The sequence below is a fragment of the Manacus vitellinus genome, unplaced genomic scaffold, assembly GCF_001715985.3.
Source record: "Manacus vitellinus isolate BGI_N305 unplaced genomic scaffold, ASM171598v3 scaffold_15_pilon, whole genome shotgun sequence".
Taxonomy (NCBI): domain Eukaryota; kingdom Metazoa; phylum Chordata; class Aves; order Passeriformes; family Pipridae; genus Manacus; species Manacus vitellinus.
The window spans coordinates 6,411,608-6,699,965 of record NW_021939122.1 but is presented as its reverse complement, the minus strand read 5'-3'; the positions used below and the strand labels follow the sequence as shown (position 1 = coordinate 6,699,965).

General features: G+C 40.6%; 3 protein-coding genes across 3 annotated transcripts in view; 2 read left to right on the top strand and 1 right to left on the bottom strand.

Annotated features, from left to right (window-relative positions):
- The window catches only part of WDFY4 (WDFY family member 4), a 122,661-nt gene extending 4 nt beyond the window's left edge, over positions 1 to 122,657 (bottom strand). The window contains exons 1-62 of the mRNA XM_018069132.2: positions 122,632 to 122,657; positions 121,743 to 122,004; positions 117,227 to 117,341; positions 116,554 to 116,657; positions 115,064 to 115,210; positions 114,494 to 114,683; positions 113,167 to 113,356; positions 111,064 to 111,224; positions 110,245 to 110,697; positions 108,962 to 109,066; positions 107,911 to 108,101; positions 104,783 to 105,405; positions 101,343 to 101,436; positions 95,323 to 95,537; positions 94,699 to 94,799; positions 93,551 to 93,758; positions 93,212 to 93,288; positions 92,296 to 92,514; positions 91,096 to 91,280; positions 89,002 to 89,233; positions 87,543 to 87,688; positions 86,899 to 87,010; positions 86,595 to 86,785; positions 84,874 to 85,026; positions 84,416 to 84,489; positions 83,425 to 83,586; positions 81,677 to 81,768; positions 80,701 to 80,800; positions 79,704 to 79,909; positions 78,908 to 79,077; positions 78,439 to 78,564; positions 77,871 to 78,032; positions 77,558 to 77,755; positions 76,690 to 76,807; positions 75,998 to 76,155; positions 75,301 to 75,539; positions 73,855 to 73,964; positions 72,633 to 72,824; positions 71,945 to 72,084; positions 59,440 to 59,517; positions 58,293 to 58,496; positions 57,373 to 57,424; positions 55,914 to 56,080; positions 46,479 to 46,627; positions 45,250 to 45,370; positions 42,613 to 42,698; positions 41,130 to 41,192; positions 28,508 to 28,550; positions 27,568 to 27,687; positions 26,950 to 27,067; positions 26,176 to 26,285; positions 20,828 to 20,981; positions 19,169 to 19,260; positions 15,033 to 15,245; positions 14,362 to 14,509; positions 13,384 to 13,541; positions 11,549 to 11,707; positions 7,515 to 7,694; positions 4,449 to 4,631; positions 3,728 to 3,815; positions 1,419 to 1,530; positions 1 to 476 (exon numbers count right to left, since the gene is read on the bottom strand). The exon at positions 1 to 476 is cut by the window's left edge and continues 4 nt beyond it. Of these exons, the coding sequence (XP_017924621.2) occupies positions 410 to 476; positions 1,419 to 1,530; positions 3,728 to 3,815; positions 4,449 to 4,631; positions 7,515 to 7,694; positions 11,549 to 11,707; positions 13,384 to 13,541; positions 14,362 to 14,509; positions 15,033 to 15,245; positions 19,169 to 19,260; positions 20,828 to 20,981; positions 26,176 to 26,285; positions 26,950 to 27,067; positions 27,568 to 27,687; positions 28,508 to 28,550; positions 41,130 to 41,192; positions 42,613 to 42,698; positions 45,250 to 45,370; positions 46,479 to 46,627; positions 55,914 to 56,080; positions 57,373 to 57,424; positions 58,293 to 58,496; positions 59,440 to 59,517; positions 71,945 to 72,084; positions 72,633 to 72,824; positions 73,855 to 73,964; positions 75,301 to 75,539; positions 75,998 to 76,155; positions 76,690 to 76,807; positions 77,558 to 77,755; positions 77,871 to 78,032; positions 78,439 to 78,564; positions 78,908 to 79,077; positions 79,704 to 79,909; positions 80,701 to 80,800; positions 81,677 to 81,768; positions 83,425 to 83,586; positions 84,416 to 84,489; positions 84,874 to 85,026; positions 86,595 to 86,785; positions 86,899 to 87,010; positions 87,543 to 87,688; positions 89,002 to 89,233; positions 91,096 to 91,280; positions 92,296 to 92,514; positions 93,212 to 93,288; positions 93,551 to 93,758; positions 94,699 to 94,799; positions 95,323 to 95,537; positions 101,343 to 101,436; positions 104,783 to 105,405; positions 107,911 to 108,101; positions 108,962 to 109,066; positions 110,245 to 110,697; positions 111,064 to 111,224; positions 113,167 to 113,356; positions 114,494 to 114,683; positions 115,064 to 115,210; positions 116,554 to 116,657; positions 117,227 to 117,341; positions 121,743 to 122,003 (9,585 nt within the window). The 5' untranslated portion in view covers position 122,004; positions 122,632 to 122,657 and the 3' untranslated portion in view covers positions 1 to 409. The remainder of the gene's footprint in view (positions 477 to 1,418; positions 1,531 to 3,727; positions 3,816 to 4,448; positions 4,632 to 7,514; positions 7,695 to 11,548; positions 11,708 to 13,383; positions 13,542 to 14,361; positions 14,510 to 15,032; positions 15,246 to 19,168; positions 19,261 to 20,827; positions 20,982 to 26,175; positions 26,286 to 26,949; positions 27,068 to 27,567; positions 27,688 to 28,507; positions 28,551 to 41,129; positions 41,193 to 42,612; positions 42,699 to 45,249; positions 45,371 to 46,478; positions 46,628 to 55,913; positions 56,081 to 57,372; positions 57,425 to 58,292; positions 58,497 to 59,439; positions 59,518 to 71,944; positions 72,085 to 72,632; positions 72,825 to 73,854; positions 73,965 to 75,300; positions 75,540 to 75,997; positions 76,156 to 76,689; positions 76,808 to 77,557; positions 77,756 to 77,870; positions 78,033 to 78,438; positions 78,565 to 78,907; positions 79,078 to 79,703; positions 79,910 to 80,700; positions 80,801 to 81,676; positions 81,769 to 83,424; positions 83,587 to 84,415; positions 84,490 to 84,873; positions 85,027 to 86,594; positions 86,786 to 86,898; positions 87,011 to 87,542; positions 87,689 to 89,001; positions 89,234 to 91,095; positions 91,281 to 92,295; positions 92,515 to 93,211; positions 93,289 to 93,550; positions 93,759 to 94,698; positions 94,800 to 95,322; positions 95,538 to 101,342; positions 101,437 to 104,782; positions 105,406 to 107,910; positions 108,102 to 108,961; positions 109,067 to 110,244; positions 110,698 to 111,063; positions 111,225 to 113,166; positions 113,357 to 114,493; positions 114,684 to 115,063; positions 115,211 to 116,553; positions 116,658 to 117,226; positions 117,342 to 121,742; positions 122,005 to 122,631) is intronic.
- Positions 37,481 to 38,343, top strand: LRRC18 (leucine rich repeat containing 18). Its single transcript, XM_008929844.3, has one exon. It carries the CDS (start codon positions 37,510 to 37,512, stop codon positions 38,299 to 38,301), a length of 792 nt encoding a protein of 263 aa, XP_008928092.1. The 5' UTR covers positions 37,481 to 37,509; the 3' UTR covers positions 38,302 to 38,343.
- Positions 122,658 to 143,068: 20,411 nt separating the features above from the next.
- Positions 143,069 to 285,130, top strand: ARHGAP22 (Rho GTPase activating protein 22). The gene is made up of 10 exons (XM_008929819.3): positions 143,069 to 143,185; positions 162,309 to 162,508; positions 171,019 to 171,106; positions 247,935 to 248,063; positions 266,913 to 267,120; positions 270,891 to 271,023; positions 275,705 to 275,778; positions 276,753 to 276,874; positions 279,601 to 280,501; positions 283,969 to 285,130. The coding sequence occupies exons 1-10, from the start codon at positions 143,152 to 143,154 to the stop codon at positions 284,195 to 284,197; spliced, it is 2,118 nt and encodes a 705-aa protein (XP_008928067.2). The 5' UTR covers positions 143,069 to 143,151; the 3' UTR covers positions 284,198 to 285,130.
- The last annotated feature ends 3,228 nt before the right edge of the window (positions 285,131 to 288,358 follow it).

The window sequence follows — 288,358 nt, the reverse complement described above, 5'->3', positions numbered from 1 at the left end:
CCTCAATATTTTTTATCTCATGATATTAAAAATAGAACATGTTCATTTTATTAAGCTACACTGCTCTTTGGCATAATCAAGGCAGTTTTATTTGCTAGCTAATATTTGCGAAATCCAATGTATTATGTCAAATTTAATAACTAAAATAACATTTAAAATACAAAAGTTTTCCCCAGAAAAATACTGTAAAATCTAATTGTCTATGTGCACGTCTGTCAGTGTCTCTCACAACTTTGGAGTCCATTGTCTAATTTAAATCAAACTTGACTGCAAGGTCAGTCCCAGAACTCCTTTGAGATTCAGTCCCCAACCACAGGCTTCCAGTTTCTCTGATTCTTTCATGCTCTGAAGGGTAATTTTTCTCTCCATCCAAAAGGTTGAAAAAACAAGAGTTCTTGGCTATTTCTTCCTACCCATCCACAGACCAGCAGCAGACTCTTCCCCAGTCATCACCAACTAGGAGCTTGGAGGAATTTCTTGAGAAGGAAAGAAAGAAAGAAAGAAAGAAAGAAAGAAAGAAGAAAACCATGTTTAAGAACAAGACATAAACAGGATCAAGGCTGTTTCCTGCATGTGCAGCAATTAGGAGGGTGTAATATTCAGGGGAATATTAAATTTGAAGAACAATGACATAGAATAGACAAAGATTGGTACTTCAAAGACTGAGCTTAAAACTGGGTCCAAACTTTTCTGGAGTTCTGTGAGTTAGTTGTGGACACTCTAGCCAGATCAGAAACTCTTACACTATGGATGTTAAATAATCTGCTGCCCAGATTCAGAATTCTGAATCTTGTTAGCACATAATGTCATGGCTTCAGCCACTGAAATCTCTGTTGCAGGCAGTGCCACCAACACTAATGAAACCAACCCTCTCCCCAAACTTTCCCACTTTCAAAGCATATAAACATCACATTATGAGCTCTAAAGGTGAGTATGCAGAACATCGGGACATTTTAGTCAATATCAAAATGCCAACACTTTTGGAGAAAAAGGCAGGAACTGTTTGACAGTACATTGTAACATCCTGGAGTAGGAGACAACAACAAATATTGCAGCCAGATGAAAGTGCAGGAGGGAGATCGAGTAAACTAAAATACTAAAATACTGCTGGCTGTGCAAACCGAGGGAAGTTGAACAACAAAGCTGTCCTTTGGCCAAAAGCTTCCTGCTTACATTTTAAGGAGACAGTATCTCCAGTAACTCCCAGGACAGGAGTTATTTCTGTGTTTCAGAGACGGTGTAGCAGCTGCTGAGCTCTACAGTTATTCTGGCCCAAACCTGCTATTTCTCCTGAGTTGTCCCAAAGCGAACCAAGAGAGGGACCCCAGTCCCCATGCCCAGCCCCGCCCAGCCCCAGCCCCGCCCAGCTGAGCCCGGCCCAGCCCATCCCGGCCCCGCCTGCAGCGCCCGGGCCGTACCTGGACACGGCGAGCGCCGTCACCGCCGCGCTCGTCCGACCCGCTTTGCCGGTCAGGGCAAGGCTGGGATTCAGTTCCCGACAGAGAACAAGATGTTTTCCACACTTGTTACCTGTCGGTTTAAAAATAAATATTTAGAAAGTGTCTGGGGGGCAGCAGGGATGGGATTGTTATTATTTACGGTCAGCAAGTTGTTAAGTTGAGAACAAATATATTTAATCTTGGCCTGTGCTGTTGCAAAATAGGCCCATCCCAATTTAATTTGTGGCTATGATAGTTACATGTGCTGACGTGCGGCTGTATCAATTGTGTGCTAAATTGGATTTGTGTATTATTGCTTTCTAAATTGCATGCCTAGTTCAGCAAAATTGTTCATCAGTTTTCACTGGCTCTATGCTTAATAAGATGCCCCACAATACCTTGCTGCCAGGATATAATACAGCCCATAATTGCCTAGTAAAAAGAAATTACATAAAGCCCTGGTATTATCAACTTATCTAAATCTGCTCATAACAGAACCAATAATTAAATGCTGTGAACATTTCACATACACATATATACATACACACACAGCTAACAACATAACTCAATCACAGTTACTTTGGTCTTTTTAATGACTATGTTTTGTATTAATTTCATTTTCTTTAGTGTACAGAAGGAGATGTGGGAATATTTGGTCATTTAAAATAACTCTGAAATCATCTGAATAGGTTGAGTACGACACTGCTTTGATTACACTTCTCAACTCTTTATTAAAGAATGCTGTTCCTCTGTGCATCTGAAAACATGCACTCCTATGTTCATGTGCAAACAGGTGTGTGTGTCTACACTTCAACAGGTGACTGGGGTCAGCACATGTCTTCTATGATCCTCCTTGAAAAAGGCACAAACAAGAGTGTTCTGTTGTGCTCCCATGTCCTTTTATGTCCTTATTTAGAAAATTATTTAAGATATACATCTTATGAATAGCTAAAATCTCAAGCTGTTCAAAGACATGTATGCAATTGTACCTGAATAAATAGAACCTGGAAAGACCTACCATGGGAAATTATGGACAAGATCTCAGGAAATTCTTAAAAGAAATTAGACTTTTCTACATGTAAAAGAATCCACACAATGACTACAGAATACTACAGCAATTTTGGAAAGAATGTTAAGTCTTTTGCTTTGACTTACAGCAATCTTTGATTAGAGATGACAACAAAATCAAATATGAAGATACCATAGCCAGACTATCTCACATCTGGCATCTTGGGTGTTCTTGCACCTTCCCTAGAAGCATCAGGCTCTGGCTACTCTGAGACATGACAAAAGGTTGGATAGGCATCTGGTTTGGCAGTTATATATATAGAAGCACATTGGAAATATTTTCACATAGCAATCTAAGTAATGTTCTTGCCAAGTTCCATGAACAGCACTTCTGAAGATCTCAGTGGTAATGTCCAATTACTGTATAATATCTTTTTTTTTCTTTTTTGCAGATGTTACATCTATAGCTCTATATTTATGCAAATTGCATGCCTAAAATTGAAGTAATAGAGAATGTTCATAATGAGGAGCACAGCAAATAAGTGGTGTAAATTATACATACTAACACCACAATTCCTTTCTCTTATAAAAAGCACTGGGAAAAGAAGAAAGCTGTGCTATTTAGGATGTGCCTTTAAAGCTTCCTGGCAGGTTTCAGCTCTTGTATTTGTCAGAACAGAGAAGTGAGCTTGAGCTGTTTTTAGTACCAGTTGGCACTGTAGACCTATGGTCTTTTTAACCTCAGCTCTGTGAGAACTCCAGGGTTTCAACTTCAGCTTCACATAGCCTTGAATAAGCAGCTCTAAGCACTAGTGCCTGCTTCTGGCCTCCCACCAATTTGATGGACCTCTGACCACTTCTAAGGTGGCAAAGACAACAAACTTCCCTGTTCCAGCCCAGAGCAGGATCTGGCGCTGCCCACTCTGACATTATGCCAGGATACTTCATCACAGGCCATCAGCAGAGGTGCCAAGGGAATGGGCTTCACAGGTTTATGCAGAGAGGTGGTCTACCAAGGTTGATAGAACCCATGACAGAGCCTATGAAGAAGCTTTCAGCTTCATCCAGGCAGGATGTCTCCATGAGATGGTTGACTCAGGAATGCTCTCTAATGTAGGGCAATTGCTACCCACCCCTGCTGCTGCTGGTTATTTTAACGCTGCACCCACATCACCTTCCCTTCACACCACTGGGCTCACAGACCCTCTTCTTCCTCACAACCAAACAAGGTTTGCAGCACACAGTCACACTGCAGTTCACAGCCCACCCTGTGCTCATACCTGTGCTGCCTGGCTCTTCCATCACACCTTTCCATGGTCTGACTCCAGCAGCTTGGTCTGGGTTATTGGTGTATTCGGCCTTCCACAGCTGTGCCAGTGAGGAGGTAAAAATGGAAAAAGCATGGATTATAACAATGAGAGAGAGATGCAGCTCCTGCTTTGATTACATTTCCCAGCAAGGGGTGGAAATTGGGCTTCTAACACCAGAACACAATTTTGCAGTTGTGTTTCTCTGCCACTGTGCTGCAGAGCATCACACTGGAGAAATGTACGCAGGGAGCTGATGAGGTTGCAAGGCTGACATGCTGCTGAAGATCCTAGTAACCCAGGAAGCTCTCCTACCAGACTGGAGGGAGAACCAGCAGTGAATTCCTACTCATGAGAAAGTATGACTTATTAAACAGAGCTGTGAATCAACTCTCAGAAACCAGACTTCAACGTATTTCCAATGGGTGGTAGAATTTTTCCTTTCAGAACGACTCCAGAATTGAAAGCACATTTTCAAAAATATCCCTGAATGGTAAAGACTCCTCCATTCAGGAGAATAAAAGTTGATAGGAAGCAAATATTTTACCCTGATTTTCATTTTCTGCCCTGTCCCGCCCTGTTAAGAAAGGGACATGGGTTTTTTAGCAGCTCCGTCCCTCCACTTACAGTTCAGAACTCTGCCTCTGGTCTACGATGAATCAGAATTCCCTCTTCCTTGCTCCCATCCACCTACCCTCACCACTCCATCTGTGCTTCCTGTGATGATGATGCTGCTTATGTCCCAGTCCATCACTTCAGCAAAGCAGCAGCAAACAATACGGCAGGTAGGGCTGCAGGCAGTGTTGATGCTTGCAAGAAGATGGCCATTGACTGTCCACAGATACAGGGAAGATCCAGCACAAGAGATAATATCACCCTGTAACACAGCAAAGAGGAAATGTCTCAAAATCATACACTCATCCTCCTCACAACTCTTAAGTGCTGATTAGAAATTGTAGAGTTGCTCTGACTTAAATTCTCACCACTGTTTTTCTTCTGGGCAGATGGTACAAACCAGAAAAAGTAAAAATTGCTTTTTTTCCTCATGAAAAATTCTGAAATTTTTCCATAACAGAAACCTGAAACAACTGTCTCAGATTTAGCAAGATAATGCAGAAACAAAGTTTTTTACATTTTTAGATGAAAACATTTAATTAAATGTTCCCTTTCTATTTTCTGGAAAATCCAGGCTTTTAGTAAAAAAGCAGATTGACAGACTGACCTTGTCAGAGACAGGGACTGGGCACAGGCAATGTCTAGCACAGGTTCTGGGCTAGAACTACTGCTCTTATAAATTTTGCAAATAAGCTTTCTCTTAAACAAGGACATGGTGTTCACCTGCTTAGCTGGGAAGCCTTTGGTGATTTCACAATCCTCCTCTGCCCCTTGCAGGGAGCTCACTGTCATCGCATTTTTACACTGCATTTTGCATTTGACCAATGACCAGCTCTGCATTCAGTGACCCGCACTTTTGATGCAGAAACATCCTCTGTAACTGAATCTCTCCTCTCCGTTCCATGCAGGTGCAGTCTTATCAAGAGACTGCATGTAAGGAGCAAATACAGAGGTAATTTTTTAGGGGCAAGAAACACACAGAACCAAGAGCCAAAGTTGCAATTGTAAATGATCTTATCAAAAGTGCATTTTGATTGAGTTATTAATTGAAATTCTACCTAACCTTTCCACTCTTGATCCATACTAAGAATCAGCTAAAGAGAACCCCATCGGCAAAGTCATCTGATTCTGGTAAAGGATAGTGTGCCCTTAAATTAGCAGCATGCATCTGGTTTGAGTCAACTAACACCTTACTTCACCCCTGCCTCATTTGCAGCCAGGGCTCTTCACACTGCAGGGCAGAATTCTGCAGATAAAAAATGATAGCGTGTTCGAAACAGAGTTGCCAATAATTCAAGAGATTAAATTTCAGCTACTTTATCTGCATGAGAGTACATAATGTCCAAGCATTTGGTAATGATCTACCGTGCTTTTCAGGTCTAGGCAAGGGATTTAAGACTAACTGAAATCATTAGTTAGTTCAAGCTTTTACAATCCTCCTTAGTTTATAAAGGATAGCCTTATTTTGTCTCTATGTGATACAAACACCATGAGGTTTGCATCTATAGATGGAGCTTCTAGATGCTCAAGCAAATACAAAATGCAACAATCACATAAGGATTGTTATGGGTTCTTATAACAGGGTTCTTATTTCACAGAAAAGTATGTGGTTCAGAAATTTATTCCCTTCAAAACTTTGCTTTGAATAATTCCAAATTTTTCAGGAAAAAACTGTTGTTACCAAACATGTAATTTCATGTCAGTCAAAATAATGTAGCAAAATGGAAACATTTTGTTTCTATCTTCACATTACAGTACATAAATATATAGAGAAGAATTAAACAAAAATGCATTTCAGAAGTATTCTGTTCTGCCAACATCAAAAAGAATTTTTGCATCCACAAGAGATAGATCTCTTCATCTTTTTTTTTTCCTTGAAGCTTCAGTCATACTTTCCTAAGGTTTTTCCTCTTTTAAATGAACCTTTCTGTAGACTATTATCCAAACAGTTTAACCATTTGCACTCTAATAAAATGGAGAACTGCACTTGGATTGGTCACCAGACTGTTCATGGCACAGACCATCTCATTTTTGGACAGCTCCAGAAGAGTAGATACCAACTGACAAGGCCAAGGTACTGGCTGGTACATAGAAAGAAGAGGACTCCATCCACTTGGGATCTCAAGTCCATGCTCTGTGCCAGCCCACCCACTCATTTTCTGAAGGCTTGGCACTGCTTCAGCTGACTTCATAAGGGACCCCCAGGATATTCTAAACTGGCCTGCTGAAGCCACTGGCCATTTTACACAAACCAGGACCCCTGGAGCTGGGAGCTGAGCTGGCACTGAACAGACCAGTTAATTCCCATCCTCAAATTGCTAGCCATCAGACTGCATGGTTAATAAAGCTCTGATACGAGATGACTGTTCTGGCACAGACTAAGTAGAGAATATCTGCCCAGTTTCTTCCTGCTATGAACTAAATTTTGTCTTTGTACAATCTCCAGTACTGGATCCAACCTTGAATTGTATAAGCAGCTGGAACCCTGCTCTAGTGTATTAACAGAGAGAGAAAATACAAATATTAAAGCAACATTTTTGGGAGGTAGAAGATTGGGAAAAAAATCTCATCCAGAGTGTTCACAGTAAAATCCAATACAGAATAGTTTCCTATCAATGCACATGCAATTCTGGCCAGGCACAGACCTCAACAGATTTATACCCACTGTTATTAAGAGCTTCCTCTGCACCTGGGTGTAGAAGAGAAAGCAAAATGCCAACACTGTCCCCACAAAGGTGTAAGGTGTTGTCAGCTGAGGTGGCAGACTGCAGCCTAACATGTCTCAGCTGATGTGGCTCTACTGCATGGATGTCAGGAGAAATTAATGAAATAAAAGGGGCAATAAGGTTATGGGTGAGCCAAGTCCAGGAGGTACCAGGGTAATACTTCATTCTCCATAAACTAAAAGTTGTTTAATCCTGCTATCTATCCATCCAAAGATGCTTCTACTTAGCTACTCAGTCTAAGATGTTGCTTTTAGTGCTCGCCTCTCATCATTAAGAACACTATTAGCAATCTCTGTAGAAAGAAAAAAAATCAATGTATCAGACTCTCAGGATGTTTTTATGTTGGGAAAAGCACCCATTAAATTATCATGAAATGTTCATGGATGCATCAGAAGAAAGATGATAAATGAAGATCTTACTGTTGAGTTGTTGATGGCAACAGAACAGAGGCTTGCCTCGTGGGCAGGAAGTTGGTTTATGTACGTCAGCTGGTTCAGGTCCCAGATGATGCAGGTTCTGTCATCAGATCCACTCACAAAGATGCTGTAGGTTACAGATGCAGCAAGGCAGGTCACTGCCTGAGTGTGTCCATACAAAGCCTGGTGGGGAAAAACCAACTAATAAACCACAGCAGAGGAAGGCTGATTTACTAGGGAACTACAGTCTTACTGTCATGTGCTTAGCAAGAACAAGCAACCCAGTCATTCTTTGGAGAACTGAAAAGGGTAGGTATGAGGGAAAAATACCAAAAGATCTTAGAGAGAAGCACCCTTGTCCTCAACTCATTGTTGAACAAAGTTGAGGGTTCAAGAGATCTTATGACTTGCACAAGTTGCACAGTGATTCAGGGTCCTTGGCCTACATTTCAGACTCTAAGACAGTGCTTTATGCTCAGCAACAAAAAATAATTTTTCATTCAGTCCATGTAGTTTTAACTAAAATATATGCTTGGAAATTTCTCAATATTTAAAAAGCTATTTCTCAATATTTAAAAAACTTTGTGAAATGAAACTTATCAGGATGTATTACAGTGACCTTCTCAGTCTTATTTTTCTGTTTATCTGAAGAAATACTAAAATATTTCTGATATTGGTTAAGAAGAGAAACAGTATTTGTGGAGATTTTTGGCTTTAAAGCCATATAGGAATTCCTTTCTCTTTCATCATTACACAACATTCTTTTTGTTGTTGTTGTTTTATAGTTCCAGAGACTTAAGGAGTGCCCAGTTTAACTTTGCCTTATTTAAACAGTTTCTTAAAAAAATATTATACACTTTAGGCAATTAAATAGCATGGATAGAAGGCATGGATTGAAGTATGCTGCTGACAATCGTTTAATGCAGCATTCTCAAGTGACAGCAGTGCATAACCACCTGCTGCATAACCATCAATGACAGTAAAGCTGGCATGGCAACAGAGAAAAAGTCCTTCACAGCTTTCCTGCAAAGCCTTTAAGGGTTGACTTTTTAGCTGCCTTACTTGGAAAAAATCAGACCCACCAGTTTTAATATTAGTTTTAACAGTAAATGCATATTCCCTGCTGGCTTGCTTTCTGTGACATTAGGGTCTATCTCAGTTAGCATGATGCAGGGGAGCTACATTTCCCTACATGATGTTTGTAGACACATCTTATCGTCTCTTCCAGCGTGAGACTGAACTTTTGCTGGCTAATGTGCTGCCATTTGCCAAGGTCATCAGGACAACAGTATTCAAACATTAATCCAATGTGAAGGAGCTGAGATGCAGCAGGCTATGTACTATGACCTGCAACTGCGAGGAATGAATTTCAGCTTGTGATTTATTCCATTCCCAAGAACTGCCAACTAAAAATACTGGCACAAAATTAGGTCTCTAACAGTGGTTTTCAGAGGTCAGAAACACTCCCACCTAAGCATGGAAAAGGAGGCTCAGCAGTAACTTTGGACTGGTTGTAGAACAGGCTCTTTACAAAGGACTAGGCATAACCAAGTGCCTGTACTTGGGAACTGTACAAGACTGCTGCAAAAAAGGCTATGACAAGACAGGTTCAAGGGCTCAAAACTTTCTTTCCTTCTTCTAAAGCATGAAAGAAAACATACCCACTGTGAAAGCATCCAAACTGCCAAGTCAAGCCAAGCTAATCTCCTGCACAAGTTTTAATAAAACCCTTTTCTCTTTTTTTAACCCATAAAGATCCTACCCGGCAGTGAAGCACTTGAAATACAAGCTGAGTGTGGAAGAGAGGAATAGACCTGAACCCAATTATAATATCAACTTAAATCCACCAGTGTCTCAATGTATATTCATGAAAAAAAGTCACATGCTTTTGGCTCTCTACCATCTTCTCATCTCTCTGCAAAGACTGACAGGTTTTCCCTTATGGGAAATATCCTGCAACATATTTGCAGAAGGAACTGTGAGGCCTACCTCCAAAGTATTTTAGCAAATATCAAAACACAAAAAAGAAGACTAGCTTCACTGCAGGAATGTTTAGTTAATGAAAACATAAACCAAGTTTGACCATTCAAATTAAGTGGCCGACAGGAACGCAAACTTCACAGCTGTGCTCGACACCTTCCTGAGAGGTCTGTGAGGCAGACAGCACATCTTGCCCAGACGCTTATCCCAGTCTAGTGTTTCGCTTGGTCCAGAAATTCTGGGGACTGGATCCACTCTGCTCGTGAATACTGAGGGAACTAGTAAATTGCATGGATCAATACTGAGGCTATTATGCTCAATCTTTAGTGTTCCACAAAACTGTGGAAGCAGATCCCACTAGAGAAGGATAAAGCTACTTTTTCTGCTGAAATATAGTTTCTGTACTTTACTACATTCCAAACCAGAATGTGTAGGTCCCATGAGACAGCTGATAAGTGAACAGCATCCACTTTATAGCACATCAGTTTTTCTTAAGCAAAGCTCACTCTCTCAGGAAATTTTTTTGTTCAGCAGAAAAAGCAGCCACCATGAAACATTGAACTACATGAAAGCAGCAAGTAATTCACTGGAAGACATTTAGAACTATAGTTCAAGTTTACATCCACGCCAGACAGTCATAAAAAAAAAAAAAAAAGCCTCTGCTAGCAAAGTGAAGGAAAAAATACAGAATTTGTCATTGCATGATCTCATACCACTTTGTGGATTTTGGGTAATACCAAATTAATCATAGTAGAACACATCAGCAAAGCTGATTTTACATTACTAAAGAGAAAGGCATTATATTGCAGATAAAAAACAGTCTCTTCAGTTGCCTGAAACTCAAACTGACTCCCTGACTAGTATTGTTTGGATATTGATGAAAATTACCACTTATGCTTTTCTCTACTGCTATTTCTTCCATTTCTATGTCCATGTCCTGATTTGGAGTGATAACTAGCTGCATTAAATGGTCATCACTGAAGATCTTATCTCATATTTCTGTCTTCTACAGCAGGAAACTGCTCTAAACACAGCTTCCCTGCTCCCCACACAGTTTCTTGTGTGTCTCAACACACAAGAATTTGAGATAAATGAAAATCTAAATACTTCTCTGGCATCCCATCAAACAGTGAAGTTTTCACATCATTTAATTACAAACAAAATATGTTTTGGCTTAGGGTATGGAAAGCACTGAAATATCATCTGAATATCCCTCCAGAACAAATTAATAGAGAAGCTTTTAACACTTGGAGACCTTGCTGATCAATGAACCCTTTGATAGTTTGCCTAAATACCAGAGTTATTTAGGTCTCTTGATTTCTTCAGGGAAAGAAATCTGCTGCCTTTCAGATATGACAGTGGTGTACTCTAGCTTTACTTGTAAGGCTGAGAACTCACCATAGCTGAATTTTGCATAAGAATCCACTTTTTAAAAATGAAATAGCATATATACAGCTGGTTGATGACTATAGATGATCTCCAATCAACAACTAAAGGGCTTTGGATAATGAGAACACAAAAACCATATCAGTCTTATAGGTTGCACCCCTACTTTATGGAGTGACAGATAAATCTTTTGTATTCTGAATTCGGGTTGAGAAAAAAAGAATCAAGAACTTTGCCTGGCTGAGCCTTCATCTCCATCAGCTAAGTCTGCAGGATGTTTTGGAGATTCTGTCCATTGCTGTAGAAGCCCAAAACAAATTCTAAGCACCTCCAGGTGATACTTGTTTTTGAAAATAACTCAAGGGCTGGCTGCACTTCAAGAGGAGAACACGTGCCTTATTTTCACTGTTTCTTTTATCATTATAAACTTTGGCAATGCTGCCAAAGTGAAAAAAACCATCAAGTGCCATTCATAACTATAAGCTGTTGGTATAAGGTGTGTTATCAGCTCTTGACCTGATAACAGGCTGTCACATGATACTGCTGATTACTGAGTTTTTTCTGCTTTCTTGATTCACCCAAAGGCATTTCTTCTGCCAGTCATCTGAGACATAAAACATAATCATCTGGATTTCATTAAGTTTCCATAGCAGAAGAGCCACAGCACGTACCTGTCTCAGGTTTAGACACTTCACTTTGTCTTTGACCAAGGAAAGTTCCCAGACACACACAACCGAGCTTGTTCCAGATGTGATTATGGTAGTCGCTGAAGGACACACAGCACAGAGGCACTTTCCCCAGTCTGCCATGCACTCAAATGTAGTCACATTCTGCACAAGAAAGCATCTTTAAGTCAAATACTTATCTAGTGATACCATACATTTATTAATAGCAAATTGCAGATTCAGTTTCCAAAACTGAGTCTCCATTTCTTCAAATCTAGGAAAAAAAACCATCATCTTAACCAGTCTCTGTGTAAGCACAGCTGTGAACATATGGACATGCACAGGCTATGGCTGCATGTGGCTGTGCAATCTTCCAGGGGCCAAACAGGAAGGCTGAACAAAGGTCACTATCTTATGTCTTAGAAGACCCGAGTCTCAATTCTTCTTGGGCCACACTTCCTACATAACTTCAGAAAAGCTCATTCTGCCACCACATAGTAACAGAATGCAAAAATTCAGTGTAAATTTAAAAGTAAGCTCAGGCTGTGACAGCCACTGCTAACAGTTAGTGCCAGGCTCTGCAACCCTCCTCTTACTTGGATTGAAAAGCTAAAAGACAAAGCACTAAATTTCATTCTGTGCCAACAGCTCCATCAGCAGCACCCAAACCAGACTAAAGCAACATCAGGTCTATTACATATTGCTACAATTACATCACAAACATTCTCCTACTCACATTCTGCAGTAGCTCTCTTCCACACAACTGGGACAATACTATGGTGCTAATGATTCTGGTGGAGCTGGATGGTGCAGCTAAACCCTACCACAGACAGAACAGACCTTTACCTACTTACAACGAGGACAAATATCTCTTATAGACTCGTGTCCAGAGGCACTGTTGACTCAGAGAAAACTCAAGCTGGACTCCCAACCACTACTCACAATGTCTGTGTAATCACACTCACTACGCTCAGTGTCACTGACTTTTGAAGAGACAAACCAAATCATTTGTGCCTGCAGCAACACTATGAATTGCTAAGCACTGATTTTAATTGAAATCCATGGTGAGAACTCTCAATAATTGTATACAGGGAGTAGAAAGTAAAATACATTTCATGGCTTTTTCATTTCCTTTGACTATGAGTAGGTCTGTAAAAACATAACCTTGCCACTTGCACAAATAATACTCAAGTCAGTATCTTGCTGAATTACATGTTATGCTATTCTAGTACCCAAGCTAACTCAGAAGTCTTTGCATATCATAACACTGTCCCAAACACATCCAGAAATCAGTGTGTTTGTGGTAGAGGAAGAAACTGGATCTGTCAAGTGTGCTAACAAGCAGTGCGATGATACAGACCATTTATTTTTACCAGCAAAGAAGTAAGAGTATTAACTTTCTACAACAAAAGACATTACTATTTTGAATGAATGCACTGGACTATGCTTGGGAGCCAGACAGGAATTGACAGATGGTTGTCTTAATTCCAGAAGAAATTTCTGCACAACGAAATTTCTAATCAGAGACCAGGAGACCTTCTGTTGTCCTTACAACCTATGAAATGGGGTTTCTCCTTCATTTTGATGGACAACACAATCACTGGATGGAAAACTTGAGATAATTTAGAGGAAAATGCCACATTTTTGAGCAGTGTAGAATGACTTTGTATTATCTTGGGATATCCAACTTGGGATTCCTCAAGAAACTCAACTATGAGAAAGTCCTGTAAACATCCTCTGAAATCAGCTTCCCAGTCACCTCTGGGAAATGGGTGCCCAAATCAGTCAAAGACCACAACATATCATTCATTTTTGGAATTCTTAGACTTTTTCTTATTTACCTTCTCAGATCCATAGTTGCCAAAGCAGCAGGTGAAGTCCTCAAATCCCCAGCAGAATGTTTTGCTCCAAAGAGGAGGAATCAAAATTTTATTTTTTTCAACAGCCAGAATGCCTTTCTCTGTATGAACAATATGCCCAATAGCTCCCTTGGGATAGTCTGACAAGACAGAGAAAACATTTCATTCTGTTGGTTTTAAGGTACTTATGCTAACTTTCCTCCTTGCACAGCTTGTGTGGTGAGGCTGGCAAGTCCCACATCTGGGTCAGGCCCACAGACAAAAATCCACTCTAAAACAGAGATTCCAGACAGAATAGTGGAAACACTCCTCTCCAATGGACCACATAAATCCATGCAGAGGGAGTGACCGGTTTCACCGCTTTAACAGCAGTGTCATAAAGTTCTTTTTCACTGGCAGACTGCCTTATGCCATGCTCTACAGAGGATGACAGGCATTGTCACCAACAGCCTCTGTAATACAGCCACGGGAGCCTAATGTCCCCACAAAGATGTGTGATACAAAAAACACTGCTGTGAGATGAAAAAATAGACACACTGAAATGTTCCAGGCTTCTTCATAGTAAGAAAAGTAGCAGACTAAGAAAAAGATTTGAAGGTTGAGAGGTAGGGAAAGACAGACAGTACTTACTCTGCTGTTGAATATAAAAAGAGGGAATGCAAATGGAAGACAATGAACTTTAGGTTTCAATTTAAAATATTCAGACTGTAGAAGGCAGAAATTATTCTGGTGTCTTATAAAAAAAAAATCTATGCTGAACTCTACAACAGATGTCTGAGTGTTTTCGGTGTCTATTGCTAATACACACAAACACAAAAAACAATTGGCAGAAGGCATCTTGATTGAACCAACTCAGACAAAGCTGTGTGACTACTTTTGTGCTCTTGAAAATCCAGATTCATCCTATCCAAGAATTATGTACTTATTAGGTCAGAAAATGGAACACAGCCCCTGCAGCACCTTTTAGAGTAACTGGAGAGAGCTTCAGATTTTGCAGGCTGCTCATAAAAGGAGGAAGAATTCCACCTGAGTGATGGAACAGCATAGTCTCTCTTCCTGATGAGCTTTTCCCTTGGGCATTCCTGGATGGATGTGGTTTTGTGAAGAGCTAGAACAAAGGAATGGCATTGAAAAAAAATCTCTATTTGCAAGATCATGCAGGAGAAACAGTAATTTAAATCCTTAATCATGGACTCCAGAACTACCATACATAAATCTCTTAATTAAAATAAAATCTTATCCTTATTACATTTTAATCAAACTACATCCCTTCCTCACAGAGGCAGAAAGCTAATCCCAGCAATTCCGGACAAGAAAGAAAACTATAGGTGAAACTTTGAGCTGGGTTTTATTTGACTATACCCATTCCCAGACTAGTGGTCTCTCGTGTGACTGTATGAAGGAGCAGAACCCAGGGCTGATGCTGCATCTCTATGGCATACAACAGGAACAGCATGGTTAGAAAGTGTGGGTGCATACTCATGTAGTACACAACCTGGAAAAGTCTACAGCCCATCTTTCAGCAGATTTAAATCAGAATGTGTTTCTGATTTGTTACTATCATTGCTTTCTTGTCAAATACTGTAAGATCAAAATAAATTATGCTCTTTAGTCTCATGGTAAAGTGGTACCTGCTTTGGTATCTGTCCAAAGTTGCTGATAAATCCCAGGATAGTGCTTTTAATCAGAGGATCTTTAATGTTGTTGAGGTCCATCTTGTCTCCATAGAAGTAAGGATGATAGGTGTTAACTGCCTCGACAGCAGCTGAGCCATGCTGCTTGTGGCCAAAAATAAGATCTATCCAGTGATGAAGGTGTGCACTGACATAGTCACTTTCCAGTGCCTGAAACCAAAAGAAAATTACTTAATTCACTAGACTGTATCCATTACAAATGCATTACTGTTTTCCAGTCCTTGCTGGAAACTTCTCTGCAACAGAATCTTCACACTTTCAATTCCTCTGGTACCACCATTCTCAGCACATCCTCACAAAAGACCAAAAGAGACCAAAGTGGATCCCCACGGGAAATGAAGGGACAGTTTGATTTAACAGACACCAGGAGCAATATCCTCAGAGACAACACAGGTAGGCTCACACAGCAAAGTGAAAGCATTCCACAGATCTTGGCACATCCTCCAGCTTTCAGCACACACTGAAGTCTGTGCTATCATGTCTTCACCAATAGTGTTACTGACATGAGATGGTTTAAACAAGCAAAGCATTTGTTAGCTTTTTGTACCACCACCTTACAGACAAACCACAGGTGAATTTCTATTTGTAGACATACACCTCAGCTGTGAATCACACTGCGTAGCAGAGATTTTTATTTGAGAAAATACATATAAAAATAGATTAGAAAGGAAGATGACTAGAAGAGGGGTTTTGAGTCCGAAGGATACAACAGGAAAGGCTGCATGCCATGAACCAGCAAAGAGAATGTAGAGCTTGTAGTGAAATGGCAAAGGGTGCTGCAAGCCAAGACAGAGAAGGGGTTATGCGATAGCTGCAGTGGCAGAGTTGGGGCCCATCAAGGCAGCTGTATGACAGAAGTTTCAAGACTGCCTGGGTTTGACCAGTAAACATTTTGCTACCCTTCCAGGGCTTAAGCAGAGAATCACAGCACCATACTTCCTCATCCTCGAAAAATTCAGGGTCTAAACGTTTTTCCCCCCCCCAGAAATGTTTGACTTTGATTACGTTTGCCACCATACTGACTGGCATGTGGATTAATGGGACCACCCAAATGTGGGCTCCCTAGAAAGCTCAATATAATCATGGAGGAAAACCTGTGCTTGGAAGACCCAGACAGCAAGTTCACAAGCAGTGGACACAAGTTCAACTTGAACTTTTGCCCACCACCAGGTTAGAGAGTCTTACCCATGAGGCTTCACTAAAAGCTACTGCTCCTGCCATCACCTGCCTCACCAAATTTTTGTGCATTCCCAAATAGTCTTGGCCAATGACTCAAGCAGCAGTGTTAAGCATTATTAAAAGTACTTTCCTATCTCCAAATCATTTGACTGTGTAATACTCCCTGATGCTCAGTGAAAAGTCTCCCAAGCAGACCATCCCACCCAAAGCACAGCAGAAATAAACAAGCTAATGGGATCCAGAACAATGGCTCATTTCACAGAGCAGACAGTTAGCCCAGTGCAGCTGGTGTAAATGACCCTGCCCACAGCTATAATGATCACAGGGCAGCTCAGAGAACAAGCACAGTGTACAATCTGTCCCCTGCAAACAACGGGAAAACACTTATGAACAGACTCGGAACTCATCCTTATTAATAAAAGCAGTTAGTCCATGAATTACAAACTGTAAATTTTTTCTGGCATCACTGCCAAAGCAAAACAAAGCAACCAACAGAGCTGCAACTGTGCAGCCTCTCAGTATTTCACTGAGCACTATGACAAGCCCCGCCAGGGAGGGAGAACTTGTAGTCTAGGGAGGAAGTAAATATATTTATTTAGTAGACTAGATTCCTAACTTATTAAACATGAAACAGGAAGCTACTCAGAGTTTTATGTCAAGAACAATTCTTTGCTCTCATATTCTTTAAAGCAATAGCCAAACCTTAGAACAGTGTGAACCTAGATCCCTTTAATGCACCAAACTCATTGTGAAGCCTCCTAAAAATGGCATGGTATCAGTAAGTACTACTTTCAGTCTTGTGGCTGATTTCAGAGGAGACAGAAACCCTCATGTTTCAGAATTCAAGATCTCTGACTCTTCACTTAAGGATTAGACAAACTTTCCCAGGCAGACTAATCAATTTTCCACAGCAAGAGTTTTTGCATTCTCCTGTGTAATACCTGATACCAGCTATGGTCAAAGAGAGGATATTGCACTGAGTATGTGTGAAGTTTGATCAGGTCTGGCAAATTATTAAGAACACAAATGTGATCATTCATTTGCTAAGCTGCTCCTATCTGAGATTTGAATTAATCTGTTTATCAGCTGTGCCAATGTTATTAAATAGCGCAGCTCAGTGGAAGCAGTTCTGTAGACAAATGGTAGAGAGGGCCCAGTATCCACATTACATGCACTGTGGGGGCTTTACTTCCAACTAAACCTAGTCTGCTCCCGCAGGCTGAATGCCATCAGCATCTGGAGTGCACAACTGGAGTGCAGCTTTTGTTTCGTTTCGTCCAAAACAAATCTAGTTCACACAATCTGAGATCACTCTGCAGTGACATGCTATGGAGGGATGACTATAGATTCATTTCCAAACTGCACTGTTACTCCAAAGTACAAGGCAAAAGCAGATTTCTCCATCATATCCAAGTGCCTTTGCAGTGCTCACCATTACACAAGCAGTAAGGAGCACAGCTCGGTACTTTACTCTTCAAACAAGTCACAATAGAAGAAACAGCATTTCTGCCTATGTTTTAAAAAATACTAGTGTAAAATTGCAGCATCTTTCAGGCTTTCATGGATTTTTGTCTGCAGCATGTCTGGTAGGTCTGGAGAACAGAGATTGAGTACCTTGGAAGGTCACAGAGACAGAATGAGAGAGAGCAGTGAAAGGAACCAGACAGAGAGTGAAAGGTGTCCCTGCCTACGGCAGAGGGGTTGAAACTACATGGTTTTTAATGTTCCTTCCAACCCAAACCAATTTATGATTATATGAAAGCATTGTGGTTGCTGTTAATGGTTAAGGGAATAGTGGAGAAAAGAATATTTACAAAATAAGAGTATGACCCAGATTGTGTCCAAAAGAGGAAAAAAAAGTTAAGGCAGTAAGGATGTCAGAGACAGGATTTAAACCAGCACTCAAGAGGTCAACTGAGTAAAGGCTTGAGACACCAAAACAGAGAAGACATTTGTATCTACCGGTTTCGATACAGTCACCTACAAAGTGATTATTGAGAAATTCAAAATCCCAAGGGCAGGACCTGCATAGCACTGGTGAGAGGAACCCACTGAGGCAAAAATTGAAGCTACATATGACAAACCAGGATGATGCAATGCCTTGAAAATCGTGGGCTGTTTCTTTAGTTCCACCAATGCTAACACATATAATCATCATATTTGTGGTACACAGCAACAATCTGTATGCACTCACACATGTAGATTGCCAGAGCAAATCTGATGGGATAATGCAGGGGCACTATAGAGACCAGCACCAAGATATTATGTTGCAGTCTGAGTTCAATACAAAAATCTTCATGCAGATTTGCATTTGCATTCACTTCTTTGTAGCAGATGACATCACACAGAAGTTATGACTTTCTAGCTATTAACAGATAGAACTAATTGTAGTAAACCTCAGGACCTTAAAGCTATTTGCTTTCAAATAGCCAAGGCTGACTCCATTAAAGGCAGAAAATTACATTAAGTTTCTACCGCTCTTTCTACCGCTCTTCCCTTCCCCCCCCCCCTTCCCCCCGAAAAATTGTAATTTTAGTTCTGGCATGACTCAGAGATAGAGATAAATAGTTTAAATAAACACACAGTTTGTTAGCAACAACATGGAACTATATGCACATAAATGCCTGCACATTATATTATGTTCTCTTACACTTATGGGCTGAGATATGTTCATACCACAAACCTAGATATAACCCTCATCTGGTCTGGAAAGTTGGCCTTGATTCAAGGTGAAGTGTTAGGGAGACAAGTAGACAAGCAAAGTGCAGAACTGACACAAACTCCACAAAACCAGGATGCATTTGGATCCATCATTTTTGTTTGTGACTCTGGGCTTCAGAGTTTCATTTTCAGTGGAACCCAATGTTTTGTCAAAAATCTTTATATTCACTCACCTGTCTGTGCAGTAGAATAAATTTATGGGGGTCCCCACCTGCCCAAGGAGGAAGCTGCACATCTCCAAGCACTGTTCCATCCTGCATGCAGCCTGCAGGAGAATCAAAAACAAGAATAAGACACATTGCAAATAGGAACAGCTTTTCTAATACACTGAAGTCAAAGGAAATTGAGGTGATTTTCCCACATGCAGTTTCAGGTTCATCAAATTTAGTGCCATAGAATACTGATGAACCAGTGTTCTGGGAATTCTCATCCAGTAATAAAGCACTGAGAAGATGTTCTAATAATTGTCACTAATACAGTAAAAATATGCATGTCATCAGCACAAACCATTTTAGCACAGAATGCAAACGCAGACAAGACAAACCTGTTTGCACAACTTTCTTTTTATACATAATCCTATGAGTCTAACTATCAAATATTCCTACTAAATCAGCCACTAAGAGGGATTTTGTTCTCAAGTCCTTTGCAACCTGATTCCTTTCAGAAAGTAAGCATATGTTCTTAAATCAGAGCATGGTGTTGCACAAGTAGATGAATTCAAATCTAAATTAAGGTTCAGGTCTGGGACTGAAAGTTTCCTTCAGTGTAGCAGTGAACAGATTCTGGCTCTTAGCTTTGCCTATTGTAAAATCTTCTGTATATTTTCCCTCTCCTGGCAAGATTCTGGTGTCCTTCATGACCCTCCATTAAATTCCACTCAGGTCAGTCTCTGGATCTTGATGGTTTTGTTTCTTGGCCTCCTCTCAGGATGAAACTACCTCAATTCTTTTGTATCTTTTAACAGTTTTCTAACATTTTTTTTCCCTATTCTGCTCTTTTTTTAAAGTGTATCTCATTTCACTGATATCTTAAATACAATTACAGCTAGATCTCAATACCATGGGTTACGTTGCCTTTGCTGTTACCAATTTAGGATGATTCTTATTTTTCCTCTGCCTAAATTGTTAACCAACCTGTGCCTACTAAAAAAAGCAGCTTTGCATTGCAAATGGTGTGAATGTCCTGTAAAGTGAAGTGAATCAGAACTGCCATGCCTATTTCTGAATACTGTTTTTTCTGGATTCTCTCTGGCCCTTCATCACTGATGCAGAAAGGTCTAGAGAAAACGTACATTCAGAGGGGATTGTGATGCTGCATGAGGACAAGGAAAATATATCAAGTTCATGTGATTTGTGCAGAACCTTTCAAGATGACAGTGAAGACATTTGGAAACTTTAATCACCTTGTGGTCTCACATCAGATAAAAAAAACCCCACCTTTCACCAACATCCTTAACTGACCCACCTCTAAAAGTCAAATTAATATATTTTTCACAGCCACAGAGATGTGATGGTGAGGCCAAATTTTCAAAAGCAGACAACTAGATTGGTTATATTAAAATCCACTTTTGTCTGACAAAATATGTAATTCCCTTGCACAGTAACTAATAGGAAGTACTAGCTCCTTTCTGAGCTGGAAACTTGACTCTTCTAACATCATTCAGATACCAGCAGCTTGTGTTCTTGTAGCCTTATTTTAAGAAAAATTGATCTCTTATCACTAGAAAGTCTCAAAAGTCTGCATAGTCCAGAGACCAACTCTCAACACATGATTTGGATCTTTTCTTTTGGCAAGATGCTGGGAGGAACACTTAAGTCTTTTTTAGAACTTACCAAGTTCAAAGTGATTTGCATTGGTTAGGAACTCTGGCAAGTAAAAGAATTCAGGGATGAGTTCCCTGACATCACTCATGTTGTCCCTTGATGCTGATTCCCACGTGCTCTTGACACTGTGAAACATCCTGTCTGCGACATCAAAACTCCCACCCTGTGAAATATAGACAGACAAAAAGACTTCCATGTGAATATTCTGTTAAATAAAAAGCATCTTAGCTAATTTTGCAATGATCACTTTATCATATGTTTGATAACGGAATGTCTCAAGATCTGTCCCAGACACGTATACTATGATCTTATATTAGGGATTATATATAGTCCTATTATCAGGACTTACATTAGTCCTGATTTGACTGTTGAGAAGACCATAAGCTTGGAGTCTTAGCATAGCCTGTAATAACACAGAGGCAAGGAGAAACAATCATAGAAAGCATGAGAATATCAGCATACCCATTATTAATGCTTCTGAAAGCAGTTACTTCCTTCCATCCCAAAGTGATTTGCAAGCAGTGGACACAACTTCAGTGTTTTCACTTCAGTTGTGACCCAAACAGTTACGAAAAATCTTATGTGCAATTCTCCTATGAAAAAAACCTTGGAGAAGGGGGAAGGTTACCACTGAAGTAACGTTCATTAGATCCAGCCAAACAGGAAAGGCCCAGTGGGCAGGAGACTGCAGGGATGGGTCATACATTATGAGAAGGACAGACAGCATAAAGAGGGGAAGAAAAGAAAAATGCCTGGGAACCACACTGAATTGGTATGTAAGGACAGAGAAACAAACCACCTCACCTCTTAAGAGCATTTGAACATGTTTAGATTATCGAGAGTCAAACATCAGATAAAAGCAGCCTTGGTAGCCCAGGACATCATTCTGAACTAAGGCCTCAAGAGGAAAGGATTAAAAAATAATCCTTCACTTACTGAAGGAAGGGAACATGCCTTACAATGGAACCATATTTCCTACAGGATTTCCTAATAGGATTTCAGATACTGTATACATTTGTGAAAATCCAGGTTCACTTTCACATATGGGTCTCTACATTCAGCATGAAAAGATTTATTTGAACATAAAATTTCTACAGTAATGGAAAAAAAATAGAAATCAGTTTTTGGAATCATCTGAGTTTGTCAGAAACACCAAACTGTTTTACAAGAAAAGCTGACTTTTAACTGTATTAAAGTAACAGAACAAAATTGCTTCTCAATATCTAGCTCAGGTGCTGGCAGCAGTGCTCCCAGGACAATACAGATACTTCTCACTGGGGTCAACTAATTTGGATTATATGTCATAGGACATAACACTACATCCCACTGCCAGGGCTCAAGAGAGATTGTCAGAGATAGAACAAGTATCTTTAAACAGTTTTGCAGTACAGTGAAAATTTTTGAATAATTGCTTATCCTCAGCCATTCAATTCTCAAAGCTGCTTCACTAGGCAAAAAGAATAAGCCAGTAGGATTGCATAATGAAGACACTAAAACATAGACATGGTGCAAGAGTCAATCTGTTAATGAATATGAGATGCAGACAGGTTCTGTCTATGGCTGACCTCTTGGGAAAACTTTTGTTTAGTTTTCTCTTTGCCTGTAGACTGTTGCATGTGCCAGTTGAGAAGGATGTTGTACTTCTGGACAATAACAATCAGCTGAAGTTTTGACTTACAGTCCATTAAATAGGAAAACAACAATTAAGCACCCTCATGCTGTGAGGATGGCATCCCACTCCCATGGACCAGATGAACCTTGAGCAGCAGTTCTGACGGTAAGAACCACTGCCCTTCTGGTTCCCCTGAGTACTCGCACACTTAGGTTGCAACTCCTTTGGATCTACAAACTCTGCTTAGTCTGGGAACTGCAAATCAAGAAATAACTTTTGCCATACCTTTTGTTAGGGAGACAATACCCTCATAGTAAGCTATCAAAAGACAGAAGTCAATAAATCCCAAGAAGTGAAGCCACATTCCTTGCTTGTCTTTTGAGACAGACTCACACCAAAACCCAGCACGTAGTCCAGATGGAAAGACCCTATCCCTATTTCCCTGAGGTGAATTCTGACCAGCCTTCTGGTCCAGCCTCATCTCTAAATGACAGCATAGCTCTGTTTTAGCTTCTTGTCCTTCTTCCTTATACCCCTGACAATTGTGAAGCCTTCCCACATCCACGCAAGGGACGAAGTGAAGAAGTGACTAATCACATGAGCAAGCCTATCTGGAGTCAATCTGATGCACAAGGTCATCTTGTTCTTGATCATTATTAGGCAGGGACCCTTGGAGTCAAATTCAAATTGAAATTAAAACAGAGTAGAAAGAGGACTATAAATAAATCAACAGCTAACAAGTATCTCATTGAAGCATATTAAAGGGCTTTGTATATTTAATCTGCACACAGTGTGCTGTGTCTGGTGGTGATTGATGCTTTTTCATCTTTTTTTGCAGCTTTTATGAGAGCTGGTCGTAATCTCCTGAGAAACAATATGATTTGTAATAAAAAGATTACCTGTATTAAATAAAAATAATATATACATAGGAAATGCTGTTAGCGCGACAAATCTGGTTAAAGATATTACCACCACGAAAAAATGTGATTTTTTCCCTGGCTGTCTAATTCATTTTAGGGAAAAGTAATATCTTTAAAACTTAAGCCTGTATTATTTATAAAGGAAGCAATAACTGATTTTCCCATTTCCTATATTAATAAATTTATTTGCATATATTTATATCAGAATTAATGAGTTTTCTCTCTCTATGAATGCAAAAACTGCACTGAAAGGGAAAAAGAGAATCAAGAATTGCTTTATGCTTTTAGATTGCGAGACAACAAACTCTTATGACTTTTCTACAGTTAGACACAGTATGTCTCTGTTTTATTTCCTTTCAGTAGGGGCCTTACTGACATCAGAAATACTGGAAAAATATGCTTTTTAAAACTAGAGTCCAGCATGGTATATACAAAGCAACTAGGCACAGTTATCCCTAGAGAGATGGTAGAACTTCACACATTCATAAAACTAAGCATCACCTTGATGGTGCTTTAAACCCTAAGACCTCAAACTGTTTCTAAGAAGTGCTTATGAAGATGCAAAGACTTTTCCACATGCCCAGAGATGCTGAGAAGGTATTACCTGCAGATAGTGCTTAAATGACTGTTCAAGAGTCAGTGACACAATGAAGAGTAAGAACCCTGTTTTCTGTAAGTACTTTGGGAGGTAAACCTCAGGAAAGGTCAATCTGATACCTGAAATGCAACAATGGGATAAGAATAAAAGGGGGTAAAAAGCTGAGCTGATCAAAAGCAAGTCTCACAATTGAGGGTATGGGGTCCTGGAATGCTTTTCTAACAAAGAGACTAAACACAGAAACCCTTAATTGTTCTTCTGTGGTGCTAAGACCAATTCCTGAAAGGAATTCCAGGAGGTACTTGACCAAGGTGAAGTGGAAGGTACCATCCAATACCTGTTTGATAAGCCAGTTTTTCATCCATTCCAATACAATATGCAAAACACCTACAAATTTTTCTCCAGAGTCAGATCTCAATACACTTAAAAAGTGAAGTAATAAAGTTTCTCCTGTACAATCCCCTTACTAAAGGCAATGCTTCCTCACTGCCTTCTTCTGTGGTCAGGTGCAAATCAACTGTTTGACTTGAGAAACAAGATGTTATGCCAACACTGATTTTTCACAAGGGATGCACCCAAATTATTGCATTTCCTTGTCATGTATTCAGACTGTCCATTTGCAGTTATAAACATAGATTTCTAAGATGCTGAGAAGTTTTCACAGCTCCCAGATACAGCACCCTTCCAAGGTCTTAAGTTTGGATGTGCTCTTCTTGCAACTGACTTGCTCATACAGTTCTTGGGTCTGCTGTTTGCTTTACTGCATCTCACAGTTAGAAATTCCTAAGCCACTATAGGACCAGTCACCTGGGGGAAACAACAGCAATGAGTTCAGCTGAACACGTGGCAACATAAAAGCAAAGGAATAAGAATTGAAAAAGTTTAACAGTTTTAGTGGATCCACATCCAGACAAAATTTTGAATACTTCAGATCTCAGCAGCCTTTGAAGATAACTATCCTCACAAAATTGTTGGTTACCTGCTAATCACACATAAACAGCCACAAAGCATTTCCTCAGACTGCGAACTCGTTATGCATGAAAAGTGTGCCAGTGAGATACAGCAGCCTTTGTTGTTTACAACAAGAAATAACTGCTCCACAGTCATTCATGACTGCAGCTAACATATGGCTCACAGAGTGTGATGGTAACCATTGCCTCAGGTGGTTCACTAACCCATCAGCTACTGCTGGTAACAGCCGATATCATAGGGCTTATTACTTAATTAGCACAGCACTTTATTTGTATTAGTTCATAAAAAAAAAAAGACAAGATAAAAAAAGACAAGGAAAAAAAAAAAAAGACCAGCATAATAGCAAAGCACTTGGAAAGCTGCAGGAGACACAGCCATCCCTCACTATTGATACAGCAGTCTTTGAGTGTGAATTGTTATGGCTTAGCTATCTCCCTCATATTGCTCCACAAGGATAGGTAGATTTCAGTAAGGCACTCCTTAAAAAATAGACTTTTGAGGATCTGTCCTCCTGGTAGACCCTGCTACAACACAACACATACTACAGAAATGAGGGTAACAACTCTGCTACGGCCCAGGTGAATTTGCTTGTGTATCACCAACTGCCTGCTGAAAGGGGCAATCAGGAAATTTGGTACCCCTGTATGCTGAGCAGACGGGAAAGGTTCAATTTCCATGCAATTCAATTCCACGGTGAGAACCAGCTTGGCACTGCAAAACAGCGCCAAGTTCAGAACAAGATTAAACAAAATATTCCTTCTGGTGCACTGGATGTAGTCTAACCCCAGTTCTTCCTCAGTAAGTTGATCCCTTGATCTCTATAATTTCTCACTTACCAGAACCTGTGTCCCCTCATCAGGCCCAGAAATGCATTTTATGCCACCACAGTGTTTCAAGTACTTGCCTGTAGCCACATTACTTTATGGGCACTTGGGCTTAGACTACTTACCATCAGAGTCTGATCTGCCCTAAAGTCAGAAGCTTATGTTCAGACAGGTAATAAAACATTGTCTAGGTGTTTACATGCCTCAGCTCTCACAAGACTAAATAATCCTTCTCTCTCACAAAAGTCATGCTCTCATTAAGGTGTTTTCACACACATGTTTGAATTCAACACACATGGCATAGAGCCTTCAGTAAGCTCAGAGTCCACATAGAGAGTGCAGAAAATGGCAAAGGAATTAATCCCACTTCACTGTAATGTGTTACATGGTTCATAACAAGCTGTGGGAGGGAAGTTATCTTGCCCCCTTACCTGCAGAGAACAGAAGGTCTGGGTAAATGGCTCCATTCGGACCAGGTAAGATGCCACTATAATTGCTGATGAATAGTGAGTACAGTAATGGCACTGGACTGATAGGTCTCCTGGAAATTGCACAAAAATCAGATTCCAGTGCAAAATACCACCATTTCAAGCCCATAGCATCCAATTATCACAGCATGACTAAATAGGGAAGAGGTCTTTTAAGCAGGTGCGTTCAAAGGTCTATCAGCAAAAGCACACCTTGCATTTGCAATGAATGTGCACACTAACTACTGAGGTATGTTCATTTTTTGCCTCCCACATTTCATTTTCTGGAAAAGGAGGCCTTTAACATTCAACATCATTCCTTTCCCCAATAGTACCACAGAAGTTCTTATCTCCAGAGGTCAATAGCCTCACCATTCTGTTTCCTTTTCTTAAAGTAGCTCTCAGTTAAGCTGCATGCAGCAGTCTTCTAACGTGCAGCTTAGACAACAAGACTAATGCATGCAGCTTAGCTAACAACGCAGTCTTTCCAGGGAACATGGATTTTTGCTGTAGCATCTCCTCCTGCCCAAAGGAAGAGAACAGAATGCAGCAGTACAAGGCACATAAGGCAGTACTTGCAGGAGTCATTTCTCTTTGTATTCTCAACCAGTTTGTACATAAAAGTGTGAGAGGCTCTCCTTGGCATGATGTTTCTCTGAGCCACAGTTCTTCAAAGTCTTTGGGTGTCCTGAGGGGAACTCAAGCCTCTGCTGTCTGTTAGTCTCTTAAAACACTCACCCTCACTCTTTTCCACCTCATTGAAGCGCTGGATGAACTTGCGTTTCCTCTCCACAGTCTGAGCTCCCATGGGCTTTGATAGGTCTCGAAATGTATGAGGATTAGTAAGGTTTAGAGTCTGAAAAGCAAAACCAGAAGATATGTAGATTTTTAGATCCCTGAGTCTTAGAAATCATGACTGTCTCAATGACGCTGGATAGCCGCCACACTGTGTTGGAAGTTTCACCCATACAAGAAGGTCACAGGTTTATCCACCTCCAGAACTTCACGAAAAAAGGACCTGGCAGGTTCCAAACTACTCTCAAGGCTTTTCTGTCTGAACCTCCTTCTTGGGGGTCACACAAACATGTCCACGCCTATCTGCTGAGCTGATGCAGCCTGCTCTTAACTAGGTATGTATTTAACAAATGTTCATCCACCTTTGTGAGACAGAATGTCAGACTCAGCATGCTGACTTGAAGATAAGGCTAATCTGTATAGTTCAATCAGTACAGTTCAAATTAACTGTCTCAAATTTTAATCCCTTGGTCTAGACCCCTCTTCTTCAATGGAATCTTTAAACAAACCTTTGTGCAGTTGCTATCATAGAAAGTACAGAATGCTGTGGCAAGCACTGACCTCAGAGTGATAGTCAGCGAGGACCCATGGAAACACAGGATACTGCATGTAATCATTGTAGCTGCGGCCAGCCAATGTGTTCAGGTACATGAGGTAATCAAAGTTGCTAATCTCCCTTTTCTGCCGGGGAAAGAAAAGGCATTAAAATCTTCAGACTCTACCTGTGAAAACCATGCATCAAAATCACCCTCAGAGCCCTGTGGTTCCCAGGTCCACCAGGACAAGAGTCATAAATAGTGTAATCAATCATGCTTTGCCATTCAGATCAGCACAATATCTCTTACACAGCAATCCATTCAAGAGAACCTATCTCATTGTGTCTCTTCTTCAGACAGGCCATTTGCATTTGTCTATAATCACACAGTGCTTTTATGCTCTATTTGCATAACAGAGCACTTTCCCCCCAATTTAAAAGTGAGCCAAATGCATGCAGTCTGGATATTGGAAAACCCTGGACAACTGCCTGTACAGAAAAGGCTGCACAAAGTCTTACATATAAACAAGAAGGTATGGATTTCTTCATGTGTCTTGGGTCACCAAGATCAGGGCTACAGGAAAGTAAACACATCTCCCAGCTCAGCAAACGTATGGGAAAATGAGAGGTGCACTGATTTAGATGTACAGATGGTCTGTGAACAGACATTCAACTAGGTGGCTCTCTTTGGTCTCAGTTTCAAAATGTGCATAAAATCACACTTAATCTGCCAGAGAGTAGCACCGTATGTTTCACAGCAGGAGGATCAAAATCTCTGCAATAACCAGATGTAAATACTGTGCTCCTCTTGCCAACAACCTCACCTCCAGCAGTGAGTGAACAGCTTAGGCCTTGAGGTACATACATACACACACACACGCACACACACACACATATTTGTGTGCAGACACACACAGAGGTGCTGAAATTCTTTGCTTAGTCATGTGCAGCCAGGATTTAGCTTACCTGCCACTTCTGGAGCATTGTCTTTTCTCCTCCTGAGTGTTTCCTGTATGGAACAAACATTTGACTGAAACAGCCTGCTTCAGAACAGTAAGAGAAAGTCAACACATTAACATCTGTGCTCCCTGTGCCCCCTGCTCTCATCCTACAAAAACGGGAGAACACCAACACTAGAAGAATGTTGAGGTTTCATCATTGACCAAATGATTCCAAAATCAGTGTCATTGATTAGGTTAGCACAATACAAATTTCCATTACTGCTTTCATTTGGAAGGAAGGCTCTGCCTGACAAGCAGGGATCAGCTTTAGGCGGCTGATGAACTTATCACTGTACCTTTGACACATGTCACTCTACCTTTGACATGCTGACTGTACCTAAGCTACTTGCCAGTTGGCTTCTGAATGAAGTGCCACTTACAGTATGATATTTAACTAAAAAAAAAAAAAGAAGAAATTAGGATTGTGGGGCTAAGGATGAATTCTGTTTGCCTTACGATATTGCTGCAAAGCGCAGTAGTGATGCCACATGGTAAGTTACAAGAATTCAGAAGATGAGTCACAGGCAGAGAAGATGCTCCTGCAGCAGAGGTAGATGGACAGCTCTGAACAGCAACCTCCTCAGCTGTTCTGAGTTAAGCCACAGGGCTAATCAGTCTGTCCTGCCAGTCTCATGCAATTGTAGAGCTAGAGTGCTAATGACAGGTACCATTAAGGCTGTCTGTTTCTATTCTGAAGCATTAGTTTCAAAAGTTCATGCTTTTCTGAAGTGTTCAGAAAATACAGGCTTGAAAATAGAAGTCCCTCAATCTCCATATCAAAGACATTCTTGTTTCACAAAGCACTTTGAAACTAATGTAGTTCTTAAAAATTGGATTGTCATTTTAATATTTTTTACAGTAATAAGACTAAATATGTATTTTCCACCTTTTTGTTCTCAAAATGCAACTTTTTATGAAAACTCTAAATAAAAACCCCCAGATCAACTGAAGGCAGATTCTAAACAGGGAATGCACTTGAAAGGAAGGAAGAGTCAAAGGTTCTGAGGAAACAAAAGTCACATTCCAACTGCACTGAATCAGAAGGTGTGTCAGTATCTGAAGGTCATGGATTTGCTCTTGTCAGTTCCCAGAGACCAAACCAAGACAAGTGACAGCTTTTTGATTATCGTGGTTTAACCCCAGCTGGCAAATAAGTCCCACACAGCCACTTACTCTCCCCACATAGGAACAGGGGAAATCATAAAAGTGAGAAAACTTATGAGTTAAGGCAGTTTAACAGATAAAGCAAAAGCTGTGCATGCAAGCAAAGTAAAATGAGGAATTAATTCAGTACTTCCCGTGAGCAGGCATTGAGCCATCTCCAGGGAAGCAGGGCCCCATCACATATAACAATGCTTTACAAAGACAAACGCCATCACTCCAAATCACTTGGAATGTCTCTGCCTCCTTCTTCTTCCCTCAGCTTTATATGCTGAGTATGACGTAGCATGGTATGGAATATCCCTTTGGCCATTTGGGATCAGCTGTCCTGGCTGTGTTCCCTCCCAACTTCTTGTGTGTCCCAAACCTCCTCACTGGTGGGACAGTACGAGGAATAGAACAGGCCTTGACTCTGTGTAAGTGCTGCTCAGCAATAACGAAAACATCCCTGAATTAGCAACACTGTTTCCAGCACAAATTCAAATGCAATTTTCTTCTATTATGAAGAAAATTACCTCTACTCCAGCCCAAACCAGTACATGGATTAAAGACACTTTTAAGCTTCCAAAGTAAACAGGATTACTGACATGACATGATACTGGTGGTAAGAGAGGCTTTTTCCTTTGAGTGTAATAGTTTAAACAAATTCTAAGGTGCCAGCTCAGAGTCAGGACTATTAAATTCATGAATTGTAAGGAAATAAGTTCAGCCATAGATTTTAAAACTGCTACAGGAATAACTAGCTGCTATTTCACACTCTTGTGCTCTGTATTGGACACATTAGAAATCCACAAAGGAAGGCTTAAAGTACCTTCAAAGATCTAAATAAAACATTGGAAAAGTCTATGATTACACTTTTATTGGATCTGCAGTAGTAAATTCTTGTAAACCACCTCTCATGCTTATGAATCATTATTTTACTACCCATTCAATCCTGGACCAGTTAATAGTGTATGTAAAAAAAAAAACCACTACGGTTTCCTCAACACATTATTTTATTCCTTGCTTAGGCACTCTTTTCAGAGAAAAGTGTGTATCTGAGAGAAGGATTTTGCATGAACAAACATGAAACCCAGGACAAATTCTAGCACATGGTTTATAATTCCTAAGCTTTGTTTAGTTCTCCTAAGCAGATGAAACTAACAATGACAGGCTATAGTTTTATGGAAAACAGCAACACAGAAAGGTGTAGAGGTCCAATACAGAAAAATAAGATCTTCACTTTTTGTCCAAATACAATTAATAGATTATATAATGGTCTAATTTACACAATGTAAATCAGAAGAAATTCCATTGACTAGGGTAGAGTTATGGTGGTTTTGCACCCCTAGTTTGAGCAACACGTGGCTCAAGAATGGGGGAATTCCAAAACACAAAACAGTTATTGAGCACTTATCCTTTAAAATTCAGCCCTCTCACACTGTATGTAGATTTCACAGAGCTTTGTCCCAGTGGCCTTTGTAAGGCCTCCAAGAGACGTTTGGAACTCATAGAGAGTATCTCAAAGGGATGGAACAGGATCAGGATTCCTGTGATTATTTGGAATGTGGTTGGATTAGGGTGTATGTTGCAGAAAGATCAAGTTAAGTTCTTCCCTTTCCACGGGGGTAGATTTTTGGCTGAGTTAGAAATCAGGGGAGAACATTACAAAATGTTATACACAGGACTAAACTGTGCCAGTCTGTGTGTATGTTACGGAAATATGCATATGTTGACTTATGGGTGCCATGACCCTCTAGTGAAACACTTGCTCTGCTTGTCACAAACCCTAAAGAGCTAATAAGGACTCTACAAGGGTCAAAATAATCCTCTGTGCTGACTTTGGAAGCCACTACATAACTCAAAGAGGTTGACAAGTTCATCACATCATGAAAATAAGCAAGGCTAAATGTAGTCACTCCCCTGTAAAAGCCATCCTTCTGAGTCTCAGAGGACCCGGCAGGATGCTCCCTCCAAGTCCCCAGAGACCTGGAATTCTGCATTCTGCTTTGTTGACTCAGGAGCTCAGAACATGAACTGCATTACAGGCAGCTCAAGCCTATTTCTGCCTTCTCCTTGATAATCAATTAGCATTTACTCAGCCAACACCTCTCTAGACAGCACAGCAAAAGCTCAGTGTAGATCAACGTCAGCTATCCAACCTCAGTAAGTGCATTTAAAAGTAAATAAATAAATAAATATTCAAAGGTTGGTTTGTAAAAGAAACAAGAGAATTGCTTTGTAAGTTTAAATAACTAAACTTCCAGAGGAGGGTGTAATTATCTGAAGTCAAGAGAAGTACCTAGATATCTATCTATATCTTAATTTATAAGGCATTTGTAGGGCACCAGACATGGCAGAATCTAAGCACAATGTGTACTAATGATGATCCACCTTTGGCTATACTATTCATGAGTGATTTATTAATCCCTCTTCCATTAACATCAGACTATGATCTCACTCTTGTGATAGCCAGTGCTCTCCATTTGCTAGAGACAGGTGGACCTCAACCCATTTGGAGATTCATTGCAGATGAGATAATCTCAAAGGATAAGATTTTGCCCCCACTGAAATTAATACTAAAATTCCAATAAACTTAATAGGTTCTTAGACTTCACAAAGCTGCTTCCATTTTCTTTTTTTCTTCCATCCCCCAGACTTCTTAAAGTCTGGAAAACAGTGCAAAGGCTCTCCTAAAACCACTTTTCTTAAGGAGACTTTGCAATTACCAAAAACATTGTAAGGAAAATTCCCTTCCTGTTAAGCTACAACTTAGGGTCAAGTCCTACTATTAAAAAAAGAATAGAAGACTTCAAAAGGAATATCAGTCTTCCCTGTGAAACAATCAAGTCTCTCTCAAACTCCAACCTAAGTGTTAGGTTAGATCACTTTAGAATAAAGGTACAGTGTCCTTCTTCTTTGACTGTAGCAGTCCACCTTCTGGGTATTCTTAACCTGTGCTCAAAGAATTGAGATATAACACAAAACTTATAAATAAATGTCATATTCAAGTAGGGTTCCTTGAAGGGGCTATGAAAGGAGAAAGGAATCTCCCTCATTTACAGAACTCTGCACCACGTGCGTTCACAGTGCCTAAACCAAGGGGATAACACTTCCAGTGTGGAAATGCTGTGGTCAAGCACACTTCGGGTCGTGAAGAAACACATCCAGTAAATTCTGTTTATTTGCTGAGGTAAGCAGAATGCAATCTCCAACCCTGGAATCAGACAAGCATGTCAACATTATAAGCTTCTTTATACCAATAATATCCTGGACCAATTATCAGCAAGAGAGAGGCCTCAATATTGCATGTCCTGCAAATAATATATAAATAAACCACTCAGCTACTTCTTTTTTTCCAGATACTATTTTGAAATTACTGCAACTAGTTGATAAAAACTTCAGCTCGGTAACCTCAGTCATACAGACAAATTTTAATAAATTCACATGCTTCAGAGGGAAATTGTACCAACTGCACCGTTGAAGGGCCGCAGATAAATGGATATAAATTGCAGCTGATATCCTCTCTGCCGTACCACTGAATGAGCCTTCTGTCCTTTGTCCACATCTATCCAATTTGGCATGTGCTAAGGATGGTATCACAAGCATTGTGAGTTTTAACACACACATACAAGCATCTATCACCGTGTTACAGCCAAGTAAGATGAAACAGCCAAAAGACTAAAACTGACAGTTAAGGAACGTTAGAAGCTGACTAACAGCTTCTAATGAGCTCCAGATGCTTTTTCTTTCTGCATAATTTGAAATCTAACATTTCCAGGCACTGCATGCTATTCAGTTCTTCCCCCTCCAGCTCGAACTTCCATTCTGGAACCAACCATTATGCTGATGATCTCCAAGGGCGTAACACTCCTGTTGCTTAGTAACAAAAGTTTCACGGGCTGCGGAAGGGAGCACTGAATAGCAAGACCCCGCAGTGAGGGAAGTCCTTTTGCCACTCCTATTCCCTCCACACACACAAGTTTCTTGAAGAGCTGCCATTTTCTGTCAAGAAAGTGCAATTCAGAATTCGCAGGACAGTGGAAAGGAAACCGTCCTGTGTTTCCTGCTCACGGATTTATTTACAGACTTAAAGACTAATTCATAACTCAAAGAAGAGCAGACAGAGGACAACTACACAGTAACAGACTATGAAGGCTCAGCCCATACAACTGAGAAAAAACAAGCAGCTTGTGACATCTGTACCTTGCCTTCAAGGCCTTTCTAGCGACTAGCTGGTAAGATCTTATAAAGGGGGGCAGTCTCGCAGAATTGTTAAGATGAAACAATGTTTTTGTTTATCCTTGGTGGGCTTTGGTTTTGCAAGTGAGCTTGCAGTGTGTGATAGTATGGTGGCTCTGAAGTGGTCTCTAAAAGTAGGAAAACTAAGGAAGGAAACCTCTCTTGAACTATTTGCTCATGGCAGGATTTAGTCCAAACCTGCCTGTTAGCGAAAGACTGTGTTGAAGACAGTCAGTGAGTTAATCTCTCTTTCCCAACAGATCGTATCCAACAACAAGAAATGATAACAGATTTGTAAGCAGGGAAATAACAACCCACCCAAAGTGTAACTGCTTGGCTTCATGCAAAATCATTTGCTGTACAAATGCTGGTTTTAAGCTTTATATAAAAGTATTTCCATAGAAGTATTCCATGGGTGAATCAGCATGTTACCACACTGCCTGCCTACCCCCAGAGAGGTGCAGGGCATGTCTAGCTCCGCTGGGCTTGGCAGGCCTGCTCTGCACTGTACAGACTTCCAAGGGGAAAGTCAGAGGAAATATGCATTCTTCTAGGATTAGATCTCATTCTTCGGACAGACCTAAGATACAGTCGGTCATGACTGACCCCTGTGCAAGTGCTTAAATGCAGATAATGAGTAATCCTCTATCCTTCCTTGCCTCAGAGAGACACTGACAGTCTTGGTCCTGATGCTCAAGGTCTGTTCCATCCCTGCAGTTCCCAATGACACTACCACAGACAGCATGATGCCCTTGACATATATTTTCTATTAATTTCTGTATTAGGTCAGCCCCATAGCTCTGGGTCTATGAAATGCTCCTAAAGCTCTGGGGTTAACTCTCAGCTATCAAACCCCCCAATCCAGACCAAAGATTTTGCCAAGTGTGGATAGAAGGGGAAAGGGTTTTCTTGTCAAGATCCTCTTTAGTGAGACCTTATAACAGTTCCTAAGGACTTCGGTCATCCTAATCAGTGCATCTTAGAGGTGTACAGTAGGATTTTAAAAAAATCCAACTATAGGAGGCAGGGTGAAGAGAAACCTCTTAAAAATCTGAAAGGTCCAGGTTCAAACTTGGTAACAGGTTGGAAGGGGTTACTGACAGAGAAATACCCAAACCCAAGTGGTTAAACTGCAGGGTTACTACTGCCAAGCCTCCCGCACTCAATCTTGTACGCCAGGCTCCCTCTAGTGCTGCCAGGCACGCACAACGCAGAGGGACACCAGCGTTGGGAACCAGCATTACCAGAACAGCGACAGAACTGGCTGATTTCTTACCTCGCTGGTTTTTAAAAAAAAAATAAGAAAGGAAATTGGTTTGGCTCAATGTTCCCCTCTTGGATTTTAAATGAAAAATAGTATAAAAAATTACTAGGAACTAAAGGAAATGTTTTATTTCCAAGAGTTTTAAAGATGTTTTAAAAAACATTTAAAAGAAATTATAATTTTGAAATTAGGAAAAATACATATCTTTCCTTGAAATTCCCATTCAATGTATTAAAAGCATACAAATGCACTGAATGTTCTGATCAACTCATCCAACACAAAATTCTAAAAAAGAAAAAGTTGGACCTAAAAGTCACCTGGTTCACACCAATTAACAGGAAGCAGAAAGTCTCCTTCCATCGAACCAACACATAAGGAAGCTGCCCTACAGATCTTTTTCTGAAGCATAGTAGTCACCCTCTGTGCACCAGAAAGGATTCAGGGTGTCCTGTACCAGCACCAGGCTCCGGCATCTCCTACACAGCTGAATTTTATCTTCACAGAATTGACAACAAGAATATTGCATAAAATCCTTAAAATGAGTGAGCTGTGATTAGAAAACCCTGCTATTTTAATCTCCAGAACTTCCTACTCAGTCCTGGGCAAATTATTTAAGCTAACATCAACAAAGGTGGAAAGAGAACTTTACTTACACTGTAGAGTACTTTGCTTCAGTTACCAGTCCACACTGCAGAAAGAATAGCACTGATATTGCCCTTTGGGCACTGCAGGATTAAATACAGCGAAGAGTAAGAGGCCTTCAGATATAATGGTAATATCGCCCTGTAAGTACTGGTGAGAGACAGAAACATGGGAGTGACACACAGAAAGATTTAACTGTGTTTAAATATTTTTATATAAAATAACAAAGATTCTATTTTGGAGCATACCCTCAGGGCAAGACTGAATCCAGTGTGCTGCTTCCAGTACTTTCTGAAGCATCTGCCTCATTACTGAGCTCTTGGGAGTGTGGGTAGTAGCTGGGAGAGATTCCCCCTGCTTTTGCATTATTTTGGGCTGTGGTATGTAATTGAAAAGGAGCTGAAACGCCTTAGCTGTAGCCTGAGCTTCCCCTTCACGTATTCGCACATGATTAATGAGTAGCCAAAAAGCCTGAAGGGTTTGTAATGAAGCCTTTCTAATAGGGAAATGTATTGTAGACAAATCCATATTTTGTCCCAAACAATCATTCATCAAAGCTTCAATTTGACTCTCCACAATTAAATGCCAGAGCACCCAAACCATCCTGAGGTTAGCCAGCTGTAACCCATGCTCCTCTCTGAACTCTGGCTGAGAGGGACATTGTCATCCATTTCCAGGGGATCAGCATATTTCCTTTGTCACTAACTATAATTAGTAGCTGTATTTGATGATTTCAATTAGAGAGAGTTCATCAAACCTGAGACTTAATGGACTGTTCTTACAGGCCTCAGTTCAACAAAGCACGTAACACATGCTGAGCATCAGTATGAGTCAAAAGTCTGAGCAGAACACCTACATGCATTTTTCTGAGGGCAAGGCACCTTCGCAGTGGGAGACCATCTATCCCACAGCACAGATGAAAAGACAAGGTTGGAGTACCCAGAGGAGACACTTAGCAAGGCCTGGTTTAACATGTCATTAAGCAGCACTTGACATCAATCCCTGTTGCAGTCTGCCCTGCAGGTGATGTATCAATTGCCAAGTGCTGGCAAATCTGGGAGCACACTAGGTTAAAAAAAGACTCATAATAATTTCCTTTAAACACTTAATCTTTCAATAGCATCCAGAGCCCAGATCTTAGGTCCATTAAACAGGACATTTAACCAACCTGTTAGCAGATACCAGGCCTGTAAAGAAGGCAACTGTTTATCTGGTAGAACGAGACAATTTTGTACAGCTTCTTTTAATGCAGTCCCTAATGACTGGATTGAGACCTATGTTACATTTTGCTTCAGTCCTCAAATGGCCGATGGATAATAACACATTTCATTTGTTTCACAACATCCTTGGCTTAAATCAGTATTTAGGGATGAAAGACAGCAAATGTCTCCCACTTGTAATTTCACCCTGTAATTCAATATAGGTGTTACATTGCAATAAAATCATATTGTATATTATCAGAGTTTCACCTACTCAAAATACTTTCAGGAAGAACTTTCAGAGTTGCAGCTTCAGGGTTGAAAAGTCTTGATCTCAAAAAAAAAAAAAAAAGACTTCTGAAGAATCTAATGGTAATATTAATTTATAACTGCATGATTAACAGGCTTTCAAAGGTTTTATTGGAGTTTCCACATTTTATCCACAGAGTCTGGTGTGTCTGTCTATCTCTTGGTGGAGACATGGCCAAGGGGAAAGCAAAAGGTCCACAAGGGAAAAGGATCACCTTGAAGATGGCCAAAAATTCAATCCGGGTAAGTTTTAGTGGAAGGCGCCGTCTGGACTTAAGCAAAATGGGCATCGCCACCTTCCCCAAATGCATTCTGGAACTGGCTGGTGATGTGGACGAACTTGATTTGAGCAGAAACATGTTGAGAAAGATTCCAAACACCATTGAGAAGTTCCAGAACCTGCTCTGGTTGGACCTGCATAGTAATCAGCTTGATGAGCTGCCCAAGGAAATAGGGTCACTTCAGAACCTTACTTTCCTGAATATATGCAACAACAAGTTGACCACAGAAAGTCTGCCAGAGGAGTTGAACCTTCTCAAGAACCTCAAGACTCTTAACCTTGGCTTGAACTGTCTTGAGACTGTTCCCACCACTCTCGGGGCCCTGAGGGAACTCGTTGATCTAGGTCTCTTTGACAATGTCTTGACCACCATACCAAAGAGTGTGAAAAATCTCCCCAAGATTGAGAGAATGAATGTAAAAAGAAACCCTTTACGAGAGTTAGAAAAGCCAGAGGAGGAGATTGACACCATTAAACGCATAGAAACACTTCACTTAGTAGAAGAGAAAGACCTATGCTCTTCCTGCCTGAAGAAGTGTAAGGGTGAGAAGGATGAGCTGCACAGGCTGGAGGACATGACACCTAGCTCCTCCAAGGAGCTAAGTTTCCCTTTACTCCTTACACCCAATTCCTCTGCAAAGGATAATCAAGAAGAATGGAGAGTAAGAAGCACAGATCCTTGAAATATACCAAGGCACTCTGCGTATCATGTGCTATGAAGTCCAGTCCAAAAAAGAAAGAAAAAAAAATAAAGCTGACCTCCCTCTTCCTCTGTTTTCCTGCTCTTCTTCTTTAAAGCTCTGCTCTGTTTTAGAAACTGATCTCTGTGATCTCTAAACTGAAAACCAAAATAACTAAAACAGATGTATATTTTGGAAGGGCAATTTCAATCTGGGCCTGTTCCGACAACATGTTCTCCACGTTTGGGTGGTTTTGGGGTCTTTTGTTTGTGCATGTGTCCAGTGAAGGGATCTTTTAAAAGACAGGTTTTTCTAGTAAATCTATTTCCACCACTAAGTCCCAGACATCAGTTGTGTTCATTTTCGTAGGGTGAGAAACAGTTACTCTAGTCTCAGTAAATACAGTTTGGAGGAAAACGCACAGACCTGGGAACCTTCTGCTGCTGGTGGCTGCCACCAAGCTCTCAGAGAGTCCCAGATAGGCACTGTCAGTGTCAGAACTCTGAGGCTGTTCCAATTCAGAGGCAGCAGCTACAAATGTTATGCTCAGGAATAACTAAGCAGTGCAAACACAATGCTTAAAGATAGACAACCCATGATCCTATTTTGCCACCAAGGGGCCAAACTTTGCATAAGCAAGTTCTTTGGGATTTTGGGTGCTATACCTCGGTGCAGCAATCTCCAAGTTGCACAATACAGTCAGCACCACTGCCCATACTCATTATGTTTTGTCTGCCTCTGAGTATCCCTCCAAGGAAGCTGCAGAAGGGAGAAGGGGTAGGGAAAAGGTTTCTTTCTGGGGTCCCAGCTTTATCACTTAGGCAGTGACTAAAGTGATTAAGAAGAGTCATCATCTTCCATGATCCAAGAGTCAGTTTGTGAATTGATGAAGTCAGGTCTGGTGTTCCCACACTACTTTTAGCTTTCCATTCACACGTTCATATGCTTGTGTGCACCTGAGCACACACATTCACTTGCTCACATCACATCCCTAGGGCAGAGATTGCTGAGAGCCTGCAAACAGCAATATACAGGTACAAGCAATGAGCAGATTATAAAGGCAGTCAAGCATGACACGAGAAGTGCTGGCAGTGACCGTAACAACCTGTGGTGATGGCAAACATTTAAGTATATTGAAATGAACGATAAAGTGCCAGGAGCACTTTATTTTTTAAATTACTACAGTAGAGCCTGAGAGTTGGAACTCTTGTGTATTTCCTATGGACTAGGTGGAAAAAACTATATGGTGTTTCCCAGAAATGCTATTACCTCAATGTCATGTGATGCATCAAACTAGTAATTTCTTCTTTCCATGCTTCAACTGTGCAATTATTAATAGTGTGTCTGGACAAAGAGCCAAATCAGGCCTTCCTCCCTGTCTCAGGTAGGGCAGATAAAACTTGGATGCTGTGGAAGATGGCCATTGCACTCCTAGATGGGGACAGAGCCCTATATGCTGCTTTTGAAATTTTCCAACTCAGAAGCAGCTCCAAAATTCAAACAAGGGAAAAGTAAACTCATCAGGTCCTCAGTCCTTCAGTTCTGCCTGGAGCTTGGTAAAGTGAAGCGCACCTCCTAAAGTTATTTTCACTAGCTTTCCACTTAAGCACAACTTTTCTGGGATCATTACTTACGCAGAGGTACTATCTTATGTTTGTTTCAGTTCATTCTCTAACATGGTCCAGCCAAAGCTCTGCCAAAGCTCTCCTACATTCTTGGAGCGAGTAACAGGGTCTTCTCTCAGCTAATGGAGTAAAACTGAAGACAGAGCCTTATGGGATTCAGGATAGGCTACTTTAGACCTAGATATGCAGCTTGCCTCAGTCTCTGAGATTAAACATGAATCAAGTGCTTCCCACACCAACCACAAGCCCAGTTAATGCCCAAAGTTCCTAATGCTGTAGTGCATCTTATCTCAAGATATTCACACCAGTTGAGCACCCAGGAAGCACAGGGAAAGGAAGCCCTGGGGTGAGTTACTATGTACTCCACACAGAACAGACACCATGCTCCACACTGTCAACCATTCCCTCTGGCACAGGTTAGGCTCTAGCCAGAGCTGGCTGCAGACCACATTGATACTTTTTGCCCATTGATGACTGGATGAAAATGCTCACTTATAAGATAGGTAATAATCTACAACAGGTAGACTGAATTAAAGAACACAGCTGGCACAGGCCACAACAGCTCACAGGAGCAATCTGCCCCTCAGGTCGCAACAGTATTTCAGCCTCAGGTGATCATTTCAGAGGACACCAATTAGGTACTTAGGGTTGTGTTCCTCAGATACCCAAATTGAGAAAAATTACAGGTATGCAAGTAACTCATGGTCAGCATGAAACGTGCTCTCAATCACCTGCCACTAGGAGAAAACCTATTTTTTCCTGCAGTGGTAAATCTGAGGGACAAGTCTCAATCTCCACTGTACAGCTAATATAACACACCAAAAGATCCATGTGCACATCTATCACTGTCTGCCCTAAGCACGCAATGAAGAGGTCATTATGCAGAAGCATTATGGATTAGCTCTAACCTCATCTCACTGACTGTCTCTTCCCACAGTAACCATCTCTGTAGGGTTTACCAATAAAGTAATATTAAGGAGATAATAAGTATCAATCAACTGTGCATGATCACCTACTCAACACTATCTTCATGTCTCCATAGTGTGGATGATATATGCTAGAATGCTTTTTGGAGCTCTAGCAACATCTTTGGATCTTTAAAATAGGGGACACAAATACATAAGTTTCTGTATGCTTTGCTTTAAAATGCAACTTATTCAAACAATTGTACTTATCTACAGATATCCAGTGTTTCCTATGATTTACCTTATATTCAGGGACTCTTCTGTTATCCCCTTTGACTTCAAAGCAGGTTGGAAAGAGCAAAATCTATAGGAGATATATGAAAGGTCACATTATATTTATGTAAATGTTTATTAGGATACATTACATGTGTATATAACTAATATCATGTCCTCAACAACAACTTTCTTCCTGAAGGATGCCACAGCATTTCACTGAGATTCTAACCTAGAATAAAGCAACAGGTTACAACACAGCAAAAGTATACATCTAGTATTAAGGAGTTACCTGTGGGTTGGATAAAAGCAGTTTCTTTCCCAAACGGGACTTTGAATTTATATATAGGGTATGGACTTATGATCAGGTGATTTAAGGGGCTATTAAAGCCAGAGAATAAGAACCCACTCAGACATTTATTAAGGAAAAATGGCAGAAAGGAATACCAACCCACATCTCAGCCATTCCTCTTTATATTTGCTGTGGGTTTTATGATGTCAGACAAACTGTACCCTTGGAATACATAGGTTTTGTGGCCTTCAGCTGAAGATCAAAACCTCATGTTGAACTGCCTTTGAAAGATTCCCCCAAGAGATACTTGTCAGAGCTCAAAGACAGCAAAGATAAAGACTAAACAAAGCAGCTGGTCCTGTGATTCTAAGTAGTCACACTATGCAGCCAATTTGGAAAGGAAGATTAAATAAATTTGCATTGACTTTTTTATGCAATACTCCTATAGGAACTGTTCAGAGATTTCAGGAGCGAAAGGAATTGCTGTGATTGTTTAGAAATTAATGGTACCAATCCTCAGTTCAGGCTGAAGCATTTACCACAGGAGAAATACTGGTATTGAAGTGTTTCTCCTGTGTAAAGGCCAGTGAATGTAATCCTGATATGATGGTTAGAACTACAGTAGAAAAAAAAACATGCAAGAAAATAAAGTGCAAATTAATCACTTCATAGTCTTACATTCAAGTTCCATTTAACAAGACAAGCATATGGGGAGAAATCTTTTTTAAATAAAAATGCCATTGATAAAAGTTAACGCCACACCAAAGATAAAGTCAGTGTTGGAGAGGCAAAAATATTTTATTCCTGAAGAATCTAATGACACTTTGTGTGTTGGAAAAAGCAGGAAGAAATCTTCTATCACCCAGTACTGCGAGGTGAGGTGGAGTTGGCTCTCATCTCAGATGGAGGAAAGAGCACAGCTACAATTGCAGTTTCCTGGGATGCAGGGTCACACAACACACCACTGGGTGCTAGAAAAGTCCTACACATGCATTAGATCCCTTGATAAATCAGTGGCTGTTTAATGCTCCAACGAATTCACAGGTCAGCAAAAGGAAAATTCATAGCTTAAGTGTAACCCATTAAAGCCCAAGGAACTGAAATTGAAAATAAAGCTGCTGCTGCAACACAACACAGACACTTTAGGCCAGGATAAATAGGGGTGGTAGACCAGGAGCATCACTTGGGTATTCCCATGTTATTATGAGATAGTCATTACCTTTTAAATATCTTATTTCGGTCGCTGTCGTGGAAGACAAGAAATCTGGAGTAACCATTTTTGAAGAATATTTCCAAGGCAATCTCCTGGAAAAGAGATTTACAGTGTGAAGAGCTGCAGAGCAAAGCCTAGTGCTGTAAAAAGGTCCATTATGGCCTGTCCAATTCTTCAGGGCTTTAAAAAACGGGACCTTGACTTTGTACCAAGTGTGAAGAAGTAAAGCAAAATATGTCTACTCTTCTAAATTTCTCTAACTGTAGGAACGGTCCTACTGGGTGACTAGGAGTTCAAATGCTTCTTTGAAACAAAACCAAACTCCAGATATTGGTGCCATCACTCACCTTTTCCTGCTGCTTCTGAAATATTTTTATTTTGAAATCTTGGTGTGATTAATAAGACAACAGTTGCATTAATTTCCAATTAGGTGCTAAAGATAACACAAAGAGGGGATTCTAAGTAAGATTCTATAGAAAGCAACCACACTACTTTCTAAATTAATAGAGAGCTAAAGAGAACTGCCCAAATTTCTCCTGAAAAGAAGCAGCGAAGAAGAAAGGGGAATTTATGGCATTTCTCACTGAAGCTTTGAAGAATTAAAGTTGAAAGAAAACTTCACTCTCTTTTCCCCCTGCAATGTTTCCACACATTGCTATGTTGGACATTTGAATATAATCCTATTATTTACTCAGTGAGTAGTCCTTTCCCCCCCCATATCATTCAAGTAAAACTATAAATAACATGCAGTGTCTGCAAACCCAGACATGAGTTTCAATCCAAATGTGGCAGGTGCAACACAAACCTAGAGAAACACCACAGTGGCAACTGCCTCATACATGATTCACAAATAAAGTAGAAAGGTAATACGAGAGTAGCTATGACAATAAACAGCTTGCAGCATTTGCTCTGAAGCTCAGCTTTCCAAACCAAATCTGCTCAAGTGTTGCCATTACAGAATTAGGCCATGTGGTTTCACAGTGCTTTGCTCTGGGCTGGGCTGTGTGCATGAAAAGCAGGAGATCAGCTCTGAGGGACAGTAGCTGCCTAAACAGCTGATCACCTGTCCTGCAGGGAAAGCATAAGGAGTCAGGTTTCCTCTTTTTCCACAATATTTTTTCAAAGAAGTTTGTGACATAGAGTCCTAGTACAAGCCTGATACAGATACTTGAGTTTTCAGTTTACTGAAACAAATAAAAAACAAAGGCCCTGGTACAAAAAAAACCAAACCAAAACAAAACCAAAAAACAACCAAACAAAACAACAACAACAAAAAAAAAAAACTAAAAACAAACAAAAACCCACCACCAAACACACAAAATCTAAAAGCCAAAACCAAACCAAACAAAGGAAACAAAAAACAAAACAAACAAACAAACAAAGAACCTACCACAAACCCCCTTGAACCAACAAGCCCAGCCTTTGCCACAGGCCCATTCAAAGACTGCTTCTACTCATCTCCACTTTTCATTTTGGGTCAAACCAAACATTTCTATTTTGCATGTTTTAATAAATTCATGCATACACAGATGTAAATATGTGAGCAGTCAGCAAGTTCCCCCTGGCAACTTTATGCTATTCACGAAACAGAAGAGGTGACGGTTCTGTTGCTCAGGCTGATCACCAGTGATGTAAGAAAATAAGCTTCTCACAGTTACTCAGAGCATGACTTAACATTCCTATATATCCTTGGTGAATGACCTAACCACTGAAATATGCTATATCCTAAAGCAAGTCTCACCTACTAAAATTGTCCATTTTACATACATAATTAAATGAAATAAAACAGGGCTGACTCATGGATGAGTGCCATACTACATGAATAAGACAATTATCAGCTCCATTTTCTCTAGCTTCTGAATTTTCCAGATGATTTCTTAATTCTCTGCTGAATCTCAACCTTCCAAAAATGAATTAAAAATAACAAGCAACTAGTTATGGTTGCTTCAAAACTCCATATTTTTGACAAATCTGTGAATTACTCTTTAAACTATACCAAAACCCTCTAAACAAGTACAGGCTCTGGTGCTGCAAGAAGCTCTAGCTACAATTCTTCTGTGATTCTCATCACAGGTTCACCTAAACCAGACAAAACTAAAAGGATACCAGGCCACTGGTGATGAGTAGTCCCTGGGTATTGCACTAACAGCACAAAGGATTTGAATCCTCTGTTCTGGCTTATGTTTTTTTTTATTGAACCCCATGCACAACTTGGAAGTTATTCCAAGAGGCCCAGGGTGAGTGTGTTACACATACCCATAATCCACTGATGTCATAACTACTGAAGTGTGTGGGAGATGAGTATTACTGAAAGTCATCCACTTACTGGGAGCTCCCATCAAAACACAGGAAATTGACTTCAAGTCTAATTTTCAAAAATATCGAGATAAAGTGTGAACAACACTGTTAGTCTAACAACTAATAAGCCAACCACTCCAGTGAGGGTGCTTAAACACTCTGGTGAATATAAAAAGGAGTTTGTATTACCAAAGGCTAATGGAAACAATGATGGGAGCAAAAGGATTTTGGGACTCAAGCAAAGAAATCTCCACAGTCAGTGAAAATTGAGCTAGTAGTTTCCAGTCATGTGTCATTAGTGCTGTTGCAGCCTTCCCTCAAATGACTAAGCATGTCAGTTCCTACCTGCAGAAGAAACCGCATCAGATGAATCTCTTTTATATCATGATACGAATAACGGGAACACATCTGGTCTCCCACAGCATGATCTTTATGACATAAGTTGAAAATAAATGGATCACTGATGCTGGAATACAAAAAATATATATATATAAAATCAAAAAAATTTATTTGAAACAAAACACACCTGAGGAGCCCTCATGAACATCCAGGGCCTCCCTAAAGGAAAATACAAATATAAAGAGAGAGTAAGATCAACTGGGGCATACATGAACTGAAAACAAAGCTAAATACTAAAGGTTCTCCAATTAAAGAGCCTGTGGAGGCTAAGGGCAGGTTTGGAGTTATTTTAGTGCATGCAAATAGGCAATGTTTTGCACACACTGAAGTATAAGAATCAGGGAGGGAAGGAGCTCGGTGGGAGAACTTGAAAGCCTGGGTTGAGGACAAGTGTTATATGGACACACAGCTACTGTAAACAGCCATTACTTGGAACTAATAATCAAGCAATTAATTCATTATTATTTTAGTTGTGTATATGTATTCGAATTGCTATCTACAGCCTAGCTCACAGAAAATCCCATAGAAAAGCAACCTAAGCTTTTATCAGACCCAGTCTAATCAATCCTTAAGTCACTTGATCAGATTGACTGATATTGGACTTGCTAGGATTTGGATGCAGAGTAGACAGTCAAGGAGTAAAATCACTGTATTACCCTCTGTCCCACTGGGTTTTGCACATGAGCACAAAGTATGCACAAAGAGCTTAGTCTAACAGACTCGTTTTCAGTATTGATCGCTTTCAATAAATCATGAGCCAAAGAGTGTGCCAAATATTAATTACGATTCTCTCTTGGAGAAACAAACAAAGAACTTATGAGACAGTGAAGTTAAAGCCCGTTGTACTGACTGTTCCATATGAATAAAAGATATGAGCCACTCAGAAAGAAACATTAACAACACTTAAAATAACTGAAAACCAGCAATGTACATGTGAGACTGTCCACCATCTCATCTGCTGAAGATGGGAGTTCTCATTGCACCTTCAAAGCCTGCGCACAAGCATCCACATTAGTTACGTTAAACAATTCTTTGAACAAATAGAAAGGATGGCAAATTTCTTGCTGTGCTACTATGCTCGTTGAAGTCCCCTCAAAGTCTGTGCAAATTCAAGGTATCCATGTGCCAATACTGAAGTTAACCAAGCAGATCTCTGGAAGGAAAGGATGACTCACCTGGACAAGCAGTGACGAGTACAGTAGACTTCTTCTAGAGGGGACAACACAAAGCACTTGCAGATGTAGAAGTGCTCTTTGCCAAAGAGCAACACTCCTTCCAATGCTGTATGGCCCTGCACAACTGCCACAGAGCACTTGAATGTGACCTAGTATGGATGCAAGCAGAATGAAGCCAGGAGTTGGTAACACAGGAGACAGAGACAGCAGGGAGCTAGACCCAGTGATGCAGAAGAACATATGTTTGTACCAAAACAGCTGCCATATTGATTGGCAGGTCCATAGGGACGAGGCCACAAAATCACCATACGACTGGCAGTGCCTGCTTCTGTGGTACCAGTAGTGGGAGGGTCTGATGCACTTTTCCACAGTTTCCCTGTTCCTTACCCATCTCTCTGTAGTTATAGTTAGCAACATCACTACAGAACATGAAGAACTTGCAAATGTTGCAGGAGTTAGCACTGCAAAACTTTGTTAGCATTACTACACAGGTAGGGGGTTGAAGTACTGAGGAAAGAAGTGACTAACACAGCATCATACAGAATAACAGTGACATATGATAAGTATATATGTATTTCGAATAGAGAGAAATGGCAAACATTTTCATTTAGATCCCAGTGAAAAAATCCTGCAAACGTGCAGGGAGAATGAGCAAGGAAACAATCTAGTTCTCTGGGTATCTATCTCACCAAGGCCAGCTGAATAAGCATGGACTGAAATCCTCAGTAACACAAAACTCCTTGAATTGGCACTTTTCCTTCTTGTATTATACAGAAGGCCAATCAAAATATATGAATCTATCATTTTAGTTGTCTTAAAGATTTAGATAAACATTCTGGAATACTTTAAAAAATCTCCCTTTGCATCTCACTTTCTTGCATTTACTCCTGAGTAAATTAACTTGGCCCTTAAAATAGAGGAATTTCTAAAACACAATTTAGAAGCATTGGGAATTTTTCAACCAAGTAGTTCTTCTGTCATGTATGCCAGTTCATGGAATTGACTGATTCTGATAAAGAAAAGAAAGCCTTTTTTCTGGAACAGTTTCTATGGCTGAGAGATGCTGCAAAAAATAAACAGAACAATACAGGGACCAGAAAAATCCAACCATCTGGAAAATTGTGTGGGTTGTAGGAAATTTAAAAGTTGTGACTTTAAATCAAGCAGTAATTCATTCCAAAGAATTTCCCTTACATTTAGAGGCATGAAGTTCCTTATTTTTCTTGTCTGTTGATACAATATTCTACATATACTCAGCTCCAAAAGCACAGTCCACTGGTTATCACAGTCAACTGTGAGGATCAAGGTCAACTCACTGTTGTGGCCAGTTTCAACCAGAACTTTCAATCAGTGTCTCCTACATTCCCAGGGCAGGAGGCAGGAGTTAATCATCAGTCTGTTAGCCCAGTCTGAAGCACCTTCTATTTGCAAAAACCCCTTCAAACATTCATTCTACAACAAAACAATAATGCTTCCAAAATCTTAAAACACTAATACTACCTTCCATACTAAGAAAACTATTCACTGCTGAGCTCTCCCTGTAAATTAACACAATCCTGAACTGCATACAATCCAGAAATGAGTATAAAATTTTGCACGCTGAGTCCATCTGAAAATGCAAGGACCAGAGGGCTGCATATGGAGGAGTTAGAGAGGAAGAAGTTTCTTGGTTCAGAAATCTAGTGCAACGTTCTTAAGAGAACAGATTAACAAGTATGAGAAATATGACGAAGTCAGTTTTTCTCTTAAGATCTCAATGATCTTATCTCTACCAAACTTTGTAAGAAAAAGGGTGCTGCATTATTTTTTGTGCATGCCCAGAAATGGCATTGGTTTTACTAGATCATGTGAAGTCTACATGATGATATGTAGAGTAAGTAGGGTTCTCCTTTGCTCGCTGCCTTTGTTCCTAACCTCACTATTTCTGCAAACAAATCTACAGCCTTCCTTGCCTCCATCCCAAAATACACATAAGCTAGCTCAGGTCAGCTGAAATGGGCCGGCACTGATACATAAACTTTCAGTCTTTGATGCCAGCATAACATAAATAGTAAATATATAAATAAATGAAATAAAATCTTGTTTCTACGTTTAAATATTTTTACTGCAAAGCAATTATTTTACCAACAAAATGGAGTGGTTCATTGTGAAATCACTTAGTGGGCACAGAAAATTGTTTTCTTCATTCTGGGTTTAAAAAAAACAGCCCTGGAAGATTTCTGTGGATAATTTTTGATGAAAATCCCTTCAATTTTTTTCTCCTATGAATAATTTCTAAGAGGAAGGTAGAATTTTTCCATCACCTCTCATGCAGATCCCACAGGAATGCCTGTCTCTGTGGGGATATGCCAACCACAGAACTCTCGGAGCTGGAGTGCCTGCCATTATGTGTTTAGAGACATATGCTTGCACTGAGAATACTGGGGAATTCTGCTCACATTAGCAAACCGCAGGGTTTTCTGAAGTAATTAAATAGCAGAAAGATCACTTCTTCCCAAAAGGAAGGTAACTGAATATTGAAACATCAGGAAGTTGTATAAAATAGCTACATGGACACAAAGTTGAAATCTTTGAAAGGCTTCTAAGAAATCCCCTTAATCAGACCCAGAGATCCTGTGTGTGGTTTTAGGAGGGACATGGATTGTGAAGGAGGTCTGCTCATGATCACTGATATGGTCTGGCAAAAATAATCACTTTGTTATTCCACCAAAGGCAGGACCAGGGTACATTAGCAGACCTTGAGAGAGGACAGAGCATGAACCTCTCTTTCTCAAACCTTAAAGTCTAAGCCCCAGTACATTCTGTCTCCTGTACTATCCAACCAGTAACAGTCATTTGTATCAATTCCATTTCTTCAATCTGACATTATTTCTTCAAATTTATATTATTATTAAATAGATCTATACTATTACAAATACTTGGGCTGAGTAAATTTTTTTCATTTTGGGGAACATGACTCATTTTATTGCAGGTGAGTAAGAAAGATCTGACAAAGAGTTCTACTAGAGAATCTCCATCAGAACAGTCCTGTACCTACAAGTCTTCTACCTTCAGTCTTGCATTGAAACACCAAGCAGCTTGAAATTATCATAAATTAGATAAAAACTTCCATTTTCTGTCAAAATGGATCACAATCCAGTTCACAAGCTACTAGAATCATTAATCAATGAAGCAAACATGACATAAAATAATTGAATAATTACCTTCTAAGGTATTGCCCAAAGCCCTGCATCTCTTGATTGCTCTGTTCATTCAGATGTACAGGAGAATTAAAGCTAAAGGCATAGGTTTTTCTCTTATTTTTCAGAAGACCTGTTTCTAAGTGTTCTAGTTGCATTTAAGCCAACAGCCATAAAAGTATATTCTGCTCTGGAGTTCAAGAGCCAGATTTCTAAAAGAATTACATGCCTGAAGATGCAAAGTCTTGATACAGTTTCCAAAAACACAGTAGGGGTTAACCATCTATTCCTACAGGCTCTACCAGTGTTAGCATGGTCCCTCCCAGGAAAAATACAGGAATGCAAGGAAATTTAAGTCACAAAACCATGTCTCTGGAACACACCCATGCAATCTCTTGAGTATAGCATTTTTATTGAATAAGTACAAAAGAATGGCTACTCCAAGTCAGTTCAGAGGTCCACTTAAACAATTCTCCTGTATCTTCTAACAGAGCCTTATGGAAAGAGTATAAGAAATGTGCTTGGCATGGGCTGATTCTTGATCTTCATATGCCTTCTAAGCAATCAGTGGTTTAGGGACTCTCTGAATCTCCTTCCTCCTGCTCATTGCCATCTCTCATGTTTACCTATAAACACTCACAGCTTGCTCTAATCACTTGCTCAGCAAAAGCTACAAAAACTTTGCATGATACACATAAAAACAATGCATTCAGGTAACACTGTATCAGGAATCACAGAGATGAAACCTGTGCTTATGTACTCTTTCTGCCCTTTCTATTTTTTATAAAGAGGACTCACAGGGTGCATCAGCTACAAAGGTCCTATCAGTAAAGTAGGGTAAATGTTATTTAGGGCCACAGAGTTTAAAATTACTAAGAGTACATGAAATCAAATACATTGCTTTCACAATTTTTGCTAGGGAAACAGATATGTGTTGCCATGGTAAGAGAGAGCAATACAGGTCCACCTCTCTGTGCCACTGACAAGACCTTTCCTGCAATGATTGTTAGGTTGCTTGTTGCTGAAGTCTCATCTTACTTTGAAACCGTCACACACGCGCCTCATTAATCACAGCTTAAGAATACATGACAGGTTGCTTCATTCCCTCCAGCTGCTCAGTGGAGCAGTTTCCAAAAGAAACTAAATCAGCTTGGCCTAGTCTTTAGTGGTAGTAGCTGCAGGCTCGCGTTTGGTCACATCAGAACTGTTACAAACAGTGGATCCAACTTCTTCTGCTCAGACTTCAGTGAAACCACTGCTATCTCTAGCAAGCAAGCCTTGTGGTCACACCTTTGCTTTAGGAGACCCAGGGCATGTTCCTTTTCTGGTGTAATCACCACTCACCCTCCCTCCCTCCCTCCACTGCAGCAAAAACCACTTCTTTTGTATGCACTTCTCAGGTTTTAACAACTTCCCAAATGCTGCAAGGAAAGAATATCACACATGTGGGGAAAAGGGAGGGTGGCAGAAGAAAGTTCTGTTCTTGTACATGGTTGTGGGCACTGGGACTGCTCTTTGTCCTTGCTTTCTGTGATGAAAGCTGCCATCTGTCCCAACCCATCACCAGTCTAAAAAGCTGGCATCTCTTGGCTGATGATAGCATCTGGAAGACAGTTCTGATAGGATTGTGCTCATACCTCTTGTACACCCAGACATCTCTGTCTCACTCCAGGCTCCTCTCAAACAGAAAATGCTGCCAAAAACTAACATGAGCCCTTAAATTTCACCATAGGGTAGGTTCATTCAAGTTCATGCCCTTCCCACTGCTTCAAGAATAATCACAGCAAAGTCTGCCTGCTCCTTGACTTGATGCATCATTCTATGGAAAAAACCTGTTAGGGAGTCAGCTGTGTCTGCTGGAGGGCCCTGGTGCTTGTCACGTGCTCTGCAGAGATCCAGAGAGCAGCTACAGCCTTAAAATTGAAAGATGTTTTTCATCAAGGTGAACATTAAAAAAACAAACAAACCCAGAAACAGATATAAAGGTAGAATGCTAGGAGGTATCCATGGAACACCAAGTAGTATTGTGAAGGGGCACATCCAGAAGATCAGAGATCTGGTTAAAGATATTCTGATGGGGGGGTTGTGACATTCACAGCATGAGTCACACCCTGTCTTTTGCATATAGCTGTAAAGTTGCTCACTGAGCTGAGGTAGGGCTGGAGGAGCATGGGCTGGGGAAGGAGCTCCCAGCAGCCTCTCCACTGCTGCAGAAACCCAGGTAGAGCAAGTCAGACAAGTAATGATCAGCAACACTTAGTCCTTTTTCAGACACTCCCATCTGAACACAGAGCTTCACACTGAAAATGCTTATTACTGCTTAGCACCCCTTCCTGCAGTGAGGTAGCCATTACTATCTCTGGGCCTGCAGCAGCAAAGGAAGAGAAGAAGCTGAGGCACAGAAAAGGGAAATGCCAAGAACTTGGCCATCCAGTCCTCTCCTTTGACCACAGTAGCTGCTCCCTGTTCACACTGCACATCAGCACACATAAGGTTCTTTACTGCCGCATCCGCACAGTGGGATGAAGTGTAACCATGTTCCCATGAAAACGGGCCTTTCTTAATGTTTTGTTTCACTTTCTACAGTTTCCTGAGGAGGCGAACTGGAGAGGGAGGTGCTGCTCTCTTCTCTTTTGTACCCAGTGATGGGATGCATGGGAATGGTTCAAAGCTGCACCAGGGTAGGTTTAGGCTGCACATGAGGAAGCATTTCTTTATGAAGAGGGTGGTCAAACACTGGAGCAGGATTCCTTGAGAGGTGGTTTCTGCCCCAACCCCACCAATGTTTTGGTGTTTCGACAACACCCCTATAACAAACATGCTTTAGCTTTTGGTCATCCCTGCAGTGGTCAAGCAGATGGACTTGATGATCACTGTAGGTCCCTTTCAACTGAAATATTCTATTCACAGCTGTGAGGTATGTACAATCCCCCTAAAAACACTGGTTCCACCAAGTGGATGCAGAGCTGCTGCACCATTCTGCCAGTCCTAGATGCTGCACTTTACAGCTGTTCCCTCTTTCCATTGAACCTGTTCTTTAATCAACACCTCTCTCCACACCATGGATCCCAATCCCTCTGATTTAGGCTAGTCCCTTCTATCACTGTTCTTGTTATCCCCTGTGCTCTCTCCAGCCCCTCCTCAAAGCAAAGGCATTCTGCCCAGATTTCTGCCAGGCTGTGCTCGCTTGTTAACTTCAGATTCATTTCCTCAGCTGCTTGGATTTCTTACGGTCTCAAATGACTTCCATGCACACAAACATTTACCTTTCTCCAAAATTCAGAATTTCTACACCAAAACCATTCCCTGAGCTTTCCAACACTTTCTTCCCTTACTACGCAGTAAACACACATTACCAGTTTGGCAGGACTACCTTAGGATTGTAAAGATAAGGGAGGCAATCTTACAGTTGGTGCTCAGATTGCAGATACAGGAATCCAATCTCCTTGTCTCTGCTGGTAAGGTAGGGTCATTTTAAAGGTTAGTGCTCTGCCTTTTGGTAAGCAAGTTGATAGATTAGGTCAGAACAGGTTCCTATTTGCATTTCTCTTGCAAAATTCTGCTGCAGTACATGTTGTGTAACATCATCCACATCTCCTCCCATGACTATGCCGCACATAGTCTCAGTATACCTGTACACACTAAAACCTCAGTGGAGCCTCAGCAAAATGTATAATCAAGCAACCAGAGTGTGACAGTTCAGTAACTTCTGAGAGAACAACCCTGACAGCAACACCCTTAAATCTGCACCCACAGTCTGATATATTCACCTAGTGAATTACACACATTAACTTGAGTGCAGGAATAAACCTCCACCTTGTGCTTTGGGCATATATACATAGATACTGTAACTACAGCACCAGTTCCAAACATTCATCAGTGAAGTGACTCAATTCCCAGATTTGAGTTCAAAGTCACACTTGTCCCAAGCACACCAAGAGCAGTTCTTTTGCCCAGCTTTCATAGGTGGTCCCTGCTGAGGCCATCTGTAAGGGTGATGAAGCAATAAAGTATCTCAACTACCAGCCCACCATCCTCCTTTAATCTGCAAAACTGTCCTGACCCTCCATCCTGTCTGCATTTCTCTGTGGGTAGTTTATTGCATAAAAAAAAAGCCAACAAAAAAGAGACATATCTAAAGGCTTAACTTTGCATAGTCTGGGTGCTGTTCAAACATACAGAATTTGACTGCTCCTTCATATCTCCACTCTCAGGGACTAACCACTCAACAGCTTCCTTTAGCCTGTACTTAAACTATATCCATTTGCTTTTTTCTTTATACTCACGCTCTCTTGCATTCCAAGTGGCAAACTTATCTTGTTTAAATACTTAAGATTATTTTCGCAGGAATGCCTATAAATGTTTTCTATTCCATTTTTCAAGTAAGATAAAAGACTAGTGATATTAGCATAGCAATACCCCACCTGCGCTCATATTCTCCTGATTTAACTTGCTGAAGAACAGAATCTGAACTAAAAGACAACATCAATATAATTTGATCTGCTGCTTCTGCAAAAAGAAATCTCACATATCTGAATATATACAAAAGTATCTGTTTAATGGTAATGCAAAAAAATATCACTGGGTGACATTATAAAACAATGACCACTTTCCAGGCATGAGCTATCCCTGTGTTCCAGAAATCCATCCCATATCTGCCAAAGCATCACAGTGACTTTTCTGTGCAGTGCAGGAGGTAAGATGGCTCCAGTTGCCTGCTTTAAGTGCAAACAGCTCAGGAGGCAGCCATTGACAAGGCAGGACAGCGGTGCACTAAGTGAGCACAGGACAGCTAATGTCACCCCCTGCTGCTTTTGTTAATACTTCTGTCAGCTCAGCAACGCCGCGACTGCTGCTGGAAAAAAACATGCCTGGCATTTCTGATGGCTTCCTGCGGAGTTACATGGAGAAGAGACAGACAGCCTGAAGGCTCAAAATGAGATCAGTGCATGGAAAACATGCCTCGCATTTTCATGCCTGTCTCCTTCTGCTGGGGAGAGGCATGGGGGGGAAGGGACAAAAGGAGGAGGGGAAGGTAAATGAATTATGTTACATAAACAGACTGCACCAACAGCTCTGATAGCATGAGGAAGTCATCATGTCAGAGAGCATGAATGCGACCCCTGGCCACTGGCAAAGCATCGAGAAAATTTGGTGATGGTATTGAGAAATAAAATAGCTATTTCTATATCTATGTACAACTATCACAGCACTGTGATGACTGGGTTGAAATACTGAAAGTCTGACCCTTGGCTTCCACCATGGGATGCTAACTCTTGGGCCAGTGGGGGAATGATGTCACTGAAAAAAACAGGTACACTGCAAAAGATGAGGGAATGAGGTCATGTCTACTCCTCATGACAAAATCTCCCCAGTCTTGTGGAAAATGGCTCTGTGCAGTGCATATCCAACATCAAAGATTTGATCTGGAATCACCATGGTGGGAACTATGCTGAAAGCAAAGGGCAGGATGCCGGCTTTTGAGCAAAGAGGTTAAACTGACAACATCAAAGTTACCACCTTCCTAAGAGTCACCCCTATTTACTCCACAACTCATGTCTTTCCCCAGTGTTCCTGAACCCGCCTCTTCCTTATGTTGGGAAGAAACCTAAGAGAAGGGCATCCAGTCCAGTGCAGGAACAAAGAGGGAACAGCAATGTTTTGACAAGATGACACATGATGGAAGTACCAAAGAGGAAGCAGGGAAAATCTTTATGGCCTTAGAAAGAAGAATCTGTCCAGTACTCATGGGGAGACAGGAAAAAAAAGTACAATATGTACAGGGAGGAAGAAAACGTTTTCTGGTGTTCATCAGGAAGAGATGTGAACGAACTATCAACCTATACAAAATTGGCACACTCTTCCAGAGATAGTAAATACATTTGATCAAGGCACTGCTCTGAGCATGAGTAAAGGTGAGGGAGCAGGACAAGAATTCTCAGGGTCTCATAATTTGCCATGTCTTAGGCAAATTCAGACAATACCATCCCACAAGAGAGTATCTTGGCTGCTATGCCCAAATTTTTTTCTGTTACCTCAGAGTTAATGTTTAATGCTCTTCAAGAAAAGTCTACATAGGAGTTCATACAGAGGCTGGAAAACTGTAATTGCTGTAAGGAAAGAGATAGTGATGATTTCTACTGTAGCCTGAATCCACCTGAACCCCAAACTGAAAGGAAGAGATAGGCCTTCACATGCAATTCAGCCTCTAAAATGCCATCTCCCCAGAGAAAATTTTCTAGTTCATCTTTCATACCTTTTCACTCTCTGCAAACTCCTGCAATATAATTTGTCTCTCCACACACAGTTCCAAGAAGTCTTCTGAATGGAAACTTTCATGTAGAGCAGGGAAGAATGTTAGCTGGTTAGAGTCTAATCCCTTCTTATCCATCTCTCTTTCTTCTCCATTTAACGTCAGGTCTCCTACATCAGCATAAAAGAGATTGCAGTTTTAGTGGCAGCTGGATGACACCAGAAGCATTTGCAATTTAGACTTTCGCCCAATCTATTCTACTTTGGGAAATACCATTATTTATCTGCAAAAAACAGGGAGGAGAGAAGTAAAATCTGTGACTGCTGAAGAAGGATGCTTAGTTCAGGGAACTAAAGACAGATACATGTAGTCAGTCATAATTCAGACTAAATTCCTATAATCACAGAAGATTAGAGAATTAGGAAAAATTTAAAATGGTAGTCTTCTGGGAACACACACTGAGCAAGTTCTTAAGAAAACCCAAGGAGAGACAATCCACTTACATCTTGCCCAAGCTGTGTCCCAAGTTTTGCATATTCATGGAGTCCATACAGTTAGGAAAGGCATGATGAGCCTTCTTACTGAGGCAGACTGTAACCCTTTTCATGTAGAAACTCCTTGGTTGGAGTCTGTAACTATGACCTCCACTCTCACTTGTTTTCTAGGCCTTATCACATTGAAAAGTGTACAGCAATACTGCGTGTTTCCAACAGTGTACATTAGAATCTTGACTTGGAGCAGTTGTACAGGTGGCTGAAATCCACAGCCACAGACTGACATTTCCAAACTACAGTTCTTTCTCAATTACCTTTTTTTGCCCTTTCTGAAAAACTTTTGACTTCTGTACCATATTTCAGTCCCCTCACCGTCCCTCTGCTTTTTATGTCTATGTAACAGAAAATCTGGCCTTGGAAAATTAAAAATGTTGAGAAAATGATAAGATTTTGAAAAATCTGGTTCTATTTTGAACAGTTTGGCATGTTAACATTCTTGTTGATTTCCTTCCACTCTTCATTATTTTGTACACATTTTTGGAAAGTTACAATTCCTAATAACACTTCTCTGTGCCATCTATAACCTGGTTTAAAATACTGTTTCAAAGGTAGAACCGTAATGTCTACTAAAAGCAGGGGGAAAGGCTGCACTTTTCCTTCTGATTTTAAAGCAACTGGGAGCTTTCCATGTGCCCAAGAGTGCCCAAAGTTTTCATTTCAAGATAGCTTTTTTGCTTTAGATCTTTCAGATGGCAAAATGAGAGCAGCAAATTCTGAAGACAGTTTGTATATATAACAACTGCATCAGCTTTTTCCCAGAAGTTACAGAGACTTTTTAGCTCAGAGCACCGACACTAAGTTTTTTTCACTGTATTAAATTCTGACTAGAACTCCATACACTAATTCCAATTATCTTTGACTGTTTGGGTTCACCCTCTTCATGATGTAATTTAGCCCTAAAAGATTACCTGGATTCACTTCAGCAGGGGAGGTTGTTTCATTTCTGTTTCCTAGGAGAACCTGGAAAGAGACTAGGTATGACCAGAGTAGAATATGCAGACAGGTGAACATAACTCAAAACTGTTTTGCAGAGAAAAACACAGATTAGAACTATGTTGCAAATAAATGCCTTAAAAATTCAAATAAACTCGGAAAGGAACCCAAAGGAATAAACGTCAACAATTAAGTGAAAGGACTACTGTCTCTTCAATGAAGACCCTGGTGAGGCCAGTTATAGGATAAAAATCATACCACCCACTCCACAGGAAACTGCGAGAATCCAAACTTTACATAAAAGCTGCAAATGTCTTAGATATGGGAACCTCATTCTGAAATGCTTCAGCTTCTGGTTGATAGTATTGGCACTTGGAGATTAGAAAGGTAGACAATAGTACATACCCCACATATACAGTTCAATGTTTAGTTTAAACTACTCTAATTCCCCTTTTGATCATTCACCAGTTCTAGCAGCCCTGATAAGCACAAGACTAACAGGACAGTGCAGCCTTCTAACTGGACTTTGTTGCATACACTGGGAAGCGCTACATCCTTGAGATACTACAAGCAGAAAAGTATGGACAGGTTATACTATCCTCAGTCGGGGAGATTGTATACAAGAAAAGAGGGAAAATCATTCTGTTGCTGTTAAACACATTGCAGCCTCTCTTGCCTCTCTTATCTTCTTAAAACCAGATCCCTTCAGTGGGTTCTCTATGCATGGCACAGCATATTGATGAGTCAGGTGATAAGAACCAGAGGAAAGAGATGCACATATTTGTCAAAGGTTGGACTCCACGATCTTGGAGGTCTTTTCCAACCTTAATGATTTTGTGATTCTATAAAAAGTCACCAACCCAGAAATTGTGCACCTCTTGCAAAAGCTTTCTACCTCACTCTTCATTCTCATCATTGCTGCTCGAGTGTTCACATCTTGAATCCTCCTCCTCATTCGTGAAGGCCCCTCATAACGATCCAGAATCCATCGTGGCTCCAAGGATCGTGATGCATCTCTCCATGGGCCCCTTCTGTAGAAAAGTTGCTCCTCAAGTATCATCCAGTCCTTGGCTGCTTTGCTGTAACCACACTGCTGCATCTGCGGGACAGAACCACTTTGTGCCATGTTTTGAACACTTGCCTCCCCTCAACCAGCAGTGGCACCACCCCAGTGATTCAGAGGGATGTGCCCAACCTACCAGATGGGGATAAATGCAGAGGGAACTCTGCAGGTCTGGCAAACACAAGCCCAACTGACCACTGGAAGTGTGCTGCAGGAGATTTTGCTAGTCAAACCAGTGATAGTTGGACTAGAAGATACGGTGACAAATACAAGCCTGTCACAAACTTGCAAATGGCTGCTTTCATTAGATTTCCAACTCAAAAACAGTGAGTCAGAAGAACTGCATCACAGAGGTTTTATTCACTTCATTTTTTTCTGGCAAATGTGTCTGTCAAATGGCAACAATCATGCTCACTGAAAACACAGTCTGAATGTCTCAGTCAGAAGTAACTGTGCTCCCTCCCAGCTAGGCACAAAATTAATTATTTCTACTTAGTAGGTGTGTTCAGGGAGTTGGGGGGCACTAAAATATCAATTTAAAGGAGAGAAGAGGTGAGATTTTCAAAGAAGGAAAAGCTTGTTGGTCTCTGATGGCCAATCCTGAAACAGAAACACACCTGTGACATTTTACTGTCTGTAAGCTTGAGATCTCTCTGAAAAGTTCTACTGGCTGCTAAGATAAAAAAAAAAAAAAGTCATAGTCCTCACTTTCATTGCTGCCACTGTGAGAGTGGAATAATTCATTAAAAAAAAAAGAAAAAAAGGCTCCTGAAAATAAAGTGGGTAATCCAATTGCTGAGTGATGCTGTCTGTATCACTCTCCAGTGGTAATGTCAGGGATGGAGTATCGTCTCATCGACTCTCAGCAATTCTTTATACATACTACTCCTCTCACTTCTAAAATGCCTGATTTCACAGGGTAGTCCAAGAGCAACCTTTCAACAACAGAAAGCTGTTGCACAATATTCCTGTTCTTTACCTGTATGTGGTTCTTGTACAAAGAGGCATATAGCTCCTGTCCAATTCTTCGGTACCGTTCCATACATGACACAAATCCCTAAAAGAAACATCAGAACATATGGCACCAAGTTGCTGCAGGTATAAATTCTGTGAGGGACAGAAGCAGGCATTAGTTGCTCTTTTACAAGAACAAGTAGGGGATATGGCCTGTGTCTGCAGCTTTGGTGGCTCTCCAGACAGTACAATGATGAGACAATCATCTAAGAGTAAGTTACACACTTACACTGTAGTCATGATCTTAACAAGGGTCATTAGTAGAACTACTCAAAAGGAAAAAGAAAACAGCAAATAAAATGTAAGGCTTCTTCTTTTGAAGCTGACTTAGTACTACAAGTAGCATAAAAGACATTTATCTGTTGTAGAGACCTTGACTGAAGTAAGGATCTATAGTGATCCACCTGATCCTTTCTGCATAAACAGAAAATGCTAACAAAGGTATGGTCTAGATCTCCTTTTCTAAAACAGAAGATTAACTGCTTCAAAACACATTTTTGAGACTTAGGAGCCTAAGTCCTCTGGCAACACATGCCTTGGTGTATAAATACACTATTTAATGGGATTGTGATGCAAAGATATCTGAGCTAGCTCTAGAACTGGAAACTTTGAGAGTTGTGCTAGTGCAAGACAACACCCGTAATAACTGCCTCTGCTGCTCTATGCTACTACAGACATTTTTGTTTCCTGATCAGAAAGGCAAAGCATATGGAATGGCTGTGTGTATAGCTAAAACATTAAACAACTGCCAAGTAAGCTACTGGCTTGTTTCATCTTATTGCATGAAGATAACTGAAGAACCAATATAGAACTCTGTTTTAAAAGGTTGTCCAACACTTATGGGACTGTTTGAGTCTTGTAACTCTAACTTTTCTAAGCAAACACAAGAATAGCTGCTCCAGCTGTTCCTCTCCTTGCTCATTATCTCTTGGTGTAACTGCTGACAAGTGGCCACCTGGGAAGAGTTCAGCATCACAACCTTCTTAATAACAATCACAGGTAAAATTTCTCCTGTTTGACAGTGTATTTCCCAGAAAAAGATTCTAGCTATCCTATTACAACTACATGCTGCTGTGTCTGACCTGGGCAAACTTGCTTTAAAATTTTTCAAATAAAAGCTCTCTGAAAGAGCAACTTCTTTTTCCCCTTAAGTCAATGGTACAACACATCAGGACCTCACTCAGGATAATGCTCCTAATCACTACTGAAAGAAGCAGAATCCCCAGAATTCCCACAGTATCCAAATAAACTAGAAATATCTGTTCCATGTGCCAGCCAAATATGTTGGAAAGATGCAGGCTTACTTGAACATGATTCTGAAGTCAGTATAAGATTCTTCAGCCTTCCCAGAAACTTCCACAAGGTACACCAAAGCCATTGAAATTAAAAAACAGGATTCGGAGTGGTTGACCATTAACTGCATTACAGAAAGTAGCAAAAGTGTCCTTTGATAAATTGATAAATTGATCTGTCCTTTGATAAATTCCTAAGGATTAGAGGTGGCAGAGAAGGCAGAAGCTGTTCAGAGATTGTACAGGAGAGATGAGAGTGCCCCTAGCACCATTTGAAGATTCTCATGACCACCTGAGCTTCCCTGACAAAGGTGAGATTTCTGTGAGTCACAGCACGAGGCTAAACTGGCTGTCAAAGTCCTGGCCTCTCACTACCTAAAGCCACGGATCAGGTGGGTAATTTTTAAATGCATGGACTCTGTGCCCCACTGGTGGTGATTCCTCACAGCAAACTGTCTAGCTGCTGCTTGCACTGTGCTATAATTAAGTTAACATACAAGGTCTGTGTGGTGTGCTGATCACTGCTGGCTGCCAGCCAGGTCTGTACCCCTGCCGCGAAGTCACATTTATTGGTGTTTCCCTGCAGGAAGCTCCTGTTTTACACTGATGAAAGTCATTATATTTTTGTTTGTTTAAAGCATCATTAAACCTGTAATCACAGTTGTGGCCTCACAAAACTATTCCATAATTCATATAAAACTCCCATAAAGCCTGACCTAGAAAGCAACAGCATCTCTGCTGTTAAGACAGGCTCAGTACAGGAGAAGAGCTGAGATCAGTTGTATGTGGACATAGGGCAAAAGCCATTCAGAGTAGACAGCCAATGCCTCCAAGTATTAATAACCATTTTAGATACTCACAGGCCACTCAAGCCAAGTCAGTGCTCTACTGGAAGCTGTTTCAAAGGTGCTCATAATCTATATTTCACTCATGGTCACCGTTCAGACCCCTAAGGTCAAAGCCCACATTGCAAAGATTCTCACTGACCCAACTCCTAGCCTTTGAAACATATGACGGGTCCTAAGAAAGAAAAATTCTGCTAGCCACATCTGGTCAACTGAAGACTATCCAGTTTGGTTTCCAAATGACCTACAGCTAGCCATCTTCAACCAGATGAACATGTCCCTATTGATCATCCCCACAGGAAAACCATTTGGCTGTAAAATGAAATGAACAGTTAAAAAAATTGGAGATGATTGGGAAAAAAACCTACATAAGCCAAACCAACCAACAAAACCAAAACCTGAAAAAGATAATAAACACGGAGAATATAGACCAGACTATTATTTATTAAGTGTTCAGTTAAAACAATTACGCTATAATTCTTAATGAACAACTAGTGCAAACAAGTTTCTAACAATTAAACAGATTCCATTAAAAAATTTAGGTGTTTATACTTTGAAATGTCAACTCTTTATGCAGTAGATTAAATACAACAGTGTCACAGTGTAGTATTTTAAACAAGAACAATATGCCAGCTTTGATAATTGTTAATGTAGTGTTACATAACATAAAGTTTGAGTTCCATATGCAGAAAAACAGGTGTAAATATAAGAAATATAATGTGTATTTTAGGGAAGGGCATACTAAAAGGCCATATTGATCAATCCTTTCCTAAAAATCTGAGTATGAAACCATGCTTTAAGTCTTTTTTATACATATTTCTCTACTTTGCAGCCTTAGACAATCACATTCTAAGTAGAACCAGATAATTTTGCTGCCAGTATTTAGAGTTTGAAAAGGTGATGGAATTTACAAGTTGTTTTCCTATTAAAAAACAAAAAAGCCCCATAGATCCAAAAATCATTTCTCCTCTTGCTGTGTGGAGTCCTCATGCAAATAGGAGAGAAAATGATTAGCACTGAGGAAATCCAGAGAGTGAGTTTTCTATAATTTCTTTCAACTAAAGGAATTGAAAGACTGCTTGTAATGAGAAACAGTAAAAAAAAACCAAACCAAACCAAACCAACCCCCTCCACCAAAAAAAAAAAAAACAGGCAAAAAGAGAAAAAAAAAAAGATTGAGATGTGACTTCTAAGTTAACAAATCTCTACTGAGATCTGGAATGCTTTATGTCTGTTTAGATCACTTAACATTCCCACACCTCATAAATATTCAGGCTTGCCATAATAAACTCATGTTGCATGATACAGACACCACATGTGCCACAGCTCTTTCCTTAAGAAACATTCTGTCCCTGGGGCTCTGCACTTTGAAGCTTTCTTTGGAGAATTAAAGGCTATATTTTACAGAATATATTACAGAACACACATGCACACAAAACTATGTGCCAAAACTCTTAATAAATGAAAATAAACTTCAAGACAAAATAATTGTGGACTTCTAAAAGACAAAAGGAAAGCCCGAATATTCAATCCCTCACTGTGCCAAGCGAATAATCCCATGGGTGATAGTGACAATACCCACATACCTGTTTTGAAGCATGTGTTTTAAATCACCTGTTGGTAAGGGCTAGAACTAATGATAATGGTACACTATTTTAGCTCTTCTGAGCAAAATAAATATTATAAACATATAAGCATAGAGAGTAAGGGCACTTATGTAGCATCACAGCTATAACAAAAAAAGTAATATACTCTTGTATAGTACTTTTCACCAGTACATCTCAGAGGTCTTTATGAAAGAGGTCCAAGTCTTTAGCTTATAGTTGGGGAAACTAAGACAAGTAAATTTCTGGAACATCACAGAACCATAGAATGGTCTGAGTTGGACAGGACCTTAAAGATCACCTACTTCCAACCCCGTTGCCATGGGCAGGCACACCTTCCACTAGACCAGATTACTCAGAGCTGCATCCAGCCTGGTCCTGAACACCTCCAAGGATGGAGAGTCCACAGCCTCTTGTCACTATGACCTGGTTGCGGGGGAAGAGGGGATGGTGATGTGGCAAACCCAACCTGAATTAATTTGAAACAGCCTGGTAAGCCTACAAAGAGGATGCACACGGTGACAGCAGGCAATAGTGGGAGGGGGGAACAATTTGATGAACCAATTTGGAAATCCCTTCTACTCTTATGTTCCCAGTGGCAGATAGTAAGTACTCTAATATAGCTGATCTACCAGATATTAGATCTCATATTCCAAGAAGAGTGCACGTACCTTATTCCTCTAACCTGGGCTTTCACAATTCTATGAGGAAGGCTTTTTGATCTAATTACAGTTATTCAAGCAATCACTAGGCTTTTAGAAAGTATTCCGTGGGTGTAGGAAAACAGAACAGGAGATAATGTTAGGGCCATGCCACAAATTGCATTTAAATAGCATATGTGACAGTGGTAAAGAGTTTGTGCATGGCAGAAACAGATCTGATGACCCTGATTCAAGAAATCACTGTGTTTAGGGCTGTGTTTAGGTATGTATTTCACAACTTTTACGTACAGGTTTTCTGCTAGTGAAGGGGGGCAGATTTGCCTTTAATCCAAGTATTTAACATATATACATAGAAAATATGTGTACAGCACTTGAACCTCAAAAGGGACAATTAATAATACTTAAAACCTCTGTGGATGATAATTCCAAAAAAAGGAAACAGGAAATTCTCATCAGAATGAGAAAAATTACATTATACTAATGTGATATATTTCACATCTTGAATCAAATAGAAAAGCTGATTAAATAGAACACAAAGGAAATGCCATTTTATAAAGAGCAAATTGTCAAGCTTTTCTTATATATTACCCAGCAGCTCAATATTAAATTGCATCTACCTGTGGTGCAGCATTGCTCCTCTCAGCAGCCCCATATCCCATCTCTGACCTCTGGACTGCTCTAACCAGTGTGGATCTCCTGTCTCTGAGGATGTGACTTAGTAAGGAAGGAGACACTTTCTCAAAAAAGCAAACGATTTTTGCAGTCCCCATCTAGACCCAATAATCTTTTCACAGAAATTCCTGAACCACTATGACTTACACAGCCACAGGGTGAGATTGTCAGTAAAGTTTTGAGTCTAAACTCTTTTGACATGTAAAACCTATCTTGTATTCATGGCAGTTCTCATGCTCCTCCTTTTTCCACACATCTAATCAGAATTTCCCCTTCTGACGTTTGCAATTAAAGCTCAATACTTCTGGTCCTTTCTTGCTAAATCACAGAGAATAAATCAATCAACCCCTTCCTCATCTGGCTCACAAGTGGAGGATAGGATTACAGCTACCATGGCAGTTTTACAAAGAAGCATCTGAGTGTTATAGTAAATTACTAAAGCTGGGTGGAGTCTCCAATTCACCAGCCCTGTTCTACTTAGACAGGGACAAAGTGCTTAACATCTCCAAGTCTACTACTGCTACTAATCTAACATAGTGAATCAGAGACTGGGTGCACTACTTCCCTGTGCAAACAATGTCACCCATCTTGTGAACAGACTACTTTTCAGGTAATCAAGTACGCACTAGGAAACAAGTAGGTTCATTTCATAAAAGGAAAAAATTGTTCCACTACTTACAAAGTAACAATCATTAAGCTAAGGCAGATAATGTTTTCCGTAGCAGATTAAAGGGAGGTTTATCCTAGTCCTTCACATAGACTCTCCACACTGATGGTGTTCGCAGGCTCTTTTGAATCACAAAATTGTTATTGCTATGTGGATTTTATTGTTGCTTTGCCAAAATTCATTTAGCTTTTCAACAGACTGAGTTCCAGCAGTTAAGTATTGCATGGAAGCATTGTGCCTCAACCCGCTAGGAGGCTAATGCAGAGTGCCAACTGCTCCTAAGGATCATGGATGGATTCCTGGCATTGCCAGTTGGTTGGGGAATAGCAGACTTAATGAGAAAATCCTCCATATTTCAGTGCATCATAAATGTACCCACACACAGGGGCGGGTTTCAAAGGGTAACCCTGAAGTATGGTGTATATGTGATGAGACTTCCACACTGTGTTTATCAGCTAAACTCAGGAAGTACAGAAGCAGGTCTACTTCTATAGCAACTATATATATGTATGCATGTGTGCATACACACACAGTCCTTCAACAGATGATACTATTGAAGAGATTAATTCCTGAGAGAACAGATAACTTGTCTCCTAATAGCAAAAACACACAATGAGAGTTAAGGCATGTTTGTTCTTTAATCCTATCTCTGAGAATGACTTCTGTGACTTTGGGATAATACACTCAACCTCTTGAAGACTCAGTTTCCATCCTGTTACAGCAGAGGCATTAGCTTTTATATCTAGTGAAAGGTGAAGGTCAGACTTTGGAATTATGGGGAATAGCAGTGGAGTCTCTTCTTGCCTTCACTTGTTCTTACCATTTTCCTATTACTATTTAAAATGCTGACATTCTACAGGTGCATGTATCTTAGGGCTTTATTACATACTATATCAATGCATTTGTCCAAAAGCCTCATGCACATTTGAATCATGGATTTTATTTAAGAAAAATGTGCTCTTCTAATCCTTTAGCTGATGAAAGAATTCTGTAGACGTTAGCTTATGCTTAGAGCTCAGAGTACAGAATACAAACATCTCTCTCCTGACCCTCAAAACAATCATTGTTCTAAAATTACTTACATTTGAAGGTGACAAGATTACTTCTGGATTTTGTTAGTGCCTGTAGTAAAAGCTTCTCTGCAGCAGAAAGCATGAATAGAACACAGATAGGTACAACCAAACTTTAATTTTGCTAGCAAAGGTGAGAACAATGAGAAATAATGGTCACAGACTTCAGCACAGTTAGCAACCTATACCCTCACTTAGAAGAAATATTTATGTCAATCTTGCAGAGATATCTAGGACCTCCCCTAATTTTCTGTTCTTTAATTTTCAGTTTAAATTGCCACTTTAGGCTTTTGAATCAAACAATCCATATAAAGCAACTTAATTCAAACAATTTTGTTTCAAATTACTATAAATAAAATGTTGCATCAAAATTTTGGAAGAAAACAGACATACTTGAAACAAGAAATCTGAAAAATTATTTGTCTTTTTGTGTATTCAGCAAAGAAAAAAATAGTTTCAGTGGCTAGCACTTGTTTCTAGGGTTTCTCTGAAACTGAATAAAACTCCTCTTTCATCCATGTTAACACTGTTTACTCATTTGGCATCATCTTTGTTATGTGAAAATAAAACTCTGCAACCAGCAGCTCTTGAAAGATGAGACTTTGATGCCAAGAGCTTTAAACATTAAATTCCACTTACTGAAATCTTATATCCAAGCTTAAACCTGACCCAGACACAATCTCTAGCTTGAAAGGCAGAAGTATATTTAAAAAAAATATGCAGGAGAAATAGCAGACATCTTGTTATACAATGTGTAATTCAATGAAGGGACTTCATTGCCACAGAACAGCACTGAGTTTAAAAACACAGAAAAACTCCCTCTGAAGAATTACCCACAAAAAAATCTGTAAGTGATAATATCTCTCGTATTGCAGGTTTTATGATGAAAAGTAAATCAAGAAAGACATAACTGATTTTTCTCCTGTGCATTGTGCTTTCATACACAATGACAGCAACCTGTAATGAATTTTTAGGGGACAGACTGTGGGGTGAGGGGCCTGTGAATCTGAGTCAGCCTAAAAGTTTGAATTCATCTTCATACAACATTTCTATTCCAATTCTCTGTTAAACAGTTATCTTCAATAAATGTGGAAATTATTCCCATACATTTCAGAAAGGTCAGTTATTTGTATCACATAACATGAAATAGCTCTGTATTTTATGTTTTCATGCAAATCTCATCTTACATAGACCTGTTGAATTATTTCTTTATGATATTGTAAACAATCTGAAAATTATAAATGAGCAGTATGTAAGATATCCATGTAAGAGGACATAAAAATTTCTTTGTTCAAAGTTAAAGAAACTTTTTTCCAGCTTGCTGCAGCATGCTGTAATTTAGCTTTGAGCCAGTTATTAAACAAGACAATAATATTATAATGGAAATTGTTTAATATACATCATTAATAGTAAAGTGCCTGCTTTCATTGAAGTAAAAAAAATGTGTGCTATGAGCAGTTTTGAAATGAATATTTGATTCCAAAGTTCCCTTGTGCATTTAATGACATGCTAATTTACATTTTAATTACTTCCTAAGAAATCAAAGCATTTGTTGACAGAAGAACATAATGTCAACTTCACGGTGCACTGTTGGTGGATAGTTAATGAACTTAATTAGATAATTAGTGATGTTAATTATCCTTCTATTATGAAGATAAACATGTTACACAAATGATGCACTTTTCAAAGAAATATCATTAAATGTTTGCTTGTTTTAATGCAGTTAACTTGAAAAACTGATAAAAGACCAACTGAGTGACTGGTAAGAAAAAGATTTAAATAATAATGGTGATCATGTTTCAAATATTTCTATCTTCTTCATTTCACCTACTATGAACTGCTAAGTTGGTCTTGACTCTCCTTCCTCCAAAATTAGCAAGCTAATATTTTATTTAGCAACCTAAGGTTTTTGTTCAACCCTGTTCTTCTCTTCACTACATTGCATACTTCTCCCCCCTTAAACAACCATTCTCTGATGCAGTTGTTTGAAAACCAAGGCTTATAAGCATCAGACAATTTACAGTCAGTTATTGAAAGATGCTATAAAAATGGAGGAAAGAAGTAGCTACTATTTGAAGGCACTGGTCCACTACTTAGCTCTGAGTTCAGCTGCTGGTATAGTGTTGCCATTGACATCTTGAGTTATAATGGCAAAGGCTCTGTAAAATCATGAGATAAAGCTTCTTTCTTACAGAAGTCAAAATGAGCTAACAGTGATTTTATGTCCTGGAGACAACAGCCTTGGAATAAATCATCACCTTTCCGCTTCAACATCAGACACTTTTGCTTGAAAAGCCTTCTTTAAAACTATGCTCTAAAATACAGGTTTTTGAACAGACATCTGTGCACAGACATCTACTTCTTCCCCAAAAACTGTAACCATGACTGCAAAAGCATGGACAGCCAGGAGCAAATAGAGCCCCAGTGTTCTTCCCTGATGGAATCATGTGGAGTGAGAGCCCTGCCTCAGATAGGGCTAATTCCACAACTATGATGCAGCTATTATTTGTCTTAGGTAAGTAAGCCTAGCATTGTACAACACACATTAAAAAACTCCTGTAAGTGTTGATGTAGAGATTTACATTTCCAGCGCAGAAGGAATTTAAGCCTATAGTTCAAACTCCCACTTGGGAGTTGGGTAAGTGGAAATGTTATGTTTAAATACTTCTCAAAATACAATGCAGTACTGCCACAGGTGAATCACTAGTTATACTAGGTATACTAGCCATGTTTATCATAAGAGTGAGTGTTACATATGAAAGGATTTTTAAAAATTTTTTGCTGGCTGTGAAATTTGAAAAGATGGTTGTTCCTGGTATAACAAACCAATACTTTTCTGTAACAACAACACTTTTGGTTGCTGGCCTAAGAGAAGCCTGGTGAATAAACACATAAGAAAACTAAAAAGAAAAAACAACAACAAAAAAAACCCAAGTCAAAACCAAGCTGTTCATCAAACCAGTAAAAAAATCCTTAAGAGTTCAAACTGGGAGGAAGCCTCTTGAAGACTGACAAAATCAGCACAAAGGAGGTCAGATGTATCTATAGCTGTCATCACAAGCATATACTTGCTGACCAAAATCCTAATATAAAGTTTCTGGCTTTGCAATTACAAGTTAAGAGGTCTCTTAACCTCTTTATTCTGAAGACTGAGATTAACAAGACTTTTCTATTTCATTCTTTCAAGTTATATGGGCCTCTGGCATAGAGGAATGTAATTAATGAACCAAAAGAAAAGAGGACAGACATGATCAGGCCTCCTGTAAAACTGAGGAGGCTCTGCATTTCTTGTAAAGAATAGTAGCCATATCTACAGCTTTGAGGCAGTGTGTCTTACAGGAGTTAGAAATAGGCTGCTTGCAGCCTTGCTCAGGCACTCCTAAAGAACCTCAGCACACTGCATGGTAGAAGCTGTTAACTGATTTACAGTTGACTGAAAGACAATTGTTACAGTGGTCCTTTGTTGCTCTTGCAGCTTATTGAAAATATCAAAAGCAGTCATTGCTAACCTTAAAATTAAATCCTAGATTTTGACAGCAAAACCCAGTAGCCAACCCATTTTTTCCTTCTGTTGGGCAAAGGTCTGAAATCCTGGCTTAATTTCTGCACTTTTCTCAGTAAGTTTTACTCAGTTTGGAAAGACCATGCTTAGCTCTCAGTAAATGCAAATATTTTTATTTCACTATGGGATTTAAAGTCTTTGTCTCTCACTACATAGTTCATACTGTTACTTTTCTTCATGTTTCAACCAGGTGCCTATTGCTGTAGGACATAAGTTCTTACCAGCAGTAGTGAAGATAGAGGCCAGTATCTACAAATCACTTTCCTAAGTGAATATAGAAGCCACCTGAGACACAGAAAATGATGCAAAATTGTATTATGGCACTTTTTTAAGTGACTACCGAAGTGGTCAAAAATATGAATTAGAAGCACAAATACCATTTTTTTTTAATGTAACCTTTTATGTAACTTTTTCACTGTAAATGTATGAAGGAAGAGGGCTGTTCAGAAGCAAATAAATTTTCGTCCTCTTAGATTTCACCTCTCTAAAAAGTGCATCAAACTCTGAAGGGAGGCTGAAGGGAGAAAGTGGGAAGGGGAGAATGGAGAACATTCGGAGCTGTATCTTCCTATCTTATGGAGAAGAACAATTTATCAGAGCTACAGAGCTGTCAGTACTTGACATGATAAGGAATAACACCAAGTGAGTAATGTTTCCTCCAAACCCCAAACCCAGCTCCTTTAATTACAAGCCGCTTCCTTGCAGAAGAGAGACAGAAGATGTAGAAACACCAATTTCATGCACTTGTGCCTGAATAATGTCTCCATGCTGCCTTTTCCAGATGGCAACCTTTTCACTGGAGGAACTAATGATGTGGGCATATTTAGGGAAAAACCAATAACGGAGTCTTTAACCTTCAACGGCAAAAACCATGTTGTACAAAATGTTCCTTGGGATACATTTACAAATATCAATTACATTGCTCACTGAGGTGTAATCAGCTGTAATAATCAAAATTAATTTTAAAAAATAATTAAACAGACCCCAGGGCAAATAGTCGACTCTCTTGTAGTATGACATCATGGTATACATATGTACCTGGGAAGAACTTGCTCCCTCTGTAAGCAGCAAAGTGATGTTAAGGAACGAGAAGGATGCTGTGGCATGCTGAGAAAACACTTGCAGCTCAGTAAGGTACTGCCAGACACATTAGGTGGGTATTGCAGTCTTCCTGATCAGCACACCTGGAAGTGAACCAGGCATCACTGGGCGTAAAGCTGCAATCTGCTATAGCTTGAGCTAGAGGGTTAAGGATCCCTAAAGTGATGCTATAATAGACACACTGTCTCCTCAGCAGGAGAAAAAAGACCTTAACATGTTAGGCACTGCAACAACACAAGCTTGGTTTAAAACTCTGAATACTCTGCCAATGCACTGCTGCTCTACCCTATAGCTAGTCACTCTAGTCCTAACACACTTACGAGTAACATCTATTTGGTGCTTCTTGTTTCTATTTTTGACAAATGCCCAGCAAAAACATGGAAATGGCCCTTTCTTTCAGCAAAAGAGGAGCTCACAAATAGATAAGATAGTTCAGCTGCATTGTCGACAGTATTTTGTATACCCTCCAAATCCATCCCTGGATTATATACTACTTGTTTCTTTAGGAGCTAAACTAAAATTTGGACCTTTAATACTTCATATAGAGTAGAAAATGGAAGGACAGTGCTATGATAATACCTGATGCTTTCTACTAATTCAGTGTCTGAAGGACAAGGTTTACATAAGTAATGCAAGTGAGAAGCAGCAGCAAAAGTGGCATCTCCTCACCTTGCTCTGCCCCAAGCAGAGCCCTCTAAGTACAAGCATATATGGACTGATCAGGTTTTTCCTTTCAAGTGCAATAACTGGGTTTTATGCAAAAAGTATGCATTCTTACATTATATGTTAAGAGAAGTTCTTCAGCTCACTATTTTTTTGTGATTATTTATAGCAGCCTAGAAAAGGAACCTCAATTGCAATAGGTGTCGAGTTTACAATGGAGCAAGTCAATTAACAGACACACTCAGAAGCCTCCCAAATCCAGACAAACTCTCCAGAGACATAAAAAAGGCAGACCAGTGACCAAGGCAGAAAAGACAAAGTGTAAAATTTACCTCTGATTTGCATATTATTTCCTTTGTGTTTCGGCCAGGCATGGACCTAATAGCTGAAGACAGGCTTTCACTCCAGGAATTGTGCTTGCTCTGTGACAGGCCTGGCCCTGATTTATTTTGGAGAAGCTTCTTTTCAGATGCTGTAGGCCAGAACAGACAAAAAAGCATGTAAGACTTAAAGCTGAGCCTTTCAGAAGATAGAGGGGTTGTATCCCCATTACAGAAGACAAAACAATATGGCAGTGCCTCACTCCAGATGGACTGTTCTTCTATTTGTATGACAATTGAACTAACACATACTTCTCAGGTTTTGTTTAAAAGCCTCACAGAGGTCTGCCGTAGATCAGTTCAGACATGAACTTTGAATCACTGCAGCACTACACACATTTCAATGACTTCACCCAATATCCTCCCTTTTAAATTTTCCTATGAGACACGATTTAAGGAGATTTCTCTCTCTTGCAGCACAGCACGAACCCTACAACATCATCAGGTGATTAGAGAAGGGCTGGTTATGACACAGAAAGCAATCCCAGTCCTGAATGAGAGAAACTGGTAATCTGCTTTATCCAGCAGGTGATGTGTGGGGGAAAGGTATAACCAAGGAACCGGCAGCTTTCCATCAGGCACTCCGTTTACTGCAATGCCTTTGCTTACTACAATGAATATTCCATAAAAAAACAGAGACCTATCAAGTGCTGCCAAGCTTTTGTCATAATTTCTTCCCATAAAGGAGTGATCTCTGTTATCTTCATGTCCCTTTCTTTGTCATTTCCTTTTACAGAAAGATCCATCTTGTAAGTGTCCTCCAGAGCCTGCCGCCTCTGAGAAATGAGCTGCTTCCAGATGATTCCTACTGTTCTCAGAATCTCCTGATGGACTAGGAAACAAAAGAAACTATAAATGAAAAATCATTTTTTTGTGTAAAGAATCAAGCAACAGATAGAGCAAAACCATCTGATTTGGAACGGCATTGGTCCAGAGTAACTGCTGGAGTCAGTGGAGTTGTTCCTTTTTGTCTATTGCCTTGGCAGGTTCTAAGCCAGAGTAGTTAGACAGACAGAAAACAGCAGGACATTTACAATATTCAACTCCCTGAAAGAAACAAGTAGGAGTGACAGATGAGTCTAACTGGTTTCTACCTTGGAAAACAATCTCATCAGAATTTTGATGATCTTATTATCATACAGAGAATGCAAAGCACATAAAGGACATTATGTTGCCAGACATCATTAGATATGGAGGGGCAAAAGTAACCAAGTCAAGAAACAATTTGACACAGCAGGAGGATACTGTACAAGGAAGTTGCATCATAACCAAGCCAATACATATTAAAAAATAAAAATAAAAAAATAAAAAATAAAAAATAAAAATAAATAAATTAAAAAATAAAAAATAAAAATAATAAATTAAAAATAAAAAAAGAAAAATAAATAAATTAAGAAAAATAAAAATAAAAATAATAAAAAAAATAAAAAAATAAAAGAAAGGACGCTGCTCTGCCATAGGTTTCAGGTGACAGCCCTCACACTGAATTCAACCCAAAATTTTCCCTGTGTTTCTCTTAAAAGAGCAAAATGCTTCTTCCTGTGTATAACAGACAGACACAAGCTCTATATGGGTCTTGAAAAAAAGAAATAGAACTACAAATAGTATGTGTCTGGCCACTGACTGGCCATAACATAGGGGAGAGATCTCCATTACTCCTGAGGATGTTGGGCATGACTTCTGAATAAAAAGGCATGTAACACAAGTAATTGTTTAGCACAACTTCCTTTATCTGTGCTGTGCCTACAATGTCTATACACAGCAGAGGAAATAAGTGGCACTTGCACAAGCTGCTCTGATAACTGCTTAGGCCAAGCACTTTCCTGCTCTGTAAGCCAAAGGCAATCCGTGGCATAAATTACCATCATCTGGAGTAGGCAGGCTGCCCTTTTCCTCTTCACTGGGTGCAAGAAAAATTTGGTGATAAGAAGCCAGCTTTGGTTTTGCATCCACCCCAAAACCTTCTGAACAGCTGTGATGAAGAGGGAAAAAAAAGGAGGGCAGGTGAGGAAAACAGACTTAGAGCAAACTGAGGACAGTGAAAAAGCTACAGGTGTTTCTGTACATCCACTCATACTTGATTCATTTGGTAGATCATTATTTTCAGGCTTGAGGACTTGCACCAATCACACAATACCACAGAATTTACAGGAAGTGGGAACTAAATCAGTGCTGGTCTGGTGTTCAAAGTCAAGGAGCAATCACTGAGATCCTATAGATCACTCGGCTGTACATGCCTTAGCCCTGCACTTCTTCCTGCACTTGTATCTACCATTCATCTCAATCTGATAAAACACGGGCCTGTACTGATGTAGCCAGTCTGCATCCAGCTTTCTTGCACCTCCACTGGGCATCTTGTATGTCTTGTATGGCAAAGCTGCCATTTTTATGTCCGATTTTCTTTTAATTACCACAGTTCTGATTCCCTGGCTTTGCTATGTTTGGCTTTTGGATAACACAAACACTTCTGTAATTAATTTTTTTACAAAATGTTTCTGTTCTTACTACATACAAGCAATCCTTACCCCATCTCAACAGTTTTGGCCTGGAAATTATTATCTGACTGGAATAAGATCAAGAGAAGACATCAGAAAGTACAGCTCATTTCCCTTTGTGATACTCTATTAATGGATTTAATCCAAACCACCTAAGCAGTACAGAAGGCTTTCAATGAAACAAGAAACATCATTATAGTGAATAAACTACTGGCCTTCCACAAAACTAAGTTTCCAGAATAACTCCCCAGCTTACACAAAAGTACATCTGGTATATCATCTGTAAGAACAGCAAACAGAGCAGGTATGAATGCTCTAGCCCTACACAAGTCAATGGCAAAACTCCCAACCTCAGTACGACCCAGACTTTGCAGCTGAGATCCAAGTAACAATAACAGAAAGATTCACAAGATCCATGCACACTTTTATATATGTTTTAAATGTACCTGCACACGAATACCTACTGAATCAGAAAAAAACATTTCATTACATTAGCCCATGCAGACGTCTCAGATAATGGCCACCTGCATGCTTGTGGAGAGATTCTAGTCTACATCCCAGGAGGATTTCCAAACTCTCATTTTACTGATGGGCCCGTGAGCCAGCTCCACTGAAATCAGTTCAAGCTCCTTAACCCCAGTTACTACTCTGAAGTAGACTGTTGGAAATGCTGGATCCAGCTCAATCTCAGCTTCTAATGATTCCTCAAAATGGATATTACTCAAGTTCTGTGAAATCTCTCCCTCTGCACCTACTTCCATAGATACAGCACAGAGATGTAAACAAACATTATAATGAGATGAAGGTTTGTACCTGCCCGAGTTCAGTTGGCAAAGGCAGTACATTAGGCAAATGATAAAATTATTATTTGAGTTGTAAGTTGCAAAAATAATGTCCCAGTGCTCCTGCAGGACGTTGAGAGTGTTCAGGACATTAAACTGTTCGGGCAGTGATTGTTGAGGTCTGGATAGGCAGTATAGGATGGCTCTGTTTAAACAGCTGTACAGGGCACCGAGGAAAACTTCCTTTTGAGAAACCGAGCTTTCTAAGACCTGTGAAAACACAAAACAGCACAGTACTTGGCTTGCTCAGAGAACTCTCTCCCCAAGGATCCACACCTCCCACTTAATTTAAGCTGTTGCAAACTTATTTCAGCAGAACTCCCCTGAACTACCTGTTAGATACAAATTCAATCTTTCTGTATTTCTGCTGAAGTTCCCAGAATTTTGGAAGAGATTAATTTATTCTTGTTCAGCAACATGTACATAGCCAATGGACAGTGGCACAAAAGAATGGCACAATACTATCCCTTCTTTATGGGGCACCATCTATCTCCATTATCATTATCATTTAGAGCTGTTACGTGCTCATGCAAGAAACCAGGAATAATAACAATCACCAAATGGGTTACAGCCATCTTCTTTAGAATTGCAGTGTCACAGCCTCAGTGTGAAACATCATGTCACAATATGTTGATAACAGTTGGAAAAAAAAATACCATGTGACTCACCCACATAATCTGCTTGGCAGTGAAGATCAGGATTTGCTTGGGGTCAGCAGCAAACATTCTGCTATTCAGCTTCTCAACCAACTTCTGAACAAAATAAGCAATATTCATCATGGATACAGGTGCAGCTGATTCTGAAGTACCATGAGGATCACTGCTCCCTGGAGGGGATACAAAGGGTTGATTATTCCATAACAAGCTGAAATGAAAAAAAAATTAAGATGTAAGGTTACCAGAGCTGAGAAGGAACAGTCTTATGCCATAATGTCTCAGAGTTGGGACATGTCTAAGAAAACACTAGGTCTAACAGAAACACCTTACTCAGACTGGATATGACAGCTCCATCTTGAGGGTGGAATCAATCTCAGTAAAATACTGTAATGGACTGATCCACCTAGTGACTCAGAAAGGAGAGCAGCAACAACTAAATTATTTGGGTTGTTTCCAGAAGCACTCAAGGATAAACCCAGGTTTCTTTCTAAGTACTCTCTTTTTAATATTCAGAATCTGTTCTCAAAAAGAGAGAGAAAAAATTATAAACCCACAATAATTTATGCAAACTGGCCTACAGCAGGAGAGAAGAGAACATCCAGCCTGCTGAGTTGGACTGTCCTTCTATTGCTTCCAAACTTTTCTAGCAATAACACCTACATGCTAAATATAAGTTAGTCAATGATCTGATTCTCACCGCTTACCTCTTGGTCTTGTTTTCCCCTCTCCTTGGCTGGTAACATGGAAGACATCCATAGCAGACAGCAAAACTTTTGTCTGAAAATGTCTCTTCTGCTCACTGGTGGCATCTTCTGGAGAAGCCTATATAGTGACAGTATACATATTAGTACAGCAGGAAAACAGAAAGGAAATCAGACTCAAATTCACTTTCAGCAAGAGTGCATGTGTGGACAGCTACTGAGCAACAGATGAGATGGTAGAACTTCATACTCTAGTTGGAAAACCAGGAAATCTCACATAGGACTACACCATCTAGCTGATAGCCAACTCAGTTGCACACTGAACAGAAACGAGGTTTCTCAAAGGGCCATAATGTAGGTTCACAGGTAATTCCCAAGAGGTCTTGTCCTCAGGGACCTTCAGTTCCATTAGCAGGCTCAGGATTCAGACAGTCAGAAAGCCATACTCTGTTTTAACTGTGCCAAACCTTGGGATACTGGGTAAACCTCTTGAGAACTGTTGCTCCACAAGATGATTTAACTCATGACAGTTGCAGTCAAGCTTATGTTCATTACTATTTCTATTACTAAGCTAAGTCTGCATCAGAACTCACATCTGGGATAACTGGACTATTGACAATTTAGAACTGAAGCCTAAATTTTTCTTTTTCCCTTTCTTCAGTCTACTTCAACTCTTTTGAGTGCTTTGAGTCATTGAAATCCATAATGTGGACTCAGCTACTACAGCTTGTATTGATCTGTACCTAAAGCGGAGACAGGATTTTTTCCTTTTGTCAGTTAGCACTTTTTTTACTAGGCCACTAGCAGGATACAACCTGTCCTTCCACCCCCAGGGCAAGATAGAGCAACAAAGTCTAATGATAGGAGAAACCTCAAGAAGCAGCTCCAGTGGATGCCCTTGTTTGTTTGCTGGGACGTTGAGAAGACTATCCATCAGGAGGACTCGCACAAAATCCCACACTTGTTTCTTGGCAGGGTGTGGTAGGAGTGGGAGAGAGGAGGGATCAACACAGCCTTTCCCTTCAGCAATGGCTGGACCATCAGGAGTCAAAAGGCCTTCAGACCCTCCCTGTAAAAGTAGACAGCAATACATTCCAACTCAGTCTTCTTTAAATTGATTTTTTTTTTTCTCCTAATGACCTATCTCCAATCTGAAGGGCTTGTGCTGGTTCATATACACATACCTTGGGTGGTCCTGAGTGAAAAGCAACCATAGCCAAAGTTTTCAGGAAGTCAGGACAGTGCCACACAGGGTCCTGAGTATAACTGTGATAGATCAAGCACAGAAACTGGATAACATTCCCTGGATAGGCAATCTCCCAGGAGGCTTCTGCATCTGCAATAGGCTGAATACAAACAAATGTGCATCTGGTCAAGTCAGCATTCTTCTGTGAAGCAAACATGACAAGGCCATGGAGAAATCAGGCAAGGCACAGGCAGCCAACTCCCACCTTGCAGACTGAAGATAAACCCAACCAGAAGATGACATATCCTCATCATCAAGAATGAAAAAAGTTTAGTACTACTGTGGGTAAGATCAGTCTCTGTATTCAAAAGTTCTTAAACATGAGACCATCACATCATCTGCTAGATAACCAGGGCAACAGCAGTTCTGACCCTTTGAAGTCTGTGCTCAGTTATGTTCAGTACTGCTCTGTGAGGGCAGAGGAGGACTAAGGATTACAGGTAAAGGCTGCCACTGACATCTATCATGCTTGGGCAGTTTATTCTGCCATTCAACAAAACATTTACCTTGTCCACAGTGACTCTAACCATTTCCAGCAGTAAAACAGCTGCCTCTGCACACAACCCAATTTTGAGGACATTCTCTGTAAGGTGGTGCTGCAAGATCCACTGCAACATAGACTCAAGATCTTTCTACACAGGAAGAGAGATATTTGATTAAGAGATGGGAATTATATACAATACATCAAGAACAAAGCCTGCTGTCTCCACATCAGAAAAAACTCAACACATCTTTACCTCCAGCAGCTCCTCCCTCTTCTATTAAATGTGTAGCATTTAATACCTGCATGAACAATTTTGTTCTGAACACAAATTTTCTTAAATCAAAGTTAACTTAATTTTTAAAATACGAATGACTAATTTTTATTATCAGAAAACCCAAGTATGATTAACTTGCCTGAAAATTCTCTCATGAAATAGGGCATAAAATGACAAAGTAGTAAAGCAATATCAATTTCAGGTGCTTTTTTCATACCTTGACTGCTTCAGGTGGTTCAGATTGTGGAGTTGCCAGAAAGAGCTCTGCCACAAGCAGGTAGATCTCAGGGATGTGGACATGATCAGTCAGACATCTTTGCAACACAGAAAACCCAAAAATCAAGAAGTTGCCATTGTCAGGCACTGGAGGATGAGTTTTTAAATTTTCTTTAAAGGAAAAGAAAAGGAAAGTGTCTAAAATTAAATGTCATATCAGAGGAAGGATTACTGACAGAACTTGATCCTCATCTGTCTCTGTCCCAGGCCACTCAGTATCAGCAATATCAACAGTTTATAAAACAGTTTATAAAACAGCTGCAATATCAACACTTTATAAAACTCCCTCAAGACGAACAGATAACCATTTTTCCCACTATCACTTTTGTTACAGGAAATTCTCCCTTAATTATTCTTCCTTTCTCCTCCCTTTCTCAGAACCACAGGTCTAATTATCAGAAAGCAAGTTGAACAAATCTTAAAGAAACAAAAGGTTTCAGAGCAAAGCTGACATTGCAACACCTCATGGGCTTATCAGCTAGTCTGATTTTGTGCAACACAAAAAGGCCCATCTCCCTGAAAGTGCTAATCAGAATTGCTAATTATCGTGCAAGGGAGAAGTAATGCTTTCCAGTCTTCAGCACAGAAATGCTGAAGTACAAGACAAGATTGCCCTAGAAAGTAATTTGAATTCTTGGTCTGCTGAGATCAGTGGGAATTCTCCCATCATGTACTTCAGTGATCTATCACTGAGCTGGATCAAGGCAGTGTTTGGGGAACATTAAACCAATACATACCCATTAGAATACTCAATCCTGCAGAGCTGTTTTCCAGCCAGCGCCCAGCCACTATCCCCTCCTTAAATTTGTTCAGCAGCAAACGATTGTGGAGGAAGCACAGAAGTAGCTTGATTCCTAGCACAACTGTGCTAGAGTGCAGGTAGCTCTGTGTGAACAGCAGAAACCAGTCTGGCCCCAGTGCCAAAAATGTCTTTTCTTTTTCCCTGGGACAAACAGATAAATGAAATACATGGAAGGAGACATGGTGAAAGACAGAGAGGAGATATTATTTAAAATTATCTCTAAGTGATTTAGAAGCTCAAGTTTCACTAGAAAAAGTCTGATTAAAGGTGTACCACAACACAGAGTCATGAAGATTTAACAACAGACTCATCTACACAGGTGAAGACACTTAATTCCTGCTAAATCCAACAAAAAAAGTTCACTAATATGAATCTCCTTCTGCGAATGTGTATCAATAACTGAGGCAAACTATGTCACAGAATAGATTTTTTAACCTATGAAATTCAAAATTACCATTTAAATTTTGAAGTCCAAGATGTGTTTTCTAGTGAAAACACACCGAGTTAAAGCACCCAGCACTATAAAATCTTCCTTTCAGTTACAAAAGGTAGAACTGTAGTAAGTGCATGCTCATGGTTATGATAGAGAGGTGCAAGTAATCCCACATTAGATTGAGTTGATTTTCACAGACAGCTGGGATTTCTTCAACCCTTGTAATGCAGAAGAAACACCAATATCTAAGTTCCTCCTTCACAATATTTTCTGAACATGTAAAACTTTTTCCAAAATGGATATCAGACATGTGATCAGACCACACAGGTGAATGCCAGATAAATCACTGACCAAAAAGTAGCTCCGAATCCAGTCTGTTCCTACTTACTATTTTGTTGAGATTCAAGTATTTTCATTATGTTTAGTCCTGGTCAAGCACCAGCAAGAAGAAAAATTCAGAAGACAGAGACACTTGCCTATACCTTCCCATTCTACTTACTCAGAGGACAGATGAAGTTTGTCTGAGTGCATTACATCTAACAGCATCTTCAGTAACTGGTTTCGAAGCCAGATTGTCTTTCCAGATGTTTGGCTTAAGGCTACAGATATCAGAAAGTAATAAAGAGTAATGAAGAGACAAAACACATGTTCCATTGCTGTGATGAACAACTTTGTTTACACCAAGTTAACCCAGTAGAAACACTTATATCAGGTTTTTTGTAGGGTAAAAAGATGCAGACATCAAATCTTAGACATAAGAGTTCCTGCTAACATCAGAAACAACCAGTGCTTACATTGTCAAAGTCCTCTCTTTAAAGTTATTTAAAACTCATTCAGACTACTGTCCAATAGGAAGCAATCTCATGTTTACTAGGGAGGGAAATGTAAACAAGGCAATCTGACTTGTGTTGCCTACTGTGATGTCTAGATATAAAAACTACAGTTATCAGCATCTTCTTAATATGATCTCTGATTTAGAGGTGCAATAACCAATATAGCCTCAACTGAAATATCACAATGGAAAAGCCAACTGACTGGATGTTCTCCCACATGACCCCGACATAAATACACAGAAACTTTAAAAGGTGCAGAGCTACAACTATTTCCTACAACTGTAAGTGTAGCAAAGTGTTCACAGAAAATCCAAGAAATTTTATTCCTTATAAGAGTCCCACAGGTTAGTTCGGGGGCAATTTCAATTTAATGTCCTTCCTCTCTGTCTATATCTGAAATCCAACATTATGGAGGCTCTGGACAACGCTGCCAAAGTACTGCTGGCCTGTTAGCAGAGATGAGGGCAAAAGGGTCACCTCAGTGCAGCCTGTCCCTTTCCATATGAAGTCATTTGAATTGTGGCTCTTCCTGCCACAGGAGACAGAAGCACTGTATTGCATTTATGGTTCATTAGACCATGGGGAAGCAGGGAAGTTCTGTAGCATCTATGACAACACAAGCTAGGTAAGGTAGCTCCCTACCTTCACTGGGCATCTCAGCCACACTATCCAGGAAAAGCTGATTTTCATCCACAGAAGAAGGTTTCAAGGTGTAAACAAGGAACAATCCAATCCTTGCAGAGAAAAAGGGAAGCAGTTTTGGTCAGCAAAAAGACATTAATTTAACTACTTGGAGATTACATGCAAATCTCAATATTCATTAATGATGACTGTTAACAACCATTGGAAATTCTAGTTGTTGCAGAAAAGTTCATAAACTAGGAATTGAATTAAAGGGTCATCTACCTACAAATCCAACATGGAAACAAAAATGGAAAAATTTTCTATATCTGTTTTAAAGGTCTTTCATCATGAGGAAAGCAATACTGAGTTAAGCACTCTGTTCATACAAAAGATTCTGAACTGCCTGTGGCATTCAGGTGTCACTGTTATCATCACTTCGTTTCCAAGCAAATAGAGGAGAGCAAAGAAACCTTAGCAGGTACTCAGGGAGGAGGACTGGCAACCTCTTTTCTTTAACACATTACCTGATTCTAAGGATAAAAAAATTAATGTGATATTAGTAAAAGTGCATGATCTCCTCCTGCCCACAAGAAGGGCATTTCTTAAGAGGTCAGAACACCAGTTCTTCTACAGGAATGGTCCACACAGCAATTCCCATTAGATCTGTCAAAAGTCTGGGACCAGCAGAAATTCCAGCATCCTTCTCAGTGCTCATTGCTGCTGAGAACCTGTTATAGTCTCTGCTGTCCTGGAGCTAGGAGGGTAGGGATTGTCTCTGTCCACTCAGCACTCATGGGCCTATTACCACAGAATAACAAATTGTGGTATTTTAAGAAAAATGCTCATTCACACTCCTAACAATGTGGCAAATTTGGTATACCAAGTCCACGACTTTCACCTGTATGAAAAAAAGAATATGCTAACTCATACAAGGCCAGGGTAGGAACATACATGCAGGTAACATACATCCAGGAACATACATCCACAAAAGAGCTGTCAAGCAGTAAGTTCACATACTAGCTTACTCCACAGTTAATTATTTGAGATGCTCATACACTTCAACAGAGCTAAAGGCTTGTTGCAGAGACCACAGGTTTGACATGCAACTCTGTTTCTACATTTTATTAAAAACAGAGCTTTAGGAACAGAGCTGCCATCTGTGCAGTGCATTTCCCTGGAGTTAGGTGGCTGTAGACAGCACTATATGGACCTTCCTCAATTCATCAGCTACAGGCTGATACAATTAGACTGGGAATATAAAATGAAGCAGTGAAGAACTTACATTCTGTGAAGAACAAACTAGGATTTAAATTCATTGCTTTGTGAAATCCTGATAAGCAAAACTGATAGAAATTCAAGAACAAAAAAGATTGTTACTGGGATATAAACCAAACCAACAGGATTAGGTTCAATGGGGCCAAGTCTAATACTATAGTGATACTTTAGGGGCAAGGCTTTAATGAAACCAAATATTAAGTACAGACTTTGAGTAGTCCCAGTCAAACCTTCAGAACTGTTTGTGCCACCATTGTAAGGTTCATCACCCAACCCATTTTCACACAAATATAAGGTTGGACTGAATGAAGGCATGAAAAAGTTTTTCATCAGTGGAGATCCTACAGTTGCCAAAGGTCTGGAGTTCTACCAAACTCCATAGGAATCTGGAGTTCCTACGTGAGGAAAGATCTACTATCAAGCTCTCTCCAGTACCAGAAAGACTATAACTAATCTGCAATCTGAGGAAAAGCTATAGACTTCAAGGTTACCTGAGAACATCCCGTGTATTAAAGTATCCTTGCAACAGATGGGAGAGAATAGTGCAGGCCACAGTGATCTTGGAATTACTTATTTCAGGATCATTGAAAAGGAAAACAAGCTTGGGCACCATTTGCACCTGGTAGGCAACTGCAACATTCTGTCGTCCATCTCTGTAAAAAAGCACAGGGACTGTAAAAGTTTTTACTGGTGAGAACCAAATTTGCTGAGGGTCAGCTAAAAGGATTCTCAGGTTGCATTGATATTTTGCACCTTTGGCTTCTAATGTTGCCTTGACAACATTTCAAACACTGCCATATAAATTGAACATGTGTCAGTGATGGAGATCAGAAGACTACTTTGTGTGTTCTACCTTCTCCTCTGCCCTCTCCCCCAGTAACTGCTGCATTTCAATGAGTTCAAAGAAAGTGTTATTGAATTTGCAAGCAGTGAGTTGGTGGTAATAAATGCTATTCCTGTAAAACTCAGCAAGGGACACCAGACAGCTCTGCATAGAGCTCTCTGCTGCCAAAAAGCAGGAATCTAGCTTTACTCAGCCCCTCTGCCATGCTGTATCTCTTTGGAGATACTATTTAACTCTAGTCCAGATGATTAAGAAAGCATACTGTTATAAAAAGTCTTCTTGGGTTATGTTTTGGTTTTAAACACAACTTTAATTACATATTTTTAAAAATTATTTCACACTCAATTCAAACATTAATTTTCCCCTCCCCAGCAGGAATTTAAACTTTCCTTGTACAGCAGTAGTTCCATGTGAACCAGGTCACCAGATCTCTTTGCCCAGTCTGGCCCCAAAGTCATATCAGGGGCTGGTCAAATCACTAACTTCAGGTTTGAAAGAGAAATATAGATATTATTCACTCCCAGAGTCCACTGATTCTAACTAGGATTGGACCCTTCATAGGCATCTCACAGTTCCAGCTTCAGGTTACAGACTGAGTTTGTCACACAGGTTTCTGATTCAAACACTAGTTTGTATACCTGGAAGACTGCAAGATCTCCACAAGATGGGAAAGAAGAACAAGGTCAAGATTTTCTGGTGCTTTCATCCAAAGCTGAAAGACAAAGGAAAGCAGAGGTTTTACTGCTCTGCTGAGCTGTGAGGACAGTACCTGTGGCAGGGAAACAATTAAAAGTAGTTCAGGGAGGATAACATCATAAATCTCAGTGTTTCTGCAACACAACCTGTAGGCACTGGGAACTCCCTAGTGTGGGGAGTTGTTGCTCCAGAGATAGCCCTGAGAAGCAGGCCCTCTGGGAGTGTTCCTTCAGACCTGGGAAGCTGCCATCTCCCCAGGTGAGCCACAGTGTGGAAAACCCCAACACTCAACCCCATCCCAAATATTGGATGCAGGAGGTGCTATGAACAAACCAAACCATCATACTGTAGAGCCACCTTTAAAACAGTCAAACCCACAAAGCACCATCAACAGTTTTACCTCAAAGTTGCAGAGAACATACTGGAATGCATTATAATTCTTGATGACTGAAGACTCGAAGCCAAGCTCAGCTGTGCCCACTAGGGAGAACATTAACTGTAAAATCCTATTGTTTAACAGCTTTGTCTTCCTTTTCAACAGATAGGCCAGTAACTGAAAAAGGAAGACTGAATAAGTATCTGTGAGTATAAACCTGTATTTATAAACTAATATAACATTATTTTTTAATTCAAGGCAAACACACAGTTTGCTTAGCTGTATTACTCATACATGGATACATTTTGCATAAGCATAATGAAGAAAGTGAAGATTTCAGTCCACACATGAAATTTCGTGCAGTAAGTAAAAGGGTAAGTCTTTGAAGGAGCTCTGTGGCATTGAACAGGAGCAAAATACATGCCATGTTATGTTGAATGGAATTTACAAAAAGGAACATACAAATATAACTGTAAATAACCTATGTAGGTTTTTGATGCTCTTCTTCATGGATGTGTTCTTAGGTGCTTGCAAATGGTGTTAACTTAAAAAATATTAATGTTCACCTCTCCAAATGAAAGACATTTGTGAAACATTACCAGTTTCTCAAGTGAGTCTACCTTTGATTATCAAATGATTTCCTAATACTATGAGGACAGCATTCAGAAAGCCATTACATTTTGAACAGGTTGGGAGCAATAGACATTAATTAGAAAATACATATCAAGATACGTTTATTAGTTTGCTGTTAAAAAAAAACTTCAAAGAAAAACTTCAGACCTCCAAACAAAAGCAAAAGCACTCCATTGCAATATGATGATCTGCCACATGGAGAGAAGCACAAAGTCAAAAGGAACAGCTTATACACCAATGTAAAGGCTGCATTCACCTACAAGAAAGGACTGGGCAAGTAATATCTAAGTAGGATAAATATATTCATATGAATCATGATCAATTTATGAACAATTTGCAAATTGGGAAAATGAAAAGTTTATAATAAATCAATCCTGATGCCCTAATTTTAAGAGTCTTATTTGAAACCTTATGTGTTAAAGAGTCTTCCCTGTTCCCTAAGAGTTCTCTGCTTAGCCTGCACAGCATGAAGTAAATGATACTAAACTGAAGCTTCAGACTTGAGCCTCGATCCATAGAATATTATATGCATAGATAGTTTACATACAACCAAAATCTTCAATTTCCACAGATTTCATGTTTGAAAGACTAATTTGGGACAGATCTAATCAATGAAATTCAGACGGCAGTTATTTATACCAGCCCAGTTCCTAATACACAGTGAAGACTGAGTCAAAGAAATTCATTGTCATCCCTACACAGGGCAGTCTGTAAAGAAGAATCTTAGGCTGTATGAGCCAAGGAGAAGAAGAAAACCTTTCTGAGAAATGGTCTTTTGTGGGAGGGATCAAGTGTGTAGGTAAAAGGTGAAGGGTAGGTCAGTCACAAATCTGCTGCACTGGCTTATTTAGTTTATTAGATCATGTCTGGCCAAGAGGCATCCGTCCTCACCTTCCCATCAGCAGATATTTGTTATAGAGGATCCCACAGATTGTAAGCACAGGATACAGAGCACTATCCTATATCCCCCTCTCAAAGATCTTATAACTTATGAAGTTCCAATCACAAGTGTCTATAGCCAGGGTATGCTTGGTTCATTGCCATCGATAGGTTTCGGCACAAAGTTCTCCACAGGAAGGACTATAACAGAGTGAATGAACAAGAGTGTTTACCTGGTATCCATGCATGTGCCTCATCAGTTTTTCACTTAGTGGGCTACTGTTCAGGATGGAGTTCAGGACTTTGACAGCTGCATACATGGTGTGGTCATCACGGGCCATAGCAATGAGACCCAGGAGAATGGCAGGGCCTCCGATAAAGTTCAGGCTGGTAGCTGCTGGAGAGGACTTGAACATTCTTACCCCTAGGAAATTGCAGTGTTATTCTATCAGGAAATTACATTAACTAAATCTGTTATTCAACAGAGAAAAGCTCCACTCTTAAAAAGTATTAAACATTAAGATATAGTGCATTTACCATATTGGCCCACAGCAACTGACCCAATAGTCCGCAAGGAACCCAAGAGGTGTCCGGCAATATTCTTTGCTAGGAATATTGGAGTTGAACTGTCCCGAGAATTAATCCCAATCTAAAACAGATAAAAGACATTCTCACCTTGGTACTACTGGAGAGACAAAAAGCAACAAATGCATGCTCTAGCACTTTAGATTATTTTAATACTTTTAGCCTATGAAGTCATATTTTTTTTGTTACAAGTTGATTGTTAGGACAAAGATTCACCCACCTACAATATCCCAGAACCCCAATACTCTCCCATGTCAGTAGACCTGGCATTAGCAAGACTGATAGAATAGCATGTGAAAAGTCCTTGTGAAGGCATTAAGAAAACACAGAGTGAAACAAATTATCATAAGACCTAAAAACTATGGCTTCTGTTCCTGTTTCAAGAAATGCTTTTAACATTGTGTTCAGACTGACCAATCTGTTCCACTCCACAGGTGAAAAGTAACCCATGAGTAGAATGAAGTTAAGGAATGGGAAAAGAAGCTCAAAAAAAAAAATCACTGAATGTACACAACTAAGACAAAGTCACAAATTTTGCTTTAGGTAACTGCTCAGAAACAAGAGAAAACTTGTTTAAGACAAGGGAAGTTTGTGACCTCTTTGGCAATCAGCCGGCCATCCACTTCATTGTAGGAGCTCTTTATATCTTGAACTGTAGTAAGGGTTGAGCACACAGCATTGATTCCAAAAGAAATCTTCTCTTCTGCTACCAGAGGTGCAGTATCACTGTAATGGTCCTCACCTAAAACAAGACAGACCATGAATGTCTGAAGAAACTTTGCATTAGTTCATATTCCACATGAAGATTAACTACAAGCAAATGCTCCAAGATTGTCACCTATTTCCCTTCCAGCAGGACATGGTCTTATGGCTAAGCCTCTTCAGAACTGCTGCTGCTTAGTGAGAAGCAATGAAGTGGTGACACAGGACACAACAATTCACACTGGTGTTTGCAACAAGGTCATAAATCCATTTTAAGGAATAAAACACAGTATTTGGGGGCATTGTGCTGAAGCTTTTTTTAAGTCAAAATTTCCATTTGACAAGTTCCTTTAGGTCTTTTGATGGAATAGGGAGTCTGGGGGAAGAGAGAGTGAGATCATTTTACAATTATGATGTCACATCTTGTATGTTGCTCTCTGATTTCCCTGCATCAGGGTATCTCTGGAATCAGATTGCCACAATCCATGATTAGCACAAAAGTCCATCTGTGCAGAGAACAAACACCCAGATTTCATAAAGACTCAATGCTTCAAAAATCAAATCCCTCTGACTCCTATTGGTAATGTTTTCATTTTAGAGTTGTACTTCAATACGATTTATCTTTCAACAACCCTTGTCCAAAAGGACTACTTTTGGACAGCCTTCCCTTTGTTTTAGGCTGGAGCATCACCAGGTAAGATTATTCTGCTCTTTTCACATGAGAAATGACCATCCCATGTCATCCCATGTCATCCCAAGCTCTAGTACAGAGGTGAATGCACTACATGTTGAATAAACAGTAATCAATAACTGAACTGTTTTGTCTGGCTGTTTAATAATTGAAGCTAACAATATACTTTAGTTAAAAAGACCCTTCATTAAGTGGAATGTAACTTATTGCCCTACCCCTCTCTCCCCTGTGCTCTCTCCTATTCTGCAGGCATTTGCAATTAAACTTGATACCTCTTTTTCTGCTGTGGGTTTTATTTTTCTTTTTTCTTTTTTCTTTTTTTGTCTTTTTCTGTAGCACTGTAAATGCAGAATGTCTCAATTAAAGCTGCTGCTTTAACTTTTGTCCAACAGAAATCACAATCTTGCAACTCAGGATGTCCCTCTTTACTCTTCATCTCCTTCTGCTGCTGGATTCCTGCCCTTCTTTTTCTGCCCCATTCACAGTATGTTACAAGATCCTCGTGCATCTTGCTACAATCTTGTACAACACTCAGTAATGCAGTTTTCCAGGCTTTTAGAGTGAACTCTAGACACAGTTGGAACACTAATAACAGATTGTAAGAGTAAAAAAAGCATTCCCCTGAAAAACAAATAGTGGTGGACATGAGAATGATCACATACCTTGAAGCTGTACTGCTTGGAAATTGCTACAATACTGTGGGCCAAGTTTAATAATCACCTCCATGGTTTCCACAGAAATGGCTTCTTCAAACAAGTATGTAGGGCCCAGGCGCCAGGTCAAGGAGGACTTCTGTTTCCAAATTCGAGGAGTAGCTATGTACCCATAGACATCAATAAAGGAAGAGGGTTCCATGGAAATGCAGCTACCTGGTAAGGGCTGGAGATACTGCATCTGCAACAGGGAAAGAATTCACTGAGAGGACCCCAATACACTCAGGGTGCCTTAGGATCCTGTCCCTGTAAGGTACTGCCTGTCACCTCTTTGCTCATTGAAGTCGTAGTCAGCTGTGCAACACAATTATCAACTACTGCTTAGAAACTGGACTTTGAGAAGTACCATAAACAAGCATTTTGGAATGTTTAAGCTTAATTTTTTGTTCAAAAAACACAGTCAAAATAATTTCAAGCATTGGCAAAGAAAATCCCTACCTTGACCCAGACTTATTTTTCCTGTTCTAAACTTCATAAGTCAGACTGTGACTTTCAACACAGAAAGACAAGTTACAGATAGCACCTTGTACTGGCACCTAGAGAATAAACAATTTTTGAAGAGTATAGATTGTCCAAGTGCACCAGTTAGCTTCAGTGAAGCTAACATTGTTTAGCAAATAGGGCCATTCATTCTCAGTATCAAAACAAGGATTTGGCCTCCTAAATGGTGTGTATTATTTCATTTAAATGCAGACAGCTCTAATAGTAAGTAGTCGGAAATTTTTGGTAGAGAGAAACTATATTGTACTGCCTTTAATAATTTGCTGTTAGCATGAGTGACTCCTAGAATTTACTGATTTCTGGCTAATGATATGTAGAGGACAAGGCTGGTCAATATTAAGAGTTAGGACTTGAGTGAACAAATATTAGACTGGATGCAACACAGTAACAACCACCCCCAGCTCTACCAACCAAAACCAGCCTTTGGTATTGTTAACAGCCTTTGTGCATTTCTAATTTCTTAGACAATAGTTTCTTCACTGTACATATAAAGATGAAGACTTGCATCATGTCAGAGACCCCAGCACTGGGACAATATTTTATTTACCAAAAGGTTTTTTTATTTAGATGAGTTGTTTCACTGTATGTTAAACGCATTTGTTACGAATTCTTTAATCAATTGCAATGTTTAGGCCTAGTTTTATTGATGACTTTCAGTCTCATTTGAAGGAAGGCAAATTAAATTAAATTTTCATTCTTGAAATGGATATAGGTCCCAAAAGGCACTTAGAAGACATACCATTTTTCTCAAATATGAGAAAAAGAATGTTTGGAATTAAACAGGTTGCATTTACAAGGGAAGTGTAATATACACAAGTGAGCTTTGCATTCATTGAGAGTCAATTGAAATATGAGAACAAGAAGGAAGAGACCAAGGTTACAAGTTTTAATTAATAAAGGATTCTATTCAGAAACAAAACCAAAAAAACACCACACCCACCACAGCTGCAATAGAAATAGGCTGCATTTTCAACACTGCCAGCCTTCAGCATTCAAAATGCAAAAATCAGATCTCCAAAATAATTTGAGATTAGCTTCAAAACGAGGAGCATGATGATATTGATAATATAAACCAGGGGCTATTCTCATTTATCCTGTAGATTATGAACCCTTCAGGTGCATTTGGATTGCTTTCTCCTGATATTTCATGCAACCTGAGAACTGACTGCTATGCAACAGGATCACAAGAAATGGCACCTTAGGGGAAATACCAGTACACCAACATTTGCGATTAACTCATGAGATGATATAATCTCACACACTGAATAACTATTCTACACGCTGAGAGGGGAGGAGGGTACTAGTTCAAAGCAGCACTATACGTTGAAAACACATTTCTGAAAAGCAGCACAAATATACCCGGTTTTGTATGAATTTCTGCCCCCACTGATGCTCAGCACAGTGGTACATGTTATATAAGCAAATCACCATGCTTTGAGTTTCTCAGATTAATACTGAAAAGTTACAGATGCTTTGTGAGATGAAAATGAAAAGCAATGCAAGGCAAATGTCAGGCATGAGATCTATGCAGAGAGCCTTTACCTTTGCACAGCCAAGCATCTGACCATTTATATGAGCTGACACAATGCAGGTCTTCTTTGCTTCCTTAGCAACTGTCACTGTGAGATGATGCCACTGACCAGTTGCCAGTAGTTTACCACAGCCAAACTGGACTTGCCCTGGAAATGGGGAGGGATTTAGGACCTCACCCTCAGGTTCCATAATATCTGTAACAGCAAAAATAGGGATAATTGAACAGAAAGTCTCCCACCTTCCCCTGCCTCTGGTACACAACTATCAAATGTGACAGAAAGAACATGACTCTCTGTGGGTAGAGTATGATTTCATTCTATTATGTTTAACATCTTTAAAATGCTCCCTGAAGGTCTATTATCAGGACCTAAGACTTGCACAACACCTAAGATCCCCCCAGCATACAGTGTGCCATCCTCCCAACCTGCTAGTTGTCTCAGTGCTGCAATACTAGACTGAACTAGGACAAAGTCAACATATTCTCTAAGAGGAGAATCCCTCAGGATATTCACTGAGTTACCTGACACAGAAAGAAAAATCCTAGTAAATTTATGAGATGATAAAAATCTGTATATTAATTTGTAGTTTTTATGAAAAGAAGTGAGTTGGAACTTTTAACATCTAAGGCAATTAGAGCACTCACACAAAGTCAGCTGTGCATGAAAAAAATCCCAGCTACTATTCCCACTCCATTCTCAACCCCCTCTGGAATACTCATTCACATTTACATTTGATGTACCTACTCTACTCAATAAGGAAAAAGGAATAAATATCAACATGGAAAAATATTAACAGGCTGATATGATAGAAAACATTCTGAAAGTGAGGAGAGGAAATGAGTTGTTTCATTAGGAAGCTAGATCAGACCCCAAATCCTCAGTCCTACTCTCCAAACCTGCCTAGTATCATGCAGAACAGGCAAAGACAAGCTGGTTCAAGCCCAGTCTCCATAACTGCAGACAACAATATAACTGACATTCCAAAGTTTTCCATAGAATATTGCAGGCCACAAAGTAATTCACAATACCTACAGCAAACTTAAAACTGAAACATGGCCAAGAATTACAATCACAACAGGCTGCAGGAGGAAAACTGAAGAGGTAAATCTCATTAATATCCTGAGTACCTCAAAGAAGAGGAAATTTGTTAATGAAAAACTCTAGATAATCAGAGGACATAGCACTGCAGATTAAATGAAAAGAGCCTTACCAAGTGGCTGGAATTCCACTTCTTCTGTGGAAATGACCAAAGAAAGGTCCTGTGGGAAGAAGCTTACAGAAAGGCAAACAAATTCTTGCTCTGTTCTTGACACGTGCCTCACGACCGTAAGGAAACGGACTGGGTGATTGTTGTGCACCAACCCAAACTTGCTAATCAGAAACCAGCAGGAGAGTGTCAGGCCACTTGAGGGAGGGAACATTCTGGTGCCTGTAGACAGGAAACAAAAAGGCAGCAAGGAAGTTGTATTCCTTGTGCAGCCACTTGCAAACTGCTTTCTGTTGCATTTGTAGTCCAAACCATGCAAGAACTGACCTTAGATTATGAGGTTTAATTTCTGTTCTATTAGATTTCACTGTCTCTATTCAATATCACAGAGACTGCACATATGAGTCTGTGCATATGTGTAAATGACCTAAAATTGACTGATAAGAAATGACTACTAGAACTCCATGCTATGGAGCTCATCAATTAGGAACCACTGAGCCAGAAACAAGTTCTTAAATTTTGCAAAAATTCAGGAAGCAAAAGGTACAGCCATTTCACTGTTCACCCAACAGCGGATTTTGATGTTTAGGAGAACCCCATTAAGTGACAGGTGCTATTGCTGCCATGGGAGATCACCCAAAAATCTGGTGGCTCTGATTTGTTAAGACTGTTTTCTTAGCAGCCTGCCTTAAATTTTTACTGCTAATATTAATCTTAATTTATCACACTATTAAGCTACATCTGATACTGCATTTTGCTGAGCAGCTTGAATTATACAGTTCAGAGCTGGTCTGGGACACAGAGAAATATTTTGAAATACACAGCTTATTTGCTACTGTTTCTTACAGCTGTTGAATGCTTTCAGTGGGGCTGAAAAGTGAGTGCTTACAGAAAGCTACAGCTGAGTCACAGTGCTTACCCATGCCAATTCCTCCTGAGACAGATTGGTCTGCACTGGGTCCCATAACAGTGGCCAAGGTAGGGAGGTATAAACACCTACAGAAGCAAGCACCCATTCATCAAAAATGTAAAATCATACCTGAAACTCACCAGTCACTTAATACTGCAGAATCATGGTAGCAAGGCAGAGAGCAGGCTATCAGCAATAACAAAACAGGTTGGTAAAATTGCTGCAAGGGATGCAGCAATAGGGCACATAAATAGGTTAAGACAAAGAGAGAAGTGAATAGTTACTGTGTCCAGAGTAAGGGCTCGGAGACTACAGAGCAGCTCAAGAAAAAAGCAACAGCAACGATACCCATAGCCTTCCATGGACATGTCAAACTCCACAAACGATGGAGCCAAAGCAGTGCTGTGTAGCTGGAAGTTTCGAGGTGATGTCATGGAGATGAGACTCATTGCAGTCTGGAGTGCAAGTGCAGATCCCTTAGACACCCAAGGACAGTTGCTGACAGGCACAACTGTCTGAGGATCAGTTTTATTGTCCATAGTGTCCTCTTCTGAACCTACAAGATCAATAGAGTGTCTAACCAGATCAATGTCTGCAACACTTTTTCCAGTCACAGATGTTGCCCATATTCTATTCATCACTGCTAAGAACAGCCCTACATGCTCTTGAAATAACACATCCTCAGCATCCTGCAGAAATACAAAAAAATATTGCACTAAAGGAATTTCAAAATGCAAGGTTGGCAGGAGAGATGAGCTCTACAGAAATGATAGCTGTATTTTCTCCCCACACATCTTCAGATAGATCTAGACTTCACTGCTGGTAAAAAAGGTCCCCAACCCACTGGTTCCATTTTTCTTATACACAGACCATTCAATTCTGCTGTAACAGAACAGTTGCAAGCAACATGTGGGAGAGGATTTGAAGAATGACTGCAAAGAACATAAGACCCAAATTCATACTATGCTGTATCAGGTGTCTCATGGGCATGAGAACAGTATAAGAGCCAAATACTATTACTGTAGCCTTTCACCTGCAAAATACATTATAGCAGAGAACTTGGCTGGAAAATAGCCTGTATAAGCAAGGCAGTCTACTAGGATATCCTAGGGACTACAAAAAGCAGTGTCTTTTTATTTCCATCTTTATTCTCTTTCTAGATATAAATCACAGGAAAAACATGCTGCAAAATCATGACAGCCTCCTTGGTTTGTAGAATATCATTAGTATTTTTATAGATCACTTCCATGTCTGATCCAGGATAGTCTGAGTCTGTAATCAGCATCTAGCTTGAGCTAAGATATTACATAATTTGATCTCTCAGTGTTGGTCAAGTACCACCCAACCTGGGCAATAGCCAGTATAGAACTTCAGCCATACTCCACCTTCGCTGTGCCTGTCTTGGAGCAACCTACTCAAGGGAAGTTTCCTGTCATTTTGGAGACATCTATAACCCAGCCACTGTATCAGCAACAGGCTATTTATTATGTGCTAACCTGCATTAGCTGAATCACTCCCCTGACATGAAAAGATGTTGGTCTTGTTTGTGCTGTGCCTGGAAGGTAGTATTGGAGAACCTCCCAGCCGAAGAAATTGCCTAACGTGAAAAAAAAAATAAATAAGAAAGCAACTGAAAAAAGGAAAACAATGAAGCCAGACACTTTGGAGTCACAGCAACCAGGCAAATACAGCTCAGCCCTCTGGAGAACAACTTTCTTATTGAACACCAAATTTTAAAGACTGAGAAACAAGACTACACTTTTTATTTCTGCATCTATTATTGACGTGGATCTGAGATAAGAGATAAGAGAAAGTCACTTTTACTCTTCAGAAAACAGCTTCTCCATATGAAGTTGTTTTGCAATTACTTAATTAGTTCATTCATAAATGGCTTTACAACCCCTGCAGAGATGATGCAGCAGAACACTACAGACACACCATCTTCAGTAAGCCATTTAAGCACATATCCTGCAATCAATGAGAAAGTAGTATTAACTGAGACTTGAAACTAAAGGCTGAGTCTTGCTGAATTAGAGCACTACATGAAGCATCTGATTATTATATAAACTTCACAAAAAATTGCACTAAAGCAAATTGTTCCATTAGATACAATCTGATACCTTAACACATCTGGTTCAATAGCCTGTGATGCAAGCTTCTCAAACACTCTGGTGAGCGGCAGATGCAGCGGATGACTCTCATTGTGGAAGGCATCCTGACAGGAAGTTATGAGGGTGCTCAGCAATCCAGATTCACACATCACCTGACGACTCTTTTCTGACTTCACCAGGGACTGGATATGATCAACCACAGCATATTGGATTTCCTGTGAAAGCTGAAATGGACACAGAACTGAAGTCAGAGGGCTGGAACTAGAATTGCACATGGTAGCTGATTTATTTTATTTAATGGTTTTTTCATTTGTCAAATCTCTGGATGTAAAAATCTGACCCAGAAAACAAGCCCCTAAGGCCAGAGGCTCAAGTGCAACTGCATGGCTCTTCTGTAAAGTTCTGCAGTTGCACAGTATCTATATATTCATCTGAGAGCTGCTCAGCCATCCACAGTTCAGCTTTTGTGTCTCAACACTATGGTAGTGAAGGACCAGGGCTCTCGGCTGTCATTCTAAAGAAGGGACCACCACCAAGGGCAGCTTATTAGGCATAAGCTCCAAGACCAACCCAGGAACTCAGAATATATTTAACATTAAGCCTGTGGAGAGTCATACTGGCATGATCTACTCTTCATTCTAAAAGTACTGTTTAAAAACAAAACTGTGTCTAGCAATGTCATGAAGCACTTACTTAATTTTAAACACTTCTCTACATGTTTTGCTGAATTGAAGTTTTACTTCATTATTGTTTCTTAATGATCTTAAAATCTCCCATTTCTCATAAATTATTTTTAGAGCATTTTGTTCCCAGTTAGGAATGGATTGTACCCCATTGACCTAACCAGATTTCACACAAAAGTAACTGGATCATATATTTAAACACAAATCTTACAAAGATGAATTGTTCCCCACTCCCAGGAGCTCTCCTGCTTTCTCATACACTTTTCCAGGAAACAGATATGCAAACTTTTAAAGAAAAGGACAACAATGGTGGCAGACATGCAAATTGGGGCACTGGGATTTGATTTTATAACATGAATAAGAATCAACTGGATTCAGGATAACCTAGCTTATTAAGTGTAAAGAGGAATTCAGCTCTTTTGCATCCAACCAAACAAAACTACTACAGGACAATTTCCAAGCCAACAAACAATTTCTTTTCAAGGTGTCTCCAGCTGCAACACTTAGATAATAATACTGGCATATCCCTTACAATATCCATACTGTTTTTGCAAACTCAACTACTATTTTTCATATCTGAAGCATGAGTTATTTGGATAACATTTTCTTCTCTCTGAAGGACTGTTCACTCCCAGGGGTGCAATTTTCACTGTGCATCTCATTACATGTAGAAATCATCCACCAGACTGAACTATACTATTTTTCAGAGAGGCACTTAATGCTACAGTGTTTCAAAGTCTCACTCATAAATTTTGGATCTTTTAATTAATAGTTTACTCCATTTCTGACTATATGCAGGAAAGTATCAAGATATGTAAAACCACAACTAAACAGAGAACAACACAGGTCTTGACTAAGTGAAACAACTGGTTTACTCCAAAAGAAATCCAATAAAAGCATAATGGCATACAAAAAAATTGATTGTTTTCATTAGCTTAGCAGCTTTGTCAATACCAAATATTGCCCTGTTTTGAATAAAATGTGTTGTTTTCATGGATCTTTGTTCCAGTAAAATGAGATTTTAGTAGAAATATTAAAAGTGTCCAGGAAACCACTCTGTGTGTTTCTATATGCATGGATCGATTTTCCTAGCACATATTACTTGCACCGTGAATCAGGATATTGAAGGTGCAGTTAGAATGTAGTTGAGGTCTGCCTCAAATTAGAGTCTTAAGGGTAAAATGTCACGTAGCAATTTGCCCAATCTGCTTAAGCATTTCCCAGATTCTTGTTCCTAAGAGCCCATAGTTTCAAAACTTGGTAGCTGAATTTAATTCACCGTTATTCATCTTCAAGATTTTTGTGCTATGTTTAAGATGAGCAAAAATGATGAACCTTTGGCAGTTTGCATTCACTTCATCAGGATGCAATTTCCTGAGATTAAAGAATGATACAGCAATAATTCTGTGTGCATTTGCAAAAAGCAAAGTTACTTCTCAGTCTCAGAGTACCTCTTACTAGAAAAGCTAGCAGCCCCTCACAGAAAATTAGAATTGACTTCCTAACAAATCACAGATTTAGTTTTACTAATGAAGTAATCAAGGCATCAAAAGAAGAGCTTTCAAAAAGTTCTAAGGGACCCAGGACTTTAAACTGCTTTCAAAAGAAAAGGTAGACATCCATCAGCTTAAAACCCACTGTCTCTAGAGAATTTGAGTCACTGTTGAAAATCATATGTCATAAAAATATTCATCAGTTTATCACAGCTTAAATTCCTGATGCACTGTTCTCAACTGCAAGCACATTCCCTTTCTTTCATAATATTTTGCTGATTAACTCTCACCCACTAACAAGCAAAACTTACTTTGCTGACAAGTATGTGTAACTGGTTTTTGCTCTTTGCAAATAGGCAAGGAAAAAAGTATTATGAACTCCATGAACTGTTCCTACATTTTCAAAAACATGGAACAAGACAGGGCATAGTTAAATGCCCCAAATAAGTCACAACATCTTTATCAGGCTTTTCACATTTCACCTCAGTACAGTATGCAAGAGAAACTAAAGATCTTTGCTCATATAAATACCAGGGTTACTACTGCCTTCTAGAGGAAATACACTAGCAAGCCTTGACTATTTGAAGCCAGGCAACAAAATCTCTTCTTAATGTTAAGGATCCTTTTGTTAATTCTGGTGGTCTGACACACCTCTTGCTCACCCACTTACTTTTAGTTGCAGTACTTTTTCCCCCACAGTATTAGCTGAATGCAGCATTTCCTTCTCATTTTTCCAAGCTACTCTGCAGTGCTATAATATGATGTTCATCAGACATCTGAAGGGAAGACAAAGCTGTCCTGCCACCTTATAAATAATATGATTGCATGAAATAGAAGACAAAGTGGAAAATTATCTTCAGCATAGTTAAGCCAGGGATTCTTGGTAGAGGTCCTATCTCTTCAATCCAGGGTACATTACCAACAAGAATTTATGCAACTTTAGAGACACTGGCTGCTTTTTAAGGAGAAAGTGATAGCAAGAGAAACAGGACAAATAAAAGGGCAGTAAAATCAGTAATATAAGTCTAAAGGCAGACAAATCTCAATGTCACACAGTCTTCCATGTCAGAGACCTTTTCCATTTAAAAATAATTTTCATTTTTAAGAGATACAAATACCTGAAAAATATTACTCTGTTAACATCTGCAGTGAGAACAAGTAGTTTAGGTTAAATTTAAAACAGGGATAAAGGTCTTTTTAAAAGGTGTGAAACTCGTTTTGATGGACAATATTTTACTTTCACAACAGTGAATATGACAGCAATTCATCATAGGAGGGACATGGATGAAAACAGAAAGGACAAATTCAGCTGTGGAAGCAATAACATTACTTAACAAAAGCAGAGATAATTTCTATAATGAATCATGTGAAGATTTTTCTTTTCCTGTACTCAAAAGAAATCTACTGGGATGACAACACAGAACTGAATCATGCTTTGATTCTCTTCTCAGAAGTTGTTTCCTTTCCCTTACTCAGGTTTGTCAGATCTAGGAGATCTTGGTATCTGACATTGCAAACGAGAAAGATCTGGCATGACACTCCGGAATCTTAAAAGCCAGAGTTCCACAATTCCAGGCAAGGATGAGACATGTCTGAGAGGAAACATCTTTCTTTTTAAGGTAAAAAAACCACAGTGAATATCCTGGGTCACATCTCTAAAATGTATGCTAACCTGTCTCTACTTAGTTTTTGAAATGTGTAATGATATCTTTCATCACTGAACAGGCAGTATATTAATAAAAGGAAAGTCTACCTTTTACTTGGGCAAACATTATGCAGTCTGATGGAAAATAGTTTAGTACGAGTCATAGGCATGAACATGAGTAATGTCCTTTAAATAGACTTTACTGACTCAAAGACTGTCTCTTGGGCAGTTTTAAAGTTTTAAGCAAATTTTCATACCCATATGACATTCAAATGTTTGGGTTTTTTGGTCATATCTAGGAATGACAGTAATATACATCCACAAATCTATTCTCCTCAGCTTTTAAGTTTCATGCTAGAGAGTATTAAGAAATGGATAAAGTGCAAAATCACCTGTTTTAATGTTTGCTATTGTTTTTTTCTGTAATGACAGCCTCGAGTGCTTCAACCTATCACTGCTTGGGTCTGACAAAGGTCACTGAGAAGCTGCAAAATTGGCAGGAAATGGATATTATCTCTGAGAGTCAGAATCAAAGTACATTAATTTTATTGAGTTCCATTAATGTTTCTGTAAAAGCAGTGCTTTCTCATTGCCAATTCAGTGAAAGCAAAGGAATTGCACATGACCTGAACAGATTCTGAAGATTTTTCCAGATAACTCTTGGATACCTGGGCCTAAAATATCCATCACGGCACTAAAGGGATGAGTTACTGTCTGTTTTCCAAAATTGCTCCTAAAAAATTTACTATTTGACTCAGTCTTAAATTCAGAGCAAGAAGCCCCTTCAGATTTTTTCATGAAAGTCTACAGTAAAAAGCTCCATTCACAAAGACGTAATTTCATCTCTCACATAACTGCCAAACACTGTTGTGCTAAAAAAAAACCAAAACCAACAGAATAGTACCCTGCTTGGGACAGAATATATCCATCCAAAGAGTAATTCCTTCAGTTATTTTCCTTCTACCAAGTAGCTCCCCTTCACTAGCCATGGAGTTCTACCTTTTGCATCAGATCTTACCTAACTACTGTGTTCCAAGTAGCATCACATTGCATAAGGGTTCATGCAGTGGTATATGTTATGACTAAAGGCATTGAAGTCCAGCCTTTCATGTCTGTACCTGGCAGCATCAGTGAGCTTCCCAAGCTCTGAAATATTCTATTCATTCTCTCACCCACTTTTAAATAAAAATAGCCAGGAAAAACTCTATTTTTCCTCTATCCTTTTTGTGGGTTATTTGGTGAAAAACTCATCAAGACATTTGTTAACTCCAAGTTGGAGTCTGAATCAGGACCTTGCATAACAGTGGTCCCATTTTACATAAGATAATCCTATTCACAACAGCAATACTAAATAAACACTACCGGCAATAATTTATTGTTGACTAAGAAAAAAGGAGAAAGAAAGAAACAAAAGATTAACATACTTAAATATATAACTGAGGTTGCTGGAATTTGTGCTCTAGTCCTTCATATTTTTAAGAACACTGCCATCTACTGAGAGTCTGAGAGGCTTTCTCCTACAGAGCTCAAGTCCTAGAGCCAACTCTGACTTCTTGATGACACTCTCATCCAATTAACTGTTCTACTTGATTTTCAGAAATTAATTACTGTAATTAACAAAATTTCACTAGTTGATGGTTTGGTTCCACTAAACAAAGTTGGGATGAGCCAGCAGTAACTTGCCCTGCCACCTTCCATAGCTCTGGATGAACAATCTGGTTTTATTTCAATCCCTTCATATGAACTTTAACTGTATCCAAGTATTTTAGACCAAACAGCAGATACAATATAGCAAATATGCCTATGCAGAGTGGTTGTGTGCATGGAAGGTTTGACAAAGCAAAACAGGTTCTAAGCTGCATTGAAAGTTTATGGACCAGTAAATCTGAGGAGCCAGACTGTTCTGGTTGCTAGGTCCACTAGCAATACTTTAAACAATTTTCAAGGGATTTCTACACTGTGCCTTTACAATAAGTATTCTGGGACCAAATTCCATGTACTGCCTCAGACAGGTATAGAAACACTTAGTCAAACTGGTAGCCAAGAGCCTTTGTCGTTCTTAATCTGTTGACTCAGTGAAATTTGTGCTGTTCCTCTTGACAGTGTTCTAGGTAAATGTTAGTACCGCCACATTTGCAAAGAGTAAGCAATTCCTGGAAATAAAGCTACAGAAAAGTAGAAGACACACTTTGATATGTTCAGACTCACCTGAGCATGTCCTTCTTTGTACAGCTTTGGCAGCAACCTCACCATGACACAGACAGCACCTGGGTGTACAACGGTGCAGTCTCTCATTTCCAAGCTGCAATAAAAAGACACATCATCATAATGATCATTAACAGTAGCAAAGAGGGTCCAACAATGTTCCAGCAGAGTACAGCATTAAATCCTCCTAGCAGTAACCAGGCTCAGCATTTGAAACTAAGCAAACAATATAGATGACCTGGATGAGCTGGAAGCTTCCTTAGAGTAAAAATGACAGGACATTACCTGCTCATGAGCTCAAATCTGAGGGACCTGCACATTCCTGTGCATGTGCAGCTGCCTCTTTATACAAACTATTCCTTTGAAGGTACTCGCAGTACAAAAAAAGAGACAACCATAGGAATCACTGATATATCAGTACTTCAAAACATAACAGAAACAAGCAAAGATGAGGCAGTCTTGGTGAAATCAGTATGCCAGCCTCCCCTTTCAACATCAGAATCTGCCCAAATTAGTAAAACAAAGTTGAATATCTGTGCTTCCCCACAAGTTTTCATTTTTGCCATTTATCACCTTTCTATGTTCAGGCACAGGAAGAAACTGAGGCATCAGAGACACCACAGAGAAGATCTTCTTATACCATGATGCAAGCGTTAGATGTGTCTCAAAGATGAACCCACAGCATAGCAGAAGCTCCAGTGCAGGCACTGCAGGCTCATCCTGTTCAGAGTATCATCAGCATTTCTGGGTGCACCTCTGAATTGGAGTTGTGATGTGCACTGTCAGAAACATCCTTCCCAAATAGAACTCACAAGAAAAGCAAAGGCAACATCTAACTGCTGTATTTAGACCGACAAAATAATGCACAATATGCTTTATGGACTGTATAAAACAAGTAAAAGAGTGAGCATGTAAAAAAAAAAAAGTTTTACAAGGGATCTAAAGAAGGGTAAAAAGGCTGCAATTAAACATGTTTATTAGCCACTTCCAAAAAAAGGCTTATCTGATACATCAGAGCAACGAGTAATGTGTAGCACACTGCCACACAGTGACAAATAATTCTTACTGCACCCTCAAGAAAGATATTTTCAAATAAATTGCTCATTTGCAATATTTTCTGTACAACAAATCAAAATCTGGTATAACATGTTGCTGCAGCAGTGGCTCCAGTGTGGATACATACATCTGTACTTGACATGAACGTGGGTGAGCTTTTAAATGTCAAACAATAAAAAAGTATGCTCTGAAAATATGCTCTCCTCCCATCTCAACCCAAAACCCCTAATCATTTTTAAAGAGAAAAATCCAGGCTCACTAAAATCAATAGGGTTGAGATTGTGGTTGGAAAGTTTCCTGGTTGGAAACAGCCTTGGGGTGCTGGTCAACATCCTGCTAAATATGGGCCAGCAGTGTGCCCAGGTGGCCAAGAGGGCCATTGACATCCTGGCCTGCATCAAAAACAGCACAGCCAACAGGACCAGGGGCACAGGAACACAGAGGGCTGTTTTTGAGATGGGAATGACAGGGTCAATTCCCCCGTGGCCCAGCAGCTTGCAGCATCACTGACCACAGGACAGTGTAAGGGGCTAGAATATTATCCAGCACTAAAATACTAACTTTGGGATGTTAAATATAGGTTGTAGGATGGGACATCACAGGCCACCTACACTGACTGCACTGAAGTTCCTCCTTTCAAGCTGCATAGTTGCAGCCTGAAGCCTTCTTCAGGGGGAAGTGTGAGTTTGGAGTACAGCTGAGAGGAAGCTGCATCAGGGGAACTACAGGCTTGCAGAAACTATGGGAACTCGATTTCTTATTTTTATTTTCATAAAATTTACTGCTGGAAAAGTATCCAGGCTATGTGGCCTGATGATTGACAGCTTTCCAGTACATGTTCCTCTTCTGTGTTTGCATACATTTGTCATGGACAGTCTCCAGGCACCTTTGGCTAATTTGGCTCCCTCTTGTGTCTTCGTATCCCAGAACCAAAGCCAAAAGGTCCTGAAAAAGAGACTGTGAATGGAATGGATCCCAATTTACAGGATTAATTTCTCCATGAATGCTATTGAGTTATTTCACAGCCTTGCAGTTCAGCAGGCAAAACAACACAAGGACATAGGAAGCCTTGCTTTACATTTCAGATCTAATGACTTGAGAAAGATAATTAGAAGACAGAGCCATACCTTTCCCAGCATTGCCACTGATCTACTCTTTCTCCCATATCCTCTCTTATATACACATTTAAGCAACACAACTACCACCATCTGTATACTATCTACACATTAACCCATGTTCTCCCAAATTGGGCTACGAAGATCTACTTTGAAAAGAGCATTCACTCCTCCAGAACTACCAACTCCTCTCCCCAGCACTGAGTATCTAACCAGAAGCTTACAGTATAATTAAGAGTGGTAATAGGGAGCAAACATCTCCATGACTACTTCAAAATCCGCTGCACACGGAACAAAGAAAGCTACTGTACGTTTTTCTTGTTGCTTCAAACAAGTGTAAATATAACCAGAAATGCTTACTCAGCCTGACCAGTACTTGGGGAACCAAAGCTCTGCTGACTTCAGTGAGTGCTGCTACAAGTGGCAGAGCTAATGTCTTGGTCTTTAAATCTAGAAGATGACTGTGAAATAAACTACAATAAGGGCTGAAGGAATCCCGCACTTATCAGCTTAATCTTTTTAAGCGTAACTCCAACCAGAAACGTGTTTGATAAAAGGACTGAGAGATTCGAGATAAAGCTACAGCTGAATGAAGGGACAGAACTCACAAGTTACGAAATCCAAGTTATTCAGAACTGATTCACAGCTGACAGCTGTGCTGATTTCTGCTATAGTCTTTCCTTCCTACGAAGGATATAAATTTTTATATAAACCTTCATTCAATGAGGGAGGCAGCATTACTATTCCTTTTCCAATCTTCTCTAATTCAGCATGAATAAATGAATGAGAGTGTGTCTGCACACATGCACTTGGACACATATGCATAGGGCAGCATTTAAAATAACTTCAAATAACTTCTATTTTTAATGTAACAGGGGACTAGAAGCAGCTTTCCACATAATTGAAAAAGTCAAAATTGGTTGGGGCAGACTCAAGCAGAGGTAAGCACAAGTTGCAAGTCCCAGCAATTCTGTCCTTAGAGTCCATTCCTGCTCCCATATTGCAGGTGTCAGAACCTTCAGCACAAACTCTGCAACTACTGGGTTTTGTGTCCCACTGCTCCACTAAATCCTTATGCCCTAATTTTTACCATCCAAAAGTACCTTTTACCTTTCCAAAAGTGCCTTTCTGCTGCCTGGAAGCCTGAGAGTTGGGATTGTGACACTGATTTGTTTGTTCTTAGGTTATATCACACCTTACCTCAGTTTACTACCACATAAAATGCACATATCAGTCTTACTACTATATTTTCTGCAGCAAATAAAAACTTACTTCTCCTCAGGGTTTCCCCATAGCCTATAGGCAGAGGCAGGTAATTTGTTGCCTGATATTTTGAAAGCAACAGGATGCTCTTCTTGAGTTTGGGGTCCCTCCTGATCACCTCTTGATGTTTCTCCCATCTCTGGCTTCCTCTCCTTGAAGTAGCTCTCCTGATGGAGGGTTCCTTTTATCATGAGATCAAGAAAATTCAGTATCCATATGCAGTTCTTTAGCCACATTGGGAAAGGTTCTGAAGAACAGAAAGCTGCATCCAAAAATTCTGCAAACGTCCTTTTCTTCTCAAGGTTCAGAGGAATTTGCCATTCCCCTTGCCATTCCCCTTGTGTCCGGAAGCATCCAAGTGATCCGAGATCCTCTGCCATCTTTTCAAAGAGACCACTCCTCTGGAAGAAATTGCTGTTGACAGGGTCTAGGTGCAGGGCAGCTGTTACCACCTGAAGTGTGTAGAAAACAAGCTCCAATATGCAATTCTGTCCAAATGCTGTCCACAGCCCAGATGGAGGGTCCTGCAGTGCACCTTCCATATCTGAGAGGAGGGACAGGAGTGCATTGAATCCACTGCAGGTTCTGAAAGCTGAATGGCTCTTGAGACTCTCCAGTATCCTCAAGAGTGACTACAAACATTGAGAAGAAAGGAGCACTTAAATCAAGGAACAAAGAAGCTTTAGAATATTTTAAAATTCCAAGTTTGTATCAGAATTCTTTCATTGAAATTTCACTCTTTGAAATAAAAAAAAAAAAAGTTGATCAAAATAAAGGTCATCATTGCACAACTTTTCTCTTCCTCCCTTCCCCCGTATACCCAATGAGTCATACAACCAAGACTTGAATGCACCCTGAGGAGCAACCTGTGGAGTCAGCCTGACTGGTAGGGAATAGTGCTCACAAGAACGAGCAAAGAAATCAAATTTTCCACATTACATATCCTAGTCAGTTTGGCCAGAGGTGGTTTCATATCTTTGGCTATTCTTTTATCAGTCTTCTCAGACTCTCTCCAGAAACCTGCCTTTGCCTTAAATAAATGAAAGTAGAGATTCAATTGTAAATACCTTCATATAGAAACCAACAAGAAGGTGCAGCTCTCTTTAAGTGAGTCTTCCTGCATCCCTGAATATGCATGAGAAGCCACACAGCTTTTGCTCATATGACTGGGGAGGCCCTTTCCAAAAAAGCAGTGACTCATGATGGCACAAAGAATACTGCAAGGAGCAGGCTCTCCTCATTAAGAAAGGTAATAATAATATCTTTCTCAGTTGAGGTATTTTTAAAGTTTGCACAACACTTTGGAGGAAAAAAAAGCCATAAAAATGAATGCCACTTGCCAATATTACACATGCATAAAAAACCAGCTTATGCCACCTGTCAATTTTGAATGTTATGGGCTCGCCATTTTAAAACAAGTCTAGACAAGTTATTAAGAGCTGTGGAAGTAAAATTAGTGAGAAAAAAGAGCTTGCAAGGAAACAGACTAGTATATTTGAATGTAACCCATCCCAAGTTTTTGGAATGTTGCACAATTCGTTTTGTAAATATGACGTTCCTACAGGCACGAGGGTCTTTTCACATTTGAATTCATAGTTTTTCACATTGGAAAGGGTTAACTTTACTCTTTCCCAAGAGATATCTGATGTAAGAGCTTCACTTCACAGCCTTCTGAAGAGGAGCAGTTTCTAAAAGAAATACATTTGCCTGTAACAGGACCTAGGACTGTGGGAAAGGGCTGCCAGAACTGAAGGGGGAGGGGGAACTCCATTACTGTCATTCAATTTTGTATGATAATGTATCAAACCAGGCAGAGACTTTTGAACAGGGAGTAAATTTAATAACTTAGAGTTGAAGTTATCAGGATGGCTTTAACACATTTCAGAGAAGGTCAGCAGTAAACACATTTCCTCCAGCTCTAACTCAGTTAGAATTTAATCACCTATGAGTTAGTATTCCTCTGTCTTGAATCTATAAAACTGATGTCTGCTGGAAACCCCCTAACTCAGTTACTGTTAACAGAATTTATTTCACACATTCCATTATTTGTTATTCTTCATAATTGTCCACGTGCCACGCTGGAATACGGCAGTGCTAATTGCATTTGGGCTCAGGCTTTAACAGCTAAATATACATTAGCAAATCAATCTGAATTTGTGTGTAACACAATCACAGTCCCAATGGATAAAGATAATAAATTCATTTGCTTACATTATGCTTTAATACAGTTATCATTTGTCAAAATTAGACACTGAAGCTGCATTTATTTTCATATTAGTTTGGACACCACACTCAACTTTTCCACGATATCGTTAAAGTTTACTGTTTCAAATCAAAGCTATAACCTTTTTCCTTTTTTTTTTAAAGTAACATTGTTCTTTCATCACAGAAGAAATTGTTATATTGTGCTGAAAGGTGAATTCCATTCACACCTGGCAGAGAAGGTAGAATGAAACTTTAAAATCAGTGCTTTTAACACTGCTGCTTTTCAGTCTGATGCCTATGACCTAAAACAAAATAAAGCACAGTGATTCCTTCCCCCGTTTCATTGCTTACAGATCAGACCCTCTGTAAACGTAATGGAGGCTATGAATAGTTCTAATTTCTTTCTCCAAATATTCATAAAACTCCTCCTTTCCATCACCTCATCTCTTTTCCCACGACACTGGTGTATGTAAGACATGACAAAATTAAGGGCAGTAAACTTTCAGCCTTGGAAACTTATCAGAATCAAGGTGTTCATATCATGCCTACCCTGTCCCTTCCAATCTTTCTCCTTTACATCGCACAACTCTCCACATCTCCACTTTCATTCACATTTGTTTCTCCTTTCTCTGTCACATTACATAGAATTGCTCATACAATTGTGCCTTTGGCATTTCCATTTCTCCCTTCTGCATTCCTATTTAAGTCTTCAAAATACTTCATAATCTGATACTGAGTGAAGGTGTTGACCATATATGCATTCCTAAAAATCAAAGTGCCTGATTTACCACAGTCAAGATCTGGCCCATGGTTCTTTTTTATTCTGCATTTACCACCTTGATAAAAAGACTGTGGTGACATGAAAAACAATTTGCCACAAAGCCAAGAAGTTTCCAAGAAAACAATGCCCAAGTGAGAGCCACATTAATTACCTTCAGCAGATCTAGTTTCAGCGACAGTTCCCCTTGAGTAGAAGAACAGAGGGCCCCAATAATAATGCTCATGTATTCTTCATAATTGATGACTGACAGCTGCTCCAAGATACTGAGAGTAGCACTCCTGTAGCACTCATCATCCAAAAATATCTTGATATATGGCACCATTCCATAGTCCTTCAGAACAACTAGGGGAAAATATGGTATCATTTATTACTTAAACTATCCTTTGCTTGTAGTTTTTACAGGCAGATTTTCAGTGTTGGTGTGAGTGCCACATTTCTACAAATACAGTAGGACAGGTAAGAGGAGCAGCCGGTTGAGCTAAAGATGACACAACTGAGTGGCACAAGAACAACTAGGGATAAAATGACTGGATGACCAGGGTTTCCAATTGTCAGAGATGACAGTTTCCCAATACAATACTGAGTGAAAAGAAAAAAGACACCTTATTAGTTTTCAGCTTAATCATCTCTTTAACTTAGGAAGGGAACTTTGTGATGGTTTCTGACAATATATTTACCCTGTGTAAGATGTTGCAAACCTGATGATTCTTGGATTCCAGAATGAATTAAGTGAGTGGATTCCTGTATTCAGTAGAGTTCATTTCTGTATTACTATGTTCCACAAGATTCCCTATACACAGACCTCTTAGGTATGCCAACACTGAGTGTCACTCAGCATGCATATGATCCAATCAAGATTTCAAGTAATAGATACAATGGAAGAAAATCTGGATGAACAAACAATACACAAGAGTCACATACACACTCTTGTTTTCCACAAGCTAAGTTTGTGTATTCTATTTAACCACTTCAGGAGGATCCACATTGATGAAGAAAAAAGTTGACTACTGGGATAAAGTTCAGTATCCAGGATGAGAAGAATACCTTTGTCATATTTCTTCCTGTTATCCCTACGCTTCTAGCTTCTGTCCTCTGCTTTTGACTGAAGCACAAAAGTAAGAAAATTTATTGGCACTCCTTCAGAGCATGGCCACTTACCACTAAATATCATAATGGTAATGCAGTCAGCTGTATTTTCTTACCTGTGTTCCTCACGGACCTCGCTGTAAGGGCAGCCACCATCTTCAGCATCACAGCATTTAATTCCTTCTCAGTGCCTTCTTCCAGACCAGGTAGATCAGTTCCAGCTGTCAGGATATTAAAAGTCATAATACAATATATAAGACATGGATAACTGTAGCTAAAGCACATTAAACCAGTTCTCCAGCAAATTCTAGGCTAAATTTCTGGAAACAAAGAGAGGGAAGTAGTGATAATGTTTTCTCACCTGTCCCTCTTCCCTGTGTTTAAATTTACAAATTACATAGCCATTCCATCATTCATTCTGTAACATTTACATCACCAAGCTATCTAAAGCGGTGAAATGTAATGCAAGACAGAAGAAGGCCCCTATGCACCAGCTCATAACCAGAAGGTAAGTTTTCAAGAACTTTGGTATTAATCCTGGCAATCCTTATGTACCTTATAAACTCTTGTACCTAGTTCTCTGATATCAAGAATGCAAATCTAAGTGTCCTTGCAGGTGATGGATGTCTGCACTCAAAAACTTCTGTTGATATTCATAACCCTCCTGTTGCTTGGAATAAATGTGTATAAATAATTCAATTATTCTTGCTGCATCAGAAGTTATGCCTAGTACTTTGGGTCCCTCCTCCTTTACTAAATTACTTTTGCACTGAAGTTTAAAGGCATTTCCCAATTAATATAGTAGAGAAAATACTATAATGAATTTTTCTTTCTTTAAAATAGCAGTTATAAACTTTTAAATACATGAGCCTGTCTCCTAAGTCAGCTGTACTCCACAGTTACCACACTAGGACTATTACCTTCCTGTTTTCATGCTAGGATATAACTCTATCACAAGGGGTGGTTGTAATTGTGGGTAACATCTGGCCAAAATTCAATAAACTTCTTCCCGTCATTAGTACTGAGGATTAAAATGTTATTTTCAGAGGAACTAAGCTTTGTGGAACACTCTTTCTTGCCCCAGTCTCAAGATGGCATCCTAGAGAACCCCAGAGTAAGACCTGTTTAAAAATGTGGTTGAAGGGCACTGTCCAGAATAATTCATCATACACTGATGAAGAATAACCCAGAACTGATTAGACTAGTGAACAGAACAACAAAGAGCAAAGATTTCAGAGAGGACCCAGCTTAATGTTTAAAAAATTTAGGCCAGTTGGCTTGCAGACATCATCTAGCTACTCAGTGTATAAAATACATAAATTTACTGTAGAAAGAGATTATTCATTCCTATTGATCTGCCTCAGTAATACAAGACATTGTGAGTGGCATTATATTGTACCTGACTTCCTCAGGATCTTGGCTTGCTTCCTCAAAAGTGCCAGCAGCAGGCCTAAGAGCCCAGAGTCACGGAATATATCGCTGAATAACAGGTCCTTCTGGGTCATGCTGAGAAGACACTGGAGAGCTGTTAAGGTGCAGAATGGTACTATGTTTTCCTTTATCAAATACTGAACCTTCTTCAAAATTTCGTGCGGGACATAGGACAGGTCTAGGACTATGGACTCCACCAGTTTGAAGAACTGGACTTGGACTGGGTATGGTTTGAAATGGATTATGTCAGTAAATTGGTTGATAGGTTGCAGTGTCCATTCCAGAAGAAAGAAGTTCACTCTGTCCCAAGCCCATATGGTACCAATTGCTGCCAAGATTCTTCCACACAGGTGCTGATCATTACTTTTCTGGAAAATGGACTGCAACACCTGAAAAGACTGGAGGTTTTTCACTGTCATTCCTGTGGGATAAAACCAGGTGAGATCATTTTTACAGGAGTGCTAGTTAAGTATGCAATCACCATAACTGTAATATTAACTCATGCCTGAAAGTGGAAATAAGAATAAAAGACACAAGGGATGTGACTGGGAGGTGTATTCTTGACCTTGGATCAGACCCTACAGATGGCATGGTCATTTCAGTTTGATGTTAGGGAGCATTCAGACTCCTGCAACATTAAACACATAAATCAGAAGGTGCCATCTCATACTCCTTCCTCCATATCCAGACAGAAAATGAATGGACCTTCATCTTTCTATGACCTGCCTGCATAGCCACATGTGTGTATACATACATACATACATACATATATATATATATACTGTACCAGAAGACCGTGTCCATTCCAAATCAAAGTGTGGTAATTGTGGGTGTACAATATTGCCAGAAACTTTCAGTTCAGTTTTTCCACAAGTGGTAAGGCAAGTCAGCACGTCCACGATCTCGTCCAAATAAGGGTCTCCTTCATTTTGATGCAACCCCTCACATCTGGGAACAAAATTTGGGACAGTCATATGTTGATACCTTTATAATACAAACATTTTGGATATATCATTGGGTACTGAGAACACAGGAGCTACATACAGTAACTCCACACCATGGTAGAGTTCTGAAGCAGAACAAAACTTACAGACTGAAAGAAACTGAAGTGACACTGTAAGAGTCTTCTGAAGAAAAGGAAGATAAGTGTTGGAATTTAGTCCAGTTATGTGTCCTTTAAAAAAAGTAATTCTCTACAAAAAAAAAATGTCTGTCTGGGGGAGTAAAAATTTAAATTTTGTGAGGGTTCAAAAAATTAAAACAGACACTTCATATGAAGAGGTGGGTATATGGTTGGCAAGATAAGGAACTTGCTAACTGAGATTAATAACAGGAAAATCTCAGGCCTGAGGAAGAAAAAGGTGGTGTTTTGCCTGAGCTTTGTGAATCAGACATAAAGATGGCATGTCGCTCCTATGTAAGGAAATAGTCTGAATTGTAACCCCAGATTTGCCATGGTTCATAGACTGAAGTGAGAGTATCAAAGGACAGAGACCTGCTTATCGTGTCATCCTCTTCTGTACTGCTTAGAGGGGTCAGTTCTTAAGGAAAACTGCAGCATTTGGGCATGGGCTAGTGGCAGAGCAACACACTGATACTAGAAGCTAGAAAAATCTTAGAAGAAAACAAAACAAAATGTTCTGGTTTCATCTAAACAAGAAAAAAAGAAAAAGAGAGCAAATGTTCTCTTTGAAAGAATGCTATTAGCAAGATTATTTTTACCTTAAAAAAATTCTAAACATCAGAGAATAGGAAATCTGGTCACACAAAACACTGTGGAAAGAAGCTCTCCGTCTATCCCTTTATGGCAGTATATGCTGGGAGTGGAGACTAATCTGAAGCCCTGAGCACCTGAATGCTATTTCTGTCTCCCCAGCCTAGTTACATCAGTTAAAAAGGATGGAGGGGATTCATAGCCCTTATTGAAAAAGATCCTGTTTCTCCCCTTATGTGGTTAGAATTTAACCAGAAATATGCATTTCAACACAGCTTATTTATAAGAGAAAGCTAGACAATCTCTGGTTGTCTGTAAAGAAGTTAATAATTTTGTGCCATTCAAAAATCTTGAGAAATCATACTCACAAATACCTTTGAGTTCATGATCCAAATTATAATCCTCTAGATCCAAATTCAAAACCACCCTCCCCACCGCAGTCTTTGTTCAGGGACCAGAACTCTCACAAGCATAGAAGTAGTACAAGAGTAGGCAAAGCCAGAATGGAAACAAAAAGATCTGGAAATACTCTCTTCAAATGATATTACAAAAAGCAGAACGAAGCCCCTCAGAGTCTCTGGGGAAGTGTATAATGTACTGTTTTGACATAGCAAACTCAGAGCCTGCTTAGACAGCACAAGCTGACAAGGAGAGCAACAGATTCTGCTTTGTACTTTTGATTAGAATAACTAGCAAGGATTTTTCCTGATATGTTCATTCTCATCTTGGTTCTGAAGAACATAAACTTTTCAGATCTAAGTTTGGGTGGGCTTTGCTTGCTTGTTTTCTGCACAGCAAGGAGATGGTGTTTCCCTCCCTAGTTGACTGCATTTCTGGATCAAGAGTTCACCTTAACTGAGACAAACGTCTCTGATCTGCATCCCCTGTAATATTAATTGTTGAAGAACCTTTGTCTTGTGTTCAGAAAGTCCCTATCCCACTGCAGACTAACTTCTCCTATACTGTTCTCCTTCTGTTCTGGTTTCAGTAGAAAAAGTTATGTACTGCTTCCCTTCCTAAAACAGCAATGACAGACTCAATGTCAAGGTCGCTATTACTGGCTTTGCATTCACACAGGATTACTTTTTTGATTCATATTTTCAAAGAGACCCCCATGCATTCTGAAAATGAAGTTTTACCATCCTGTAGAAGCCTACTAAAAACCTCTCTGCTTACCTGAGTAAAATTTTTAGCAGGAGTTGGTAGCCATCATTACTTTCAAATTCTGTTAATAAAGCTGATGATACGGGATAAGAATCTTTCACAAAGCACAAGACAATACTAGCAGCTTCACACACATCAGAAGCAGGTAGAGTATCAGCCAGCTTAAAGAGATTCTGAACAGCTATTTTAATGCAGTCCACAGCTGTGGAAAAAACACATAGCAGGTATTTAAGAACTGTCAGTCAAACAAGTTCAAAGTTACTAACAAAAATAAAACAAGTTTGAAAAGTTATTTCTCAGTAAAACAGTAGTCAATTAAGTCTTTTTCTGACAGAACAGATAAGAAGAGATATGAATATCACACTCATTTCAGAAGCTACATGAAGAACATTGATGGCTTTACAGTATGCATGCATTTCTTTGCTTAACCCACAGAAGCTGATTTAGTCTCAGGAGTAGAAAACTTCCATCCCATCCACTCACCAAAATTCATATAGAGTGATTCCAGCTGTCTGAGTACAAGGTAAGCAGAGACTAACAAATTTAACTCTCTTTTACTAAGTCAACCACGCATTCTGTGCAGAGTTCACAGATTAATTCTTTACTCAATGAGGCATATGTAATGGGGTACACACATTTTGCTCTGAGCAGTGATGCCTAGTTTTCTTGTCTAATCTGACACCCACTCCTTCCAGGACAGCTTCAAAATGTCTAAACAGGTCTTTCAATGTCACCAAGGAAGCCAAATTTTTAGTTTAAAAAATAAAAATACCTATATGCAGTTATTCCATGACAAGGAATACTGACAGTAAGGTTTGCGTTATAAAACTATTTTTTTTCCCTTCTAAGAAATTGAGACTTGTGGTCTTTGCACTTCTCAATAACAATAAACAAATAAACAACAAAAAAATTCCTTGTATTAATAAAGCCTAGGAAGAAATGAGGATGTAATGCATCCAACTATGATGTTGTTCCAAAAGACACTATTTCTCTGGCAGTGCCTCCAGCCCTGTATTTAGTGTTCATGAGTCTTAGGCTCACAGACTGAGTCACATAACTTAAAGAAAAGCATATTACAACTTGCTCTTGCCTACATCAGTGTGATCAAGTGGGATTGCCTCTTGCCTGTAATTTTATTTTTTGTGTAAAAAACCCTTCAGTTTCCAGATGGCTATCAGAGCTAATAAAGCTCCTGTCTACAAAGTCAAGAGCCCATTCTTTGCAGTTGACTGACTATCACATGATGTAGAGGTAAAAATCCATCCTGGGAAGAATCTTTTTGAGAATTCATTCTCAGTGGAACTATGAGGAAAGGAGTAGCCAAATTACTAAACCAAACCTTGTAGGTACATGATGCTGTTTTTGGTCTGAGCCTTTGAAATTGTTCTCAGAACACGGCCTGTAGGTACTTTCCACGACTGGCTGCACTGGTCCCAGAGAGAAGCAGTTGCTATAATTAATGATTGAAGCTTATCAGCTGCCAGGAGTTCCTCTACACCTTGTTCCTCTTTGTACATGTTAAGCATTATCTGAAAAGCAAACAAACATCAGCTACAACAAAACCTCTGCAAATATCCAGGAGATGAAGAAAAACCCATTGGCAGAAGGAATTATAAGTTTGATAATAATGTCACGAGAAAGTAGCAGCAGTGAAATGAACAAGTAAAACTACCACTAGGATATTCTTAATGGATTTTTTCCCACTTAAAGTCACATTGTTTTGTTAAATAAAAAAAAATAGGAGATATAGTGGCATCATCTCAGATTGTTTTATACTGCTCCTGATGCTTGTTCAACAGTTTTCAGTACAAAATTGCTTCTTTTTGTGGCAGTTTGAATCAATCACCAGCTAAGAGCCTAAGTGTATCTGAGTGCCCAGGACAAATGAAATCCCAGAGGCACATCTCACCTCAACAAGCATTTCCTGAATTTGGGTGTCATCCTCACTTGTCTCTCCATCATCACTGGTTTTCTTCAGAGGAAAAGTGAAGAAAAGGTACAGGCACTGCATCAGAGCAGCTGGAAGTCCAGATCCAATGATGTTCCACAAAGTTCTCTAAGTAAGCAAAATAAAGATCAGTCCCTCCAGAAGCTGACCACAGTTTTCTTGTGCTTCTACACACTGAGAGTAATCATGGCAGATGAAAGAGCTACTTGAGCATTTTATCCTTATGAGTACTCCAGGGCACACAAGACTGGCTATCATAGAGCATGGCTGTACAAATCCATTTGGCAGAAGTAAATACACTAACCATGTGTTGCCATAGATGTTCCCAGGACTTCCCACTACAGCCTTGACAGAGATTCTATGTCTTGCATATAGAGACCTACAGTCAATAAAGCACACACCCTGAAAACTAACTATCAGCTGAACCAGCAGCAAGGCCAGGGACAGACAGTGCCCCCTTTACCATTAGTTTCCAGGACACCCTGCAGCTATGGAGGGCTGGTATGTTAAAAGCATGAATTCTTCATTCCCTCCTTGACTCAGCATGACAGCAATTTAGCTCTAATGCCTTTGCTTTTTTTAACTGCACACACACTTCTAATTATAGGATTCATAAATGCAAGAGACAGTTTCTTCATAGTGTTTCTCAACACTTATTCTTGTTTTCACCATGGCTGTGTACAACTTCCAGAGAAGTCCCAGTGTGTGTGCTTGGCATACAGTAATCAGAGCAAAAACCAGAAGCAAATTAAACAGAAGAAGGAGGCTTGTGATATGAAGTTTTGTGAGTGTGTGTGCTGCAAAAAATAGCAGTGTCTTAAATCTGTGAAAAACACAAACCTCATCAGAAACTTCATGCTGTAACTAACCATATATAATTTTATGGAGGTCCTTTTGACACAGAACATGTCCCCTAGAATCTGACAGAAAAATTTTATTTTTGTGTGTTTGAATAAGACTCAACAGTACAGCAGGCTGTACTGCTGATGCCAGTCCGCATTCGAGATGGCTGTAAATGTAGAATTTGTGAAATGCTTCAAAGCAAGAGTCTACCAGGATGGAAAATTCAACCACTGCATTACCAGGCATACAGGTCCCTACTAGTCACCTTTTTGATATGTAAATTGGAGTGATAAAGAAAGGTTGAAGAGCAGTAATACACAAGGAGGGGGGGGAGGAAAAGAAAAAGCAGAGGAACACTAGAAAAAATAGCTGTCTGATCATCAAAACAAAAAGGGTATCTGAAAGCACATAGTGCTTACTTCTCTCTTTCAGAAAAGCCTGGCCTATAGACCTGGTGGTGTGTCCTCTGATTGTACACCCTGGGCATACTGAAGCTCCAAGTATTGGGGATAATGCAAACACTGAGACTTAGGTGCCCCACTGTTGGGGTGGCTACACAGCTCCTCTGAAATAAAAAGAAAAAAGTCCTCTGTAGTAATTTCTCTTACCAAGTCAGTCTGTGAGAGCAGATACACTGATTTCAGGAGCAAATGGCCATCTTCTGCTTCCACTTTCTGTAGCAGGAATTGTTCCAAAGCCAGACGAGCTTCTTCTGTTACCACAAAAACATAAACCAAAGATGAAAATGCTGTGTTGATGCAGATTCTTAACAGATCTGACAAATTTAACAAAATTACAGTAGCAGGAGTCCACTGAATGAACAGAAAGACATAAAATTATTTTGATCCAGCATCAGGCTCAGGTCAGTTCATGTAAACTATGTCTCAAACTGAGAAATTTCACTGGGAATACCAGCTCAGTTCACGAAGCCTGTCAGCTGACAGTGCAAAGAATGTACAACAGCCACCAGGAAAGCCATGTGTGGCTGGCAGTATTTTTCTCATTAAAGAAAGCTCCTCAGAATAGTGTGTAACCTACTCTTTAACTCTTAATGCATTATACATTATACATTTCCAGCTACAGAAGTTCCAAACCCAAGATCAGCAAGGCCAGGTCTTCAGTGCAATCACCTAAAACGAGTGCCAGCTCACACCTACTGAAATATCTGGCTTGACACACAGCATTTTCCTATTCCCTCTTTATTTCCAGCACAGAGGACTGCTGAAAGACAGCACATTTCCAGAACAAGTGGATCCAGTGGATATGGTATGGGATCCTTACCTGCAGGTTTGCCATTGAGGGTCCTCTTAATTTCTTTAGTCAGAAGCTTGGAAACCTCACTGGCTAACAGCTGAATGTTGGGGAATACGACAACTCCAGCAGACTGTTCCCAGGCCTGAAATCCAAGCATAACTGTTAAGTCTTTCTGACATATCATGTCTTTGGTAGACTGACAAATACTAATAAATATAAAGAAAGAATGATAAAGCTAACAATCCCCTGCAAAATTCCCTTTCCATCCAGTATAGTCCATTAAGCAGCCTTTTCCAGACAGGAAGGAGTATAACACTACAGATACAGAACTCAACCCTTTGAATCACATAACACACCTACTAGAGAGCTTTTACAGTATTTTCTGCATTGAGTAAAATCACAGCAATGTAAATATTTGTCATACTCTCTGTCACTAATCCTTTGTATCAAAAATTATGCTAGTCCCTTTCAAAATACAACATAAACACCCTGAAGAAAAACAAATTTATAGACAAATTTATAAACATTTTATAAATAAATTTATTATTTACTCGTTCAAGAATGGACAAGCAATTAAATGCAAAGCTTGCTAGATAACAGCAAGACTTGTTAATTCTCAGAGTTTGGCAAACAGATCCACTCTTAAATGTAACTCTGCCTTTGGGGAAAAAAAATTCAAGAGCAATAAAAAAAAAAAAATTCCAGCAGACTAATACTATCACATCCAACTGGCCTCCAACAAGCAGGTACCATTACTTTTATACAGAGCATCTAATGCTATATACATTAATGTATTAGCAAAAGTTCAGCATTCACCTCTAAAAACCAGCCTGAGACACCTCTGTCCCCAGCAACCTTGAAAATTTCTTTACAAAAGTCTCCTTCTAGAAGCTCTGAAAAATCACACTGTAAGCTCAGATTATAAAAGGAAGGTAAGAAAAATAATGACATTTTCCTAAAATAGTTTGGAGCAAATATAATATTGTCTGCCAAGAAATAAGTGCAACTCTTTGTAAAAGAAGATCTACAAATATTTCCTTCCCTACCACGCTTTTAACTCCTTGTTATTTCATCATGGATGGCAGCTTATGGACAGGCTATTTTTTTCCCCATGTAGTGCCAGTTGTCTGTCAGTAATCAGGCAAGCACCTACTTTTTATTTCATTTTACTGCAGCCAACACAGTAAAACGCACCCAACTTTTCTTTCTGTGCTACAAGAGTGAAATGCAATTGCACAGTGTGCCTATCAATAATTTTCAATCAATCAATCATATTAAAAACAAACTAGTTTTTCAGATTTTGACCATAAGTTATTTGCAGAGATACTCAGTTGTGAGTAAGATCCATCAATTCCTCCACTTTTGATGCAGAAGGGAGGGAAGATATATAAAGAACAGAAGCAAGCTGGGCTAACACAATGACAAGAAACCTACAGCCACTTCAGGATATACAATGCTTGTCATTAAGCTACACCCTTTCTCAGAAAAAAAACAGTGATAAATCCCTGCCCCTCTTCCTCAAAGAGGAACATCCACAGCCCTTCAGAAAGGCCTTGTTATACCTACTCTTCTGCTAACAGAAAGAGTAGGATAAATTTTAGGATTTGAGACCATACACAGCAGAGAGCAGTAATCAAATGTTCATAGCAATGCTATGCTCCCTACAAACCAGGCCATTTAATGTTCTGATTTAATTTTATTGGTGATCGTTCCATGGGTCAGACATCAATCTTTAGAATACACTGCCCTTTAAGAACAGACCTAATTATTTCCATATTCATGTTCGAGTCTATAGAAGATCTGTATCTGGAAGCATATTAACCTGACTCCATTCCAGGATGTCTGCCTTCAGGCAAAACTCAAATAATATGGTATCAACGTAATATGATTTTCTTTCTTCCTCTTAAATCTGTTTCTACATGTTTAAGATTCTGTCACAAGTTCCCCGTGTCTGCTTTTACCATCTGTCCTTCCTACTCCACAGTTCATGGAGAGATGTTAGTTCAAAAGCCAGCCATGCAATAGAACGTTCTGATACTTTCTGAGGCACTGAGAAGGAAGACACAGAAGGCACATTAAAATGACTCCCTAGGCCTGAATCACAAGCAGATGGCTAACATTTTCCTCCTACACCTTTTCTTTCTATGTCAAGGAGTATCAATGAGTAATGAGCCCCCATATCCGAGGTGTCTCCTGGTTAGTGCCCCCTCTCTCCAGCCAACTGAGTAAGAGCTAAAGATCTCTTAAATCAATGATGTAAGGCTAAAATGCTCTAGTCACACTTCTAAACTTAAATGCCTGCAAAGCCCTGCAAAGCTCCACTAGTACATCTAAGAAAAGTGGGGGGAAGAATCTCTCTCTCGGGGCATAAAATCAAGTGTTAAGCTAATGAAAAATTCATATCTCCATTCTGAATATATTCTGTAGCCAAAATTTCCTTTAAGAATTTTAAATCCTCTTTTTGCAAGCCTTACTGCAGTTCAGGAAATCAGTTTCTATAACCCTAAAGCGTGTGAAGTTCAGCCCTCCAGAAAGGAGACACGCAATGGGTATGCATATGTACAACATTGCCAGTCCCCCAGCAATACTCACCTTGCCTCCTGAGAACAACTGTCCTTTGACACACTGGTACTAAATTTTAGTGTGCTGCCTCAAAAAAAACAGGGAAATTTTCAGCATGCCATTTTAAAAGCAGACTTATGGAAAGGGAAGGTGCTCCTCTACAGAAAACTGTCAGATTATCAGTCCTGATCTGACTTTGAAGAGCATTCTTTGAAGGCTGAGAAAGGAACACTGCCCCTTTGCAAAGACAGAAATGTTGTGACCTGATAAAGCAGTGGTGAGCTCCCAACACAGCAAAGCCTGCCCCGGCACATGTAGTGTTATACGCAGAGAGAGAGATTAATTTCCAGTGACAGGCTCATATGCAGAACAGCTCCTCTGTTCAGATATAGCCTTTGGTTCAGAAGGGGCACTCTTCTATGCAAACAAATCCAGAAGTTGAGAGGAAGTGGTGAAAAGTGAAATTTGTTCAGTAGTCATAAAGTATCTGTAGGATCATTTAGATTTATTAAGAAGGCCACTTCTGAGACTCCAGGCTATACACTCATTGCCTTTTGAGAGCCCTCCACTCATTTTGTCTGCACAGCCTTGGACCAGGGCAAGCTTGTATTCAAACACAGCAAACTCTTCACCATAGGCACTGCCAGATCCTACCCATAACTCAATTGTTTTAATCAGACTGACACCAGTGAGTGCCCTGTTTCAGTGCAGTTCACTGACACCATCATCTAAAGGGATTTCACCGTGCACCAGGACTTACAAGTTTCATGCTCCATCCAGCTGAGTGAATCGTTTATGACTATCTGGAAGTTATTCCTGCTTTACTGTCATGGACACCAAAGATTTCACAACCCTGAACGCAGTGAATTTCCTACACACTCCGTTCAAAATGTCAGTCCAGAGTATCACCTTTTATGTCTCACAGTACTTCCATATAAAGAGTGACCATGCATTAACTTTTTTTTCTTCACCTACACACTGGCTACTTTTTAGAAAACCAGCTCAGCTAGGTAGGGAACAGATGTATCTGAGTTTGGTCACTCAAGAATACTGAAAAATCACAAGTACAGACAATTGAAATATGCCATCACTAAAATATGGTTTCACCAAAAAGATGCTTTTGGTTTTTTTCTGAAAGACATAGTGAGTGTAAAAATGCAGATTTAATACTCATAAATACCCAATGTAATTCAATAGAAAAACAATTCTTCTGTACTACTACATCACCACAGTATATTTAAATATAGGCCAAGCTTTCTGCTTTGCTCAGTATATGCTCTGCCATTCTATCACACTCAAACAGTGTCCTGTATATTTCAGAGACTCTGGCAAAGAAAACCAACCCATAAGGCTCCCGTTCACTACAGAGCTCTTCTGATTTCTCCTTTTAACATGGCCATCTCAGAAACTGTTGGCTGATGGAAGGTCTAGGGAATGGGGTAGGGCAGCCTGCTAACTAAAATGTTCTGGTTCTCAGCTGTGTCACTCACCCATGGCATGATCTTCTCCTCGTTCCATGTCCCTAACACAAATCCTCTCTCAAGCACTAAAATTAGACATCAGCATGGTCATTAACCCCCAAATTCCATCTTAAGACTGTATTCCTGCATTTCCCCTAACTGGTTGCACGCCACAATCACATTTTCCTAGACTGAAAGTGTGCTCAGCCTCCCATTAAGTAATAAAATACATGAGACAGACATGAAGTGATCTCTTCACTTTAAAAGATGCCTGTCTCATCAACATATTCCTTGCCTTCAAGAATAGAATTTAGCCACTCAGGAATGTAAAACAGTGTTCCCTCATACACTTTTCTCATACTAACTCAGCAGGTTAGGTAGATGGAAGGAGGAGTACTTTTACTCCCAATGGAGTAAAAGCATCACCTAGACAAAGGGATCCTGCTTCAATTAACTGGCAGTTTGGGTGACCACAGAATGGATAGGGCAACAGAAACTCAAATTTACATCCTTGAACAAACCTTTAAGAAGAGGGGAAGGAAGTCCAGCAGCCTTCTCTGTTGATCCTCTGGGACAAGAAATGGAGCCACCTGCTCATACTCCACAAATTGTTTGCCTAGAGCCTCCCACTGGAGGGTATGGCTCTGGGGCAGCTTGTCCTTGCTGTGTGGAGGCTTCTCCAGTTCCTCTGCCGTGTCTCCATCATCAGGGCTTTGCTCTTGCTGTCCTGCTTTGTAAGGTGCATCCTCCAGCTGCCATGTGAGTTCAGCTGCTTTGTCCATGCTGAGATGAGACCAGATAAAGATACTGTGTTATTTACAGTTATTTACTGTTAAACCCTCCCATGGAACTAGACACTGACAGTTTTAACTGTTGGAGTTAGAGAGTTTAGAAACATGGAAACACTCTCAGTCATTGATTCTTTTACAATTCTAATGGCAAAGCACCCTGCTTCTGGACAAGAATATGAACAAGCTGTCTGCCATGAGACACTTGCATGTGCTACATAACTCATCTGGGCTTTGACAGGACAAAAAGGCAAACCATGCAGCAAATCTGTATTCCAGCCCCAGCTTTGCCACTGAGCCAGATCCTCTCCCTTATACTTCAGTCACCCCAACTGTAAAACAAGTTATAATTATTACCATCATCAGATCTTCAACAGAAGAGCACTAGCCAAGAGCCAGGTTACCCATTTCATTTAGTATGGATGCTAAATTAAGCTGCACATCACTGATACACTCCCTACCTAGGATGGGGCTGAAGCCCTGTCTGGAATAGGAGTTGTGTGGAAAAGGCAAAGGTTCTCCACATGGGTGTGCTGGCCCAAAGAGACAGCCAGATTCAGCTCTTCTATATGGCCTACATACAGTTCTGTACAATAAGTAGGTATTTTCACTACAACATTACTTGTTTTGCTGATCCTGCAAACTGAAGTGGATATTCCTCATTGAAGGAGAATGGTGCTTCTATAAGTCTCATTTCCACCAAACTTAATTTAAAATGAGTCCATCTTGCACTATAGGTAGGGGAATCCTTCTGGTACAACTCATCTCAACCCCAAGTCTTCTCATCTACTTTACAGTTCTGTTTTCATCCATAGTCTTCTGGGAGGTCATTGACACAGCCTTGAATCCATAGCAGCTCCAGTCCTCTGTCATAGCCTTCTGTGAGCTCACCCTGCTATGTTGAGCCTACATAATGACAACACTTACACCAATGGAAATCAGGCTTCTCCAGTTTCCACCAAAGTCATCCATATGCTTATTGGTATCTAGGTCATTGTCTGACTATTCAAAATATGACAGAACAAATTATCACAGTGTGGGTAGGCAGATGGGAGTCATCAAAATTAATGTAGCTCACTTTACTTACCAAGTATATTGTCTTTTAAGAGCCTAGAAGAATCTTTAACACATCATTACACCCCCCTCAAAGAAAAACGTCAATGTAGCTTCATTTCTAGGAAACAGGTTCTTTCTCTACAGTGTCTCTTTGATTGCCACTGTAGCTTGTCAATAAAAATGCCAAAAAGCAAATATAACTAAAAAACTGAGTCAGATCTGCACTACCAGTACATATATCCATTAAAATAATTTTTAAAAGAGTATTACAAGCTTGGTTTAGAATTATAAGCCAACACTACATTTGGGATTCTCTTCCTTCACCTTCCAAAAGTTACGCAGTTAGTTAGCTTGCTGCTTGCATTCTGCCCACTCCAGGCCAGATGAATCAGTTTCCCTTCCACGCTCACGCAGCAGCTCCACACTGTGCAGATGAAGAGCATGACATTATCTTGACACTGTGCACCACACCACCTGCAGCAAGCTGACAGTCCCAGCAAGCTGACCCACCCAAGCTGACACCTATGCCTGGATGTAAATGCCGATCCTTCACAGTGTGGCAGAGGCTAATTCACTCTACCACAGCCCATACTCTGTCCTTTGTGGGAGATGGAGGGCTATGAAATTTTGATCAGCCTCCAAGGAACAGTCAATCTAAAATTTCCTACCTCAACAACATTTTGTGTTTCACTGCTGTTGTTTTCTCTAATTATCTGTGTTAAGACAACACAGCCTTGTGAGCAGAAAAATTGTGATGACTGTCTGCATACAGTAAACAGGAAGACTGTTCCTCATGACTGTGTGGGAGTTACATTTGTCATATGTTATACTTAAATCTGGTGTGGGATTTTGGCCCGCTTGAGTCATCATGAAGCTGTACAGTGTGTTGATTGAGGAAGCCTGGGTACTGTTCTAGGGGCTTCAGTGAGCATAGTTCTCTTATGCTGCTCTCACATCCCAAACAGCAGCACCATTCTCTCCCTAAAGGAAATGTCTCACCTCGGAGGCTACTCTGCTAAGCCTAAATCAACGCTAAGCAACAAGTAACTCATTCCCAGTGCCTACACTCAACCTTTGTCATTTGCATTGAGAAACTCAAAGTTCTTTACAGAGGCATTCTACAGATGGTGAAACTAAGTCAGGGAGAGGTGAAATGAAGTGCCTACGCTGGCCTCAGAAGGTCAGTGACTGACCAATCAACTTCCTATATTGCACTGCATAAGTATGGCCCTGCAAATGTTTTAACCATTTTTCTCTCTTTCTATTCACACTTCACTGAGCAGGCCTCTCTTGTCAGTGTTGCAGCTAAAGCAAGCAGGGATGGTCACTCAAAAAATGTTTGCTCTGTGAATCCATGCAATGAAAGAGTTCTTCCCATCTCCACAGAAACTCTCATAACCAGATATGCACACACAACTTCATTAATGAAGACCTAATTGTAGCAGGCTATGTAAGACATCTAAGTGTACGTGGAAATATTTAATCTCCAGAAATACATGAAAGTAAAATGAGGATTATTATTTTCCTTATTATTTGTTCCAAACTATCTGGACTTCAAAAGACATATTAGACTAAATATCAGTCATCTGGTATTAGTCTGTTGACTCCACTTGCACTATCTGCTTTAAATATTACTTCTCCTAATAGCCTTTTCTTGTGTCTACATTTTATTTAAGACTTCTAAGTCCTTTACATTTGCTCTTCTTCTTAGAGGATAATTATTCTTCTAGACTAACCACAAAATCATAGGGTCCAGCATTCAAATATCTTTGGTATTAAGGATAGATATTTTGAAAACATCTTATATGTTGTCTCTCTTCTACACTCCACCATTTGTTTTGATCCTCATGTAAGTTAAGAGCTTATTTCAGCTTTGATAAGTTTCTTTGTTTGATTCTTGATTAAGATACTTTTTGATAAGTATCACAATGATACAAAAAGTAAAGTCTAAACAATAAAGGTTTTAGAAGACATGAAAGTCAAAATGTTTTAAATAAATCTGATGCAATCATTCAGAAAGTAGTGAGAGGAAATGTAACTTAATCATGTATTTTCCCTTTTTTTCTAAATGAAGCTCATGTGAAATCACACAGCAATGTTGCTATGTCTTTTTAGGCTGAAAAGACAAAAGGGAAGAAAGGCCTGACCAAAGCTGGCAGAAGAACTCGCAGAACACTGTTACTAACAGCTTACTAGTTGAACAAACATGATTTTTTAAATGACAGTTTATTTATCTGTGATTACCTCCCCCAGCAGTTCAAAGAAGGATCCCATTCAGCTACAAAATCTCAATTTGCACCAAGATCAAGAAGTTTACTTATACATTTAAAATCACTTGTTATCACAGCCAGATGATTGACCAAAAGACAATCAAGTTTTATACCATATTTCAGAGATTGATCCACTTTTTTACAGTATCTGCAAAAAATGTTAGATATTTGAATGCACAAGGAAATCTTTAATCTCCAGAAGTACATGAAAGCAAAATAAAGACTACAAATTGCCTCCTTATTTACTCCAACTGTTCTAATGACAAGAAAAATATTAGACTAAATATCAGACTTCTACAACTACCTGCTTTAAATATTCCTTCTCCTAATAGCCTTTCCTTAACTATTAAATCCCAGGATTCTGGTGACTGTCAGAAACACACATCTCAGAGCATCCCAAAAATCCACTGTGTGATACTCCTTTATAACTCTTTCCTTTCTCTGGCAGCTAAGATGACTGTTTAATAAACACAGTTATGACAGTAATAATTTTAAATGCTAAAAACAGGGATGCCACTACCTCCCAAAGAAAGCTTTCTGATGCCATAACAGATCCAAGCAATAGCAGGCATCATTTATTTTTTCCATGAAACACAATATATCACAAATTCTTGTTCTCTTCCATTCAATCACAAACTCTCTCCTTGTGGCTCACATCACTCTGTGTTCACAGGAATCACAGCACCTCAGAATGAACAGTGTGCCAGATGCTGTCCACCTACTACCCTCTTACCTTTGTCCCTCCTATTCACCCTGGTTCTTCCTCCCTGAACTCCTTCTGCCTCCCTTATCTACATCTATCAGTTCTATTTCTCATAGTTCATGAGACAAACTGAACAAACACCACCGAAAAGATTTACACTTAAATGTCACTCTATTTACATTCTCCAATAAGAGGATTGCAATAACTTAAATCAAGTTGCAAAATTAAATATCCTACCCAACCTTGCCAGTTCCATCTAATCAAAAATTTACAGGGCAAGGTATTCTCTCTTCCTATGTTCTGGCACAGTGCTTTGTACAATAGGATCCTAATCTGGTTGGTGCCTTGAAATACAAATCACTGACAAAATTCAAGTAACAGAAGGGTTTTAAAACACTTTTCAACTTAGAGAAGCAGAGACACTGGGTATACTTTCTTTTGAGATGTGGTCCTCCTGGAAGCGATGTCCCCATCTCAAGAGCAAACATAATGCTTCTGTTCAGTCATGGACAATATAGTAGTAACAAACTCAAGGACTAAGACCAGAGTAATTCTGACCATCTCAAAACAACAGCTCATTAGATAAGGACATTCAGTTAAATCATATCTAACAAGTCTTCAGTAGTAGCAGCAACAGATCTGCAATCCTTAAATCTGCAATCCTATTATCATCTCTAGATTAAATGATACAAGCAAACCACTGATTCTTTTTCCTCTTTGAACTGCAGTTTGGGGCGAACTTTGACTGAAATCTTTGCTATTTGAAAATGGTCCTCCCGTAACAAAGCAGTTGCAGATAATAGTGCAGTTTCCTTCAACATTTAACAGTCTGTTCCTTTTGCTTTGACAGCAAATCTCTTGACATACCTGGGCTCCTAGATTTGGCAGCTCCTGTTGCAGTCAACAACCACATCCAGAAAGAGTGCTACTGTTTCTGTCCTATTAGGCATCTTGCTGCATGCAGCAGCTCCCACTCTGCTCTTTAAACTTTCCACTGTGAATCACCTGATTAGCTGCTGCACTTACTTCCTGAGGAAAGCAGAAGTGAAAAGCAAATGAACCACAGCTCAGGACCCACCAAGCTCCCAAAGCAACTTAGAACAGCTCAGCTAACACACAAACCTGGCACACATAGCATGCTTCTGCCCGAGTCAAGAGTAACCAGGCATTTTGCCCTCTGTACCATATTCACAAAGGAGGGGGGTGAGGGGGACTGGGATTTCTTTCATTTTGTTTTTAAATTTAATGTTTGCAGAACTACTAGAGGAATACAGCACCACAAAGCTCATGCTTTCTGTGCAACAATCTGGGCCCAAAGGTCAGGCAACTGTTGGAGTCCTTCCTCAAATGCAGCACCCTTAAAATAAATACATTTGAATGCTGAGGTGAATGCTTGTCTCTAACCTCTCTAGCAAAATGGTCAAGGCAGCTACTCAGATCAAGAGGCAAAAAAGCACTATAAGCTCATTGACAACATAAATGAACCTAGATAGCTATGGGCTTGGGGGAAGATTATTTCTCAGTTTTCTAGTTGCTTTTTTTGTTTCATACATGTGAAAGGCTTTAAAACTTTTGTAACATGAGGTGGAGTTCAAACATTTTTACATGGGAAATTCAAGTGTTTCCAACTGCTTCTCCCCAACAATTTTATGGTGACCTTGAGAATCAGTGAGATCATGGCCTTACAGTGACTGAAACCTGAGGGGATTGCATCCTAGGTGGTTAAAGCCATCTGTTTCTTTTAACATCTACTTCACTCAAATGCTTGAAAAAGTGTTCAGTAGGAAAACTTAACTTTCTCTTCAAACTAGGCTGCAATTTAGCTGGATAACACGCAGCTAATTCAGGCTGAAGACTCCTGATAAGTAATAAACAGGACAGCAATTGCATATACACCACAGGCACCTCCCTTGATGCACTGGTGTTCCTGGGACAGAACAATCCCAGAGGACTGTTCTCATCCCTTCCAGTAGAAATGCATTGCATTAATAGAAAGATAAACAATAGAGGCAGCTGCAAAATCACGGGTTTAGTTCATCCGTTTACAGATTACACCAGGAATTAAACCTCTCTGTAGCTTTGTTACTAGGTTTTGGAAAGCATTAGCTAAAATAAGTATAATCTACAGGGTGTTTTCCAAGAAGATACAAGGTCACACTGAGCTACCCACACCCAGGGCAAGCTCCAGTGAATGTTGCATTTGGCCACTTCAGTGAGCGCCATTGAGCTCAGGGCTGCACTGGCATGGCTGTGAGACCTCTGGGCTGCTCTGAGCACGGGCCAAGCAAGCTCATGCAGCCTGTGAAAGGCTCTGCCAACATATCCACTATTTTTCTGCCTTAGGCCACTCACATATTAGCTGATATGTTCCTGTGGCAATCTAGCCACAGTGGACAGATGAATGGCAGAAGCACAGAGACCAGAAGGGAATATTAATACCAACCCACCCAGAGAGAACATCATTGTCTTCAACTTCCTAACTCAGAAACAAGCCTAAAAGTGTTTCATTTCCACCCTTTTACTGTCAGTTTAAAAGCACAAAACAAAGGTCATTTGCAGCAGCTCCTCTATGCTGTTTGATCAGAGAGGTTTATTTCCCAGGAGCCTTCCCTATCCAGTGGTACCTCCTCACTAGATGCTGTTGGGAGTCAAGCAGGCACACAGTCGTTAGTAGATTTCTAATCCACACGGCAGAGGAAGCACCATTTCTCTTTTTCACTCTGCACTAACTGCTGCTGGGCCTGAAAGTCCAGTTTCAACACGCACACCCACTTAATCTCTGCTTCACTGGAGCAAAACAGATGTAACCAAATTATCTGCAGTAAAAATAACTCAAGGGGTAAAGACAAGCATATAGATAATGTAGTAGGAGACTGTCACAACGCCCTTTGCCAGTTTGGGTTGTTTATATTAAAAGCCCCTTGCACTGTGCCTCCACCTACAAAAACAGAGATAAAAATCCTTCCTTTCTTCGTCCTTTCCCCCATAGTCTCACAGGAAAAACAAGATTAAAAAATATATGTCTCCCACATACTTGCATTTGCATCTACGTGCAGGGCACCTAGTTCAAAGGAAACCTCATCTTGGTTTAAGGTACCTAGAAAGGGCACTAAACCTCCTGGTCCAGGAGCTAGCTCTTCCAACACCGGATGGAAACTTTATCTGGTAATGCAGCACTCTGATGTAGATCATGTATGTCCCAGTGGAGATGGTGTCCTGCCTGAGCCAGACATACAGTGGGCTTCCTGAGGCAAGGATTTGGAGATAACTACAAAGTCCACCTGTCTCACAGCATCAAATAATTTCCCTTATGTTGACTCCTGCCAAACCTCTCTCTTCTTTGCCAATCCAACTTCCACACACAAGTGGAAAAACCCTGATTCATGCTTTACATTAATGATACCACAAACACCCAAGTATCTTAATTATTTTAGTGGTTGAGAATGACTAGAATCACAGGACTTGAGGCTGCAGGTCAGTGATTGCAGGATTCTCCAAAAACACAAGTTGCAGTATGTTTCTTGCATTAGTTTCACCAAGTGGCTTACTGGTTACAGCAAGAACAGACATGTCCTTTGGCTGCTGCTGTGCAGTTGCCATTGCCCAAGGGGCTCATAGTCCAGCCCAACTGCAAACCCAAGTGCGATGGAGCTTTGCTGAAAAGCCTGTATTTCTCTCTCTGGTAAGTTTCTCTCCTTGTAGACATAAAAAATAAAATTTAGCTGAATTTGTTGAGACAATACATTTTTCTGCTGCACATTCATAACCTTCAATGTGGTGGTGGGGGGGAAAGTCAGTTAAACACATGTCCCTTTCAACATTTCAGTGTCCAAAAGTTGAATTAGCTGCAGGTTTTTTTCCACTCGTTGCCTTTCTTGCTAAAATCCATCTTTTTTCTTGGTAAAAAGAAAGTTGATTAAAAAATGTTCATAGCGTCATTTTTCATTTCTTTAGGGAAGCGGCTGTGTTTCATTTTCCTCCCCTCTTTTCAGTGGCAGAACAGAAGCTGACAGAGAGACCGCAGAAAAAGTCAATGCAAAAATTTAAACCATCTGCTTAACCATCATTTTCACTCGTGTTTTTTCTCAGCAAACCTTGAAATCTGCAATAAAGGATGCATTCAGCTTCTTCGGCACATCTTCCCAAAGAAGCAAAAGCAGGGGGCTATGAAGAAGCAGCAGGACTGTGAGCCTGAGCAGCTCGGCTCCTCTCCCTCTGGCACATGCACAGGGTAGGCTGGGGCAGCAGGGGTATCATCTCTTTGGCCGGGTTTTCCCTGGAGGACAAAGCCCTTGGGAGGTGGGAAGGAAAAGCCAGCGCCTGCCAGGGCTGCCAGACAGCCCCAAACTGAGCCAGGGCCCTTCCTGCCCCTGGCTGCTGCCCTCAGGCAGCATCACCACCTTTGAGGAAAAGAAGGCAGCATGTGCCTGTGCACAGCCACACCGCACAGATGGGCACACTTGGGCACCTGCACAACTAAACTTTGGCTTTAAAATAAGTGGAGCTCATACTGATGAAGCCATGGGACTGGCAGCTAGTACAGACACACAGCATATCCACAAAGCAATGTTCCCTGCCCTGCTGCCTGCCAGCTACCCCTGGCACCTGAGTGCTCTTACCAGAGAGGCCCAGTCATCCCCGACTACACTGGCACCATGACTGAGGGGTGTAAAAGGACAGAGCAGTTTGCAGCCTTGGTCCTGGAGTCAAGCTCCTAACTTGACTCAGGAAGGGGTTCCATTACCTTTCCCAGCATTTCCACCTGAGCAAGACCAGGCATTTTGCAGCCCTTCTTCTGTGCCTCCTGGCACCCAGCCTGCACCCGGACATTGGTAAGGTTTCATTAGCAGTAGCAACATTGTTTGGTAAGCATAATTTGTGACATAAACTTCTATTTCAAAAAGTTTCATTGGAAATTGGAACAAATTCCCTTCATCAACACAAATCTGTAAATCAAAATGGAATTTTTTCCAAGGCTTTTGTTTTTTAAACAGGAACAAATCGAAGTTTTCAACAGCCTGCATCCTGCAGGTCAAGCTGCAGCAGTGCTTTTCAGCCTTTTGAAATATGTGCAATTCCGAAGTAGTTTCCTACAAACTCCTACACAGCACATGTAAGTCTGCTGCTTGACAGCTTCCCCCTTTGTTAAACTTTTTTGGCTATGTTAAAAGCATTTGGGGGGAATCACTGGATGATATAATCACAGAAATACCCTAAATAGTTTTAAACTACATTTAAAAAAACTCTATGCATGACTTAATGCCACCAAAATTATTCCAGAGTTATTAAAACATCAACTTTTAAAAACACAAGAAAAAAGAAGCCTCTTTTAAAAATGGGTTTGCAACAAAAGTGAAAACATTTTTGTTTGAAACTGTCAGACCCAAACATCTTGACCAAATGAATAGAATATTTTTTCCCCAGAAGAAAGAAGTATCAAATATAACAGTTCCTCTGGGAAACTGCTATTTTGATTAAATGTCACCTACTGACTAGAAAAATGTGCAGGAAAATTTTAAGGCAGCTTGACTGAACACATGATCTCCACACTGGAAGGCATATTAGTCTAATGAGATTGAGGAAGTCGAAAGGCTAACACAAAATATAATTGGCATACCAATGGCATGCCCCCTCCTGTAGCCCAGATTAGCTCTCCACTACAGGATACACAGGAATTCATTGTTTTCACAATCAACTCAAAAGTTGTTGAATTAAAGGATCATGATAGAAGTTCTGCAAGAAAATTTTTCACAAATATTTACAAAACAGAAAGTTAGACTTCAACACATAGTGCTTATCAGGAAATAGTACTCACAGACAGCACCAGATGAAAGCACAAGATATAATTAAACAAATACATATTTACTGAGAGCTATTTTCTTGGGAGAATTCGCTCTTCTCATTTTCTCTGAGGAAGAATTACCAAAATCTCTGCAGACAACACCATATTCTTAAGTTTCAGAAATTGGTCCTAGTTCCTCTTTTAACACCCCCTTTGCTTTTTGCAAGGATGTTGTGTAGCTTGCATAGCCTACAGCAAGCTTCATCTTGTCATCTTCATCTTGGAGGAAATAGGGAGCCTGAAGTTCAGGCTAAACAAATTAAACAAAATCCTTGCAACTCAAGTGTGAGAGCAGACATTTTTCCATCTTTGTTGTGTCCCCTGCTAACTACTATTATTTTTCCTTTTGCAGTTCCTAAGTCTATCTATAAACTCCATCTCCTGTGACCTTGCTGTCCAATAAGCAGAGACACTCTGAGTGTATCCAGTAAGGCTGCTTTCCCACAGTGATAACTGCTCAGGTACCTTCAAATACCTAATAACCCAGGCTTAATGAGCTGTCACACCCTATTCATGTATAAGCCTGGCTTTTCTACAAATATTCTTCTAGCTCTCTGAACTAGACTCATGTATCTTCCCTTCTTCTTAATACCTTATTTACAGAACTAATATTCCAATTGCATTTGGTTGCTAGGCTCTGCCATGTCATACAAAAATATGAACAGAAGGATGGGGAGAAAAGCAATAGTTTTGCTACCTGTTATGGTCTGGTTTAAAAAATAATTCTTGAAGCTGAGTAGCTTCCCTGGGGACCACGGTTTTCTTTTTTTTTTCCTAGGAAAGGACTACTTTTAAGGTATTCAAATGGCTGTTCTTGGCTGGTCAATAATAAGAAAAAAATCCCCTTATTCTCTATTTAATTTATAGCCAGATCCTACATTAGTGTTTTCTTTTGTGCTAGGAACTGAACCTAGAAGGATACACAAAAATGCTGCTGCTGCTCAGCAGAGAGGTAATTTTAGTCTTGAAATTAAACTATGGCACTACGCATGTAGAAATACTTTGTTAAAGAGGCGAATTAGAGCAAGAGAGTCGTTGGCTGTGTCATCATTTGCAAGCTCAGTGTATTCAGCAGAACTTGAAAGCACAGCTTTCACATTCACAGCAGAGGCTGCTACCACATGGAGTAAAGAGGAACTGGTACAAGAATGCAGTCCTCACCTTGTAGAGAGACTCACCACAAGAGGGAAGTGCAACAGCAGCAGCTTTTGGTCAGATTGGAGTTCTTTTTGAATGTAGTGGGTTGACCTTGGCTGGACACCAAGCTTCTCTATCACTCTCCTTCCCAGCTGGACAGGGGAGAGGGAATAAGATGGAAAACACTCACAGATTGAGATAAGGCAGTTTACTAAAGCAGAAGTGAAAGTTTGCACATGCGCAAGCAAAGAGGAAAATAACAAGGTTTATTCTTTACTTCCCATTAGTAAGGGATGTCCGTCCACTTCCCAGGAAGCAGGGCTTCTGCACACATAATGGTTTCTTAGCAGGCAACCATTGTAAACAATGAACGCCCCCCCTTCCTGCTCCTTTCCTTACCTTTTATATCTGAGCTGACATCATATGGTACAAAATATCCCTTTGGTTAGTTTGGGTCAGCTGGCCTTGTTGTGTCACCTCCCAGGATCTTGCCCTCGACTGGGGAAACATGCTACAGTGCTGATGCTGTGCTCAGCAGTGGCCAAAAGACTGGTGTGTTATGAGCACTTTTGTAGCTACCAATGCAAAGCACAGCACTGTGAGGGCTGCTATGGGGAAATGAACTCCAGCTCAGCCAGACCCCATACATTGCTGCCATACCATTCCAGGGCTGGAGAGCAGTGGCTCAGAGCTGACAAACCAGCAAATTCCTGCTGCAAGGCTGAATGTTAGGATGCCAGTTCAGACACAGGGTCTCTAGGGCTGTCACTGCCTTCAAGAATTGCCTCTCTGTAAGCAGAGAAATGTGAAGGATTCACATGGAGGTCTAGGAAGGCTTATTCAGAAATAGAAATCATTAAGCTGTCTAAAAACCAGACACCAGTCCTAAGGTGAAACTTAAATAATTGTTTTGTATCTCAGTGCATCAGTCACCACACAGTACAAAGCTGCTTACTTGAAGGAAGCAGAAACCTACCTTGTAAAAGTCTGGGACCTAAATGCATTAGGAATGTAATCTGCAAGGTTTCCTCCCTTCATCCAGCTATGTAGTAACAAACTAGTACCAGGAACCTGTGCTGAGACCATTGACAGAGTTATTAGTGGGGGAAAAAATGGTCAAAAGCAGGTGTATAGCTTGTATTTTAGTGTGTACAGCTGGAAGAGTAGCTCAGAGATGGGATCCATCTTACAAGACATCTTAAATGCACAGATGACAAGTGTATGACTAAACACTTTGTGTAAACATGCCAGGCTCTAGTGATATTTTTATTTCTATTTAACGTCTCTTATCCTTTTTCATTTCCACTCAACTTTTATTTTCTATTTTTATTTCATATTTTTTTTTCTCAAATGAGATGAGAATAAAGATGAAGAGTTCAAACACCCTCCCTCTGCCCAATACAGACATTTCTGCCAGAGATATTCAGAGCTCTCCCTTTCCCACAGACCTTTTTTGTTCATACAGATCTTAAATACGAAACTGTACCTTAGAGCCTTTTAGCCTCTGCCCGAGCTCCAGAGAACACTACTTGGTTTGTGGTTCTCAGCGGTAACGTGGGCAGTCCTAATCCTGAGCATCTTTTGTGTTGGCACCTTCCTCCCCGAGCGTCACGAGGTGGCAGCACGACAGAAGGGCTTGCAAGGAGTGCTCTGACATCAGGCAGCCGAAATCTTACATAGCCGTAGGTACGCAGTTCATTTCCACCTTCTATTTACAGCTTCCATTTCTTTTCCTCAGACCACCTTAGAAAATGAGACAGGAGAGTGTTACAGCACAAAATAGAACCACTTACTTTCCTGTTTATTTGCTTTCAGCAATCTGAGCATTTATAGGATTACATTTTCATACTCCCACCAGCCTCTGCAATGGACAGGTTTCAGCTGGGCAGCCAGCAGAGAAGCCACTTAGAAAACCGTGGTCTGCTTGGACCACTCTAGGGACACAGATTATAAAAATGTCAGCTTGTAGCAGAACAGATAAAAGATTGTGAATGGAAAATGGAACTCTGGGGGGAAGCAAATTATTTGCAAATTGTGTCAGCATTGGCAAAGGAAAAAACCATAAGGGATATTTCCATACTTTCAACACTAAACTAGTTGATGCTTTGTTTTGGAAAGGTATTTTTTCATTTAAACCTTGAACAACAATATTAGGAAGGCTAAAAAAGGAGAACATAAAAAAAATATCCAGAAACAAATGTCATTTGTTTGGAGTTAATGATTCTTAAGGGTTATTTGGTTGTTTTTAAACAAAAAAATAATCCTATTCATACAACTTTAGTGAGTAGTTCAGTTCTTTCTGTACATCTAGTAATACAGAGCTTTTCAGTACAAGGAATTTTCCCAAGCTGAAATTCCCTGCAGAAACACAAGCTTAGGAACCTTGCTAAGGATTTAGAACCATGGGATTTTTTGGTGCTAAAAGTTTCTGACTTTTTAAAAGATGTATCTCTATGCAGACGTATCACATTACAGCTGCTATGAGTGGACAACCTCCACAGTAGGTCATATCTGAGAAGAATTTGTATAAATAAACAGTTGAGTAGTCCAAGTAATATCTGTTACACATATTAATATTGGGGCAGGGAAAAGGAAGAAGTATTTTTCATCTTCCAGGAAACTGGTGTCACTGTAAACAAAAATTGTAAGCAAAATTAGGACCACCTTTATTAGGTTTATATCTGCTCTAAAATGAATGCTGCTTTAAAAGACCATAATCCCTAAATTATTTTTCCCATAGAAAAGCTGATATTAATTAAAAAAACCTAAAGCTTTTCACATTTTTCTGCAACATTTTGGTCCAAAAATATTCCCAGGAAGAGATTTTCAGATCATTCTTTTGCTTCATAAGTAATATTGCTTATATTGAACCCATTTTATTGGGAATTTTTCTTCTATACATCTTGAAAACCTTATCAGAGAGGTAGATGTTACAGTCTCCATTTCACAGGCTGGAAACAGTGACATTAAGAATTGAACTGATATACCTATGGCCACATTCCCAGACAGTGGTAGAGCAACAAATATTACCTGAGCCTCAAAACCATAAGTCTGGAAGTCATTAAGAACTCTATTTTAATCTCATTATTTTCTTCCTCTCTGCTTAAAATGATTTGAAACAGGAGAAAAATGGGCCAGTGTTAAAATAACAGCACATTTGAAATTTTTAGCTCCCTCCATTTTTCACCTAGCCTCCAGTTTTCACCCTAGTTTCATTTTGAATCAGATCTGCCTAAATGACTATATTTTCCCCTGAGACAACAAGAGGAGAGACATTCCTGAGGATGCCAGTTTCAGTCCCCAGTGTCTAAAATATGCATGCACTGCTCTTTGATTCCTGCCACTAAAAGAAAAAAAGTAACATTCATTCTGCAGAGATAGCATTCAAGTTTTAAATAATTAATTTCTGTATATCCTCTCTGAACCAAGGACCTCATTTCTTCCAGGTCCATAGGTGACAGATGGGATAAGTGATTGCCCAGGTTACTGCATTTTATGCAGCTGATTCCTGAGGTCCTGCATCTCCCAAGTAAAGCATATATTGCTGTCACAGCTCTCAAAGGTGCAGGGAAGGTCTGTGGGTATAGAGGAACAGATGAACAAGTGAGATATCAGTAATCTCTCCAGGCTTCCATATCCTACTTGTCCCAGGAATAGCAGAGAAAATCAAAATGACAAGTGTAGCTGGGTGATCAGAGCAAACTGATGTAAGATACAACTAGAGGCATAACTGTGTAGGTAATACAATTAGAATCACAGATCTGATCACAACAGCACAGTTAACTGGGCCTTGGCCATGTAAAAACTCCACTTTGAAGTTTGATATGCTTTGCTTACATAATGCAAAATCCAAACAATGTGAATTACTCCAACAAATTCTGATCCAGCAGGTCAGTTAAGCATGTATACTGTTGTGAAGATTTTGTGTAGTCTCTCATGGTTTAAACTAAGCTTTTAAATGCTTTTCTGTACTGAAACCAGGAAATTAAGTTCAGGGAAAATCAGAATTCATTTCACAGAGAATTTCTGTGAGAAGAATCACCCAATTGAAAATGGCAATGATGAAGGGAAGACCTTCAGCTGTGACTTCCCTGATATGACAGCAGTTGGAACTGTGCTGATCTGAAGGTGATTGTATAGCAAGGGTTAGAGAGAAAAGTAGAATTTTGCTAGACCAAGAGATAGCAGCAGAAAACAGACTTTCAGACAGACTCAAAAAATGTTAACAGAAGGGACATCTGGAGGTTACTTAGGCCAGCCTTCTTTTTGGAGCAGAGGCTGCACAAAAACCAGACTAACCTAGTCATCTTGAAAACCTCTGAAGACTGAGATCACCTCTGCTCTGTACGTATCTGTCGCACTGCTGCACCATCCTTCTAACGAAAAAGTTCTTCTGGGCTCCAATCTGAGTTTCTAAGCTCCAAACTTAGGGGCATTGCTTTTTTGTTTTGGTATCTGTACTACCAAGTGTGTGGTTTTACACTCTGAAAATGTCCTTTAACTAATTGTGGGTTGCTATTAGATTCCCCCATTAGGCCCTTTGCCAGATTAAGCAAGTCTGTCTCCCTTAACCCTTCCTGATAGATGTGCCCTAGCCCTCAACAGTCTGAGGAGCCCTTATCCAGATGTGAGACAGATTTCAAGCCAAGTACATTTTGGGAACAATTCACTTATATTTACCTTAATTGTGTTAACTCAGTATTTTATCTGGCTGTAAGACAAGCTGCAGTGTCATTGCCATTCTATTTCAGAATGGAAAACATCCACTAGATCTTGTATGGAGCAGAAACAAATAATTCAAAGTCTCTGATCTGCCCTGAGGTGTCTCCAGTAGGTATTGTAAAGGCTGGAAGATTTCTCTCTGCCTCATTAATAAAGCTATCATCTAGGTTCAAAATTAAGATAGGCACTGGTTATCCATATAACCAGTATCCATTTTATATTTAATTTAGTTCCCTGTGAAAAGCAAATGAGATGTAATACTCATGCATTTCCTTACTTTTCAGCCAAACCTAAAGAAATAGCTCCATTCCTTATCTCTCAGCACTAGATAATCCCTGAACTAAATTATTATTTTTTCTCAAAGATATCTTTGAACTTCCAGTTGTTTCCATAGCCACTCTAGAACATTTGTACAGCTTTTTCCATCCTGCCCCATCAGCTTACATGATACTAGAAAGGCCATCTCAAAAGAAGAACAAGGGAATTCTGCCTTCATGGTTTGAATGTTTCTTGCTATATCTCCTAAGACTGCAGTAAAATCACTGGTTACTGACAGCTGAAAGGCCAGTGGCCTTTTTGACCTCAAAAACAAGCTGAAAAACCATCAAGAGGTTTCAACTGGTGATCACTCAGCCTGTAAGCAAGGCTCATATCAAACTGAAATTCTTTCTGGTCATTAGATACTTGAAAAGTTGTCAATTTATGTCCAGTCTTCTTCAGCAGAATTCCCACAGTTTCTGTATACATAACCATTCTAACTTACCTTGCAGAAGAAATGCTACTGCAGTTATTGATCTCAAAATGCACATCATGGTCTTTCCTTGTTTCTTTGGACTGTTTTCCATCAACTCCATTTTATACCATATGAGAGTAGTTTGTAACCAAAATTGCAATCTAAATAAACTGAATATAGAGTTCAATGGTGCCAAAGTCCAGGGTGATTAGATCTTGGGCTTTGATCCAGATGCATCTTGCTGGTAAGTAAAGAAAAGAGAATATATCAATCAGCTAGTTACAACAAGTCCTTGGCCTGTATATGGAAGCAGAAGATGAGGAGGAGGAAAAAAGGATATACCATTTGATAATTGGTAGGTGACAGCATGCTGTGTGTGCAGCCTGGGGAAACAGAGACCCATTCAATCCGCCTCACAACAGACTCAGTAACTTCACTGGCCCACGCACTCTTCCGTCTCAAGCACCCAACATGTTTCATAGCCTCCAGTCATCAGCCTTGGCGCCAACAGATGAATCATATCTCCTGTGAGTGTCCCTGCTGCAGTAACTTCTTACATCCTCTGCAGTTAGATAGCACTTGCCAATCCCAGATCTCAAAACACTGCATTAATGCGGATGGGATTAAATATCTTGCATGTAGCCATGGGAAATCAACCAGCATTAAGATTAGAGACCATACCTCCTCACTCTCCTTAAGTTTTCTGACCCCTAGGTCACACCACCTTCCTTCATTATGTGTGTTTAACAGTCAATGGTAAGCACTTGTGATAGGCAGAAGAGTTTTTCCACATTCCAGAAAGGCAGCAGATAATTAACAGGCACATTTATTTTTAGATTTATGTTAAGAGTCAGATAGTAGCAGTTCTCTAGCACTTGGTTAGCCAAGTGATTTCTATTTTCTAGGTTAGTACTCTATAACAGACTACCATTCTGGATTTGACCAAGCAGAGGGATATAATCATGGGAGCAATGGTTTCCACCATCTGGTACAGACCTTGTATATCAAGGTCATTGGTATCTCAAGCCATCAGGGATGCCCCTCTTGATTCAGATCAGTCATTCATAAAAACCTTATTGCCTACTGCCCAGAAGCCTGCTAAATTGGGCCATCTTTAGCCTAGCTCTGGAATAAGATAACCAGCAGCATCCATACCCTACCTAAGGGAAAGGGAGGGACAGCACAGCACAGCAGGGCACAGTCCCCACAGTACTTGAATGAAGTAAGGCTAAAATACTTAGAAATACCCAGATGCAACCAGGAATCCAGATCATAAAATACATTCATGATGATGAAGAAGCAGGTCTAGGGTCAAGCCAGGAAAATAATCCACAGCTGAGAGTCAGAATTAGGTAGGATAAAGATTACTACCATCAGGCCCAATCCTTCCATTACTAGCTAGATCCACAGCAACAAGGAAAATGTAAGGTCAAGCTGAGAATTTGATCTATAGATCACAATCCAAACTCATGCATCACTGCAGTTGCACTGAAAAACAATACTCCTACAAGACAGCTGAGACTAGATGTGAAGCCCAAGCCTGGGCTTAAATGGAGATCCTGGACCTATGGGCAGAGGGTGTGGGTGGTGGCCATGTGGGGTGTGTTAAGGCTATTAATGTACTTCAGGGCCACAACACAAGTTTCTGTAGCCTTTGTAGAGTGTGCTTAGGTGCAAGAACATCACTGCTGCTTGTTGTGACTCTGCTGTAACTCTTTCTGCACCTCTATTCCAGAATATTTCTGGTATCATAACCCTAGGCTTCAATAGCAAGGACACAGATGAGTTGTGGTCTGCAGCAGCAGGTAGGTATTATTAAGAATTGCTGGTGTAAGGACTCAGTGTGAGGGTCAGTATACAACTTCAGAAACTCTTAAACTGCAGAACGTGCCTAGATGCCTCTTCTGGCATTCCTGACTGGATTCTCTAATCAGGGTATTTCAAACTCTCCTCAAGGATAACTTTTCTGGGTGAGAGCAGAGAACTGGTGTCACAGAACTGTAACTATTTTTTCAGTTCTACCACTCCTGTAGTCACCACAGACTACTCAGAGCTCTGTTACCTTTTACATGGGGGCTTTTTATATAGAAGGGTATATATTCAAAACACCTCTTTGCAGGTTGATGGTTTGACTTCATGATCTTGGAGGTTGTATTCAACCTTAACAATGATTTTATGATTTTATGTGTATTGAAGGGGCAGGTGACAGTGGCGTGGGACAGATGCATGTAAAGAATTGACTTGGGCTACAAATAAGTTGCAGTCCCAGCCCTGTTCCATGGGTAGGGCCCCTGTGGGATGTGATTCTGTGGTGTTGATACAGCTGAGGAACTCGCCCCCTGAAAAACTACCTGTGGGATGGAAAGGGGTTGTGAAACTCACAGGAGAATTAAGGTAAATACAAACTATTGAGATATCTTGTCCCAATTATCCTGCTCAGTTTAAGCAGTTCAGTACACAAGCTTCAGGAATTAAATATTCCCATAAGTCTGGCTCCTTCTAGACATTTGTTAGGCTACCTTTCTACTGGATCTACTTTCAGTGTTTCTTTCAGGAAGTATTTATTTAAATTGTCAGACCAAAGCATTGCAGCCAGTATGGAACCACTTGCTTTTTTTTTATCTCTCAGCTGGTTTGGTTTGGGTTTCTTCTCTAACAAACAATTTACTTTCCCCAAATAGCGTATTTGAGAAATTCAGATGTGAACTTCAAACCAATGCTCAAACTGGGGGGAAAATTCAGAAATTTCCAAGTCTTAAAAAAAATCATTCACATTACATTTATCCTTTGAAAATTGCTTTTAAAAGGCTGAAAATATTTAAGTCAAAGCAAAACATTTTTAACAGGATCAAACTGAATATTTCTGTTTACATTGAGAATTTTTTATTTTAAAAAAACCTTAAAAGTTAGAATTTAGTGTTGAACTTGGCTGTTATTTGTTTGAATGTTTTCATTTTACCCAATTATTTATACAGGTCACGTTACATAATGTCTTTTCCCTGAAGGGAAATCAAGTTTTCGTGGGAAGTGACTTTGCAGGATGAAGTGTTCCATGCTTCCCATGAGGTTAAAAGTTCATTTAATTTTATTCCTTGTCACGTTTACTGTACACACCTTTTGACTTCCTGTTCAAATTGCAAAATGATGCATATAAACAGCATCAAAGCACATAAGAAATGCTAAAAATACAGAGAAAGACTTCAATTAAATAGTTGGTAGGAATGACTTTTTTATCCAGGGTTTGAGGTTGGGTAGAAAGGCAAAAATGTAACTTCCTTCTGCTGATGCTGTTGCTGGTTATCCACAGTATCAGGATGCTTTCTAAGTTTGTTGGCCAAGGGATTATCAGTTAGCTAGTCTTCACTGTGCTGAAACCCAGCTAATACAGATGATTAGTGGGAAAATAACTGCAAGAGCCTGTGTATTTGAAACAGAGACAGTGGTTCGGATCCCACTTCTATCCTCACAAGTGTGTAAATCTGAGTTCATGACACCATGAACTCAAAGATTTACACTTATAAGCAGCTGGTTCCACTGGCAGCTAAAGGTCCAAAATATCTTAGCCATTGCTGTAGTCTGCACATTGAGAAGTACAACCTCTAACAAGAGCCAGAAAACCTCTTCCAGTATTGAAGATACAACTTCGTGGCCAGTATTCAGTATCCAGAATATGACAGATCATGGCAGAGGAGAAAGCTGCCAATCTCAGATGCCTTTTTTCAGTATACCTCAGCAATACAAACCTGCAGGATGATACTGCAGGGCATGTACATTGCTAGGGGAACATTTACTCCCTTTTTGACACTTGCAGAAGGACCTGCTCAGCAGATGGGGATGGAGAGGAAGGAGGTTGAGCAAAGAGGAGCCCAGGGTCAGGATGTGCCCATTACTCATATGCAATTATCGTGCAATTATCTATCTATATTTTATAGATACTGTTGAATAGTATCTACCTATTTCAACAAATGTTTGTCCTTTCCTCCCCCCCATTACTGACTTCTGGCTTTGCCTCCCCTCCGGGGGGCTAAGAGTGAGCTTAGCAAGCAGTACAAATGAAAATGATGGGTGCTAAAATGTAATCCTATCCTGCCAGGCTGTCGGTGCAGGCAAGAGATATTTTTCCGTCTCGCAAAGAGCAGTAGGTCGTTTCTCCCTCAGCTCACCGGAATGCCTCCCCGCGAGGGATGCAGTGCGCAGCAGGCGGCCCAGCACGCCGCTGCCCTCAGGACCAGCGCACTTGCTATTTCTTATAATGCAGAAGAAATCACGACGAGTCAGGTTCAGCTCCTGAACTGATCCTTGTCGAGTCAAAGCATCTGTTGAGCGCTACCGGAGGAAGATGCAGACCAGGAGCGGGGATCCGCTCCGCTCCTTGGAAGCGGCACATTGATCATTGGCCGCGTGGCCAATTAGCGGCAGGAGCCAGGTCCAGCCCTCGTGTCTGCGCTCTGGTGATCTATCGCCAATAATTACCGACGCACTTAATGCCTAGTTTGGATGGGAATTAATTGGAGGCCGGATAAATAATGCATTAGGGTTTATTCAGCCCCATGTGAAGCGTCTCCCCCGAGCCAGAGCTGGAAGCGGCGAGAAGCGGCGTCTGAGCGGCGGTGGCGGCGATGCGCGGGGCGGCGGCCGGGGCCGGGTGCTGATGCTGCGAGCAGCGCCCAGCCGGGAGCATGCTGAGCCCCAAGATCAGGCAGGCCAGGAGAGGTGAGTGTGCCTACCCCTGCGCCTCGCGTTGTGGGGAGGGAGACCATCTGCCGGCACCGGGAAACTTCGCGGCGGTGGCGGAGAGACCCCAGCGCTGCCCGCGGAGCGTCCTCCACCTGGGCTGCAGGGGCTGCCCGGAGAGCAAGGCTGATACCCCGCTGGCCGAAGCCAGCCCTGGGGAGTGCAGCGGGAATGAATGTTCGGGGAGAATGAACCGCAGGAGGAGATCCTGTGCTGGTGTTCACCAGCATGGTCTGCAATTTCAGGGCTGATCAGCAGTGACAATTAAAAAAATAGTACTCTGTCCTGGGACTCGACTGAGCCTTTTCACCCCCGTGCTGGTTGCTAATGCTGTGTTTCTAACGCTGAATTCATTATAACAGTTGGAGACAGTTGTGACAAGTTTACCTGCAGCATCTTGGAGAAGCAGTTTGCTGTAGCACGTTATCCTTCCAGGGCTGGAAGCAGGAGGTGGAGATACTCGTTCTGTGTGAGCTTGTGGGCAAGACAAAAGGGAGGAAGGAAAACATGCCCTGGGTTTGCAATAGCTGCTTTGAGCAGACCTATGAATGTTGTGTGCAGTGTTTGTAAAGCAATTAGCTGGGGCTGGGCACAGCCATTGTCTCCAAGTCAGGTCACCTGCAAGAGATGCTCTGGCAGGGGATGTATTGTGTGATCTTCACCAGTTGCTCGTTTGACATGGCGTTTGTTGATCATTGCTGCCACTCTCAAACTAATGAGAGTCTCAGAGGGATACATTTTCCTGCACATTGGAAGCAGATTTGACTAATGTCATTTAGGAGCTAAAACAAGCACAGTCAGAAGAGTATGCAAAGATTAGGATATTCTTCAGCCATGCCACCATTATAAAATAGGAAAAGCGTCACTGCTTCTAGCTACTGTGATTCTGAGACGGGTACTTTCAGCCAAATGTCACTTGGCTTCATATATATGAAAGCAGTATTACACGATGAACAGTCCTTAAAATACCAACAGCCCATTAAACAGCTGTTAGCATCTTGGAAGGAAGAAGCTTCTTGCCATCTGCAGGTGTCAGGATCGGATATGTACTACCACACCCTCAGTAAAGTCATAAGTACTTATTTCTTAGTTACAGAATTTTGTAGAAGTTCATTAAGTCTTCTGTAGATGCTGCCTCTTTGCCATCTTCCTTCTAAGGGGTGTCTAATCTCCTTTTAATACATGTGTTATCCAGCATTCCTGTTTGCTATTATAGCTCTGATGAGACAAGCTAGATGTCGCTTGTAGAGTGGTAAAGGAATTCTGTATCAGAGCAAGGAACACAGGCTTTCAGAACAGCATGCTTGCCATTCTTCCACTCTCTTCAAATCATCTGGAAGAGACTTAAGTTGAGCATTAACAAATATTGAAGTCTAGTTATGGGATTGTAGATACCTATGGGCTACTGATGCTTGGGGGACAAACTGTAGTGTAACTTTGTGACTCAATTTATAGGAGTATATGTCATTCTCTCTGGGTTTGTTCTGTTGGGTTCGTTAACTGTGATGAATTTAGAACTTGTGAAAAGAGCTGACATGATGGGTTTTGAAACTTTGAAACTTTTGAAACTACTTTTGCAATGCTGTGGCAAAGCGCTGGTATCCTCTGGCAAAGGTTACCAAGTAGGACCTAATCCTGAAAGGTTCTTCTATAGCTCTTGCTCACAGGAACTGTAATCAGGTGGTGCTGAAGATGCTGAATGCTTCTTGAAGGTAAGAGTCCCACCCTGCAAGTCTAAGGTGAATGTGAAATGGTAGTTCATGCTCCCTGGTGTCTCAGTTGGGATTGCTAATGAAGGTTCAGGTAATAAACGGTGGATAAGCAAAATATTCAGAAGACTGCAAGAATATACTGTGTACAGTGAGGGCAGGAGATCTGCTGCAAGCTGCTGCATGAGCTTGGCTGACTTCTGAGTAGTGACTGTCAGCTCTGCCATTGAGGACTTAGTTGTGTAAGGGAGGCAGTGTGAGTTCTCTTAGCAGACAGAATGAAGAGAAGGGAAAAGGAAGGATACTCTGGGTACAAGCCTGTGAATGCACTTGAGTGTGACAGGAAGCAGCAGTTAAGCTGAACCTAGGGATGGATTTGTAGAGTCCTTGAGGTTCAAACCCCTCTGTGTGGCTAGATAACTCTGCTTCAGGCTGCAAATAGGAATGCTTCACTGACATCTCTTTTATTTCCAGTTCTCTGCTACAAATGTACCTTTAAACCTTCAATTGTGACATCTGATGCTGTCATTTTTGTTTGACTTGTGGATTGTTCTTAAAAAAGCTCTTGGGTTTAAAGACATTCAGCCTTTTGAAAATGCTGAGTCTGAACTTGAGCTTGACATCCAGTGTGTAGTTCTTAATATCTGTGAAAGGTATGGTAGAGAACAAAGATAATTTGCCTTACTAAAAGTAAATGTCAAGTATAACACAGTCCTTGCTGTTCCATCAGCAACCTCACATCCGTAACTCAGAAATATGCATATAGAGGTACATTGTGTTTTCATAAGACCTAGGAAGGTGTAAAATCTCACAGATTGCAAATCTTAATGTGTATAAATTGTCCTCTGGAAAATCATTCAACGTGGGTAGACCTGAATGGATTTTGCATTATTTTTTCATCTAGTGGTTTATGTACAGCAACTGGAGGAGTACAGGAGCCTGAAATAAGTGACTGCAATGGAAAATATCTATTTTCACATTCTTATTAGGTGATGGAGCATAGAAATACTGCCTTGCAGAGTGGAAGCAAGAAAACTTTCAGTATGGAGAGGAGGGAGAGCAGTTTTCAGACTACATCCTTCAGTCTCAAGGAATGCATTTTTGTTTCATTGTTTTTAAGAGATTAAAAAAATGAAACAAAGCATTTTTTCCTTGGTTTGAAAAGTGTCAAACAGGGTATACCTTCCCAGTTGTATTTAAATGTGCTAGGAAATGGAAGCTGGACTGAGTAGAAGTTTACGCATTTGTATTTTAATGAGTGATGTGATGGAATTGCCCTCTATAGAAAGCAAGTCTGCTGGCATGATAGATTCTTTACAATAGTCTTGTCTTCAGGACAGTCTGTCTCAGCTGTAGAGGTACTAAGGATAAACCTTCTCTCCTTACTGGGACTTTATATGACTGGGTACCAGTGACCTATTATTTCTGTTTGTGGTATGCTCATACATATATTACAGTATGTTGAAAATTTTCTTCACAGTCATAAGAATTAAACTTTTGTTTGACTGTTTTAATTAAAGTGTAGAGCCTGGAAAAAGCGATAGGAGACATTTTGGCTAGTTAGCCTGCTGCAAATGAGCTGGTAATCTTCACATGCCTGTAGTAGAACAGAGGTATTTCCCTCTCTCTTTTTTCCTCCTCTGAAACTTTTCATAATTCAATTTTAATGAAAAGTGGGCTTTAGCATGCTTAATGCGTTTCTAAGGATGGTGTATAGTAATGCTGCCAGGAGGGACTTCAGGGGGTAAAGTACTAGTATAGCCCTCTGGGAGTGTGCACATTTACAATGTAAGCTTCACATGCTTGCAGTGAACACAGCTAGGTTTTAATATTCAGTGCCTTTGCAATGGTGTAATTGTATTTTTAATGAAAGTTCCATGTCTTTGATTACAGGAGCATGAATACCCTATATTTAGGTTGCTTTCTTATGGCAGTAAGGATACATGATTGCATGATTTCTCTATCAATTTCTGTCCTAAGAATTTTTATGTTGCTGGGCTAAACTGAATCTTATTTAAAAGAACTAAAGGAGTTTGAAAACAAGATTTGGCTCCTATAAATTCAAAGAAAATTGGTGGCAGGACAGAGGAAATATAACCATATGTACACCTAGGGAGAACTGTCACTTAGTACTCAACAGGAATATATGTTCTGAAAGATAATGCCCAACTGACCATCCTAAAGACACATATTGGTTGTCCTGTGAGAGCACACATATACTCAAGGCAGACAAACAGGTAAGGGATATAGAAGTGTGTGGGGTTATTGGGGATGTGGAAAGAACTGGGTATTTGAGCAAGATGAAGAGACAGCCTTATGCAAGGGGAAGGACCATGCAGAAGAACTGGGGTTGGTGTGTGTCGTGGTTTAACCCCAGCCAGCAACCAAGTGCCACATGGCCCCTTGCTCACTCCCCCACCAGCAGAATCAGAGAGACAACTGGAAGAGTAAAAGCTGAAAAACTGTGTTCAGAACAAATCCAAAATGCAGCCATGTAGCCACTGAGAAGAAGGTTAACTCTACCCCAGCCAGAACCAGCACAGTGTCGTAGAAGACTATAGACAGTAATCAGTGAAAATCCAGACTACCTTAATTCTGCAGACTGAAAGCGTATTATTTAGTACAAATCCAAGTGACAGTCATGTCACAGTAGTATACTTTGTAATCTACATGAGCACTTTAGGGTTAGAAGTGAGCTTTTAAAACAAATCTATTTCTAGTCACTTACTGCACTCTGATTGTGTCATGAAGCAGTCTCAGAATAAACAAACAAAGTAGTATTCCTTTTGGATTAAACTAGGTGGCAAGATAATTTCAGGAGTGCACCTAATGCTCTCCAGCAACCAGTGTGTGTTCCAGTCCATAGGATCAGAATAGAACTAGTCCAAAACAGAGTCCCTTGTAATGCATATGTGGACATTGGTTCCCTGCCATTAATGAACAGATCCACTCCTAATTTAGACATCTTTGAAACTGTCAGAGTCACAAGAGTTTGTGTTCAGAACTGATAATTTTATGCTAATCCATTACTTAGGTGGCCAATGATTTACTACCATAGTATCTCAGAGCTTAATAATTCAAAGCATATTTACCCTTGCATGTGCCCCACTTCACAGGTAACATTTATTTTCCATGTATTAGGGAAAAACCCTAGGCCACATGTGAAGTCTAAGGCAGAACCAGGACTTGAAACTTGTTTCCCAAAGCGTAGCGTATGTGAAAAAATATTATCCTTCCATCTTATTAAACAGCTTTTCACTGGCCATGTTTTGTTCTTGCAACACATCTGACTCCATAAAAACTCACCAGTTAAGAACAGTCTAGACATATAAATGCAACCTTCAGCTTTATTTCTTGAGTAAATGGAGGGTGTCAGCATAATAGTATGAATATACCAGTATGAAATTGTGGGGGATGCCTCAAGGAACATTTTTTTCTGTACAAGAAACATTGGGTCATCCCTCTAGAGATTTCTTGTATAAAGAAAATGACATTATTAATCACTTCTTCAAGACAGTCTCAATCACAGCAGAAGGCTATCAACTAGTCATGGCTTTTGGGAGTTCTCATCTCTCCTGAGTTTTCCAGGCTCAGGAATAAGCTTTGAAAATTATGATTAATGACATGTAAGGGAATGTGAATTAGGCATTTTTAGACCAGTGAAGGTGACCTCTCACTATATTAGAAGGTTCTGCTTGTTCAAATTTATATTTGGCCTGGCTAGTTAATAATTCTAAATCATCTTCAATGCACTTCAGGTTCCAGGAGTTGGGCCTCATGTAAGAAGAAACCTCAGAACCACAGTAGCAGACACAGGTAAAAGGAAAATCAGTACAAGATGCACAGCTGAGATGAGGCTCAGCAAGGAAACAAAAAACAGTGGTTAAAGGCGATTTCAATGAGAGACTAAAAGAAATAGTTTGCAACTATTTGTCCCTTTGTTAAAAGGGACATGGCAGACTGAAGTAATTAGAAACAGTGAAATAAATGCATTTCATAGAGACACGGAGTTAACCGAACAGTCGTGAGTGTACTCAGTCTTCTCTGTTTACCAAGGCATCAGCCCTCGAGCTTCTGGCTGCTCTCCAAGTCCTCCACAGAGAGGAGGCAATCCTGCTGCCCTGTGCCCAACAGGAGTTTGCTGTCCTGTTTCTATGTTCTCCTGGTATTAGGGGGAAACTGGTGGCACCTTTCCCCTTGACTCCTGCAGAGGCCAGCACCGTGCTGCTGGAGCAAGTCCTGGCCCTCAGGGACTGTACAGTGCAGGCAGCTCCTCAGCCTGTATTCCCTTCCAAATGACGCTGAGTGAAAGAGCCCTCCTTTCACTGGTAATGAAAGGCAGAGAAGGGCAACTCTCTCATGTGTCTATTCCCCCTCACCAGATCACAGCTTAGCACCTGCAGCCTCTTAGCTCTATGCAGAGGAGCACCAGAGCCTCCACAGCCCCAAGCTGCAGCTCTGCTCTGAGGAGCTGATGCTGTACACAGCTATCCCAGAGCACGTGGGAGGCCAGCACCTTGGCACCTCCAGCTTACCAGGCAAATAATAACACTCAGGTTTCTTACTCTTGGAACCAAAGTAAACAGCCCTAAAGCTGTGAACTCCTCCAAACACTTCCTTCAGCCCTTAGAGCCCACCAACATTGCTGGGAGCACACCAGGCTCCAGGGTGGGGAGCAGTCAGTGTGACTAGCTGCAGCTGGCATGGCAGAGCCACCGTTAAGGAGGAGCACCTGTGAGGGGGAGGTTCACTACCCCACATCCTTAAATGAGTGATTCTTTAAGGTAGGAGAGGCAATTTCAGGAGCTGTTCTCTGGAAAGGTATGTGGGTAAAAGGCTAGGATGATGTGATGGTAAATGGGGTTTGGTTTATGTCTCAGTTTGTGAGCTGGTGGAGGAAGGAGTCTCTGAGACACTGGGGAGGAGGAGGTGGCAGTAGCTCTGGGGCAACGTGAGTCTGGGTTTTATCTTTTTGCTTTGGAGTAACTCAGATGAAGCTGGTGAATTGCGTTTAAAATCCTAAGGCAACAGGAGGGAAGCATTGGGTCTGGAGCTGGTGCACTGGTGAATTAACTGCCCTGGAGGCAGTGTGAAGAAATAGGATCAGACTAAAGGTAAAGTGTAGGGGGCAAGTAAACCAGGAGGATCTGGGTGTTCCTTCTCACCATATGCTGCCTGAGGGAGGTGAATGAAGCAGGGAGTTACTTCTGCTCCTTGGTACCCGGCCAGGCTCCTAGCACTGTGCTGCTTTGGTGCAGGGGTGCATGGCAGTGAGCTGCATTATGAGCTCTGTGGTGTAATTTCTTTGTCTCTGTTGTCTTGATACAGAAGGAGTCAAGAAATTGATGTTTGTGGGATTCCTCCAGAGACAGGTTCAGGTTCCCACTCTTATTTTGTGGTATGTCCCATGAAGAAGCACATGATTCGTTCAAAGGTGTAATCTTCCTGTTGCTGTAGAGATGCCCCTCTCAAACTGGTTTCATGGTTTGTGCTGGAGTAAGTGCTGCTCTTGGCAATAGCAGCTTTCTGTCCTTGCCTGAAGGCTCAGGCAGGCAATCACTCTCCATAGAAAAAGCCCTGAAAAGTTTGCAGGCAGGCACCAGCTTATTAAGCACAGGCAATCTGAATTTGAAATAATGAGCCATGGCCTTTCCTCCTGGGGAGGGGAAAGGGCCATGAGAAAGAGCAGTAATTCAGCTCTAAGGATAGCTGGACTGTGGGAGGGGAGCACTTGTGGGGAGAGAATTAAATATTAAAAAATTAAAAAGCCATAGGCTCTCTAATTACTTGTAGAATACCACTGAGTGTGTACAGAGTAAAACTGACAGGATTGTGAATAGTGCAGTGGAAGCACTACAAATGGTAACATCTCTCTCCTGAGAGGACAGTCACCTGCTACTTTTAGTACCTGTATAAATGTATTACTCTTCATTGCAGGATTGCTACCAGAATGACGACTTCTCATTGCCAGCTTTCCCTTTATATTCATGGTAGTTGATAGGCAAGCATAGCAGCATAAACAGCCTAATTTGTTTTCTCCAGCTCCCTTCAGTATGAGCAGGAGTAGTTTGAGGTAATGATAAGGGCACACTGTGATGGGAAGGGGAAACTCCTTGATGAGGCCATAGTGTGAGCTGTCTGCTCATCTGGAAGAGGAAAGGATCTGTGCCTAGACTCCGTCCAGGCTTGCACATGTTGAAGGTATTTAAAACTAACGTGGGGGAGGGAAGCTGCTGCTGACAGTCTTTCTAAACATGTGTTCCTTCCACAGGGCTTTTCTTGTGCATCCCTTGTGCCCAAAAAGCAGTAAATTGTTCTTTATGAAGAGCTAAAGAGAGGAGATACACTTTTCAACCATACCAAAAACCTAGTTTCTTGTAATATCCTTCCTCTTAAATGCAGGTGTTAAGAATTGTTATGCTTCAGGTAAAATTGTTACCTGAATCATAATACCCAGTTCAATACCTGTGAACTGGTATTGAAGTTACCAAAAAAACCAAAATCTGTGGCATGGGAATGAATGACAAGAAAGATGTGTATGTTGTTTCTAAGGTGAGAACTAATTTTGTTTTAGAAGGAAGAATTGGGCTGATTACTATTTCTTTAGGTGAACTATAGGCACAGGGCTAATACTCCTTTGCAGACCTCCAGTTCACCCTATTAGCCAGTGACATCTTGTCACAAATACTTACGAGTAAATAATCTGAGTACTTAGATTCAGAGTATGAATTAGTGTAAGAATAAGGATTCCTGATTTTCTTCTGCCTTTGTCCCTCAAATCAACGCTGACAGTGTGGCAACTTGTATGGAGAAGGAGGCAGAATTCGTTTGCAGGTTGAAAACAGGTACAATGATGTTGGAACAGGCACACCTAGCTGTTGGTTCAGTGCTATGTCCTGAAAAGTAGGGTAGGAATGAATACCTCCCTCATCTTTGGATGAGGGAAAGAAGAGAAATACAATGTTATGGCTGGATTTTGGAAGTTTACTGTTCAAAGTGGCTGGGTCATTGTATCACTTCATCTTATTGCCCATTCCTGGCTAAAGGCCTTCAGAAAGTTTTCTGTACTCTAGATTATTTTTTCAGTCCAGAATAATTTGAGGAAGTGATATCTCATGGAGCATGGTGGACAAAGGTCTTTGTTTATAGCATCAGTATTAGGTATCAGTGATGCTGGCAGGCACTGCATGTCAGAATAACATGAACCATGTGCTTGGCATGGCACAGACATTAGTATTTATCAAAAACATGGGTGACTGGGATGCCTCTGGCTAGTTTGAGTTGTTAACACTGCAGTGAACCTATGTTTGTGCTGTACCTGTAGTGCTGTAGAGCTGTGGTCTTGATCAGAACTCCAGAGTATTTGATACTGTACGAGCTCAGGGTACAATCCCAGCTCCAATCTGAATGTTATCATAGTCAGCATATTTTGTTTGCTCCTTAAGCCACTATGGCTGGAAAGGTTATTAAAAATTAATAGTCATACCCATAGGGAAGATTTCAAGAGGCTATTGCTGATTGCAGAGGGAGTACAAAGTATTCATTCAGTTTTCCTTCTGTGACCTAATTTGACTCATTAAAATAGCAGGATAAAAAAAATCTTAGATATTTACTGGAATGGTAGAAAGTTAACTTTCCTTATAAAAAGGTCTCAACTTGTCAATATAATGTAGGAATGTAAGGCTGGGTGTATCAGCAGAAGGGAAGAACAGAGTGGATGTAGAAAGAAAGGAATAAGACTTCTCTCTTCTGGCAGTAGTGAGCTGTAGTTCAGTGTAAATGTCCACAGAACTATGAGAGCTTTGCCAGCAACAGAGATGCCTTCAGCAGTGCTTGTCAGGAAGGCATTCTAACCAACCAGATGGAGAAGATTTACAGCATTCAAGAGATTCTACCAGAGTTCAGTTGGAGTGAGGAGCTGGTGTTTAGGATTGCTGGGCAGTTTTGTAGCCATAATATGTGACAAGTGCATGTGCTTTAGAGTGACACACCAAATAGCTGTGACCTAAATGCTGATCTGCCCTCTGAATAGTCTGCAGTGGATCCTGTTGAGAGCACTCAGAGGATGGTGCAGATAAAGGGACCTTAAAATATGGTCTTTTGCTGGGAGCCGTTCTGTACTTGGGCAGCCTATCAATATGGTTTTTAACTCTGGTTTTTCAATAACAAAGGACACAGTGTTGAATTTGGTTACACTGGTTACAGAGTCTACTCATGATCAACAAGAAGAATAAGTAAGAATATGCTTGACTATGCCCTCAGCCCTACGAGAAAAGAATAAAAAAGTAATAGACTTGAACCTGCTGTCTACTGGTGTAGATTATCATAAATCTGTAATGGAGTGGTCCTCTAGGTTCTGTGTGTCCCTTTCAGTACATAAGAAATAATTGAAGCATGTGAGTATTACTTGAGTGACGAGTGTTCAAGTCATGGAACTTGTAGCTCTCTAACTTTGCCTCAAGAGTACAGAGTATTACGTTGTTGTTCCTTGTCTTCTGCATTTATATTCATGGATTTCGAGAAAGCTATGCAAAATAGAGTGCTTAAAATATGACCTGCAGCATCCTCCTATTGCTAGGAGGGAGAGGAGACCACTGTTAAAGAAGAAAAAGATGGGAGCATGATAAATGGTTGTGTTCTGATGTATTTTGTACACTCTGTTGTGGAGAAGCTGACTCATGCTACTGCATGAGTTTGGGTTTTTTGCTGTACTGAAATACTGAAAGGCAGGCATAAAAATTGCACCACTCAGTGTGATATCCTCTATTGAGAAGTAAAGAGCCGGTACTTGGGGTGCTAAATGAATGATTTCTTTATTCCTTGTCCTATCACAGATGTGTTTGCTATAGTTTCTCTGAGCTGTTCTGTATGCATTTTTATTCACATTGTACAGATGCAGCCATGCTGCTACTACAGATACACTGGGAGCAGTAGAAGCAGAGGTGGGAATGGTGGGGTTCAGCAACCAGGACTTAAACTCTTCAATGAAGAATTTGCACCTCAAATACTATGTCCAGTTCTGGGCCCCTCAGTTTAGGAAGAATGTTGAGGTGCTGGAGCGTATCCAAAGAAGGGCAGCAAGGCTGGTGAAGGGTCTGGAGCACAGGTGCCTGTGATCAGTGGCTAAGGGTGTTGGGATTAGCCTGGAGGTTAGGAGGCTCAGGGGAGACCTCCATTTTGGTTTGGATCAATGCCTTTGCAGCAGATCTCCTGACCTCTCCTACCCTTCATGCTTTGAATGGTGTTTTAGCGTAGTCTCATAATCACAGAATATTCTGATTTGGAAGGGACCCACAAGGATCATTGAGTCCAGTTCTTAAGTGAGTGGCCCATACGGGGATTGAACCTCAACCTTAGTGTTGTTAGCACCAGGCTCTGACCAGCTGAACTTATCTCCGGTCTTGGATACTTTTAAATAAAATGTACTCCAATGTCGGCAGTACCAGCTGTTCTTCCCTACTTGTTCTACCCCACACCCAGTGTGCTGTACTACTTTATAATACAGCCCTAGCCAAATGTCCTAGTTCTGCAGAGGAGATGTAGGCTACCTCATCTGAATGCTGATAGTTCTCAATGGTTTCCCTCAATTCACTGCGTTTTTTTGGAATAGAGTCACTTCACTAGATCAGTTAATCAGTAGTTCAGTAGCAGAAAGAATCAAATCATCACCCTTCCATCTTGGTGTTTATCCTTGATCTAATTCCAGTGGTTTGGGAAGATTGCCATGGCTTCGTGTATTTGCAGAACACTTTTGGGAACAGCTGCTGGTGGGTTACCTGCAGAAGTTGACAAGCGCAAAAACCCCCACATATTCTCACAACCTGGGACAGTAATTCAATTTTTTTTTTTTTTTTTTTGAAAATACAAAGTTAAACTCTTTACTATTCTGTGGAGTTGAGACCTGCTGGCTTTCTTGCTGCTAGTGATAGCAGCAGTTTGGGACTTCTTTGTACAATAGGTCAAAGGTCTTCAGAGGTGGAGTGAAATGTCAACCAACAGATCAATGCCCCTTTACTTACCTGATGGCAGCAATGGATTGCCAAAATCCTTAGCTGTTCCTGAAGTCTAAGATGCCATCAATTTGTAACAATAGTTTGAAGATGAATTTAGATTGTTCTTAAGGAGTAAAGGACTAAATTATCCCTCTGACTATATGGATTGTTTTTTGTTTTTTTCATTGTGTGTGGGGGGGTTGCATTGATTATTAAACAGATCTGAGTTTTCCTTGACTTGTGGAAAGGCCGTGCATTAATGTGTATCAGTTTGTGCTACTGTAGGTGTGTTCTCTGATGCAATGAAGACATTAACAGGTCATCAGTTAGCATATTTCACAGAAGCCTTAAACCTTTGTGTCACTCAAAAAGAGAACTAAGATTAAAGTTGATTCTTGTCTTCCCCCTGCTGCTTTAAGTGTGCTACCTGCATACTTTTGCAAGTAACTCTGATCATTAAAGTGGCTTTTATGGTCACATCACACAGGTCACTGGAGTATAAAATTATTTTTCTTATTTAGATTGTGCCTTTTGCAGAGCTGACAATGCCATTTGTAAGCTAGTGAAAAGTCATAGCTGTTGAACAACACAAAGAAGTCCAAGATTAATTTCTTCATGACAGTCAGGAAGCAACTTCTCTCAAAGTAGTGTGTCTTTGCCTTTTGTTTCTGACTGTGTTCCATAAATACTGTACTGTAGGTGGAACAGAGGAATAGATTTTTTTGTGTTCTACAAAGGGAGTGCTGTGAGATCGTTGAAGAGTGATGCAAAGACCTGAGCCAGCTCCATGACTCTAGAAAGGGTAAAGGCAACTTTAAATGTGTCCTGCTGTGTCTGAGTTTATGGCATGGTAGGGCTACACAGCTTTTAGTACCAGATGCAGTATGTGTATTTTAAGTGTTGTTTGGGTGTGCTAACCTGCTAGCTGGCAGGAAATCTTGTCTCCTTTGCTGCCAGGTACGGTTAGCACATTCACCCTTAAAACATGCTGATATAAACAATATATGCAGTCTGGTGTTATGCTTCAGAAGTCCGTGGTGCACCCGCAGTTTTCCAGTGAAAAAGCACTGACTGACTGATCTGGCAGTGCAAAAGAGATGAGAGAACAACCTTTATAAAATCTTGAAAGTCCAGAACCTTCAGGTTTTGGACTTAGAAGTTCTGAGAGGGGATGAAATTGTGTTCTGGAAACAGAGTGCTGCTTCATGAAGAATTTGGGCTCCTTTTTGGGCATGCATCTTCTACTACAATATGTAGTTTATTTCTTGTCAGAGTCCTTCAGGCTGGCTCAGATTCTTTGGCCATAGCTGAAACACGCTTTTTGGTCACTTCCTTGCTGTTCAGATCTTCCTTCATCCCTCTCTTGGATATCTTTCTGCTCAAAAGAGTGTCTGTTTGGTGTGTAGGGTTTTTGTTTGGTTTTGATTTTTGTTTTTAAACAGAATGTGCTTATTTATAGGTAAATAATCTGTAACAAAAGTTTGTGCCCTTCAGTGAAGGGCTGAAAGATATTTTTGACAGTATGTATAACCAGTTTCTGGCAGCAGTTATCCCTAGTCTGAGAGTGCAATCATACTATAGTATAGTGAATTGTATTAGTTTATGTTGGATTTTAGGTTTATGAATTGGTCTTTGGGAATGCAGTTGTTCTTACAGGCACTTAATAGCAAATAAATAGCTGTACAAACAGATCCTTCCTTCAGACTTTCAGTTCTTTTTTTTTTTTTTAACCTGGTTTGGTACTTTAAGTCTGGTTTCCCAACCACTGCAGAAAACACAAGGTTACTAGGCTAACATATGTAAAGCTAATTGTCTCCCTGATTTTCCTTTGGTTGGACAGTAAGATTACAGAACTGCACTGCTTATAGTGTAATGTATGAATGTTTTCTTTTGGAAAAAATTATGAGTTTCCAGATCCATTAATTTATCCTTTCGTATTTTTATTTTGGCTGAAAGAAAAAACAAATTAAGGGAAGGAAGTAGAACATAGAACATTGCCTTGCTCTATAAAATGTTCTGAGTAGGCAGGTAGAGCTTTATTGAATAGAAGTGATGGAGCACAACCTGCTCTTATGGTAATGTTTCTGAATGTGGTAATTGTCCTCCAGATGACAAAATGTGAGCAGGTGTGTGGCTGTGTAGTACCCTTTTGTTTCTGTACAGATTGCTGCTCTGTTTACCTTAAGGGAATGAAAAGCCCTTGCCAGTTCCTTATAACTGATATCCTTCTAGTTGCCTAAGCACATCTTGTCACCAACCACTTCAAACATTCTGTCTCTAATTTCTTTGCTCATTGTGTTTCAAGATGCTTAATTCTCAGATGGTGCTGAGGAAGTGTCTTGGTTTCATTTGTGCTTACTGATTCTGGTATCTCAACTATCAAATTCAAACACAAATACAATTGTGTGATGGACACAGAAAAATCTAAACCAAATATTTTATTTCCTACAATTCAATGAAAGGAAATTCAGTTTCTCTTTCTAAAGTATATTACTTGTGTTTCCAGTGAATCCTTTTTTGAGGCCAAGTTTGAATTAAATAAAATGACTGAGAATATTGTTTATAGGATGTGAAACCACTTCCCTTTGTGGGTAATACTTTAAACAAAGACTATATTACAAATAACAGTGTGTCACTGTGTTGTTAGACTGAAGACACACTAGAGCAAAGTGCCTTTACTGTAGGACAGTTGTTGGCCAAAATCAATTATAATGACTATATTGATTTTTTAGCTAACTGCCTATGAAATTTCAAAAGATTACAACTTTAATTGATATTGAATTGTGTTGACTTGATTGATTTCCACATCTGGTTTAAGTAGGTACTTACTGAGTGCTCAAATCCCTAGTGGTGTTCAGAGCTGGGAGTGGGAGGAGAGCAGAAGAGATTGTATAATGTTGCCAGGCAGGATTGAACTGGGAAAGGAGGAATGGAAAGGGAAGATGATGTCTCTGTTATGTGCATGTTCAGGGTAGAAAATAGATGTGGGAACAGGAATGTGTATGTAGCTTAGAGGCAGGTGCCCTGATAATAGGGAAATGAAGAGAATAAAGAATGATTAGCTTTAGACAGGGCTGAGTTGGGATGGGGATAGGGATTGCTACCTCTGTAAGGATTAGCAGTGTGGCTCCATCCAATTTGACCCATTCACTCCTTGGGATAATCTTTGAATTTACTATTAAAGACATGACAACCAATCATGGGGTTTTGGAGGGGAGTTTATTTAGTGTAGCCCCAGGTATTTGCATATTGAGTGTTGAAGCATCTCTTTACTGCCTTTGCTCATATTCTTTCTCCCATAATCATCTGGATATGAGAAATTCCATGTGTCAGTGTCACTTCCAGTCAGAGGAGTATTTTCAAGGTCTGTAATTCTGATTCTTGCCTTTTATGACTTACCATTTCAAAATGGCTTGACTCGTTAGTGCCATCTGTGGGGCAGCAAGAATATGGGTCTGCCTGGTTTGTTGTTACCTTGCTGTGCTGGAGTTGCCTTGTTTCCCAGCTTCTGAGTGGGTATGGAGTGGGTATATGGTTGGCATTTCACTACTGTCACACTGTGCAAATGAATCCTAAACCTTTTTCTAAGGAGAGTTTGAATCCTTCCTACACTGATTTCTGTTTAGAACTTATATGTATGGCTGAATCAATAATCAACTAATGACAATGTGAAGAGCGAAACCAAACTGTGTGGTGTTATTGAAAAGGCATTACTGGATCAGAACTCTAGGGCATGTAAAATATTTGCTGAGTTGTTGTGAGTCGGATTTATTGATTTGTTTTCTTCCTTATGTTCTGCTGATTCCATAATTCTGTTCAATAGATGAGCATAAAGAATGTATTTCTACCATTAAGAATCAGGGGCTTGATGTACTGCATCAGACTATCAAAGCAGATATTTTGATCCCAGTAGCATGAGATACCTGCTGCTTTAGAGGAAGGCTGTGCTCATCCGTGAAACTTTTCTTCTGACCTCTATGCAATTATTGTATTCTGTGAAGCATGCAGTGTAAACATCAATGCTGTTAATAGCCATAAATAATCCCTCTTTCTGAAAATTTCTATCTGATCCATGCTGTTGACTTGCAGATGAAGTTGCTAAGTATCTCCCTAATGAAATTAACTATTACAGTCACAATTAGAAACTAAGGAAATGGAAAGCTAAGACAGCATGAAGAATTGACAACCATAGCAATTGACTGAGACAGGGTGCTGCATAAAATAAAATAAAAAAAATGATCACAAAAGCTTTTACTCTTGACTAAAATAAATAGTTGCTAGGTGAACTGGACGAATAGCACTGAAGGGTGTGTGGAAGTACAAAGTAATTTACTTAGGGTTATTGCAAAGCAAGACCTTTGTGTTTTGTGAGATCTGTCAATATATATGGTAGCTTTCCAGGTACTTGAAACTGATTTCTTTTTAGGTGGAGGGGTAAAATAGCAAAGGGTGCATGGAACTATATGCAAGTGAGGAAAACTGGAAACTGATGGGACTTTCATGCTTAAGCTGGAGAGTGCTAAGGTACTTCAGTGTGGAGATGACTTAAGTACTTACTGAAGTATGGATTTTGGTATTATTAGACTAAATGGTTAGATTAGTAGCCAAGATGTTGCCTAAGAAACATTATAGTGCTGTTGGTAAAAGCAAATTTTTGGGATATTTGCTCTTGTAATAACGTAAATTGTAACATGAATGTGAAACAGATTCTGGACAGTCTAAACTAGATTACAGTTTGGTCATAGCTGTAAAATGTGGCCTGGGATGAAGTAGAGAAGTTTTGTTCAACTAAATTTCTGCAGGTCTCTGCAATAGAGACTCAAAGGTGACCAGGGAGTTTTCTTACTCTGTGTGTATGAAATGGGGTCCTCTAGGACCTGGTGGTGATGGGGGTGTGGGAAGGGGACGGGTTTTTTTGGTAACTCTGTATCCATCTGTGAGAGGTGCTGTGCTGCCAGAAGGGCTGGAACCAAATCCTGACGATCTTGGCTGCGTGGTGGAAAGCGGTTGTTGATATATTTACTGGAATGATAATTCCTGTCTGTGAGAGCTCAGACTACAGTGTGCAACCTTAGAGAATAAGCCTGGATACATCAAAGCCTGATTTTAAGGGAATTATTTATTATGAATTTTTTTTCGAATTCTTTTGACTATGTAAAAATAACCAGAATTGAGAAGTGTTGGGTTACTCAAGAAAATCCAGGGGTTGCTGGTAAACTTTGCTGATGTAGGACTAATGCTGTATATGAGCTCAGGTTAAATTCAGCCAGCTATTTTAGCCAAAAATAAGGGAAGTATAATTCAAAAAAAGCTATGATGCTGCAGCAGCACTTCTTAGAATATTTCAACTTTTAATTTACATTTTTTAAGTGAAGCTAATAACAAAATAAAAAATTGATTTCTTATAACAGGGGATAGTTATAAGTTGAAAGCTAATTTCTCTTGGCACAAGACAAAACCAGTTATTCACAGTTCTGTTGAGAGTACCAGAATTTACCTTATCAGTTCAGAGAAGTGAAAAATAAAATCCATTCTACCTATCAGACAGGGCTTTCACTGAGTCTGACATTTAAGACTAACGAAGTGATGTCATCTTCTGCCTATAAAACTGGGAAATTGTCAGGGGTCAAACTGAGTGCCTACAGGATGGTTACAGGAGAGGTGAGCAGATCCTTAAGGCAGAGTGAAAGGAAAAAGTATATGAAATGGTACAAGTGGAGATAGTGTCACTGAGACTTTTTTATAATGGGAGGACATGGTACTGTTCAGATCTGCCCTCTGCTGACAGAAGTGTTTAGTGTGTAGATGTGCTGGTTTATATTTCTTTATAAAGCAAAACATGATGGCCTCACTGCCAGGACACGAGGAAGGTCAAAGTAGATGTTATTACAGATACTAATGGAATTTCCTTCACTGGATTACACTGAGGAGGCTCTCCAAAGATCTGACCTAAGTCTGCTATCTGACTCTCCTTATTTTGCAGTTTGCTTGATGGAAGAGAAGAAAAAGGATCAAGTTTGATGTTGCAATTGTGATTATTTTAAATTATTTTTTTCTTATCATTGTTTTTTATTTCCCAAACACCACAACCTCCAAATTATTTTTCTTTCTTTGGCATATGTTTTCAGTCTCATCAATGTGTGATAAGGCACCTGGAGCAAAAACCAGAATCGAGTGGTAACATCAAGGCCATGTTGTAGTTGTCTGAACCCAAAAGAGGCAAAGCTAGACAGTGCTCTGAGAGGTGGAGAGTTGCCCTTTGTTGTGACAATCTGGATTAGCTGTAGCATATCAGGGCTATGTGAATTAGAAGCTTGCCTGTCTTTTAGCTGCCTGGTTTGTTTTGGTTTTCTTTTTACAGTGTTAATGTAAGACATCAGTGATGTAGATTTACTGGTATTGGCCTCTAAACTAACACCTTGTTCCAAGTGAGCAATTATAAATTGTGCTTTAAGTTAGCTGACTGTAGAAAATGGGAAGGAGCAGGATCATGTTAGCACTAATGAAGGAAAATGGCATGAAATATTAAATAACTATTATTATAAGATACTTCATAAATCCAAAGGAAGTAGAGGTGAAAAGACCTATAAGGTCACCTAACCTATCCATTCTAGAGAACTGGCTTGCTGCCTGCAGTATATAATCATTATCTGCTATGCCAGACTAGCTCTAAATGCTCAAAACTTTAGTACTCTTACTGCAGGCATGTGGAAAGAGAATAGAAAGGGCGATACATTTCTTTTCTATTTCTGAAACCTTTAGTCAGATTTACATGTTGATTTTTTTCCCTTTATTTCATCTTTTGTTTTAATTTTGTTTTTCTGCTTTGATGTCAGAAAGCCCTGAAGAGTGAGATGACTTTAATCATTCTGGATAGCTATGCTATCTATATGTCTTTTGTCTTTGTCATTTTGATTGACAATTCTCTTTTTGAATCTTTCCCAGTTTTTAATCTTTTTTCTTATGGCAGCTGGGTTCACTGGCTAATCACCCCACAGTGATAGTGTATGGAGTAAGAATATTTTCTTATATTCCCTCATTTTTTTTCCTTTTCTGTCCCCCCTCACCACACTTTTTGCACATCCTCATTGGGTAAATATGCCTTTAGGAGAGAGCAATATCATTATTATAGAGCTGGAATTCAGTAATGATTTGCCACAAAGAAAGGTAGTATGACCAGTGGAGCCTTAGTGGAGGTATTGTGTCACTTTAGAAGGTTGCTGGAGTGAGCAGTACCAAAAAGGTGGTTTGTCTTTTGTTTGACTGTCATGAACTTGAATGTACACCCTGAAAAACAAGTACCTGCTCAAAGAGGTAGCATACGTGTAATGCTCTATCCACATCTGAGTGTTCTTATCCTTATTTATTTTTTTTTCATTTACTCTGTAATTGCCTTTTCAGCCCGGTCAAGGAGTTTGGTGATGGGTGAACAGATTGGGCCTCCCTCCAGACCTTCTTCTCCAAACCCTCAAGAACGTGTGCTGAAGTGTGGCTGGCTAAAGAAACAAAGGAGCATTATGAAGAACTGGCAGCAGCGATGGTTTGTGCTGCGTGGGGATCAGCTCTTCTATTACAAGGATGAAGAGGAAACTAAACCTCAGGTATGACTTACTGGTTGTGACTTCTGTGTAGATCACAGTTACTGCTTTGATTGAGCTCATTTCAGTTGCTTTCTATCCTCACCAAAACCGTACACGCTTAAGAAGGTTCAAAGGCAAGAGACATGGTAAGGAGACTTCTATCAGGCAAGTTGTAGAGCTTGGGAAAAGGTTAGAAGGTGTTTACTTACCCACTAGGGCATGCTGACCTCCAAATCTTAGTATGGTCATCTGTGAGACTGGAGTTTGACAGGAAGAGCTATGGAGTTCCAGATTCCTGAGGCAGGAGTGATTAACCTTGCTTAGTCAGCTGGGACTCATTATCTCCCAACTAATCCATTGTTCGCTGAGAGGTGAACCAGCTGTGTAGGGCTGGCTTGTGTGTGCAGAGTGGGTAGGTTTTGTTACATCCTGGCATGAAGGGCTTGAGAATGGGCTGTAATATGTTTTAGCATTGTGGGAGAAGGAGAGGGTGTTATGCTATGGGATAAAGCTTATAGAGGAGATAAAGAATTTATTATTTGTCTTCTTCAAATGCCTGTAAAATACTCTTGCAGCATTTGAGCTAAGGTCTTCCCTAGTTGCTGTAGTAGGTTATGTATCATAATTCATGTAGTTATTGTTTTGACTGTCGGGCCTTTAGCCAGAGTCATTGAACAGAGGGAACATAATTGAATAAGCCAGACAATGTCCCTGTACTGCTGCCTCCTGATGAGTCAGTACAGGCATTACAGAGTGACAGTCAGCCTGTATAATATCATCACCATCCACACGCTCATTATAGATGATTATTGAACTGCTTGATGCAGCTGTGTGCTTGACTGTCACATAAATTTCATTGTAGAGTGAGAATGGAAATGAATATTCCCCTGTGGGCCTGATATAAGTATGGTAGATGAATGAGGATGTTGACTGCATCTTATATCTTGCACTCTCCTAATCAGGGATTTGGTCCATCATTATGGACAGCCTGCTGTGTAAAGGCTACAGACACTTGGACCTGATGATGTAGCCTGGTTACTCAGGATGCTGCAAGCAACAGCTGGATTTTGTGCTTTTAAGCCAAGCACCTTATATTCGTGTGCAATGGATATGGAGAGCTGGGCACTTCTGAACTGTGTTAGTGGACATGAGGAGGAAGAAACTGCCTCAGTAGTCATGTTGTAAAGCATTTCTTTAACCCTGACCCTTTTGGGGCATGGGATTGCCATACATTTATCACCATGGGAAGCAGTTTTCACAGAATCACAGAATATTAGGATGATAAAGGACTGTGTCCTGACTATTCTTTTAGGAATCGCAAACTAGGATTTGCATCTGACTTGAGCTAGGACTGTATGCATCCCACAGGTGAGATGTACTTTTTTAACTTGTAGATAGCTATTGCTTGGGATTTTCTGGAATGAGGGGGCAATGGCACAGGGATGCCTACAAAGGAACACAACTGAGACCTTAAGAGATCTTTGTTACAGGCCATGGAGATATTTTCATTAGTTGATATTAATCCTTAATTTCCTTTAGCCTGAAAGGTTCTCATGCTTAATTTAAGTGTTTTTGTTTTATATATCAAGTGTGGTCTGCAAGCTTGTGTGCAGAAACTAAATCAGTAACTGCACCAAAATTCCCATTGATCTTCTGCCTACTTGATTATTTATACATACTCTGGAAGAAGGTTGTATTCTTATTGTTTAACTGATAAAGTAAGTGAGATTTATGACATAATGTTTCAAAAGACAAACATGAAATAACAGCTTTTTGTTTATGGATGTTGCATTGCCTATTTTTATGAAAATCAGATTCTAAGAGGAAATTGCAGATGTTCTTCCCTTGATAATAATGCTAAAAAGATGGAGCTGTAATCTAATGGTAGGAGAATCACATAGGCTTTCTGGAGTGAAGAGGAATTGCTCTGTGGTCTTAATGGATTGAGTACTGTTGAAGGTGTGTGCATTTGTGTGCCATATGACATAGCTGCAGTTGCACAGCCCACTCAGAGTCCAATGTTTAGAGGGTGGACTTGCAGACATTACTTTTCTTGAGTGTTTTCTCAGGTTGCCCCCATGAGGAAAGGGGAAAGGGAGGACTGACCTGCAAAGAGCTTTTGATGCTCCTACTGACTCTGTCAATATATTGGTCGGTTTTTAAAGTAGCTTTGGGTTCATTTCTATTCCCAGGATAGGAGATAGCATGCACTCCTCCCCAGTTTCCAGGGGAACAGAAGCCACTGTGCAACTAATTCATTAACCTTTCTTTCAGTGTTGACTTGGCATGATAAAAGGCTGTAGTGCATCTGCAGTGGGATTGAATTTTGCCCTCTAGAAAACAGCAGAATTTTCTAGAATGTGTTCTGGCCACTGGACTCTAAAGATAATGTTGTATGTTATACTTTTTTGTTCCATTTGAAATAATTTGAAATGCATCTGCATTTTTGTCATGTTACCTTTCCAGTGTTTTCCTGTTATCTTTGGAATGCCTTCAGCATGTCTTCAAATTTCAGTGAACTTCAAAGTCAAATTGTAGGGCAATAGGGTAGGGAGGGGAGGGTGCTGAAAGTTCATCCTATTCTGTTGACTTATTTTACCTTAATTTTAAAACTTGCAATCATTCTAGATAAACCTCTCAGTATGGTCTTTGCTAAGTGTCCTCCTACAATGTGTCCTTTCACTAAGTAGGGGACAGGAACTGAACCTTGACACTCTTCTGCAGCACTACCTAGAGAGCCTACTGGGGATTAGTGTTGATCCTGTTCCAGTCAGTGAGCAGAGATGGCAATGATGTGATCTCCACATAACACTTTGTAATGGGACACACAAAAGGCAGAGTGAGAGTCGCAGGGCAGCTGCATCTGTAATATGAAGTGGGGAGTCATAAAGCACAAACTTGGTGAATATTTTTATTCGTTATACTGAATACTTGGAGAATATATATTGAGAATGGTGATGGGAGTCAGATATACAGATATACCTAGTTAGATATACCTAGTAATAGCAGGACAGCTTTACATTTCTCCTTCTCCAAGGGAACTGCATGAGCCTGCACATCTCTGTCCTCTCAGTACCATTTCCTGTCAGTAAAATCCACCTAGTAGCTGTCTGTTTTTTCATTCTAATCTAGCGTGTACTTTGCAAGGTGAAGGAGCAAAGCTCTTCTTTCATTTGGAACAGGCTGGAATTTCATCATCGTTCAACTCATTGGGGAGAGTATTATCTGCTAATGAAGAAAAGTTTGTTCTGTTTACTCCATCAGCAGGCTGGACTGCTGCTGTTACTCATACCTGTAGGTGCTCCTGTAAGCCTCAGGTCCAGTATGGTTTGTAGGTACAACTTGACTGAAAAAATACATAAATCTGTTAAAACCTTGGTTTAGAGGTTTTGAACATGCATTAAGCTTTCAAAATCTTCTGTTCATTTCCCAGTACTGACTCTAGAAGTTTTTAAGGGCTGTTACTAACCAAATGTTTCCCTCAAACAAAACCTAGCTCTAGTAATGTTAATGCAGCAATGTCTGCTGGCAACCTGAGCCAGCAAGTCATCCTTCTTTGTTTATTATTGACACAACCATTATTGAGTGTCCACGTGATGAACAAGAGAGGTCTTTTAAAAGTTCATGCCTGACTACATCTGGGAACGTTCTTCACAAACACCTAGGAAAGTTTCCCTTGTTACATTTCCTGGTCTGAGAAAAAAGGATCTGAGACAACAATTGACTTATCACTTGAAATGTGGGATCTATCCTTTAGCCTGCTTTAAATCTGAGGCAGCTTGGCTTCCATCTCTTTTACTGAGACTATGGCTAAGTCTGGTCATGGATTAGCTTAGACTATATGATCCTTAGAATTCAGGGTTGGAGATTATTCATTGGTATGAAGCTGTTGCAGAAATTTTGTTGTGTGCTTAGTTAAAATAAAGATATTCCTGTATTCAGTTCATCATCCTTAGCCTGGGATTCAGAAACCCATACCTGAGGGCAGATTTGAGTCCCACTATTTCCCCCCTTCCAGTCTTTTAAGGATTTGTAACAGTGACTGAAGTGCTGTTTTAAAGGTAAAGGTATGAGAATTAAGATGATCAGTGTTTTGACACCAACTGCATTTGTTGAGGGACTCAGACAAGTAAATGAAGCTTTTCAGTCATGTTTCCTGCGTCACAGACTTTCTTTACCAAATACTGGCTCTAAAGAGCCTGGTACAAGCAGGATTTCTCTGTTGATCTTGTTAGGGAGAACTACAGTAATACCATTAATATATGAACACTTGTCCTCTTTAGGATTCTCTCTCAAAGCACCAAGGCCCCCAAAGGGTATAAGGTGGTGCTATAATCAAAAAAGGGTTTTGAGCCTCCAGCTTAGTGGAAGTTCTGCAACCTCTTGCCTGCCCCTTGAGCTGTTCAACCATCTCAGGCTCCCAAAGCCTGAGGGAGGGAGGAATAACTCGGTCGTGAGTTGATGTTTATTTCTGGGGCATGCTTTGGCATATATCAAGTTAGATTTTGGGGAATTTAAACTGATTTAATCCATCATTAATTTACTTCCCAAGCAAGATTGCTAATGCAGTCTGAGTGGCTCCTGGACAAGGACACATGAATCTGTTTGAATTTAGTAATGTCTTTCTACCAGTGACAGCAACTGTCAGAATTGATACACCCTCCCCGTTAAGATAAATTACTTTTTTCTACCTTTTCATCTCTGTTTGTTTGGAGTTCCCCATAGCTTGCCAGGCAGATTGGACAACTGTGAGCTAGGCACTCTGTTACCCTCTGGACAAGTTTTTTGTCCCCTAAAAGGACTGTTTATAGAGAGAAATCAGCAGAATTTGCTGGTGTGCAGAGGGAAAAGTGCAAGAAGCTGATCTGAAAATCTTTGCTATATGTACACTTATAACATAAGAATACTCTCCAGACATGGGCCTATTTTGCAGGTTTTTCTTGTTTTTCATAGGTGAAATGAGCAACTCTCAATTTTAATTTCTGAAAAATCATTCTTCTAGGTCTTATACACGTAAGACCTTCTCTTTTCTGGTTTGTTATGCTACCAGCTCAGTTTGCTGCAACTTCATTGCACAACTGAATGAGGTGCATACTGGTAAGGAAAAAGTAGCTTTACTGATGTACAATACACATTTCATTGAAGGTGATTAAACTGAGAGTAAGAGACAAGTCACTTCAATGAAAACTTTTTAGAGAATATATGAAATCAAGTATTTCCTAAAAAGGATCAAAAAGAAAGTATATTTTGAGTGGGAAATGCTTTGGTTTAGGGTGTTATTTCAGGCAATTTATGCCTCTGTAATCTCTTCTAAAGTAAACATCACCTTCATGTGTCGAAGGTGTATCTCACTGAAGAGGAGGCAGGTGACATTGCACCATATGGTGCATCAAGCATGGCAAAAGTCCATTTGCTTAGTTTTGTTGCAGGAGAATGGTGACTGAGTCAAGCAAAGTACAACCTTTGGAAAGCATTACAGAGTGAGAATTTGGTTTAACCCTTTGACTTCACCACTGACTTCAGTTTCCTGCAGGAAGATGGGTTTTCTGAAACTCTAGTTTGACAGCATTCTTCTATGAACTGCTCCTGCTCTTCACTGTAAATACACTCTCCTCCTGTATAGACTGCTATGCATCTTCACCCTTCCATACTATAAAACAGCAAAAAGCTAGCTTGTATATCACTGGGTTCTGCCTAAAGTATGTGTGACCCAGAAATACGTGTTTTCCAGGTTTATTAATTTAGGCTAAGGGAAAGAACCCTCCACAAAAGTGTTCCTTTTTCTGAAGTAACAGAGGGTTTGATTCAGAGTCCTGAGTTCTGCTTGATTATAAATGTGAGGTTTAGGTAACCATTTCAAATGGGAATTTATGCTTGATTTATACTATACAATAAAGAAGGCCCAACTTTTTTTTTTTTTTGAGGAATTGTAGGCACCTGTTTTGAGATGGGTTAGTTTTGCTTAGAGGGCTTCTTAAGAGAGGACTGTACCTTAAAATAAGAGATAGAGTTCAGTTACTGGGTCTTGAAGAGATTTTTCTTTCTACAAAATGTATTTTTTTCCTCCAAAGAAAGCAACTGTTAACACTTAAGAGAATTACATCTTGTGATGGAAAACTATTACCAGCTTTCAAATGGTAACTGAGGCTCTGAAAGTCTGATCAGCTGGGATCAACTGATACCATATTAGTTTTTATTGCCATATTTGCAACTTCTGTTAATAAAATAATGACCTGAAAGTGTAAATTTACAACTGAGAATGCATAAACATCAAGTTTAAGTTAAATTAACAAAATAATTATTTGGAATTTGGTGGGTTTATTGTTTCCTTGTTTGACTTCCCCCCCCCAAGTCAGCTTTCTGAATTTTTTCAGGATTCTTTCTTGTGTTTTCTGAGCATTCTTTTCTTAGGCTATTCTGAAATACTTTGTGGTTTCATTTGTGTAGCTAAGACTTTTAAATCTTCTTCTGCTTGTGCTACCAGTTCCCTAGGCATGTTCCATGTATTCCTAAAAGTGAGAGGTGTCTGAATTTCTGTATGCAGCATTAAAACTTTGTCCTATTCTTCATAAAGGAGCTTTTCAAAAGAAAGAATTGTGACCCTACCACCTATCCACGTCCCCTTACTCATGTGCTTCAGCCTCAGATTAACATAGGAGCTACTTCTTTTGCTCCCCTCTCTTCATAGAACTTTGTTCTGTGGAAAGGCAAGCAGATACTTTCATTTCAGTTTTGTTCATTTTACCTCTTCAATATGGTGTCTCTAGGGGAATGCTATGTAGCTACTTTATAACTTTTGCATTCAGTATGAAGAGGAGATGAGGAGGGAGCATGAACCTCTCAGTGTACATCCCATTAAATCATTTTCGTTTCAAAGAACTACCTGATAGAAACCACACTAAGAAAGCAGTCCTTCTGCTCAAGCCACAGTTTGAGACTGCTCCTTGGCAAAATATCCTAAGCACTGGGTAAAAGACAGATTGAGGGTCTTGCCTTCAAAACTCATGCTGTGGTCAGTGGGTCACTGTTTGGTCCTTGTTCCTGGCTGACATAGTATCCCATGACACTACCTCTACTTTGTGTGGATCTCATGAGTTGCAGTACACACAGGGCTTTCATTTGCCTGATACCCCTGAGGGATGGCTAAACATAGAATTAGGTTCCTGAGCGTACAGTGTCATGGGAAGTGAGTTTTGTTTTGTGAAGAACAAAATTTGAGTACTTGTGAAACATTTTCAGTTTGCAACAAACAACTCCTATCAAAGCAGCAAGTCACTTTAATAGGATGGCTTGTCAGAACTGGAATGTCAACTTGTAAACCTGCATGACTTGGAGCTTATTTCCTAGCCGAAGTATTTTCCATCTCAGGCATTACTGTTGTGGTATTTTATTTTGTAGTAGTTTTTGAATGTTCTATGTTCAAAGAAAAGAGTAAAACTTAATTCCTTTACATTTAATACAAGCTGGCTCCTTGGGCAATTTTAGTAGTTTTCTGAACAAAGCATGTTGAGGAAAATGTATTCCCAGGGAGCAAAGCCATAGAAGTTACACCATAATAGTTGGAATGAAAATTAACACATCTGGCTTATTTTATTGAGATGATTTCAAAGGTCCTATGATGAGTTGTCTTTTATTAGTTAAAACCCAGTTTCCATTCCAGGTCAGTTCAATGCATGAGTAGGAACTCCTCATTACCCCATTCATGGCTTAACTCTTGAGAGTTCCAGTTCTTATTGCCTTTTGTCTACCTTACTGTGAGTATATGCTGAAGAATGTTAACTGGAAACCCTTTAAAATGTCAAAGATTAAATGCTTGTTCCACTCATGTTTCTGGACAAGAACTCCCTGTGATCTCTTTTTCAGCTTTACACAGATGAAGAGGACTTTATTCACTTTGAAGATACTATGTCACCAACTATGCAGAATTCCCAAACTGGAATAGAGTGTGTTAATTATGCTTGGGCTCAAAGTGGAAATGAAGCTGAATATTGGCAGCATTTGAACTTGGGAAGTAAAGGGGCTCAGGTTTCCTTTAGGGAAACTATAGTCTGGGATAAAAGGTAGTCCACTGCTTTGCAAACCTGAATTAGCTGCTTTCCTCCAGTATCTCCCTGGGAACTTCTGTGTATTGAGGATCTCTGGAAAATGGTTCATTTTATTCAATTGCAGAAATAAAGATAAACAATAGAATTTAAGCCATCTTGTTGGTGACTGAAGTTTCATGCTGCAACCTGAAATTAAAGGATGAAGGAAGAGTAGATGTAATGTGAGACAAAATTATTGCAAAGGATAATTAGTTATGGAAACCAAGGAGAATCACCTCCACATGCTTAGAGTATTGTTATCCCAGAGGAAAGAGTGTTTGACCAAAAGTGTCCAGAGAAAGGACAGGTAAAGCATGATCAGCTTAATCTTTTCTTGCTCAGAAATGTGGAAAGAAGTTGGGCTCTGAAATTGCTACATATCATATCATTTTTTCTTTACTCTTTTGGTGGCTTTTCCCTTTTCACTAATGCTTGTATCCCTTACAGGGTTTGATATTACTGCAAGGCAATCAGGTGAATGAGCTGCCACCTAATCCTGATGAACCAGGAAAACATCTCTTTGAAATTACCCCAGGTATGCCAGCATTTCTTAGTGCTTTCAACATAACATCACTTTATTCCCATCAATTCTCATTAATGATAATCGAATTGTACTGATCATTTCACTCCTAAGTGTTCTGATACACTCACCAGATTATCTAGTGAGGCTGGGAAATGGGACTTGACAGATTACACAGTGTTCTTTGTTTTGGATAAAAATGCTGCTGTGGTACCTCATTTTCATTTCATGGTAGTTGAGATGCATAATGCTCCTTGATTTTTCTGTTTGGAGGGGGTTTCTTGCTCTGGTTCTAGGTGGGAATATAGTCATTCTGCATGTCTTGCTCAACCTGTCAGGCTGCATTACTGTAGGCTGCAAAAGATTGTGCTAAACTGCAGGTAGCTGTTGCTTCAGTGGACTTAGTAAAGCAGTTCCATGTGGCTTCTTCATAGAGGCTATGCAGAAGGGTGGCAAAAGTTACACTGTTCAGCATAGTTGTGAATCCCAGGACATTTGTGTTCAGCTTGTGGTTTTGACATTGCCCTTTTATGTGTTCCCTGGAAAAATAATTCAGTCTTAGTGTTCCACTGACTTGTCTGCAAAATGAAGATATTTTCCCTAACTTGGGGAGTTAATCCATTCATGTTTGTAGCAAACCTAGTTGCTACGTGGATAGCAAGTATTGAAAAATGCTATAAATAGCCAGTCAATACAGAATGTGATTGGCACAGACGTCACTGGAGAATGTGGCCTGAAGAGTTCCCCGTTTTGTTCACAGTACATTTATTCTGTGCTGGTTTTGGCATAAATGCCCTTTCTTTTTTGCACGTGTTCTGAAATGACCGTGTTCTGTGTGGCTGCCAGCCTGCAGAACACCCACATAGTGAACTGCTCTCAAATGGATGCCAGATAGGAAGGGGGGCACAAATGATCTTGCTGGACCCTAATGTTTATTTTCCATCATTTCCTATGTGCCTGTGTTGGATGAATGGCCATGATCATACCTCTGCCTAACTGTGCTTCAGTTCTCTCACTGTAAGCTAGAACTCTATGGTTTCTATAGGGATGATGAGAATTTTTAAGTTGTCTTAACTAAGTTTGGGACTTTGTGAATACAGGTACACTTGATACCTGTAAATATAGATATGGGATTTTACTGTGCTAGTAAACATCAGAGCTTTAACTAATAAAATTAAGAATGGAGTGCAGCATTGTTAAAACATTCCTAGAGCTGATACCAGCCAAGTCTGTGGTACCAGTTACCTCCAAAAATTTATTTTGTAATCAATATTTAAGGCTCTCAGCATCTTTGTTGTGGAACTGTTGGTGGGATCTTCCCACCTTTCCTCTGCTGCAAGCTGTGTAAAGCTGGACTGTGGGAGCTATTCCCTCAGAGTGCAGGGACTAGAGTAACAGCATGTCCTGTGCTGTAACAGAGCATGTATTGATTTTCTGCTGAGTAACAAGAACTAATGATGGGCATTGTGTATTATTCATGTTTCATCAAGTTCATTTTTAAGCTGTATAGAGCAGCTGGGAGAAGGGTTAACTAGGGACATGAGACTGCAAAACAGTTCTACAGTCAAACCAGTGTTAGATCTGGTGACAGGACTTCCTGAAATATGTTCTCTATCCCTTTTTTGATGGGGGGGAACTCTCTAAATTTCTGGACCCTTTTTAACCCATGCATGCTTTCCTCTGTCATAGCTAGAAGTTCAAAGTGGAATGGCAGAGTAAAATAATGTGCCCTCAAGTTGCTCTCATACTCCAGTGCAAATTAGCAAGTGGGGGGATATTTTTATAAAATTATCAGGGTAGTATGAGGTCAGATGCAAAGTAATTATCCCACAGCAGCTGGTATTTATGGATAGAAATAACCAACTGTATGTTGCCTGGGAGAGGGGTCTTAAATCTGGCAACATTAACAGCAGCTGACTGATTACTAGGGGCTACAAAACAACCTAGTGTTAGTCTGGGGTTACAGTGCACTTCGGGATGGTGTAATGCAATGTGTAAGAAGCCACAGGGATTAATCTCTGAAAATGTCTGAAGGAATATTGATGACTTAAATGCTCCTGAAGTCTCACCTTTTAGGAAACTGATGTATTTAATTAATGTCTTATGGCAAATGGTCTACCTAGTTTTATTCCCTAGTTTTTGCAGCACTATGAGGTGCTCAAGTTTCTCTGCAGTCAGAGATAATTCCTTGTTATCATAAGGTTTTCAGAGTCCAGGAAGGAAGTGGCAAAAAGGTTCAGAAGTTAGGGGAAAAGTGTTGTGTTTTGATAGGTGTGGCAAGGGTTGCTACAAACTGCTTGGAGAATAGCTTTTCTTTGTAGAAAATTTGATGACTTTTGAGGACATTCTACTTCAGAATGGATTTGATGGAGAGTAAGAGAAAGAAAATAGAAACACGAACAAGAAATTTTCTATGGATTACCTGGTACCTCTTTGGCTAACATCCTCACCTGTAGTGCAGCAAACCCAAATTTGTTTCACTGGATTTAGACCAGGAACCTAAATTTGTCACCTGTGTAGTGGCCAAGTGCCCTCAGTGACTACTGGTTTGTTGGGGGCTTTGTTTTTGTTTGTTGTTTGTTTGGGTTCTTTTCTGGGGAATATTTTTTGTTCATTTTTACTGTGCAATCATTCTAGAGTAATGCTGTTGTCCAAAGAAAATGTATCCTTTTCTATTTTAACAAACTGCTATGTTATGGTTGAAAGCAGCCTGAGAAATTCCTGACCAAAACTCATGGTACACATCTTAGTGTCTCCTTGTCACTGATGATAGCTAGTTCCTGTTTCTTGCCATAGTGCTTTATGCCAAGGTGAACAATCACAGCTCTTAGCTGAGACTTTCTGTGAGTGCAGTTCTGTAATAAGTTTAATTTTATTTAAACTGGAAACCGCTGCTGGAGGGTTTGATCTTGCTTTCTTCCTTTCTTCTTGGGTTCTTCCAAATATCTAATCATATCTCTCACTTCAGCTCTTATGACTGTAAAAAGTTTTCAGACCAGCTGGACTTCAGGTCAATCCAACTAAGCCTGAGAAAAAATGGTTGCATTTTGTGCTCCACTTGAGTTATACCACAAATTCTCTTTTTAGGGAGGCAGTTCAGTCCTCTTCATAATTGTTATCTTGGTCTTTTTGCAGACTCAGCCAGAGCACAAATGATTGCCTATACTTGATTCACATATAGAAGGTTATTTTCAAAACTTGACAAGTCAGATCTCTATGACATGGTCTTCAGTTAGTTATAAAGGCTGAGCTCAGTATAGGCAACTTGCCCTACAAAAAGGATTTGCATTTAATACTGACTCTTTTAAAGATGGACCAGTGGTTGCATTATGCCAGAAGTTAGGCTGCAGCAAAGTAAAATGCCTCATCCAGGAACTTCTGCAGGGTTTATGTAGAAGCTACTTCACTGCCTTCATTGTGCTAAATAACAAGAAGGAAATCAAGAAAGGCAGAATCAGAAGGTGGGAGTCCTAACTCTTATAGGGACAGTAATTGTTTTCTATTTGTTCTGTAGAGGTCTGTTAGTGTTGTTAACAGTGTCTTACAGAGAAGTTGGGAGTGGCAGCTTGTTTGTCTTGTGCCAGTAGGTTGAATGATGCCTACAAAGCTGTCTGCTCTGTGGTAATCTTCTGTGTCTCAGGTGATTGACACCAACTAAGTTATGTTTGTTGCCTTTTTATCTCTGTTCCTGTTGAGATGGTGTGTAATTAAAATACCTGGAGGGGAAATTAGAAATTCATACATTAAAAATCATTCCATGTTCTCTATTATTCAGTGTAAATTGTAATTCTAACTAACAGCAGGAAACTGAGTTTGCTGCTGGTAATTTTCTCCTGAAGTCTACAGCTGAAAACTGACTGTGCATATCTGAATATGTGATGATGTTGATATTTGAGAGTTATATTTAGATTTCTGTGATTTGGCACTCAGGATATTGACTAGGGAAATGGGAGCCAAATAAAGTAGTTCTGGGTCCTACTAGAAAGACTAAGACAATGTAGTTGCAGCAGTGCACTATGGAAACACTTAGCAAGTGAGAGCTGCAGACACCACAATGTCCATGGCATTGCATTGACCTGGACAAGAACATTGGTGGTATTGGTTTTGCAGTGGAAAGCCCTGTCTAATCTGTGTTTAGTACTTGTAGGTGTCTGGAGTGCAGTTGAGGGCATGCAATTATCTCTATGTCACCAAAAGAGATAACTTTTTTCAATCTTTCAGTTTAAAAAGAGATAGATTTTTCCATTAATTAAGAAGGGAGAAACATATAATGTCTTTTCTAAACTGTCTTTCCAAAGGAGTGCCCAGAATGACAAAATTGCATGCCTTCTTTGCAGTTACAGTCTATAAAATGTCGTTCATTGTTGCCTTATAGCTTGGGTTAAAGACCTTTAAGGTAATAAAGTCTTAGCACTAAGATAGTGCCAGGTCCATCTCCTTGTCTTTTGCCAGCTGCAGAGTCTCTTTTTATGTTCAAGTGCAGTTTCAGTCTCCTTGAAAGTGTATCCTGCACTTCTCTGCCTGAAAGTTGTTGGTGCATTCCTCTTTCTATATGTTCTGCTTGCTCCGTCTCTCCTGAGCACTAGATGGTGCTGGTTCTTTCCAGCTTCTGCTTGGACACTTGCTGCCGGTTATGGCGTGTCTTGAATCACTGGAGTGTGAGTTGATCCTCCTAGAGGAAATTAGCTACTCTTTTTCGTTCATTGATGTCTCCTCAGAAGAAGTCAGCAAGCAAGAGTTTCCTCAAATTGTTATTGTCCAGCCTGTCAAACCAATACTATGCTCAGTAATGACTATGTGGGAAAGCCACTTGAACCTAGCTCTCCGTTGTTTCAGGTTAACATACTGATCTGGGGGTTACTGGCTATTTAGTGGCATCTATCTGACTGTTCTCTCCTTCCCTCATTCTGAGCTTGATGCATATTTTGAAAAATAAGTTTATCTTGAGACTTTTCCTATTTTAAAGAATTGGTGTTTGCCAAAAGATACTAATTGTTTTCCTTAGGGCTATTCCTTTCCTAATTATACTGAAACTATTTTATCCAGCTGAAAAAAACAGCTTTTGTGGCTTGTCCAGAATTTGATAACTTCATCTAGCATCAGAAGTAGTCTCAACCAGTCAATATTTCTAGGCTTGTTTTACAAATGCATTCCAGTTGAACAACTGTTATTTGAATAAGTTAGTGGAGGCCCTCATTTCCCTCATGCAGATACAACTGAAGTCTTCTGCAAACAAGGCATCTCCTACTGATTTCCTGATCTGTACTTTCTCTCTACCATGTCACTGAATTCTTCTGAGAAGAGAACATAAAAAAAAAGGCTGAACTCTGTTCTCAATTCATGTAACGTTACTGATTTCAACAGTGTTGTGCTCAGTCCAGTGGTGTATCCCTGCAGCTTGACCAATACACTTCTGCCTACTTACGGTGATGACTCATTGCAGGTGAAGGTCTTCCGACTTCATCCAGACTTTTGTACAGAAAGGTTATTAGGCTCCCTCACAGCTCTTTTCCCCTGAGGGCTGTGAGACTCTCTGATAGTTAAGGATGTTTTGGCTTACCTTACCTTATCAACTTAAAACATCTTGAAGGGCATCAGAAGGCACCTGCAGTCTGTAAATTGCTTTTTACTTTGTTTTTTTTTTTCCCTAGTGTATGCAGTGCCCAAGGCTTATGTTTGCATTTGGCAAGCAATGATCCTGCTTTGTGAAATAAACAAGATCCTGCTTTTGTTTTATTGTGTTTGATCCCTCAGTGCTCTCAGGCCCTGGGCAGTTGAAAGCAGAACTGGAAATGGACTGTGACAGCATACATTTGTTCTGCTGTCCTGGAATTTGCGTTCCAGGAGAAGTTCTGCATCTGATCCCTGAACAGTAGCATCTAGCTGTCTTTAATGCACGTGCTGACTTTCAACAAGAATGATGGTTTTCACAACTTCAATTGCAATAGCATAAGTCCTGCTGGGAAAGGATCATGAGGCTTAAGAAGTTTCATGAATAGGGCTTTCTGCTAGTGCAGATCATTAAAACATAACCTCTAACCATTCTTGAGCAGTTTTCCTTAACCCATTGTATTCCTGAAAGACAAATACAGCATAGCATTTTGTGTAGGCTGCCCTTTGGGTATAGAAATGTGGCTTTGTAGCATGATGGCACGTTGCTACTGGAATCTACAAGGCACAATTTGATCCCCCCAGGTTGTCCTTTTAGTGCAAATTAGGTAAGATTTCGAATACTTCCTGCTGAGACCTTCCAGAGTGAGCTCTGTTATTGAATATTCTGCCTTGAGGATAATATATTAAGTCCTAAGGCATGTGTAGTTAGTAGATGGTTTTTTTGAGTATTTTGGTGCAAGAAACAGCTTTGTTCCATAAGATATGCTTATAAAACTGTCAACACGATCAGTTATGTAATGCCATCTCTATATTTCTTGCTAGTTTGTCAAAAATCAGATTTTCAATGCCACCTTGCAGCTTGTGTGCTCTGGTGCTGCTGTTATAGGTTAAGCTTTTTTCAGCATCAGAAGCAGCTGTGTTCCTAGGATGAATTCTTCACAAGATTTATGCAATGTCTGGGGTCCCTGAGGCTAATAAAGTAGTCTCGTAGGCTAGCATGATAAAGTAAAATAAAATACGGCACATGATATATGCCAATGTGCTAGTTCACAGCACACACCAAGTTCTAGTGGTAATGAAATAAGTATTAGAAGTCAACCTTAGCATAAACAAAACAAAACATCAAGCTAAAAGTAAGTTTACTCCTTAGGTGCCTGCCCCACAAATATTTTACCACCTTAATAATCTTACTGAGGTGAGTTGACCTTGTAACTCTTGTGCGATCGGGCCTTTTATTTGAACTTCATATTCTTTACCTTGTGTGTCCCTACAATACCTACAGACCAAGTGACCTGCCTAGTGGATGAGGTTGTCTACCTGGGCTTCAGTAAAGCCTTTGATAGTGTCTCCCACGCTGTTCTCCTGGAAAAGCTGCCAGCCCATGGCTTGGGCAGGTGCACTCTTTGCTGGGTTAAAAACTGGCTGGATGGCCGGGCCCAGAGAGTGGTGGGGAGTGGTGCTACATGCAACTGGGGGGCAGTCGCTTGCTGGGTTCCCAGGGCTCAGTTTTGGGGGCCAGTCCTGTTTAATATCTTTATCAATGATCTGGACAAGGGGATCAAGTGCACCCTCAGTATGTTTGCAGATGACAGGCACTAATTTGGGTGGCAGTGTTGATCAGCTGGAGGATAGGAAGGCTCTGCAGAAGACCTGGACAGACTGGATCAATGGGCCGAGGCCAACAGGATGAGATTCCACAAGGCTGAGTTCTAAGTCCTGCTCTTGGATCACAACAATCCCATGCAGCACTAGAGGCTGTGGGAAGAGTGGCTGCAAAGCTGATAATGTGCTGATCCAGCACCTAGAAGAAAATATAATTGGGAAACTATCTGGGGTGTTTATAATTGGTGCACTAATGCCACTTGGAAGTGGCAGCTGGCCCACTGTCAAACACCTGTGAGGGAGGGTTCACAGGCAAAATCCCCTCTGTGTTTGTTATGGCTTTAGGGATAACTAGTGTGCTATCAGTGAGAACCAGCTTGCACTGGGCTTTCTGAACCTCATAGGGAGGAGGAGGAAATATGATGGAGATGACATAACATAAGACTTAGACTTTGTTAAATAAATCATCATGCTGTAAAGTAACAAGAACCTGATGTTACTGTAAAAGCTTTCTTTAGTCTGCTACTTTGTGTATATCTGACGTACTGATTAGGTGTGAGAGTGGGGTGTTGAAGTAACTTATATACTTTTTTTAAATGATTTTCAGATTATCCTGTGCACATGCCTCTACTTAACCTTACTCCTGGTTAGGGTCCTATCTGCTTGGTTGCTCACAAAATATTTGCCTGACTCTGAAGCTGCTCGTAAGATTCTCCTGTGTTACGCAGGTCATCTCACAGGTCCCTCTTGGTCTTGACATTTTTGAATAAAATTTAAAAGATGCAAGTTACCACAGGGGAAACAAATTGCTCTGACACCTGAATTGTTGAAAATTCAGACTCTGAGGAACTACCGTGTCACGAAAAATGGTATAACATGAAACAAGCAGAACAGTTTAGTTTCCCTGGTGTTGCCAAGAGAAATACTGATGCTAATCACATTAAAGAATGAACCATATGCAGTGTTATTACTTCAGTTTGTCTTCAGAATATTACTTCACAGGAATTAATTTTGTGTTTGAAAATTAATCAATTATAATATTAGTGTCTTTCTCCATCAATTACTGTTGTTCAAAGAAATTGTTAATTAAGGGATGGAGGTGGAATCTTTGGCATGTCTAGATACAGTATTTTTTTGTAATACAAGCACTTCTGACAGGTAGGATCCTGTAGATGCTTGGATACTGGATTTACATGCGTTTCAGGACACTGGGAGCAATTCCTCCTTCCTGATAGCTTTATGCTCTGTAGAGAAGTTACTTCCACTGAATTTGAGTAACTTGACCATAGCCTGTTGATGTGGTTAAACTTTTTGGGCTTAAAGAGAGGTATCGTGACAGTTTTGATAGAGACGTAGTTACTAACCAGCATGTCTGTGTTTTATTTTTTTGTTGTTGATGGGGTTTGGGGTTTTTTGTTTGGTTGTTTTTTCATTTTGGTTTTTTTTTTGTGTGTGTGTTTGTTTTCTGCCGGGAATAGTTTTAACTCTCTGTGGTAGGTATCCAGGTATAGTTTCACTAGAGGGAGTGCATGAGTGCTGAGTACATTATGGCAGTGTGGCTAATCTGTGTTGGATTTATTGGCATTACAATAACTTTATTCTGTAAAGTTCATGATAAGCTTCATGGCATCTCTTCAGCACCCATCACAGGGGCTCTGCTCAATGTACTGTTGTCTAAAGGTAGTGGGGCAACTGGAATCAGGACTGATTTATTTAGTGTAGCACGTTCTGATGAGCTTAATCTTCCCAACTTTCTTCAAGCACTCTAATTGAAATGAATTATTTCTTCCATTAGGAGGCCACAGTTGATCCATAATTATAGAGCTTTTTCTTTTAACAGACTCTGTGTTCACTTGGTCAAGTTTATGTCTTCTGTCTCTGTTCTAGTAGGTGCTCAGAGCAGTGCACACACATTCTTTCGAAGTCTGTCTTTGAATCTCAGCCAGACACCATTGCTCATCTAAGCGAAGTCCACTTAAAAAGATGCTGATATCCATGCTTCCATGTGATATCAAAGATGGTCTGTGTAATCTTTGATTTATGAAGCATTGTTATTAGTTCTGGGGTTTGCTTTTAATCACCAACTGTCTGACAGTCATGAAAACCTGGGGGAAGGGGCAGGAGGAGTTTAATATAACAAAGAAGAGAGCTGTGAAGTCAAAAGTACATAGTTTTAAAAGGGAATGTCTGTATGGCAATTAGGAAAACCTGTTATACACAACCATATATTATTTGCATTGAAGGATAACTGTACAAAATGTGGTGCTTCCCTGGATTTGGGGTTATGGATTTTAATACAGGGATTTATCAGCACACTGACAGCTGCTCACTTGAGAGATGAAGAGCCTCGTCTACATTAGGAATGCTGTCCCAATATAATTACATCAAAAGAAAGCCTGTACTGGCATATTAGTGTAATGAGGAGAAAGATTACTTTTAATAACACAGATAAAAGTGTCTACAAAGATCAGTACGGTCTGAGCATCCTTCTGCTCCACAGAGGCCATCAAGACTCTGCTTTTACAGAATGTGGTTTGTATGTGAATCAGAGAGTCAAAATGATGCCTTCGAAGGGGGTGGAGGGGGAGGTTTGTCAACAGAAGATGTTTTCCAGACTAAGTTTCCTGTGGTCCATCTGTGGTCCATTTTGAGTAGATAGGCCAGGGTTCAGTGACTTATTTCTGCCCTTGTGTCCTTATAGGTCTTGGACACGGATCAAAATGCCATGTGTTGCTCATACTGAAGAACATGCAAGGAGATAGATCTTTAGTTAGCTCTGTGACCCAAACACATCAGAGCAAGGAACAGAGAAAGTTAACAAAAATTAAAATTTTATGCTTATAATCATGCTTGGTAAGAGAAATTTTAATCACCTTAGCCTTTGTTCTGAAGCTGGTGGAAGTCTGTGGAAAATGTCATAATTATGGCTGTGGATGTGTAGGGTGACTATCTTACTAACAGGAATACACAGGGATTGGGGAGGACCGGTGAGAAGGAATTCAGTGTCCTCCCTTAGTAGTGCTTTGAGGTCACAGTTGTTTCCTCTTGGAAAGATGTTTTGCCTTCAGTTGTAATGCCATCATCATCACAGGGTTCTGCTGTGGTTTTTGATAAAAATATGATTAAATAAGGTGGTTATTTCTTAACCACCTCCAGTAAGGCATCCCAGACTTTAGGAATCCAGGTACTTTCTGTCGAGGTCAGACTTTCTTACCATTAGCTTAAAATTCTGCAAGAGTTATGTGTCTCTGAGCCAAAGCAGATCCTCCCTTTTTTTCTAGAGGCAAGGGTTCTTTGCAGTTAGTAAGTGCAAAAGCTTACGTATGTTAGTGGTAGGCTGTCAGCTCTTTGTGTACACTGGGATCTGTCAGGAAATGGTTCTTTTTACAGCAGTTTAAAGCGCTCTTGGGGAGCAAGATTCATTCAGGTATTTGTGCTAGAACTGTGCTTCTTATAATCTGTGTTCTTCACTGATCTTCCCCTTGGGGCTATAAGTGTGAACTGTGCAGGAGCAGCTATGGATCCATGGCAGTGCCAGGTAAGAGTTGCTGATGTCAACCAGTGTGTTTACCTGATGCTGAAAGAAATGAAAGCACAGCACTAAGAACTGCCCCAGCACTCTAATCAACACTGCCTTTCTATTGACAAAAATGGAACAGTAAGGACATCAGCTTTGCTGGGACCAGTTGCAAAAGATTCATTATGAAGGGATTTTGTCCGTGTGTAAGGCTTGACTATTCAGAGATTTTTTTTCATGCTTCCTTGGTATTTCAATTCCAGAACCCTAAAGAGCTTGATAATACCTGCAAAGCGAAAACCTGGGGATATACTCCCTAGCACAGTGTGGCTAAAGCTCTATTGGAATTTACAACCAAGCTTTCTTTATTTGTTGATGCTTGCACCTAAAATTCTTCTGTTTTGAATTTGTACGGGAAGCTGTGAGCTTTTTGCATACAACAGATGGTCCATCAGAATTCGTGGGATTCCTTTTTCAGCTCACAAGTGTGTTAGGCTGCAGAGTCATTATTTGAAGGGAAGGAACAAAGAAAGTGGACACCTGGGTATCTCTTAAAGTATGGCCAGTGGTATGGAAAAAATGTCAACATGCTAGTGCAAATTATTGTCATAGGAGTGTCAGAGGGTATGACTGAACTTCTCTTGGAATTACAGTGATAGGAGGGAGAAGAATGACAGAATATTTGGAGTTCAATCCAACTCTTTAAGTGAACGGCCCATACAGCATTGGCATTATTAGCACCATGCTCTAACCAACTGAGCTAATGGACTTAGTCAATTCAGAAGAACTTTTTATAAACTCAGTATCTTTTTACTCTTTCTGGATTAGAAACTCTTCAATAGGACATAGTCATATGTTTTGATATATTATTCCTGACAGAACCAGGTGACTTTTGATCCTTTTGGGTTTTTTTTTCTTCTTTAAGCCTTTTCTTAACAGAACTGTGCCCTATTACGAACCAACCTAGCCTGGCTAACAGAAATGCATTGTTATATCACTTGGAAGAAGGCGGTGTGTGAGTACAAAATGTGTACTTTAATGCTGTACCCACCTGTCTTACAGTCTGGTGATATATCTACATGTTTTCTGTGCCAATGTGTTCTGTGAAGAATAGATGAACTATAAATTTTCCCTTTAAACCATGAAGGTATGATTCTTCTCTTAGCGGGTTATTTTTCATAGTCTTAGCAGCCCAGAGAACTGGAGTTTTCAAAAACATTTTCTTTGCCATTTATATTAAACGTACTAGAAGTGTGTTTTTGGAGGGTTGAGATTTTGGACGCAGGGAATGGTGGAGACTGGGGCTTGAAAGGGGAGAATGGCTTATATTTTTCTGCTCTCACAGGAAAAGAAACCTTTGGGGAGGTAGTATGTCACTTTATTAATAAATAGTAGTCTAGAAAACTCACTTTCTAGTTTTAGGCTCTTGTAAGAGATGTAATAGGTCTTTAAGGGAGTTTTGTAATGTACTCTTCTACCTGTGTCAAAACAGTCTTTTTTTTCTTCTGAGTTCAGTGGCTGTTAGGAATTCAGTGGAGAGTCACGGGGTGTTGCCCTGCAAGCCACTTCTACTTGAGCTTCACCATCTATTTTGGAAATCATGGGAATAATCCATGTTGAATCTGACTTCATAAAAAGTAAACTTTTTGTTTTATTTTTCATTTTAGGAAGGCTCTAACTTGTGAACAGGAAGTTTGCCTTGATTTGTAGATTTTTTTGATTGATATGGGGAAGCTTATAGTATAAAAAGTTTTACAGATCAGACAAAACAAGCTTATATTGGCCAAACTTGAAAATTTTAACACATTATTCTGAATTTTGAGCATGGGTATTAGTATAAATTGTGAACTTTTCACAAATGCATGTTTCATACTGGCTGGCTCTGATCCATTCTCTTTGTAGCCCAGTTCACCTGTTTAATTGTAACTATTCAAGGTGGTGTCAACATTAGTGTTCTTCAGACCAGTTTGTGCCTTTCGGGGAGGAGGGGATGGTGAGAAAAAACCCTAAACTTTATAATCCTGTCCTTGTGTCTAAAAAGCTTTGAAAATGAGTGTTTGTCCAGCTCTAGAGATGTAACTCTGACACATTTGGGAATCACAGAAAACATTTATCTTCTCGTAAGAGAATGCTAATAAATACCATCAGCCACCAGTGATCTGTCACATCTGGAGTTGACCTAGAATAACATGTTCCTCTGCCATCCTGTATTTTTTTTAAATTTCATTGGTTGGGTTTTTTTCCCTCAGAACGTAAGTGGTTGGCTTAACTAAAACTGAAGTCTTTACCTCTGGTTTCGGGATCCTTAGCTTGGTTCAGAAATAGGAAAGTTCAATATTCACACAGCAGTGTTTAGCAGTCAGCTTTCCTTTTCAGTGGCACCCAATTCACTATTTTATTTCTTAAGAAATGGGAGATGATGTAAACTTTAAATCAGGAATTTCAGATGGTGAAGCTGAGAGCTATGGCTGGAGAAAAAAATGTGCAAAGTGTATCAGTTTTTCAGAAAATCTTAGAACGCTCAGTCTGCACCAGTTCATTGTTCATTTTACAGGGACTTGTTAAGTACTTAGTGTTTTTGAAAGATCAGTCTAATGATTTAGTACTTGAAATCTAGATTTAGACATTGAATTCTGAGCTCCTGATTTTGTAAAGCCTAGTCTAAAGTTGGTGTGTGCAGTTTAAGGAGAAAACAGTCATAGTTAACCGTGGATCTAGAAGGTCAAATTGTTAAGAACTACGGAAATCCCACCCTGAATAGCTCCTGCTGTATAGACTGAGTCACATATATTAATAGAAATGAGCCTCAAAAATCTTACTGCAGAGTAAGGGGGTTTTGTTGTTGGAAAAGTGCAAGCATATCCACCTTTCTTATTGCAGGTACCTACTTGAAGTTTTCTGTATGTAAATATAAATACATTTTATATAATATTAAAAGTTATGTATAAGTCTCAATTCTGTTTAACCCAGACAGGTTTGGCTATCTCTGATATTATCTTGTGTTGAGTCTTTAAACCCTTCAGGTTATATATCAGACCTCGTACCTCTATCAAACAACACATTAGGGTCTAGGATGAGAGTTTCTAGGCTTGCCTTTATATTTAGCCAAAAGATTTGGGTGTCAGTTCTGCACTTCATTAGCTGACTGCTGAGATGATCTGCCTGTATCTGACAGCATTCAAAAGAGAAACTAAGTGTGCTTTAGCCATTGAATAATCTTCAATTTCCCATGGAATGATAGATCTAGAGATAGGACTCCTCCATCTCACAAATCAGTTATTTCAAAATGCCCCTTTTTTTAATCTTGACTGCGCCCTCTCCCCCCCCCCCAAAAAAAAAAAAAAAAAAAAGGTGTCTGGTTTGTATGGCTACACTCTGCTAGCCTGATCCCCTGCTACTTCTGTCTGGCAGGATTTGGACTGGCAGTGAGTTTGACAACAGACACATACTGGGTTAAGTTTTAGGAAACTTTGTCATTTTAGCCTTAGAGAGCACAAATGATCTGCAAAGTGCACTGAAGGTAAGCAGAGCATGAATGTCCTAGTTTATATTATTTATATGGATTTTTGAGATTAGAAAAGAGGTTTTATCAAAGAGATAGTGGTTATAGTATTTTACTTTATTAGAGACTACAGCTCTGACTTAATCACATTTTCACTTCCACTTCTTTGGTTGAATTTTCAATGAACAACGCTTTAGCTCTGATTTCTCCCCCCCCTGCCCAGTTTTGTGTTTCCTGAGTGTATTTTTTCACACTCAAGACTGACACAAACATATCAATAAGTCACCAGTGCAATGAAGATTTTTCTTAAATGAATAATTCTTTAAAAATTGTTTTCGAATGAACCAGTGTTGAAGAACTGTCTTGTTTTGGATGAAATTTGTATTTTGCTGTGAAATTGAAAGTGTGGATAGTTGCATATAAATATATGCAAGCTTTGGATGGCTTCCTGAAAGCTGTCAGTATTGGCTTGTTTTATTGCTGAACTTCACTGTAATTAGTATTGCCATCCAGAGCAAAACTGAGGGAAGAACTAAGTGTTCTTGAACTCCATTTTATATAGTGATGCTCTTGGGTAATATCCTTACCATGTGGACATAGTGTCACATCAGAGGTTCTGCCTTCCTCTTGCAATGAATGCACCTGAAGATTGTTGTTTTAAATACATGATGATGGTTATTGCAGTAAATAAATCTCAGCTATTTTCATCTGGGACCTTTTAATTCCTTCAGGTAATGTCACATAATCTAATGGAAGACACATTTTTTGTCAGTTTTTCAAATACTTTGTGAAAATAAGGAGAGTTTAGAATTATAATGTTTCGGTAATAAAAAGACAAAAATTCTTGATATGCTTTATTGAAACTGTCACCTTCTCTAAAACATGCATGTGTGTTTAACCCCACATCAGCCTCTGTCTGTCCATGTGAGATGATGTACGTAGTAGTCCTAAAACTTCTTAAATACTCAAATTTCAGTAACTTCTAGGTAGTCCAGGGGTTTCTCTAAGATATAACATCTAGTAATTTCCCCATGGAGCAGGCTTGACTGCCAGGCTGGAACAGCTGGAGAGCAGGGTGCTATCTCCATACGTTTTATCTACCACTGATCTGGCAGTGCCATTAGTAAATACTTTGGGTATTCTGAACTTGGAAAACTTACCCCTGCTGGGGGCTGCCTGGAGTTTGTTTTAAAATGAAATGCAGGAGTGTTGCCAGGAGAGTGTCCAGCCCCTCAAGCAGGTGGTTTACATGCCTCTTCTCTGAGATCAGATCACCCTCTAGCCAAGAAGAAAGAGTGTCTGCTGCTTTACAAGGAGAAGGTAGTGCTTTGCACAAGAGGTGGATTTCCAAGCAGCTGTCAGCTATTGGCATTACCTGACAAGTTTAGAGGCTCAACAAAACAACTGAGTTCTCACACATCTTTCCAAGGAGAACAAGTTGGTACCAGCAAAGCCAGAGCAATGTATTTCTTTCAGCTCTTCTGCAAGAATATCTTGAATTTCCTCTTAAATGTTTGGCGGTGATGGGAAGGTTTTCCTGCCCTGTCCATCTTCCATCCTGTGTGGGATTGGGTTTTGGTTAGGTTTTTTGTGCTAACTAATGAATGCTCATGATCTGGGATTGCTCAAGCGTGCAGTTAACAGCAGAATACTCTGCAGGAGTCTACAGACCTCTCTGTAGAACATTCTCATAGTCTTTTGTTGTTGTTGTTATTTTAGATGGTGGGAGACCCGGTAGGCATCTGTCCTTTAGGGTATTCATTTTATCTCATGGAAGTCCCTTTTGAAGAACTGGTTCAGTCTTGAGGCTGGGATATATATTGCGAACAGGAGCTGCGGATTGTCATCAGGTCTTGGGTTCAGGCTGTTTCTGGTATTTTAATTGTATTCAAAGATGTAGGTCCTTGTTACTTTGCTCAGCCCCCAAACTTTTAGTTGTGTAGCTTTCTCCCCTCCCACCCACACTCTAATTTTTGTGCATTGTACACTGCAATCAAAGAATGTACTCTTCTGCAGTGTTCAGCCTGGAGAAGACTTGCTTGTCAGTCTCTTGCTTGTGACATCTAACTCTTAACACTTGATCCAAGCTTTGCAAAGGCACCTGCTTTGCCTGTGAGTTGATGTATAAAACAAACTGTGCAACTATGCTGCAGTGCTTAGGGCATTGCTGCGCCTGGGCACTGGGTCTTCAATAAGCAGGGTCCCTGCTGGGTTAAGTGAAGTGCTGTGGGGTTTAGAAAACAAGCACTGAATGATTAGAGAATCAGTGAACATCTGTTCTAGGGATGTTGTTCTTTCTTTATCCCAAAACAAAACTCTTATCTTGTCTTTGTGGCTGATGATTTAGTTAGGTTAATGCAATTAAAAGTAAGTGTTTAAACAAGCCTTCTGAATATTGCTGGAGTAGTGCTGACCTTCGCAAGAATGCAAGGTCCCTGTAACTCTCAGTATCTCTGTGGAGACTGAGATACATGGAGAAGTATTTACTCTTGAGGGGGAGTGTGGTGGGGGGATGTGATATGACCCTGTCCTGTGCTGACATAATTTTGCAAGAGGTGAAATGGTCTTTCTAGTATCTTTTTATGCACACTGAAGGTTTACGTTTGGTGTCTGTTGCCCTCTGGCTATCTGAGAGCAAGCATCTGCCACTCGCATAAAGCAGGCTCCGGTGGCTCTCACCCCTTCAAAAGGGCGACTGTAATTAATAAGCTGGTGCAGTTTAACGGGCAGGGAGCCACGAAGCGCTGAATTCTGCCTCGAGGCCGGCTGGAAATACGGGCGACAAAGGCGGGGAGTTCCAGGGCACCAACCTGCCCTTGCGTAGCCTGTTAGAAGCCCGGGCCCGGCTGCCCGCCCCGCTGCCAGGGATGCTGGAGGCGGCCCCGCCTGGCAGGGAGCGGGCTGGCTGGGGCTGCGAGGGACGCTGTCACCTGCCATGGGGCTATGTTCCTGCAAAGGCTGCCGTGAGGAGCCCAGAGGTAACTAACTGCCCCCTCAGAGGTGACACGGAAACTCTCTTCGCCCGTGTGTCCCGGCGGGGGTGCGCGCAGCCCCGGGGGAGCGAGCGCAGCTCGGGAACCGCCGGGCGCGGCGCCGGGATCCGCTGCCTTCTGCGGGAACGGGACAGGGAGGAGTGGGAGACGAGGCTGTTTGCCCCCTCTGTGCAGCACTCGGTTTCTAGTCCTTCGGGAGGTGCGCTGACTTCTTTTGTGGCTCATTAAAAAAAAAAGAATAACAAACAACCGTGAACAAACTAAACGAAACTATCTCGGTGTGATCTTATGCTTTAAACACAATTCCTCGTTTCTTCTTTTTCTTCACTAACAAGTGAAATCTGGTGGGAGGGGGACTGGTTGTTTGTTTGTTTCCTTTTCAGAAAGGCTGTCAATGTGGCAACAGTCTTTCCTCATCTATTCTTATGTCCTGATGGACTTGAATACTTTCTGAAGGTCGAGCTCCCCTTAGTCTAGAAGAAGCTGCTTTAGGAAGCTGAGAGACTGTGACTCCAACCCACTTAAAGCTATTGTATTTCTCCTATCTTTAAGGATTTTTGGTTACTTCCAAGGTGGCTCCTGGATGGATTTACATGTTGGGACCAGCCTCTGACATCCTGTCTGCTTTGGGGAAAGTTTGTAGTTTGGATTCAGGAGCTCTAAGAATAGGTAACCTGTGAACCTAAAGAGAGGTGACACTTTACTCAGTAGAAAGCAGTCTCCTTATAAGAATAGTGTTCAAAAATATGCTTGGAGTTAGTAAAATGAACTTTTAATGGTTTTAAATTTTTGACAGCTGAATATAATTCTCTTTTAGAAATCAGAATCCTCTGAAGTTGTATTTTTGAGAAAATAGAGGAAAAAATTGTTTCTAGTACTAACCTTTGGGAGAAGCACCCTTATAGTCACTACACTGAAAATGTGATTCCAAAAATGGTAGCTATTTAACACTCTGGTTTTGAGACAAAGGGAAAAATAAATACATTAGTGGAAATTTGGTGAGTATGTGGATGCATCACAGCTGTGTCAGGGTAAAGTTTATAAATACACATAAGCTTCACAAAGTTAAAGAATGCAGTATAAAAATAAAGCTAAAGGAAAAGTGTGCTGATCTGAAGTAATATCAATCACAGTTATATATTAGAAAGAAGGATAAACACTGAAATGAATTTTCCCTGTCAGGAGTAGAGAAGGCCAGGTAAAGGTGTATGTAGTATTTCAGTTATTATTGAGTTGACTATGTCCAGATTCTCTGTGTGAATGGATCTGAATTTCCTCCGAAAGACGGGATCAGGAAAAAACTTCAGGCAAAATACCCCTGAATTTTGGATTGAGAATGGGATTTTTCATCTGCTTCTGTTTTTGATCTGTTGAGGAAGGGGAGGCTTAGATTGGGTATTATCAAAACACATTTGTCCTAGTTCCTGGCATAAATCCAGCCACCTCATTCACTTGAGTGAAATTGTATTTATCTTCTTCGGGGAGAGCTTCTACAAACAATGGGTATTTCAGCTAGCATATTGCATTCAGGCATGAAAGAACACAGTATGTTTGTGTCAGCTTTGCACATTTGGGTAAACCTGCAGACGGTGGTGAAACCACACCATTCTCTGAGACTTGGTATGGTTGAGATGGATATTTGTGTTAAGCTGTACTTTGCCTGTGAAACCCTACTGAGTATGTAATATTAATTAACTTTTTGAGCACTTCTTTCAAGGGTAGCCTGTTAAAGGTCCTGCCATGGTTTTTTGGTCTTATTTGGAAAATATATTCTCTAAGTCAGTCCTGTGTAACAGAATAAATCTATCTCCTGGTTGACTCTCTTAACTGTGTAGAAGGCTGAAGCTTGTTGCACAAAGGTTGTGTGGCTCTGTCTGCATGAAACTCAATAAGGCTCAAGTTTAATATGACTTTGCTGTTGGTACTAATATGATCAGTGAGGTAAAAAGTCTATGCCCTGTCTTGCTGGTCAGTCACTGTGAGGGAAGACCTGAAGTGCTTAGCTGTTATTTGTATTCTTAATTGGGACCAAATTTGGCTTTGTATGAAGCTGCTGAAATTCATTTGTTCCTTGGTGCTTGGCATGGGCCCCTTTAAAGCAGTAAGCTTATTTTCCAGGGCTTTTCAGATACCTCTAAGTTTATAAGATCTGTAGAGAAGCCAATAATTTGGATTGCCCATGCTGCTTTGCTTTTCTGGCGTTAAGGAATGGTTTAGGCTACTGCTGCACTGGCCTTTTGACCATGAGCTTCAACTAGTCCTTCTCTGCTGTGAGAATACTTTTGGCAAGTGTGGGACAAGGGGTGTGGCTGGGGACCATGGTACTGATAATGATACATTTTGTGTTACTGCATTTGCCCTATTGTCTTTTTCTCTTTATTACCTTTTAGCACATCAGGCACAGATAGGGCTAACTGATGACTAGATTTGGATTTCTTAGAAGTTGCCAGTTGAAGTGTCTCCCTGAATGCAGCTGGTTATCTGCAGATAGCAGAGACAAGCTTAATAAAGGAGTGGGAGTTTAGGAATATTTGCATTTGTTTAAGGCCAGAATGGATATGGAGTGTTTTTATCCTTTCTCACTCATCTCTAGCTGTCCTTTTAGTAGAATTACCCTACTGGCAAGTAAGTAACAGATTCCTAGGCAGGAATACTGAATTGTCCTTTTACCCTGTCTTTAGATTCAGTCAAGTGCTATGTGCTGAAATCACAATGTGGGAGAATGACATGATTGCTTGTAGGAATTGGAAGGTAACTAGAAATAAAGTCCTCCTACCTCACCCTCTAGTACTGTTCAGTCCTACTAGCCTGGACCAGATTGGAACCTGAAGCTTGTGGGAGAGTGTTTTCCATGTGCTGTGGTTGATTATTTACACTTTACTGTTTCCTGAGCTTGCTTGTTTCAATGTGATTGTGTTTCTTGGTGTTTTTCACAATGATGGTTGTTCCCAATCAGATGATCCAAACAAATCTTGCACTCTAGTGTTACAAAGATTTCTGGTGACTTTCCAGTGATGCAATATAACCAAGATTGTGAGTTCTTCCTTTACTTTCTTTAATCAGGTCATCAATTGGGCCTGCTCAATTTAGTTATCCTAGGGAGACCCCCATGGTGTTCATTATGGTAAAAAGTTTCAAATTGGTGCAAGGGTGAAGAACTCTCATTTTCAGCCAAACAGGATTTGCCTTTTCTGTTTTGTCTGATGCCAGCTGCCAAGGTGTGTGTCCTGTTACAGTTTTGTGCTTAAGAAGGTGCAATATGTATAGGGCTTGTAAGACTGGGAACACTGGGATAATGCATCTTACCTAAGATATCGAAAGGATTTTAATGACGGTTGTGCTTTGTGTAAAAGGAATAGAAAAGGAAGTATTGAAAAAGACAGTTGTATCTGTTGGGTGACCTTAATGATTTAGGAGAATACCATACTTGAGAAGTCTGTAATTCTTGATGCAAATAAGATTTTTTTAGTATTTTCCAGTCTGTCATATTGTCATATTGAAGTGCTTTGGGAATGTGTTCTTAGGGTTCATGATACTATCTCAGAGTCAAGGAACTAATTTTCCTATTTGTTTTTTTTTTTTTCGGGGGGGGGGGGGATGTTTGGTTGTTTGCTTTTTGGTTTGGTTTGTTTGTTTTTTGTTGTTGTTGAGTTTTTTGGGGTTTTTTTGGGGGTTTTGGGGTTTTTTTGCTTTTTTGTTTGTTTTTTTTTTTTTGGTTGGTTGTTTTTTTGAGGGGGAGGGGGTTTGTTTGGGTTTTGTTTAGTGGTTGGTTTGTTTGTTTTTTCTGGATGCTTCTTGAGCTTCCACCATAACTAAAGATACCTTCTAACAGAAGTCCAGAATGAATTCTCACTAGAACTATTGAGTAGATTTTGACCACAATCTTATACATTGTGCTCTCCTGCAGATAGTTTTGATTGGATGTGCAGTCATTTGAAGCACACAGTGGCACAGCTGCAGTATTTTACAGTTATGCAGTCTTCAAATGAGAAAGCATGTGTGTGAATAGGCTTGTGTGCTCTTATTTTGCATGATTTCCTTTCTGTGAGAAACAGTTCTCTGTGATGTGACCTAAGCACTGTGAGAACAGCCTGTGTTGGCTGGGAATGTATATTAAGTTAGTGTGTGAACTCATTCCTTATTTCAACAAGGTGGTCAGTTTGCATTATAACCACCATAGCAAAAAGAACTTCAGAGTCTTCTGAACATTCCATATCCTTTTTGAAAACCCAAGATAAACAAAGGAGATAAGGAAAGAACTCAGTCTCTTCCAAGATGTAAGAAAAAGTGAATGGATTCTCTCAGTGAGTACAGCAGAGTATGTCACCTGCATGGTTCTCCAGCTGATGTTCCTTGGTGTGCACCCAAATGTGCTTACTCTTCCTTTTTCCATGTGCCTGTAGCTACAATGGGTGGAATTTCAAAGGTGTGTCTTGAGGCATGTGGGGCACTTTACTTATTTTTGCTGAAATTAAAAAATTAACTAGAAATTAGAAAAGTTGAGAGATTCATTTTAGGAAAACATTGTCCTGAAGTTATCTGGTCAATGGCTAATTATTACTCATCTAGAAAATTTCTCTGTGACTGATTTTGTCAATGAAAGCAAAGAGTAACCTTTGACCTAACACAGCAGAGCTGTTCCTGTGTTAGTTGATGGAAAAGTACTGTTCACCTTTATGGTGTCTACTACTTATGCTCTGAAGAGGAAAGGAATTAACTGATAGCATTTCAAAGGCTTGATGATATATTCTGTCATTTGTCTGATTCACCATCTGTGTTTGATATTGGCTGGCTGCTAAGCAGAACTAGTTGCAATCATTTTGTTGAGACACTGCATTAAAAAGACTTTCTAACAAAAGTTGTATTTCTACAGTTTCTGATTACTGTAACTTGGAAACATCAGTTTCAATTTAAAAAAGAGAAGTTTATTTCTTCCTGTTAAATTAATACTTTAGCAGAAGTGCTAGATATTTTCTGTTGTCATTTTTGTCCAAGGAATTAAGTGTTATTTTGTGCAGTGCTGGACCATGTCCTTCAAAAATGAGCAACATGGCATATTAATTTGAGTGGGATATAACCTTGCAGGACAGGAAATGTGGTTTCAAACCCAGAAATGGTGCTGCTGAGATTCAGCAAAGCAGTGGATCACTACCTGTATGTAAAAACAGGAGAACTATGGAATACAGCTATGTGGAAGGTAGGTGCACAGAGTTTTTCAGTGTGTAACAACTGAAACAACTCAGCTTAAGCAAGTCTTTCCTTAGCAAACAGTGTCTGTGCCCCTTCAATGAACTGTCTTTTGTGGGTTAAATTGCCTGCTGTGTTTAATCTGCACACAACTGAACTAACACCTGAAGATTTGATAACATCTGCTGTATATACAACCTCTGGCTTGTATTTACTGTCAACAGTCTTGTTACTTGTTGATCTAATTTCAGGCGTTCATAGCGAGACAGCTCATAAATGCTGCATGAACCCCTGCAGTGACACTGCTTCTGCTTTCTGTTACCACATCACTCACTCATAACAGGAAAGTTTTCTAAACTGCATGAAATGAGATTGTGTGCTGTCTCTTCACCAACTTCTTTTATAGCCTGTCTTACCTATTTTCCTAAATACACTGTTCTACTATACATAAGGGCTTTCAGCCTGGTGTCCTACCACAGGTAGAACTTGCATTCATTGTTCTTGGGGACATCTCCCAGGTATGGTGACTCTACTGCTTCCCTGGGGAGTCTGTTCCAAAGCTTAACTACTCTTTTAGTGAAGAAATTTTTCATGATATCCACTATGACCCTCACCTGATGAGGCCTTTTCTTCTTATCCTGTGGGGTTAGTTGCCGGGGAGAAGAGGCCAAGCCCCACCTTGCTACAGCCTCTTCTCAATAGAGCAATATGGTCTCCCTTGAGCCCCCAGTTCTGCAGGCTGAACATACCCAGCTCCCTCAGCTGCTCCTCATAGGACTTAAGTTCCAGACACTTCACCAGCTCTGTTGCCCTTCTCTGGATGCACTCCAGCACCTTAATGTCATTCTTGTATTGAGGGGCACAGAACTGAGCACAGGACTTGAACTGTGGCCTCACCAGTGCTGAGTACAGAGGGACAATCACTGCCCTGGTCCCTCTGGCCACAGTATTGCTGATCCAAGCCAGGATGCCATTGTCCTTTCAGCCACCTGGGCACACTGCTGGCTCATGTTCAAACAGCTGATAACCAGCACCCCCAGGGCCTCTTCTGCTGGGCCCCTTTCCAGCCACTCTTCCCACAGCCTCTAGTGCTGCATGGGATTGTTGTGATCCAAGAGCAGGACTCAGAACTCAGCCTTGTGGAATCTCATCCTGTTGGCCTCGGCCCATCAATCCAGTCTGTCCAGGTCTTCTGCAGAGCCTTCCTATCCTCCAGCTGATCAACACTGCCACCCAAATTAGTGCCTGTCATCTGCAAACATACTGAGGGTGCACTTGATCCCCTTGTCCAGATCATTGATAAAGATATTAAACAGGACTGGCCCCCAAAACTGAGCCCTGGGAACCCAGCAAGCGACTGCCCCCCAGCTGCATGTAGCACCACTCCCCACCACTCTCTGGGCCCGGCCATCCAGCCAGTTTTAACCCAGCAAAGAGTGCACCTGCCCAAGCCATGGGCTGGCAGCTTTTCCAGGAGAACAGTGTGGGAGACACTATCAAAAGCTTTACTGGTGTCCGGGTAGACAACATCCATGGCCCTTCCCTCAAGCATTAAAGCAACCCTCTGGTCATAAAAGGAGATGAGGTTGGTCAAGTAGGACCTGCTTTTCCTAAACCCCCGTTGGCTGGCTACTGATCCTCTGGTTGTCCTGCATGTGCTGTGTAATTTCACTCAAATTAATCTATTCCATAACCTTCCCTGGCATAGAGGTCAGACTGACAGACCTGTAGTTTCCAGGATCCTTCTTCCAACCCTTCTTGTATACGGACATCACATTTGCCAACGTCCAGTCAACTGGGACCTCCCCAGTTTACCAGGACTGCTGATAAATGAGGGAAAGTGACCTGGAAAGCTCTTCCTCCAGTTTTCTTAGTAGTACCCTTGGGCAAATACCATCAGGTCCCATAAATTGTGTCTAAGTGGCACAACATCTTTTAAATATTTCTGCCTGCATTATGGGGGGTTTATTCTGCTCCCTGTCCAAGGATTTGTGATCTTCTCTGACCTCATCTACTTTTTATCTAGAATATTTCATACAGAGCTCAATTGATTAGTTTCCACTTACTATGGCAGGAATTGAGGTTTCATGGAAAGCTGACTTTTGTCCCGATTGTGGCATCTACCTAAACATCCATAAAAGTTCAGGTGGCAGCAGCATGTCATTCCTGTGACATTCACGCACCCAAGCACCTGGGCACGCACTGATCATGTGCCTGACGCACCAGTCCTGCTCCTGGCTGTACAATGCAGCCTGTGAATTACAGCCTTGTTGAAACATCTTGGACATGCTTGTAGACTTGAAGGAGTTAATACTTCCATTTCATATGCTGGAAACAACTGTGCATCAATTGGTTTTACCGTAATTAATATTTGATGCTTTGTTCAAATGTCAGCACTGGGTGTCTTGCATCTGTTTTAGGTGATCACATTGCTGTGAGCAGCTGCTATAAATGAAGGAGTTTTTCAGATGAGTTACTGTGTTTAGGGATGTGACTCATTTGACAAAAAAACCCAAACAAACCCTCTATTGAATGTTTTTGGAATAATAGTGCTATTTTGTTTATTTTTGTTTATTCTCAAGAAGTATAATGTTAGCACTATTAGCAAGTATAAATCTAGCAACAAAAACAGGTAGTGCCTTTTCATTTTTAAGGAATGATGTTGTCTAAGGCTTTGAGCACCTTTTTTTGACTTCCAGAAAGCCTCATGGTATAATCTGGCAATTCATTCCATGTAAGAAGGCATGTTGCTTTACAATGGGATACTCCTCTCACTGCTTCCTAAAGAATTTCCATAAAATAGGCTTTTAGTGTGTTTGAACAGAACAGGACTTAAGTCAATCCTTTTCCCATCATTAATATTTAGGTTGTCAAAGAAATTTGGACTAAGTGCAAATACAAATACAAATCACACGTGAAGTATTTTGGGCCTGTGATATGGGAATTGGCACTTTCAAATAAGATGATAGTCTGTATTCCAACAAATCTACATTTTAAAGCATAAAGCAAACAAAGAGCGCACAAGAGGAGAATGAAGAACAATGGGCAGTGTTATAGTAGAAGTCTAATAATTATTTTACCTTTTTTTAAGTGTCACAGAAAAAAGCAAAGGAACTGTTCTGATCTTTGTTCAGGATACTTTGTCATAGCAGATAGGCTCTTCATTTTACTACTTTAGCAGTTAACTCTTTTGCTATTTTACTAGAGACTGTAATTTCAGCAGTTTCCTCAGTGTAGGCAGTGAAACAGCTGCCTGAAAGGTAAGTTTTGCACTCTGATGAAATTAGTGCATTTTTGCAAGGAATAAGTAATTAAACCAGGGTTTTAACCAAGATGAGGGCATGTAATATAAAACATTAGAGCAGGTGTGTGCTGTGTGGGTGATCCCATGGCTGCATTTTCTATTCTACAGTTGGTAGATGCTACATGAAAAAATGGGATGGAGTTTACCATAGCTTAACCTCATAGACAGGATGGTCCTTTTGCACTTAACAGGAATTCCTGTCATAAAAAGCCGGTAATAAGGAGAGAGAGTTCACAATGTGCTCTCTCTGGCAGAGTCTTTGACAATGTCTCTAAGTGATTTGCAGACTGGTTCCTGAAAGAGCAAAACCAAGGAATTTCAGTATTGCTGTAGAAGCAGCTGGGGTTACAGGAGAGGCTCTCTCTCCTCCTACAGCCTTTGCAGCAAAAACATTACCTCTGGATTTTCAAAGTGCAGTAACATCTCTGACTAGAAATGAATATTCAGTTATGCTGTGTTGCCAGGTTTAACGAACTGAGCAAGTGAAGCTGGTGGGGAGTTGGAAAATTAATCAGATAAACTGTTTCAAATTCTCCTTTTAAACTAACTCAGTTCTAACAAATCCATAAAAAGGCCATTACATTTCAGCAGAGAAGTATAACGTATGTACCAGTTCATTAATAACCTGTGACACTGAGCTAGTAATTCAGGCCTCTGCTGTAGCTGGGTGTATGAGGTAAAATCATTGCTTCCAGTAATTTCAGATATGGTTCCTCTTGGCCATGTCATGGCAGCACCAACTATGGCTCAGTCACTTACTGTGAGTTGGCCATTACCAACCAAGTGAATTGGGCTCTGCTACTGGTATTACTATGAGAGGGGAAAAAAATCCTGTATGAAAGATTCCTCCCCCCCCAATCTTGTTTAATGTTGGATGAGCAGCAGACATGCTTCTCCAGTTTGATGGTTACAGTAGTATCCTAGCACTACTTTGATGGGATAGCCTTGTCTCCCAGGACCTTTTGTTTATAAAAATATAAATCAGAAGTGCAGTTGGTGGGGGAAGTCATTATCTTCATACACTGTAACATCTTTTCTACTAAGCATCATGTTTTCACGGGGTTTCTGGGATATGCAGTGAATTACTGCCATCAGAATGAGACCATGTGTCACCATGGTGTTTCCACCTATGTTCTTGCCACTGAGATGCTGTGGATGAAGGCTAGTAGAGGGGTAAGAGAATCTAAGGAAGCCCAGTGATTAGAGCACTAGTTTGGGAGACCTGAGTGTAGTACCTGGCTATGCCTCAGTCATTGCTGTGACCCCAAAACAGTTGTTTAGTCCTGTAAGGCCTCACTTCGTATTTGTGAAAGACATTTAATGGTACCTGGGGTTAAGACTGGACACTAAAGATTGTGATATGCTCAGATACTGTCATAATGAGAGCTACTTTATTGTCACAAGTCTGTGAGATTGTATATTGTCAGAATTAATGTGTTATGGGAGAATTGTAAAGACAAGGTAAACTTCATGGGTTGAGATAAGAACAATTTAATAATCATAACAAAATACTATCATAATAATACTAAAAATGATAATAATATTAGTATTAACTGTAATAATAAGGGGGAGAGAGTACCTGAACTCAAGAGAAACAGGTGATGCTCAACACAATTCTTACCACCCACTGACTGGTACCCCCCATCCCAGAGCAGCAGTTGGCCCCTTCTGGGTAACTTGCCCAGTGTATGTACTGAGCATGATGTTCCATGGTGTGGAATATCCCTTTGGCCAGTTTGGGTCACTGTCCTGCCTATGCTCCCTCCCAGCTTTCTGTGCAGCTCGTCACTTGCAGAGCACAAGACACTGAAAAGTCCTTGACTTAGGGTAAACACTACTTAGAAGAGCCAAAACATCAGTTTGTTATCAACATTATTCTCACGCTAAATCCAATAAACAGAGCACTGTACCAGCTACTGAGAAGAAAATGAACTCCATCCCAGATGAAACCAGGGCCTGGGACAACAGTCCAGTAACACATGAAGAAATATAGTAACAAACCAGTAACTGATCATTTTAGCAGTGGAGGGTAATCTAGAATATTTATTTTTTTACTCTCTCTTTGCTGCAAAGTGTTGTGGTTTTAAATATAATCACACTATTTTGTTCCCCATCTTCAACCATTTATGATTCTCTGTGAAGTTCACTGTGGAGATGAAACCTTTCTACACTTCTGACTTTTCCAAGGGAAATTTGTATTAAGTATGGAAAGTTTTGAAAAAAAATCAGACTAAACACTGGAGAGCAAAATAAGAATGAAAGCTTTATTTTCCTCATTGCCAATAGTTTTGTGAATTTTTTGAATATCTGGTAATGGCAGGAAATTATTCCTTAGTCTAGAGAAGTTTCTTTCACTTCTCTGATTAGGTATTGGTAAGATTTGATAGTAATGACTTGTGAAAATGGTTCATAAAGTCAGTTCTTCCTTGCCTCCCACCCCTCCTCTCCAGAGTGGCAACATAATAAATGATTCTGTCCAGTCACTTTTGGGAAGGCACCATCTATCTGTGCTTATATATAGCAGGAGCTGAGAACATGAGTCAAAGTCAGGTTCAGAGATCTGTCCATATAAAATTTCATGGAATTTTATTCTTAGATATGTTAAACATTTGAAAACACTGTTGGAGGCATGATTCATGAGTTGGTTATAGCTGTCTCAACACAAACTCCTTAGGGGGCTTTCAGATGTGTTTGACACAATAATTTTAATGTACATAATTGGAAATGGGGGGAACCACAAACCTGCTTCTAAGTTTTAGGCAAATTATATGAAACTTAAGAAATAAAATAATATAAGGATGTTTTTACTAATTTTTGGCTTTTACTCCTGTTTTGAAGTGATCTGCCAAAACCCAAGATTTAGTAAGGTGGTTTTGGTTATGTAAATTGAATGTATTGTTTAAGTAATCGCATTTGTGTGCCTTGGAGTGTACTACATGTCTAGCACTAGGATGTTACATGCCCAAGAAGCTGTCTCTGAGCTCATGCTCATAAACCCCATTCCTTTAGCTTCCAGTGTATGCAGGCAGCAGCCATCATCTAGCACCCCACCTGTATGCTTGGTGAAAACCCTTATATCATACTCCTAAACTCAGGTCTGCCTATTTAGCTTTACGTTATGTCCTTGCATTTTTTTGGGTGAGGTTATTTAAATGTAACCATTGGACTCTCTGATGTTTGTCCCCGACTTTAAGGAAAGTAGTCTTTTTTTTGTATCTTAAGCCCTTACTCTTGTCACCTGTACTGTCAGCACTAGCTGTACTTGCTTTTGGAATGAAGCCTTCCTTGTCCTGTGGCAGCTGCTGTCCCACATAACCCAGACTGCCCCCAGTGACACTCAGCAAGGTACTCCAGGGCACCGTTAGGAGCTAAGGAGGGAGCAGGGATTGTCCAGTTTGTTTCCCACCACAGTCTGTTGCCCAAGATGCTTTTGCTTAGAGCAACTCTGGGTGCAAAGGAAGGTGCTAGGATCAGAAATAGAGAAGAAAGCAATCCTTTAAGGAAAACCCTTGGACGAACCATTCCACTTTACCACTGTATCCTCATACTCTGAGGACTGCTTTCCTTTCCATATGGAGGGCAGCATCCTGCTGAAGTTAAATCACTTAAGCACCTTTAAAAAGGTGGAATCAGGGACTTCACTCCCATTGCCCAAAACATGTAGGCCTTTTGTGTCTAGCTCTTGAAGTAATGCTTTGAAAAATCAGTGTTTTGGCTTTCTGTGTGGGAAAATCTGTGTGCACCAATGTGTGTGCCCTGCTGATTAGCCCACTGGGTCAGACACCCCTCCAGAGCAAAGAGTCGGACTGAAGGACGGTGGGAGGGAGGGCTTTGACTCCATCAATCCCTTTCTGTCTGTAGCTCTCAGGAATGCTGAGAAACCATATGCAGTATTGTTCCCCTCGGCATATTCTCATGTGCTTTGACTAGCTTGGCTGTAAGCAATTCAAGTGACAGGCATCCAGCTCTCCCTTGGGAGGCATAATATAGTTCAGCCATCGCTATAGGGAGAAGAAAGAGATTCCAAGGAAATGAGGGGAGCAGCAGCAATGTGAAGGGGCTCTTAGACTTTACTGTCAGGGGTTTAACAATCTGAGCCAGAGACAGACTTGGGCAGTTTTGTACCTGCTGATGGTCCCAATGACTTAGAGCCTTACTGTATGTTTCTATTTTATATTGTAATTTTCTTCTGGTGTTGATTCTGAAGATCCAGTATTGACATGTATATGGTAGAGAGAGACTTCAGTATTGGAGAAACACACAAGGGAGTTTGGGACTTAAATAATCTTTTGAAGAAAAGGGGACTAGACTGGTTGAGAGGCTTCTTAGGCAGCTGTTTAGAGGGCTGGAAAGGGTCCCTGAGCACACTGATGGTGAGATGCTTTGTGAATTACTGCTTTTAAGCATCCTGGTTCCATGCTTGTTAATGCACGATGTGTATTGCTAGATCACCTGGCAGTATAAATCTGATTCTGATCCATGTGGTCAATTCATGTTTATATGGGATTCCATATAAACACACAGGTAGAGCACATGCTGCCACTTCATGCCTCTGGAAGTAGACTGTGTCTGATCCAACATAAGGTAGTTTATCCTTTGACAACATTTTAGTACATCTGAACATGGCAGACAGATTTTGCACCCTCGTTTTGTACTGTGCAACTTGGAGTGTTTTCCGATATAATGGAAACGGCCCTAAAACTTGTTTTACTGCCTTATAGGACAGTAGCATGTTGGCATCGCCCAGTCCAGTCTCTCACAATGCTGTATTTTCTTGACTATACACTACTAAGCCTCCCTCATGAATTCGTGGTGGTCTTAATTAACCAGATCATCCTCTCACTCACAACATCCCAATAATTTATCCATACTGAGTTTTGCAACCAGTTAGAGACCCAAGCTGGTGTTATTGGCAGATTTGTCTAGTCCAGGGAGGGCAGAAGAATCATCCTCTTTTGTTTCTCTGATGTTGTAGGTGAGTGGCTGGTAGTATATTACTGAGTGACAAACATGTGAGTCAAAGAACGCAAGTATCTTTGGAAGTTTGTGGTTTCTGCTGAACAGAAGTAAAGTATACTCTGATTTCATGATTTTTGAAGCTGTTTTATGCACCTCTCATCTGTTCTCAACACTCCTTTCTGAACTATATTAAACAGGAGAGTAACACCATACTTGAAGAAGTCTCTGCAGCAGTATCCTTTCTCTGCTAAGGGCTAAAACAAAGCATGATCAAGGTCTGTTTTCACTGACAGCTCAGTTTCCCTGGACAGAACCCTTACTGTGCTGTCATTGTCAAATTATCAAGTCTGTTGTTTTCTTTTTCTGAGAATGCAGCAGTTGCTAGACTGGATCTAACCCAAGGTCTGGTGTTCTGTCTCTGACAGTGGCTAGCACCAGATGTCTCTAAAGTGATTGAGCTCTGGAATAGCAGGTGGGAGTTAATCTACCCTACACTAGGTTTTGTCATGTCTTTAACAGCTAGCGATAACTTAAGCTCTGGAAAAGATGTTTCAATATTTCTCCTAATTGTCTGTTGTTCTAGTGAAGTGATCATTCTGGATAGTCTTGCTAGCACTAGGAATATACAATATTTTTGCATCATAAATTTTGTGGCATTTTCCTTAGTATTTTTTTTCCTTTTCTTTCTAGTTTGGTGCCTCAAAAGATCTGTTGCTTTTATGTGGTGGCTATGCTCCTGTTTACAGAACTCTCGGTTCTTCCACTTGCTCTTCCCAGCTCCTCAGAGAGGTTGTTAACTCTTTTTCTAGTGAAACAGCAATTTTCTTCTTTATTGAAGCCAGCTCAGCTGCAGTGATGGTAAAAGTGCTGTTTGCTATATACTACTCTTGGAGACTGCTGGGCTGAGCAGTGTTAACCTGTTGTTGCCTAGATGCCACCTGGTCACTTGTGGAAGCATAATCAACTTTACCTGCCCTGATGTTTTGTTAGCTAGAGTTCAGTTCAGTAAAAATAGCTCCTCTTCTGTAGATATATTGTCTGTATTTTACACCAAGAAAAACTTAAGCAGAGGCCAAGAATGTAGTTTTATCTTCTGGAATTTGAGCCAGGCAGTGTGGTATCTCACGTCCAGTAATGGGCACAATTTCTTAAAAGAAAAGTCTGATTTTGAAACCTTCATCCCTTAGTTCAGCTAAGTAAGAAGTGTATGATCTGTGAATCACCAATTCTAAGAGTTGAGTAGCCTCACTAACATTGAGCATCACCCAAATGTCATCACCTACTGTAGTTCAGATTCAGGTCCCAGCTGGACCTATTTCATTGCAAATTTTAACTGGGGTGATTATCCTACAGCTGCTTGTGAATATCCTGGCACAGGCAGCTAGAACAACAGCTTGAATTTTCAGAGCTGTATTGCTTGAAGAGACCTCCTGCAGCAGCTGTAAATCTGCAGTTGTTGAGTGCTCCATTGATTCAGAGCACTACGAAGGCAGAAAATAAATGATGCTGCACAGTACTAGAGTTCAGGAGTAATTCAACTGAGTACAGATCTAATCTATTCCTATTTTACAGATGAGATTGCTGAGACACTGAACAGTTAAGGGACTGACCTTCAGAAACACAGTTCAGAACACCCACTGAAGTCAGTGGGAGATAGGAGGACATGGCAGCTCTGAAAAGCACGACCCAATGGACACACTCAAAGTTGTGTGTCATGCCCTTGGCAGACTGCAGGAGAAAACTTGGGATTCCTGTCTCCCAGCATAGATTAACATTCAGTAGTCTGTCCAGAAAAATATGTTCTTAAATGCAATGTTGATAGATGTCTTAACCTTATGCTTTGCTGAATGACAATGCAGGTTTGTTTCTGTCTGTTCAGTTGTGGAAGGAATGCAGAGCCCCCAGAGGAGAGAGGAATCAATGAATACTTATGTAGACTAATCTAAACAAGTTCCTTCGCTGTCTTCAAGAATCACAAGGTGCACATTCTTTCACGGGGTGAATGTGTGGGATAATTTTTATTAAATGAAATATACTGAGGCAATTCTCCTTAAATAGCAGCAGGGCTTCAGGGATCTTGGTGTCCTTTTGTCCTGGACACTGGGAAAGTTTTGCATTGAAGTGAAAACCTCCTGAAAAAATTTGGGTTTGTTTTGTTTTTTAAATTTCCTTCATGTTGTGCACAAAAACCCTTTCTGGGTTAAGGCGTAACACGGCTCTGAGGAATGATGGTTTAATACCATCAGGGTAGGTGGCAATCCCTGAAACTAATGCCACTGAGTGAGCTCCATAAGGCATTTAAGTAAAACTGAAGAGCAGATCCAGAATCTTCTTTTTACTTCCTCTCTTTCCTTTTAGCTTCTTTTAATTTAATGGCATCAGTCCAGGTCTGGAACTGAGAAGAACTTGTGTGTAGGGCACAAAATGATCTGTGCATGTGGCTTTTTGGCAAAACGTCTGCTGCTGTTATCAGTCCAGGTAAGCCATAGAATGCTGGGATGCCATATTCAGTAGTACAATAGGTGAGATCTGTCTTCTGTCAGTCTTAAGTGAAAGCCATTTTTAGGGCAGCAGTAGCCAGCTATTACTGCTTGGGTCCAAATGTGGCTTGATGATGGGTTGGGGGGGCATGCCAATCTCAGCAACCAGAGTTGATATTTTAGTGGCAATTTCATAAAAGATACGCCCTTTAGTGTCCAATACTGATTCTATAGTGAATACTCTTCATGTGAATAAATGTCATGGTCACTAAAGTCGGGGGTATAAGGCCTGATAATCTGGGTCAAAAATAATCATAGAAAGGAGAACCTCCTTTAATATGTGCTTGTGCAGGGGGATGAGGAAAGGGATGATTTTCTTGTATAGGTTTCTCCTTGGGGGGAATCAGTCAGTTCTGACGTCCTCATCCAGTGCCAGGATGTTGTGTCTAGTCTGATCTGCAAGAGTAATAGTCCCAGTAGTTTTCTCTTGTGGTGGTTTTGTTGTTGTGTTCTAAAATCTAAATGCCAATTAGAATCAATGTGAACAAGCTAATAGCTTTCAGCTGAAGCATCCATCAAGGTCTGCTCCTCTGGGAGTTTCATAATTACTACCATATGAGTGGACTTGTTGTTTTGTGAGTTGTGTGCAGAGCTAGTCCTGGTTGCCATACAGAATTCAGCTGCCATGAGAATTGTCAGAAATGTCTAAATAACGCATTAAAATAAACTTTTTCCTTGTGTGTCTCTGTGATTTCTGCATCACTGAAACAAGAGGAGCCTCAGAAAATGCAGGGGAGGCAACTTCTGCTTGTGGGTCTACAAAAGGTTATGTACGTTTGATCAGGAATTCAAATCCATGCAAATGAACTAGAAAGCCTGAGGCACACAGTATTTAAGGTCCAGTTTAGAATATGTTAACAGGGAGGAGGTGTAATTTTGTATATTAATTTGACCCATTGCAGTCCTGAAATATATCCATACCTACAAAATTCCCCTGAGACATAGCTATTTAATCTACACTGAGTGTTACAGAGAGACATTAACACCACATCATCATCCGTGTCAGGTTTATATTTAATACTCTGGTTCATTTTGTGCAGCAAAAGAATGGCATAGAACCAGTTCATATCTTAAATAAACCATGCAAATGTCTTTTCCTCCTCCTGTTACTGGTGTTTTTCTACCTACTGCAATACATGGGTGGTAGCTTCAAAGCAGCCATTCTGTGTCTACAAGTGGATGTGTTTGCTTAATATTAGAGAGCATCTCTGTTTTTATCCATTGATTTGTCCAAAACAAGGGCAAAACCTTCCTCATGTAACCTCCCTGAGCACTAACAGAGGGTGTATAAAAGCACATTGTGGAGTCTGATGTTATCCTCCTATGGAGGAGTCTTTACTGCAGGGCAATGTAATGAGGAAGATGGTGTGTTTGTTGGAGGATGGAATCCAAAACTTACTCATGAGTCCTTGCTCTTGGACCTATAAGGTTGTGTCTTTTGCTGCTTGGTCACTTCTGTTCTCCACTTTGCATTCTTTCTTCAGTGAATCAGATGCAACTTTCTGCTTCTTTATTTCTTATGCGTAATTCAAGCTCTTTTGTCAAAGCTTTCAGAACCTCTGCTTCCTTATCTTGATATAATGAGCTCTCTTAAAAATAAGAAGAAAGTGAGGTGATTGACTATAAACCCTCCTCAGTTCTCTTCTGTTATAATCATCACAAAATCTATTATTCTCTTTTCAGGTAAACTTATTGTTCTGCACTTAGTATTAGGATCAAGCTAGCAAGTATTGCTAGCTGCTCTTAGTATTAAGCTAGCAGGTTAATGCATCTTATACTTCCATCATCCTCAGAAGCAGGATAACTTATGGGTGTACCTCTGTCTGGTGGAACTGCAAAGTAAAATGCATTCACTGAAGATTATGCAATGGTATGTTTATGCATCTCCCTTAAAAATGAAGACTGCTAGATATAAGGTTGGTAAATCGTAGAGATGTGCTGAGTAGATGGTCCGACCATGATTTCAGCATTTTCACTTACTCATTGTGTATGCACTGCAAGAGCTGCCTCTGTTCTTGTCTGTTCCTTTGAGGCAAAGACCTTTACTTTGGTTTAATAATAATTGCTCAGTGATATGAAGGAACAGAGAGATTACCCCAATAGAGATGAAAGTAATGATATACATTTTTCAGACTAATCTAAACATGCAGAAGGTATTCCAAAAATTAGACACTGCTTTTGAATATATTTATTATCCTTAGCGCTAATCTGTGTTATTCTGTTTTTTTCAAAATTAATTTTTGAGTAGGGAGCCTGTTTGGATTGCTTTGACTAGGGTTAGCCTGTTTGTTTAAGGTTTTTTATCCTTTTACTGCCTTGTTTCCCGGGAAACCAGGGTCAACAATGATGATGCTCCTCTAGAACTGCTGCTTATTGAAGTGAGGCATTGTTTCAGGAGGGTACAAAAATGCTGTCATCTTAAGTGTCCCCTCAGGATGGGGATAGTTGAAGGGGCAAGACAAGCTACTTTTGCATGTAAAGCATTTTCAGCCCTTGGCAATACTGACAGTGTTGTAAAGGACTTTGAGAGCAAAGTCAGACTGGTGCTGTGAGGTGATGCTTGGCGTTGTGTGTCAGCCTGCTCACAGTGTGCTAAAGTAGGTAGTTTTCACACTGTCCCATTAGGGAGAAGAGGTGTGTGGCTTTCTGCTGCACATTGCTAATCCACTTTGCCTTCATAGTTGATTTTGGGAGGGGAAGAACCAAAACCAGCAAATTCTCAGTTCCTACTATCTGGCCACCTAAAATGTATGGACTGCTCTCACTTTGTAGTTTCTCTAATTTCTTAGTCAGTTACTGCATCTGGGTAATTTAAAGTTCCACGTGAGTGCTAAGTCATTTTAGTGATGTTATCCTAATGGACTAACTGAATTGTGTACATGCAAATAGTTGTCATGATTAATTGAACAGGACTGCTAGCACTTCATAATCATAGGGAGGAGGCTACTGATTTCTGGTAGTGATTCTTCTGTTTTCTTTATTTTAGTATCCATGTTCAGAGGGTGAAACTTTGGTGTTGAAACCCTAGTTCTTGTTATTGTCTAGAAGAAGTTCAATCAGTTGAAGTCTGTCACAGTGTTATGATCAAGTTGGGTTGAATGGAATTTATTGCAAGTATTAATGGTTGAAGCACAAGTTGAAGCTCTATCTGGAGCCACTATAGCAGGCAAACTTTCTTAGCAATACATGTCAATGCATATGCATTCTCCTGCTGTGGAGTTGATAGTGGGTTTGTGGGTGGATTAGACCAGCACACCATGCACCATTTGAAAAGAATGACTTTCCAGATTTGCTTCAAATCCAGTGAACCTTCATCAGAAGGACTCACCTAGAAGGTAGATATAGCAGTACTTAAGGGCCCTAGTCACTACCTACAGCCCCAGTATGCTCAGCAAAGATGCCAAGGAAACATGACTGTGTAAATAAGTAAAAATCTTCAAATGCTGGAGAAAAATGGAGGAATGCTTCTTCAGACCCTAAAATAACTAATAAACTCTGCTCAGGAGTCAAAGCTTTTAGCCCAAGTTAAAAAAAAGTGTTGAATAAAAGACACATGGGAAAGAATAAATATTTTGTAAATAGCAATGAACCTTTCACCTCAGTATCCAAACTGACTAGAAGCTCTAGATCAAGCTTTTTAAGCTAATCAAAGAATAAAAAAATTATGCTAGAGGCTAGACTTATTAAATCTAGAGTGGCAAATTAGGAAGTCTTTATATAACGGAAGAAGGGCTTTGCCCTGATTACGATTCCTGTGGTGTTAAATTCCTGTTTCCCCTGAGGTTCCCTCCTGCACTGGTTTAAAATCTTCCTAGGCTTCAATTGTTATTTCTAACAGACTAGTTGCCTCTTAGTTTATATGCATGTTAGACAGGACACATGCAAATATTCACGTGTTGCTTGCTCACTATGTGGAGGCAGCAGCTGCAGCAGAACTTCCTAGTAACATAACACTTCCTAGTGTTATGCTGGACTTGTTTTCCGCATCCTTAAGAACAGTTCTTACCCTTATGTAGGACCTAGATCTTTCTGGGTATCTGTCATGAATGCCTGGGCTTGCAATTTCTGACCTTAAAGTAGAGTAGCATCAAAATATTTAATTTTCGTATGGTTCTCAAGCTGTTTGCTTGTACTGAAGCTTTCCTACGCTCTGTGTTAGATTATAAGGTCTATGGTTGTAATGACATTCCAGTCTTATGGGAAGACTTCTAGATTAACAATTTTAATATTTAATTATTAAACATTAAATAAGGGAAGGAGAGCATGAAGCAGTTATGCCTCTGGTATTTAACTTTTTGTCTTCTTTATTTAATTCTTACAATCAAAATTCAGTAATGGTCTTCACTTGGCGACTTACATTGGCTTGCTTGCTTTCACTTTGACATGCATTTGAAAAACATTTTAAGGAAATTGACTGCTACAACTTTTTAGAATAAAAAGGTCACACATAGAATGAAGCTTGTAAACTGTGGACAGTAGAATAAAATTGTTGTAATTTGAAGTAATACATTGTTAGTGTATTCTTGAGCCTAAAAATGTGATACGCTAAGATTACTCTGTATCTGGGGGAGAAATTTTATTTTCTGTCTTTTGGCCTGACTCCACCATCTGTAGACTGTTTAAAGCTGCAGTCATTTAAAGATATGTCTGTCCCTGCAGTGATACTGTTGTTTTCTATCCCAGTTCTCAAGGGCATGTTGGATTAGCTTCAATAATGAATGTATCTAATTGAGGGGAGTGGACACTGGATGTAGCTAAACAAAATAGGGTTGGAAACAGAGTGGGTATAGTGTAACCTTTGAAAGGACATACTAATTTTTCTTTTGAAATGTGTGTCATGAAAGACCATTACTACAGGTGTTGCTATGCTATGATTTTTAATATCCCGTTCTCTGAGACTTCATGGATACTAAATCTGGATTCAATTCAGGGATCCGTATTTTCAATTGCTTGGCAACAGATTGAGCAGGATTGATGGTTGTCCTCTAATCTGTTCTCTACATCTGCATACAGAGAAGGGCCTTTGATCCTTCTCTTTCCCACCTTCCTAACTCTTTACTCATCTGCTTGTTTTTCCACATAAGTAAATCTCACTCCCGCTAAAGATGAAAGCTTACAAGGGAATGAGCTTCAGAGGGTAGTGAGTATTGTTTGCAACACAGTCACAGAGGGGGAAATATGAGTATCAAAGGAGTTGTTTAAAACCACAGCTATAAAGAAAGGAGGCAGTGTGATAGGATTTGAGATTTCTGGTATCAGCATTTTGCCTGGTGCAAGTACCACTATTAGAAATGAAAAGATGAGGTAGGAGAGAAGTCTCTGTTTTGTTTCATAACAGCCTTTGTTTTTTTTTCTTGTGTTGACTCAGCAACGTGTGCTGGCTTATGTGTAAAGTTGTTCATTGAATGTATTGAAGATTTTGCTTTTTTGAAGGAAAAAAAGTGAGTCTCTTTTGCCACAAGAGGGAGAGCATGAGAAACGCCAGAGAGAGGAAACTACACCGTGACACTTCTGCTCATGTCTTCATTTTAGGCCCCACAAAAGGATAGGGAGGTTTTGGAGCTGAGCTCCTTCATCCTTATGCTTATGCTTACTGGAAAGCAAAGATGCTAGAGATGGTCAAAATCTAGCGAAGTATTGCCTAGTGGTTCTTGCATGAATTGTGATTATGTCTCAGCTTGAGATGCATATCACTAAGATTTTATGAATCAGACTAATTTATTCAGCAAGTCAGCCCTAGTGCTGGAGCTGGGGCTTGGAATCCAGGGAAGAAATAACATCTATGGTTAGAATTCATCATTGCTTGTGTCTGGTTGGCACTCTGAATCCATTACTGAACCCATTTAACTAAATGGATATTGATTTTTAGTTAATTCACTATCCAACCAAGTCATGCTGATATACTTTTAATGTACTCTGACTTTAGTTATGCTGAAGGGCTGCATCTGTTTAACTGTGTTGGATTTTGTGTCAGTTTAGTTAAATATGTATAAAAGTGAGTATTGACAAGCACTAAGTGTTTTGTAATGGGATTTTGTATTGTAAATTCCTTCTCTTACCAGGTCAGGTTTTACCCCATCTTCAGTTTTTCAGTTGGTCTTTGGTGATAACATTTTTCAGGTTTATCTTTTGTTTTATAAAATCCAGCACAAGTGATTGAATATTAACACTCCAAGAATCAGCACTTCCAAGCCAAGAAATAGCCTAAATCTGCCTTTTGTTTTGCTTTAATTTCCTTTCTGGAGATGTGCTGTAATAATAGACATCTCAGTTATTTTGTCTCATGGCATTCTCTTTTCTTTCTCCTTTGATAGTAAGTTTAACAGAGATTTTCTGATCTCATGGTATTGTGATTAACTTGCAGAGTCCGTGAAAGGCATCTGCAAAAGTTAATTGCACACACTGCTCAGCTCCTCTGAGGTGAGTGGAATATAAAGTAGAAAGCAGATGTCCTGGGAATGTGTGTATTTGTGTGTGACAGGTTCAGGTTGTGGATAGTGGATTAGGCATGACACAGAATGGAGCAGTGAGTTCCTTCTCCTGTCTCTACTGATGCCTGTTGTGAGGCTGTGAACGCACACTGCTCTCTTTGTCTGCAATTCTCTGCCTGCCTGTTCTCTAGTCTGTTATGATGATAAACTCTGCAGGGCGTGGACCAATGCTCGTTGTGGTCTAAAAAAGCCATGCCAATCCTCATTAGATACCGCTCCCTCCTTAGACTATTTTTAGTCCTTGTTTGTCTCAACCAGTTGTTACTTCTATCTTGCAGACAGCAGAGACTGCCAGCTGCATGTTTAGACAGCACCTAGCACTTGGCAGCCCAGGCTTGGTGAGCATCTTTGGTCCCTACTGTCACTCACCTTCCACCATTCTGCATTTTAGAGTGCTATGACACAATGGAGTTCTGATACCATCCAGATTTTAACTGTGGCATTTGTGTCAGCTGTTTCAGTGGTGGTATCATCAGCCATACTTCAGTGCATTTCAGGCATCAAGTCCATAAACTAAGTTAAGAGAGGCAAAGTTTGAGACATAAACTGAGGGGACAAATTGCATAGTTGCAGTGGTATGTAAATGAGCATGTTAAATTCAATTTCCTGAAGACTGAGGGGGAAAAAAAATCAACTTTCTTTAGCCAAAGTAAAATCTTCACAGTTTAGGCAGGCATATTAATTTAGGACACTTCATCCTGTATTTACAGCTTTTTTAAACTGTCAGGACAGCCTGAGGTTTCAAAAAGATTAATCCAAGGATGCCAAGCATACACTGCACAGGCCAGAACATTCCCCTCCCATCCTGTTTGTTGGTGGTTCTTCAGATGTGGGCAGGAAGTGGGCCGAGGACTGGAGGGATTATTCTGTTAGTCCTGTCCCTGCTATGCTCCTACCCAGAGGCTCCATAGATTTTTCCTAGCTTATGAACAAGGTAAATCTTTCAGGTGAATGAAATTCTAACAGCTCCTATGCATGCCATGAGGACACGTCTGGTGATGTGTTGGAAAGTGCTGGGAACACCTGCATTTGACTCTGTATGTGCACATCCCATTATGAGATGTCACATGTTCCTGTTGCGTGACACCTGTCACGTGATAGATTTCTAATGACATGATAATGGGGTGGGGTACAATGCTTAAGGGCCTCTAGAAGAGGTGATTTGCCCCATTATCTGGGGACATTATTGAACCTTGGGGGACACCACTAATGACAGGCCTTCAACTAGACCTTGTACCACTGGGATCTGCTGTTCAGCCAGTTCTCAATCCACCTGACTGTCTACCTATCCAGTCCACACTTACTGAGCTTGCCTGTGAGGATGTTGTGCCAGTGTGGAAAACCTTGCTGAAGTCTAGGTAGGCAATATCCACTGCTCTTCCCTTGTCCATTCAACTGGTTGTTTCATTGAGGTTGGTAAAGCATGATTTACCTTTAGTGAATTCAAATTGACTACTCCTGATCACCTTCTTGTCATCCATGTGGATAGAGGTGGCCTCCAGAACCAGACACTCCATCACCTTTCCAGGGATTGAGGTGAGGCTGACTGGCTGATAGTTCCCATCGCCTTCCTTCTGGCCTTTTTTGAAGATAGGAGTGACATTTGCTTTCTTCCAGTCCTCAGGTATCTCTCCTCATTGCCACAGCCTTTCAAAGGTGATTGTGAGCAGCCTAGCTCTGGTGTCTGAGCACTCATGGATGCCAAGATTGCCCAGGTGTTCTCTAACCCAATCCTCCTGGACTAAGGGGAAGTCTTCTTTCTAACATTCCTTTACCCTCCTCCATTGGGTCAGAGGTTCCCGAGGGCTGATCTTGTCAGTGGAGACCAATACAAGAAGACATTCAGTAACTCTGCTTTCTCTGTATTCTCTGTTCCAGGGTCCCCCCTTCATTTAAGAACATTATCCTTTGTTTCCCTTTTGCTGTTGATGTATTTGAAAAAGCCCTTCTTGCTGTCTGTGACATCCTTGGCCAAATTTAATTCTAGATGGGCCTCAACCTTCCTGGTCTCATTTCTACTTACTCTGATAATATCTCTGTATTCATTCCAAGGGACCTGACCCTAATTCCATACCCTGTGTATTTCCTGTTTACACTTGAGTAATGACAGACATTAATGGAGGAGACTGTGAACCTTGAGTAGCTCCTATGCTGAAGAGCTGGGTCAACACGAGATCCTTTGACTCCTGGCTGCTGCCCTCTCTCCAGGAGCTCACTCACGTGCTCAGCAGCTCTAGTGCTGCAAACTGAACTTCACAGGTAAGTTAGTTTTGCAGGGTAAGGGGCATGTGAACAAGGAAAATGGTGTCGTGTCCTCGAGGTGCTTGACATACAGCCTGTGCTTCATACGCTGAAGTCTGTAATATTCATCTGTTTGAATTATTAACCTCTACTCCAAATAGACTTACTGCTTTTTTCTTTTTTTTTTTTTTTAATGTGGTAACGGCTGCCCATTTTTTTGTGAGCTTATGGGAAAATCCAGTATTTCTTGAATTAGAAGTAATTCTGAAACTGTTCAGATAGCTGCACCCATTGAAAAAGCAGCCCAGCAGCCAAGGCAGTAGCAAGGGTTTGTGCCAAAGACCATGAAGAATTCCAGCTGTGAGCAAATGTGAGAGAGCAGCCTCTGGGTACCCAAGCACTGCCCCCTCCCAGCTATCATTTCTTTCACAGCTGTGGGAATGCTTAAAAATTATGGACGGCTGGGGAGGAGGGGAAAAAAGATCACAGTGACTTTCAAATCTTTGGCTGAAAGCCAGAAACATTGTGAGCACAAATTCAGCATTGCAACTCTAGCCATGAGAGAGATTCAGAAATGACTTGGGTTTATTTTTAAAGTGCACTTAATTTCAAGTTTCTCAGAACATAAAGCCCTCGTTGGCATGCTGAGGTCCAGTCTGTCCTGTCTCACTCTCCTGGGAGTCTCACTCTCCCAGTCTGTCTCATTGATTCCACTCAGCTGTTATTAATAGAGATCAGTTAATTTTTCATTCTCTTTCAGCTGTTCCCACTACACTTTCAGTGTTTGAGGAACTTCAGACAGCTGAGATGGAAGTGAGAAAGCTGGAGTGGATAGAGAGGTTGCTATCTCTAAAAGATGTTTACTTGCTTGGTTATAATACAATCCTGCCCCCACCTCTTTGGAGAGATTTTAGGGACTTTCTCACAATAGCTGTGGTTAGTGAATGAGATGACTCAAGCTACCCTTCCTTAGGTACCAGTTTGAAATGCTCAGCCCATATACCTGCTGTTCTTTTCAGTACAGGTATCCCTTTGGGTGTTGGAGCTGGGAGAAGGGGGATATCCAAGGCATGTGAAATCTCACTGCTAAGATTACACTCTGTGCATCTAAACACTTTCTAGGTTTAGCTTGTCATCAAAAAGAACATTATCGTCAGAGTTAGATAAAGTGATAAAGTTGTATCTGCTGCATGTTTAAAGATTTTTTTTTCGTGTTAAAAAATGGGGGAGACAGTTTAAACTTTATTTAAAAATGTTATTTTTCTCGTCTCTTTGAGTGGGTGGAAATCGTATGTGTGATTTTCCACAGAATCACAAAATGGGCAAGCTGTTTTGTGAGCTCCTCTGGAAAGTATCTGAGCATAAGGAGATATTAGGGTAAAATAATCTGTTTACTTCCCAACAAATACTAACATTCATCCACCTATATTTTAAATAGTTTCTAAGAAGATCCAGAAACTCCCTGCTATTTGTAACTTGATGACAGATTTGGTTTTAGTGTGATTTGGGCAGAAATGTTAACTGCCTCTTAGCTTCTGTGAAGGTGTTGGCCTGTGGACCACAATCCATCCAGACAATAGGTAGCATGTAGTATCACTTAGCTATAAACATATTAATTATCATCTCTTAGAAGGACCACTCCTTCCTGCCTCAGGAGTACAGCATTCAGCACAGTTCTTAAAACCAAAATATATTTCTATATAGAATTAAAAATACACATCTATATTTTTATATAAACATGTAAGTGAGAAGGATGAAAGGAATTGACTTGTAAGGGTATTTGACTGAAATTAGATATAATAGCAGCCAAATAAGTTTGGGGGTAAACACAGAAAATTTTGAGGGACAGTGAATTTAAAAAACCTTTATTCAATGACTCTGTAGACATCAGTAGTCAATTATTTTATTTACATTGTGTTCCCTACCATACAAGGATATTGGGAGAGCAGAATCCACTCACAAGCAGTGAGGTGTAATAGATCAAATAAGACTGCTAGAATATGAGATCAGAGTAGATTTAATCTTAAACCAGCAATGAGAAGGTGAGTCAGTCTCTTTAACTGTGACTCAAAACACAGTCTTGTCTTTACTAAGAAAACCAGTTTTGGTTGTTGCACCACATTGATTTGTTAATATTGTAGGAATTGAGCCTTCGAGGTTCACTTTTGTCATAAAAGGGCAAGTGGTGTGCATATATTGTAATGAAGAGTTTTAAATAAGTCAATCAGGAAATGTGTGTGCCTCACTGCTATTAACACCAATCCAGCTAGAGGGGATAGAGAACTGTTGCTGTGGCTTCTAGCAAAGGTTCCCTGCAGGCAGGGAGCAGGTGGGAGGTGGGGGAAAGCAGGGAAGGATGGATTCCACATCGAATCATTATTGTTCGGTTGTTCTCCCGTGTAAGCCCAAAATGCCACCCCAGTTGCTTATGGTGGGAGAAATCTTGCAGGAACTGTGAAGGTCCTAGCAGGCTTGTGAAAGAGCCAGCAAGCCCTCTCTCCCTACCACTTTGGCCTTTGTTGCTCCAGGTTGTTGTCTTTCCAACCACTTCGGAATTTTTTTCTGACTTACTGTTAGTAGCATAGCCCAGTGATGCTTTCACATCCCTTGTAATAAGTTATGCATCATCTTTTTTTTCTGCTCACTTTCATGTCTTGAAGCCATGGAGTACAGGAGGGCAAATGCTTCAGGCAGACATGATTGCCTGTTCAAGATGAGGGTCAGCTTGAATTATTCCTTGTGTATATTCTCCATGGTTTGAGGTTTGCATAATGTTCTCTGGCTTATCTCTGGATAGTATTGTAGATGTTAATGCTGAAGTTCACTTATCAGATCCCATTTCAGAACGTGCAGTCTTAAAATATAAATGGATAGCTTTACAGAAAATCTCAGAGAAATGTGAAACAGATTAAGAAGTGTGTGTCAGTGCAGGACAGTAAGGTTTATACCTACTGGTGACACCTACAGAACTGCCTGCCTGGTTGCAACTTGGCACATTCCATAGCAGTAGTTCGTTAAAAAAAACATGTATGGTACATGTGCAGGGAGAAGGGGTAGAATTAGTTCTGAATCACATAAGTAGTTGTGATAGCCTTGCCAAACTGTTCATGTTAGCTGCATATAGGCTGTATAGTAACAGAACAGCCAGTAACCATTTTATTTAACCTTGCTTTTTCATGGATAGGTCACCTAATAATTTTGTTAAAAACGAAAGCTTTCACAAAAGTCTGATTTTTTTTCACAGAAGTTAGGCTTTTTACAGTTTTAGTAAAATCACTTAATTCAGACAACAGTAGCAGGGAAAGAATCCTGGCTGTGAGGCTGGGAAAGGTGTAGAGCTGGGCATACAGCAGGTAAGTGTATAACAAGATCTAAATTCATAGAGCCATGTTGGAAGAGGATTGATCTCTTACTTTGCAGCCCAGACAGTGCTTTCTTTGCTGCTTTTATCACATACAAATTCCTTTATAATTAACCATTGCCTGTCAACTCTCATGGTTGCTAGGATTCATTTTTCCATAACATATGCATTGTTTTCACATAATACATTGTTTTTCATCTCCTGTGGTTATTTTTGTCTTTATAACCTATCTAGGATTCTTTGCTCTACTTTTGTCACTGCAGCCTGCAACAGTTCTACTATCTACTATGCTCTCACACTCTTCTGCTTATAGATCTTTATGAAGATATTATTTGAACACTAAATAAAACATTAAAAGATGCGTTCTCTAGGGAGAGAGAAATCTTAGAAGTGTCAAAATGGAGATGCAAACAAAAATCTGGTTACAAGACCTGAGTAACAGCTGGGACTAGAGCCTCATACTGTGTGTATTTGATGAGAGGTTTAACGGGTACTGGAGAGTTGACAGTCTAAGGCTGTTCAAAAATTTAACAAGATTTTGGAGCTGTTAGTACCAAAGATGTAGCCATGTGACCCAAAGTACTGCTCTGATATAAATTCTTTTTGATGTTTCAAATTTAAAAAAAAGTAAAAAAGACATCCTCCCCTCAGGCTGTAAACTAGCAGGCTTTATTTTGACTCGGATATGGCCTGCTTATATAGATATGGTCTGCTTATATCATTCCATTTTTGTGTTGGATTAGGTATCTCTTCTTCTGCAGTTGACATAAAGCTGATGTAAATGCTCTATTGTTTGCTTTCCCTAACATGACAGAAATGTGATTGTGTCTGTGCCTGATCTAGCTCAGTCATGCCTTAAGTGATTTGGTAGCTTAGAGCCAGCATTAATTGTTGTGGAGCCTCTGCCATGTTGCACGAGACAGAAATATGTTGTCCTCTTCACCATTTTGCATACAAGGAACTGTGGCAAAGGGATCAAAAGCATGTTCCAGTTCAGAGCAGAACTGGCCTCCTCTCTCTGAGCTGTGTGCTCTGTTGCTGGCTATTGCTTACTTTTTCTCAATTTTAATCCACTGATTGCTATGATAATGCCTTTTTGAGAAGCCCTTTTGAGTTTTGAGTACCTCTGACAGTGTTCATATTCCAGACAACTTGAGTTACAGTACTAAGGAATTCAGGAATTTTGTACTGTAAAACACATTGCCCCTCCTGTACTTCTGTGCTTGTTTTACAGCCTCCTTGTGTCAATCCAGCCCATTTTGTCTGGAATATTTTGCCCTTTATAAACCAACACTGTCTCTGAAATCCATCATTTACAATCTTCCAGTTGATTAGTGATTAGTTATCTTCCTAGTACTTATATTCTTTCTTGGAGGAGTGATCTGGCTCGGGCCAGTAATTACATGGATTATTACTCTTTATGTCTGCTTGTAAAATATAGGTCACGATAACATTAAGTTTTATAGGTAGCTGGAAATTTTGCACTTCACAGAAATGTAAACTTGATCCTAGTGTTCAAACAGACTATGAACCCCTGGTTCCTTTATGATGGAATTTTGACAGGTATAGAACACAATTCAGTGTCTACCCAACAAACACACTGTCATGTGTAGAAGGTCGTTAGAGCAAAATGAGGATGCCTAATCCTTAGAAATATTGTGTGACCCTGCAGGTCCAACCAGCAGTCTTAGCTCGATTTTTGCGAGGTCCTGGATGAAGTGGGCCAAGTACTAGATAGTTTTCCAGAGTTGCCAGACTGGGAATTACCCACTGGCCTTCAGGAAATCAGTCTGGGGGAAGAACTGCAGAGGAAAGTGCTGAGGAAAAAGGTAGTGCTTTAGAGGACAGCAGGAAAGACCTAAAAGCTAATTCATATGGAATGGCAGGTGAGAAGGCTCTGTCTCCTGATCACATTACCATCTCAGAGGGATGTGTTGCAGAGATGATCTTCCTTCCCCAGCTCCCCTCTCTAGGTGACCCAGTCAGACTCTTAGCAGAATTCGCTTGACTCCTTTCCACCAGAACAGAAAGACTTGGACAGCTGTCAGCACCAGGTTGGGGTGGCAGATCCATCCCAGACAATGCAGCCCTTATTACCCAGGGTGAGCTGGCCAGCCTGTGAGACACGGGCAACCCTGTGGAAAACATTTGTGTTGTAGGCGACTGAAAAAGTCTTACAATGCATAATGCTGGGCAATAGTGCAAAATGCTGCATTTGAGCAAGAGCTGAACACAGAGAAGTTGGACAGTGTCAGTTTTTAACCCCACTTATCTTGGATTATTGTGACATGGTTGTTTAGGCTAGCTGGTCTGATCCAGAGCAATATTGTTGCCTGCTCTTTTTGTGGCAGTGCTGTGGACGCAGTTTCAGGAAAGGTGGCTGTAGCTGAGCAGTAGCTTCAAAAAAGCTCCTTGTCCATGCATAGCGATCTGTGTGCTGGCAGCTGCTGTACAGTGAGGCATCTCTTCAGTTGTATCAAAACAGGAAAGTTCTGAAGCATTCTCAGCTAAGGTACTGCTTGCTGTTGCCCTAATTACCATATTAGAAAAGATCTAAACAGACAAGATAACTCGCAAAAGTGTTCCCACACTGTTTGGTTGCAGCAGCCTGAGGTCCTAAATATAGCCACCCATAGTTCAAAGCCATGAGCCCTATGACTTAAAATGCAGACATCCTAGTGCTGTATTCTGAAACCACATTGTACACATACATTGCATGAATGGGGAAGAAACAGCAAAGTGAAAAAAATTTATGAGGAAACATCGTATTTCCCTTCACCACCACACCACCAGCAAGATGCTGGTATCCAGGGGAAGACCATTTAACTCTGATAGGCAGTTCCAGAGTCTGAATTGCAAGAATAAGGTGGTACAAATGTAGCTTCTCTGGTAGGAGTGCATTAGTCATCATCACTGTCATGTTGGTGTTGAATATCAGAAGCTTTTCCTACATTCATTGTGCACATTGGGATCATTTTGATTTCACTTTCACTCACTTCCTGGGGGTCATCTGTCCATTTTTACTCTACACATATATGCTGTCCTGTAAAATAGATTAAGGACCTTGATCATATTCTGATATCCCCTACTCTTTTATAACAGTTTCTAAAAGGTACATACCAAATGTAAAAGCAACAGGAATAGTTTCAATTCTATGGTTTCCATGCAGGAAGAAACTGCCTAGGTCATGAGAAGATATGATTGAGAGGTGGGTACAGTAGAACTGTATATAACTGAACAGGATGGGCAAAACAAGAAGGAAATAATTAGATATTCAGGACTACTCACAACACAGCAGCTATGATCACTTAAATGTTTTTAAAAATTAACAAAAAAGTATTTTTTTTTTTACTTGATTATTTACAATGAGATTGCAGCTCTCCTTCCACAGTTCATTGTGGGACTTAAATGGCTTCAGAATGGGAGTAGACCCTCATGGAATAACAAGTCTGTTAGTAGCTGTTACGTAGAGCTGTAACATACAAATGTATATGTATTATACAACAACAAAACCCCCCACATTCTCTACTTGTACTTTTACTGTGCTTCCTCCCTATACATCTAACTCTGATCTGACTGAACATGGCTTTCTTCTGCTTACTTTAGTTTCTTTGTTTTAACTAAAGTCTTGAGTCTGTGTGATGTTCTAAAACTTGTTGTAGCTTGCAGCATTGAGGAATACATAATATATATGGCATGTACCCTGAACTGAACAATTTATTTATTGCTGATACTGGGGGTTGGACTTGTGCATCAAGGTGTTCCAGGCTGGTTCATTTTCCAGAGCGTTAGATAAACCTGTAGGATCCAACCTGTTTGAGCCTGAAATATGAGAAGGTTTTGAATACTCCTACTCTGATCCTTCCTCCATCCTGAGACCTCATCCCCCTCCCTCCTCATCCAGGGGCTGTACTTGACATAAGTAATGGATGCACTGATATCAGATTTAATCAATAATGATTTCTTTGTCTAAATATTTAATTCTCAGTCTTTGAAGGAGTATCATGATAGAAAAACATGATTTTTTTGTCATCTGTAGGGAGCAGTTGTCCCCTCCTCTGAAATGGAGATTGTCATTGTGCAGCTGGGGCTAAGTTACCTGGGTCTGAGTAATTAGCAACAAATCATATTAACCTGTTATATGAGAATATTTGCATCACTATTAGATATTCACAGAATATTCTGAGTAGGAAGGGACCCACAAGGATAATCAAGTCCAACTCTTAAGTGAATGACCCATATGGGAATTGAACCCACTGCCTTGGCATTATTAGCACCGAATTGGGTTTTGGCCATGCAATAGGGGAAAGAAAGTTGGAGGAGCCAGTTTGCAATTTAAAGCAAAATGGTGATGAATTTGCATAGTACATCAAGCCTCACATCCACCATATTCAACATGAGAGGTGGAGAGACTGTTTCACTTCCTAGGGACAAATGAGTAAAGCAAAGTAATGCATTCTGAGAAGTCACACCTATGGACTGTGGACCCATGTGCAGTAGAAGTGTGATGAAGATGCTGACAGTCCTCATCAGTGAGGCCAGTGGTGTGAAATGTTTAGCTGGTGCTTTTTGATGGATCAAAGCAGTTGAAGCACAGAATGTGCAAATGTCTCCTGCTCTCCACCTAGTACTGGGAGCGGAGCTGTCTGAGTCACTGTAAGACTGTCAGCTTCAGGGCCTTTTCTGAACAAAGCTCTTAGGGCCTAATCTAGGTACCATTGCAGAAAAATAAAATCTCTTTTTTTTTTTTTTTTTTTTTATTACTTGCCTACATTTTTTTTACTAGGAAAGCAGTGATCTAAGGGCAAGAAATCTGGGGAAAAATATCAATTTAGGCTTCCTGGGGAAAATCAGGCAGAGATGTTGAAATTACTTTTCAGTAAAGTAACGACAAAAAATTCATTTTGGTTCATCCCAAGACAGTTTGCTGTCTTTCAGATGTTTTTAGATTATTTTTATACTGATTGCTTTTGCCTAAGTTTTTCTTCTGCTGCAGATCAGCTTTTAGATAAAACCCCTCATATTTATCAGTAAAGATATTGAAATACATTATGCAAAATGCAGTATTTGATAGGTTTTAATTTAGGCCAAAGCAATTTGCATTGAATTAAAAAACTGTTTTAATCTCCTCAAAATACATCTTTCATTTCTTCTGGCTCTGTTCTGTTGTTAAGATACTTCTGTGGATAACAGTGTAGTTAAATTACTCTAGTTGTACCAGTCTGAAGCTGAATGTACGTTATACTCTTTATTGGTCAAGGGTGAAAATAGGTGTCTTCTCTGCTGAACACAGCTGCCTTAGCAGACACTGCCAATGCAGTTAAGTATCCATTACCTCTCTTCACGTGATGGTTTTGTTCAGTGTGGACTACAGGATGCATTATGGTAGCAGATCTGCATCTCCCTTAGTCTAAACAGAAGGTGTACTAAGAATGATGCTTCAGTCTGCATACTGACACCCCTCTGGCATCACTGGAAAAGCTCCGAGTACCAATCCAGCCCTGGAGTTCAGTGAGCAGGCCTAAAGGTCTCAACTGTGGCTTTGCTGGAAAGAAGTGGCGTCAGATCCTCAGCTGAGGATAAATCAGGCTTTGCTGACATCATTATTGCTGACTGAGAATTTAGCCCAGTGTTATGGCTGTATTTATTTCCCCTGCTGCACCTTGAAATACAACCAGCTTTTGCTTGATTGAATAGGCTTGTTTTCTAGCAATTACTGTTGTAATTACCAGTTCTCAAGAGAAGGTTTTTTGCCTGCTGTCAGCTCTGGTGGAGGAAAAGGGAAAACAGAGTTAACTGTCAAGTTGCTTCCCTGAGGAGGAGTCATCCAAACATAAGGGATCGTGGACTGAGTGCAGGATTAAAGGGGTGTGCAGATCCCAGGCTAGCAGTGGTTTAACCCTTAAAGAAAGTGCATCCTCATTTAGGAGTCTTACAGGAACCTGTGCTGTCCCTGTTTCCTCACATCTGTGCATGAAAGAGAAGTTCTGTCTCATTCTCTGCCCAAAGGAGGGATGTGAAAATAGAAATATTGAAGTATAGTACCTTGATTCTTCTGCCTGACTGTAGCCTAGAATTCAGATCCTGTTCGAAGCCAGTGACTTGCCAAGGCAGATGTTATGCTTGAATGAGTTTAATGAGATGATCAGGACTCTGTTTACCAGTGTGGCTTGCTTAGAGCAGTGCTCCAAACACCCAGGGAAACAGGAAGAAATTGTAATTAAAGGCAGCTTTGAAATTCAGTATGTGACTGATTTGCATTTTACCATTTTATTCCTCTTTCCCCTTGCCCCTGTAAAAGCCTGGGGAGGTTTGCATGGTGAGACTGGCATTGCTGTGTTGCATTATGGATGCTTGAGGGACTTGTGGAATGGCAATTGTGTAATGAGGATGAAAATCAGAGCTTATGGAGAGAAAAATAAACTTTTCTCTTAACTGGTGCCTGGAGTGGGGGGGTTTTATCCTCTTGGTTGTGCACGTGGGGCAAGGTTGTGACTCTCTTAGCTGTACTGGAGGATTTGGTGAAGGACTGTGATGCTGGAGGGGTTATCAGGGGCTTGTAACCAATGGCTCTGCAGCTGCAGGATAAGAACACCCCACAGAAGATGTGCTGCTACCGTATGTTGCACATACAGTCTTTCTTTTCAGCGCCCATCTCTCTGTCTGTTATTTCATTATCCTGTATAGAGTGGAGAGTACATGTATCTGTGCTAAACTTCTTGCTAGTAGGACTAGGAACAAAATGGCACCTGTTCCCTGTGTTGAAGCTGTAAGCAAAGGCTTCTTCCTCACTCTCACAACACTTACTGGTTTAGTGATTTATTCTGTTCTATTTTACCTGCTGTGTTACTAAAAGCCATACTTTGGACTCCATTTCAGCAGTAAAAATGTGTTACTGAATCAGTCTGGTGTATCAGTGTCTCTTAACTAAGCACTATAGACTTACTACTTTGTCCTGTTCTGCTTTGTAAGTGCTATAGATATATTTCTGTCCTCATTTGATTTAGGTACCTGCATAATTTAATTCAATTTATTTAATTTTCAAAGTGAATTAAAAAATATGTAGCAAGGCTGTATATAGGCCTGAATTCATATGCTGTGTCTCATTATGTATGTGTTTTCCCTTGAAAACCCTAATTCTGAATACTATGATCATAAAACTTGCAGCTTTCATTAATAAAGAACAAGTCTCTTATTGCTTGTGGATTTAAAATTAAGATACCAAATAGGATCTGTAGTCTCAAAACAGAAGATAGGTAGTAATGAAAAATTCCCATTGGTTGGAAGCTAGTCTCCTGGTTTTGGTGAACTGATCTGAAATTTATGAATGCCTGGAGTGGCAACAATTCAGAAGCCAGATTGTGTTCAGGCTGGTTGACCAACAAAAGTCACTATTACTTTAGAAACATGTCATTTAAAAATAAATTTTAAAAAAAATGCCTCCTAGAAGCTGTCAGTGGACTTCCTACTATATTGTAATCTTCTGAATCAAGTGGGTTTTCATTACACCACCCTCTACACAGATCACATCTATGCATCACATATATTTACCCTCTGTGTACTAAGGAAATAGTATCTCTTCCCCTACCCTTGCCTGCCCTGTTAAACTAGGAAAAAAAAAAAAAAAAGAAAAGTAGGGCAAACTCTGTAGCCTTTATGCAGGGAAAGTCCCATCAACTTCAGTGGGAGACTTGGCTCAGAGAGAAGTACAGGAGCCAGGCCAAAGTTTGCATTCTGGTTTTTACGAAGTTAGTATCAGATGTTTGTAGACTAAAGCCACAGAGCTTTGCAAAAGTGGCCAATGAAATGTCTCTATCTCAGTGGACCTCTGGCATTTAATTCCTGCAACCTCCAGTCTTTGTGTTTTGAAAAAATCTTTTCTTCATTGGAACATGTTTACTTGAATGCGATGTTTGGAATACAGCCAACGCTGCTCGAATATACTCACAGCATAGGCATAAATTAAACCCCAGTCTTGCTAGGGGACTGATAAGCATGAAGGGTCTCAGTGTTCTCAGATGAATCATACTTAGCTCATCAGTGGGTGCCTTGATTTAATGAAGCCATAGTATGTTAATGTTAACACTGCAGAAAAAGCTGTAAAGTTACAGGCAGCCATGCTAACTAGCTACAAGCATTTAAAAGCCTGGGCATGAGCTCCTACTTGGCTATTCTGGCCATAATTAATGATGACAAGTATGTTGGAAAAATAATTATTTTGCTTGCTTTTAAAGACAATTACTTGCTTGAGGCAAGTGAGGGGGTGGGATTTATGTGACTGTAATAAGCATATGTAGATGGCATCTTCCCAGAAGAATATTATAGCCACAGGATCTTTTTAATTGACCTGAGATTCCTTTGTTCTGTAGATACAATTTATGTATGTGGTCACAGACTAAAATGACCCTACTTGTTCTAGGGCAGGCTGAGTTCTAAATTGCTAAAAGGAAAAAAAAACTGCCTTTATCAGCCCAATCAGCAACAGATAGAAATCTCTCCTGGTCACTTTGTAGGGAGGAGAAGTCTCTTTAAATTGGTACCCTGAGTGCATGCTCTTTTCATCTGATAAAATAGGAGTTGGGGGTATGGAAGCACGCTGAGGTGAGTATTACTGCAGTCATCTGGTATCCTTCATGTGTCCGGGCTTGCATAGCACAGCAGCTTTTGCCTGGCACGTGGCCATGCCATCCTCTGACAGCCACCTGCCTGCTCATTTACCATGTTGGGCTGCAGAGCCTTGGTCCCTTTCCAGGCCAGACATGGTGGTGGAGTCAGGGAGGGAGCACCTGCTTTGCTATTGCCTGCCGTTCTAGAGCATCATGTGTGATGGAGGTCACCTCTGCTCCTCCTCCTTTCCGTTCAGTCACTGACATTCTGGCATTCAAGGGCTATGAGAGAGATGTAGTCTTATCACGTAGTCTATGATCAGGTGCTTTAACAATAAGGTAGAGTCTTTCTCTCAGAGTTTCATGCTAACTGTGCCCAGGTGGGAAATAACAGCAGAAAATCACCCAAGGCTGTAGAAAATTCCATGTGTCCACAACTAATGACCTTTAAGAGAAAGCAGGAGTTTTCATGTTTGTTGTCAGTGATTCTGTTGTTCATCTGAGATGGTGAAATCCTCTTGGGCCACAGGAGAGAGAAGAGGAACCAAAAATCTGTGTGCTGCTCACTTATGTATCAGAAAAAATCTCCTTCTTATTCCCTTTTTTAATCTCGTGGTGATTGTACAGAAGTCATAATATCTTTCCCCAGTTCCCATCTGTAAGGTGGGGAATATGATGCTCTCTTTCTTAGTAAAGTGTTTTGAAACACGATGCTGAAATTTGTAACAGAAAATGCAGTATGAAGAGTTGTGGGTGCTTTTGTCCACAGCCTGCTGCTTACAGTAAAGGTTGTGCTCTGTGCACTCCACAGTCAGTTGCTGGGAGCTGAGATCTGAAGCTGGGAAAGGAGGACAAATAAAAGAGGGGAAACCTGCTGAATGTATATTAATGTGGTTTTGGTGAGATGATACATAACAGAAAAATATTTAGATTTCTTGCAGTCCTAGTTGTATCTAGTCCTTTCTAAAAGCATTACTAAAGGAAGCAGACAAAGGTGGGTGAATGATAACATTTAAGGGTTTGGATCCAGTTCAGTCTATTGATGTCTGCAGATTTTTGTCAGGGTAGAAATTTTTACCTGATTTCAATCTGTTTGGAGAGCTGAAAAACGAAAGCTGTGCCTCAGCAACAGAAGAGTACTGGAGAATAAAGAATAAACAGTTCTCCCATCATGAAGATAAAAGGTCTTAGGGTTCCTCAAAGTAGGCTGTGGTGGTAGGAGATGAGGAGTAGAAGAGAAAGAGCCTAGGTTTCATTGCCCTGGATACAAATGAGAGATACAAATGTTTGTTTATATAAGTTCAAAGTTCTCCCTAGAAATTACAAGTCTAACAGGAAGACAATCTCTGCTTTCAGCTCCAAGGGCAGAGTGAGTTGGAAATGAGACAGAATATGGGGTACTGGAGTTAAAAGCAGTAAGGTTTTGTGCAAGGTCATTAAAGGGCCATTCTTAGGCATCTGGGAGGGATTACTGCATTAGTCTATATTTGACCCTGTGCTAAACTGGCAGAGAAGGGAGTTCCCTTGTGGTCGTGCTGTGGTTTTACTGCGTATTTCTTTCATTCTTTTTTTTTTTCCTTTAATTTACTGAGTGCAGAAAGGCAGACTTACTGCAGCAGAAACTGCAGCCTGGTGTGCTGCTGAGTGTGGGACATGTCTGCTGGCAAACAGGAAGCTGGTGTTTCAAGGGCTGTTTGGGCATTACATCTTTTCCCATGTACCACACAATGATAGCAAGAGGAAGTATCATGAGGTTCAGGGATGAACGCTGAGTTTATCCTGACTGCCACATTTCTCCTTCAAAATAACTAGATTCTAGTGTGAACTTTTGTTTAGGTCTTCTGTAAGGAATTAGGAGTGATGGAAAGGTCCCACCCACCCAAACATTTCCAGATATTTATGGAAAGATTTGTGAGACTGTAAATTGTGTTTAATCTGGGAGAAAGTCTGAGTTTCTTTGGCACAAGATTAGGTTCAGGCATTGTTTCCAGATTAAATATGTTGTAGATTGGTGTAACCAGACCAGTTCCTTCTGTACTCACACACTGTGGTGCCCCCTAGTCTTTGGGGGAGAGATGTGTGCCAACCAGATCATGGAGGGAATGGATGTGGTACATGCACATTAATGTGTGCAAGCCTTCCAGCTTCTGAAGCAGATGATGTTGGGCCATCTCCAAGGGAGAGCAGTAGCAAGCTTGGCCCCCCATTCCAAGGTCCTGTGATTTCCCAAGTCCAACCCACAGCCTGCAGTGTTTCACAGGTGGCAGTTGCTCGTGTCACTGACTTAAAGGGACCCTCTTCTCACCTCTTTCCTTTCTACTGTTCCTTTCTGCTCTATACACAGTTACATACAAAACAGTTTTTTATATAATGATGTTAACCTGACCGTAGCTTGAAGTGTGATTCAGAAGAATTGTTTATGTGTCTGAAAGCTTGTCAGCTGATTTCCAAACTATCTGATAGTTAGAAAGAGCAGACCGTTCCTGATTTGTTTGGTTTGGGCTTTTTCTGTATGATGGTACAAATACAAGAACAATGGAATCCTACTGAATATCACAGGATTTATGAATACTAAACTATGGTGAAGTTTTTCAGATTGCACACCAAATGGATTTTCCTCAAGCATGAAACTTGGCTTTCCGGAAAAAAGCATAGTATTTATTTCTGTGCTGACAACAAATAGTTCAAGAAAAGCCACTGCTATTGGCATTCTACCTTTTGGAGTGCACCCCTAGTTTTTACAGTCTTCATTATAGCGCTGTATATTCTTTTACTTTATAAGAATAGCACTGCTTTTATTCAGATCAGTTGCTTTGCTAGTATAGAAAGCTGACTTCAAATCCAGTCAGTAGCTGGTTATAGATTATAAATGTTTTCTCTTACAAATAACTGCTTACTTGTATCTCAGTGCAGTTATGACTTGGCAGTATCCCAAAGGCTGGAATCAGTAAAAGCCAAGGGCTGAAGCACCTGTGGAAGTTTAGATCTTTTCTTTTATGCATTTTCTCATCTTCTAATCGTTACACATAGGAAGACTTGAGGCATAGAAACACTAATGTGCCCAAGACTGTGTAGTCAAATTTCTGGCATTGTCCTTTATATGCCAGGGAATGAGGTGTTGCCTGCCCAAGCAGCAGGCTGTGGTTGAGTGACTTAGAGGTAAGTGACTAGGAGGAGGCAAACACAGATAAATGCCATTGCCATTAACTGTACTGTCCCAACCTTATGGAATTAGAAAGGATATGAAGTCAGTACCAAACTACCTTAAACTCTTCAGAGAGGCAGCAGATGCAACAGGAATAAGACTGAATTTCAAGATTGGGTGATCTTGGTTGAATAAAACCAAAAGATTTTTAGGAAACTTAAAAGCAGCATGGTGGAGTAAGGGGAAATAAACAACTGTAATCATCTAGGGTAAAGAAATGGGATTAAGCTCTGGTTCTTCTCTTATTACCTACTGCCCAAGAGTCTCCAAGATTTTTTTTAAAATATAAGCAATGTCATACTAAGGCCCAATTTGAAAGAGAGGGAAACTGAAGCATAGGGTAGTGGGATGACTGTCTGGAATCAAAACCTCCTGAAGCAAGGCTCCTTTTTTTTCCAGTAGTGCCTAAGAAGAAAATGAGGAGATAGCCCAGTGACATGACAGGAGATTTACAGTGATGCATTTTCCACTCTAGACAAGAATTGGTTAATAGAATCAGTTTTGATGTGGGTTTTTTCTTTTTTTTTTTTTTTTTTTTTTTTTACATTATCCAAACCTGTTGGTTTTTTTTTTCTTTTCTTCTCACCATATTGCTGGTTGCTCTAACAGCTGAGTAATGCAGAAGTTCTGCCTGAAAAAATGCTTCCTCCTTATATGATACTGTACATATTGTCATGGAAATTGTCCTCATTTCCCCTGAGCACACTTTAAATAACTCGAACAGCAGTGCTAATGAGCAGAAAGATATCTGCAATCCCCACCGTGCAACTTGACATACTTTATCCCACTCTGAATTCCCTTTGCTCATCTCTGAGCATTTTAAAGATCTGGTATAATAATTTCCTTTCTCTCTTTGGTCCGTTCATTTTGGTCTTAGCACTTGGTAATAAAAGGTCAGCTTTGGCTGAAACCTCAGTGTTGCAGCCATGCCGTTTTTTACTGCCAAATATCTTAAGAAAAGCAAGTGTCTCCGAAAGGGTAAGTCATGATGTTTTTGGTGTGTTTAGTGTTGTCTGTTTTGCTTTAAATCACTGCACAGGATTTATTTTGAATTAACAAGCGATGGAAATGGATCTATTCATACTGCTGGTTGTTTAGCACTGGGGGTTTTATTATGCTGTGTGCATTTTTGGTTCAAGATACAGTGTATGTTATTATCTTGCATTTTACATTCAGAAAAGCCGACTAAGCGAGAGGATGTTTAACCCTTTAAACATGGAGCATGTGTTTTGCATAGGGATGGAATCCCTAATGTAGAACAAAACAGAAAAAGAGAATATGTATTTGTTTTTACAGATAAGTTTAGTTAGGCAGCTGAGTAATGCTCTAGTATTTTTTCTTTTTCTCCAAAAGGAGCATTTTTTTAAAATCTGCACTGAAATAATAAATAATATTCCTAAGTGAAGGAAAAGCATATTTCCTCTTAGCATCTTTCCCATGTCGGGCTACCTGAGTGCATGATTCCACATAGATTTTCAGCTTGCTGTTGTGAGGTTCTTTTTGTGAATTGCTGTGTGGGCTTTTTCAGGAAATGTAATTGTTTTTTTCTCCAAATACAATGTAATTGTTTTTTTCTCTCTTCATGAGAACAGTCTGCTTCTAGCATTTTAAAAATTGACAATGTACTAAACTCCTAACAGAAAAACACATTGATTGTTCTTTTGCATGTGTCTTTATTGTGATGTTTGTTGTTTAGCCAGCAGTCCAGATGTGGGGGTTGCATAAAGGCAAATATCTGTGATTTCTTATAGCTGGGACATGCAGTAGTTCCAGAGGATCTGAGGAATCTGACTTGCTTACCTGGCTAGTTTTATAACCTGGAATTTATATATATGTTTTTAATATGTGCATTTCCCTAATTCCTAGTTTGAATATAAATTGTTTCCAAGGTATACATACAAGTGGGAATTGTATAGGTTTTCACTACATGTGTAAACTTGAGGAAAATGTTTTTAGGAAATGCGAATTTGCTTTCTTTAACCTATCTTTGTATTTACTAATGGGTTCCTATTTTAAAAGGGGATTGCACAATTAGAAATAGCAGTTTAGCTGTGAGAATTGAGTTAAGCTGACCTGTAGCCACTGGTACCAACTATTTGGTATTTTTTTGAGTGAAATGTATGCACTTGTACACAAATTTACACAATAATTCAGAAATTCTTAAGGATAGAGTCATGTCAGAAAAGTTTTTATTAGAAAGAAGGAAAAATATTATAATTGAATTTGATTGTTCTGAGTTCTTTTTTAGAGTTTTGTTGAATGTGTGCACATATAAATGCCACTTTACAATGGGGACATAGGACAATTTTTGGCTCCCTCTTTTTGCTCATCAGCTGACAAGTGCTTCTTTCCCATATAGCATGTGCCACAGTAGGAATGTGACTCTAGACAGGGGCTGAGGGAAGGTGGCTGCCTTACCTGTGTATACAGAAGGCATTGCAGGACAGGGCTTATGGTACAGCCAGGAAAGGTAAGGCTGAGACTTGAGGAGGTGACTGAGGTAAGTTCAGGGAACAGACACCAGTTGTACTCTGAGTCACTACCAATGTGAAAATTGTCAGCTAACTGAACTGAGGGTGTTGTCAATCTGAACCTGTTTCTGCCCAAATCTACCTGATCTGTGAAATCCATCCAGCTGTCCAGAACACCACCTGGTTCAGGCACTCTGGCAGGGTAAAGATCCTGATTTCTTCTGATGCCACTCTGCTCTGTGCTGGCTTTTTTTCCTTTTTCTTCCAGGACAGTCTAGGAAGGGAAGTGCCAAAGCATGAAGGGAGAACCTGTGTCTGAGTGGGAAGTGCTGAGATAGCTGAGCTTTTCCATGAGCTGTTTAATATCAGTCTATCGCTGATGTTGCTTTGAAGAAGCTGAACTCCTGACAGCTTTTGAGCCACTTTCCATCCAGTTGCTTAAGGCAATCCCCTTTAGCACTTTTTCAGAAAGCACTTCATTTGCAGAGGGTTTTACTATCATCTGAGTAAAGATATCCTTCCAATAAGTAAGTGTGGTCATTCAAAGGCATTCAATGATTAGGGTGCTCAAGGCATGGCATTGAAAGTGCGGTTGCATAAAAACTATAGTAGCCACAGGCTCCAAATGATCTGACCTTGCTATTCTCTGTGTCTCTGAACAGGGAAGGAGCAAGCCATCAAGAGCAGTGAGGTTTATGCATGATCTGTGATCTCTTTCCCACAGGTTCAAATGACCTGGGGACAAGAACTGGGCTGTGGACAAGTTCGCAGCTAGAAATATTGATTGCATGGGAAACAAAACTCCCGGGTAAACACTCCTTGTTCAGCCTTGAGAGGGAACTTGCCCAGATTACTACAGGAAGTGGCCAGCAGAGATGGGAACTGAAACCTGATTCTCCAAAGTTTTGTAGCCTGGGAGTTCATGCTTCTGTGTCTTAGCTCCTTTGTACCCGGTTGTAGCTGAAGCCTCTTTCTCTCTAAGTGAGCTTTATTCTCATGATGCACCATGTCATCTCCTTGCTAACATTCCAGGCCAGACCTTCTGTGTTTTGATTAATTCTCTATTTGTTTTTGTGGGGGCTGAGAGAGTTTCCAGATATGCCTGAAGTGAAAAAGCACAGCCAAAGTAGAATGTTCTCTCTTGCTATACATCCTTTGCTTTGCAGACAGTTGTGCCTATGGAGATTTCCCACAGGTCTCATTTGGTGATGTATCCTTAGCCTACTTATACCCTCTGGTAAACATACAGCAGTGACAGATTCTGGAAAAATACAAGTAAGGGTTCCTTTATTTTTCCTGTTACCAGTTTTAATTACTATCAAACTCCTATCAGTTACATCCCCATACACACTTTAAATAAGGCATCAAAACAATTAAACTATTTATTAACCTCTGCAGCCTGTTGTTAAATCCCATTGTTTTCTCATATGACTTTCTCCCATAAAAATTTTTTGTTTTCTTTGACCATGCCCTGAGCACTGGCTCAATACTGCTCAAAATTGGATTATAAAATGTCATATAGTCATAATTGTCTCTGATCTGGCAAGTCACCGTTGGTTTTTCACATATCTCTTCATTTCTAGTGGGCGAAAAAGAATATTTCAGCTTCAGCCAAGCCTTTTCCACTTTAATTCAAAATAAATTAATAATGAATGTTTTATTGCCAAGTGGTCCTTACTTTTCTGCAGCTGTAGATTTGCAGAACTTCAAAGCTGGATGATTAAGGTGCAGTTTTAGTTTGTACCCAGGCAAACCAAACAATCTGAACTTCAAAGGAGGGGAGTGTTCTTTAATGTTGTGGGCTCGCTCTTTGTGCTCAGCAAAGGGAGCTGCTGGGGAAAATGCCATGTGCGGCAGACAAGTGATGTGGCTGCCACTCCTGGGAGGGAGTCTGTTAGCTGCTGCCTGAGAAGAGCAGCCCGCACCCAGCAACCTCAGGATATTTGATGGCTGATGATTAGGTCATTTTTGCATGATGTTGACCTGTAAGACTTTCAGTGTTTGCTTTTAGTATGCTTAGAGCTTCTCTCTCTGTGGACCTCTGGGGATGGTCATGCTAAAGGCAGGATTTGGGGCTGAGCTCTATTGCCTCTCCTGCTTTATTCTTCCTGTGCCTGATTGTTTTCCTCCTCTGATGCACTCACAGCATGGGTGGTTTTATACAGATTAGGGAAATTGAGAGAGGCTATCTTGGTGAAAGGAAGCATTTGATCCATACAGCACTGTGGTTTGAGGGGTGTAAGGTCCAGGACTGGAGATGAGGATGCTCTTCTTCTATGGCAGTCATGTTGAAAAGGGGCCATTCTGATTTTGCTCTTATATTAATACTTTGTCCAATCAACCATGTGTCACCAGTTCAATACAGCAGGGCTAATGGGGAGGAAAGAGGAGCTAGATAGCTCCATCATTCGGTGGACCTGGAAAGTGTGGTGGTGTGTGGCTGTGCTTTCAACTCTGAAGCCCAGGCAATGTGACATAATCCTTTGTGTTTCCTCAAACTCCTTATCCACTTATCCAGTTCAGAAAGTAGAACAAAAGCCTCATGATGAGGCAGAAAAGGGGCTGGATAACTGTTACCTCTTGAACTGATGAGGATGTTATTTACAAGGACTGTTTTCTTGAGTAGAAATCAGTCTTAAAAATTCCTACAAATAAATTCATTCTACAGGTTTGGAATGCAGCAAGGTCCGAACATGAGGTGAGGTACTTGGGATCACGACAAGGCACTTGGGTAGAAGATGAGTCCACAGACAGTCTGGATCCTGGCTGCACACTTTACCATTTCGGGGGGTTGGAGTCTTCGGGAAACAGTGTACTGGACTCCACGGGCCTGGAGATATGAAAGGAGCTGGCAGGGCACCACAGAGACGTGTCCGTTGTTCAGTAAATGACTTGCAGAGCCATGTGGCTCTGGTGCAATTCTCCCTCATCAGTATTAAAATCTGAGTGGAATTCGGGCTTTATCCAATCAGTATCTAGGCTTTTGTGGGATCTGGGCCACTCTCTCCACAGGGCTCTGGGATTCAGCAGCCAGAGAGGCCAGCGCTGCCAAGAATCATAGTGCTCAAGAGGCAGAGTTGGCCAACACACTGCTGTGCCTCTCAATGACCCATGTGCACACTGCTGAGAGAGTGGTGACTTCAGCTCACCAGTTAAAGCTCTCCAAATACAGGAGGTGCCAGGCAACCTCTGGAGCTGCTGAGCAAAGGAGTGGCTTTTAGAGACACAGTACGCTCCTAATTTCTGCTCTGATTTCCCATTTTGAGAGCAGTGCTTTGATGAGAAAGTGGCCTGCGTTCCATCCAGTGCTGGGGGAACAATCTTTTTGCTGTTCAGCTTGTTTTCTCTCATTCTTTGCTTTCTGCTTTCTAGGGCTGGCACTGCCTTTGCAGTTGCACACAACCACCTTCTAAACAGTATTCCTTCCTTTATGAGGATAGTGAGGATCCAGGGTGCCTGGATGTGGTAGTTGTGTTTTTCATTCACTAGCCAGTATCATACTGGAAATCAGTTAGTGTCTCTGTATCTCTCTGTTCTCTACTGGTATGTAGGAATTTCTCACTGTGGAATTTGAAGGCTTTTTTCTTTATTTTTTTTTGTTTAATACAGAGAAGGCATTTTCCCACTAATGCACAATATAACCTTGGAAAGTAATTTCAGCCTCTCTGTGCCTGTTCTCCCAAAACACTAAGATTTAATTCTGTCTAAAAAGCATACTCCAGCAATGGGGTTTATTTTTTTATTTCATTTGATTTATTTGTTACTAGCTAAAGCATACACTGAAATCACTTCTGCCTTCATATCCTTGTCATAAGATTGGCTTGCAGTTACTGTTGTGTGGCTATTCCTTATCTGAAAAAGGCAGTCCAGGCTGTGTTAGATATTTTTAATTGGACAGAGAAGTAATAGAACTGGACAGAATGAAGCTGATTTAGGATAAGGTGTATGATATAAAGAGTTCTTTTTACTGTCAGCCTCCTGAGCCACCAGTAAATTATGAGAATCAGCCTTACTCATATTTAGACTCTAACATGGACAGGACTAGAATATCTGCAAACAGGAACACTTAAGGGTTACAGGTGTTTAATAATGCATTTACATATGTGCTCATTCGTTATGATCATTACATACATGCAATGCTTTCATAATTAGGTACCCAGATCACCTAACTTAAATTAAAAAAAGCAAGAGAATTAAAACTTCTCTCTGGAAGGCTGGAGGAGCTGTGTCTGTTTGACAAGTGCTTGCAGATTTGCTTCAGAGACCATAGATAGAGTTCTCTGTTAAAGACAGATAACTGGCAGGGACCAGATTTTGAAGACAATAATTTACTACTGTCTTCGATTTCTGCCTTCACATTATGGATCATTTAAATAAAAAAAAACATGATAAAATATAACTGTGTCTTTAATGCTAGAGCAATGAAACTGGCTGCAGTTCACAAGCTATACAAGATTACAGCTCTGTTATTTTCCCCCTCATTTTAGATTCGTATCTCCTTTTAGGGACTTTCAAACTCACCTGATTGCTCTCAAAAAAAAAAAAGTGAAAGGGAAGAGGAGGGGCACTCACCATGCTTCCCTCGTTCCCTCTGTTACATGACTGGGGCTCTGACAAATCATGAAGCCATCAGTATTTTTTTTTCCCCCCCAGCCTTGCAGACCATTAACCCAAATGGTTCTTCGATTTCCAAACCATGTCCTCACACCCTCTGCGTACCACAGCTTCACCATAGATACATAATTCATTATCTGGAAAGCTGCTGTTTTAATGTAAAATTAAACAGCCAGCAGCTCAGCAGGTGTCCCCAAGGTAAGGAAGGCAACATGCTGCTGGCAGCAGCTGCTGCCTTCAGGCTTATCAAGATTTCTTTGTTTTGAAACAGAAGCTGGAAGGCTTTTTAATATACCCTGCCATTGGCTGAGCAGATCCTGGTTGCTGGCTGTTACTCTGCCTTTGACTACAAAGACAAAAATCCTTATAACACATGCTGCCTGCAGTGGCTGCACAGACTTCTGCCTTCTCAAGGAAGGAGCAGGGTGAGGAGAGAGGGGAGGCTCACAAGGCAGATACATGTGCCCTATTTCCTGCTCACATTTTTCTTAGTGGACCAACTGGGCTCGGTATATCTGTGCAGCAGCCACACTTATGCCAACATTGTTAGGATGGGCTTTCTGCTTCTATAAGCATAAAAATACTCAAATATACTGCCAATAGAGAGCATTCCAAACAGTGAGGGTGATATTCTTCTAGTCTCACCCAAGTTCTAGTTCTTTGTGGCCTAAATCTGTGTATTTACATTTGATTTATGTAGTTAATACCACTCTGGCAAAAGCAGCTCAACTGGCAATGCTAACATTTCTGTTTAAGTAATATATCACAAGATGCATGGTGCAAGGCTTTTTTATTTCTTGGAATAAGAACTTGATCTTTTGTACTTGAACATGATAAAATATGTTGATGGCTAGGTTCCCCCAGAGTATGTGTGTCTTCAAAGGACCATGTGTAAACTGCATGTGGTAAACCTCTTCTGTCCCTTTACCTGTTACTTGATTCTAAGCTTAGGGAAAGTGGAGGTTTTCCTTAAGGTAACATTTCTTGCTCTAGAGGTAACTGAAGTGTATTTACAGAGTTTGGCTAACCAGTGTTAACATCCATGCTGCAAATATGCACTCACACCAGGAGAAAGTTGCACCATCGCACTTGGTTGCTGTACATACCAATGACAGTCTTCAGGACTTTTGGGGTGTGTTCATGTGAGTTGTAATGCTGAGCGTTTGTCTCCTTTCTGTGCTCCTTTGTGGAAATTCTTAGTTTCCCTTGTTAGTAAAGAGACTCTGCCTTGCTAGGACTGTGACCTGGCTTTGGTCAGCAGCCTTTGCTTGAAGAACAACAGACCTGTAAACTATCAAATAACATTTGATGGTTTGAAGGACCTTCTGGCAGTGTAACAGAGCCCTCAGTAGGTGACTGTGCTTTGCTAAGGAATTCTGCATGCTCTTAGAGTGGAGAAGAGGCTGCTGATCCAGGTTTTCAAATACAAGGATTTCCCTTCTGGCGGCTAACCATTCTGGATGAAGACTGTCAGGACAGAACATGTAGACTACAGTGCATTGCAGATCTAGGAAGACAGCAGAAGTTCAAGGATTTCTGCAGGAAGGATGTCACTTTACTGGAGTTTTCCCCAGTCCATGAGTACTGAGACGTACAGACAGGACTGGGCTGTACCAGCTCAGAAACTGTTGTTTGGAGGAGCTGGACAGCAACAGCTCAGTGGCTGATTGGTTTGGTGCTGATGAGCTTTCTGCACTGTGGGCATGGAAGGTTGCACAGTAATGCTTGAGGCAGTTCTGCTGTGTTTGATGAAGACTCTGAATAGTCCCAAATCATAAATAGTCTTCTTCAAGCAGTCATCCTGAAACGTGGTCTCTAATGTTATGCACCTGGGCTTTACTCTCTGCCTCTAAAATATAAAGGTGACTGTCTTAGCTTGTCAGCTGAGACATTTGTGTGCAGGCCTTTGGCCCATGATGGAGGAGACATACAAGCATCAAGATGGGATGCAATGGAAGGGTACATCTGTATACAATAGTGGCAGTGAGTGCTGCAAGACAGGACTTGCTTTGGGAAATCCAGATTCACAGAGGAAGGCATTCTGTGCAACACTCCCTTGAATTTCAGTGGGAGCAAGTCCACCAGCTGAAGACCTCTCTTAGGATGAGTTGTTTACCTAACAGGCTCTTTTCTTCTCTTGTTTAAGTCTGATCTAAAACAGCACGTTTCTGGAAAGTGAGGTTATATCGACTAGTGATTAACTAGTGCAAAGGAACTTTTATGGACATTTTGATAATGCTATTAACTGGGAGGAGACTGTTCATTGCCAGCGAGTGTACAGAATTAGAGTTGACTCTTCCAAGGATTGTTCTGCTCACAGTTCACTGGCAGTTGTCCTAAAGCACAAAGAATATAGGCCCTTGCTTTTTGCATTACCTGGAGTAATGCAAGTCCTGGAGTCCTTTAGCCATCCGTGCTTGTGGATGTTCTGAGTGGCTGCAGTGCTGAGCCCAAGTGGCGAGTGTGTAATTCTCCTTTTTTCCAATGAGCACTGTTGTGACAGTGAAGAAGTCTATGTGTTAGACAGTCACGTTTAGAAGATTCCTTGGCTACTCCATGCATAGCCAGATATAGGAGGAGACTGCTCTAAAACTGTTAGTTGTGCAAACTATAACAAGACTGCAGACTTGGATCAGAATATCCCTGAGCTCTTAAAGTTTGGTTGTAGAACAGTAGTACTTCCATCTGCATTGTCTCATCATTAGTATTGGCCAGGGTTTTTTCAAATTTGCCAATGTTTTACCAAAGGCCTACAGTATATATGCCTTTGCATTTCAATCCTTTTTCTACATTAATGTGACAAATAGCTTTGTTTTTTGTAAAAACAAAGTCTGCAACTGTTGAGTCCTTAATGATAGGCCATTAATTTGCTGCTGCCAAAACTGTGCTTGTAAAGCTTCAGTCACTTTACTAAAGAAGATAACAACGTTTGTAATTGGTTGGCTCGAATTTCTGCAGTACTCTGTATTCATTCTGCAGAGAATCAGCGTCTTTACAGGCTCAGCCAGAAGCTCTGGCATCTGCAAACTAAGCTGTACCAGCTGATGGCTTCCTTTCCATTCTTCTTAGTTCAAAATCCAGAGCATTGGCTAAGATGGAAGATATGCAATCCTTTAAAGATACAGTGAGGATGTCTTTGATTTCATGGTGGATTAGATGCAGGAGAAAGAAAACATAGGCTTTTGAGGGGTGAGGAAGAGGAGTAGGTGGTTGTAGAGAGACTTATTTAAAAGGCATGAGAACCACTTCATTCCTGTCATTGAGCAGACCTGGAAAATGTGAGCTCAACAGTTCCGAAAGAATGCAGAAGTTGCGTATTATCTCTCCAATATGAAATTGTTAAAGAAAAATAGATCCGGCTTCACCATTCTAATGTTATATAGTAAGTAATTAATTGTCAAGACTTAAAATTTTCCTCAAGTTTTGTCTTCAGTGTTAAAGATTTAAAGAAATTTATGAGAATTAGCAAATTGCTTGTGGTTGCATGGTAATGCATAAAAATTATCCAGTAATTTTCATTCAGATTTTTCAAAGCATGAAGTATCATCATCTTTGGTCAGGAAGGAATTTCCTTCCTTATAATAACGTGTAAACATAACCACAGTTGGAATACATAATTTGATACATTCTTCAGAAGCATTGAGCACTTGCTGCTTTGGAGAACCACATGGAACAATGTGGTCTGTTATGCATAGATGTGCTACTGTTTTCTGAGTCTTTCATACATATATTTGTAACTTTTTTTTGAACCCTCAAATTCACAGTTGCCTTAATTCAGATGTCTCCTGCAAAGTGCCTTGTAGGGACAGACACACAGCTTCTGACAGCTGGCTGGCCTAAATTGCTTCCCTGTGAGTGTGTAGCTTCTGCGGGCCTGAGAAAAATTCATTTCCCTTCCATCCAAATTGGAGGTCACTGAAATGACTGTAGGCACGTAGTGCAGGCAATTCCACACTTTATCACCATTGAGGACTGGGCTCATTGTAACCTTCTAGATCTTAAATACATTGAGGAAAGACTGCAAGGGTTAGTTTTCTGGAGTGGAAGAAAGAAGGGTAAGGGAAAGTAGTTGGTACAAGGCTGTCTATGGAACATGCTGGTGAAAAAGCTGTGCAACCCTTTCTTGTTCCCCCTTGTCATCCCCACTTGCCATCACCAGGTCTTCTTCCACAAGAGGAAGAAATAGTGGGGGTTTTCTGTTTGTTTGTTTTGGGGGTTTTTCCCCCCTAGCACACCTGTAGAGAGGGACAGAAGTCCTTTTGTCATTCTAAGACCCTTCAGAGGTGAACAGCTCCCTAAGAGCAGATGGCATGTCAGATTCTGAGGGAAGGGTTTATGAGTTTCTAGAGTTCAAGTTTGAGCAAGTGGAAGAAGCTGAACTGCACCTATGCTTAAGCTCTCAATGCTTTCAGATTCTTTTCCAGTAGGAACTTCATCAGGCAAAGGCAGTGTTAGGCAACACTATACCCTAAATATTCTGCTTTGTCAGTAGATATGGCTGTAAGAGGCCATTGCACAGTGAGAGCTCCACCTAAGAAGCTGCTGTCTCTGTTATGACCAAGGTTTGGAAGTGGACATGCTCAGTCTCCACAGTAACCTATCAGGAAAAATTATTTGAGTCAAGAGCCAGAACAGTTTAATTGTCACTTGTTTGACAGTCTAACCCCTGAGGTGTCGTTGGATGTAATTAGAACATTGATACTCTAGAATTCCTACTCAGGATGAAACAAAAAAGCAGCAACAGAGGTGAAATGGTGTCATGCAGCTCCTAGAAACTGCTGGTGCAGTACTTGCTCCTCATGTTAATTATGGTTGATCAGTTCCTCTTTGGCATCCTCCTTGCTGTCCTCCTAAACTATCTGTGACCATATTGGAGACTTTTCATCTCTTGCTGCTAGCTAGTAGGAGCTGATAACAAAGCAATAATAATACAGCTTGCTTATAGGATTGCTGCATGGAATTGGGAGCACATTTCACAGAATCCTCTCTAGTTAGGGAGGCAGCATGGTCGTTGTTAGTATCTGTTTCTTTTAAGGAGCAAAGTAGTTGTGGGCAGAAGCTGGGAGGAATACTGCCTGAGCTGTGTTGGTACAAGTGAAATGCTTTGTCCTTGGAAAAAAATGTACTTAACAGTTGCGTGTTGTGCCTGGGCTCATCTGAACCCTAAATATTGGGCTGCTGCAGTAGAGGTGGCTTTCCTTCGTTGTGAATTTACTTTAGCCAAGATAAACTGTGCTTTTGGGCCACAGCGAGCAGGCAACAGAGTAGTCTCTTCTCTGAAATTACAAATCACTGAAAACAAGGAGATGTGAGACCATTGGTGTACTATTACAATAAATATGTTTTAATGCCAGAAGTATAACTTAAAAATAACTGAAACTTTTTAACTGAAACTTCTCACAATTCAACCGAGGCCAAACAAAGCACATTAAGAAAAACTCAGCTCAAGCAGACTCAAACATTACAAAGCACTGAACTCATGTAAGCAGGTTTTACAAGCAAGGGTTCAAGGTGAAGTTTGTGTGCAGTGCTACGTACTTTCTCTTTAAGAGCACTTGAAATTATTTTTCTCTCTTCCTCTTATATTGCATCTTTTTTTTTTCTGCTTGCCATAGTTCCTGAGGTGTGACATCACTTACCAGTGTTTAGCCTAGCTGGAACATTGCTTGGTTTATTTTCAAGGCATTGGTTTATTTGAAGCGATTGGTAGTCTCTAACAGTTCTTCAGTTTAATAAATAGATAAGTCTAGACTAATAAGGCCACACACATTATCAAGAAAGGCATCTCCAGGCAGGAGAGTCAAGCTAGCAGGTACGGTTTTATGAATAATAAGCCAGAGATTAAACTAAATCCTCGTTTCTTGAGTGTAGTTTTAGTAATCATACACTTGATCCTGACAACTGAAACAGATCACTAGCCTTAGGTTTGTAAGGGTTTTCTGTAGTCCATGTACCTGTACAGAGAAACTTTATTAGTGACTCTGTTCATGTTAAATCTTGTCAAACTTTTGCATAAGAAACCACAGTTCTGAGGTCTGATCTCTTTGTTGGTGCTTTTTTAAAGCAGCTTAATGGCTTCTGAAACCACAGAAGGCATGGGAGGGGAGATCACAGGGCCTTTGGATTAGTTTATAGATGATAGATGGCAGTGCCTTTGCCTGCTTTTGCTTTATGCTCTGGGATGAGGTGTAAGATCTGGGATCTAAAAATCATTATGGACTCATGAAAATCCTCTACAATGATTTTTAGTTGAAAATTTGATCATCTTCTACTTGTAGCGATCATTAAACCTGTTAAATTGAAAAATGTTTAAGGAAATTAGGCATTTATATTTGACTGAGAAGTCAATGAGATGTTAGTGTATGCTTGTAAATCCTGTCCTTAGAAAATCTGAACCATGTCAATTTATGAGCTGAACTTCCTCAGTACAATAAAAGGTTTTTAAGATTTCCCTTTCCTGACTGACACAACCAAATAAATGTTAAATGTTAGAATCCTCTCAAACTCCTTCTATACTGTGGAAATAAAACACCTTTCACCTACAAAGGTGCATTTTTCCTTAGGAAAAATTGCCACCAACTTTAGGAAAAGTTTTCCATTGGAACTGTGACACAGTGAATTTATTTTGATTCAAAGTTTGTTTATTTGCACTGCACGTGATACTAAATCCCCACGGCTTGTATTTTCCTAGTTTTGTACACTTTTTAAAATACGATCATGCATTTACTCTTTCAACTCCAAATCAACTTCCAACTCATATATTCCATATATAGATATATGTGTGGGTGGGCTTACATAGATAGATATTAAAAATCATGGCAAGCACACAGCACTGTTTACTGTACAGCTTAATTCTTCACAAATATTACCCATACTGAGAAAACTCCAGTTTTCCTTATTTTTCTCTCTGCCTCCTTGGCTACTTCAGATTTTTCTTGCTGTTTTTTTCTGTTCTCAAGCAGCCTAAATGGAGCATTTCAAGATGAGTTTTGTATGCACAGCAAATTTTTCATTCTATTAAAGAACCATCCAGAAAAAAACAACAACAAAATAGCAGAGTTGTTATTGGTTGTAGTGAAGTTTAAACCGATGCTGATGGCAGGTTTACCCAAGATTCAGTTGTGATAGACAGGGTCTATCTCTGGCATTCAGGCTCTTGAAAACCTTTGTTCGGGGTGAGAGTACTCAGGATAGAGGTTCAGTATTAGCTGGAATCAAAGGCAAAAAGACTGAAGAAATGGAATTAGTCTTCAAGTATCTATTCCAAGCAATCTTAATGAACTTTTGCTTACTCACTGATATTTCTTTTGTCTCTTCTCATAATCCAAAGATCAAGACTGGGTTTGTTTGGGTTTTTTTTCCCTGCTATGCTCAGGAAGATTCCCCCTAATAGAGCTGCCCTTAATCTTGACATAATTCATCTCATTTTTCACCTTCTTTCATTATCAGGGAGATCTTTGAGCCCTGAATACTGATACTCACCTTTAAGTCAATTGTAAAGAGCAAGTCAGGGAAGATGAATCACTGCAATTGTTCTGTTCAGCTATGGGTGCTAGTTTTTGTCCATTTGTCAAGATCTTTGTTGCTGCTTGTCTGCAATCAAAGGCTTCCTGTCACTACCTGCTTTAGTACTGAGGGCAAACACGTCAGCTGGGCCTTGTGTTACCCACCAGCCACCCCTTTCACAATTCAGCCTTGAACTGCCATTTGCCTCCCCGTGCGCTGCAGCAGCACATGGCCAACTAAATGTCACCCTTACAGAAAATAGTAGAGTTACTATCCATGCCAAAGCAATACAAACATATAATCAAACATGTAATATATATAGTACAAACATGCAAATATATATATACGTACACAAGTTATTGTAATTGTGTAACTTTTCAATAGTGTTGATGTAATGACAATATAGAAACACATCAGTAAGCAGAATGACATAAGAAATGGGTGAAAAGCAAACCAGATGGGGGGTAAAAGGAAGAGAAATTATCTAACAAAAAAAAAAGAAGCTGCCAACTTCAGCAGAACGCAAGAGCATCTTTACTTGAGAGTATAAAAGTTCCTCCTTTTACATGCAATGGGGCAGGAACATCTTCTACATGGAAGTCTAGTCCTGTTCCTCCTGAACTTTTTCCTCAGACAAAGGGGATCTAAGGCTTGGCCTCACAAATGATCTTAAGAAGGTTAAGCTTGAGTAAATGAGGTTCAAGGCAAACAAAAAATTCCAACTCTTCCTCATTGCAACAGCTATATAAAGGGAGAGATGCAACTGAATGTTTGTTGCAGGTTCTTTGAACAGGAATACAAGGCAGGACAGGTAAATATAACATAATGGCAGCCTTATGCTTTGCACTTTCCGGTGAATGCATACCAGACTAAGGATAGTCAAAAAAAGAAGAATTTTCAGTAAACAGAGCTTTGAAGTGTAGATTGTGATTCCTGCTTCTGCATCTGACCTTCAGCAAGTCGCTTAGTCCCAGATTTTCAGTATTTAACCTTCCCTGTTGTGGGGTGCAAGGGAGAGCTGAAAGGAGGACTGTTTCTAAGGATTAGGAGGTGGCACATTACTCTGAGGTGAATGCTATATGGCTGACATTAGCAGGAGATGGCTCTCAGGCCATATGAAATGCAATTGCAGAAACAACATAAGCAGATGCAAAGGAGAGCAGTTCTGCCAGCTTTAGGTAGTCTGAGCCTGGAAGAGAGAACTCGTGCAGTGCAACTGGGGGCCTAGAGCTATACTGTTCCCTCCAGGCAAAGATACCTACCAGGGTATGTAAAGCACGTTGACAAAGATACCTTAAGACAGGGGTGGCAAAGCATTGAAGTCAGCTGGGACCTGCAGCCCTTTTGATGGTGAGCAGTAACAAAACAAGTCCCTTAATCTTTCTAGGCTCTTACGTTTACTGTATATGCTTACAGGGTTGCCATCACCTTTCCCAGTTTCTGTACACCCAGATGGGAGGCAAACCGCACTGCCAGCTTGCTTAAGGATGGAATCTAGTGCATCTTGCACAACATGCACTGTAAGTCTGCAGCAAAGGAGGCAACTGAATGCAGGATGCCCTGGTCATAGGCTAATGCTGAAGCAGATGGACTATTCATCCCCAAAGTTAAGCCCCCTGTTTCTGCCACATCTGTTGAGGTGCTTGCACTCTGTTTGTGTTTGCAAACTCTAGTCTGGAGATGGAAGAAGCTTTGAGCAAAAGGACTGGAATGTCTACCTATGGCAACCCTGAGATATGCAGGGCTGGTCTCTGAGACCCAATCTTGTTTGTATGGAAGCTTGATTAAAGACGAGCAAGAAGTTCAAGGGTATGAAAAACCCTTGTCTGTGTTTAAAATTGTTAGCAGAGCGTCCCTGTCATGGTACTTAGCAGCTAGAGGCCCTTTTTGGTTCACAGAGTAGAAGCAGTGCTCATGTGCTTCAGGGTTAGAGTTTAACGGCAACCATAATAAGAGCTGAAGCTCTGTTAGTGACAGGATGTGTGAATGCAGTAGCTGAATATGAACTTCATCCTGCTGTGGGGGGCAAAATTAAAATTCCATCCCCAAGTGTTTCTAGGCAGGAAGCTTTGAAATTGATTTCCTAAAACAATTTCTAAAGTCTAGGGTGTTTGAACTGATACAGTGTTGTGTCGCCAACTCAAACCTGAAATCCATAATGAGATCCTTTCCTGAGCCCAGAAAAGAAAGCATCTATGAATTTTAGGTACAATTCTGGACTTCTGAAGAAGGTGCATGTGACATTGTTCATTGTTTTCTTGGGGGTTTTTTGTTGGTTTTGGTTTATGGGGGTTTTTGTTGTTTTTTTTTTTTTTTTTAAGAAGATCTAGGTGTTTGAATTCAGTAATTTCTTATTCTTTTGACTTCTAAGACTCAAAATATGTTGAATATTACCACAATGTAGAGAGATATGTCTGAACTCTGCCTTTTGGGCATCTCTAGTTCTGCTTGTTGCTTCAAGGATGTAGTGAAAGGAACCAGCCATGTATGCAAAGGAATACAAGTAAAATGTTACTAAAAAAGAAAAACGTTTCTGGGTTGGTCTACAAGCTCTGTCACTGCATATTCACATCATGCTAACACATGATGCTTTCTTGAAGTACTTCTGAAGTGCATTCTTGTTTCTAAGCTGGCCTCCGTGTGTAGAGTTGCCTTCATTTGCTTGTAGTTACATGTCTAGTCACTGCTGACTCTCCCACAGGCAAATTGTAGGGTCATGACCTTGCTCCTATTTAAAGTTTCAGTGGGGAAAGCCAGGCATGGAGGAGCTGTATGTAGTTTTTGGCAGAATCTCAGGTCTTGTGTGTACAGGAATCTTTTTTTCCCATCCAGTTTTTACTTTTTAGAGACTCAAATAGAAGTATAAATGTTTTTTATTTTTTCCTAAATACTTTCATGAAAAATGTCTATGAAGGCTTAGAAAGCAGCTGGCTTGTCCAAATAACATCTTGGGGAAGGGGAACTGTAGTCAGGTCCCTCTGGCACAGTGATTCTTTGGGAGGATGCTGACACCACTTCTGCAAAAGTACAGTAAAAAGTCTTCCCTGTCTGCTTATTGTACTTCCTATGGCAATCTTTGTATGGGTTAGTTCAGTTGTTCCAACTAAATTTGCAATGTGTGATTTAATTCTGGTCTCTTTTTGCTCTTTGTGGTATGAGTAGGCAAGATCTCAGCTGGTCCCTTTGAACTTCAGGACAAGATGTTTGTTTTAACTTGACCAAGCTCAGTTGTTTGCTGATGGTATGACCCATACAGTAATTGTTTTTTTTGAGACAGTTTCATTCCACTGAAGAGCTAGCTTGAGCTCAGGCCACCTATCTTCCAGATGCCACATCCTGAACCCAGTTTCTTATGTGCATTGAGGGCTGTGGAAAACCTCTTTGTTGCTATCGTATCTCCTATAAAATATGTGATTGTGAAAAAGGGCACAGTAATGGGTCTGCTGGGTAAGGTAACTCTGCTTTCATCATGAGGCTGGGTATGTTGGTAAAAGATTTAGGCGGTGACAAGAGTTTCCCAGACTAATTTCCTGCTCTGACTGTTCTGTATGCAGAGGATGAAGTATGTCATCCTTGTAGCAGAGTGAGGTGGAACATTGATCTGTTCAGATGCCTGCATCCTAACCTTGAGCTAGAGAGCTGTTCTGCTTCATATATCTTAAGAATATGAATAATTCAGTAAATTCAAAATGGGAGACTGTCCAAGAGCATGCTATGAGGAAAAAAAGCAGAATTTGGATACACGGGGGATAAAACATCATGGCTTTTGTTTCTTAAGCTTAATACCTAGTCCCAGGTGGCCATTGTTTCTCCTCTTTACTGAAAGACTGCCTCAATTTCCCAGTTCAGTGAATAGCTTCTTAGAGAGCCACAAAATACTTCCCAACATATCTCATTTTACCACTTTTGCTTTGCAAATCAACATATGCTGCTGAGTGTGTTGAGGCCAGAAAACAATTAATAGCAAGAAAAAGTGCTTCCTTGGCTTGCAGGCAGCTCCCAGATTGCTCCTTTGCCCAGATTGGAGAGGATTTAAGAAGCACACATTCTGTATGCTAAACCAGCTCTGCAGAAACCACAGCATACCATCATCCTGCTCTTATCTCTGAATTCCATGGACAGGCAATCTCAGCTGCTCAGCACAGGCTGGCAGCTTTAGCTTGCCAGTAGGTGCTGAAATCCATGTAAGTGTGGAAATGACAGTGACACAACGGCTCAGATGTTATCTCCTTAGCAAAGCCAAAGCAGTTTCCATGGTGATGGAGAAGCTCCAGGCACCCAGTGATGCAGCTGCTGTGTTGGATGGGATCAGTAGCCTTTTCATACAGAGGCTGCTCTTGTAAAGCTTTTGTGCGTTTATGTGGTACTCACTCATAGGTTGTATCCAGCTCTGGAACGTAAAATGAGGGGTGAGGGGAAGATTTGAATTGACTGAAGTGAGTGCTGACCTAAAAAGGAAACAGGAAAAGAGGGGTGAAAATGTTTCAAGTCTTGAAGTATCCACAGGTGACACATGCATTGTGACAGCTTGAGTGGATTTGATACTCTGGTCAGTACTTTTCTGAGATGTTGTGTGCCAGCATTAGTAGCTCCTGAAGTTCTTGTGTCAAGTGGAAGTGTCAGATTCATATTCCCAGGTCTTAACTTTCTTCTGAATAGGATTCAAAATCAGAATGGGTCTCTTTCTTTGTATTGAGACTAGAAATTCCCTAGGACTTGGGTAAAGTGGATTATCTTGTGACTTGTGCATCTGAGCAATTAAAATGTCTTACAATTCCCTTGGTCCCCTTTCTGGGTAATAATCTCTCAATATCTCAGCTCAGGTATGTGGAATTAATTACATACTTTTCCTCTGGGATCTTACAACCTGTGCTTTCACTTTCTTATTGCTGAGACAGCAGATACAACATCTCCAGGTTCCCACACTGGAAATGCCCATTTTGCACTTCTGCTTTGATCTTCTATTAACCTGTGCTTTGTGGGTGCTGCAGCACATGTGTAGGAATTGTGTGTAAAACTGCTCAATTAAAATAATAATTTGATCATTTGGGCCCAGATTTTTAGTGGTTTTAAGCATTGGTTGCTCTCCTCTGAACTAGGTACTAAAAGAGATTTGTATTCTGTCTTTCAGGTGGCGCAGGGGACCGGGAAAAGATGCCTGTCAATCATGAGGCTTTCCTGCTCATGGCTAATTCCCAGAACGAAATGGAAGATTGGGTAAAAGCCATCCGACGGGTTATATGGGCTCCATTTGGTGGAGGTATTGCAAATAGCTCACATGCACATAAATTAAAACATTTGCCTCAAGGTAAAACATATTCTTGTGATACTAGGATATGTGTAACACTGTAAAATCACTGAGATGTCTAGATAAGCTCTTGATTGTCTGGAGTATTTTGAAGCAAGGAGATTGGGTTGATTTCCCCCCCACACCCCTCCTGCCAGGGGATGGACAGGAATAGAAGGGAAGGGCACATGCAGACTGTATAACTGACTCAGAAATGGGTGGTGATAACAAACATATTGCTGTTGTCACTACTCAGTTCTTTACAGCAAATTATTCTGTGGACCTTTTGTATCCTTATGGACATGAAGGAGTCTATCCAGTTATCTTGGTTTTCTTCCATAAGGGCGGATGCCCACCTTGAACATCCATACCAGCCAGAGGCAGCAAAACTTTGAATCTAATTAACGTAGGGCCCAGTTGAGAAGGCAAAGCTTCCACTGGCTTTAGTTGGGGGTGTAGCCTGAAGAAGAACAGGGTCAGGCTGAGTGAACACCTGTAAGGTAATACAGCTGCCGACAATTCCTGTAGTTAAAATGAACAAAAAATCCAGACTCTTGGTATTGATATGGTACCATAGTCTTAGAATTCTCAAGTCAGTAGATTAGATAGGAGTTGTTTGTGTGGTTTTAGCATAGAACAAGGGTTCACAGTTGTTTTCTTCTGAGTTCATGTTGGTGACAGCAGCTGCTGGCTTGGTGCTGGACACTGGGCTTTGAAGTGACTTCCATGCTACTGATGGAGTTCATGCAAATAGTGTTATCATATGCAGATAGTGCTGTCGACATCTTTTGAGGGGTACAGATAAAAAAGCACCAGATAAGGGTTAGGTAATACAATTACTTTTGCAGAAATGAAGTTACTAGTTTTCCTGGATGTAGGGGTGAGAAAAGTGACCTTGATGCAATTGAGGGAGGCTCAAATACCACAAGGTCACCAAGAAGACCTGGTGTTTGTTAGTAACTTTTATCTTGTTGGTTTTTGGTTTGTTTTTTTTCTTTTTCTTTTAAGTGACTCTTGAAATTTGGAGTTCCTGTGTAGCAGCATTTGCTTTGTCTGGAGGAGATAAAATCTCTACTGATGCAATTTTTTCCTAGATCCTTCTTTCACTTAGCAGAAAGGGCGTATGTAAAAAAGTTAGCTTGTATCTGATATGAGAGCTTGTGTGTGATGCTGTTGTGCTGTGGGCAGAACAAGCCCTCTTCATTAGTAGAAATGGGTCTACCATGATTTCTCCTCAAACATGAATATGTGCTTGTTTTGCTTTCACTCTGAATTCCAGTCCACAATGAAGGGTCTTTTAGTCTCTGAGCTCAGTGCAAGTCTTCCATCAGAAGTCTCAGAATCTAAGCTGGTATTTCTGTGGCCATTTGTAGTGTACCTTATAGTGTGTATTTTACAGCTTTGCTATGTGCATCCAAGAAATACTGTGAGGAAAAAGGAGGCAGTCATGACAAATGCTACATGTTCTAGCAACAGCCATCTTTAGGGCATGTTTTGTCAGCACTGTGGGTATCAGTGCAAATTTGGCTTCTTTTTTTGCTAATGTTTTGAACAGTCTCTTGAAGTAGTTTCAGAGCAAACATCTTTAAGTATTAAAATAATAAGTAATTAAAAATCACAATATTTTAAAAACAAAAACATCAGAATGGCATAAAAGTAGGGATGGACTTCCTTTTTTTTATTTGTCTGTTTAAGGGGTAGTATTGTCCTAATTAATATGCTATTCTTCTGTACCTCTAAACTTCTCTGCAAAACTATCAGATGACATTTTGGTTTTCCTTTAACTGAGGCAGATACTGTTACTCTTACATTGATTCCAGGAACTGGGACTTTATGAGATACCATAGAACCATAAAATGAAATCATGAGGATGTGGAAGTGGGTGGGGGCACTACAGCAGTGCAAGGGGGAATACAGCAGCTTCTGTTTGTTGCTCTTTTCACATGCTGCAGATTTGATCTTGTTCCATCAGTGTCGGTGTAAAGGTTGTTTCGGATGTCAGTGAGAGCTGGCTTAAGCCCTGTGGAAGAGAAGCACTGCTGTTTGCAGAGTTGGAAATAAGTGCAATTATGTATTGATTTTTCCTATCTGTGGATTAAAACTACACAAGAATATGGGTACACCCTGGGCAATCAGTCTGACCTGAGCTCTCTGCCTTACTACTGAAATGCAGCAGACTGAGGCTAGCTTGGCTATGCCTGCTTTGTAGTCCAAGCTGCATGGGCAGATTCTTATGCTGGGGTCACTTCTCTGAGCTAACAGAAGTACTAAACACTGTCAGGGGTGGGTTTTTTCTCCCACTGCAGCCATGGCTTCCCACCAGGTTTCATTCTGCTCACACTAGTGGTTACACAGCTGTGCAGTAGGAAATGACCTGACAGGAAAAAAAAAGGGTGGAAGATTAGTTTGAAAGTAGATTGATTCCTTGGTCCTGCTAACCATGCAGCTGCAGGACTAGTAGTTCCAACACAATGAGGACATGGGGGAGAGATGAGGGGGTAGAAGAGAGCATGCTTGTTCATTCTGACTGCAACCCACACTTAAATTGGCTTAAAGAACTGTGGAGCTGCATCCTCAGTTTCTTTGCACTTTGCAAAGAATTTATAGGAATGTCAATAACTATGAAACAGTGAAGATGTTCAAACCAATTTTTCCAAATGGTTTTTAGGCAGTCTGGGGAAATGATCAAACTTACACCTTCTCCATCAGAATCAGAGCAGGGCAATTTCTTTGAGTGAGATTGCAGCTTAATTCAAATGTGGGAAGACAATAAACATAGCTGTCTCTGTTTTAATTGAATAATTTGAACTCTGCTTTGCTACCACCACTAATTTGAGAGCCAAGTCTTATCTATCAACACTATTTAATATAGTATGCTAAAGGGAGGAATTAAAAAGCAGGCTTCATTATTAATATGCAAATATCCAGCCCTGGAGAAGGTTGATATGGTGTAAAAAAGAATTATGCAAAGATAAAAGGGGGGGGCTTAACCACACTGTAATCTTTGCTGATGTACTGAAGAAACGTAAATAAAAAGGGTTGAGGGTACCTTCTTATATGTTGCTGCGAGCACATGAACTGTGCTTAAAGGTCAACAGCAAAGGCTTCTTAAAACAGAAAACTCCCCAAAGCTGCTGAGGATCCTAAATTATTAATAGACACATTCAGATTTAAAAGCCATATGGAATGTGTTCTTTGAAATACACTTCAAATGTGGCTTTAAAATAAAATCCTAGAGTTTCTGAGTCTTTTGAAGAAGAGCTGTCTTGTTTATAGGGAAAATAATTTCCTAACAAGTTTCCTTGAGTTTCAGGCTCCTTAATTCTTTAGTCTAGCCCATCTCATTCAGACCAGAAGATTTTGTAAACAGTGATTTGAGAGTATTCTGTATGTTTTGATTGTCTTTAAGAAAAAAATTTGTCACAGTGACTTGATAGAAGTAAGTTTTGGAGCACATTCTGACAGAGGGTGATTAAAACTGTTTCCTATGGTCCTTTTTACTTCTGTGACAAATTTTGTTCCAAGTTTACACCACTAAAAGCTTATCTGGAGAGTCCCTCTGTGTCCTACAGTCATGCTGTTCAGCAGTTGCTCTTTCATGTGAAGTGCTTGTAGCAGTGCTGTAGTGCTAAATGCAAAGGGTTTGTGGCCATAGGCTTGGGTGAGAATGACCTTGCTAGTGTCTTCCAAAGGTGGATGCATTTGGTGTAGTTGGGGGAGAGAGGAGGTCATTCCTAGCTCTGTACATGTAGGGTGGGGCTGTACTTCTAGTCTGAAGAGGTACAGCCACTAAAAGGAAATCCCTTTTCTTCTACACACCTCTCAGTTGACATGCCTTCCTTATTTTTGTTTCCATCAGCTGTAGAGCAGAATGTGTCTAGGACTGAATTTTTGGCCATGAGATACAAAGCCTGGGCTTTTTGGTGCCTGAATTGAAAGCCAAGTGGCATAACTCTATCACAGCTCAGCACACAGCCAACACTCCATGGGGACAGAATAATTCTCTGTTAATCTTGATTTATGTTTGTGTTTGTTTTCTTCTGTTTACATATTCTGTCTTGCCGTGAGCAGTTCCTTGCTCCTCTGCCAGAAATACACGTCTCAGCCGCTTTCTTTCTCCATTACTTTATCCTAATTTCTCCTCCTCCTCATCCCAAGCTTTCATCAGTTACTTGTGATGCAGGGGAGGTGAAGTAGTTGGAAGGGATGTATTTCCCTTAGGCAAGCATGGAGGGCTTTACCCTGTGACAAAGGAATTGCGTTGCAAGAGCTTCAGGAAGTTTCTCTGCTCAGGAGGAATAGTCAGTTTTTAACTGGTGGGGTCTGAGGAACTGTCCACTGAGGAAGCCACTCTACTATTGTTAATTCCAGACATCTTTCCCATATAGATAAACCATGATGTGTGGATTCTTTCTTCTTCTGCCAGCAAACAGCGCAGAAAATATTTTGGGGTTTTTTTTTTGGCAACCAGGGCCTTATTGTGCAGACCATGTCTTGTATTAGGGGAGAGCTACAAACTAGGGTAATTGAGGTGTAATTTAGTTCCTGGGTCAATGTCCTTATGGGTAAATGGAAGACTAGACCTACATAGGCCTAATTAGGAATCCTGCTTTGGATGAGTAAATGTCTTTCAGATAACACCTGCATGAGAGCAAACGTGATCTGTTGTGAAGGGTCAGGTTTTGTATTAGATGCATGTCCACCTGGATGCCAGACTGTTTAGAAGCTAGGATTAAGTTTTGGAAGTCTTGAGTTTAATTTTTTCACCTGCAAGATGGGAATTTTCCAGTAAGAGCATCATAAGCATAAAGCCATATCAGTGAATTTAAGATGCTAAGATACCACAGTAATGAAGAGCAGGGAGGTGACTTCTGTTACTTCCCCAGTGTGAAGACAGAGAAGAGGTTTCTGCTCCCTTTCTTGCTAGTGGGCTACCCCTGACTGACAGTCTCAAGTAGGATTCCTGACTGGGTCAAGAGGTGCCCCTTCACTAGGTGTGAGGGTGGGCTTCCCTTGTGCAGGCTGCCCCAGGTGTGTGGTGTTTGTTGTGCCTGATAGGTGCTGTTATCTCTGCACAGAGATAGCTGGCGCCTGATGCAGCTTATCACTGTTTGCTCTTTGCTGTTGTCTAATGCTGGGAGATGGGCCCAGCCAAGGGAAGAGGAAGAGAAAGATGATGGGGGTTATGAGTTCAGATATTTGCCCAGGACTAGGGGATGCATGAATCATCTGTAAGGAGGTGCTGGTTAGCCTTGCCCCAGGCAAAGGTATCACAAGCAGATGGTACACTTTAGGATATAGAAACTGAGATACAGCATGTAACTAAAGTGAGTTGGGAGCGGATTTTGCTGCTGCAACTGTTTACAACAAAGAAAGTTTTAAGATCTAAGATCTGATTAAGTTCTTTTTTAAAATTTATCTCTGTCAGATACATCTGGGTCTTCTATTAATGCTTTATGACCAGAATATTTTACTGTCATATTCTACTGCCTTGAGGTAGGGAAAGGCAATTGTCCTCATTTTCTGTAGAGGAAGAATCTGAAGTATTGAGCAATCAGCTAACTTGCCTGAGGTGACAATGACTGTCTGTAAAAGAGCCACTCTGAATGCAGATAGAAAAATTGTCTGGAACTCTGGACCTTGACCTTCTCAGAGATATGTTTGGAAGAATCCCATGGGATGTGGTCCTGGAGGGAGGAGGGGACCAGGAGACCATGTTGATTTTTAAGGATTACTTCCTTCAAGCTCAAACAGCACTCCTCCTTGTGCAGGTAACTAAGCAAAGGTGACATGGATGAACAAGGAGCTCCTGACAAAGCTCATTACCTACAAAGGAAGCACAGAAGTGGAAGCAGGGACCAGTGACCTAAGAGGGGAAATACAGAGAAACTGAGCATGCAGGAACAGACTTAGGAAAAGGACACCTGTAGTTAAATTTGGTTAGGGATGTGAAGGGTAACACTGGGGCCAATACTGTTTAACAACTTTGTTAATGACCTGGAAAATGGGACTGAGTACACTCTCGAGTAAGCTTGCAGATGATATTGGGAAGAATGATTGGTGTATCAGATGATTGTGTCATCATTTAGAGGGGGCTCAGCAGGCTGAAGAAATCAGTGAACAGGAACTCCACGAAGTTCAACAGAGAGTAATGCAAAGTCCTGCACACGAGGTTGATGAATAAATGTAGTCAACAGTGTATGTTGGGAGCTGACTGACTGGAAAGCATCTTTACAGAAAAGCACCTGAGATGCTCTTGGACAAGTTGAACATGAGCCAGCAATGCACCCTTGTGGCCAACAGGTTCCTGGGCTGCATTAGGAAGAGCATTGCCAGCAGGTTCAGGGAGGTGAGCCTTCCCCTCAGCGCTGGTAAGACCACATCTGGAGTTCTTTGTCCAGTTCTGGTGTCCCTGGACAAGAACATGGGCTTATAGGAGTGAGTCAAGTGAAAGACCACTAAAATGATTAAAGGATTGTGGCAAGTAAAATACTAAGAGAAGCTGAGGAGGCTGGGATTGTTTAACCTGAAGAAGAGAAGGTGCAGAATGGTTCCTATAAGTGTGTATAAATATTTGATGAAAGGGTCTAAAACTAAAAGCAAAAGTGAAGCGTGTCAAGGGCAAAAGGTGTTCCTTACTGACTTTTGAAGATCTTACCTTTAGAAGTCACATCCTGCTCCCCTGCTTCTTGCATGTATTTCACCTTTAAAGCTGCTGGGTCAAAGCTTTCAGTGACATTCAGTATTAGAGCCTAAGCTGGTCTGGCTTCTGAGTGGAGACCATGCAGTAGCCTGGTTAACACAGAGCAAAAATTAATTTTCTTGGAGTACTGTGTCAGGACTTGACAGGGGGAAAGTCACCTCCTACTGGTTTCAAAAGCCCCAGGCAGCAGCACGAGTTCTGCACTGCAGCACCATCTCCAGCTGTCGTTAGCCAGCTTAGTCCCAGTGGCTTCTGAAGGATAATGCAGTTTGGCATCAGGAGAATGAATTTGCAGTGCTTTATCTGTTACTGTGGGCAGTCTGGGGCACCAAAGAGTGCACCAAAGGCACCCTGAGCTGGGGAATGGCAGGCAGCTTCTCGGTGCCTCTGCTCAACCAGATAGCAGGTAGAGAAAAACTACAAACAGAAATTACTTCATAACATTTGCAGGTGAACAGAGTTAAGCTTTTCATGGGATTCGCTTGATGGAACTTCTTTTGGTTGGGAAATGCTGATTTGATAAAATGAAACATCATATGGGTATGTTTTCATTTGAATGAAACTTGTGCTAGGAAAGGTTTTTTGAGCTCAGGGTAGAATTTTTAATACAAACTCTGCCCTGAATTGGTCTTGTATTCCAGAGGTTGTATAAGCAATTAAGATGTAAAATGTATCCATCTGAATCCATTTCCTCAAAAAAATTACTATGGAAATGTTCTTGGAAAAGAGAAAATTGCAGGAAGGGCTGATGGATAAAATGACACGTCTAAGGAGAATTTGAACAGTGCACAGTGACGAGGTTTGAACCAAAAAAAATTGAGTTTCCTGTAGAGCACAATTGAAATGTGAAATTCATTGTCACAATAAAAATAACATATGGATTAAAAATAAAATTATTTGTGTTCATAGAAGATAAGTCTACCTGGGCAATCAAAGAAAGATTTCTGGAGGCAGTCATTAACTTCATATGCCTTGTGTTGTGAGGAGCAGTTCAGCTTTAGATAAAATATGATGAGGCTTGTGTTTGCTTCAATAATGGATTGCTTTCCTCTTCAGCCATGGAGAGGTGACAGTGGCTGTGCATTTGTCACGTTGTTGGTGCCTACTGCCTGTAGCACTTGGTCTGACCAACATCACCCCCTACACTGGTGGTTTCTCAGTGAGACCACTCCTGTAATCATTAGTTTTGTGCTTCATGTCCGAAAGCTGACAGTCCTTAAAACACTGATGGTTCTCACTGCACATCCTGACTGTGTATTAATGGGACAAACATGTTATTGTGGTGTTTCTCAGCTTGCAGGCAAGTATTTTAATTTCTGTGTATTAGTCCTTTGATGAATGTTATGAGGATATGTGATTACTGAATGGTAACCTGCTCCTTGCAAGTTGCAATTTTAACCATTTAGGAGTCAAGAACAAATAAATCCACCCTGTCTCTCTTTTCCTATTTTCTTTCTAATGTTATCCTTCTACCCTCCACAGTTGCTCCTTTTTTTTCCCTCTTTCATCATCATGTAATTGGACTTGCAATTTCCCCTTCATGCCTTCTGAGTTGCAGGTGAGAGAAGGGAACATTCAGCTGTTTACCTCTTCTAGAAGTGTTCTTTATAGCTTAGCAAATTTAGTGAAATGTTTATCCACTTCACAAATTGGAACTAAATGCCATCGCTTCCCCAAGCAGAGCCAGTCAGGTTCAGCTGTTGCTGGAACTGAGATGATGTTATTGCTTGCGTGGTGAAGCTGTAAGTTAAGTTGTGCTTTTTATTGATTGAGGATTTAAGTTGGTCAGTGGAGGATAAAGAAAAATATATGGGAATTAGGTAACAGATTTTCACCACTGGTTGAGTTTGAGGATACAAAAAAGTGAAACCATACACAATTTACCTGGCAGTGAGTTTTACAATTGCAAGTTAGAGACTGACAGAGGTATTTCTGATGAAGTTTGAACTGGATAATCATCTGGTGTGTTCAGTGTTGATCCTATCTGCATCTCAGTGACTGATTGTGCTTGCGTTTTCAACCTTGGGATATGGGAAGTCTTGGGATGTGGAAAAGCTGCCAGACATAAACCTGTTTGGTTTTCTGAATGGGTAAAACTGCCTGGTGTGCCAAATTTTGGTTGTGAGTCTAGATCACAGGCCCTGCCAGGTTTCTAGATGGCCAGAAATCCAGGTAAATAATTTCTTTCTGTACTAGAGATGAGGATCAGCAACAGGTTTCAGACTCCATGATCCTTGCATTTGAACCCACAGCTGGAATTCTCATCTATCTCTGGTGATGAGACACTGGTGGCAAAAATTATACTATGTCATAACTATTTTTTAACTTACTCATACCCAGAATTTTTGTAAAGTTTTCTGTGCATTGGGGGCATCAACATGCAGCACACTTCAAAGAGATGATCTGCTGGTCAGGTGCTTTCTACAGACATAGCTTATGACAATGGTATGGAAGCTCTTTTTTAAACATAGAGACATATGCAAGAGTCAGTAAACAAAAAGGTTCTGTAAAATATGATCTTAGGTTGTGGGAAGAAAGAAGTTTTCCAGGGCACGTTGGTCCAGATCACTGCTTTTTTTTGTTGCCCTTGATGTTTTGTTCTCTAAATACTCTTGCCTTTGTTTAGAGAGAAACAGAGCAATAAACACAGAGCTCTGGATTCAGAATGCCGTGGTTAAGTGATGTTTAGGTTTGTTTATCATCTTTTCTCAGTGAGCACACAGTTAAAATCTCAATTTTAGAGCATAAACTGGTCAGAGTTTATGGCAGGGTAATATACTGTGCTCCTTAGACAGTTTCTTTTCTGACATATTTTGGAGAGCTGGGAAGACACCTCACACAGGTTAGGCAGAATCTGCTGTCATGGAAGGGTGAGTATAGCTATTTGCTAATCTTTAACCCAGAGTGAACTGTTTTATCAGTCAGTAACCAGAAGGCTGTTTATTCTCAGGAGATTTCATTTCACCAGTAAAGGTGGAGACCCCAGCAGGTGAGGGGGGTGGGGTCATAATTTTTTTTGGAGAAGGTTCTGACCAAAGAGTCTGGGGAGGGAGGAAAGTGGAAGGGAAGTTTTCTGTACAGAGGACATACTGCTAAAGTCTTTCCTGCTGAGTTCAGCTTTGTGACTGATGATCTGTAGCCAATTCACTGCCAGCTTTCAGCAGATATAAGATGTTGAAGTGCCTGTGCTTACCTGGATTAAAAAATGAGCCTGTATAAGGCTCAACCTTCTTGAAAATAAGGGAACTTTAGCTCTGGTTCTAACTCTGATACTAGACCCTTTCTGTACAAATAGAGCAATTTCCTAGCTCTGAACTCCCTCAGATCCGCTTGAGTATATTAGCTAATACGCTAAGCCTGTATCTAAAAATACCCACACCCTATGGGCACTTGCTAGAGCTGTAGAAGCCAACAAGTTTGCTCACAATCAGAGACGAGGAGGAATATTTTATGAGTTCATGTGGGTTCACCAATCCTGTCTGTTGCAACCAGATTCAAGACTGAATTTCACCTGAGTTAGATGCCAAGCCTAAAACATGCTTGAATTTTCAGAGGTTGTGTGAGCTGTAGTGAACTTCCCAGCCAGTCTTGAGGCTTGTAGTGACATATATAGGCAGGATGCTTTCTCTATGTTCCAGTACCTGAAACAGAGTAACTGCAGTGATGCTAGGTCATGAGAGCATTGCTAGGATTCTGTCCCTGCAATGACATTGGGAAAGAAAATGCCTCCAGTTTCCCAGCAGCAAGTTCATGTGAGATTTACTGTCTAATAAACCTAAGCTCTTCTTTAGAAAATAAGATCTGCCAAGTGGTAAACTTTTCTACAGTTAAAAAACTTCATACAAGTGGGGAAAGAGGGAGTTCAATCTCCATTACCCCTTTTCTCCTTGGCACATGTGTGTGAGGAGATCTCCAGGTGAAAACTACCAGATGGTAGTTTATATGCAATGTGAACAACTCTTTGGATTTTATTGCAATTCCTGCAGTGTCAAGTATACTTTTAGAGTCTTCAGCCCCTGCAATCCAGTGATTATGTGTGAGTCTTGGATTTCATTGTTGAAAATGGGGTTAACAGAGAAAGCAGGATCCAAGTATGACCTGGAAATTCAACAAGAAGAAAAAATTTATATCTTTATCTATATTGTGTTTATTCCAGTCTCATCATATTCTATAGTCTAAGTCATGAACTTTTAACACATTTTTAAAAGGACTGAGGGTTGTTTCATGTAAGAAGATAAGTGGTAACTGGAGAGTGTAGCACAATGTTGCTGTCACAGGACACCTATAGCTGCACAGTTACCTTGTGCAGGGAACAAACTGAGGCAGCTGCCATTTTCTGCTTTAGTTATGATGCTTATGTGAGCAAGCGTGTGCTCCAGCTTTTTTCTCTCACCAGAGATCTGTGTTTGCTGTTTGGAAAACTCAGAAATCTGAGTTTGCATCAGTTTCATCATCTTTCTTACAACTCATAGCATTATAGGCTCTGGAGAAGTCTAATCATGCTTGGAGTCATGCTGTGTCCTTGGCCACAGAGACGCTGTGAATTTCACAGGTTAATTATACTTTCGGTATAACAATATCCACGTTAAACAGCACGACTTTCTATTTCGTTGGATACCTCCTTGTTTCTGTGTTTTGAGAGATGGAAAACAGAAATGGAGAAGTGAATGGAAGAATAAAAGTCTGCATTTGCTATCTCCTGGGCTCCTATCCCAAACACTGAGTCTTGGGCGCTATAATGTTATTAACAGATGGGACACATTTTGAGATATTATTCCAGGGAATAGTGCCAAAAATCCTGGTAGTGTCTCTGCCATTTAGAAGAGTTAGCACTGTAGGCAGGCTCTCCCTAACCTGCAGCCTTCTGTGTTCACAACAAGGGAAGAGAGGATAATTAAAGGATGAGGAATACCCAGGATCTCATTTGTACCTTTTGTTTAAGGATTTCCATCACTTTCCAAATATTCTGTAGTGTGCTTTAAATAGTGTCTAGTGTATTGTCTGAGCTTCTGAGTCTAGGTATGCAATGCCATGCTACTCAGGGTATACCTTGAATAGCTGAGGAATGCCTTACTACCTTGCCAATCATAGAATATTTTGAGTTGGAAGGGATCCACTAGTATCATCCAAATCTAAGTTCTGGTGCTGTGCAGGACAGCCCCAAGAATCACAGCATTTTCAAGAACTGGAGCTTTTGATCCTGGTACTGCCTTCACCTGTAGTGAGGGGTATTCTTTTCTTCAGGAGCTTTTGGGTCAAAACAGAGAATGTAGAGAAGTTTGTTGTGGAACAACACTGTCTCACTGACTGGAATCTCAAAGGTTGACTACTGGGTCAGTGTCTTCTTTGACATGTGTGTTCAAGCCGGGCCACAGTGTAGCTAAGAAAGTGGTGGGCCACTAAGTTCAGATGAATGTGCTCTATACAGTGACCACAGACATATTTTAATAGTTGAAGCAGATGAGCAGCTGTGGACAGGGATAACGTTGTTGTTGTTTTTGTTTTTTCCCTGCAGAGGGAGAAGTAGTTAGCTAAACTTGATAAAATTACCCAGAAGCTTCGTGAAAAAGGTTTTGGGTAGCGGCTGCTGCAGATTTGTAGTCACATGAGTGCATTTTGTGAATGGGATGGGGAGCTGACCTCTGTATAACTGCACGGGGCATTGTCTGATAAGCCTTTTTCTTAACGACAGGCTTCTTTCTCTGAGAGCAGGAGCTGAGAGGGGTGAATATTTTCCTGCAAGCAAAGTGACTGGGTACTGGTTCACATATAAGGAGCTTTTAGTTCATTCCCCTACCAGTTATTTAGCTGAGATATTAATTGTCAGGCAATTTCTCTGTAAAAAGCTAAACCAGAGGCTATAAGTACCAAAAAACCCGCACAGGTCAAGGACTGTAGCTTTTCCTAAGCTTTGTAAAACTTTCTAACATGTCCCAGAGCTGTAGAGGTACTCTTGGGGCATGCTAAGGCTACTCTGGGGAAATGTTCCCCTCCAAAATGAGGTTTCTGGTTCTGGTGCTTTGCGAGCAGATCAGGGGCCAGACCAGGGCACCAGGTTGCCTGCAGCACAGCTAATATTGCCTGTATCAGGAAGGGATCCAGAGTGTGGCATGCAGACGGCAACTGTTGCTCAGCTTTTCCAGCTATCTAGAATAGATCTGACAAGCAATTAGAGCATGAATATATTACAGAGCCGATGGGGGATGCCTTTGTTAAAACTTGTGACCCATACTTAGCTGCTGTTTACATTGGCGGCCGCTTCGAGGGTGGGCAAGACCCTACCTGCCTGTCTTTCTCCTCTCTCCTTCTCTGTGCGGAACGAGCCGGGGAGCTCTGCATCTCATTGGATATTTCAAATGCTTTCTGCACAAGTCATAATTAATGCCGAGTTGTGGAGCTAAGACCAGATGTGCTGCCGAGATTATCTCCCAGGGCAGATCGGCTGCTCTCCGCTCTGAAGCGCTGGGTGAATGGAAAGCTGCCAGTGCTGGGACCCAGAATGTGTCTGATGCCTGAAGTCAGGACTTTCTTTCTCTGCCGCTCCTGCTGTCTGACACTGCCTGGTTTCTGCTTGAAGCTCAGCGCCTGTCATGTAGCAGAGTGCTGCACAAGAACGAGAGGTATGAGATGATTTTCCAGACTTTAGATTTGTTATGGTTTTCCTTCTAGAGGAAAAGCAGATATTTGAGTTTAGCCTTAGACAGAAACTAAGAATCTAAAATAGGAGCTGACTTTACAAAGGGGGAAAGAGTGGGAAGGACAGAGTCATTGTCCCATGGCCAAAAATACTAGTGGAGACCAAGCTAGCATTTGAAGATAGTTCTGGGGAGGAATGTTTCTCTTTGCTTTTAGATAGAATATTTAAATGGATGTACGGGATTGAGAACAATCAGCTCCTAGTATATGGAAACTAGTCCTTGTGTGGAGTGTCAGAAGACACACAGTTCTACCACAGACCCATTTGTGTGACCATGAGCAAGTTATTTCATAATTTTTTCTTGATTCTTAATTATCTGTTGCTTCCTTTCTTTTCCCTCATTCTTGAATTCTTTGGCTGACTAGAATGCTTAGTTTTTCAGGACTATCTTTTTCTTAGGTACATATGGCTCCTTCCATGCAATTCTTTTTTCTGTTGCTGCTGCAGTAATTCACATAGAGTGTGCTTGGGTGGGCTAGGGGAGGGGAAACAAGTTATAGGTTTGTGTGTGTTTTGTGCTGTAGAAGCAAATGCATTTCTGAATATCTGCCCGTGATTTTTTTCTCAGTGCTTTCATGTGTGAGAGGGACAGATAAATGGGAAACTAAGAATGAAAGTGGGAAGGTAAAAGCAGGCACTTACCTGTGCAGGTGAGCACGTACACAATCTTTATATCCGTAAACTGCCTGTCTGTGAGGCACCACATGCGTGCGCGGGTGTATGTTCTGTTGTACAGCAGCATCCAGGTGTAAGCCTGATTATCTTCCCACACATCTTTTAACGTGTGTGTAATAAGCTGTACATACAGCTGACGTAGGTGTGTCTGGACTTTTCCCCCTTTAAGCACATACGGAGTCCTCAGTCCTCCCCATGAAAAAAATCTACTCAAAACCTGACTTTATCTCTGTCTTTAGTTTATTTTGGTTGAAATCAGAGCTCTGAAGAGGAAAAATGTAGCAGAGAGCATATATTTTCCTGCCCACTGCATGTCTGGACAGCATAGCTGAATGTATAGGCTTTGTATGCCTGGAGCTGGTGGGTGAGCTATTCAGGCCAGGACAGAAAGCCTGTCTGTGTCTTAGTCAGTACATCATTCCTGGCTCGCTTTTTCCACAAAGAGTCACCTAAATCTTTAAAGAACAGAGGCAGCTTGTTGGAGTGGAGGAAAGAAATTCTGTAGCTCTGCTAGCCCATTTTTTTTGTATCTCTTGAATCTTTCTGAGATTAAGGATGTGGTTCCAGGCATGCTGGAGTTTTTTTCTGCTTTGAAACCAAACAAAAGGGCCTAACTAAAGATAAGGGTATGACAAGGAAAGTTAACCCTTAGGTTGCTAGCAATCTTTTGGCTTTATTTCCAGCCTAATTCTGTCTGGAGTGTGACTGGATGGCACTGACTCCCCTTCTTCTGAATGAAGAAAAAGACTTTAATGTCTTCCAGCGGGATCATCAAATGGAGTGAAGCGCTGCCAAGTTCAGTCTCAGCTGCAGGCCCCAGTGATTAAAAACAGGCCTGTGCCTCGAGGAACCAGCAGATGAGGCTGTGTGTGACTGGCTCCACATTAGATTTTCCTTGCAAAGCAGGGCAGTCCCTGTCCGACCCGGAGATGCCATCATAACCTGGTAGTTTCACGGACATTTTAGTACATAGTTTGACAAACTCTTCTGAGACCTGACTGAGGTGAGACGAACACTACAGGGCTAGCAGGACACTGCTTCCTCGGTTTGCCCTGTTTTAGCCCTGGGAGGCTGAAGTAGGCGCATCTGTTACATCTGTTACCAGTGTGGTTGTGAGAGCCCTGGTGATAATTCTCCTGAGGGCAGGCTTCATCAAGGTCCCCCAGCAGATGCCCACATGAAAGATTTCTGCAAGCCTGGAACTGTCAGCATCTCCAGCTTGCCTTTGACAGTCCCTTTCCAGCCCCACTCCAAAGATAGCTCTTAGCTTCCTCTTTTATGAACCTTAGCACTACTTTCCCTTTCTAAGCCATGGACAAGTTCTGCAGCCACTGCACAGATGAACAATTTCTCCAAGGCCAGCTTTCCAGTCCCACTCTAGCTGCAGCTCTGTGCTTTTTCTCTCTAAACACCAACCATAATGCTCTTACTGCCAAAAGACTTGGCCTGAGAGCAGTCTTTCTTCTGAGCAGTATCTGTGGTGGTCCTTGTCTGTGGCTCAGCAAAAAAAAGTAGGATAAAGAAAAAACAGAGATGCAGTGTAACTGGAAAAATGTAACAGAGGAAAAGTTGCAGTTAGCAACAGACTTAGCTTGGGTGAAGTATTTGGTCTGTGCAATGCCTGGTGATCTTCTCTAGTGCTTTCCCGGAAAAATTAGGATTCAAGGTAAAGAAAATGCATAGATCTGCAATTGGGGTTGGGCTGGAGTGGGGCTGCCAAACCGAGGTGGGAGGCACCTAAGAGAGCTGGGCTGGGAGGAGTCTTTCAGCCTGGCAATGGCTTCAGAGTCATCTTCCCACAAAAAATGACCTGTGCGGATTTTGTGATCTCACTTGCACAGCCCTTCAGCCCACACTGTCACACAAGAAGAAACCCGCACTTGTGCCAATTCCTTTCACTCATCATGTGATAGATAGGTCAGCTTCATCCTCAGTCGTGTCAGTTTTGGTCTCATGCCTGGGTTTTTTTTGTTACCTATTTGAAATGGTCTGGAGGGAGGTGGAGCAGTATTGCAGTGTAAGAATATTTCAGTGCCTTTGTTTCCTCCAAAGATCGTTATTTTTATCCAGGAGAAAAAGGTGTTACTGACCTCAATGTGCGAGAAGGGGGAAAGATGGGATCCCCAACATCTGGATGTGCAGCAGACAGTAATGGTGATGCTGTGCTTGTGAAGGGTCCATCTGCTGCTCCATCTGAGTCTCAAAGCAGGTCCCCTTTCTATCTCTGTTTCCTTAGCATCATGTTGCTTAATCTCTGTGTCAGTGGTCTCTGTTTGACTGTAGTCCACTTGTTATTCGGAAGTCACTCACAGGTTGATTGTACCTACAGAAAGCTCCAGCTGTTGTGCTCCAAGTTGAAGGCAAGGACTGATGTTGCCTGAAATGTATTAGAGCATGTTGCTGACCACAGACCAGCCAAGGCTCGGGAAAAGTAGACAAAGCCTCAGTGGAGATTATGCATGCAGTTGTTCTGTGTGTGCTCGCTTACGTGTGTGTCTGACACTGCCTTTGTCCTTGATCTGAGTTAAGTCTAGAACACCAGAACATGAGCTTTTAGAAAAACATTATATATGTTTTATGCCTGGGGAATGCAGAGCATTTACTTCTTTCCCACACTCTTCTCTAAACAGACACATTAGAAAACAGGGTTGTGATTCAACAAGTAGAGATCTGAGAAAACAGGGCTGCTATTGCCCTGCTGCTATCTACCACGGGCTGACCTCCCTGAACCTATATGTCTTGCATCTAGAAGAGTGAACAACATGTATCATTTAAAGGAAATAGATATGCCCCATCATGACAGCAGGGATTATGTGATGAGATTACCAAGCAACCTGTGCAAAAGCAGAAAGACATTCCCTATCCTAGAATGTAACTTCAGAGACACCCAACTCAGTGAAAATTCAAACAGATTAGAAATGAGAACTAGTAAAACCTTTACTCTGCAATAAATCCAGTATATACAGTGATAAAGATAAGTCGCTCCCATGCTCCGGGGCATGCCCTCCTGCCAGGATGAGGGAATTTCCTTTGAGACTTTTCATGGCCCTCCGGCTTTGATACTGTAATGCAGTTGTGTAGGCTGTGGTGTAAGGAAGGTTTCTGTCTTCTAATGTATAACAAACAGGCAGGGAAAGGAAATTGGAATTCAGGATCCTCCTTGAAGCTTTAATTCTGGGAGTTGAAACTGATAACACAAGGTTTGTTTCACTGAGGATTCAGCAGGGTTGGACTGAAAATAGAAAGCAGGTATGGTTTGACATGGTATCTTCTATGAAGAACAGTGAACAGGCATTAGGAAGCTTCCTGCCAGAAGTTATCAGCCTCTCATGAATATAGCACTAAAGTAAAAATGGAACACGTGGTCACTAGCGGGAAGGTAAGTAGAGCCTTAAGAAATGACCAAATTCCCTGGCCTGGTATAAGCACATAAGTGCAGCCATTAAACACTGCATCTGGCTATTGGTTGTGGAACAGTGTAAGTCCAACATTGCATGCTGCTTTTTTTTTTTTTTTTAGAGCTGCAGGTTTAACTACTGAATGAACAATCTGAAGATCTTGATATCTGTAGAGAGCTTCCTCTTGCTTTGAGAAATCTTTAAATAGAATTTCCTATCTGCTGTGGTCTCTTGTCATCTGAAATTCAGTAAATTCTGGGATTCCCTCACTTACTGAATTTTTATGACCAAAACGTGATTAACTTGGATGCTGTCTTCCATGACTCCACCACACGCTGTGGAGTGTTAGAATTAGAATTTCAGAACACAACTCAGTGGCTGTCCTTTTACATGGAGCAGTTTCCTAGTGGCAGGAATTGAACTAAGACCTCTGGCTCTTACAGCCTGAACTCCTTGTTGTCAAAAGATCTGGTGCCAGTAGTGGCATTCAGCAGCTGCTATTGGCCAGGAACTTCATGTTCCCCAAAGAAAGAGACAATGCTTCATACCTGATGATGTGTGTCTACAGTAGATCTGACTTAAGAATTAACCTAGGCCGGTCTCGTTTTAGGGTATCTGGTGCTTTTGATATTTCCAAGCTGCAAGAAATATAGCACACACTTTTTAGTAGAAAGGGCAATGGATTTTGCATGCGTTTTACTGTTATTTGTTTTTTTGGGGTTTTTTTGTTGTTTTTTTTTTTTTATTTTCATTCAGCAAGTTTAATTAAAGAAAAAGATATAGAAAGGGTCTCCCAAGATGGTGGGAGATTCTCACAATAGCCAGTTCTAATGTTGACAGCTGTACTCTGCAGTGTTAGCAATCCCTTCCTAGTGGGGTTGCTGCTTGTAGGGCTGGCTAGCTGCAAACTACTGGAGGGCAGCTGTGTGAGAAGAGCCTAAGAGGAGAGTGCATGCAGAAAGGAAATGAGTCCCATAAAGTCAGTGTAGCCTTTGTTTTGGTCTTCTTAGGACAGAAGATGCAATAAAAGTGTAATTACTTGATTCAAACTCAGCACAGATGTGGATTACCGTAAGCATAATCTTAAACCCACCTTCCTTGTGTATGAGATATGAACTAGCTTAGGGCAGAGGATAGTTTGAAGCACTCCTAAGAAGAGGAAAAAAAATCATTCATCATATAATTCTTGCTTTTAAAAATAATTTTATTCTTCAGAGTCTGTTAGAAACTGGGCCTTCACGGAGGCTCCCCCCTCCATGTGAAAGTTTCCCCCCCTTGTAAGCCCCGAGCAGTAGCTCAAGAGGAGTTTAAGCTGACACCCAGATGTCTTTCTTGCTCTCTGCTGTCAGGGATCTTTGGACAGCGGTTGGAGGACACCGTACAGTACGAGCGGAAGTATGGCCAGCGCTTGGCCCCGCTGCTGGTGGAACAGTGCGTGGATTTTATTCGGGAGCGAGGTCTTACAGAGGAGGGGCTCTTTCGGATGCCTGGACAAGCCAACCTTGTCAAAGATCTGCAGGATTCTTTTGATTGTGGAGAGAAACCCCTCTTTGACAGGTGAGTTGGCATCACCAAATTCAGGCTAGTGTATTTCTGACATGTAAAATCTGCCAGGAATGTCCTTGCAGTGGCTATCCTGGCTTATGTGTTCTTTCCACACCACCATTCTATTTATTTAAAATGCTGATGGAGCTTTCTTGTGCATGGTGTTGGGTGTGGAGGCCTTAGCTCAGTGCTTGAGCAAAGGGAAAAATGGGCTCATTAATCTATATGGGGCTACTCCAGTGTTTCAGCTTCAGCATGTGTTGAATGAAAAACATTACTAGATGTAGCATACTGTGCAGTTGGTGGGATCCCCTCATAGAAAGGGGTATGACAGGGGTGAACCAGGTATTTCATTGCTTTCAGATGTTGCATTCTCCCTTGTCACAAACACAGCAGATCCGCCTGGGGCAATAGCTCGACTCTTCCTTTGTCACCAGGTTTCAGAATAGTCACCACCATCTCACACATCTTCCCTGTTATGCCAGAGACTGTTATGCTCAGCTTAGTATCCGTTCCCACGGGAAGTGTCAGACCTGTCTCTGAGCGCTCCATCCAAGGGCAGCCAGGGAAGGGACAGCTCTCAGCTCTGCTATCTCTATGTTGGCCCTGAGCTCAGGCAGTCAAATGATCAGAAAGGTGAATGCTCTCAGGGCCCTTCCAGTCAAATCCTGTCCATACCCTGTAACTAACATTTCCTCTACTCTGTCACATGTACGTGCTGCCCAGAGTGAAGGTCAGCATTGTGCTAACCTTAATAATGCTTTGTGAAATAGGGCTGGACCCTAGCAGAGAACATTCAGGCATATTTGGATCCAAGGCCATTTTGTAGATCTGGCCTGATCCCTGTCTCGCAGATCCATAAGTGAGATCAGATCTGGGATCTTGTCTTGGAGACCTGGCATCATTTCTTGCTGGAACTCACTAGCACCATTTTTCCAGGTGATGCAGGTGGCATCTGATATATTACAATATATCTGATATATAACCTTAGGGGATCACTTCCCTTGGACCTGCAACCACTCTCAACATTGCCAATAACTTCTCTGCCTGCTATCCAGGAAGAGCTAGAACTCTCCTGCGTGGGCAGAAACAGTATTTGGTCTCATCTTGGGAAGAATATCTTTGGAGTTTATTTGGAACATTCTTCTAATTCTTCCCTTCCCTCAGCTTCCCAGACCACCCATCCTCATTTCTTTGATTCTTAACCACAGACAGTATTTGCTCCCTAAATGGATGTGTCAAACATTGAGAAATATTTTCATGAAAAAATAGGTTTGAAATCATTAAATTGTCTTAAAAAATTTTCTTAGAAAAAATCTTTGTATTTTTAATTGAATGTCTGGGTGTTCTTGTTCAGAATTAGAATTATCTTAATTGAATGCTTATACACCTTCAATTATACTCCTGTGGAACAGGAGTATCTATGGAAGGAGTTAATTAGGAATGACAGTTTCAATTTCATGTTTTACTTTAGTGTTATCTATACGAACTTCATTGCTACAAAGATAAACCAAGCCTCCACCCAGCATTTTTAAAGCAGAATAGAACCCTAAAGATGATCTTGTTTCAACCCCCTCCCATTGGCAGGGACACCTTTCACTAAAACAAGTTGCTCGGAGCCCATACAGCCTGGCTTTGAACACTTCCAGGGATGACATCCACAGCTTCTCTGGGCAACCTGTTCCAGTGCCTCACCACCCTCGGCACTGATCTATTTAGGCAGTGTAAATGCCTATGAAAATAAAGGTGCTTTCTGCATCTAAGTCTCCCCTTTAACTAGAGATCTCCACAAAGGAATGCCTGCCTTTCAGGTAGTCGATGTGTGATATGATAACTGAAGGTTCAGTACAGAATTAAAGGAAGCAAGCCTGGGGTACCTGACTGGTGTGATACTTGAGAGTCTCCCAGTTATTGCCTTTTGCTTTTTCCACCATGTCCACTGCAACTTGCAGACCCAGCTCTCTCTGGTCTTGTATATATATAATCTATCTTATGTATATGTATAGTCACAGATAGCAACAAGGGAGAGGCAGTTACACTCTGGCTAAGTGAAATGTTCCTCCTCCTAGCTAACGTAATTTTCTCTGTGTGTAACTAAAACTATCTAGGTATGGCCTGGAATGCTTAGGCAACAGAAGTGTGAAATCTTTATGCTTCTTTCCAAATCAGGTGTAGTGAAAGGAATATCCTTTCTTATTTCCTAGTTGCAGTCAGCACTTGTAGGTGTCTTTTGTAACTACAGTGATCTTCCAGACAGACAGGGCCTGCCTGCCCCATGGTGGATCAGATCTCTGTGATGACTGATAATTAAAATATTTATTTTTAAAAGGCTTGCTTTTCCAATTTGGGTTTTTAATGCATGTGCATGTTCTTATGAAAGGCCAGGTGTTGCTCTTTTGGAAGCACCTACAGCAGTCTGCTCCTATTGCGCTTTCATGCCACTGAAAGTTTGGCTGGATTTCACATGGCATCATGGATGAAACAGTTACTGCAGCCAGCAGCCCTGAAGCTGTAGTCTGGGCTCTGCTGCTCAGTGATAGTCATATCCACCATCCCTGCGTGAAAGTCTGCACTAAAGAAAAAAAAGAAAAACGAATAATGGTACTGATCTCATTTGTAGAATGTTTATAATCAGCTGAAGAAAACCACTATGTGAAACTGTGGTATTCTCAAATATGATGGAGCTGTTTAATAGGAATAGCTTTAGCAGGATTAGAAGCAAGTGGTATCTGCTGACAGCTTCCTGTTGTAATTTTTCCAGTTTTGTTTTAACCATGTGTTCCAAAAATGCTTAAAAGTATACTAAGTAGAAGAGATTCAGATTTTGGATAGCAAGAGAGATTTGAAGTTCCCTTGCCCAATGTTTATGATGTGTTTTTCTCTTCCTTAAAGACCGCCAGAATAATGGTGGGTAGGGAGGAGCTGGTGACAAAACCTGTTTAGACTTCCAACACTCAAAACCTTTGTGGAGGTCACCTGCAATGATTAACAAAGTTGTAAAACAGGAAACTTGAAATGAGGGAGAGGTATTGCCATACACCAAAAGCTGGATAGCTGGAAAGGGAAGAACAGATGCATCTTCATCGTGCTATGTAACACCTCAAACCCAACTTAAAGCAAAGGAGAGAAAAGAGGAAAAAGAAGTTCTGGGGTTGGGAGAGAAAATAAAAGCCGATATCCTATCATAACAGATGTGCTAGGAAATGCCAGATACCCCAGTCTGGGGGAGGGGATGTGACCCACAAGCCGGGCAGCCATGCCAAATGGCAGTAGAGGACCTGGAGGAAATACAGCTTCCTCCATTTTTTTCCTAACGATTGACTAGGGCACTTGGGAGCCTAGCCCATCACATGTATGTGTGTGCTGGCTGGGGAGAGTATCAGGAAGGATCAGTGGGAGGCTAAGAGCTTATGGAATCAGGAGCTGAGCTCTATTATCAATGCTGTGTGTTCACTGTGCACTTGCCTGGACTGTATTGCTCGCATTCCTGATCCACATTGGCCGAGGAACCGCAGTGCCACCCTACCTGAAGCAGTATCATGGGCATATCCCTTCCACTGCCTGTGTTGCCTCAGGTGCATTTATATCTTGACAAAATGGGAGATTTCCCTTGTTTCCAGGTAGACCCTCCTGTCTAGTACAAACATGTGGTGGAAGAGCTTCCTTCCATGTGCCTACTTTGTCCCTGTCCCTAAGAGGGACCTTGATGCACCCCAAGTGAAAGGCATCAAACTTTACAGTAATGCAGGTTTCTAAATTTCCTTCCCTCTTCTCTGTTGCAGCAACACAGATGTTCACACTGTGGCGTCCCTCCTGAAGCTTTACCTTCGAGAGTTGCCAGAACCTGTCATCCCCTTTGCCAAATATGAAGACTTTCTTTCTTGTGGACAGCTACTCTCAAAAGATGAAGGAGAGGTCAGTGATCCTTCTAATCTGTCTCCTCCTACATCAGAAGTTGTTCCCCAGATCAGTGTAGTATAATTTTTTTTCTCATCATTCTTCAATCTTGATTTAAATCAGTGAAGTCCCTGGGAACCTTCCTCTGAATTTTCCTGAAGCTGTGAATTGGGTGCTATTGTCACAGGCTATTGCTTGAAGCAGGAGCTTTTTTTGAAGTCAGTCTTGTAGCCTAGTGCTTCTTTTTTCTAAACAAAGCTGTTCTGTAGCATAATCAGCAAGAGATGCAAGGTAGGAAGGAGGTATGGGTTCCTTTCCCAGCCTTGCTGTTAACTCATTAGCAGTCTGTATAAAGTCACTCCCTTTTCCTGTGTTTTCCATTTTAAATATCAGAACAACATATTCTGCTTCCCAAAGTTTTTGGTGGATGAGACAGTGATAAGTGCAATGGCCTTTGTATTTCTTAGAGGAAAGGCACTACAAAAGAGCAGACTACGCTATTATCCCCAAATGGGGGGGGAAATAATGCTATGAATACTTTGCCAGAACCTTCTTATGATATTCTTCTCTTTGGTTTCCAGGCAAGGGAAGGGGCTGACAAAAATCATCAAGTCTGTGGCAGTCATGGAAATTTTGATTCACTGCTTGAGAGGAGCAGGATAATTTACAATATGATTGATTGATTGGTTTCATCCATTTTGTTCTTCTTACTTTAGTCCTTTGCTGTCTGCAGAGGCACGTTGGATCTGGTCTGATGCGGTGGAACTGTGCCACTTTCTAAACCAGCAATTTAAAGAAGCTGTAAGGGCTGTTACTGGTGTCTTTCCTTTGCTAAAGAGGCAAAGGCCTGAGGGCTTGTAAGCTGCAGTCCACAGTTCTGTTTTCTGTGTGTGGTCTCAAGAGCATGCTCATCTTTGTCTTTGGTGGGATTCTGTTCTTCACTGCGAGCCTGGAGTTCACCTTCAGTTCAAGTGGCAGAAGGATCTGGGGAGATTGTCCTTCATGATGCCCATATGAAGAACCTTGTTTGTGTGCCTCAAATGTAGCATATATGGTAATATAAGATTTTATGGTTAAAAGGCAAGTTTACTGCTCTCAACACTCAAATGATGTAACCTCCAATCAGCTCCAAGAAAGCAAATTTCTGTGCATGGCACAGTATATTACCACAGGTGAATATGCATTTGCATCCTGGACACAGCCACATCAGTGTGTCAGTGCACTAGTGTTGTCTTTTCATAGGTAGAGGTATGTGTCTACTAGCTCCAAAACTTGCTCATTTTCTGCCTTACCCTCAGTGAACTCAGGCATCTCTGCAGGGTGCTGTGTTACAGACCACACAGCGGTTATTTCACAAGAAACAGCAGTACTTCTGAGGCGGTGGAGCTGGTTTCATTTTGGTCATAAGATGTGCAGACTGAGAAGTTTTGGATCCATTAAGCACTGTTGCACAAGAGTAGAGACACTGCCAAATTGGGCAAACATAATTGTATATCACTGCTCAGCTTATTAACTACGTTGTTTGCCTGATTTTGCCTGCACAGGCTGCAGCAGATTGGGAAGCAACATCTGTGTTGCTTCTGTGGGAGCAAGGTCAGACTCAAATGACTTGTAGTGCAGAATTCTCTTTGGATGAGAAAGGTGATGGGGAGCGCAAGATAGCCAAAATGAAAGCTTACAAAATACAGCACTGGTCCTAGCACAGAGTTGTTTTGTTAAGCTGCTGTTGTAAACATAAGCAATTTTATTTTTCAACAAAATCTGGAACCTTAGCAAGGACTGTTTACTTTTTCAGAAAGGAAGGTTGGAGTGCCCACACCAAGGGTGGAGATGCTGTACGTGCACAGTAGCATGTGGAGCAGAATGTAGCACAAAGTCATACCTAGCCTGTGGGGCCTGACTCGCCGCCTCCCACATGGAAAATCCCCCTGCCTAGAAACTGTGGTTTCATTGAAACCATAATTTGTAACACATAATGATAAGCAGGGAATTTAAAAATCAAAACATATTTATTAAAGAATAAAACATTATTTAAAACAATTATCTCCATTGTTGTCACTGTTAGAACAGCATGGTGTTTAGTTTGAAGTACTATTTTGTTTTCATTTTTTACTTGGAACTTGAAATATCAGTTTCTTTAGTTTTACACGCCCACTCTCCCCCCCTCACCCAATAAAACCAGAACTGCTCAAGGCAAAATAACCATTCGAATAAAACTTTTGGCACCTTGTGCTGCTACATTGTGATCGTGGATAGAAATTACTATGATTTTAGCTTGGCCAAACTCCAGCACTGTGCTAAGCTTTCCATTTTTCATTCAAATTGCTTTTCATCTCTTCGTTCTGTATCCAACTCATCTCTGGTATTCAAATGCAAACAGAAACGTAACAGAGACCTTAGATTGTGCTGAGGTCTCCAGGTATCTCAGCAGGACTGCAGCATTAAAAAAGATTTGATTCTGATCCCGATTGATTTGGAGAAGGGATCAAAAATTAAAAACAATTTTAGAGAAAGAGAGATCTTCAAATTTCTAAAAACTCATTTGAGTCTGAGCTGACTTGACATGGTAGTATTCAGCCTTCACTGCTACCTGTACTCTAGAGTTGCACAGCAGTTCAGTGGATTGAACACATGGCTTTGAGTTTTTAAAGAGGGATCTGAATTTGGATGAACATCTAAAGTGTTACTAGTTTTCCAGCCAAACTAGAAGCTCCAAATTGGTGCTGATCTGTTACACACAGTGCAAAACCCTTGGGTTTGGGATAATTCGTTGGAAAGCAGCATTTTCAAGGAGGTAAGAGTTATCACTGCAAAATCCCACGATGAATAACAGTGCAGTGCTTGTGTTGCTTGCTGGGCTGCAGCCATAGCATGGTCAGTGCTATTTGTTAATTCAGCGGTTTCGAGCTTGTGTTTTCCTTTACGCTTTCGCTGTGGTGTTACGAGGCTCAGCCTTCTGCCCTCTTGCAGTTCAAGTGGTTGGTGGGTACAAATCTGTGGCACAGCTTATAAATGCTGCAGTAGGAGAGAAAGCTTTTTTTAACCTGGCAGGTGTTTCTACCTTGATAAATGTGAAGATACTTTCTGTATAATACCGTGTTTGAGATTCCTTGTGACAGAGCATGAATGATAAATTTTTAGAACCTTTTCTTCTTTCAGGTAGCATCTTGTATCTTTAGGTCATGTTCCCTGCTGTTCACAGCTGCCTGCAGTTTTCTTTCTAAAGCCTCCTCTTACTTTCAGTGGAGCTATGGTATTTTAATTCAGAGTACTTGAAATATAGTGCCAAATACCATCTTGATTTCCTTATTTGAAATAAATTGGGTTACAGAGCAAAATTCAAGAGGGAATTAGGTCTGTCAGCTCACCCATTTCTAGTTCAAACTTGTCACTTGAAAGCTGGTTGACCTGAACAACTGACCTTAACCTTCATGTCAGTAGCAGCTGTTCTTGATTCAAAAATTTTCAGAAGTTAAAAAAGAAGATTTTGATTTTCAAAAGCGACTGGCCTTTTATTGCTGTCTCCATTGTTGTCACTGTTAAAACAGCATGGTGTTTAAGCTAAGGAATTAAAAAAGGCCTGCTGCTTTTAAGAATTGTGTTTTATGTTTTAGGTTTTTACTAGAGAAGTTTTTTTTTTTGGTTTTTTTTTGAGGTTTTTTTTTGTGATGGGACGTACAGAATAAAGAAATACCTATACATTTAGGACATTAAGGAGAAAGGTAGGATAGAGACTGCTCTCTGGATCTTTCTGACTTATCTGGACCAGAGAAATCAGGAAGATCTTGCAAGAGTCTGGCCAACAGAATTCCCTCCCTAACAGTCCTTAATAAATTGAGGAGAGTTTGAAATGAATGTCCAACTGCACTTCTTTGGCCTCGAACCAGTTGCTTCTGGAATGTCTCCATCATTAGTTTGCAGCCCTCTGTCGTTCATTAGGAGCTATCACTCTTCATAATTGTGCTTCGGTATCTATTTTTCTACAAAAGGTTTAATTGTCCCCAAAAATAAGCAATATCCAGGGCAACTGCAGCATTGACAGGAAGAAGCAAATGATACTTAGGACTGTAGCAGGACAATAGCCTTCTGAGTCAGAGGTTTTCATTGTATGATTTAAATAGCTTCAGGGTTTTAAGTCATTCATTCAGCTGATGTCTCATCTTACGTTTTAATGTGAAAACAGAAATTTTGTGAGGAAGTATGTTCCCGGTCAGAATGACTGCAAATAGAAGTATGTAATTAAAAGGAGGTAGTTGGAGTGTCATTTAGCTTTTTCAGGAAAAACTCTCCTCTGCTCCAGTTGAGCATTACTGCGGTGTGTTTGTACTGCACTCAGTGCCTCAAAGTTTCAAATAGGCCATGTCCTGCAAAGGCACATCTGCTGGTACATTGCCACTGATGCCAGTGGGCAGGCTTTGAAGGCTGGCAGGCCTTACTAATTGAAGGCTTCTACATCAACCATTAAAGTTGACTGGAGGATTTCCACTGAGAACTGAGTCAAGTTCCGGACATTGCGGTTTCTTTTGGTAATGCACAGTGCATTAGATGACACCTCTTTTAAAGTGAAGCGTCCTTGTGTTGTCATCTGTTGTGCAGCATTTGGCCATGGAAAGAGGACTTTGTAGTACTGAAGGAAAGTCACGTCTGCTTTGCAGCATTTACATTAATATCTCTCCTTCTTGTTTTTCCTGTCCCTCAGGGAACCCAGGAACTGGTTAAACAGGTGAAGAATTTGCCCCAAGCCAACTACAACCTCCTCAAATACATATGCAAGTAAGTGAAATTAATTAACACTTGGAAAAGTCTTTAAGTTTTGTGAGGCTTACATGCAAATAATATACTCTGAATGTATGAATATTCAGACATCACTTACGTGTAAGTTACTGCTCCTATAAAACATTCATAGGTGAACGAACAGCCTGCCTGAAGGAAGCTCTTGGTTTATCCAAGAGCATCAGCCAAGCAAATTGCTGTCACCCACAGCCTTGGCAGAAGGCATGAATGATACCAATGTTTTATATTGTTTATTTCAGAAGTACTTACAGACCACTAAAGAAGGACATTATTTCTACGTATTGCACACTTGGAAAATTTATGACACAAGCTGAGTAGCAGATGCAGTCAGAACAGCCAGTCTGGCATCTGCTCTGGTTTGGAAGTGTGGTTAGGAGTAGCTTCCTCTTGGATTCCAGGGACTCCACAGCCTTGTCTCCCCTCATCTCTGTGCTGATTCTCCCAGTTTTTGGGCTGCCTTTTTATCTGGAAGTTGGAATGAGATAATCTTTAAAGGTCCCTTCCAACCCAAACCATTCTATGATTCTGTGATCTGTATTTTGTTAAATTCAAGCCTTTTTCACAGACTGCTAGTTCTAGGATAAGGAGAAGAGTGAAATGTCTTTTTAATTCTGTTATGTCTGTAAGTGAAAACTATGTAAAGTCAATCTGTGTAATTGGAGAATTCCTATAAAAATGCAAAAAGCTGTCCTTTCAGACCCAGTAAAAGGCTGGATCCCTGCTAGATGGGTACTTCTGAGAGAAACCATCCTGTCTTCTCTAGTTCATACACTAAAAGGGATCTGGGGTAATTACTGAGTATTTAGGCTGCGTTAGTCCCCAGAATCATTTCAGGTGTCCGGGTTGTATGAAAGTAAGACTAAACTGTCCCTGCCCCAGAATGCCTATAGTCTAAGAAGTGACTTACTTATTATTCCCCTCCTCCTTTGATTTTTCTGGGGGGGCTTTTCAAGGTTCCTCGATGAAGTTCAGGCTCACTCCAGCATTAACAAGATGAGTGTCCAGAACCTGGCTACAGTATTTGGACCAAATATATTACGTCCCAAAATGGAAGATCCGGTGACCATGATGGAAGGTAGGTACTGCTCTTGTGAGACAGCACAACAGCTGTACTTTGGAGCTGCAGATCATGCATTTGTTGGTAGCTGAGCAGTAGCTGCACAGTCAGAACAAGTCAAGCCATCCATCAGTGCCTATGAAGGGGGTGTATTGGTTGGCCTCTCTTACTCCATTTGCTGCTGGTCTGGGAGTGTCTCTCCACTATGTGGAGATGCCTCTGCCACCTGGAAACTCTTTTTGAACCTACTGCTAAAATAAAAGCTCACATGTTTTTCAGAAGGACCATGCTTAAGTACCAAACTGCTGTCATTTAGCAATGGTGCATTTCAGTAGTTACACAGCAACCTGTAGAGAACATCCAGGCCACAATGAGAGGGCTGTAATTTTTGCTGTGCCACAGTGGCTATAACTAGGGTTCTTAGAAGTGTAGTTTTCTAAGCAGACTGTATATGGGTCAGAACTTCACAGAATCCAAGAAATGAGTTGAAAATCATTAATTTTGGATGTAAAATCATTAATTTTGGATGTAAAAATCTGAAACTTTAAAATCATCTGCCTCTGTATGGGTCGAGTAGGCTGACACTAGGGCTATGAAGCAGCTCCTCTCCCAGCTGGCACTGGAACACAACTACTGTGGTGCAGGCTTTAGTAGAGTCTTTGCATTGAGTTCTGTGGGCTCTTGGAAAGCCTGCACAGATGTGCAGTAGGAGGCACAGACAGAGATGCTGTGCCCAGGATGTTTGAACTTGGCTCTGGTGCTGCTCCTGAGCTGTAGGGGACAGCTGATGTGGTGTTCTGCGTGATGGAAATCCTTCACAGAACACCAATATTTTTATGCTGTAGTAGCAGCAGTGCCTTTAGGTCTGCCCAGGTGATGTGCAGATGTTGCCCATAATGGCAAGTCACTGTAAGGACAACTTCAGAGCATGTCCTGACATATTCTAGTTGTTCAGGGATTCAAAACCTACCACAGAGATGTGGACCATATTATTAAGGGTAGATTTGAGATTCCCTCAAAGTGTGGAAGGTACAAAAGTCCGGGGAGGAGAAGGGAGCGTGGGAGCACATGCTGATTATTCAGTATTAGAGAGGTGGGGACAGCGGAAATCAGCCTGTGTGTGATGCTGTAACTTCCCCTAGTGGCCACTGGGCCAGCGCTGGTGGCTCTCACAGCCTGGGCCAACAGCATGCTCTTTGTTCAGCTGGCACAGGAGACAAGTCTGGGTTCAGTTCACCTCAGGTATTTCATTATGCCATTCATCCGATGGCAGAGGTGCTTGTATTGTGTGTAGGTGCACGGGTGCCACAGATGCTGTGGTCTCCTGGTCTCTCCTAATCATCATCTAAAAACACTACAGTGATCTGATGTGAAATTCTGTATTGACGTAGATCTGAACTGTAGAAAAATTGGGATATGTAGGCTGGATTTTTTTACTTAATCATTATACTAATAACAACAGCAATAGCAATGTTTTGTTTAATTTTTAGTTGAGGATAGAAGGTTGATTAGGTAGAAATAACAGAGAAGTGTACAGACTCAATTTTTTTTAGCTTCAGGGTAATTTCAATCTGCTAAATAAACTGGTAAAGTAAAATACTGCACCCAGATCTTAACAAAAGCGCTCTAGTTGTGTCTCTCTTCAAATTTAAACCATGAATTTCAAATAGAAATATCTGAAGTTTGACAGCTAGATTGTTAGGAATGCCCTTATCTTCAAGACATTTATTTCTCTTCCTGCGTTCACAGACATAATAGAAGTGGTAGGTGAGTTCAGTACCTCTTGCTGTCAGGCCAAAATGTCATCATTAAAATCAGGCTTTTGTCTTGAACGCCTGAGTATGTTGGTCTTATTCTTTATTTTAGGTAATACTTAAAGATAGAATAGCATATTCACTCTTTTAAGGGTTTTTCTCTTTTGTAGGAAGTGCTTTGTATTAGGTTTGGTAAGTGTGGTGTTCTCTATTAGTTCATAACAGTTGGCTCCACTACTGGAAAACAATGATAGCTCATTTCTGTGGATTTAAATAATTGCAAGTACTTTCTGCACTTGCTGTACACCTTCTGTGAGTATCATGCAAATGTCATACTTTCTGCAAGTTTCTCTGCACACTGAGTGCAGCAGAAGGCCTGAGCTGAAATTTCTGGTTTCAATAAGCAGTAGCTCTGGGCCTGTTCAGACTGTAAAACTGACTGCAACCTAGCTGTGTAAACCTGCTGGTTTTGGAAGCTGGACGGAGAGGTGTTTCATCCCAGCAAATAGGTTAGTGTGTTCAGGATCTTGCCATGCATCCCTGCACAGGGCTGCACTATCCTGCGTGGATGCAAACACTGAGATTGATGCTGGCTCTGAAGCCCATGCCTGGTGTGGTACAGACCTGCCCTGTTTTCCAGGTGTCCTCCACCTCTGTCATCCTCCAAGGTCAGTTAAGCTTCCAGCCTGCTTAAGCAGGTCAGTTTATTAATCATTGCTAGTGATAATTTGTGCTCTGCTAGTCAACTACATTCATGAACTGAACTGAGACCCACATCCTTCACAGTCCCACTTTCCAGTAAAAGCAATGACTCCTGTTCCTTTGAAGTCCTGTATAGAAAGGCCCAGAGTAGCTCCTCCTGCAGACCCATTGAAAGGCATGGCAGCCACAGGCCTCAAAGGAGCTCACGGGACATCCCACAGGCTGGGGATGAGTCTGGGAGGGCTTTTCACCTCTCCTCAACTGCTTGCCTTTGTTTTCCACCCACAGGCACCTCACTAGTTCAACACCTGATGACAGTGCTGATAAGTGAACAGGGGCGAATCTTTGCTGTTCCTCAGGCAGACGTGCCAGGGAGCCAGCTGGAAATCAGGCCTGTGCGGCAGCGCAGTACTGTGGAGTGGATCTCTGAGGAGGACGGGGAGGACAGCAGGTCAGAGAACAGTGCTCCCAGCCCCGCTGATTTGCCTTCTAGCAATGCTGTGGCACTAGAGGCCACCCCAGGACCTGCAGTGAAAAACACTCCTCCAGAGCACAGTGGCAAATTAACTCAGCCTGCCACCAGCCCCAGTAAAAGAGTGCAGACACTGCCTCCATGGAAATACTCCTTCCGCCAGCAAGGAGCACGGTCTGTGAGTCCAAAGCTCGGCAGCTCATCCTTAGATATCCCCAATCTCTCCTCCAGCGGGAACTGGTTGATGAACGGACTGTACTCACTCCGAGGCCACCGCCGGACAGCATCTGGGGAGCGAGTCAAAGACTCATGTTCCTCCCAGAGACTCTCCACTTACGACAACGTCCCCTCGTCCAGCCTGTCCCTCAGCACACACAGCATGGCCAGCACTACATGGTCGACGTCGTCGTGTGAGATTTCCGTGATGGACTCAGTCAGCAGCTGCCCAGCCTGCCGGGCCAGTGACTCTTCTGCTTTAAGCTCTCTCAAAACCGAGTGGATAACTCAGGGCTCGCTGTCTCAGAGCGAGGGCAAGACTGCAGACCTGGAAAACAGCATGGACAGGTTTGATGCATGCAGCAGCAGCAGCGAACAGAGCGACCCAGCTGCAGCTTCCCGAGACTCTGTCCAATGCTCCAGGGCCTTACAGAGCTTGGTGGTGGAGCTAAAGACAGAACTGAGCAAACAGAGGACTGAGTATGAGACTAGTATCAAAAGGTAATGTCATCTGCAGGGGGGACGAGGAAGTTGTCTGCCAACATTAGCCCTGTCTGAGCATGAGCTCTGAAGGGTATCAGGATCTCAGACCTGAAGTTTGGGTTTAGATGACAGCAGATCTGGTCCTGTTTTTTCCTCACTGCTCTCTGAATCCAGCTTTTCTTTCTCTGATCTAAGAGGTCATTAAAAAAAAAAGGGGGATTTCTGCCATACAGGGAAATCCAGTATTTCACATTCTGTGTTTTCAGTGGAAATGAGAACAGCACAGGTAATACCAAAGTCTCCTCTTACTGTCCTCAGAGAAACAGCAAATCTTAGAGGCAGGAATTGGGACCCAGCATGGTCAGGCCTCAACAAAGAACTCTGTTGGTCTCTGCAGGTGCTAGTATTTGTACCAAATCAGTCTGAAATTGAGGGCTTCTTGTTGCTTTTCCCAACAGAAACATTCTTGAGGAAACTGCTCTTGACTGTTCTGCAGTGGATTTTTTTTGTGGTGTTGGGACTGCATCTCAGCTACAACTTTTTCTGCAGCCCTTTTGTGTTAAACTTCTAGAAACCTTGATTTTGTTTTTTTTTATGTAAAAAGTGGTCTTTGGCTCCTGTGGCAGCCCCTGGCTTGGAGTAGCAGCGAGCTGCAGCTTGTGCAGCAGACAGCAAACTGTGTCATTATTTGCCCACTGGTGTTTCCTTGCACAACTGCTGGTGTTATACTTAAGAGCTGAGCTCAGAAAAATTCCTCTAGTTTTCAGGAGAGCTGTGTGTGAGGACAGGGGCTGTTGTAGGAAGTAGAAAATATTAAGAACTAGGAAGTCATATTTATTCATTTGTGGGAGTTGGTATATTAGGTTTTATGAGTGTATGTGCTTAATAGAATGACTTTCAGGCAAGCACTCAGGGAAATATTCACATGAAAGCACTGAAGAAGGGCTGTAGTCCCATTTTTTTACTAATAGTGTAGTTCTCAGAGTTTGTTGGTTTTTTTTTGTGTTCAGGTGTTGATGTTATACTCCTTCAATTACTAAAACTCTGGTAGCATTTCCATACCTCAGTTTACAGTCTCCCAAACCTGGTACCAAAAGCACATATGACAGCTGGCATAGTATAGCACAGCTTCAGGCTGCATTAGTTGCCACTTTTTTCCTTGTTAATTAATTTCTCAGAAATGTATCTAACTTTGATGTCTTCCTGTGGGCCAGCTGTTAAGGCAGGAATTCTACTTGCTACCTTCCTGCTTTATTTTATGATTTCCTATGGTGGTGACCTGCCAGCCTCTGCAGCATTTCTGCCTCGTGCACTGTCCTGCCTTGGTGTGTGAAGCTGAAAAGAAAAAGAGGCTGTGTAGCAGTTTCAGTTCCATCACAGTGAGAGAAAAGTCTACCCTCACCTTGTTGTGTTCCAGGTACAGGAGCTGATGAGAAGAACATCACCAGTTGCTAGCAGGGGGTGTTGGAAAAGGTCTCTGAATGAGTGTGGTAGTTCATGGCTTATTTGGATTTTTTAGATGCCCTACTGATGCAGAATGGGAGGAGAGGAAGGTATGTGCCTTGCATTTAATTCTGCAGAGCTGCTCTGGCAAGCCTTGATGCAGGGAAAGAAAGTAATAAACAGAAACACCAGCCTGCACATTCTTACCTGCTGCCTGGGGGAAGAGATGGCTTTCCACCTCTTATTACTAAAATTGCTCCAACAGGGCCTTAAGCTGTGAACATCAGGGGCATCCAGGAAGACCTGTTCTTCATTGCAGCTGTTGAGCAGTTCCAGCTGCTTCAGCTCTAACACCTGCCTTTCCCCTTCAGCTGGACAGGGCAGAGAGCACTGTGGCTGGAGGGGAGGGCTATAAATTGCCCAGGTCTCACAGGGCAAAGTAACTGAGAGGAAAATGCGTAATGAACTAATAGTTTCATAAAACCAGGCAAGATGCAATCACAGCCTTTATGTATCAAACAGGATGACTCCAGCTGTTCAGGATTACAGCCTGAAGGATTGTGCTGTCAAGTCTAAGAATTTCAAGCCAAGTTTTTCAGCTCTCAAAAATTTTGCAATGTTTTTACTACATCTGCAGCAATTTACACGTGAAAAAATATGTTCCTTTTGAGACTGCATGAAAGTCTGTTTCTGTGGAAAGAGCTAACTAGCAAAGAAGGGAGGCTGCTTAGCAGGAAAAATTTAGGCTGCCTCACTGTCTTTATTTTATTGAAGATAATTTAGTCCCCAAAAATAATAATTTATTGCTTTACAGTTGTACATGTGCTTGTGTGGTTTGCAGAACTCTGTGTGTGTAGCAGGACAAGTTTTAATGAAAGAACATGAGCTTTTTGTTGGCACATACATAAGTGGAGTGAAAGCAGAGTCACTACCTGCCTGTGGCAGATGTAAGGAACACTTGCTGATGGAAAAGCTGTTATTTCTCATCATCAACTGCCTATTTTCTCTCTTAGTCAGAGGGAGGCAAGTTTTATGGCGTGCCTGTAACCAGCCTGTTCCAGAGCATTTCTCCCTCAAGGTTAATATAATTATCAGACATTCTCTGTTTTTAGTAATTCATGTTTACCACCTGGACTCTTTAAGAAAATGGAGAGGACTGCTATGTTGTGTATGTAGAAATGCAGTAGGTATTGTTACCCTCTGTAATTCAGAACATAGACAGCTAATCTAGGCTGCTGTAGCTGACCCCTAAATTTAGTGGTAGAAAAATATAATTGGCAGCTCAGAGCTGTAGAATGTAACAAAAATGTTTTAAAGTGTGTGTGTGGGGAAGCAACCCAGCTTCAGAAGAGTCCTATTAGGTAAGAAGCCACAGCTGGCTGGTGACAAAGGTCTGCCTTCACCAAGATGGGCCTTTTTTGCAGAACTTGGTGCAGGTCAGTGCACCTGTGTGTGACTTTCTGATTCCTTGTGGAAACTGCGACAAGGATCCCATTGCCATTTTTACCTGCATGTAAAACAATGTAAAGGAACAGCTCAAGGGGACAAACTGCACTGCCTGCATAATTGCATCTTGGCCAGTCACAAAATGGAATTCAGACCCTTCTGGCACTGCCAAAGCCCTCATTTGTTTTTGTTTGTTTTAGTATGGAGTCAGTAGCATGCCCTTGTTGAGTATAATTTACTCTGTCTAAAAATAACCTGTTCACAGTTTCACAGAAAGGTAAGCTTCACAGCTGGGTATCGGTGAGAGCGGGGACTGGTTTCATGTTTGGGGTTTTTTTGGTGTTTTGGGTTTTTTTAATTATTTTTTAAAAATTTATTCTATTTTAAAGGGGGTACACTTTTCCTAGGAAAAGCCTAATTTTTTAAATTATATCCTAAATCATATCATCATTAATGAAATGGCAGTTAGAAACTAAGAGAAAGTTTTAAAGGAGAGAACTAAGTGGAACAACTTAAATTTATTATAGTTACAAGCTGTATTTGTCCATCCACTTAAAAAGCTTTTTTTTTTTTTCTCTCTCCCCATTGGTTTTAAGAATTGAAGAAACAAGTGCAGACCTGAGGAAACAAGTGGTTAGGTTAGAAGAAGAACTGGACCAAGAACGAAAGAAATACACAATGCTGGAGATCAAGCTGAGGAATTCTGAACGTGCTCGTGAAGATGCTGAGAAGAGAAATTATCTCCTGCAGAAGGAAATGGAGGAGTTTTTTTCAACATTAGGATGTTTAACTCTTGGGAGTCAAAGTGCTAAAGTCCCCAAGTAGAACAAGCAGAGAAATTTCTATTTCTGGCAAAATGAGTGAAAATGCACACTTTGTTCCAGTATACTCATGTATCATGAGTAATTCTACAGTGATTGTGCTATTGGTGACACTTGCTCTGTTGTCTTTACATGTGCTATAGTATTTGGGCAAGCTGGGAAAGTGTGACCATAATGCTTGAAAGTTTAGATGTCAGATGGCCAGAAAAGGGGCCCCCTTTATATCCACAGAACAAAAGACACTCTTCTCCAGAGTTGTCCTGCCATCTTTGGATTCAAATGCACCATCCTTTCACTGGCTGAAGGACAGTGGGAAGTCCTGCAGCATGGGTGGATGGCCAGAACCGATGGACAGGCTGAGCCAGGAGATGAGGGCCTCCTGTACTTGTGCCTGGGGAGATGGCAGTTCCAGTCTGGCACCACAGCCAATGGGGTTGTTTACCAGATGGATTCTAATGAGGTGGTTTTCTCCCCACTCCCTACATAAAGTTTGTTCAAATTTCTCGTTCCTGAAGTGGCATTATTTTATGAAGATACTGTGAAAACAAAATCTACAAAAAAGCTGAAGATACCAAAATCTTGACAGTTCACTAAAATGGTCCCTTACCTGCCAAACAGTTTCAGTGTTTCATAAAAATGCAACTTATTAAACTGTATGTGATTAATAATCAGATTGGCTACACAAACTCCATGGAACTTTAAATATGCACATTTTGCCCTAGGTATCTGGGGGATTTTTGAGCCAAAAATAGACCAGTATTAGCTGCAAGAAAAAAAATTTCATGAGTTGATTTATGTCATAAAGATAGAATATGGAATATCAGTCATCAAGGTAGAATATGGAAGATTCTTATCATCAAAAGACATCCAACTGATCCAGCTGCCGAGGGGTTTTAATCTATAAAACTCTAATAGCAAAACCTATGGTAAGAGAAATTAGTGCAGTCAGGGTGGGGGGCATTGGGGTGGTAGAGGGAGAAGGGTGGGGATCTATCTTTAACCTTCCCTGGACAATTTACACTTGGCTGCCTTGTATCACTTCTCATTACATAATTATGTTTTTTTTGTTGGTGGTTCTCACAGGGAGATGAGGGGACAGGAGGAATATTGCAAACAACCTGTCAGCCCAAGTTCATTATTTCTACTAAGAAAAAATCCATTAGAATGAAGCTGTAATTTCTGGTAAATACCTGCCAGGGCTGACTTCCCTCCCAAGGGATTTTGAGAAGCTCTGCATAGCATTTGTAGCACCCTGAGCCATGTGGAGCCTGCACACAGAAAACTGTTTCACCAGATTCAGCTTGAACTCTCACCTGTCAGCCCAGCACTCACAGCACTGTTCATGTTTTCTTGGCACTTTATCTTTGACAGCTGAGGCAGCTTGGGAGTCGCTAAGAAGAAAGTTTTTTAACAGAAAAGTGTCATGACAACATGAACTGGCTAAAGGGAAAGTACAGAAGAAGGAGCAATGAAGAGCTTGCTTTATTTTAAGTATTTAAAAAAATTGCCCTGAATCTTGTTTCTTACTAGAGAAGACTATAACTCACTGTCTGGAAATAAGAATGGGCTTTTTTACATACCAGCAGATAGTACACCTTTCAGTAGCAACTTTCTCATCATCAACTCACATCCAGGTATTTCAGTATTTAAACATCTGGATGTTTACTTGTTTCTGCTGCACTGTAACACTTCTTCCTATAAAAATGTAAGCCATTGAATGGGAGCCAACCCCAGCATTTTAACCTAATCTTTTCTGGATAAGACAAGTCAAGCAAGGTGGTACAGTAAGCTGTGGACAGGTCAATTCCGTTACTTCAAAGCTTTTTTCCTCCTTCCCAGGCTCTCCAGCAGCACTGGATTCCTTCCAGCCCGTGGCGTGAGGCAGCAGGTACCCGTCTGTTCAGCAGCACCCGCCTGCCACCTGCAGGCACAAGCATCACCCCCACCTTCCTTCTCCATCTCTGCCTTAGGTTATTACTGATGGTCACAAGTGATCTTGCATGGAATAGGATGGCCATTTAAAACAGCAGCATTAAGATCCATAATAATGTGAGAGAGAAGCAGTTGTTGTAACAATGACCAAGCTGGAAGAGCACAGTGTGGCATGGAGCTGCAGTACCAGGCCAGTGATCACAAAATAAACCTAAATATTGGAGGGTGGCCTGAGTCAGGATGTAAGTAGAAAATCAGGACTGATAAAAAGGAAGTTTCTACTGATAACATTCAATACAACTAGTAGTAACAACCAGGGTATTTCAATGCCCTCTCTTACTGCTATCCCAAAAGTGGAAACCTTTCACTGTAGCCATCATGATGGCTCACACATCCCTTAGACTATATTGCATTATCTCCTATATCTATCAAGTGCAGACTGCTCCCTTTAGTTTGGGAACACTACAAACTTGGGAACTGAGCCATGCTGACTGGGAGACTAAACACCAAATATGCAAGACAAGCAGTGAACAGGACTGCTGGCCAACTCTGTAAGTATTTAACCTTAGGTAACTGCTACATATAGCAGAACTGGGGAACAAACCTACCTATCCTAAACCTTCAGCTCCAGGACAATCTGTCAGATCTGTAGGAGTAAAATTACTCTGGCATTCAGGATAAAATTAATTCTTCTTTTCAGTGTCACAAATGAAACAGTATACACTCAAACTGATTAGTGAAACTAAACAGTTGCAGGTTGACTGTTGTGCTCCAGCACCATCTATGCCTCTTCACGAGGAATAAATTCCAGCTCCTTTTGAAGATGAGACGCTGCAGTAAACAAAGCCTGCAAGAAACTGCAAAATACCCAGTTCACACTAAAATTCACGATGGTAGGATGTTAACTCTTAAATGCAGCAACTGGAGTATAATGTTCATTTCCAGACATGGGCATTTATACAAGAAATGGGAACCCACCTGTGCTGTTGTACACACCTCATGGAACACTATGCCCTTATCTGAGGAAGATGATACACCCTTTCCCACCACTTCATTTCCCCATATCAAGCATCCTTATTTTGCAGACCTTTCGCTCATTACAGCCCCTGATTTAAATGTCAGCTTTCTTAGCAAGTGTTTACAAGATACAAGTTGGTAATATTACTTAACACGACAAAAGGTTCCTGGAATCAGGTAGAAATGTTTTTACCACAGCTTCACCTGTGCAATCTTCCCTTCCAGTATTTTGCAGGCAAAAAAGCATAAAAACTTTTCAGTGACAAAAACCCAACACAAGCATATACTTTAAAAAAAATCAAAACAGCAATGCTTCAGAATAACAAAAAAACCCTTCTGAAAGTCTCCATGTAATCTCTAACACAAAAAGGAAAATGACCGAAGGTAGCTCATTGAATCATCTACATTCACCAGTGAGTTCTATTGAAGCCAGCAGCTCTAAGCAGTGTTTCAGTCCTGAGTCACCCACACACAAATCCTGGGCAGAGCTAAGATTGTCTCTCCAGCCTTGCTCTGTTATTGGCATATCATTCGAAATTGGCTGCTCTTTATGCTGACATGCAAATAAAGAAAAGCATTCCTGCCACATTCCTAGAAGAACGTCTCACAAACAGCTGGCCCAGAGAAACAAAGCTGGCTACACTGGACTGCAGGAGTCACAGTCCCTCTCCCTTGAAACTGTACAGGGACACCAACAGCACAGCTCAAGGGCATCTGCAGTCTTTGTTCAAGAAAACACCCACACCCTGCTGGAAGTGAAGGCAATCGAATGCATTTTGTGTTAGGATTTACCCACAGCAGAGGGGCCAGCAAGTGGTCTGGGCACACAAGTCAGCTCTCCAGAAGTCAGATCCTTCAGGCTTCTCTGAGACTCAGTTCTAGTCCCATACACTAGACAACCCGTGGCTTACCTCTTTCTGCAGCACAGGGTCTTGGCAGCTGTATTTCCAGGAAATAAAGTGGCTAGAGCTAGCAGCAAGGAGGCAAGAACACATTCCCAGTGGTTGCAAAGACACGTGGCTGTTAACAGTCTGTGGCACATCCAAAGTCAGTGGGAATGGAGAAACGGAAAAAACATGTCACTTTGCCCATGAGTGAGCTCACACACAAGACAGGACTTGAAGTACCATTAAAAACCAGATGAATTCTCAAGAAGTACTGACAATAATAAGATTTCAAGTGCAGCCTTTTTATGCAATCCATATGAAACCGTTCT

Excerpts from the sequence above, each read along its gene's own strand:
- LRRC18 (XM_008929844.3), top strand. The coding sequence starts at position 37,510 with ATGGCCAAGGGGAAAGCAAAAGGTCCACAAGGGAAAAGGATCACCTTG.
- ARHGAP22 (XM_008929819.3), top strand. The coding sequence starts at position 143,152 with ATGCTGAGCCCCAAGATCAGGCAGGCCAGGAGAG. Across the intron at positions 171,107-247,934 it reads TCTCTTTGAAATTACCCCAG|GTGGCGCAGGGGACCGGGAA; the intron begins GTATGCCAGCAT and ends TCTGTCTTTCAG. Across the intron at positions 267,121-270,890 it reads GAGAAACCCCTCTTTGACAG|CAACACAGATGTTCACACTG; the intron begins GTGAGTTGGCAT and ends TCTCTGTTGCAG.